The sequence below is a fragment of the Ahaetulla prasina genome, chromosome 3 (genome assembly GCF_028640845.1).
Source record: "Ahaetulla prasina isolate Xishuangbanna chromosome 3, ASM2864084v1, whole genome shotgun sequence".
Classification (NCBI taxonomy): Eukaryota; Metazoa; Chordata; class Lepidosauria; order Squamata; family Colubridae; genus Ahaetulla; species Ahaetulla prasina.
The window spans coordinates 6486592-6725356 of record NC_080541.1 but is presented as its reverse complement, the minus strand read 5'-3'; the positions used below and the strand labels follow the sequence as shown (position 1 = coordinate 6725356).

Sequence of the window (238765 nt, the reverse complement as noted above, 5' to 3'; positions counted from 1 at the left end):
CAATCAATCAATCAATCAATCAATCAATCAATCATGGATGGAAACTGACCAAGGAGAGATTCAACCTGGAAATAAGAAGAAATTTTCTGACAGTGAGAACAATCGACCAACGGAACAGAAGTTGCCTTCGGAAGTTGTGGGAACTTCATCACTGGAGGCTTTCAAGAGAAATGGGGTAGGGCAATGATGGTTAACCTTTTTGGTGCTGAGTGCCCAAAGCTTGCATGCATGGGCGCGCAGATGCACGCACGCGTACCCAAACCCCCAAAATGCAATCTGAGCACCCCCCACGCACACACACACATCCCCTGCGCATGTGCCTGGCGTCCCATTTTGGCTTCCAGCTTGGTGCAGAAGGCTTTCCAATGGGGCACATTTTTGGCCTGGAAAGCCTCCTGCACTCCGCTGCGCATGTGCACTGCCCCCCCCACATGCGCGCATACATCCTCGCATGTATCCCACCCGCTGCGCATGCGCAGCAGAGACCTGAAGACCAGCTGGCCAGAGGGAGGTGTGTCAGGAAATTGTTATTTGCCTAACCAGTTGGCCAGGCAATATATAAACTAACTATGTATGTTTGTAGAAAGGCATGATATTGCTTTAAGGCTGTGCTGCATCATGCAAGCATCCTGATTGGTTGAGCTCTGTAGCCAATGTATAAAAGGACTACTAAATTATGGTTTGTGGGGAATCTACAGGGACGCTACAGCATTGTCACCTGATGACATGCTGCAACTGTATATTTGAGCTTTATGATTGTTGCTTGATCATGGCTGGTTACTGATTCCTCAAGATACTGACTGTTGTGAATTGAACTGTGTTTTGCCGAACTGGAAGAAGACCTTGTTTGTTGTGCAAGTCTACGTTGGTAAGAAGACTCGATATCTGTAACATCCCTGACTGGCTTTATATGTGTATGACCTGGAATTGTTTTTGGACTATGACTTTGCCTTTTCCCTAAAAGTAAAGGAATATCAAACCCCAGTTTGTCTGTAAGTGACTGTTATTGTATACAACCAGTCTCAGTCGTTTTCATGTGTAGGGTACTCTGCTCAATAGTCCACAATTTACTTTGTGAACCCAGATTACCCTTAACAAGGTGCCCGCGCATGGGTGGTGAAGCTGGGCTGGGCCGACAGCTGGCTTGCCCACAGAGAGGGCTCGGTGTGCCATCTGTGGCAAGCATGCCATAAATTCGCCATCATGGGTGTAGGATCTCCTGCTTAGGTGGGGGGGTTGGACTATATGACCTACAAGGTTAACCAACTCTGTTAATCTGTCCATCAATCAATCAATCCAATTGCCTTGTAGTTCAAAGCTTTCCAAAGGGAACAAAAAGAGAATTTACTTCACTGCACGATTATTTACATCATGGATTGAATTAGAAATCAATCTTAGCTTTGAAATGTGGCCAGCATTACGAGATCCCCAAAATATCTCCAGGATATGCTCAGAGAAATCAAGATGGTGGCCATGATAATGTAATTAAAACTGTACCTGGATGGAGCACCGTCTGCATTAAACCAGAGCCTGTTTAATCATGGTTTGCTGAGGAGACCACAAATGCCTTGGTCACACAACACATACAAAGCATCAAAGAGGGGGTCAAAAGCACAAGGAGGTTTGATTCATACAACACTTGAGGCAACCTCAATGAGCCACATCCTCTTTTTGTCCAAAAGGTGAGCCTCCGTCAAAGGTAGAGAGCCCCTGAAGCTGGAGGTTCTATTTAGGAATCATGGCTAAAAGACAGTGACAGAATTGTGCTCTTCCAAGAAGTCCACCCCTTCCAGATCAGGGGTGTCAAACTTGATTTCATTTGTTTTTGACCTCAGAGGGCCGGTGTGTGTGTGTGTGTGTGTGTGTGTGTGTGTGGCTCGGGGCGTGGCCATGGTGGGCGTGGCGAGCTCAATGTCACTCGTGTCGTGGGTACCTGTGGTGGCCAAGTGCTAAGGCAGGACTTCTGTGAGACCCTCCCTCCCTTCTCATTATAATCTCCTTCCTTCCTTCCTTCCTTCCTCCCTCCCTCCCTCCCTTCTTCCTTCCTTCCTTCCTTCCTTCCTTCCTTCCTTCCTTCCTTCCTTCCTTCCTCCCTCCCTCCCTTCTTCCTTCCTTTCTTCCTTCCTTCCTTCCTTCCTTCCTTCCTCCCTCCCTCCCTCCCTCCCTCCCTCCCTCCTTCTTCCTTCCTTCCTTCCCTCCTTCCCTCTTTCCTTCCCTCCTCCCTCCCTCCCTCCTCCCTTCTTCCTTCCTTCCTTCCTTCCTTCCTTCCTTCCTTCCTTCCTTCCTTCCTTCCTTCCTCCCTTCTTCCTTCCTTCCTCCCTCCCTCCCTTCCTCCCTCATTCCCTCCATTCTTCCTTCCTTCCTCCCTCCCTTCCTTTTCTACCTTTTCCTTCCTTCTTCCTTCTCCTTTCTTCTTCCTTCCCCTCTTTCCTTATTTCTCCTTCCTTGCTCTCTTCCTCTCTTCCCTTCTTTTTCTTTGTCTTTCCTCTTTCCTTTTCTCCTTTCCTTTCCCTTCTCACAAAAGGGGAAATAGGTCTCTTTTTGTTTTGTGTTTTTTTAGTTTGTTTCAATAGCTTCCTGCCAGTGAAAACGTAGGCTGGGGGGCCACGACTCCCCCATGCCCCGTTTTCGGCTCCTACGGCCTCCTGATCCAGCCTGTGGGCCTTGAGTTTGAACTCCTGTTCCTGCTGTTCTCCTTGAACCTCCATAGTCCAAGTTCCTAGACTTGGAAGGCTGGAAACCCTGAGAGAGGTAGCCACAACATCTCAGGAGGACAAGCCACCACAACCCTTGGTGAAGCCACCTGAGATGTCGGAGCCAAAAGTCCCAGGGAGCTCTCGCTTTGATAGGTCCATTTTTCAGACCTCCAAACCTTATTTTTTGCACTCTCTTGAATCAGGAGATGGCCAAGATCCAACCTCCTTCTCCTTGGAGAGGCCACCTTTCCCCCTTGCTTGAAAAAAATTCCACCGCCCGGTCTGGTCCGGGACAGGTTGGATATCGATTGCCAACTTCTCCTCAGCTCAGCCAGAGGGCAAAAAATAAAACAAAAACCCAGCCGCATTCCTCCATCGCCCAAGATAGAAAGTTTCCCATCGTTCGCCGCCGGCGGGAATGTAATATTTACAAGAGCAACTGCTTCATCTGAAGTTAAAACAGCCGAGAACGGAAAGGGAGAAGGGAAGATACGATCTTTTCTTGCTTTCAAGTTTGTTCAAGTTTGGGTGGGTGTGGGGGAGAGAAGAGGACCCAGATTAGATTTGTCGACATAGTTTGTTTTATTTTTATTTTTTTTAAAAGGGCCTTTAACAGCTACACACTGCAATCAGCTGCGTTCACATGACCCTGTCTCTCCCTCGGTTTGAAGGAACCAGGTTGTTTTCCTGAATTAACCCCTGGGTTCGCAGAGGGCACTGAGCCACAAAGGAACCGACCACGTTTGGCTGTCGCGTGTTGTGTGAACGCAGCCAATCGTGGCTAATTCGGCAGCACAGCCATTGGTGCCTTACTTAATATAGCTAGTCCTATGCATGCAACCGTTGGATTTAGCGACTGTTTGAAGTTATAAAAGTGACTTATGACCGTTTTTCACACTTGGCAACCGGCTCATACTTATGACAGTTGCAACGTCCTGGAGTCACGTGATCCCCTTCTGGGGACCTTCTGTCAAGCGAAGTCCACGGGGGAAGCAAGATTTGCTTAACAACCATGTCACTCACTTAACAACCTCAGCGATTCGTTTAACAATGGTCATAAAATGGGGCAAAAACTCACTTAACAACGGTCTCGCTTAGCAGTAGAAATTCTGGGCTCCATTGTGGTCGTAGGTCGAGAACTATCTGCACTTTGTGGTTATCCAAATGATGGCCAGGCTCATTGATGGGATTCAAATAATTTAACAACCGGTTCTCTACCCTAATGACCGACTGATTGGGCATGGCCATGGTGGGCGTGGCCATGGTGGGCGTGGCCAGTACTTGGCCTTCTGCATCCCCCTGGGAGCAAAAATGGGGCATGTGGGGACTCCTGGAAGAGGCGGGGAGAGGAGAGGCAGGGCCAGCCAGCAATTTAACTACCGGTTCTCCCGAACCGTCCTGAACCAGCTGAATCGCACCACTGAACAGGCTATCTCTGAATTCAAGTCATTGATGTTTGATGAAAAGCCTGAGAATAGCAAGAGGGCAAGACATAGGTCCAGATTGGAGAAGACTTGGGCCAAATGGGGTGTAGTGGTTATAGCAGTGTTTCTTGACCTTGGCCATTTTAAGAGGTATGGACTTCAACTCCCAGAATTCCCCCGCCAGACTATCTTTGAGTCTAGCGGATGGCAGAATTCTGAGAGTTGAAGTCCACCCATTTTTCAAGGTGCCAAGACTGAGAAACGCAGCCATAAACTCCAGAATCGATTTATGAAGTTCTACCTTGACCAGATTATTTCTTCAATAAAAGGTTATCGCTCTTCCAATCGCAGAGCGAAGAGAAATTTTCTTTTTCTTCCTTCTGTGCTGTGGGACTTTTCAGTTTATTGATTTAAAGTCCAAGATATTTTGGGCTTTCGAGGGCCGGCTTCTGTTTTGTAAGTCCGCCCCTTATTCTTGTCCTCTTTCTAAAATTCGCCGTGTATAAGTCTTCCCTGCGAGATGTTTTCTTTTCTGGGGAAAATAAATAGGCTGGTAGCCAAAGGTTGAGTTGGTTAGACATTTGGTTAGACATTTCCAAAAATGTCCTAGCTTGAAGGGTGGAAAAATGGAAGGATGAACCCCCAGGAAGAGTTGAGAAAGCAAAGTTCTTTTTTTTCTTTTTTTTTAATAAAAAGTTTTATTTTATTTTATTTTATTTTTTATACACATATTGTAAACGTACATTCTCTTGTCCGTGAATAATCATACGTATTTTTTCTGAAGAAAGCACAAAAATAAGACATTTTAATTATGTTTGGGATTGCTCTTCCATCCTTTCTTTCCACTCATTTCACAACACACCTTCTTCTCCTCTTTTCCCCTCCCTCCCTCCTCGCCTCTCCTACTTTCTTCCTCCGCCTCTCCTTCCTCCTTCCCCTTCCACTCCTCCCCTCTTTTCCTCCTTTCTCACCTTCTCTCCTACTCTTGTTCCCTATCCTTTCTTTCTCTCCTTCCCCTTTCTTCCATTCCTCTCTTTCCCTCTGCTCCTCTATCTTACCCTCTATTCCTTCCTTCCTTCTTTCTTTCTTTCTTCCTTTCTTCCTTCCTTCTTTCCTTCCTTCCTTCCTTCCTTCCTTCCTTCCTTCCTTCCTCTCTCTCTCTCTCTCTCTCTCTCTCTCTCTCTCTCTCTCTCTCTTTCTTTCTTTCTTTCTTTCTTTACCATATTTCCCTTATTTGATATCCGAGCAGCTCAAATTTTCTAATAACATATACTTTCTTTTCAATTTCTTTTCCATTTTACCCAATAATTGAACATTTATATTTATAATCTTCTTTCTCCCCACCCCATCCCCCTTCTTCGTTTATTCTGGCGTTATCTGGGTTTCTCTTTCTTTTTCTTCATTTCCCTCATTTAGCTAAATGAGAAAGCAAAGTCAACAACAACAACAACAACAACGATGACAACAACAACAGAGTTGGAAGGGACCTTGGAGGCCTTCTAGTCCAACCCCCTGCCCAGGCAGGAAACCCTACACCATCTCAGACAGATGGTTATCCAACATTTTCTTTAAAATTTCCAGTGTTGAAACATTCATAACTTCTGCGGGCAAGTTGTTCCACTTATTAATTGTTTTAACTGTCAGGAAATTTCTCCTTAGTTCTAAGTTGCTTCTCTCCTTGATCAGTTTCCACCCATTGCTTCTTGTTCTACCCTCAGGTGCTTTGGAGAATAGTTTGACTGCCTCTTCTTTGTGGCAACCCCTGAGATATTGGAACACTGCTATCATGTCTCCCCTAGTCCTTCTTTTCATTAAACTAGAAATACCCAGTTCCTGCAACCGTTCTTCATATGTTTTATCCTCCAGTCCCCTAATCATCTTCGTTGCTCTTCTCTGCATTCTTTTCTAGAGTCTCAGCATCTTTTTTACATCGCGGCGACCAAAACTGAATGCAGTATTCCAAGTGTGGCCTTACCAAGGCATTATAAAGTGGCACTAACATTTCACGTGATCTTGATTCTATCCCTCTGTTTATGCAGCCCAGAACTGTGTTGTCTTTTTAGCAGCTGCTGCACACTGCTGGATCATATCTAAATGGTTGTCCATCAGGACTCCAAGATCCCTCTCACAGGTACTACTATTGAGCAAGGTACCACATATACGGTACCTGTGCATTTTGGGTTGTTTTTTTTTGCCTAAATATAGAACCTTCCTTTTTTTCACTGTTGAATTTCATTCAGTTCTTTCAATGTTACTGGCAACCTTAACAGAGAAAGTTTCACCTGTACAGCAGAGGTGAGTTTCAGCAGGTTCTGACCAGTTCTGGAGAACCGGTAGCAGAAATTTTGAGTAGTTCGGAGAACTGGTAATAAAAATTCTGACTGGCCCCACCCCCATCTATTCGTTGCCTCCAGAGTCCCAGCTGGAGCTGGAAATGGGGATTTTGCAGTAACCTTCCCCTGCCATGCCCACCAAGCCACGTCCACCAAGCCACGCCACACCCACCAAGCCACGTTCACAGAACCGGTAGTAAAATTTTTTGAAACCCACCACTGCTGTACAGGTGGTCCTGCATCTACGACCACAATTGAACTCAATATTTCTGTCACTAAGCAAGACAGTTAAGTGAATTTTGCCCTGTTTTATGACCTTTCCTGCCACAGCTGGCTTCCCCATTGACTTTGCTTGTCAGGAGGTCGCCAAAAGGGATCACATGACCCCCCAGGACACTGCAAACGTCATAAGTACATGCCAGTTGCTAAGCGTTTAGATCACGTGACCACAAGGATGCTGCAACGACCGTAAGCGTGAAAAAAATGGAAATAAGTCACTTTTTTCAGTGTCTTGGGAGAAATATCCACCTGGTTCAGTTCCAAACTGGGAGAGAGAGACACTGGAAACAAGGGAGGCTGATTGGAAAGAGGGTTTAATGGCGAAGCAGAAGCACCTGGGTGGTTCTGGGCAGCTGACCGCATGGAGCTGAGAGTGAGGGGTATTTATACCCTCTCTTGGGCTTTGCATTTGAGCTTCCTGTTCCTGTGCAAGAACATGTATTCTATTGGCTGTTGTCAGAGTCCTATGGGGTCATGTTTGTCTGAGCTCCCAGGTTTGGTTGAAGCTTGGGCGATACAATGCTCTGTGTCTTCTGCTAATGGTCCTATTCTGTCCTAAAGGGCCACATATTAATCCCATCACCCTGGAGCTGAAGCAGGGGTGAAATGCTCCGGGTTCGGATTGGATCGCGTGATCCAGTAACGATGGTGGCAGGTGGTTCAGAGAACCGGTAGCAAAAATCCCTACCCCCCCCATGCCCAGCTGAGCTGCGCAATCATCAGAGGTTTTTTTTTTTAACTTTTAAAAGCATTTTTTCTTCTGCCGAAAAAATGCTTTAAAAAAAAAGCCTCTGATGATCGCGCGGCTCAGCTGGGATCGTCAGGGGCTTTTAAAACATCTTCGGCCGAAGAGGTTGCAGAAAAAATTCTTTTAAAAGTCTCCTCTGGCGATCCCAGCCGAGGTGCCTGATCATCAGAGGCTTTTTTTTCTTTTAAAGGCAAAAAAAAATGCTTTTAAAAGAAAAGCTTGTGACGATCAGGCAACTCAGCTGGGATTGTCAGAGGAGCCTTTTAAAAGCATTTTTTTTCAACCTCTTCGGCCGAAGAGGTTGTAGAAAAAATGCTTTTAAAAGTAAAAAAAGTAAAATGCAAAAACGCTTTTAAAAGTAAAAAAAGTAAAAAAAAGAAAAAAGTTGGCCACACCCACCCAGTCACATTAACACCCCTCCCCCCCAAGCCATGCCCACAGAACTGGTAGTAACAAATTTTACATCTCACCACTGAGTTGACAGTGTACTTGGAAATAGGGAAATAGAACATTCTGCCATTAAAAATATATATATATTTCCCAAAATATTTCATTCTTCAAGGAGAGGGATAGGTGCTAACTTTGTACAAGTAGTAAGTCACTTTTTGCGTTGTAAGTTCACATGGTCATTATACCGTTGGAAGAAATGTCCATCTGGGTTCAGTTCCAAGTAGGGGAAAAAGACAGTGGATTCATGGACATTGCTTGGAAAGAAGTTTTATTGATGAACAGGATCACATGCCTTGGAGATCTTGGGTGGAAAAAAAAGGGAAGAGAGGTTGATAGTCCCTGGGTTTTATACCTTCTCTGGTTTTGAACTTCCTGGGGCACAGGAAGAGCATCCTGATTGGTTGCTGTCAGAGATCATGGCTAGCTTTGTAGGTTGTCTGTGTTTTAAGTTTGGTTGAGCCTTGCTGAGTGATGTAATGAAGGGCAATTAAGTGTTAAATTTGTACCCTATGACTATCATTAAGAGTTGTAAGTCTTGTACCTTGATGAAGGTATCTTTTCTTTTATGTACGCTGAGAGCATCTGCACCAAGACAAATTCCTTATGTGTCCAATCAAACTTGGCCAATAAAAAATTCTATTCTATTCTATTCTATTCTATTCTATTCTATTCTATTCTATTCTATTCTATTCTATTCTATTCTATTCTATTCTATTCTATTCTATTCTATTCTGTGGCTCTGCCTGAAGGAGGTAGCTCTTTGTTATGAAAAATGGACTGGCTCAGGCCTTAATGGCCCATTAACAAAGGTTGTGGGGGGGCTGAGTTTCTGCTTCCCTTTTAAGGGATATATTCTGCCCTTTTAATATTTCCTAACATATCTCATTTTCTAAAAGAGGGGTGGGTTTTAACTTCCTACAATACAAAGCTGAAGAGGTTTGGATCAGGGGTGAAATGCTTCCGGTTCGGACTGGATCACGCGATCCGGTAGCGATGGCGGCAGATAGTTTAGAAAACCGGTAGCAAAAATCCCTGCCTCACTCCCTCCATGCCCAGCTGAGCTGCGCGATCATCAGAGGTTATTTTTTTTTAACTTTTAAAAGCATTTTTTCTTCGGCTGAAAAAATGCTTTTAAAAAGCTCTGATGATCGCTGCTCAGCTGGGATCGTCAGGGGCTTTTAAAACATCTTCGGCCGAAGAGGTTGCAGAAAAAATTCTTTTAAAAGGCTCCTCTGGCGATCCCAGCCGAATTGCCTGATCATCAGAGGCTTTGTTTTCTTTTAAAGGCAAAAAAAATGCTTTTAAAAGAAAAGAAAAGCTTGTGACGATCAGGCAACTCAGCTGGGATCGTCAGAGGAGCCTTTTAAAAGCATTTTTTTATAACCTCTTCCGCCCAAGAAGGTGTAGGAAAAATGATTTTAAAAGTAAAAAAAGTAAAATGCAAAAATGCTTTTAAAAGTAAAAAAAGTAAAAAAAAGAAAAAAGTTGGCCACACCCACCCAGTCACATTAACACCCCTCCCCCCCAAGCCATGCCCACAGAACTGGTAGTAACAAATTTTACATCTCACCACTGAGCTGAAATTGCACTTGGAAATAGGGAAATAGAACATTCTGCCATTAAAAATATATATATTTCCCAAAATATTTCATTCTTCAAGGAGAGGGATAGGTGCTAACTTCGTACAAGTAGTAAGTCACTTTTTGCGTTGTAAGTTCACATGGTCATTATACCGTTGGAAGAAATGTCCATCTGGGTTCAGTTCCAAGTAGGGGAAAAAGACAGTGGATTCATGGACATTGCTTGGAAAGAAGGTTTATTGATGAACAGAATCACATGCCTTGGAGATCTTGGGTGAAAAAAAAAGGGAAGAGATGTTGATAGTCCCTGGGTTTTATACTTTCTCTGGCTTTGAACTTCCTGGGGCACAGGAAGAGCATCCTGATTGGTTGCTGTCAGAGGTCATGGCTAGCTTTGTAGGTTGTCTGTGTTTTAAGTTTGGTTGAGCCTTGCTGGGTGATGTAATGAAGGGCAATTAAGTGTTAAATTTGTACCCTATGACTATCATTAAGAGTTGTAAGTGTTGTACCTTGATGAAGGTATCTTTTCTTTTATGTACACTGAGAGCATAGGCACCAAAACAAATTCCTTATGTGTCCAATCACACTTGGCCAATAAAAAATTCTATTCTATTCTATTCTATTCTATTCTATTCTATTCTATTCTATTCTATTCTATTCTATTCTATTCTATTCTATTCTATTCTATTCTATTCTATTCAGTGGCTCTGCCTGAAGGAGGTAGCTCTTTGTTATGAAAAATGGATTGGCTCAGGCCTTAATGGCCCATTAACAAAGGTTGTGGGGGGGCTGAGTTTCTGCCTCCCTTTTAAGGGATATATTCTGCCCTTTTAATATTTCCTAAAATATATCATTTTCTAAAAGAGGGGTGGGTTTTAACTTCCTACAATACAAAGCTGAAGAGGTTTGGATCAGGGGTGAAATGCTCCCGGTTCGGACTGTATCGCACGATCCGGTAGCGATGGGGGCAGGTAGTTCAGAGAATCGGTAGCAAAAATCCCTGCACCCCCCCACTGCCCACACCTCGCTATTCCTCTTCTCTGTCCCTGAAGCGCTTGGTGGTGATATAGCTGCAAACGGCCTTAAATGACTGCCGCGGCACTTCAAAGGGCCGCCCTACAGCTGATCAGCGCTGTAGGCAGCTAGTAAACCAATGCCTCTATTTTTAAGGAAGGTAAACCGGTGCCTGCCAAAAAAAAGGCAGTTGGTAGACCGATGCCTCTCAGTAAAAGGCAATTGGTAGACCGGTGCCTCTCAGGAAAAGGCAATTAGTAGACCGGGGCCTCTATTTTTAAAGAAGGTAGACCGGTGCCTCCCAAGTTTTGTATACTTTATTATTTTTATTATTTATTATTATTGACCATGCCCATTCAGTCACCTGACCACCAAGCCACACCCACCAATTAAGCCACGGCCAAAGAACCCGTAGGGAAAATTATTAGATTTCACCCCTGGTTTGGATTTTCCTGAATTTTGTTCCCTGGGCTGAAGATACAAGGTTGAAGATTGTTCCAAAAGAAAGAGAGAGAGAGAGAGAGAGAGATCATTTTGGGGCAAAAACTCATTGTTTGAAGAACCATCCGATGATGTCACTGCCGATTCCTCTCTGTCTCCATTGGAATCTGCATCTGATATGTTTTACTTCCCGCAGCCTGTGATGTTTTCCTGAAATGGAGAAAGCCAAGGGTTGTGACTTCGCTGGTTTCCTGCTTAGACAGGTTGTCAGGAAGACACAGAACAGGACAGGAGTTTGGAGTTCCCCCCCCCTACCCCCACCCCCCAAAAGAGAAAAAAACCATGACTTAATTTGTCAGGAGCCTCCTGGCAGGAGACAGGCGTGATTTGGGTGGGCCGTTGGGCTGGGTCTCCTGGGAAATCACTCTGTCTAAAGTTCCAGCATCTTTGATCACTGCCCTGTCTGAAAATTTTGGAGAGCAACGCCTTTCTTGATCCTTCAGAGCCATCAAGAAAAAAAAAATGTGAGTATCATTTTATCTCCGTCACTCGAGCAGGTGTCCGGAAAATAAAAGACAGATCCTGCTTCCTTTCCCGCAATCCATCTTTTACCATTCAGTTGTTCTTGCAGATCTGATTCTGGTTTAAAATAGAATAGAATAGAATTTTTTATTGGCCAAGTGTGATTGGACACACAAGGAATTTGTCTTGGTACATATGCTCTCAGTGGACATAAAAGAAATAGAATAGAATAGAATAGAATAGAATAGAATAGAATTTTTTATTGGCCAAGTGTGATTGGATACACAAGGAATTTGTCTTGGTACATATGCTCTCAGTGGACATAAAAGAAATAGAATAGAATAGAATAGAATAGAATAGAATAGAATAGAATAGAATAGAATAGAATAGAATTGAATTTTTTATTGGCCAAGTGTGATTGGACACACAAGGAATTTGTCTTGGTGCATCTGCTCTCAGTGTACATAAAAGAAAAGATACCTTCATCAAGGTACAACACTTACAACACTTAATGATAGTCTAAGGGTAAAAATTTAATACTTAATGATACAAAACTTAATGATAGTCATAGGCTACAATTAAGCAATCAGGAAACAATCAATATCAATATAAATCATAAGGATACCAGCAACAAAGTTACAGTCATACAGTCATAAGTGGAAGGAGATGGGTGATGGGCATGATGAGAAGATAAATAGTGCAGATTTAGTAAATAGTTTGACAGTGTTGAGGGAATTATTTGTTTAGCAGAGTGATGGCCTTTGGGAAAAAACTGTTCTTGTGTCTAATTGTTCTGGTGTGCAGTGCTCTATAGCGTCGTTTTGAGGGTAGGAGTTGAAACAGTTTATGTCCAGGATATGAGGGGTCTGTAAATATTTTCACAACCCTCTTTTTGACTCATGCAGTATACAAGTCCTCAATGGAAGGCAGGTTGGTAGCCATTGTTTTTTCTGCAGTTCTAATTATCCTCTGAAGTCTGTGTCTGTCTTGTTGGATTGCAGAACCAAACCAGACAGTTATGATGACAGACTCAATAATTCCTCTGTAGAACTGGATCAGCAGCTCCTTGGGAAGTTTGAGCTTTCTGAGTTGGCGCAAGAAGAACATTCTTTGTTGTGCTTTTTTGATGATGTTTTTGATGTTAGCTGTCCATTTTAGATCTTGCGATACGGTAGAACCTAGAAATTTGAAGGTTTCTATTGTTGATACTGTGTTGTCTAGTATTGTGAGAGGTGGAAGTATGGAAGGGTTTCTCCTAAAGTCTACCACCATTTCTACGGTTTTGAGTGTGTTCAGTTCCAGATTATTTCGGTCGTACCACGAGGCTAGTCGTTCGACCTCCCGTCTGTATGCGGATTCATAATTGTCTCGAGTGAGATCGATCTGTGAACTTCAGTTGGTTAAAATTGGTTAATTAAAAGATGGTTAAATTGTTGGGGGTTGAGTTAGAAGAAGAACAAGTAAAAGAAACTATGATAGTTTGGGCTAAAATTTTTGGATATTCAATAGACCTAGATAAATGGCAACAGTTATGGGAGAGGAATTATAAATTAACAATGTCCACTGCATATAAAGAAAATCAATGTAAAATGTTTTATAGGTGGCCTGTGCTACCTGAGAAACTGGTGAAAATGTTTAAAGATAAATCAGCTAAATGTTGAAAATGTCATCAGTTTCCAGGATCTTCTTATCATATGTGGTGGACATGCCCAGAAGCCAAAAACTACTGGGAGAAAATAAAGGGTTGGTTAGAAGAAATAACCCAACAACATATTGATTTAAAACCGGAGTTGTTTTTATTGGGGATCCTACCAGAGAAAATTAGTAAAGAAAATATTTATTTGATTATACTTGTAATTACAGCAGCAAGAATAGATTTTGAGCAAAATTGGAAAGCAGAGAAAATACCTCTGGAAGGAGAAATTATTAGAAAAAAATTTATTAATAAATTATTATTATTTTAAATTATTAGAAAAAATGTATGTGCATACTTCTTAAAAAAACTTTCCACTAATATAGCAGAACCCCTAAGCATAATCTTTGATAAAGCTTTCACTACCAGTTCCCTTCCCAAACTTTGGTCACTAGCCACAGTCATCCCAATCTTCAAAAAAGGAGACCCCAGCTTAGTCGAAAATTACAGACCGATCTCTCTGTGCTGCGTCACCTGCAAAGTCATGGAATCAATCATCAACCAATCCATTACCTCACACTTAGAAACTAACAACCTACTCTCCAACAAACAATTTGGTTTCAGGAAAAAATTATCATGCAACTTACAACTTCTCCACTGTAAAAACATATGGACTAAAAAATTTGATCAAGTCAAAACAATAGATGCAAATTTAGATTGGGCAGAAAGGAACAGATTAACTTTGAGGGTTAAAGAAAGAGAGGATTCAGAATATTTTAAGATATGGGATAAATTTTACCATTGGTTAGAAGAAAGGTACAGATAAGCGATGGACAATTATGTAAGAAAATGATAATGATGTATTTGTGGAAAAATGGTAATAGTTTAAATTGAAGTGAAGAAAGAAAAAACAACAAAATGATGGAGCTAGGAAGAAAACACCGAGATATCACATGGAAGGAATTGCTGATGTTTTAAATGTGTTTGTCTATAAAATAAAAAACTTTTTTTAAAAAAGATGGTTAAATTAAATTATCCCAGGCTCCCGTTTGTAGGAATCGGGAAGAGGCTGGAAATACTGCAGTCTTCCAGTATTTTGAGGGGCTGCCACAAAAGAAGGAAGGGGTCGACTTATTTTCTAAAGCACCAGAAGGCAAGACAAGAAGCAACAGATGGAAACTCATCAAGGAGAGAAGCAATGGAATGAAGGAGAAACTTCCTGACAGGGAGGACAATGAATCAGGGGAACTGCTTGCCTCCAGAAGTTGTGAATGCTCCAACACTGGAGGTTTTTAAGAAGAGACTGGACCAGGGGTCAGCAACCCATAGCTCTGGAGCTGCGTGTGGCTCTTTCATTTAGGCCAAAAAAACAAAATGCACAGGTACCGGATATGTGGTACCTTGCTCAATAGTAGTACCTGTGAGAGGGATCTTGGAGTCCTAGTGGACAACCATTTAGATATGAGCCAGCAGTGTGCAGCAGCTGCCAAAAAAGCCAACACAGTTCTGGGCTGCATAAACAGAGGGATAGAATCAAGATCACGTGAAGTGTTAGTACCACTTTATAATGCCTTGGTAAGGCCACACTTGGAATACTGCATTCAGTTTTGGTCGCCACGATGTAAAAAAGATGTTGAGACTCTAGAAAGAGTGCAGAGAAGAGCAACAAAGAGGATTAGGGGACTGGAGGCTAAAACATATGAAGAACGGTTGCAGGAACTGGGTATGCCTAGTTTAATGAAAAGAAGGACTAGGGGAGTCATGATAGCTGTGTTCCAATATCTCAGGGGTTGCCACAAAGAAGAGGGAGTCAAGCTATTCTCCAAAGCACCTGAGGGTAGAACAAGAAGCAATGGGTGGAAACTAATCAAGGAGAGAAGCAACCTAGAACTAAGGAGAAATTTCCTGACAGTTAGAACAATTAATCAGTGGAACAACTTGCCTGCAGAAGTTGTAAATGCTCCAACACTGGAAATTTTTAAGAAAATGTTGGATAGCCATTTGTCTGAAGTGGTGCAGGGTTTCCTGCCTGGGCAGGGGGTTGGACTAGAGGACCTCCAAGGTCCCTTACAACTCTGATATTATTATTATTATTATTATTATTATTATTATCTCTCTGCAATAGCTCTCTGTTGCTCAAAATATGGGTCACAACCGCCAATGTGTAACACCCTGGGCACATGATTAATTGAGCTTTTCAACCCCCGGTAGGCCAACCGTGGATAAATCCAAGAAAAGAAAAATTTCAGAAGAAAACGTTTAATTCAACTACATCTGCTAGTTTTGTGGCCGCTCAAGAAATAGTCAGGCACGGGAAGGGTTTTGTGGCTCCCGGTGTTTTCTTTTCTGTGGGAAATGGGTCCAAATGGCTCTTTGGGTGTTTAAGGTTGCTGACTCTTGGACTGGACAGTCACGTATCTGAGATGGTATAGGTTCTCCTGTTTGGGCTGGACTAGAAGACCTCCAAGGCCCCTTCCAGCTCTGCTCTGATTGATTACAACAAAGAATGTTCTTTCTGCGCCAACTCAGTAAGCTCAAACTGCCCAAGGAGCTGCTGATTCAGTTCTACAGAGGAATTATTGAATCTGTCATTTGCACCTCTATAACTGTCTGGTTCGGTTCTGCAACCCAACAAGAAAAACACAGACTTCAGAGGATAATTAGAACTGCAGAAAAAATAATTGCAACCAACCTGCCTTCCATTGAGGACCTGTATACTGCACGAATCAAGAAGAGGGCCGTGAAAATATTTACAGATCCCTCACATCCAGGACATGAATTGTTTCAACTCCTACCCTCAAAATGATGCTATAGAGCACTGCACACCAGAACAACTAGACACAAGAACAGTTTTTTCCCGAAGGCCATCACTCTGCTAAACAAATAATTCCCTCAACACTGTCAAACTATATACTAAATCTGCACTACTATTAATCTTCTCATAGGTCCCATCACCAATCTCTTTCCACTTATGACTGTATGACTGTAACTTTGTTGCTGGCAATCCTTATGATTTATATTGATCTATTGACCATCAATTGTGTTGTAAATGTTGTACCTTGATGAACGTATCTTTTCTTTTATGCACATTGAGAGCATATGCACCAAGACAAATTCCTTGTGTGTCCAATCACACTTGGCCAATAAAAAATTCAATTCAATTCAATTCAATTCAATTCAATTCAATTCTATTCTATTCTATTCTATTCTATTCTATTCTATTCTATTCTATTCTAATTCTATTCTATTCTAATCCATTATTCTATGCTATACTATGCTCTCTATTCTATTCCATTCCATTCCATTCCATTCTTTATTCTATTCCTATTCTATTCTAATTCTCTTCTACCATTCTATTCTATCCAATTCTTTATTCTATTCTATGCTATTCTATTCTAATTCTATTCTATTCTAATTCTATGCTATTCCATTCCATTCTTTATTGTATTGTATTGTATTGATATATTGACCATCAATTGTGTTGTAAATGTTGTACCTTGATGAACGTATCTTTTCTTTTATGTACACTGAGAGCCTATGCACCAAGACAAATTCTTTGTGTGTCCAATCACACTTGGCCAATGAAGAATTCTATTCTATTCTATTCTATTCTATTCTATTCTATTCTATTCTATTCTATTCTATTCTATTCTATTCTATTCTATTTCTTTTATGCACACTGAGAGCATATGCACCAAAGACAAATTCTTTGTGTGTCCAGTCACACTTGGCCAATGAAGAATTCTATTCTATTCTATTAGAGCATCTATAGCTTGTTTTAGGGGAGTGATCAAGAAAGAGGCGAATTTACTCTGTTAGCTGCATCTCATGGAGATAGTCCTCGCTTAACGACCAATCATTTGGCAACCATTTGAAGTTACGGCAGATGCCACCCACAAAAAAAGTATCAACTTGATTTACAACCACAGTTGAGCTCAAAATTACTGTCGCTAAGCAAGACACTTAAGGGAATTTTGCCCTGTTGTATAGCCTTTCTTTCTTTTTTTTTAATTTACATTTATACCCTGCCCTTCTCCGAAGACTCAGGGCGGCTTACAGTGTGTAAGGCAATAGTCTCATTCTATTTGTATATTTACAAAGTCAACTCATTGCCCCCCCAACAATCTGGGTCCTCATTTTACCTACCTTATAAAGGATGGAAGGCTGTGTCAACCTTGGGCCTGGTGGGACTAGAACCTGCAGTAATTGCAGGCTGCTGTGTTCTAATAACAGGCTTCTTACAGCCTGAGCTTTCACAGCCCCTGCCGTGAATCACATTTCTTGCCACACCTGCCAAGTGTATCACTGCTGCTGTTAAGTTAGGAAGATGGCTTTATTTATTTATTTATTTTATCACATTTATATACCGCCCTATCTCCCTAGGGACTCAGGGCGGTTCACAGGCAAGTAAAAAGTACATATAAATACAAACTAAAATACAGTTAAAAAACTTATTCAACATGGCCGAATTATTAAGAAGCAGTATAAATAATAAAACCCATTAAAAACCAGTATAAATTTAAAATCTAATCCAGTCCTGCGCAGATGAATAAGTGTGTTTTAAGCTCGCGACGGAAGGTTCGGAGGTCCGGAAGTTGACGAAGTCCTGGGGGGAGTTCGTTCCAGAGGGTGGGAGCCCCCACAGAGAAGGCCCTTCCCCTGGGTGTCGCCAGACGGCATTGCCTAACTGACGGCACCCTGAGGAGTCCCTCTCTGTGAGAGCACACAGGTTGGTGAGAGGTATTCGGTCACAGCAGGCGGTCCCGTAAGTAGCCCGGCCCTATGCCATGGAGCGCTTTAAAGATGGTTACCAACACCTTGAAGCGCACCCGGAAGGCCACAGGTAGCCAGTGCAGTCTGCGCAGGATAGGTGTCACACGGGAGCCACGAGGGCTCCTCTATCACCAGCAGCCGCATTCTGGACTAACTGCAGCCTCCGGATGCCCTTCAAGGGGAGCCCCATGTAGAGAGCATTGCAGTAATCCAGACGAGACGTCACGAGGGCGTGAGTGACCGTGCATAAGGCATCCCGGTCTAGAAAGGGGCGCAACTGGTGCACCAGGCGAACCTGGTGGAAAGCTCTCCTGGAGACGGCCGTCAAATGATCTTCAAAAGACAGCCGTTCATCCAGGAGGACGCCCAAGTTGCGCACCCTCTCCATCGGGGCCAATGACTCGCCCCCAACAGTCAGCCGTGGACTCAGCTGACTCTACCGGGATGCCGGCATCCACAGCCACTCTGTCTTGGAGGGATTGAGCTTGAGCCTGTTTCTCCCCATCCAGACCCGTACGGGCTTGCTAAGTGAATGGGGCTTCCCCCTTGACTCTGCTTGTTAGGTCACAAAAGTGAATCCCACAACCCCCGGGGACACTGACACCGTCGTAAATACGAGTCACTTGCCAATGTGCCTGAATTTTGATCACGTGACCCTAGGGATGCCGCAATGGTCATAATGCTGTAGTAGCTTTGACCTGGCCACTATACAAACGGTTGTAAGTCAAGGATTAACTTGCACTCAGTTAGCTGATTCCTTGTTACAATGCCTTGGTAAGGCCACACTTCGAATCCTGCATCCAGTTTTGGTCGCCGCGATGTAAAAAAAGATGCTGAGACTCTAGAAAGAGTGCAGAGAAGAGCAACAAAGATGATTAGGGGACTGGAGGATAAAACATATGAAGAACGGTTGCAGGAACTGGGTATGTCTAGTTTAATAAAAAGAAGGACTAGGGGAGACATGATAGCAGTGTTCCAATATCTCAGGGGCTGCCACAAAGAAGAGGGAGTCAAACTATTCTCCAAAGTACCTGAAGGCAAGACAAGATGCAACAGATGGAAACTAATCAAGGAGAGAAGCAACCTAGAACTAAGGAGAAATTTCCCGGCAGTTAGAACAATTAACCAGCCTCCAGAAGTTGTGGGTGCTCCAACACTGGAAATTTTCAAGAAGAGACTGGATTGCCATCTGTCAGAAATGGTATAGGGTCTCCTGCTTGAGCAAGGGGTTGGACTAGATGACCTACAAGGTCCCTTCCAACTCTGTTCTCTACTCCATTCTACTCTACTCTACTCTACTCTACTCTACTCTACTCTACTCTACTCTACTCTGTTCTGTTCTGTTCTGTTCTATTCTATTCTATTCTATTCTATTCTATTCTATTCTATTCTATTCTATTCTATTCTATTCTATTTCCTATCCTACATTCTATTCTGTTCTATTCTGTTCTGTTCTGTTCTGTTCTATTCTATTCTATATCCTATCCTACATTCTATTCTATTCTATTCTATTCTATTCTATTTTTTTTATGTACATTGAGAGCATATGCACAAAGACAAATTCCTTGTGTGCCCAATCACACTTGGCCAATAAAATTCAATTCAATTCAATTCAATTCAATTCAATTCAATTCAATTCAATTCAATTCAATTCAATTCAATTCAATTCAATTCAATTCAATTCAATTCAATTCAATTCAATTCAATTCAATTCAATTCAATTCAATTCAATTCAATTCAATTCAATTCAATTCAATTCAATTCAATTCAATTCAATTCAATTCTATTCTATTCTATTCTATTCTATTCTATTCTATTCTATTCTATTCTATTCTATTCTATTCCCAGCATAGATCCTAGTAAAAACATCAACAACAACAACAGATGCCAGGAATAAACGACATTACACAAACTGTGATACAAGTATGAGAGAATGAGATGGTTGTGTGTGTGTGTGTGTGTGTGTTTCCCTTCCCAGCTTAGCGTAGCTTGTGAACAGCTGTTTGGGGAAAGAGAAAAAGAATTTATCCTGATTGCAGTTCGGGGAGAGGAAGGAGAAGACAAATTAATTGAGACTGTCAGGAAAAAAATGAATTGTGGCTGTTTTAGGGCAGGAGGAAAGCAAGGCGGCTGTGAGAACACACAAAAAAACAAAAAAAGAAGAAGAGGTCGCAACTCTAAACCAATAAATGTGGAAATGTATAGCAGAATAGAAGAACTTTCACATTCTCTTCTCTTCTAAACTCGGCTTCCAGGTAAACAAATTAAGTGTTTAGTTGTGGAATACGAGAATAAACTCCCCAGGACATCATGTACAATTAGTGGGCCGTATAATTTTTCCCGTCCTCTTCTGCATCGGAGATTCCCAACCGGTCCCAATAGGGATGAGTGACGGCAAAGGGAGCCGGATTTGAAAACTTGGGAATTTCTCCCAAATCTTTTTACTGGAGAAAGGGCTTATTCTTTTTTTTTCTCAAGTTGGACTTTTGACTTCGGGAATAAAATTGCCCTGAAGGCAAAGCTGGATATATGAAATATGAGATCAGCTCCCACAGATAGCAGTTCCTACTTTCTTTCCTCTTTTGTCCTTGGGTTGGATCCAGCTGGGAACACAGAATCGAAGGGCTGGAAGGGTCCCATCGACTGGCCACTTGGCGAATCCAGAAAAGGGAACTCCTGGGATATTGTTTTTACCAAGGGTATAAAACTTTACTGAATAAACCACATTGGCACAGAAACAGCAAAACCAGCTCTGGTATCCTGCAGAATGGAACGAAATAGAAGGGAAGGGAAGGGAAGGGAAAGGAAGGGAAGGGAAGGGAAGGGAAGGGAAGGGAAGGGAAGGGAAGAGAAGAGAAGAGAAGAGAAGAGAAGAGAAGAGAAGAGAAGAGAAGAGAAGAGAAGAGAAATATGGAATGGAATAGAATGGAATAGAATGGGAGAGGAGAGGAGAGGAGAGGAGAAGAGAAGAGAAGAGAAGAGAAGAGAAGAGAAGAGAAGAGAAATATGGAATGGAATAGAATGGAATAGAATGGAATGGAATAGAATGGGATAGGATAGGATAGGATAGGATAGGATAGGATAGGATAGGATAGGAGAGGAGAGGAGAGGAGAGGAGAGGAGAAGAGAAGAAAAGAGAAGAAAAGAAAAGAGAAGAAAAGAGAAGAAAAATATGGAAGGGAAGGGAAGGGAAGGGGAAAGGAAGGGAAGGGAGGAGAGGAGAGGAGAGGAGAGGAGAAGAGAAGAGAAGAGAAGAGAAGAGAAGAGAAGAAAAAAAGAGAAGAAAAGAGAAATATGGAAGGGAAGGGAAGGGAAGGGGAAAGGAAGGGAAGGGAGGAGAGGAGAGGAGAAGAGAGGAGAAGAGAAGAGAAGAGAAGAGAAGAGAAGAAAAAAAAGAGAAGAAAAAATATGGAAGGAAGGAAGGAAGGGAAGGAAGGAAGGGAGAGGAGAGGAGAGGAGACGAGAGAGAGGAGAGAGAAGAGAAGAGAGGAGAGGAGAAGAGAAGAGAAGAGAAATATGGAATGGCATAGAATGGAATAGACTGGAATAGAATGGGAGAGGAGTAGAGAAGAGAGGAGAAGAGAAGAGAAGAGAAGAGAAGAGAAGAGAAGAGAAGAGAAGAGAAGAGAAATATGGAATGGAATAGAATGGAATAAAATGGAATAGAATGGGAGAGGAGAGGAGAGGAGAGGAGAAGAGAAGAGAAGAAAAGAAAAGAAAGATATGGAATAGAATAGAATGGAATGGAATGGAATGGAATAGACTAGAATAGAAAAAAGAAGAAAAGAAAAGAAAAGAAAAAATAAAATAAAATAAAAGAGAATTGAGAGATCACCTTCTAAGTCATCTAGTCCAACCCCCCTCCACCCAAGCAGGAGACCCGACACCATTCCGGACAGATGGCAATCCAGTCTCTTCTTGAAAGCTTCCAGTGATGAAGCTCCCACAACTTCTGAAGGCAACTTCTGTTCCATTAGTCGATTGTTTTCACTGTCAGAAAATTATTTATTTATTTCTCCTTATTTCTAGGTTGAATCTCTCTTGGATCAGTTTCCATCCATTATTCCTTGTCTGGCCTTCGGGTGCTTTGGAAAACAGCTTGACCCCCTCCTCTTTGTGGCAGCCCCTCAAGTATTGGAAGACTGCTATCCTGTCTCCCCTGGTCCTTCTCTTATCTTCATTAGACTAGACATACCCAGTTGCTGCAACCGTTCTTCATATATTTTAGCCTCCAGTCAGTCCCCTAATCATCTTTGTTGCTCTTCTCTGCGCTCTTTTTCTAGCATCTCAACATTTATTTTTTATAGTGACCAAAACTGGATGCGGTACTCTAGGTGTGGTCTTACTAAGGCTTTATAGAGTGGCATTAGTACCTCCCTTGATCTTCATTGTATCCCTCTGTTAATGCAGTTTAGGATTGCATTGGCTTTTTTTGTCTGCCGGTGCACACTGTTGGCTCATAGTTAATTGGTTGTCCACTAAGACTCCAAGATCCCTCTCACAGTTACTGCTATTAAGCCTGCTGAAAAAGCAAGCATAGTTACTGTATTTTTCGCTGTATAAGATGCTCCTGACCATAACTCCATAACTCCTGACCATAACTCCAACACTGGAAATTTTTAAGAAAATGTTGGATAACCATCTGACTGAGATGGTATAGGGTTTCCTGCCTGGGCAGGGGGTTGGACTAGAAGGCCTCCAAGGTCCCTTCCAACTCTGATGTTATGTTATGTTATAAGAGGAGGTTATGGTTTAGAGGAGGAAAACAAGAAACAAATATATCTGCCTCTGCCTCCCAGTGTCCATCCAGTATTCACCTTGTAGCAAACAGCCTGCCTCCTCTGTGTCTGCTGCTCCCCCTTCGCCTCCGACTAACTGATCAGCGGTTGGATCAGCCTCCCGGAATACCTCCAATCAGCTGTTCCAGGCAGTGGGGATCACTACCACCGTTTGCCCTGCTGCCTGTCGCCCATATTCGCTCCATAAGACGTACATTTCCACGCACCTTTGGGAGGAGAAAAAGTGCATCTTATGAAGCGAAATATACGGCAATTCCCCCTTTTTTCCCCTGCAGGCCACCCACAATCCAAAATGTCCACCACCAAAATCGCTCCGGCTCATTTTGTTATGGGAAATGGCCAGCCATGCTAGGAAGTGGTGGGATTCGAATAATTTAACAACCGGTTCTCTGCCCTAATGACTGGGTAGGTGGGCGTGGCCATGGTGGGCGTGGCCACGGGGCGTGACCGGCAGCACTGGGCCTCCTGCAGCCTCCTGGGAGCAAAAGGGCAGCGGGGGGAGGGGGTGCGCCACATCCCCGCACCCTGTTTTGCGCCTAGTAGGCCTCCCTGCACTTACCTGGAAGCCAAAATGGGGTGCGTGGGGACTCCTGGAAGGGACATGGTGGGGAAGGGAGGGGCCACCCAGTAATTTAACTACTGGTTCGTCCGAACCGGCTTGAACCAGCTGAATCTCACCTCTGACAGTGGGGCATCTGCTCATTGTGTCCTTGAGATGCCAGCGGCGTCTCCCGGCAGCCGACGGATCCTTGAATACCATTCTCCCACCCTTGCATTCCATCCGTACACCCCTCCCTGTTATTGTCAAGCTGTGAATGACGGGAAAATGTAGGTGAATCAATCCTGATAAGACCTCAGAGGTCTTCTAATCCAGTGCCCCCCAACCCAACCTTTTGGGTACCAGGGATTGGTTTCATGGAGAGAGATTTTTTCACGAACCTCTGTGTGTGTGTGTGTGTGTGTGTGTGTGTGTGTGTGGTTTTGCGTGCTGCGTGCATCAGTGGTGGATTTCAATTTTTTTTTACTACCGGTTCTTTGGGTGTGGCTTGGTGGCTGTGGGCGTGGCTTGGTGGGCGTGGCAAGGGAAGGATACTGTAAAATCTCCATTCCCTCCCCACTCCAGGGGAAGGTTACTGCAAAATCCCCATTTCCTCCCAATCAGCTGGGACTTGGAAGGCAGAGAATAGTTGGAGGTGGGGCCAGTCAGAATTTTTACTACCAGTTCTCTGAACTACTCAAAATTTCCACTACCGGTTCTCCAGAACTGGTCAGAACCTGCTGAAACCCAGCTCTGGCGTGCATCCCGCAGATGGGTTTTTGCTTATTTGCGGGGCCTGGTTTCTTTCTTTCTTTCTTTTCTTTTCTTTTTTAAATTTTTTTTTTATTTTAAATGCAAATAGTATAAACATAGTACATATATATTTAAATACAAAATAAATAAATAAATGTAAATAGTAAATAAATAATAAATAGATAGTAAATGAGGACAAGAGATATGAACATAAGAACCAAGTAGCAGTTTATGTTAAATAGTAATTATATTTGTTGTTATGGAAAGAATATGTATGGATATGATAAGACCAGGATTGTCACAAATGTCCAATGTTTTTAATGTTTATTAAATAAAAAACTTTAAAATAAATAAATAAATACATACATAAAAAGGTGAAGGTTCCCCTCGCACGTATGTGCTAATTGTTTCCGAATCCAGGGGGCGGTGCTCATCTCCATTTCAAAGCCGAAGAGCCAGCGCTGTCCGAAAATGTCTCCATGGTCATGTGGCCGGCATGACTCAATGCCAAAGGCGCACGGAACGCTGTTACCTTTCCACCAAAGGTGGTCCCTATTTTTTCTACTTGCATTTTTACGCGCTTTCGAAACTGCTAGGTTGGCAGAAGGTGGGACAAGTAACGGGAGCTCACCAGTGATGGGATTCAAATAATTTAACCACCGGTTCTCTGCCCTAATGATTTCTTCCAACAACCAGTTCACCAAACTGCTCAGAAAGTTAACAACCGGTTCTCCCGAAGTGGTGCGAACTGGTTGAATCCCATCACTGGAGCTCACCCCGTTACACGGCAGCACTAGGGATTCGAACAGCCGAGTGCCATCCTTTCAATTGACAAGCTCAACTTCCTAGCCCCTGAGCCACCTAGCCCATACATACATAAATACATACATACAAAAAAGGGGGGAAAAATACAAATATTACAGTGCACCCCCACCCACAGAGACAATTCCCCTCCCCCCTTATATTTCTTCTTCTATAACAACTAAAAGATATACAATATATTCCAATTGTGTCCTTATCCCCTGCAAAACAACATATATTTTGCAAAACCAGTCTGTTTTGCAAAAAGCACAGGTATCCTTTTTTTTAAAAAAAAACAACACGACAAAATCCCAGCACACCCTTTTAAATTCACCTTGGCTTGTAGTTTCCCACTCTGTTTATTCCGGGGACCAAAGAAATGCTACCCCAGGGAGGAGGGGAAGCGGGAACATCAAAGCTGTATTTCTTTCCTAAATAAAATCTGAAGTGGAAAATATCTGGCAAACGTAAATATGGAAAAATTGCTGGCCGTACGAGAGCATCTCGCTTCGGTTATTTTCCGGTGAGGTGCCAAAAAACGTGGGGCCTGAATGTGATTTTTCTCGCCTTTCAGATAAATGAAAGTTTATTTTGTTTTTGAAAAGGGAATTTGTACAAAGGATGACAAGGTTTACACAGCAGTCGACCGCAAGGAAGACAGAGTTCGGCTTTGCTTGGAGTAAATCTCGGTTCAGACAGGTTTCATCTCCTATTAAATAAACAGGGTTAAAGAGAACACATTCCTGCCCACGAAAACAGGATGCGATGGGACGAGGAAAGAAAGATAAATAAGCCGGCTCTCTGGGAGAAACAGAAGGATCTTAACAGACTTGAACATTGGGCGCTATCTAACAAAATGAAATTCAACAGTGAAAAAAGTAAGGTTCTACATTTAGGCCAAAAAAACAAAATGCACCGGTACCGTATATGTGGTACCTTGCTCAATAGTAGTACCTGTGAGAGGGAACTTGGAGTCCTAGTGGATAACCATTTAGATATGAGCCAGCAGTGTGCAGCAGCTGCCAAAAAAGCCAACACAGTTCTGGGCTGCATAAACAGAGGGATAGAATCAAGATCACGTGAAGTGTTAGTGCCACTTTATAATGCCTTGGTAAGGCCACACTTGGAATATTGCATCCAGTTTTGGTCGCCACGATGTAAAAAAGATGCTGAGACTCTAGAAAGAGTGCAGAGAAGAGCAACAAAGATGATTAGGGGACTGGAGGATAAAACATATGAAGAACGGTTGCAGGAACTGGGTATGACTAGTTTAATAAAAAGAAGGACTAGGGGAGACATGATAGCAGTGTTCCAATATCTCAGGGGCTGTCACAAAGAAGAGGGAGTCAAACTATTCTCCAAAGCACTTGAGGGTAGAATAAGAAGCAATGGGTGGAAACTAATTAAGGAGAGAAGCAACCTAGAACTAAGGAGAAATTTCCTGACAGTTAGAACAATTAATTAGTGGAACGACTTGCCTGCAGAAGTTGTGAATGCTCCAACACTGGAAATTTTAAAGAAAATGTTGGATAACCATCTGTCTGAGATGGTGTAGGGGGTTGCCTGGGCAGGGGGTTGGACTAGAAGACCTCCAAGGTCCCTTCCAACTCTGTTGTTGTTGTTGTTGTTGTTGTTGTTGTTGTTGTTGTTGTTGTTGTTATTATTATTATTATTATTATTATTATTATTATTATTATTATTATTATTATTATTATTATTATTATTATTTAGGGTGTACAATATAGCAGGGTGTGTGTAAAATAAAATAAAATCATATGCAGGTAGTCCTTGATTTACGATCAGTTGCTTAGCGACCATTCAAAGTTACGACATAACCCGAACAAGCTACTTGAGACCCAGGATTCCAAGTTAAAACAGTTTAACAGTTAGTCCTCAACGTACGACCACAATCGAGCCCCCAAATTTATGTGGCTAAGTGAGAAATTCGTCCGGGGAGCTTTGCCATGTTTTATGACTTCACTACAACCGCCATAAATGTGAGGTCTTTGCCAAGCATCTGAATTTTGATTGTGTGATTACGCGGGTCGCAACAGCCTTAAGTGTGAAAAATGGTCACAAGTCCATTTTTTTAGTGCTGTTGTAACTTCAGATGGTCACTGAACGAACCATTGTAAATCAAAGGATTACCTGGCTTAGTCTACTGCCTCACCTTTTGTTAAGTTCGGGAAGTAACGAGGCTGGAGACCAGGGTAGTGACAACAGCTCTTTAATATAGGGTGAACCCAGCACCCAAGCTGGGGAAAAACAACCCTTTATATACTGTTTAACCGGCGGCTTCAACCAATCAGCAACGTGCTTGTTTCCCGCCAAAATATTTAAAGATACATAACACTCCTCCCCTCCCAGAAAACACTTTACCACTATTTACATATTATTTACATGTTATTTTTCGACGTAGTCACGCAAATAACCTGGGCGTCTCCTAATTCTTTCGGACCTGCGCGGTTCAGTCCTGGGTGGTGTTTTGAGCTGGTCGGAGGGGCTGTTTTCTCCTCCCAGCTCTTCCTCTAGGCCATCGGGCCCTGGATTACTTGCAGACTCTTTTTCTTGGCCATCCGGCCCTGGATTACTTTTAGAGTTTTCCCTGCTGTTTCCATCGGGAACCTGATGGCGTCGCTGGACCTCCGGGACCTCAGCTAAGTCTTGCGCCTCCCCCGGGTTATGGTCAGCTGTGGGTTCAAATAATGAGTGGTCATGATCTGTCTCATTTAGCTCGGGTTGTTCAGCTATTCGTTTCCTTATCTGATCTATGTGGCGCCTCCATACTCGGTTGTCTTGTAACTCGACCAAGTATGACTTTGGACCGGTTGCTTTTATGATTTGCCCTGCGAGCCAACTTGGGCCGTCCCCATAGTTGCGGGCCCACACTCGGTCGCCTATGCCCATTTCTCTCGTTTTTTCTAGTTCCCCCTTGTAACCCTCTGGTGTGTAATGGGGATTCAAACGGTCAAGTGGGCACCGGAGTTTCCGTCCATCAATAATTCGGCTGGGCTTCTGCCTGTAGCAGTGCTTGGGGTTCTGTGCTGAACGGCCAGAAAGAAATCTATCTTTGTTTGCCAGTCACCTGGCTTGAGCCTGGACAATGCCTCCTTAGCGCCCGGACGGAACGCCTGCAAGGCCATTCGGCGCAGGGTGGAAAGGCGCAGAGAGGGCATGTCGGATGCCCTCCTCTGCCAAGTATTCCTCAAACTGGGCTGCCGTGAATTGCGGGCCGTTGTCGGATACCAGCGTGTCAGGCAACCCGTGGGTTGCGAATAGGTGGCGCAGGGCTGCGATTACTGCCTCGGCTGTCGTGGATTTCATGAGTATGATCTCCAACCATTTAGAGAAAGCGTCGACAACCACTAGGAAGGTTTGGCCGTGGAAAGGGCCAGCAAAATCAATGTGGATTCTTGACCAGGGCCCTTGGGGTTTTTCCCATTCCCTGACTGGGGCCGTTGGGGGTAGAGGTCTGGACTCTTGGCAAGCCTGGCATTTTCCTACCCTCTCAGCAATCTCTGAGTCCATGAGTGGCCACCACACATAGCTTCTTGCTAGCCCCTTCATCCTTACGATCCCTGGGTGACCCTCGTGGAGGAGGTCCAATACCCTTCCCCTCAATTTCTCCGGGATTACCACTCGATCACCCCATAGCAGGCACCCCCCTTGAGCCGAGAGCTCCTCATGTTTTTTTACAAATTCCTTAAACCGTTCGCCCGGCGCAGCGGGCCACCCTCTTTGTACCCAACCGAGTACAGTCCTTAACATAATGTCCCGGTATGATGCCCGAGCCACTTCCTTAGATGTGACTGGGCCAGAGTCCAAAGAGTCAATCAGCAGGATGGGCATCCCCGGAGTGGGGTCTTCGATCGCCCCTGGCAGTGGGCATCTGCTTAACGCGTCCGCATGCCCCACTTCTTTTCCCGGTCGATGCTGCAGCTTGTAGGAATAAGCGGCTAAGAAAATAGTCCATCGGGTCAATCGTGGCGAAAGTGCCACAGGCGTTGGGCGGTCGCCTGCCAGTATTCCTAACAGCGGTCTGTGGTCAGTCACAATTTCAAAGTCTCGTCCAAAAACATATTCGTGAAATTTTTTTACCCCTGACACTATTGCTAGCGCTTCCTTATCTAACTGGCTATAGTTCCTCTCTGTGGAGGACATCGTTCTGGAGTAGAAGGCTATGGGGGCTTCTGTGCCGTTTGGAAGTCTGTGGCTGAGCACAGCCCCCACCCCGTAGGGGGAGGCATCGCAAACCAGCACTAAAGGCAATGAGCTATGATACTGGATGAGCAGGCTATCGCTCGAGAGCAGGTTTTTTACTGCTTCGAAAGCCCTACTTTCCGACTTTCCCCAAGACCAAACAGCATTTTTCCCTAGAAGCTTATGCAGCGGCTCAGCAAGGGTCGCTTTGTTTTTTAAAAAAACCACGTAAAAATTCACTAGCCCCAGGAATGCCTGTAGCTCTGTTTTGTTTTTGGGCGCTGGAGCCTTTCTGATTGCCTTGACCTTGCTCTCAGTGGGGTGAATTCCTTTCTTGTCTATTCGGTAGCCCAAGAATTCGACTGATTCTACCCCTATCTGGCATTTGTTCACTTTAACCTTTAGTCCGGCTGACCGGAAAATGCCCAGAACCTTTCTCAGACGCTCCCCCAATTCCTCTACGTTTTCCGCTGATATCAATACATCATCAAAATAGGGAACTACCCCTGGGAGCCCTTGCAGAAGTCGTTCCATTAAGTTTTGGAACAGCCCCGGTGCCACACTCACCCCAAATTGTAATCGGGTACACTTGAATGCACCCCTGTGAGTTACAATCGTTTGGGCTTCGGCTGTGTTGGCGCTCACGGGCAGTTGTTGGTAGGCTTGAGCCAAGTCTAACTTTGCAAAGACTTGCCCTTGCCCCAAAGAGTGCAGCAAGTGTTGCACCACGGGAACCGGGTAAGCGCTTTTCTGTAAGGCTTTGTTTAGCGTCGCCTTGTAGTCAGCGCAGATTCTAATTGACCCATCTGGTTTTACTGGGGTGACGATTGGCGTCTCCCACTTTGCGTGATCGACTGGCACCAAAATCCCCTGATTTATGAGCTTATCTAGCTCCTTGTCAATTTTAGGTTTAAGGGCAAAAGGGACTCTCCTTGCCTTTAACCTAATGGGAGCTACCTGGGGGTCTAAGTTGAAGGAAATAGGGGTCCCCTTGTACTTGCCCAGGCAGTCCTTGAAGACATCTTCGAACTCGTTCATGAGTATGTCTTTCAGGTTACAGTCACTTCTGTAGATGCCAGTCACTCCCATGCCCAGTGCACGAAACCAGTCTAGTCCCAACAAACTAGGCAGGGTCCCTTCGACGATCGTGATGGGCAGGGTCTTCTTGTGTGGTCCGTACTGACTCGGACAGAGGTGGTCCTCGAACAGGGATGCGATTCCCTTGGTAGTCGTGGACTCGTAGCCGTTGTGTTTGCAGGTGGCGCTCGCGACTGATGGCAGTGACTTCGCCAAAGTGTCCCAGGACATGATGGTGATCGCTGACCCGTGTCCACTTCAGTCGGCACCGTACTCCTTCTATTTTGGGTTTGGTGAAGATCTTCTTCTCCACCGGGTTGAGGCGCGCCTATGACCACAGTCGTTTGGTTGAATCGCGCCTTTTTGTTTGAGCCAATCGCGGGTCACCTTGCCGATCCCGCGCTCTGATTGGCCGATTTGAATTTTCGGCGGGAAGGTTGGGGAGCTCGACAGACTTGAGCTAGGTGCCCTTTCTTCTCGCACCGCCGACATGTTGCGTCCTTGAACTTGCAGCGTTGGCGCTGGTGTTGACCCCCGCAACTTCCGTGATTCGTCCCGGTCCTCTTTCCGCTTCTCGGTTCGGCAGACCCTTCCTCATCCTCACCGCCGGATTCGGTCTGGATCTCTTCTGGTGCACCGGGTTGACTTTGTGCTCGCCTTTGGTGTGAGAGGCTTTTGCAGTGTCTCCGCCGCTTGGGTGGACATTTCATGCGCTCTGGCTTCGTCCAGGCGTTTGCCAGCGTCAGATTGCTTTTCGATAGCAGCCGCCCGCAAACGCATGTCTCTGACCCCTGATGAGTTGCTCCAGCAGCACCTCGTCCAGGTCTCGTACCCACAGTCTTTGGAGGCTTTCCGCAGGGCGCCATGTAGTCGCCGATGGATTCGCCTTCAGCTGTCGGCGCTCTCCAAATTCAAAACGCCGACGATTTGGACGGCGTTGGCGAAATGGTTTTTAGCAGGGTTTGCAGAGTTTGCCACGATACCGATTGTACGGCGTTGGCTCTGCCAGGGCTTCCGCGATGTCGATGACCTCGGGACCGCAGTGGCTCAAGAAGTATGCCCTTTGCGGTTGTCTGGAACTCCTTGCAGTTCGTTGGCTTCTAGAAAGCTTTCAAACGGGTCATACGCTCCCATTTCTCTCTAGCTGGGTCAAACGGCGCGGGCGGAGTGTAACTGGCCATCTCCGCGTTCCTGCCCTGTGTTTACTGGGTTCGGTTCTTCCGTGCTTCTTAGCCTCGAGATCCCACCTTCGTCGCCAGTGTTAAGTTCGGGAAGTAACGAGGCTGGAGACCAGGGTAGTGACAACAGCTCTTTAATATAGGGTGAACCCAGCACCCAAGCTGGGGAAAAACAACCCTTTATATACTGTTTAACCGGCGGCTTCAACCAATCAGCAACGTGCTTGTTTCCCGCCAAAATATTTAAAGATACATAACACCTTTCTCCTCCAAGAGACAAGATCTTTATGTGTAAGTCAAAAACCTTCAGGTTTTTTACAGCTATAAGCTGTCAATTTATTCAGGGTCATCAAATAACGTCACACATTTAATCCCGTCTCGGGGGTGAAATGCTACCAGTTTGTGCCAGTTCGCGCAAACCGGTAGTGATAAAAACTACTGGTTTGGGTGAATTGGTAGTAAAAAATGCTTTAAATTTTTTTTTAAAAAAAAAGTTCTGACGATCGCGCGGCACAGCTGATTGTCAAGATTTAATTAAGAAAATCCTAGAATGTGCAGAGATGCATAAACTCACAAAAGAAATCAAGGGAAAAGAGGATACAGAATATTATAAGGTCTGCTATAGATAGTATGAATGGTTAGAAAATAGGAAAGATAATGAAAATTGAACAGCAGGGTAAAATGAAATGAAATGAAATGTAGATGAAATAAAGAAAATGTCGATGAATGTCGATGAAATGTCGATGAAATAAAGGAAGATAGATAACATAAAAGTAGAATAAGATAGAATTAAAATATGTATCGGTAGTAAGAAAGGACCGCTTTGAATAGCTGATAAGAAACAGTGATATGTATATAAATGTTGTATGTTTGTCTTGTGTTTTAACGTGTTCAAAATAAAAAAAAACTTTTGATAAAAAAAGAACCTTTTTTAAAAAAAATTTAAAGCAGTTTTTTTACTCCCTATTCCCCGGAAACAGTAGTAAAAAATGCTTTTTAAAAAGGGATTAGCCATGCCCACCCAGTCACATGACCCCCCCATCAAGCCACGCCCACCAAGGAACACGCAGAGGACCAGTAGCAACAAATTTTACACTTCGCCACTGTCCTGTCTCAATTATGAAGTTTCTGACATCATATCTATACCCTTATAAATTCAAAATATGCAGCAGTGTGAGCTAAAATCGCAGCTCAGACACTTCCAATTATAGTCGCAAGCATGTATCCCGCATGGGACATGCCTCTGTAAACGTAATAGAATTATTCTGGCTATGAAAAAGGATGCTGCCAGAGAACCTGGGCTCTTCATTAAATTTCATCTGGAAAAATAATTAGGATTCCATTTGTGTCAGGTAGCGAGAAAGCAGCGTTCTAGCAAAGCTGAAGAATCCTAATTTTTTTTTAAAAAAAACTCGTACCTTAAATTAGAATGGGATTTTCTGCATTCTAGGCCAAAAAAAAAAAAAAAAAAATTGTACTAAGGCTTAAGGTAGAATTTTGAAGCAAACTTTTTTTTTTTTTTTACATTTATATCCCGCCCTTCTCCGAAGACTCAGGGCGGCTTACATTGTGTAATTTTAATGATTTTAATGACATTTTAATGATGTCCACTGTGTTCGATAGCTTCTATTCATTTATATCATTCATTTATGTAATTTGCTTAATGAATCTTGAAGCTATTTACCAAAGAAAGTCTTTTTAAGAAAGGAGGAAGAGAAGGAGGAGGAGGAGGAGGAGGACGAGAAGAAGAAGAAGAGGAGGAGGGGGAGAAGGAGGAGGGGAGGAGGGGAGGAGAAGAAGAAGAAGAAGAAGAGGAGGAAGAGAAGGAAGAGAGGAGAAGGTGGAGGAGAAGAAGAGGAGGAGGAGGAAAAGGAGAAGGGGAGGGGAGGAAGAGGAGGAGAAGAAGGAGACGGGAGGGGAGTAGAAGGAGGAGGAGGAGGGGAGGAGAAGTAAAGAAGAGGAGGAAGAGAAGGAGGAGAGGAGAAGGTGGAGGAGAAGAAGAGGAGGAGGAGGAGGAGGAAAAGGAGAAGGGGAGGGGAGGAAGAGGAGGAGAAGAAGAAGACGGGAGGGGAGTAGAAGGAGGAGGAGGAGGAGGAGAAGTAGAAGAAGAGGAGGAAGAGAAGGAGGAGAGGAGAAGGTGGAGGAGGAGAAGAGGAGGAGGAGGAGGAGGAGAAGGGGAGGGGAGGAAGAGGAGGAGAAGAAGACGGGAGGGGAGTAGAAGGAGGAGGGGAGGAGGGGAGGAGAAGTAGAAGAAGAGGAGGAGGAGGAGGAGACATGGAGGAGGGGAGAAGGAGGAGAAGAAGGAGGAGGAGGGGAGGAAAGGGAAAAGGAAGAAGGAGGCAAGAGGAGGAGGAGGAGGAGAAGCAGGGGGTGGTGGTGGAAGAGGAGAAGGAAAGGGAGGGAGGAGGAGGAGGAAAAGCAAAAGAAAGAGGAGAAGGAGGGAGGAGAAGGAGAAGAAGTGTGCCAGTGATGGTGGAGGAGGAGAAGGAAAGGGAAAAAGAAGGAGGAGGAGGAGGAGGAGGAGAAACACGGACAATTTCAAAACAGGAAAAGTTTCCATAGCCGATGACCTGAAAGACATTTTAGGGACAGAATATTGCACTATTGTGCTGTGGAAAGACTATAGTTACTTTCCTCCTTGTAAAAAAAAAAAAAAGAAAGAAGAAGAAGCAGAAGCAGAAGAAGAAGAACGTTGCTGTATGTTATAAAAGGACAAAACCCAGGAAGATCTGGGAAAGAAGCCACATTGCTAAACTTGAAAGAAAGGCAAAAACCGTGTTTTCCTAGCAGTCCTTCTTCAGTGTTCTACAATGCCGAGTGATGCAGCCCTGGTTTGCCGCGACTTCTGACGGGGCAAGTCATCCTAACCCCATGAAAAGGAAGTCCTCAAGACGCCTTTATCTCTCTGGCTGTTGTGTCTGCGCCTCCCGAGCCGGGCCCCCTGCCAGAAAGTGACTTGGAAAGTGAGGGGGAAGGACCGTCAGGACTTACCTCGGGAGCACCGGCTTCCCTGGCTCAGCTCCAGGAGCCAGAAGCAGGCCAGGTGGAGGAGATAACGAGGCCTCCGTCCCCTGACTCTTCCCCCCCCCCAGGCCACACCTCCAGACCCGGCTGATGACAATCAGGCCTGGCTGGACCCTAGGTTTCGTAGGCAGGAGAGGCGGGAACAACAGAAGCAGGGGTGGGGCAGGCCTAGGAAGTGCTGAGTCATGGAGCCACACCCCACAGGATATAAAAGCAGCAAGGGCTGCTATGCCTCTTCGTAGCAGGCAAATCCACTGATTAACTAAGAGCTGTACTGTTTGTTGACTCATCAGCATCAAGGGAGATAACAGAGTCACTTGGCAGGCGCTCACTAGTTTGCTGCCGGAGCGGATAGTGCCGGCTAATTAAGTCATCGCTTGGACTGAGGCGAGGGGGACAGAACACCGGCCCATTTCGAGCAGTGCCAATAAGGGCAGACTCAGCCAACAAAGCCAAGATGGAGAGGCCGGCCAACGCTTACTGACAGCTGAATCTCCGCAAGGCAGCTCAGGAACCTCCAGGTTGTTTCCTGGCTGGGAACTGGGAGGTACTGATTTACTATCAGCTGAGATAGCTGCAAGGTTGAGTCAAAAGAGACAAGATGGCGCTTACCCTGGGCCATCCTCCGTTTGTGTAGAGCACATAAAAATGGCAAAAATTTGATCATACCAAAGTGATTACCATAGCTAAGGGCTATGGCATATCTGTCTCTCTGTCCATCCATCCAATATCTATCTAACTATCTATCCATCCATCATCTTTGTTTGTCTCTATGTCTGTCTGTCTGTCTATCCATCCATCCATCATCATCCATCTGCCGCTCTATTTATCCATCCGTCATCTATCTATCTATCTATCTATCTATCTATCTATCTATCTATCTATCTATCTATCTATCTATCTATCTATCTATCTATCTATCTATCTATCCATCCATCTATCCATCATCTTTGTCTGTCTCTATGTCTGTCTGTCTATCCATCCATCCATCATCATCCATTTGCCGCTCTATTTATATATCCATCCATCATCTATCTATCTATCTATCTATCTATCTATCTATCTATCTATCTATCTATCTATCTATCTATCTATCTATCTATCTATCTATTTCCATGCATGCATCCATGCATCCATGCATCCATGCATCCATCCATCCATCTATCCATCTGCCCCTCTGTTATGTATCCATCCATCCATCCATTATCTATCTATCTATCTATCTATCTATCTATCTATCTATCTATCTATCTATCTATCTATCTATCTATCTATCTATCCATCCATCCATCCATTATCTTTGTCTGTCTTTCTCTTCTGTCCATCTATCCATCCATCCACCCATCATCATCCATCTGCCTCTCGGTTATGTATCCATCCATTATCTATCTATCTATCTATCTATCTATCTATCTATCTATCTATCTATCTATCTATCTATCTATCTATCTATCTATCCATCCATCCATCCATCCATTATCTTTGTCTGTCTTTCTCTCTTTCTGTCCATCTATCCATCCATCCATCCATCATCATCCATCTGCCTCTCGGTTATGTATCCATCCATTATCTATCTATCTATCTATCTATCTATCTATCTATCTATCTATCTATCTATCTATCTTTCTTTCTTTCTTTCTTTCTTTCTTTCTTTCTTTCTTTCTTTCTTTCTTTCTTTCTTTCTATCATCCATCCATTCATCCCTGCCTCTGTCTTTCTGTCTGTCTCTAGCTGTCTCTACCCCATCATTTATTTCTCTCTCTCTCTCCCTCTTAACTTAGCATTAGCATGGGTCGTTCTACTCTTTGCAAGATAGGCAAGCACATACATTGGCCCAAATAAATAATTCTTGACTTTTCTTGGAGATGCCAAGTGCCCCAAATGCAGTCATGTGACCACAGAAGGGAGTGGGGGGGGGCATGTCAAATTTTGAACCAGGTTCATAAATTCCTGTTTCAGGGTCTGTTATAACTTTGCAGTCACTAAATGATCCATTGAGAACTACCTATACAGGTAGTTCTTGACTTACGACAGTCCGTTTACTGACTGTCTGAAGTTACAGTAGCACCGAAAAAAGTGACTTATGACCGTTTTCCACGCTTATCACCATTGCGGCATTGCTATGATCACGCGATCAAAATTCAGATGCTTGGCGACCGACTCATATTTATGACGGTTGTAGTGTCCCAGGATCACGTAATCCCCTTTTGTTTTTGTTTTTGTTTATTTGCATTTATATCCCACCCTTCTCCGAAGACTCAGGGCGGCTTACACTGTGTTAAGCAATAGTCTTCATCCATTTGTATATTATATACAAAGCCAACTTATTGCCCCCAACAATCTGGGTCCTCATTTTACCTACCTTATAAAGGATGGAAGGCTGAGTCAACCTTGGGTCTGGTGGGGCTTGAACCTGCAGTAATTGCAAGCAGCTGCTGTTAATAACAGACTGTCTTACCAGTCTGAGCCACACAGGCCCTTTTTGTGACCTTCTGACAAGCAAAAGTCCTACTGCAATGCTCTCTACATGGGGCTCCCCTTGAAGAGCACCCGGAGACTTCAGCTAGTCCAGAATGCGGCTGCGCGGGTTATAGAGGGAGCGGTTCGGAGCTCCCACGCAACACCGATCCTGCGCAGACTGCACTGGCTACCTGTTGTTTTCCGGGTGCGCTTCAAGGTATTGGTTACCACCTTTAAAGCACTCCATGGCTTAGGACCGGGCTACTTACGGGACCGTCTACTGACGGCTTCTATCTCCCAGCGTCCGGTGCGTTCCCACAGAGAGGGACTCCTCAGGGTGCCGTCAGCCAAACAGTGTCGACTGGTGGCCCCCAGGGGGAGGGCCTACCCTGTGGAACGAGCTTCCCCTCAGGCTTCGACAACTACCTGACCTTAGGACCTTTCGCCGCGAACTTAAAACCTATTTATTTTGTATGGCTGGACTGGCCTGATTTTTAAATTTTAAATTTTAATTGAATTTTGATGGGTTTTAAATTTCTGTAATTTTATGGGGTGTAATGTTATTTTAAATTTCCTGGCTAATTGAATACCGTATATACTCGAGTATAAGCCGAGTTTTTCAGCACATTTTTTGTGCTGAAAAACGTCCCCTCGGCTTATACTCGGGTCTATACGGCTTATACTCAAGTTTTTTTTTTTTAAGCCCCTCGGCTTATACTCGAGTATATACGGCTTATACTCGAGGTTTTTTCTTTTTCACATTTTACCGGACTGAAGCCCTGCCGGTGCAGTGAGAGGGCGGGCGGGGAGCCGCCAGCCTTCTCAGCTGAGGGAGGAGGGTTTCAACCGGTAGGTGCCTCATTTCCACCTCGGCTTATACTCGAGTATATACGGCTTATACTCAAGTTTTTTTTTAAGCCCTCGGCTTATACTCGAGTATATACGGCTTATACTCGAGGTTTTTTCTTTTTCACATTTTACCGGACTGAAGCCCTGCGGTGCAGTGAGAGGGCGGGCGGGGAGCCGCCAGCCTTCTCAGCTGAGGGAGGAGGGTTTCAACCGGTAGGTGCCTCATTTCCCACCCTCGGCTTATACTCGAGTCCCCAGTTTACCCCAGTTTTTGGGGTAAAATTGGGGACCTCGGCTTATACTCGGATCGGCTTATATTCGAGTATATACGGTAAGTTTCTTAAGGGTTGTTTTAATATTGTGTATGTTTCTGTTTGTATTTTACTTGCCTGTACACCGCCCTGAGTCCTTCGGGAGAAGGGCGGTATACAAATTAAAATATTATTATTATTATTATTATTATTATTATTATTATTATTATTATTATTATTATTATTATTATTATTATTATTATTATTATTGGGGAAATGGATTCATTTAACAGCTGTGTTACTAACTTAACAATGGCAGTGATTCACTTAACAGCTGTGGCAAGGAAGGTTGTAAAATGGGACACTTAACAACTGTCTCCCTTAGCAACAGAAATTTTAGGCTCAATTATGATCATAAGTTAAGGACTATCTATATTTCCTGAGATTTCCAGAGATTTCAAAAGCCAATTGAAGTCGGCGATGCTTCAAAACTGATGGGCTGTAAGGCAGTTTTGCAAAATATTTGCATAACTGCGGACTGTTAGGGTTGAGAACAAAATTTGTTTAAATTCTTCCGTATTATACCATTTTAGGCCGGCTTTTGGATGGAGAGTTTTGAAACTCTTGTGTATGTCGAAAGTTTTAAATATAGCAATTTTTTTAGTGGGTCTTATCCATATAACAGATGACATATAAAAAGGGCTGCACATTCCATACCATAACTCTTTGCTATAAACACAGTAAGAAAAGAAAAAAAACACACCATCGTAAATGTAATGCTCATAAACCCAAACTGCAGTTTGAAACACAAGCATCATAAATTTTAAGATGTGATTTGTTGGTGTTCTATCTTAAATTAGGACCATCCGAAGTCCCTGCCTCAGATGAAGGTCTCATTTCAAGGAAGGATGACAGGAAAGTGTGTATAAAAATTGAATTTCCTCATAAGGATAGGTTTGCAGAAAAAAACCATTTTATTCAGTCGTGAAATCTAATTTTTTTTAACTACCGATTCTGTGGGTGTGGCTTGGTGGGCGTGGTATGGCTTGGTGGGCGTGGCCGGGGAAGGATACTGCAAAATCTCCATTTCCACCCCACTCCAGGGAAAGGAAAACTGCAAAATCCTCACTTCTGGGGGAAGAATATTGCAAAATCTCCATTCCCACCCCACTCTGGAGCCAGCCAGAGGGATTTGCCAGTTCTCCGAACTACTCAAAATTTTCACTACCGGTTCTCCAGAATTATTCCACTAATTTTATCTCCAAAAGGCCGAGTGAGGGGGGATTTGTCACGAACACCTGTAAGGCTTTTCCTCAGTAAATTTTAAAGATGTCTAAAAACCCTAACAATTGAATGAAATTCAACAGTGAAAAAAGTAAGGTTCTACATTTAGGCCAAAAAAACAAAATGCACCAGTACCGTATATGTGGTACCTTGCTCAATAGTAGTACCTGTGAGAGGGATCTTGGAGTCCTAGTGGATAACCATTTAGATATGAGCCAGAAGTGTGCAGCAGCTGTTAAAAAAGCCAACACAGTTCTGGGCTGCATAAACAGAGGGATAGAATCAAGATCACGTGAAGTGTTAGTACCCACTTTATAATGCCTTGGTAAGGCCACACTTGGAATATTGCATCCAGTTTTGGTCGCCACGATGTAAAAAAGATGTTGAGACTCTAGAAAGAGTGCAGAGAAGAGCAACAAAGATGATTAGGGGACTGGAGGATAAAACATATGAAGAACGGTTGCAGGAACTGGGTATGTCTAGTTTAACAAAAAGAAGGACTAGGGGAGACATGATAGCTGTGTTCCAATATCTTAGGGGCTGCCACAAAAAAGAGGGAGTCAGGCTGTTCACCAAAGCACCTGAGGGTAGAACAAGAAGCAATGGGTGGAAACTGGTCAAAGAAAGAAGCAACTTAGAACTAAGGAGAAATTTCTGACAGTTAGAACAATTAATGGGTGGAACGACTTGCCTTCAGAAGTTGTGAATGCTCCAACACTGGAAATTTTTAAGAAAATGTTGGATAACCATCTGACTGAGATGGTGTAGGGTTTCCTGCCTGGGCAGGGGGTTGGACTAGAAGGCCTCCAAGGTCCCTTCCAACTCTGATGTTATGTATGTTATAATTACCACCAGATACCTGGATCATATTATCGTATGTGGTGAACATGTGGAGAAGCAAAGAAGTATTAGACAAAAATAAAGATATGGTTGAAAAAGATGATAAAACAACGTATTGAGTTTAAACCAGAAATATTTTTGTTGGGGATCATGCCTGAAACTTACAACGAAGATTATATATATATATTTAATTATTCATGTACTCACAGCAGCCAGAATTATATTTGCGCAATATTGGAAATTATTGGATTCCTACTGAAGAGAAGGTGATCAGGAAAATATTAGAATGTGCAGAAATGAATAGACTAACACTAGCAGTTAAGGAGAAAGTACAAACTGATTATTATATGATATGGGAAGCATTTTACCAATGGTTAGAGAATAAATAAAAAAAATTGGAAATAAAGGAAGAAGACAATAAGAATAGAAAATACATTAAGACAGAGATAAGAATAAAATGGCAATTGATAACAAGAGTATGATGAGAATAATCACGTTAAATGTTATTATTTTATTTGTATTTTGATTAGAAGATACGTTATGAAGGAAATGAAGAGTTACACAAGGTAGAATTGTTCAATGTATATAATATGTGGAAGGATATCGCACAGAAATATTTGTCCCTAGACAACACACTGTTTAAGAAGAGATGAAATGTTTATATCTTTTAAAATGGAAAATAAATAAAAATCTTTATTAAAAAAACCCTAGCAATTAATAATCCAAAGTTTTTTAAACATCAAAGTTATTAATTCATTAATTTGGTTCTTGGAAGTGATTTTAAGACATTCTAGTATAGATTAACTCTGGAATTGTGGAAAAGGAATGAATCCATCGTCCCTTTATGGATTTTTCCTTTTTTTTTTCTTACGGGTATAAAAACATTGATTACAGCATCTGCCCTATCTTGGGTTATCGGGAAAAAGCTTAATTAGGATAGGAGACCACTAGGAAATAACAGGATATTTGGATAGGAGACCAGTAGGAATAGGAGACCACTAGGAAAGGAGACCACTAGGAAATAACAGGATATTTGGCTAGATGGGGGAGTTGGAAAAGATTTTGGGGGGCACGGGAATAGGAAACTACTTTTATTCTGTTGCTAGGAAAACTATATCATCATGTCTGTTAAATTTATTTATGTATTTTTTGATCTTTTTAAATCCAGCTTTTATTCTTTTTATAAATAACTCAGGGTGGGGAACATATTTAATATTCTTTCTTCCTATTTTCCTCACAGTGTTGCTGGTTTGGGCTGTGAGAGGGATGAACCGAAAGTCACCCAGCTGTTTTTCACGCCTGGGATGAGACTAAAATTCACTGTCTCCTGTTATTGTCTCCTGGTGACTGTCAGCTGTCAGCTTTTGTGCCTAAGGCAGGACTAGAACTCACAGTCTCCTGGAAATTGGCCCAAAGTCATCCACCCAGCTTTCCTCTCTAATTTTTTTATTTTATTTTATTTTATTTTATTTTGTCAAACACAACAATATATATATATTGTTCTGTTTGACAAAATAAAATAAAATAAAATAAAAAAAGTATAAGCATGAAATGAATATATAAAATGAATACAACTAAAGGGAACATTAGGACAGGGACGGTAGGCATGCTGGTGCTCTTATTCAGGCCCCTTACAGACCTCTTAGGAATGGGGTGGGGTCTACAGTAGACAGTCTACGGTTAAAGTTTTGGGGATTTTGGGATGAGACCACGGAGTCAGGTAGTGCATTCAAGGCATTAACTACTCTGTTTCTGAAGTCATATTTTCTGCAATCAAGATTGGAGCGGTTAACTTTAAGTTTAAATCTATTGTGTGCTCATGTATTGTTGCGGCTGAAGCTGAAGTAGTCTTCGACAGGAAGGAGATTGTATCAGATGATTTTATGAGTTATGCTCAGGTCATGTCGAAGGCGGCGTAGTTCTCAATTTTCTAAATCCAGAATTTTAAGTCTGGTGGCATAAGGTATTTTGTTGTGATCAGAGGAGTGGAGGACTCTTGTAAAATATTTCTGGACACGCTCAATTGTATTAATGTCCGAAATGAAGTGTGAGTTCTAGACAGGCGAGCTGTAATTTAGAATTGGTCTAGCAAATGTTTTGTATGCTCTGATTAGTAGTGTAATCTTTCCGGAGAAGAAGCTACGCAAGATTAGGTTTACAACCCTTAATGCCTTTTTGGTGATGTAGTTGCAGTGGGCTTTGGCACGTAGATCATTTGCAGGACTAGAACTCACCTTCTGCTGGTGATTGGTCCAAAGTCACCCAGTTAGTTTTCATGCCTACGGAGAGACTCAAACTCATCAATGTAAGTGTTGCTAATTATGGTTTAGCCTGGGAATTGTTTCTCTCCTAATCCTACTCAAACCACAATAAAAGCTACTCATTTTTCACCATGTGAGGTGCTACTTGGCAATTTCTCATTCAGGATCCCGATTTGATGCCGTTCAAAAGCTTACAAACCCATACCGTTCAAGGGGATCTGCGGAACTCCTGGCCTCATGATGCAGGGATCCATCGGGGAGGCCACTGCTGGGAGCAGGATACTCAAAGGCTCATAATGCACTGCGGAGAAATGGTTTGTGCCAAGCAAATCCCAATATTTCATTTCTGTTCTGTTTAAGAGCAGTTTTTGTCAACCTCAGCAATTTTAAAATGTGTGGACTTCAACTCCCAGCATGCTGGCTGGGGAATTCTGGGAGTTTATTTATTTATTTATTTATTTATTATTCGAATTTATATACCGCCCTATCTCCCAAAGGACTCAGGGCGGTTTACAGGCATATAAAACAACAATATCAATATACAAATTAAAATAATCCTTAAAAAACTTATTCTAGCGCCCGAATTATTAAAAATAGAAATATAAATATCAAATATAAATATTAAAATCAATTTAAAACCCCTCTAAATTTAAAAATCTAAGCCAGTCCTGCACAGATGAATAAATGTGTCTTGAGCTCGCGACGGAAGGTTCGAAGGTCAGGAAGTTGACGGAGTCCTGGGGGGAGTTCGTTCCAGAGGGTGGGAGCCCCCACAGAGAAGGCCGTTCGCCTGGCCGCCGCCTCCCGACACTGCCTAGCCTAGGGCAGCCTGAGGAGACGCTCTGTGTGAGAGCGGACGGGTCGGTGAGAGGTATCTGGTCGCAGTAGGCGGTCCCGTAGATAACCCGGCCCTATGCCATGGAGCGCTTTAAAGGTGGACACCAAAACCTTGAAGCGCACCCGGAAGGCCACAGGTAGCCAGTGCAGCCTGCGCAGGATGGGTGTTATGCAGGAGCCACGAGGGCTCCTCTATCACCCGCAGCCGCATTCTGAACTAACTGCAGCCTCCGGATGCCCTTCAAGGAAGCCCCATGTAGAGAGCGTTGCAGTAATCCAGGCGAGACGTCACAAGGCGTGAGTGACCGTGCAAAGGGCCTCCCGGTCCAGAAAGGCGCAACTGGCGCACCAGGCGAACCTGGTAGAACGCTTCCTGGAGACGGCCGTCAAATGATCTTCTAGAGACAGCCGCTCATCCAGGAGGACGCTTGTTGCGCACCCTCTCCATCGGGGCCAATGACTCGCCACCGATGGTCAGCCGCTGGATTTAGCTGACTGTACCGGGATGCCGGCATCCACAGCCACTCTGTCTTGGAGGATTGAGCTTGAGCCTGTTTCTCCCCATCCAGACCCGTCGGCCTCCAGGCACCGGGACAGCACTTCGATAGCTTCGTTGGGGTGGTCCGGTGTGGAAAAGTACAGCTGGGTGTCATCGACCCCACCGAACCCACTGATGATCTCACCCAGCGGCTTCATGTAGATGTTGAACAGAAGGGGCGAGAGGATCGATCCCTGCGGCACCCCACAAGTGAGGGGCCTCGGGGCCGACCTCTGCCCCCCTGTCAACACCGACTGCGGCCGGTCGGAGAGATAGGAGGAGAACCACCGGTAAACGGTGCCTCCCACTCCCAATCCCTCCAACCGGCGCAGCAGGATACCATGGTCGATGGTATCGAAAGCTGCTGAGAGGTCTAATAGGACCAGGGCAGAGGAACAACCCCTATCCCTGGCCCTCCAGAGATCATCCACCAACGCGACCAAAGCCGTCTCCGTGCTGTAACCGGGCCGGAAACCGGACTGGAACGGGTCTAGATAGACAGTTTCATCCAGGTGTAAGGGAAACTGATATGCCACCATACTCTCAACAACCTTCGCCGCGAAGCGACGAAGTTGAAGTCCAGACAGCTTAAATTGATCAAGGTTGAGAAACAATGATCTAGACTATCATCTCCCAGAACTTAAATCCTAGAGGATTCCCCAGATCCTCGCATGACTGTATGCACACTAGATCAGTGGTAACGATTCTCGATCAACATCTTAGAAATTTACAGGACACAGTTCCATAATTAGTTGTCATTCCCATCACTTTTTATTTCTTATTTTTAGCTTTCTTTTTTTTTTATTGAAAAAGTTTTACAAAAACAAAAACAATTTTTTTTAACAATTATTACCCCCCACCCCCTCCCTTCCTCTTCCCTCCACCCTGCCACCCCGCTAGACTTCCCAGAACAAAATACAGGGTATAAAATCTAACAATCATAAACTAAAATACCACAAAAACCATAACCCTTAGTCTCTCCTCTTCCTTTGCTTCCCTAACTCCCCTTTCCCATTTAAACTAATACATTAATATAATACAATTCCCAGATTCACTCATAAGCTATTTGATACTTTTTAGTCTGATACTTATTTTGGATGTAGTCAATCCAGCTTTTCCATTCCAATATATATCTTTCTTGAGAATAGTCTTTCAAATACACAGAAATTTTCGCCATTTCTGCTAAGTTCGATACAGCTAACATCAAAAACACCATTAAAAAAGGACAACAAAGAATGTTCTTTCTGCGCCAACTCAGTAAGCTCAAACTGCCCAAGGAGCTGCTGATCCAATTCTACAGAGGAATTATTGAGTCTGTCATTTGCACCTCTATAACTGTCTGGTTCGGTTCTGCAACCCAACAAGAAAAACACAGACTTCAGAGGATAATTAGAACTGCAGAAAAAATAATTGCTACCAACCTGCCTTCCATTGAGGACCTGTATACTGCACGAATCAAGAAGAGGGCCGTGAAAATATTTGCAGATCCCTCGCATCCTGGACATAAACTGTTTCAACTCCTACCCTCAAAACGACGCTATAGAGCACTGCACACCAGAACAACTAGACACAAGAACAGTTTTTTCCCGAAGGCCATCACTCTGCTAAACAAATAATTCCCTCAACACTGTCAGACTATTTACTGAATCTGCACTACTATTAATCTTTTCATAGTTCCCATCACCAATCTCTTTCCACTTATGACTGTATGACTATAACTTGTTGCTGGCAATCCTTATGATCTATATTGATATATTGACCATCAATTGTATTGTAAATGTTGTACCTTGATGAATGTATCTTTTCTTTTATGTACACTGAGAGCATATGCACCAAGAGAAATTCCTTGTGTCACACTTGGCCAATAAAATTCTATTCTATTCTATTAAGTATCCATTCTTCAATTTTTAGCTTTCTGAGTTCCAATCATCCCATGTTGTCTAATGCTAGGAGAACAGATGGAATTATTTTAAACAATAATTTTTTAACTAGCTGTCTCCAATGACAGGGGAAAGAGAGGTGGGTTTAGGGACCCTTGCCAGCAGCTAAACATCCGTTTGCAGGCCCTGTCCAGACGTTATGACAACCAATGGTTTGTCTATCTGGGTATGTGTGTGTGTTTAATAAGCAACACAAGACACAAAGCAGAGCAGCTAGACGTGAATTGTGATGGTTGGCATCAACGCAAAACTCTGTAGCTGTTAATGGCGATTTCCTAACTTTCCAAGTTCTCCATTCCCACGCCATTCCTGGGGGAAGGATACTGCAAAATCCGCATTCGGACCCCACTCCAGGGGAAGAATACTACAAAATCCCCATTCCCTCCCCACTCCTGGGGGAAGGATACTTTATTTTTATTTATTTATTTTATTTTGTCACAACTGTATATATAAGCATAATTATAAAATAACTATACGAATTGGATACAATCAAAGGGGACATTGGGACAGGAACGGTAGGCACGCTTGTGCTCTTATGCACGCCTCTTACAGACCTCTTAGGAATGGGGTGAGGTCAATAGTAGAGAGTTTTTGGTTAAAGCTTTGGGGATTTTGGGAAGAGACCACAGAGTCAGGTAGTGCATTCCAGGCATTAACAACTCTGTTAGTGAAGTCATATTTTCTACAATCAAGATTAGAGCGGTTCACATAAAGCTTAAATCTATTGTGTGGTCGTGTGTTGTTGTGATTGAAGCTGAAGTAGTCATCAACAGGAAGGAAGTTGTAACAGATGATTCTATGAGTGAAGCTCAGGATACTGCAAAATCCCCATTCCCACCCCACTCTGGGATCAGCCAGAGGTGTAATTTGCTGGTTCTCAGAACTACTCAAAATTTCCGCTACCGATTCTCCAGAACCTGCTGGATTTCACTCCTGATTTAGCCTATAATAAGGACTGGGAGAACCGTGGGCATTTTGGAGGCTAAATTCTTTTGAAGCTTTTAAATATCAAAAAGTGGGAAACTTTCATAGCGTTGCATTGGTTGTTTTTTTTAAAAAAACCTGAATATTTTCTCAAAAAAGGAATGCCGGAGAACTCCGCCGAAGGGATGCATTTAAAAGAAAAAAGTCTGACCTCTCCCCTCCCCCATTCCTGTGAGTAAACTAATTTTTTGACCAATAATGTTCAGGGGAAAATATATATATATATATGAAAGAGGCAGCTTTGACCTCTGGAGTCTGGAAAAACCTGCCCCCTTGTTAAACCTTGCAAACTTTGAAGCCGGTCACAGTGGAAAGAACTGGAGGAATATGGAAAGAACCAACCTTTCCGTTCCAAAGAGAAAAAATAAAATTAAAATTATGACATCAGCTCGGTGATGCCACTATTTTGAGTTTTGGAAGGGATCACGCTCCTTTTCAAGGCTGCAGCCAGGTGTGAGAGATCTCACCCTGCTTGCAAAAATAGGATTACTTTCCTTCAAATGTCAAGGACAGGTGGTCCTTGAATTATAACCATTCGCTTAGTGACCGTTTAAGGTTGCAACGTCACTGAAAAAAAAGCGACTTATGACAATTTTTGTTGTGGCCTGTCGGCCGGCCAGCCCTCCAGCAGCCGAATCAGAGGAGGAGGAGGCGGCGTGGGAGTCGGGGTCAAGTATCAAGGCAACCTGAGAGCTCCGAGGAGGAAGAAGGAATGGAGCTGGCAGAGAGAGAGAGGCAGAGCCTGGGCTGTCCGTCAGCCCTCAGATGGAGAGTCAACAGCCCCCAGGTCTGGAGGTGGCTGATGAGGAAGAGGAGGAACAGCTGGGTGCAGTGCCCTGATGCGCTGATACACAGAATGCAGAGGAGAGGAGAGCAGTGAAAATCTATGAGCCGGTCCTTAGGATGGAAGAGCCTAAGTGAAGCCCCACTCCAGCTCTGGGATAAATGGCAGGGGGCGGAGATGAATAGGTGTGGCAGACAACTATTCATTTTCTGTCTGGACAGAGTTGTTAGCCTGTGTTGAGAGAGAAACTCCTGTTAAAGACTACTGTTGTATCTTGTCCGCTCTCACCGCAGCCAGGGTCTGTTTATCTGCTCCCGAACACGGAGGAATGTATGCCTCCCGGCCCCAGTCCTGGCTCCATGCCCAGACAAGCTGCAGAGGAGGGGGCATCTCCCGGTCCCAGCCCTGGCTCCATGCCCAGGCAAACGGAGCAGCTAGACCCCTCCCCCTCCTCCACAGCATGTGAGCCTGAGGAAAGTTTACTTCCAACAGCTGATTGGAGTGACCCTCGCATCAGAAGATTGGATAGGCGGAGGCAACAGAAGGAAGGGAGGGGCAGGCCTTAATGAGTGCTGAGTCATGGAGCCACACCCCATGGCCTATATAAAGGATCTGCTTTCTGGCAGTCTCTGAGTCAGGCAAAGTCGAACTTATCTTGCTGAAGTCACTTACTGGTCTCCTGCCTGCTCTGAGGACTTTGCTAGGACTTTGGGCAGAGCTGCAGAGGCAAGCCTGATTCGGATTTCCCTGACCCGGCCGTCAGCGGAGGAGTGGGACACGACAACTACTTCAGCTTCAATCGCAATAATACAAGAGCAAACAATAGATTCAAACTTAATGTTAACCGCTTCAATCTTGATTGCAGAAAATATGACTTTTGTAACAGATTTGTTAATGCTTGGAATACACTGCCTGACTCTCTGGTCTCTTCTCAAAGTCCCAAAAGCTTTAACCAAAAATTCTCTACTATTGACCTCACTCCATTCCTAAGAGGTCTATAAGGGGCGTGCATAAGTGCATAAAAGTGCCTACCGTTCCTGTCCTATTGTTTTCCTTCATTATATGTGCTTGTATATAATGTTGTGACAAATAAATTAAAAAAAATAATAATCTTTGAGTTCAACTTCAGTCCACACTGTTTGAAAGTTTCTCTTTAATTCCAGGTTGCCTTGGCCACTTTAAGATTTGTGGACAATTAATCAGTGGAACAACTTGCCTCCAGAAGTTGTGAATGCTCCAGCGCTGGAGGTTTTAAAGAAAAGATTGGACAGCTATTTGTCTGAAATGGTATAGGATTTCCTGCCTGAGCATCTTAGACTAGAAGATCTCTGAGGTCCCTTCCAACTCTATTACTCTGTTAAGAGTCCTCGAAGAACGGGTAAAATCTGGAAATTGTTCCTTAAGAACAAGGGGAAGAAGATTGTGTGTCTGCCTTAGCGTGCGTTTATAATCAGTTCCTTATTTATGACATTCCCTCCAGCGGTTCACCATTTTTGGAACATCTACCATTTTTACTACGGCTAGCAAAGCTTGTGAATGCAGCTGGCGCCCTCTGTTGGCTTCCTTTTTCACCAACTCCTCTCGATGATTTCCCAGCGTGGAGTGAAGAGACGCAAAAGCCGTGCTAAGCAAAAATTCACTCCCTCGCTAAATGGGCAAATGTTATTATTTATCCGCAGAACCCAGGCAAGGAAACCAAATCCCTCCGGCGTAATTTATTTGACAACAGACAAACGGAGTGCAACCTTATTATTTATCAGCAGCTCTTTCTGAGATGGGTGGGGGAAAGAAAAAAGTATTTATAGCTTCGGAGCCAGTTCTGCACTACAGATTTAGCTGCTTGCCTCCTCAGCTGCTGCTGCTCCTGCAGCTGGAGGTTTCATTTTGCCAACTTCAGAAATTTTAGGTTGGATAGTAATCCAGGTCGGGCTGTTGACTGTTTCTTAGAACAGTTTTCATCAGGATAGAGCTGGAAGGGACATTGAAGGTCATCTAGTCCAGCTTCCTGCTCAAGCAGGAGGTCCTGATCTGTACCATTTCAGACAAGTGACTGTCCAGAATCTTCTTAGAAACTTCCTGGGATGAAACCCAGGGGTGAAATGCTCCCGGTTCGCACCGGCTCGCCCGATTAGGTAGCGATGGCAGCTGATGGTTTGGAGGACCGGTAGCAAAAATCTCTGGCCCCGCCCCCCTGCCTCTGCTGAGCCGCACCATCAGCAGAGATTTTTTATTTACTTTTAAAAGCTTTTCTTCAGCCGAAACATGCCTTTAAAAATAAAAAATAACCCCTCTAATGATCGCGGGGCTGAGCAGAGATCATCAGAACACTTTAAAAGTTTTTTTTTAAAAAAACCTCTTCAGCCAAAGAGGGAAAAAAACAAGAAAAAAAACCAGGTTTTAAAAGCCTCCTCTGAGGATCCCAGAGGAGTTTCCTGATCCTCACAGGCTTTTAAACTCACTTTTTAACAGCCCCCACTTACAAGAGCCCCCATCCATGCCCAGCCAATTTAAAAAAATGTCAAGACTTTGGAAAGAGTGCAGAGAAGAGCAACAAAGAGGATTAGGGGACTGGAGGCTAAAACATATGAAGAACGGTTGCAGGAATTGGGTATGTCTAGTTTAATGGAAAGAAGGAGTAAGGGAGACATGATAGCAGTGTTCCAATATCTCAGGGGTTGCCACAAAGAAGAGGGAGTCGGGCTGTTCTCCAAAGCACCTGAGAGTAGAACAAGAAGCAATGGGTGGAAACTAATCAAGGAGAGAAGCAACTTGGAACTAAGGAGAAATTTCCTTACAGTTAGAACAATTAATAAGTGGAACAACTTGCCTGCAGAAGTTGTGAATGCTCCAACACTGGAAATTTTAAAGAAAATGTTGGATAACCATCTGACTGAGATAGTGGTCAAAATTGGCAATGCTTTATCAAATCCTGTTCCTGTCAAGAGTGGCGTTCCTCAAGGCAGCGTCCTTGGACCAACACTCTTCATACTATACATTGATGATCTTTGTGACCATATCTCAAGTAATTGTGTTCTCTTTGCTGACGATGTCAAACTATTTAACACCACAGACAATACATCTATCATTCAAAAAGACCTTGATCATCTAACCACTTGGTCTAAAACTTGGCAACTCCAAATCTCAACCAGCAAATGCTCAGTCTTACATATAGGAAAAAAGAATCCAATAACTAAGTACATACTAGATGGACATTACCTTACAGATGACCCCCATCCCATTAAAGACCTCGGAGCTTTCATGTCAAATGATCTAAGTGCCAAAGCCCACTCAACTACATAGCAAAAAAAGCTCTAAGAGTTGTAAACCTAATCTTGCGTAGCTTCTTTTCCAAAAACACCACACTACTAACCAGAGCATATAAAACATTTGCTAGACCAATTCTAGAATACAGCTTGCCTGTTTGGAACCCTCACCACATCTCTGACATCAATACAATTGAACGTGTCCAGAAATATTTTACAAGAAGAGTTCTCCATTCCTCTGAAAACAACAAAATACCTTATCCCACCAGACTTGAAATCCTAGGCTTAGAAAACTTGGAACTCCGTCGCCTTCGACAAGACCTAAGTTTAACTCACAGAATCATCTATTGTAATGTCCTTCCTGTCAAAGACTACTTCAGCTTCAATTGCAATAATACAAGAGCAACCAATAGATTTAAACTTAATGTCAACCGCTTTAATCTAGATTGCAGAAAATATGACTTCTGTAACAGAATCATCAGTGCTTGGAATACTTTACCTGACTCTGTGGTCTCTTCCCATAATCCTAAAAGCTTTAACCAAAAACTTTCTACTATTGACCTCACCCCATTAGGACTAGGGGAGACATGATAGCAGTCTTCCAATATCTCAGGGGTTGCCACAAAGAAGAGGGAGTCGGGCTGTTCTCCAAAGCACCTGAGGGTAGAACAAGAAGCAATGGGTGGAAACCAATCAAGGAAAGAAGCAACTTAGAACTAAGGAGAAATTTCCTGACAGTTAGAACAATTAATAAGTGGAACGACTTGCCTGCAGAAGTTGTGAATGCTCCAACACTGGAAATTTTTAAGAAAATGTTGGATAACCATCTGACTGAGATAATGTAGGGTTTCCTACCTGGGCAGGGGGTTGGACTAGAAGGCCTCCAAGGTCCCTTCCAACTCTTTTGTTATATTATATTATATTATATTATATTATATTATATTATATTGTATTGTATTGTATTGTATTGTATTGTATTGTATTGTATTGTATTGTATTGTATTGTATTGTATTGTATTGTATTGTATTGTATTCTAATCTAATCTAATCTAATCTATATCTAATCTAATCTAATCTAATCTAATCTAATCTAATCTAATCTAATCTGTACTTGTGTACCTTTGGTTTTTCCTGCCTAGGTGTAAAATTGAAGGATGGAACCTGCAGTTCTGGCAGAATTGCTTTCCAACTTTTCATTGGCTTGCAAAAAGAATCAAGAGTCCAGAAGGCATCAAGTCCACACCTTCTCCATCCTCTATTTCAGGGGTCTCCAACCTTGGCAACTTTAAGCCTGGTGGACTTCAACTCCCAGAATTCCCCAGCCAGCTTTGCCAAGGTTGGAGACCCCTGATCTATTTGTTAGATTTCACACGGAGAAATTGTGTGTAACCCTTCAACACCGCCAGAAGGTGGCGTCACTCAACCGTCTGACAAAACTCCACCCAAAAAAATCTTGCAATTCATTTTGTAACGACAGGTAAGTCCTCAACTTACCATCGTGAAGCCCCCAAATTTCTGTTGCTAAGCGAGACATTTGTTCAGTGAGTTTGACGACCTTCTTGCTGCGGCTATTAAGCGAATTGCCACAGTTGCTAAGTTAGTGACCAACCATTGTAAAATGAATCTGGCTTCTTCCCCATTGTCGGAAGGTCGCAAAACGGGATCAGATGACCCCGGGACACTGCAACCGTCATAAATATGAGTCGGTTGCCAAATGTCTGAATTCTGATCATGTGACCATAGGGATGCTACAATGGTTACAAGTCTGAAAAATGGCCGTAGCTCACTTTTCTTCAAGTGCCGTCGTAATTTAAACGGTCACTAAACAAACTGTTATAAGTCAAGGACTACCTGTAATCCATTTTATTCCAAAGGAGACATTTTTGTGAGCTGCTGCTTGCTTACTCAGTTGTTTAAGACTTGTGGACTTCAACTCCCAGAATTCCTCAGCCAGCAAAGCTCACTTCCGTACAATACAACATTTCAACACAATATTTGAAATTCTGAGAGTTGAAGTCCATCCATTTTAAACTTGACACGGGTGAACAATGCTTGTTAAGGGTAATCTGGCTAAATATGAGCATTGTCAGGAAATTGTTATTTGCCTAACTAGTTGGCCAGGCAATATATAAACTAACTATGTATGTTTGCAGAAAGGCATGATATTGCTTTAAGGCTGTGCTGCATCATGCAAGCATCCTGATTGGTTGAGCTCTGTAGCCAATGTATAAAAGGACTACTAAATTATGGCTTGTGGGGAATCTACAGGGACGCTACAGCATTGTAACCTAATGACATGCTGCAACTGTATATTTGAGCTTTATGATCGTTGCTTGATCATGGCTAGTTACTGATTCCTCAAGATACTGACTGTTGTGTATTGAACTGTGTTTTGCCGAACTGAAAGAAGACCTTGTTTGTTGTGCAAGTCTATGTTGGTAAGAAGACTTGATATTTGTAACATCCCTGACTGGCTTTATATGTGTATGACCTGGATTGTTTTTGGACTATGACTTTGCCTTTTCCCTAAAAGTAAAGGAATATCAAACCCCAGTTTGTCTGTAAGTGACTGTTATTGTATACAACCAGTCTCAGTCGTTTTCATGCGTAGGGTTCTCTGCTCAACAGTCCACAACCTTGGTTGTGAACCCAGATTACCCTTAACAAGCATTGTTCACCCGTGTCAAGTTTAAGATGGATGGACTTCAACTCTCAGAATTTCAAATATTGTGTTGAAATGTTGTATTGTACGGAAGTGAGCTTTGCTGGCTGAGGAATTCTGGGAGTTGAAGTCCACAAGTCTTAAAGTGGCCAAGGTTGGAGACCTCTGCTTTATAGGGACTAAGCAAATTTTCCAGGTGTTGTCATATGCCTTGCTGTTCTCAAAGTGAAGGTAAATTTATACACTTCCATCTGGAACCACGTTCATTGTTCTACCGTATTTTGTCGAGAACTTACGAGGCATCGTGGTCATTAGACACCTCCCTCCCTTGTAGGCAAATAGACTCGCCTAGGTATAAATCTTTCTTGTGAAATACCTTAAACATTTTAGACAACCAGCACTTTTATCCCCCGTTTTCTAATCCATCCAATTAAAATATGTAAAATTAACACATTTTATCTCAGATGGGTCAATCATTTCCCAAAATTTGTAGACCTGTGTACCCGGAGGCAAAAGAAGGGAAGGGCTTCAGAACTTGATGAGATGATAGCAAGAGCAATAGCCCTTAGACTTATATATTTATATGCTTTACAGCCCTCTCTAAGAGGTTTACAGAGTCAACCTCTTGCCCCCAACAATCTGGATCCTTATTTTACTAATCTCAGAAAGGATGGAAGGCTGAGTCAATCTTCAGCTAGTCAGTATCGAACTCCTCACTGTAGGCAGAGTCAGCCTGCAATACTGCATTTTAACCACGGAAGGTAGGTAGGTAGGTAGGTAGGTAGGTAGGTAGGTAGGAAGGAAGGAAGGAAGGAAGGAAGGAAGGAAGGAAGGAAGGAAGGAAGGAAGGAAGGGCAAGCAATAGCACTTAGGCTTATATACCACTTCACAGTGCTTTACAGCCCTCTCTAAGCGGTTTACAGAGTCAGCCTCTTGCCCCCAACAATCTGGCTCCTAATTTACCCACCTTGGGAGAATGGAAGGCTGAGTCAACCTTGAGCCTGGTGAAATTTGAACTGCCAAATTGCAGGAAGCTGGCAGTCTGCAGTACTGCACTCTAACCACTGGGCCGCCTTAGTTCTTGAGATGATGGAGTTTGTTTGTTTCCGTATCTTCAGAGGTTTAGCCTTTGTTTGACTTCTTTGATGGCTTAGGCAGATGTAAGTTTTGCAATCCAAGCGGTCCTACAGGGAATTGGGAACGGAAGGAAATCTGGTATTGTCTCTCTGCTTTTCTTAGTGGATGGGAAGAGAGCAGTCTACAGATAATATAAGCTTTAAAGCAGAGATCTCCAACCTTGGCAACTTTAAGACTTGTGGACTTCAACTCCCAGAGTTGAAGTCCACAAGTCTTAAAGCAAAGCTGGCCGAGGAATTCTGGGAGTCGAAGTCCGCAGGTCTTAAAGCAAAGCTGGCCGAGGAATTCTGGGAGTCGAAGTCCGCAGATCTTAAAGCAAAGCTGGTCGAGGAATTCTGGGAGTCGAAGTCCTCAGGTCTTAAAGCAAAGCTGGCCGAGGAATTCTGGGAGTCGAAGTCCGCAGGTCTTAAAGCAAAGCTGGCCGAGGAATTCTGGGAGTCGAAGTCCGCAGGTCTTAAAGCAAAGCTGGCCGAGGAATTCTGGGATCCGAAGTCCGCAGGTCTTAAAGCAAAGCTGGCCGAGGAATTCTGGGAGTCGAAGTCCGCAGGTCTTAAAGCAAAGCTGGCCGAGGAATTCTGGGAGTCGAAGTCTGAAAGTTGCCAAGTTTGGAGACCCCTGCTCTTAAAGGACTTGTAAAAAGTTTAGGCTTCTGGGCTCCAAATTGGGAGGGAGGGAAGCTTCTTTGGATCATGGATTGAAGGGAGCCGATTGCATTTCTGAGAACCAGTTTATTTTGGCAGCTGTTGCAGAACAACCGGAGGTTAAAAGTCAATGTTTGTCTTCAATCAGAAGCCCGGCTCCATATCCCTTAGGGAATCTGCCTCTTCCCCTTGGAAGTTTTCCTATCTGCAGTGGGTTGCATGGAAGAACATACACTGCTAAGTGCTCCACAAGTCAGGGCCCAGCAGCACCTGGGGAAAGTTGTCTGTAAAGATTCAGTGCCAGGAAAGGTTGCTGGATCAGTTAACCAGCATTGCATTCGGGAAGATATCTATCTTTCATAGGGAAGAAGGTAGAAAATTTGTTTGATGTCTTTGTAAGTTCATGCTTCCTCACTTGCATCTCACACTAGGTCAAATGATCTTTGGAATGATGGAGGAGGAGGAGGAGGAGGAGGAGGAGGAGGAGGAGGGGAAGAAGAAAAAGAAGAAGGAGAAGGAGAAGGAGAGAAGTAAAAGGAAGAGGAAGGGAGGAGAAGAAGAAAGAGGAGAAAGAAAAGAAGAGGAGAAATGGAAGAAGAAGGAGGGGGAAGAAGGAGGAGGAAGAGGAAGAAAAGGAAGAGGAGGAGGAAGGAGGAGAAGATGAAGAAGTGGAAGAAAAGAGGAAGAGGAAGAAGTAAGAGGAAGAAGAGGAAGAGAAGGAGAAGAGGAAGAAGAGGGGGAGGAAGGGGAGGAAGAGAAAGAGGAAGTAGGATGAGGAAGAGGAAGAGAAGAAAGAGGAGGAGGAGGAGGGAAGAAGAAGAAGAAGAAGAAGAAGAAGAAGAAGAAGAAGAAGAAGAAGAAGAAGAAGAAGAAGAAGAAGAAGAAGAAGAAGAAGAAGAAGGAGAAGAAGAAGAAGGAGAGAAGTAAAAGGAAGAGGAAGGAAAGGGAGGAGAAGAAGAAAGAGGAGAAAGAAAAGAAGAGGAGAAATGGAAGAGGAAGGAGGGGGAAGAAGGAGGAGAAAGAGGAAGAAAAGGAAGAGGAGGAGGAAGGAGGAGAAGATGAAGAAGTGGAAAAAAGAGGAAGAGGAAGAAGTAAGAGGAGGAAGAGAAGGAGAAGAGGAAGAAGAGGGGGGAGGAAGGGGAGGAAGAGAAAGAGGAAGTAGGATGAGGAAGAGGAGGAAAAGAGGAGGAGGAGGAGGAGGAGGAGGAGAAGAAGAAGAAAGTTATTAATGATCTTGCTCACTCGGAAAGGGAATCGAATTATGTCATAGTGGAGGTCTAATTTCCTGCATTCATTGTTATACTTCAGAAATAACCCATAGCTTCTGTTAGCTTAAGTATTAAAAACTTGTGTTTTCAGCGAACAGAGACAAATAACAAAAACCAGACAGCTGTCCTTCCTTAACTCTGTCGAAAAGGTACGGTTTGTAGTAAGCAATGCTGTTTATTGTATCTGCAGGTGTTGTATAAACGTTAAAACACTATTGGTAGGAAATATAACCGTATTCCTCAGCCAACATAACAAGCAAAGCGCGAAGCAAAGTTCGGGCTGGATGAAAGGGTTCAGTAAAGTAACCCAACAACTCACGTGGCACCACAAGCCACAGCACATCTTGAGATGTGAACCGTCTTCCACCTCTCACCGGAGGTGTGTCTTATCACCTGGGAAATCAAGGGCTGCCAACAGCTAAGCAAACCACATCCAGCCAAACAGCTGTTTGAAGCTGGGGGTAGGGAGAAAACAGCTGTTCCATTAATGCACAAGAACAATAACATTGAAACTAAATTCCTAAAATACGAAGGAAGCAGAAATTGTGCTTGGATTACAACTCAGAATCCAGCTGGAAGGGACCTTGGAGGTCTTCTAGACCAACCCCCTGCTCAAGCAGGAGACCGTATACCCGTGATGTGCTCTTCCAAGTTCCATCGCGGGCATGTGTGCTGGCCAGCTGCTCTCTTCCAGGTTCTGGTGCTCCAACACTTGCGCATTTCAGACAGGTGGCTGTCCAGTCTCTTCTTAAAAACATCCAGTGATGAAGCACTCACAAGTTCTAGTGGCAAGCTGTTCCACTGGTTAATTGTCCTCACTGTTAGGAAGTTTCTCCTTAATTCCAAGTTGCTTCTCTCCTTGATTAGTTTCCATCCATTGTTTCTTTTTTTTTTCTTTTTTTGGTATGTGTGTGAATTTAAAAAATTTTTTTTTTAGAACAAACCGCATCCAACATATTTTTGAACAAAATATCAGTCAGGTACATAATCAAACCCAATGTAAACTTCCACCACCCTCATTGTATAGTTTATCAAATCTATTTCTCTCCCCTCTTTAAATTTCATTGTTTGCATATCTCTAACATAAAATTCAGGGGGACGCGGTGGCTCAGGGGCTAGGATGTTGAGCTTGTCGATCGAAAGGTCGGCAGCTCAGCGGTTCGAGTCCCTAGTGCTGCCGTGTAATGGGGTGAGCTCCCGTTACTTGTCCCAGCTTCTGCCAACCTAGCAGTTTCGAAAGCACGTGAAAATGCAAGTAGAAAAAATAGGGACCACCTTTGGTGGGAAGGGAACAGCGTTCCGTGCGCCTTTGGTGTTGAGTCATGCCGGCCACATGACCATGGAGACATCTTCGGACAACGCTGGCTCTTCGGCTTTGAAACGGAGATGAGCACCGCCCCCTAGAGTCGGGAACAACTAGCACGTATGTGCGAGGGGAACCTTTACCTTTACCTTTACCATAAAATTCAATCTAACCCTCTGTTCTGAATTTGAATCTTTTAAGCAAGTCTAGGCCACCCGTTTTTGCCCCCCCTCCTTATCCCTCCTATCTAAATTCAAACCCTATATTCCCAATTACGTTTTCCAACATAAAAATCGCTATTCTTATTTTTATCAAAGAAAAGAAAAAAAAAACAATAGTAAAAAATCAAAATCAAAGTAAGACCAATTAACAGTCATTATTTTAAAAAAACAAACCCTTATATATAATTCTCAAAAAAAGAAAGAATTCCAATCTTACTCTGTATTAATCCCCTCTTATTTTCATTTAAAATCTCTTGCTTCGTCCATCGTTTCTTGTCCTGCCTACAGGAGCTTTGGAAAATAAATTGACTTCTTCTTTTTTGGCAACCACTCAAATACTGGAATCCTGCTATCATGTCCCACTTAGTTCTTCTGTTCTTTGTTTTTGTCTCCCGGCCTTTAATCATCTTTGCTGCTCTTCTTCTAAACTTTTTCCAAAGTCTCGACATCTTTTGTGTAATGTGGTCACCAAAACTGGATGCAGCATTCCAGATGTGGCCTTGCTAAGTCTTTATAAAGCGGTACTAATAACTTCATGTGATTTTGATTCTCTGCCTCTGTTTCCCAGCATTCCACACTATTGAACAAGATGGCAGAGGAGAAGCAGGAATTCAAGAACATCTGGGTGACTTCAGATACACGCCAACCCTGTCATCCACTCAGGAGGCTACAGGTTTTATGACACAATGGGCCAACTTTAAATATGAGTCGGTCTGGGTTTAATCAGTTTTCACTTGTTTCCATAATATATTGGAATGAAAATTATCTTGGATACATATATGTAAAGGTAAAGTTTCCCCCGTAAATGCGTGCTAGCTGTCCCCGACTCTAGGGGGCGGTGCTCATCTCCGTTTCAAAGCCGAAGAGCCAGCGTTGTCTGTAGACGTCTCCGTGGTCATGTGGCCGGCATGGCTAAACACCAAAGGCGCACGGAACGCTGTTCCCTTCTCACCAAAGGTGGTTCCTATTTTTCTACTTGCATTTTTTACGTGCTTTCGAACTGCTAGCTTGGCAGAAGCTGGGACAAGTAACGGGAGCTCACTTCATTACCCGGCACTAGGGATTCGAACCGCCGAACTGCCAACCTTGCTGATCGACAAGCTCAGCGTCTTAGCCACCGAGCCACCGCGTCCCATGTTGGATGCATATAATTTAATGTAATTGAAATGCAATGGTGGGAGTGGGAGAGTTCGTTTACATTAACTGAATTAACGAAAATTTAAGTTAAATTTAAATAATTTAATGGGGGCAACTGGAGAGGTCTTCGGTACCCACAACATCTTGGCAAATACTCTCCCCAAAATAGAGTGGCGAATCTTTTATTTACAACCTTGAAGGAGGTTGGCATCTTGAAGGTGGCTGGCTGCATTTGGATATTACTGGGAACACTTTGGTTCTTACGAGAAGCAGATTAATAACCCCTCTTCATAAATGTCGAGAAAAACCCTTCCTTGGAAAATATGTATTAAGTGGTTGGGTTATTAATGACACATGGGAAACTTTTGAGATTATAAATACACACACACTCACCTGTCAGTCTGTTTTCCATCTATAGATATCTATCTATAGCAGGGATGTCAAATTCATGTGCTGGCCATGACCATGCCCAGTTTAGGGAAGGGGAAAAGCCATGATACATCATGTGACGCCATGACATTTGACACCCCTGATCTATAGGTAGGTATGTATATATGTACGTATGTATGTATCCATCCATATCTGTCAGCCTATCCAATTACCTGTTGGCTGGGTAATTCTGGGAGTTGAAGTCCACAAGTCTCAAAATTGCCAAACTTGGACACTAATTCAAATTGTATTAATCAGAAACAGTGGCGAAGATCCTGGACTAGAAATCAGGTGTTTATGAGTTTTAGGCCTACTTTTTCTGAAAACTGCGAGACTTTGGACCACTCCCTCAGCCCAGCCCACCTCACCTCACCTCACAGGGTTGTTGTGTGGAAAATAAGGAGGAAAGGCATTAGATACAGTATGTATGCAGCTTGTGCCGACTGAACATTAAAAGGACCAACACCTAATGAAAGGGGAAAAAAGGGATTGGTTTCATTTTAATTTGGAGATATCCAAAAACTATCTATCTATCTATCTATCTATCTATCTATCTATCTATCTATCTATCTATCTATCTATCTATCTATCTATTTTCTGAGGTTTTCGCGGGTGTTTGTATGTAGGTCTTTGGTTATTCGGGTTTTCTCCCGTGTAAAATTGAAAGTGTCTTGGCGACGTTTCGACGAAGTCTCATTCGTCATCTTCAGGCTTCAGCTTCGTGCTTCTGGGAGCAATGTGTGATTGCAGCTGTTTCTTCCTTTTTAACTGCTAGTGGGGGTTTGAACTGATTGGTGGGAGCTTGGCTGTGCTGATTGGATGGGGGTTTTTTTGTGCTCTGATTGGCTGGGGGTGTGTCCTGTTTGGGTGGGAGCTTGGTTGTGCTCAGATTAGTCTGAGTTGCAGGGGGATTTGAGCTGGTGAGCTGCATTGCTGTTGTTGTTGTTGCAAGCCCCTACCCAAACAGGACACCCCCAGCCAATCAGAGCACCCCCACCCAATCAGAGCACAGCCAAGCTCCCACCCAATCAGTTCAAACCCCCACTAGCAGTTAAAAAGGAAGAAACAGCTGCAATCACACATTGCTCCCAGAAGCACGAAGCTGAAGCCTGAAGATGACGAATGAGACTTCGTCGAAATGTCGCCAAGACACTTCCAATTTTACACGGGAGAAAACCCAAACAACCGAAGACCTACATATATATATATATATACACACACACACCACATTTTGGAGTGGTAGTAATAGGACTTTCCTCTTATGAGCAGAGGCTGAGTAATTGCTCTACTCAGGAGTCTCCGTGCAAGCCACCCACGCCCGCCTTAAAGTTACTCATAACATTCACCATTAAAAGCAGCGGCTTTATCTCAACGCTGTCATTTCAGGTGTGCGTGCTTCTTCAGAACATGAGGCTTAGCTGCGCTGTGCAACAAGCTACAACCAGTCCGCTTTCTCACTTCCTCTCACCATTTTAATCACCGTACATCCGGCTCCACCACAACCAAGTTCAGATGCAGTTCCCTGCAGTTTAACTGCCACACCGGCCTGCATTTCAGTGTGGTGTTATGCTCAGGGATTTTGCCCCCGCCTGTGCTATGTTGCGGTTCCAGATAAGAGTTTAACAGATTAACAGTTGGAAGGGACCTTATAGGTCATCTAGTCCAACCCCCCGCTCAAGCAGGAGACCCTACACCATTTCTGACAAATGGCAGTCCAGTCTCTTCTTGAAAGCCTCAAGTGATGAAGATCCCACAACTTCCAAAGGCAACTTCTGTTCCATTGGTTGATTGTTCCGTCAGAAAGTTCCTCATTTCTAGATTGAATCTCTCCTTGATCAGTTTCCAATCATTATTCCTTGCCTGGCCTTCAGGTGCTTTGGAAGATAGCTTGACCCCCTTCCTCTCTGTGACAGCCCCTCAAATACTAGAACACTGCTATCCTGTCTCCCCTGGTCCTTCTCTTCACTAGACTAGCCATGCCCAGTTCCTGCAACCGTTCTTCGTAAGTTTTATTTCATATGTTGAGTTAGAAGGGACCTTGGAGGTCTTCTAGCCCAACCCCCTCCCTGCTCAAGGCAGGAAACCTTATACCATTTTCAGACAAGTGGCTGTCCAATCCCTTCTTAAAAACTTCCAGTGTTGGAGCATCGACGAATTCTGGAGGCAAGTTGTTCCACTGATTATTCTCAGGAAATTTCTCCTTAATTCCACGCTGCTTCGTTCCTCGATTAGTTTCCACCCATTGCTTCTTGTCCTGCCTTCAGGTGCTTTGGAGAAATAACTTGACTCCCTCTTCTTTGGGGCAGCCCCTGAGATATTGGAACACTGCTATCATGTCACTCCTAGTCCTTCCTTTCATTAAACTAGACATCCCCAGTTCCTGCAACCGTTCTTCATATGTTTTAGCCTCCAGCCCCCTCATCGTCTTTGTTGCTCTTCTCTGCATTCTTTCCAGAGTGCCCTGATGATGTTCCATAGTTGGGTAATGAAGCGTCTGCAAGAAAACAACCCAGCTCAGAGGGCCCCAAGACCCCTCGTTTCAACCCCGAGTTACAAAAATTCTCTTTTTTTGTAAATGCTGGTTTTCAGCAAAAATACCCACAGAAAACAATTGGTTTGGTTAACGACCTGTACAAAAAAATAATGGAATTGGCTCTCATCTTTAAGCAGATGGTCAACTGATTTCGGGCATGTGCCCTGGAGAAGGAGAAGACCGCTTAGATCAGGGGTCTCCAACCTTGGCAACTTTAAGCTTGGTGGACTTCAACTCATGTGGCAATGGTCATGTGGCAATCTTCTTTACCTGACCTCTCCTGACTTATGACCCTAAAAGGGGAGACTCCATTACAGCCGTCGGTCAAGGACTTACCTGTATGACAGATGCTATCTAGTTTAAGCGGGTAAACATTTGATAAATGAATCACACAATTATTGTGCCTCTCGTCCGACAGCCCACGTTACCAATGAGAAAAACCCACGGCCACACAAGAGTCTCATATAAAACAGTGAAGCCTTTTATTTTTTATTTTATTTTGTGGTGGTTGGGAGGCCCAAAAGATCACCTTAAGGATGTTTTTCAAGAATTCTCTCACCACTCAGAAACAAAAAGGATTGTTAAAAAAGACAATAGTTGTTTTTTTTCACAGGACTTGAGCAAAAACAGGTACAATTTATTTTATTTATTAGGGGTGGGGAGGGGGAAATTGTTTGTCATGATTATAAAGTGTCAAGGTTCTAGATCTCATTGGCAGACCTCAACAACATCAATATTTACCTGATAAAAAAGAGCACCGGAAAAGTCGTCCCCATCATAATTAAGTAGGGCTCAGAATAGAGGAAAACAAGGTTTAAAATGTGGGTCCACCTTAGCGACTTTAAAACCTGTGGATTTCAACTCCCAGAATTCGCCATGCTGGCTGGGGACTTGGAAGTCCATAGGTCTTAAAAGCTGCCAAGATTGGGCACACCTGCTTTTAAAGTCTCAGCATCCATTCCTCATTTTGTGAACTACCAAGACTTGGGCACTTTTAGGACCTGTGGACTTCAACTCCCAGAATTCCTTAGGCAACATGGCTGGCTGGGGAATTCTGGGAGTTGTAAGTTGGACACACCTGCTTTGAAATCTCAGCATCAGCTCCTCATTTTATGAACTACCGAGACTCAAGGAGTTGTGTCATTGTGTGTGTGGCGGATGGAAGTCAATTAACAGGGCAGTCCCGGAAATAAATAACGTCCATTGCAATGTGATCATTCCTCATTAAGAACAGTTAAAATAACCATCATGATTCTCCTGCAGATTATATAGCTAGTAATTTTTCCTCTGATTTACTGCCAGGTTCTGACGGCTGGATGACTACGAAGCACTAAGATACCTTAAATCGTAATTTTTTAGGAGACCGTCAACCACACGAAGGCCTCGTTTTGTAGCAGCAGATTGGCACCAACCTACTCAGCGCCTTCCTGCCTCGGTATTTCTCTCTCATCTTTTGCAAGAAAAAGGAACGTGCAAATGTGTCTCAGAAAAACCACATCTTCAGTGTTCCTGATTTTCAGTCAAGAGGTAGGGAAATCAATGGAAAAAAGCAGTTTCCATCGATGGCTAAGTATGAATTGGGTGTAAGAGGACAGGAAATGCTGGTGTTAAGAAAAGAGACGTACATTTTTTCCTCACCCTTCCTCCTAAAACCCACTTCAGATGCCACTGGAATTGGCTCTCATCTTTAAGCAGATGGTCAACTGATTTCGGGCATGTGCCCTGGAGAAGGAGAAGACCGCTTAGATCAGGGGTCTCCAACCTTGGTAACTTTAAGCTTGGTGGACTTCAACTCCCAGATTCTGGGAGTTGAAGTCCACCAGGCTTAAAGTTGCCAAGGTTGGAGACCCCTGGCTTAGATGTTCTCCTGGGATGTTATCTTTTGACCTTCATCCTTCTAACATAACAAGTCACCGTTCTCCACCCTGAAGGTCCTCCAGAGATATAGGCTTCATTCAATTTCTCAGCCGGAAATAAAACCCATTTTGGCAAGAATTCTGGGACTCCAAAGTCCATGCTTCTGGAAAAAAACCCTGGGTTTTATACCCCCGGATAAGTTTGTGAGCGAGTGGAGCATGGAAAGGAAAATATCTCCGTTCTGTAACAGATTTCACTGAAATTCCTGGCATCCAAAATAGCAAGAATGCCCAACATAGACCCACACATAATTCTCCCTTTGCCTTTTGCTACATGCAAATTTCACATTCTGGACCTATTAGAAGCTGCGCCGAAAGAGGATCAATAATCAATTTGGGATGGTTTTTTTTTTTCCTATTTCCCAGGGTTTGATTTCAATAACCAGGTATAAAAGCTTGACAACCGCATAGGAATATAACCTGTCTTTCTTTGCAACAGTTGAGAAAACACCCCGCCAAAAACAGAGGTATTGCAGTATTATTATTATTATTTTGCTCATTTCTACACATATGTCTTCCAGCTAAGATTACACACAAGCTTTTATTTTTTATATTCAAAAAAGTTTTTTCCACACTATAAGGCTATTAAAAATGCTGGTATGTTTGTAAATGACTAATTCTGAAATAATCTCCGATTATTCTTCTACGTGCTCTGGACAGTTGCTTTCGGTCCCCGTCCCCCACCCACAAAGACTGTTTTTCCAAAGGGATTCGTAGGATGAGAAGAAGAAGAAGATCCATCGCCATTAAAAAAAACACGAAAACAACCACTATTATTCTACTTTATAAAACTTTGGAGCTGCGCCTTTGGAAAGACATTCTTAATCTACGAAATGAGAAGTCGTCCGCCTCTCCTACCTCCTCTCTCTCTCTCTCTCTCTTCAACACCCAACGAAGGGGATCAAGCCATTTGTGTCTTTCACTCTGTGTGTGTGTGTGTGTGTGTGTATGTGTGTATGAATGGCCCATGTGTCTGTCCAGACATCAGCTGCTCCTACGCCATGAGGTACGGGCCTGGTGGAAGGAGGCACACGTGGGAATGGATTTGCCCTGAAAGAGTTCCTCCACCAGCCAAATTCACTCTCTGGGAATAAAGCTATGAACACAATTGAATTCTGGTGGACCACAAATCGTCTGAATTAACTGTTCCGGAGTCTCCACCTGCTCCTAAGGCCAGTTGAAGCTGTTCTTCATCTGGTTTTGGAAAGGGAAGGAACTAGGTTTCAGCATTCCTATCATCTGCAGCAGGGGTGTCCAAACTTGGCTACTCTTGAGACTTGTGGACATCAAGTCCCAGCTGCCTGGGGAACGCTGAGAGTTGAAGTCCACAAGTCTTAAAAGTTGCCAAGATTGGACAACCCTGATCTACAGGATTGGGGAAAAATAAAGGAGAGAAAGCAATGAGTCAGAAAAGGTTCCTCGCCTTCCAACCAGGGGTGAAAGGCTACCGGTTTGGACCGGATCGCCGGAACCGGTAGTAACAAATGCTACCAGTTCGCCGAAACCGGTAGTAAAAAAAAAATGCTAAAATTTTTCTTTAAAAAAGTTCCGACGACCACGCGGCACAGCTGATCGTTGGAACTTTAAAAAAACAACTTTTAAAGTATTTTTTTTACTACTGGTTTACTGCGGTGCAAACCTCCAAGAGATACCCTGAAATAATTCAAACCCTTTCGTGTCCAATTCTGCTCTGTTCCTACTCAAATTCAGCACCAGTTCTAGTTCAAGCCGAAGAAGATGACCACACCGGATTGTAATTTGAGACCCATGCTATTCAACGGGGGTGTGTGGGGGGGGGGTAGGCTTATTTTCTTTCCCATTTTTTAAAAATCTTTCAGGAAAAGCCCAAATCAGGGCAAGTCAACTCAAGAAGCCGATTCGCCTTCTTTTACGAGCTTTCTGGGTCCGTTACACCCCTGGTGAATCTGTCCACCCAGAACAGCAGATCCTCAAATCCCAAAACACCAGATATGATTGCGTAGTTTACACTCAACTCCCAAACAGAACGAAAGAACCAGAAACGCTAAAATCCCTAAGCCTCAGTTGCCGGGACATGTCAAGATCTGTTTCCAGGTATTACATTAAACACTGAAGCTTTTTATTTTAAAAAAAGAGGAAGCGCTCTGCTCTGCAGTTTTACGGCAACAAATAGAATTTTGCTTCTTTTGCATTGCTCAAATTTAGCCGGTTTCAGCCTGCCAAGTACGTGTCCTCAAATTGCAATTTTTTTTTTGAAGAAAAAAAAAAAAGCATTTATCCATTATTTTTAGGCCCTCTGCTCTGCACAAAGTTGTGTTTTACGCAATCACTGCTTCCTCAAAACGACAGAGATGTTACAGCCTGCCTGCCTCCCATTTAATTCGATGCCCACACACAAAACAGCCAAGAACAGGGGAGTGTGCAAAATATATTCATCCCGAAACAGGTCAATTTCTTCTTCTTTTTTGGGGGGGGGAAAAACGCTGTTTCCAAACGTCCTACTTTCAAAAGGGACTTGAGTGATCCAGCACTATCTGAGGTGAGGATAGCCTGCACTTTGCAGCTCTTAAAATTATACAACTTTTTTAAATAGCCAAAGCTTTTTCACAAAGCACAGTCACACTTCCGACACGGAAGCGGTTCTTGTGAAGCACCCAGGAAAAAGAGTTTTCCAAGCAATGGATCAAGCCAGAATTCAACTGGATCACCCATGCCAGGAACAGCACCAGTAGATTCAAAGAGGCACCCCAAAACTTCACAGGAAGAAAACGCGCTTAGTCAAGCTTTAGCTAGCCTAGTTAGAATGAGGAACAGACCGCCAGCCACGAGGGCAGCCACTTAAATTTTATTGGGTTTTTTTTTTTTTGAAGGGGGGGGGAAGTTTCTAGATCTCATGATCTTGAAGGAAGCGTCTGGACAATGGTTGAGGAGATTACGGTACTTAGTAAGACAGTTACTAAGAACTGAAAGCCGTCTTCAATGTATGTGCTAGGATCAAACAAAGCAATTTTGAACGGCTTTTGATGACAGGAGTCCTCAACTCTCAGGCTGAAGCCTGTTTGCAACCAGGCCTCACGAGTGGTGGACCAGTGTGCCTTTGTGCACAACTCAACTTGTAACTGAGCTGTGTGTGGATGCTGGCCCACTGCTTGCCCGAGTTGAGCTGTGTGCATATGCACACCGGCCGGCCACTCATGTGGCCCGGTTCTCCTTGCCCCCCTCCCTCCAGCCGGGGGGACTGCTGTTCTTTCGGACATATCATTTTGCAAATTTTTAACAGCCAGAGGACAGACCCTTAGTAGGAACAGGGTTGGAAGACCCCCTTTGCCTCTCCTGCAACAGAAATAGGTTGCATGGAAGGAACTGCTCATTGGTCACGCGTTCAAGTTGGAGGATTCCTGTCCGATGGAAGAAACTTAAGCAACTGCAAAAGGTTTAAAAATCAAGGAAGGCTGGATGGAGAACAGTTCGGCAGAGACAACCTGGTGATTATCCAGACCGTCACTTGCTTCTTACAAAGACATTTGGGAAACCAGAGTCTTTAAAACAACTAGTTTCTCCTCCCTTTGATCAACAGGCTGCAGAACCAGGCCAGGGTACCAAATCTGGGAAGGGAAGACCCAGGTTACGTCCACATTCATATGTACGCCACTGGTGAATTCCTAATGCTGCCAAGACCACAGTTTTGAGGTTTATCAAAGATGGATGAAGGGCTAAAGGTTACTCTTGGGAGATTTTAACAATGGTCTAAAGTTCTAAATAAATCAGCAGCGTTCACTTTTGGATGAACGTGAAGAAAAATGTCCCACCAGTAAAAAACAACAACAACAACAACAGTGGAACTAACGTTCCAGAGATGTGATGGTTGGGTGGAAGATGGGACAGCTGTCCATCTGAGATGCTTCAAGTTTGGACTCCTGTGTCAAACAGGGCTGGATTTTATGACCTCAGTGGGCCTCTCTACGGATGGGTTTGCTAATAAGACTGGTAGATGCTTCCTGCTCCTGAACACAATGACGTTGGAAGCTTCTACAGTAATCTGGAGAAAGGAGATGATGTCCTTGCCCTACCAAGAATCCTTCTCCAAAATGCAAGGAAGCCATCTCTTCTATGAGGAAGACTTGGAGGAGTCTTTGCTGAAGGCAGAGTGCATACAGGTCAGTGAAAAAAGGACGTGTCTTACACCTAGAAAATTCAAATCTCAGTTCCTCCTAAGTCTTGTTATGGTATCTTAAGTGACAAGAATGGGAAACACCGAGAAGGATGGTGGGGAAAGTCGAAGAAGGATGAGAAGGGTAGAAAGGATTAAGGGAGGGAGTGGCGGTCGAGCAGCCCTGATGGAGTATAATTTGAGTATAGGATCGATTGTTGGATAAGTGATTGTATTGTACACTGGTCAAATTGTGGGAATTATTATGGAAAATAAAAAATTTTGCTTTGCAAAAAGCAGCCTTCCCAAATCTAAAAAAAAGAAAAAAAAAAAAAGAAAAAAGAAAAAAAGAAAAAAAAAGAATGGGAAACGCCACGATCCAGAATTAGGCATCTGATGAAAGGGAGCTCACTTTTAATATTTTTTGTTTTGATTTGGAAGAAGCGTTAGCACAGAATCCTTCTGGTTTTTTTTTTTTTCCTACCCAAAATTACCATCCACAGGCAACATTACACAATAGCCCGTTATCTAACCCGGAGCCAAACCAGGTCCTTAGGAATCGGTGGATGGACTTGCGTTAGTTAATTCATCCCACCCCTAAGATAGCTCTATCGTGGGCTTCACTCAACCCAACTCTTTTGAAAGATATATGGCTTCGCCAGAACATCCGTGGATCATAGCTGCATGTTCAGAAAGAATAGGAAAGCGATGGAAGCTTCAAGATAGGATGTTGCTCCTTAGAAACCAACCACAGGTCCCAGAGCTAAGCTAGAAAAGCAACCAGTTGGATGCTCCAGAGCGAGGGGTCTCCAACCTTGGCAACTTTAAGACTTGTGGACTTCAAATCTCAGAGGTCCTCAGCCAGCTTTGCTTAAAGTTGCCAAGGTTGGAGACCCCTGCTCCAGAGAGAGACCACATGGAGCAGCTCTGCAAAGATAAAAGACTCTCCAAAATCCAGAAAACATCTGGAAATGTCAGTCAAGAGTTTATGCAGCGATACTGACAAGGAGAGTATGCTTTGAGAGAAAGCAACACGCGGGTGACAATGTTTTGGGGGCTTCTAGAATGCCTCACAATCTACAAAGAGCTAAATCAAACTATGATCCAAGTTCTCCTCTCCCCAATTGCTGAATCCTTGTCTTCAAAAAAATCACAACTTCTCTGTAGGTATCAAGGCAGGTGGCAAAACTTCACTTATTCAGTGATCTTCTAATACCACCAACCAAATGAGCATTCTTCATCCAGAACCTATGCTCATATAAGTCTCTTTCTGGGACCATCGGATCATCGCTAAGTAACCTAAAGCTGATGGATGACACCTTATTTTATCAATTTAAGGCCCTCCATTTTCAACCTCAATTCCGTTTCTCTCTCCACAGAGGCCCTCAGTGATAACTATGGAAGAGCATCATATCGGCTGACAAAATTGGATTTAAGGCCGGGGCAGGAAGACTATGTTATAAAAGGAACTTAAAATGGCTCTGCCTAAGAGAAGCAGGAGAGGGGAGGTTAGTTACTGAAGACAGGACTTTAGGAAGTTTCTTCCATAATATTTTTCCAACCACATGTCCAAAAAGATGAAGATAAAAAAACCCAGGTCTCTCCAAGCAAGGGAGAAGGAAACCAACTTCCTTGTTCACGCTGAACTTTTACTGGATGGGATTTATTTCAGGGGTCTTGGTGAAACCTTTCTTTATTTTTCATTTCTACATCTCATCTCTTGCCTTTCAAATCCCAGCCCTCATCCATCCGCATTAAAAAAAACACCAGTCAGCGATTTAAAAAAATATAAATATATAAACAGGAGGACAGATTAAAAAGTCTCAACTCCTTCATGAGTTTAAGTGGAGTTGACAGGCTGGATTGACTCAGGAGATTTTTCTGGATTAACAGAATCAAGTCTTGGGCTGTTTTGGGGAACAGGGGACGCTCCCAGATCTACGCAGGCACCTGGGTTTCCATGGATAAAACACAACAACTGGCAGTTGAGTATATATGTTTATTGACTCGCTGTAGTCAGAGGATAAGGCCCAAATCAAAGAACTACAGGTGAGAGGCTGTTATCGGTCTCCTGAGTCACCAAGACTGATTTGTGAGGACAGACGTCTCCTCACAAGGAGTGTCAGGTGAGGAAGTATGTACAAAAGTTCACTGGACACAGATTGGAGAAAATTGTAAAACGCAAAAGAGTTCCCTCTAGGTTGGGCGTGGGCAACTATGGCCCCCTTTACCATTCTGTGGACTTCAACTCCCAGAATTCCTGAGCGAGCCACGCTGGCTCAGGGATTCTGGAAGTTGAAGTCTACAGGTCGTGAAGGGTCCATAGTCGCCCACCCTTGCTCTAGGTCAGGGATGGGGAACCATGGCCCTTTTATGACTTGCAGACTTCAACTCCCAGAATTCCTGAGCCTGGCTGGGAGTTGGAAGTCCACAAGTCATAAAAGGGCCATGGTTCCCCACAACTTGCTCTAGGGTCCATAAAATCACTGGGGATGTGAAAAGGTTTTATTTAAAAAAAATACGAATTCCACAAAGTCAAAACCGAACGTTTACGGAAAATGATTCTCAGCCAGACATTTCCACAAGACAAAAAACAAAACAAAACCCAAAAACCCGCCAGAAAGCTTCCTCCTCAAAAGGTCTGAACCTATTGCGGCCAACGACACCGAGACCCCCACCCAAATCAAGTGCCACTCCGTACGATCAATAACTCCCACCTCCCACTCCTCCTTTCCGCTCTTTCCTAAATCCTTCGGTTCTCTCTTCAAGAGAGGCCACTTTTTCCTGTTTCCAACTTCCACCCTCAACCAACTTTCTTCTCCAAGACATCCAAAAGTCGCAACGCGTAATCCGATCGATGGGGGATTTTATGACTTCATGGGTTAGTAGGGATCTAAAAGAAAAACAGGAAGGTGAGGGGTGTGTGTGTGGATCGTGACGTGTGAAAGACACATCAGGATCAGTGGATTCGTCTCTACGGACCGGGTAATGTCCTACCTCCTGTTCCAACGGGTTGGCTCGCAACCCTTGCAAGAAAGGATAACCCAGCTACCTGTTCAAACATGAAAGCCAACCAAACAACCGAGCAGACAGCACAGCACAAACACCCCTTGCACCCCCAACTAACTCAGCTCCACGGTGTATCTAGGTTTATCTCTGCCCAGAAATAAGTGGGCTTTTAACTACAGGCCTGCCAATCCTCCGGGCCTCTCTACTTTAGCTAGTTCATTCCTTAATCCAGGGGGTCTCCAATCAACCTTGATCACCTTTAAGACTTGTGGACTTCAACTCCCAGAATTCCTCAGCCAGCTTTGCTGGCTGAGGGATTCTGGGAGTTGAAGTCCACAAGTCTTAAAGTGGCTAAGGTTGGTTGGAGACCCCTGCCTTAATCCATCTGTCAAAGTTCTCCGGAGAAAGACAATTCTCTGGAGTTATTGCATTGAAAGTTGACATCGTTACAAAGAGCTTTTTGACAAGACAAAATATTTGGGAAAGGAAGGAGAGAGGGAGGGGGAAGGGAGGGGGAGAAACCATAATTTCAAGCCTTTGAAACCAAAATAAGGGGAGGGGGCAAACCAACGTTTCTCCTTGCTTTTGGGAACAACTCCAAAAAAAAAAAAAGGGAGGGGGGGGGAGGGGGAAAGGAAAGTTGTGACAAAAAATGTCCTCTGCAAACTTCAGAAGTACAAGCCCTGCGTGTGCGTTGTTTGAGTGTGGCATGGGTCGTCTTCCCCCTTCGGGTAGGGTTCCGGCAAGGAGATACCCCAGAGGTTACATGATGCAGCATTTGTTCTTGTGGTTCTGGGGATCCTTGAAACGCAGGCGCTGCTTGGGCCGGTATTTCTCCAGGTAGGTCAACTGCTTGCTGTTGATGGCTCCTCGGCGTTTCCTGCAAAGAAGAGGAGGAGGAGGAGGAGGAGGAGGAGAAAAAGCATGAAGTCTGCGCCACAAAATGTCTGAAAGCGAAGAGTGTCTTTCCAGGTAGGGAAGGAAGAGACTCTCTTAACCTCTAGTGGTTAAGACACTAGGCTAGAAACCAGGAGACGGGGAGTTCTAGTCCCGCCTTGGGCATGAAAGCTGGTTGGGTGACTTTGAGCCAATCGCCAGGAGATGGGGAGTTGTAGTCCCGCCTTAGGCATGAAAACAAGCCGGGTGACTTTGGGTCAATTGCTAGGAGACTGCGAGTTCTAGTCCCGTTTTAGGCATGAAAGCCGGCTGGTGACTTTGGGCGAATCACCAGGAGATGGGGAGTTCTAATCCCGCCTTGGGCATGAAAGCTGGTTGGGTGACTTTGAGCCAATCGCCAGGAGATGGGGAGTTGTAGTCCCACCTTAGGCATGAAAACAAACTGGGTGACTTTGGGCCAATCACCAGGAGACGGGGAGATCTAGTCCCGCCTTAGGCATGAAAGTTGGTTGGGTGACTTTGAGCCAATCGCCAGGAGATGGGGAGTTCTAGTCCCACCTTAGGCATGAAAACAAGCTGGGTGACTTTGGGCCAATCGCTAGGAGACTGTGAGTTCTAGTCCCGTTTTAGGCATGAAAGCCGGCTGGTGACTTTGGGCCAATCACCAGGAGACGGGGAGTTCCAGTCCTGCCTTGGACATGAAAGCTGGTTGGGTGACTTTGAGCCAATCGCCAGGAGATGGGGAGTTGTAGTCTCACCTTAGGCATGAAAACAAGCTGGGTGACTTTGGGCCAATCGCTAGGAGACTGTGAGTTCTAGTCCCGTTTTTTAGCATGAAAGCCGGCTGGTGACTTTGGGACAATGACCAGGAGATGGGGAATTCTAGTCCTGCCTTAGGCATGAAAACTATCTGGATGACTTTGGACCAATCATCAGGAGACTGTAAGTTCTAGTCCTGCCTCAGGCATGGCCGAAGAAAAGGTCCTGCGCATGCACGAAGGTGGCACGAAGCGAGTGTGCTTAAATTTGCAAACTGGTAGCGAAGGTAAGTGAATACTATCCCTGGTACAGCCCAGGAGGACAGGTTCCTATTAACTATCTGTTCCTTTGGGGTGTGCCAAGTTGTTGCCCACCAACTTGGGGTCGTCCATCTCCACCAGAACAGGTGGCACAGAGGTTTCTAGAGGAGCACTTACTGTCTAATGAACTGGATGGCATCTTCGTATTTCATCCCACTCTCAATCAGGGCCAGTGCGACCAGAACTGGAGCCCTAGGCAGGAAAAGAAAGAAGTGAGATCAGGCCCACGAAGCGATATTATTTCTCTAGTCCAATTTGAAAAAAAAGTGAAATGGCTGAATAATAATAATAATAATAATAATAATAATAATAATAATAATAATAATAATAATAATTAAATTTTTCTACCGCCCTTCTCCCAAAGGACTCAGGGTGGTTCACAGCCAAGTAAAACAACCAGTACATAAATACAATACAAGTACAATTAATAATTAAAAAACTAATTCAATTTGGCCCAAATTTAAAACTACAATTAAAACCCATAAACCCATCAAAATTTAAAACCCAATAATAAAATTCTAAAACATCCTATGCCAGTCCTGCGCGGCAGAAGGTCCGAAGGTCAGGAAGTTGTCGAAGTCCTGGGGGAAGTTCGTTCCAGAGGGTAGGAGCCACCACAGAGAAGGCCCTTCCCCTGGGAGCCGCCAGCCGACATTGTTTGGCTGACGGCACCCTGAGGAGTCCCTCTCTGTGAGAGCGCAAGGGTCGGTGGGAGGCAAACGGTGGCAGCAGGTGGTCCCGTAAGTAACCCGGTCCTAAGCCATGGAGCGCTTTAAAGGTGGTGACCAAGACCTTGAAGTGCACCCGGAAGACCACAGGCAGCCAGTGCAGCTTGCGCAGGATTGGTGTTATATGGGAGCCACGAGCAGCTCCCTCTATCACCCGCGCAGCCGCATTCTGGACCAACTGGAGTCTCCGAGTGCTCTTCAAGGGGAGCCCCATGTAGAGAGCATTGCAGTAGTCAATAATAATTCAGGACACCAAGGTTGAAGAGGGGGGAAAAAATTCCTGGTTGAAAAAAAATTATTTATTTATTTTATTTATTTATCCCACCTTACGTTCTTGTTGTGCACAAAACTGAACCTCTAGGCTTGTATTTTTCCAAGTTGGCAACTTTAAGACGGGGTGGGGTGGGGGGACAACTTCGCTAAGAGTTTGCAGGAATCCAATCAGTGCACAAGTAAAGAATTTAGCGGGATTCATGTATAAAAGAACCTTCTTTATATACAGTAATTTAATGCCTGATGCACGTATACAATACCCATGCAGCAGAAGCCAGAACCAGAATTCAGGATTACAGAATCTATAGAATCACAGAAGCAATAATGCAAGGACAAACCAACTCTTTTATGCGTAACAGTCAAGCTAAGCCACGCCCAGGCTCCAAACTGCCTGAGTCACCAAACAGTTCCCATTGGCTGACCTGTTGCCATGTCTATTCCAATTCATGGACTCTTATACACCGACAGACTTCAGCTCCAAGTATTATCCCAGCCAAGGCTGGGGAATTCTGGGAGTTGAAGTCCACCCTTCTGTTGTGGTCCGCTAGCAGCTTGTGGAGCTGGTAATGGAGTCAGACAGCGATGAAGCTGAGGAATAACATGGCCCAGTCCTGGAGGCTGGGGAAGGTCCGGATGAGGGTTCTGCTTCCGAGGCTGAGGGGGGCCAGGGCCATCGGGGAGTGAGGTGCGGACACCAGAGCCTCCAGAGACTGACAGTAGTGAGGCAAAGGAACAGGAAGAACCTGTTCCTAATGCACGCATGAGAAGAGATGCCAGAAGGCAAGAGAAGCTCAAGCAAAGAGGACGACTCGGGAGTAGGGCCAAGAGATGATTGGCCCCTCCCATAAGGCTTAAAAGACCAGCAATGGTGTTTGGGCTTTGCCGGAAAACAACGTTGGTAGCTTCGTCTTCTTGCATTTATTTTTGTATCGGTGTCTTCTGAACTTTTGCCAAGAAAGGCCTTTGGCAGTTTGCCTAATTGGACCAAGGTTGTTGAAAGGACTGAGGAATTGTGTTGGGAGGAATTTGCTTTAATTTAGTTGAACTACACTGAGAATGAAGTAATTCTCAGCTGTTCGATTAAAGTTTATTTTTACACTGACTGAGTTTCCTACTACCTACTTGGGCCTGGGTCACAACACCATCTTAAAATTGCCAAGTTGCATCTAGACCAAGTGCTAATCAACAAATGTTTCTCTATCACGTACCATCTTAAACCAGGGAAGGTAGTTGTTATTCTCTTGGTCATGGATAACTGCGTATTTTTGTGGAAAGAGGAACATCAACGACAAAGACACAATTGTTTTGACTGTATCTGTGCCCCTCGGGATGGCACTCACCGTCCCAGGCCAGCTACACAATGGACAGCGACGCAGCACCCAGGGTCTTCGCAGAATTTGGTCTTCAACAGGTTGAGCCAATCGTCCACAATTTTGTTGGGTGGTGGAGCTCCATCATCAAAGGGCCAATCCTGGAGAAAAAGAAGAAGAAGACCAGAGACCAAGGGGGACATTTTCAACTAACAGGAAGAGGATTAAGGGAATATATTTTAAGTGTTTGTTAAATAAGTCCTCAAAATGAGTACAGGTAGTCCTCAAGTTACAGTACAACCATTTGTTCAGTGGCCGTTAGAAGATACAATGGTACTACAATTGAAGAATGGACACTCAAAGTATCAAATCTGGTAGAAATGGCAAAAATCTCTGCTTACTTGAAAGACTATACACAAGAAAAATATATTTTAGAATGGAAAATGTAGATTGATTATATTCAAAATAAGTATCAGATAAAAAAATATCGAATAGCATATGAGTAAATTTAGGAAATATTTTGTATTAGATATATTTCTGAAGGAGAGGGGAATTGAGAGTGTGATTATGTGTGGAGTGACTAGAGATTATAATTTAGGAATTATTTTGGATTATGATTGTTAGTTTTGATACCCTGCATTTTGTTCTGGGAAGTCGGGGTGGGGGGTAAGGGGGAGGGGAATTGTGGGGGGTTTGAGGGTAGAGATGGAGTGATGGTTAATGTACAGGGATTATTGAAGATGTATAAATATAATTAATGTAGGGTCGGGTCTGCCCAGTTACCATTTTAGAACGGTGGGGAGGGAGAAAAGAGGAGAGAGGAGGTAGGAAAGAGGAGAAGAGGAAGGAAGAGGGGTAGAAGAGGGAGAAGGAAGGTGTAGGGTGGAGGGAGGAGAGGATGTAGATAAGAGAAGGAGAGGAAGGTCTGGAAAGTAAAAGAAGGTAGAAGAGGGAAGAGTGTTAAAAAGGGGGGTGGTGACTGGGCAAGCCCGACTAATTGTATATAACTATACATTGGATGAGCTGTTTGATATGATTGTAAAAATAGAACTTTTTTATGGAAAAAAAAAAAAGAAGTAGTCCCTTAATGCAGGGGTCTCCAACCTTGGCAACTTTTAAGACTTGTGGACTTCAACTCCCAAAGCTGGCTGGGGAATTCTGGGAGTTGAAGTCCACCAAGCTTAAAGTTGCCAAGGTTGGAGACAACTTGCTGTAAACTATACCATTTCTTCCATTCGTGATGCTCGATCTTCTCGGTGGCTTCAGATAATAATGAAATAAATAAATAAATAAAATTGCAAAGTGAGAGACTCACCATCACTTTAATGCCATCCTTTTCCAGGGGCGTCTTGTCGTAAGTCACTTCACACACTCTCACAACTGTAGTTGCGCCGTATTTCTTCAGGTCCTGTCGGGAAGGGGAGGAAAAAAAGGGGGAAAATATTTGAAATTAGCTACTCTCTGCTTAGATTGCCGTCCTAGCGATTCTCTTGGCTTCAGGTTTCCTGACTATAGGTAGGCCTTGACTTACAACCGATCACAGGAGTCATAAAGGGTTAACTCCTGAGCGGTTCACTGCATGTGGGGTTAGAGTAGGTGGTAGTCATAATGAACCCCCTACGTACCAAGAGATATGGTCATGGTCATTGCCTAAGGAACAACGAGATAAATGGAGGAAAAAGAAAATGTCAGGCAAGCAGATAAACCAAATTTGAGGAAGCTGGGCTAGTGAAAAGAGAAAGAAATGGTAATCCAGCCAAGAGATGGTAAACATGATGTAATGGAGATTAGAATAGAGTAGAATTTTTTATTGGCCAAGTGTGATTGGACACACAAGGAATTTGTCTTGGTGCATAGGCTCTCAGTGTACATAAAAGAAATAGAAGAGAAGAGAATAGAATGGATTAGAATAGAATAGAATAGAATAGAATTCTTTATTGGCCAAGTGTGATTGGACACACAAGGAATTTGTCTTGGTGCCTAGGCTCTCAGTGTACATAAAAGAAATAGAATAGAATAGAATTTTTTATTGGCCAAGTGTGATTGGACACACAATGAATTTGTCTTGGTGCATAGACTCTCAGTGTACAGAATAGAATAGAATGGAATAGAATAGAATAGAATAGAATAGAATTCTTTATTGGCCAAGTGTGATTGGACACACAAGGAATTTGTCTTGGTGCATAGGCTCTCAGTTTACATAAAAGAAATAGAATAGAATAGAATAAAATAGAATAGAATAGAATAGAATTCTTTATTGGCCAAGTGTGATTGGACACACAAGGAATTTGTCTTGGTGCATAGGCTCTCAGTGTACATAAAAGAAATAGAATAGAATAGAATTTTTTATTGGCCAAGTGTGATTGGACACACAATGAATTTGTCTTTGTGCATAGACTCTCAGTGTACATAATAGAATAGAATAGAATAGAATAGAATAGAATAGAATTCAATTCTTTATTGGCCAAGTGTGATTGGACACACAAGGAATTTGTCTTGGTGCATAGGCTCTCAGTGTACATAAAAGAAATAGAATAGAATAGAATTTTTTATTGGCCAAGTGTGATTGGACACACAAGGAATTTGTCTTGGTGCATAGGCTCTCAGTGTACATAAAAGGAATAGAATAGAATAGAATAGAATTCAATTCTTTTTTTTTTTTTAATTGAAAGAGTTTTATAAAAAAACAAAAACATTTTCCCCCCTTTTTTCCCCCTCCCAAAAACAAAACAAAACAAAACACCCCTCCTCCCCACCCCGGCTTCCCGGGTCAATCACAAGGTAAAGTTATACATAAACCAAACATAGAATAAAATTTTCCCTTCCAATCCAAACAACCACATCCAAAGCTTTTCGTCTCCCAACCCCCTCCCCATTACATAAAATAACTTTCTAATTATTCAAAGGCAATCTGATATTTCTTAATCTGATATCTGTTTTGTAAATAATCAATCCATTTTTCCATTCAATTAAATATCTTTCCTGCGTATTGTCTTTTAAAACGCTGAGATTTTAGCCATCTCAGCCAAATTAATAACTTTCAATATCCATTCTTCTATTGTAGGTATCTCTTCTTCTTCCAGTATTGTCCAATCAATAGTCTTGCTGCTGTTATTAAGTTCAAAATCAATTTAGTCTCAATCCCTGTACAATCCGTTATAATTCCCAAAAGGAAAAATTGTGGCAGGAACTTTATCTTCTTCTTCAGTACATTTTGAATAATCCACCAAATTCTTATCCAAAAGACCTTAATTTTCTTGCAAGTCCACCAAATATGAAAATATGTAGCATCATCACAATCACATCTCCAACATTTCGCTTGGATATTAGGATACATACATGATAATTTTTTGGGATCTAAGTGCCATCTATAAAACATCTTATAAAAATTTTCCCTTAAATTCTGTGCTTGTGTAAACTTAACATTTCTAACCCAGATTTTCTCCCATGTTTCCAACATTATTGGTTCCTGAATATTCTGTGCCCATTTTATCATACAATCCTTTACCAAATCCTTTTCCGAATCTATCTCAAGCAACACATTATACAATCTCTTTATATGCTCCTGGGTATAGAATTCAATTCTTTATTGGCCAAGTGTGATTGGACACACAAGGAATTTGTCTTGGTGCATAGGCTCTCAGTGTACATAAAAGAAATAGAATAGAATAGAATAGAATTCTTTATTGGCCAAGTGTGATTGGACACACAAGGAATTTGTCTTGGTGCATAGGCTCTCAGTGTACATAAAAGAAATAGAATAGAATAGAATAGAATTCTTTATTGGCCAAGTGTGATTGGACACACAAGGAATTTGTCTTGGTGCATAGGCTCTCAGTGTACATAAAAGAAATAGAATAGAATAGAATAGAATAGAATAGAATAGAATAGAATAGAATTCTTTATTGGCCAAGTGCGATTGGACACACAAGGAATTTGTCTTGGTGCATAGGCTCTCAGTGTACATAAAAGAAATAGAATAGAATAGAATAAAATAGAATAGAATAGAATAGAATTCTTTATTGGCCAAGTGTGATTGGACACACAAGGAATTTGTCTTGGTGCATAGGCTCTCAGTGTACATAAAAGAAATAGAATAGAATAGAATTTTTTATTGGCCAAGTGTGATTGGACACACAATGAATTTGTCTTTGTGCATAGACTCTCAGTGTACATAATAGAATAGAATAGAATAGAATAGAATAGAATAGAATAGAATAGAATTCAATTCTTTATTGGCCAAGTGTGATTGGACACACAAGGAATTTGTCTTGGTGCATAGGCTCTCAGTGTACATAAAAGAAATAGAATAGAATAGAATTTTTTTATTGGCCAAGTGTGATTGGACACACAAGGAATTTGTCTTGGTGCATAGGCTCTCAGTGTACATAAAAGGAATAGAATAGAATAGAATAGAATTCAATTCTTTATTGGCCAAGTGTGATTGGACACACAAGGAATTTGTCTTGGTGCATAGGCTCTCAGTGTACATAAAAGAAATAGAATAGAATAGAATAGAATTCTTTATTGGCCAAGTGTGATTGGACACACAAGGAATTTGTCTTGGTGCATAGGCTCTCAGTGTACATAAAAGAAAGAACAGAATTTTTTATTGGCCAAGTGTGATTGGACACACAAGGAATTTGTCTTGGTGCATAGGCTCTCAGTGTACATAAAATAAATAGAACAGAATTTTTTATTGGCCAAGTGTGATTGGACACACAAGGAATTTGTCTTGGTGCCTATGCTCTCAGTGTACATAAAAGAAAAGATACGCTCCTCAAGAATCCTAAGGTACAACACTTAATGATAGTCATAGGGTACAAATAAACAATCAGGAAACAAAATCAATATAAATCGTAAGTTAGTCATACGTGGAAGGAGATGGGTGAGGAGAACGATAAACGAGACAGAGCGTACTTTAGATAATAACCGTTAAGAGTAGTTGTAGCAGCAATTAGCACTAATGGTAGTAGTACCGTTTGTAGCAATGACAGCAGGAACCGAAGCGGGAGGCAAGGACATAATGGAAAAAGAAAGCATCGTGAGTATGTTAAAGCATTCAGTTGTTCAACTTTAAATGGGAGGAGTGTCAGGGTAATGATGATTTAAAGCTGGCCAGCCCTTTTAAGACTGTGGATGAGTCAGCAGGGCTATTGCCCCTTTAAGAAGCTGTCTGAGGATGAGTCAGCAGGGCTATTGCCCCTTTAAGAAGCTGTCTAAGACTGAGGATGAGTCAGCAGGGTTATTGCCCCTTTAAGAAGCTGTCTAAGACTGAGGATGAGTCAGCAGGGCTATTGCCCCTTTAAGAAGCTGTCTAAGACTGAGGATAAGTCAGCAGGGCTATTGCCCCTTTAAGAAGCTGTCTAAGACTGAGGATGAGTCAGCAGGGCTATTGCCCCTTTAAGAAGCTGTCTAAGACTGAGGATGAGTCAGCAGGGTTATTGCCCCTTTAAGAAGCTGTCTAAGACTGAGGATGAGTCAGCAGGGCTATTGCCCCTTTAAGAAGCTGTCTAAGACTGAGGATAAGTCAGCAGGGCTATTGCCCCTTTAAGAAGCTGTCTATATAAGGGAGGCTACTAGAGGGTGTCTCTCTCTCTCCTCGTGTATGCATTGTAGTTCTCTGTGTAGAGTTGAAGAAGACTGTCTGCTTGTCTGCTACGTGTCTACCACGTGTATGTTTGTATACAGCAGTCTTGTATATAAACCACTGTTTGTAAGAAAGACCTCTTTGTACTGTATTTTGCCCCTGGGTGGTCTCAAAATAGTCACAATGTACACGTTCCGACTTACAACAGCCCTAAAAAAAAAGGGACTTAGGGCCCCTTTTCACACATATCACTGTGGTCACATGATCAACATTCAGATTGCTTGGCAACTGGCATGTACTTATGCCTGTTTCAGGGTCCCAGGGCTGTGTGATCTCCTTTTGTGAACTTCGGGTAAGCCAAGTCAAAGGGAAAAGCCGGATTCACTGAACAACTTTGTTACGGTTAGCCAGTGATTCATTTAACGGCGGTGGCTAGAAAGGTCGTAAAACGGGGCAAAACTCACCTGACAGTTGTTTTGCTTATTGGTTGGATGCAATAGGCTGACATTCGTAAATCATTCAAGAAGGTGCTGTAAAACACTAGGGAGTGGTATACAGCGAGTCCTTGATGTACGACTGCCACCAAGTCCAGAATTTCTGTCCTTAACTGAGACGTTAAGTGAGTTTTGCCCTGTTTTACAACCTTCCTTACCACCATTGTTCGGTGAATTCCTGCAGCCGACAAGTTTGTAACCTGCTTGTTAAGTGAATCTGGTTTCCCTACCGACTTTAACAGATTAACAGAGTTGGAAGGGACCTGGTAGGTCATCTAGCCCGACCTCCTGTCCAAGAAGACCCTACACCATTTCTGACAGATGGCAGTCCAGTCTCTTCTTGAAAGCCTCCAATGATGAAGCTCCCACAACTTCCAAAGGCAACTTCTGTTCCATAGGTTGATTGTTCTCACTGTCAGGAAATTTCTCCTTATTTCCAGATCGAATCTCTCCTTGGTCAGTTTCCATCCATTATTTCTTGTCTGGCCTTCGGGTGCTTTGGAGAATAGCTTGACCCCCATCCTCCTCTCTTTGGCAGCCCCTCAAATATTGGAAGATTGCTATCGTGTCCCCCTTGGTCCTTCTCTTCACTAGACTAGCCACTTTGCTTGTTGGAAGGGTTGCAAAAGGAGATCACAGGACACGGCAATGGTCGTAAGTATGGGCCAGTTCCCAAGCGTCTGAATTCTGATCCCAGGATGACGGGGATAGCTTCAGAGACCGTTGCTATGAAAAAAGGGCGTAAGTCCCTTTCTGTCATAATCCAAGGACTCATCGTCTTTTAATGACGCCATAATCCCTTGCAGGATGGAGTCTGGAGCTAGCAGTGTTTGAATGGCTGGATGCCCTTCCTGTTGCCAATGTGGAGTTTTGTTCAGCAGATATATTCTCATTGTGCCCAGGGAGTGAACTATTTGCCTCTACCTAGGATCGAATTCATAACCTCCTGATTGTGCGGCGAGAGCTCTACCTCTAGGCCACCACACCACTCCTCGTAATCTAAGCACTACCTGCATAAATCTAGGTGCTATTGCTGCCGAAATGAAGGATCTGTTGATACCCTGGCATTAAAGGCCTGCCAATCGCCGTTCCTTTGGCCGAGATAAGATTTTAGAGCTATTTTTGGCACCTAAGGACCACACTAATTCTTCCTAATGGCCCAAACCTGGCCAGGAAGCTATGTGGGTGGAGAGGTTGACCACGGGGGAAGGAGCGTGGCCAACAATCTTGGGTTTCTTGGGCGGGAAGAATTTTGTTTTCCAACATCTCCTGCTTAGCTTACACAATCCTTTCCTTGGACTTCTCCTCTTTGAGATGGCCCAAAGCAGATGCTGTTGTCAGATTCTTAGCAATCGTAAGTCAGAAGACTTGAGGACTTGAAGGTCATCAACCAATGACCATAAAGGCGGGTCAAGTTAGGACAGTTCCAGTAACTATGGAGATTGGTTTTTGGTGATGTACCTGCCAATTTCGGAAGTAGTTTAAACAATACGGGGGACGGTCCTCCACTTATGACAACAATTGAGCCCCAAATATTGGTGGCTTTAGCGAGACAGCTGCTCAGTGAGTTTCGCTCCGTTTTATGACCTTTCCCCCCCCACGGTGGTTAACTTATCACAGCAGTGGATAAGTCAGGAACACAACGGTTGTTAAGTGAATCTGGATTCCCCTTTGTCAAAAGGTCGCGAAAGAGAATCACACATGACCCCAAGGACGCAGCCAATGGTCGCAGATATGAGCCAAGCGTCTGACGTTTGGTCACGTGACCACGGGGGAACGCTACAACGGTCGTTAAGTGTGAAAACCGACCGTTAAGTCACTTTTTAACTTTGAACAATCACTAAACGAATCGTCCTAAATCGAGGACTCCCTAACTGAACAGGACGCTGCTCCTTCAGAAGCCTGGCTGAATCCTTCCTCTTATCCCTTAAAACCTTTTACTGCCATTTTGAATTTTGTCCAAATGCCGGACCACTTTTTACAATTTTCGGGGAAGGCGATATTACCTACAGATGACATATTTAGAATGGAACGAATGAGCTGGAATGAGCAGGAGAACCTATACCATTTCAGACAAGTGGCTGTCTAGTCTCTTCTTCAAAACCTCCAGTGATGAAGCACCCACAACTCCTGGTGGCAAGTCGTTCCACTGGCTAATTGTCCTCAACGTTAGGAAGATTCTCCTTAATTCCAGGTTGCTTCTCTCTTTGATTAACTTCCCACCGGATTGTTTCCTGTCCTGCCCTGTCCAGTGCTTTGGAGAATAATTTGAGCCCCTCTTGTTAGATGTTAAGAGGTAGACCCCTGGTAATCTTTGTGGACAAGGCTGATCCTGGGAGAATTACAGCCATTGGAATGGGATAACTTGCCACAGCTATGGCCAACTCTTCTTGGCCAACTCACCATGGCCAACTCGCTGCAGCACAATTGATCAATTCAATGTAATTATTTAAAAGAGATAAAAAAATGTTTTAATTTTTGCCATTCGCATTTCATTCTCCTTTTGCATCCTTTCTCTAATGATTCTAGTCCACCATTTATTTGATATTAGTGTAACTCTTACACTAAGAAGTAACTCTTAACACTAAGAAGAGACGCAGAGGCTCAGTGGCTAAGACCTGAGTTTGTTGATTGAAAGGTTGGCAGTTCAGCGGTTCGAATCCCTAGTGCTGCCGTGTAATGGGGTGAGCTCCCGCAACTTCTCCCAGCTTCTGCCAACCTAGCAGTTCAAAAGCAGGTAAAAAATGCAAGTAGAAAAATAGGGACTGCTTTGAGATTACGACGGCACTGGGGAAAAAAAGCAACTTAGGATCGGGGCACCAGACTCATATTTATGACGGCTGCAGTGTCCCCGGCGACCTCCCCACAAACAAAGTCAATGGGGAAGCCAGATTCACTTAACAACCGTGTGTCTAACTTAACAGCTACCCTACTCTCATTTTAAATTGTTTCATTAGAATTGTATTGATAAAATGTTGATATGGTGTATAGCAGCGGTTCTCAACCTGTGGGTCGGGACCCCGTTGGGGGTCGAATGACGATTTGCCAGGGGTCGCCTAAAACCATTGGAAATATGGGAAGTATACTTGCGAGTCGAAGAATCGCGCTCCAATGGTTGACTCCACAAGCCAGCTGCAGGCTCTTCAAACCGCTAGCTGAATTCGGCTTCAGGCGCGATGAATTAAAAAAGAGAGAAATCTTTGCTCTGATGTCTCCCTCTCAAGCCAGCTGCAATCACTCCCAATTGCTAGCCTAATCTGGCTTCAGGCACGATAAACTTAATAAGGGAGGAGTCTCCGCTTTAATGCCTTTGTCCTCAAGGCAATCGCAAGCAGTTCAGATCGCTAGCCAATACGGCTTCAGGCGCGATAAATTCAAAACGAAAATAATTTTATGGTTGGGGTCACCACATTGTGGGGAATTGTATTAAAGGGGTCGCAGCACTATAAAGGTTGAGAACCACTGGTCTATAGGCTAATCAATCAATATATATATGTAAATATAAATAATAAATTTAACAGCTGCATTGGTTTGCTCATAAAACGGGACAAAGCTAACAACTTTAAAATCCTCATTGATACATAAAGAGTTGATTTATACTGATGTTATGGAGACTGGTAGGATTGATAGAAATATAGGATAAGCAAAAAAAGTAAGGAATCTTAAGACAAAATAAAAAGGGAATTAATATAGATTAAGAGTTAAATATTAAAGAGAGGAGAGTATATAAAGATGAGATTTTTCAAAATAATGATTGTTAGCTTGTTTTCTACTTTTTTTTTTTACAAGATTAAGAATAATAACCTTAAAAAGTCTATTGAAATGTAAGGAGATGATTGATGTTGATACTATAGAGATTGAAAAGAAAGAATTTGTAAATGGGAATACAGGGTTTTAACAAGAGATAAAAGAGGGGAATTTTTTAAAAAAAGGTATAGATTTGATTAAAGATTTAAATTCAGGAGAGAGGGTTAGACTAGAATTTTCTTCTTTTAAGAGCAATGCAAATAGAGAAACTAAAAAGAGGAGAAGGGAAATACATTGATAAAATATATAAGAGGGTGGGGGAGAATTGAATTTGATGTGATTATATACCTGGCTGATATTTTGTTCAGAAAAAGATATTTTGTATGTGGTTTGTTTCACATAAATAAAAAAAAAACTTTGCTTCAAATAAAATAAAATAAAATAAAATAAAATGGAACAAAGCGCGCTTCACAGCTGCCTCGCTTTCAAATTTCGGGCTCGGTTGCGGCCGTAAGTCGAGGACTCTCCATACGGGCTGATCGAAACAAATCTTTTTCAAGTGAAAATCTATCCCAGCCCGTCCATCTCTTGCTGATCCAAGAGTAAACAAGGGCATTTATTTTTAATCCCCGTAGGTATGCAACAAATTTTGTCGAGTTGTAACCCAGAGCAACCTCTGTGGACAACACAGCCTTATTGGAGGGAAGGCAGGGGAAGGTACGGCTATAAACAGCACACCTTGGCCAAGAGCCAGGTATCGGAGCAAAATAATAATAATAAAACAAAATAGAACCATATCTATGCACTATGCGCACGTTAAAAAGGAAGGGGAGACCAGGGTGGAAAAATGCCAACACACACAAACACACACATGAAGGGGAAGGCATAATTTGGGCTAAGTTATTGACAGACTTGAACCCTGGGCCCTATCTAACAAAATGAAATTCAACGTAGAGGAAAGTAAAGTCTTACACTTAGGCAAGAAAAAACAAAACTACACATATAAACTGGGGGAAATCAGGCTTAACAGCAGTGACTGTGAGAGGGATCTTGAAGTCTTAATGCAAGGGTCTCCAATCTTGGCAACTTTAAGACTTTTGGACTTCAAGTCCCATAATTCCTCAGCCAGTTTTGCTGGCTGAGGAACTCTGGGAGTTGAAGTCTACACGTCTTAAAGTTGCCAAGGTTGGAGACCCCTGTCTTAGTGGACAACCAATTAAATATGAGCTAGCAGTGTGCAGCGGCAGCCAAAAAAGCCAATGCAATCCTAAATTGCATTTACAGAGGGACACAATCAAGATCAAGTCAGGGACTAATACCACTCTATAAAACCTCAGTAAGACCACACCTAGAATCCTGCATCCAGTTTTGGTCACCAGACTATAAAAAAAGATGTTGAGACTCTAGAAAGAGTGCAGAGAATAGCAAGAAAGACGATTAAGGGACTGGAGGCTAAAACATACGACGAACGGTTACAAGAACTGGGCATGGTTAGTCTAGTGAAGAGAAGGACCAGGGGAGACAGAATAGCAGTCTTCCAATATTTGAGGGGCTGCCACAGAGAGGAAGGAGACAAGCTATTCTCCAAAGCACCTGAAGGCCAGACAAGGAATAATGGATGGAAACTAATCAAGGAGAGATTCAACCTGGAAATAAGGAGAAATTTTCTGACAATGAGTGCAATCAATCAATGGAACAGAAGTTGCCTTCGGAAGTTGTGGGAGCTTCATCCCTGGAGGCTTTCAAGAAGAGACCGGATTGCCATCTGTCAGAAATGGTGTAGGGTCTCCTGTTTGAGCGGGGGGTTGGGCTAGATGACCTACAAGGTCCCTTCCAACTCTGTTAATCTGTAAAGTACGGAAGGTTTATGACGGCTATTGCGTGAAATCTCGGTAAAGCACTTGAAAAAGGAGAAGAAGAAACCACCAACCCCACCTGGTCCAGGTGATCGCGCTGCACACCTAAACCTGTCCAAACAAGCTCAGTTGAGCCGGGGGGGAAAACTCTGCAACTGTTTTCCAAAACAGAGCTGCTATGAAACGGCTCTAGGATCTCAAGTGGGCCCCATGTAAACCTTCTCAAATCAGGAGGCTTTGGAGCCTTTCTTGAACATGCAGGCGGTCCTTGACTTACAACCGTTCGTTTAGTGACCGTTCAAAGATATAATAGCCACAGGGGGGGGGGAAAAAGCGACTTACGGCGCTTTCTCGCATGTGGTCGTGTGATCAAAATTCAGAGGCTTGGCAACTTACGACGGTTGCAAAATGGGATGCAGATTCATTCGCCAATTGTGTTACTAACAACGGCAGTGATCACTTTAACCACTGAGGCAAGAAAAATGGGGTAAAACTCATTTAACCACAGAAAAGTTGGGTTCCATTATGGCCATGAGTGGAGGACTATCTTTTGCCTTGGACAACTCTCTCTGGTTGCTTGTTTAGGTGTTCCATCTTGAACACGGCTTCCAAGATGGAGAAGGCACCACAAGGTGATAAATACCAGAAGAGTTATAGCTGCAGCCCTGGTCTGTATGCAAGTGTCACTTTAGATATGGAGATAAACCTTCATCAAAAGGATCAGTGCAAGTGAGGATTGTTGGAAATAACCTTCTTAGAATCTTTGGAGGTCATCTAATCTAAACCCCTGACCAAAGCAGAAGACCACAGATCATCTCGGACAATTCGATTCTTCAGGATTCACAGATGTGATTTCTCCGTGAGCTTTGAGAAGGTTGGCTACTATCTATTTCAGGCATACAAACTTCCGGCACCCACATAGAACACTTCCAATCAGTGTTGGAAGGGACCTTGGAGGTCTTCTAGTCCAACCCCCTGCTTAAACAGGAGATCCCATAACATTTCAGACAGGTGGCTGCCCAGTCTCTTTAAAAACCTCCGGTAATGGAACACCCACAACTTCTAGTGGCAAGCAGTTCCACTGATTCATTGTCCTAACTGTCAGGAAATTTCTCCTTAGTTCTAAGTTGCTTCTTTCTTTGATCAGTTTCCACCCATTGCTTCTTGTTCTACCCTCAGGTGCTTTGGAGAATAGTTTGACTCCCTCTTCTTTGGGGCAACCCCTGAGATATTGGAAGACTGCTATCATGTCTCCCCTAGTCCTTCTTTCCATTAAACTAGACACACCCAGTTCCTGCAACCGTTCTTCATATGTTTTAGCCTCCAGTCTCCTAATCATCTTTGTTGCTCTTCTCTGCACTCTTTCCACACTGCAGTTCGTCCTTGACTTACAACAGTTCATTTAATGACCGTTCAAAGTTACAATGGCACTGAAAAATGCGACTTACGACCGTTTTTCCCCTAGCTATATAACCTTTGCAACAAACCCTCACGGTTCCGTGATCGAAGTTCAGAGGCTTGGCGACCGGCTCATCCTTGCGTCCCGCAACCATGTCATCATTTTCCTTTGCAACCTTCCGATAAGCAAAGTCAACGGGGTACCCAGATTCACTTAACAACCAGGTCACTAACTTATCCACCGCAGTGATTCACTCAACAACTGTGGGCAGAAATGTCATAAAATGGTGCAAAACTCCACAAATCCTCACTTAACACTCAACTGTGGTCGTACGTCGAGGACTACCTGTGCAATTAGCCTTACAATATTGGGATGTTCTGATGGTCCCTCACCGGAACTTGGCTTATCCTGAAATGTCACAAGTCCAAGAATCTCTGTGACTTTAATTTACATCCAGAAGTGATGGATGTAAATTTAGAGGATCATTTGACAGCCGTCGCCAGGGGAGCATTTTATCAGGTTTACCTGATTCGCCAGTTGCGCCCCTTCCTTGACCGGGATGCCTTACGCATGGTCACTCATGCCCTCGTTACTTCCCGTCTGGACTATTGCAATGCTCTCTACATGGGGCTCCCCTTGAAGAGCACCAGGAGGCTCCAGTTAGTCCAGAATGCAGCCGCGCGGGTGATAGAGGGAGCACCGCGTTGCTCCCATATAACAGCGATCCTGCGCGGCTTACACTGGCTGCCGGTAGCCTTCGGGGGCAATTCAAGGTTTTGGTCATCATCTTTAAAGCGCTCCATGGCTTAGGACCGGGGTATCTACGAGACCGCCTCCTGCCGCCGATAGCCTCCCAACGACCGGTGCGCTCCCACAGAGCGGGCCTCCTCCGGGTGCCGTCGACCAAGCAATGCAGGTTGGCGACCCCCAGGGGGAGGGCCTTCTCTGTGGCAGCACCGGCCCTGTGGAACGAGCTTCCTCCAGGGTTACGGCAACTCCCAGACCTCCGGACCTTCAGGCGTGAACTGAAGACTTTATTATTTCAACGAGCTGGACCAGCCTAAGAATAATATTTTAGTTAATTTTAATGGGTTTTAACCGGTTTTTACCGTTTTAGTTATTTGGCGATTGAAATATTTTGTTTTAATTGGGTTTTAAATTGCTTATTTATTATTGTTGTATTTTAATATGCCTGTGAACCGCCCTGAGTCCTACGGGAGATGGTGCGGTATAAAAGTATAAAAATAAAAAAATAAATAAAATAAGTGAAAGGTGCTCTCTCACCAGTATCTTACCTCAATGAAAGTGTTCAGTGTGGCATTTGTTGGGTTGTGGGTTATCAGGAACCTCATATTCTTGTAGCACACTTCCACAGGGGCAGGCCTGTTCATGCGCGCCATGGTGGAGACAAGCCGAGTGGCCTCTCGAGAAAAAAAAAAACGAATTGCAAAGCCAAAAGAAGACCCAAGTGACGAGAGCCTGACCAGACTCTCTTCCTCCTCAAATCAACACAAATGTTGTGCAAATAAGATAACGTTGGATTCTCTAAAATCCTCGGATTTTTAAAAAAGGGACCCTGTGCTTGAGACCGAGTAATACTTTCGTTTTTGTTTTCCTTTTTTTAAAAAAAAAATCCGTAGTGTGCAATTTTAAGTAGTCGTCCTTCAGTGCTGCCCAGCTTCCCTTCTTAGTTCTCCTCTACTTCTTCTCCTCCTCCTTCTCCTCCTCACAAAGGCCTCTGCATTCAGCGAACCCGCTGGTGTTATCTCTTGGGCTTTCACGTTACCCCATCTGGATATGTGAAATATTTGGGGGCAGCGAGAGGAGCCCGGGGCAGCTCAGGATGGGGGAACTGCCGGTAGAAGCTTTCCGCGGACCTCAACAGCCATCCACGGGGTCTCTGAATGGTGAAGCCCAAGGGTCTCTAGGAGGCCAGGTTCGGCCAGGACACTGTCCTCTTTCAACGGGAGGGATGCTGTGCGTGGCAGTGCTCAAAAGTGTGCCCAGCCCCCTCCATAAATCCACAGGCGATCAGCATGCAGGACGATCTGGAAGGACAAAAGAGACATTTCGATCAGCACCAGGATTGCGGCCAAAGGTTTCCAGGTTGCAAAACGTAACAGAAGGGGCGTATCAAGGCAATCGTACGCGCTTAGGATCTGTGGGTCAAAAAATTCAGAAAATAACCATAGCACTGAAGACTTACATGCCGCTTTACAGCCCTCTCCAAGCGGTTTACAGAGTCAGCCTCTTGCCCCCAACAATTTGGGTCCTCATTTTACCCACCTCGGAAGGATGGAAGGCCGAACCAACCTCGAGAACCGGGGATTCGAACTGCCAAATTGCAGGCAGCCGGCAGGCAGCATTAACAGATGAAATAACAAAAGTTGGAAGGGACCTTGTAGGTCATCTAGTCCAGCCCCCCCCCACCCAAGCAGGAAACCCTAGACCATTTCTGACAAATGGCAGTCCAGTCTCTTCTTGAAAGCTTCCAGGGATGAAGCTCCCACAACTTCCAAAGGCAACTTCTGTTCTATTGATTGATTGCGCTCACTGTCAGAAAATTTCTCCTTATTTCTACGTTGATTCTCTCCTTGGTTAGTTTCCATCCATTATTCCTTGTCTGTGCTTTGGGTGCCTTGGAAAATAGCTTGACCCCCTCCTCTCTGTGGCAGCCCCTCAAATATTGGAAGACTGCTATCCTGTCTCCCCTGGTTCTTCTCATCACTAGACCAGCCATGCCCAGTTCCCGCAACTGTTCATCATATGTTTTAGCCTCCAGTCCCCTAATCATCTTGGTTGCTCTTCTCTGCACTCTTTCTAGAGTCTCAACATCTTTTTTAGTGTGGTGGATGCAGTATTCCAGGTGTGCAGAAGTAGCCTGCAGTACTGCACTCTGACCACTGCTCCAGGGTGGCTCAAATGCATAACTTTATTCTGCTCGGGAGTCGTCTTCATCCGAACGAAAAAGAAAACAACTCTTTGCATATTCATTTGAAGTGATGATGTTACCTAGCTGGATCATGAAACATCTGCAAGAAAACCACCAAGCTCAGAGAAATCCCAAGGACCCCACAGCCCTCCCCCTCTCTGCAAACCCCACTCTCTTCAAGGACTGATGATGTTACCTAGTTTGGTCATGAAACATCCAAACTAGAACGAAGGAGAAATTTCCTGACAGTTGAGAACAATTCATCAGTGGAACGGCTTGCCTCCAGAGATTGTGGGTGCTCCACAATGACTGGACAGCCATTTGTCCAGAATGGCACGGAGTCTCCTGCTTGAGCAGGGGGGGTTGGACTAGAAGGCCTCCAAGGTCCCTTCCAACTCTGATGATGTTCTGTTATTCAGCTGTGACCGCTGCTTTTATCTCAAACGTAATGTTTGGAGACCCTGATAATAGTTGTATTCCTGCAACAGGCTTGACACACTATCTTACCGTATATTAGAGCTGTATTTATTTTCCCTGATGATGTTACCTAGTTGGGTCATGAAATGTCCGCATGAAAACCATCAAGCTCCGAGAGCACCAAGGACTCTAGTTGTCGTCCTCCTCCTCTTCCTCCCCCTTCTCCCCCATGCCAACACACCCCACCCCTTCTAGCACTGATGGTGTAATCTAGTTGGGTAATGAAACATTTGCAAAAAAAACCCCAACCAAACTCAGAGAGCACCAAGCACCCCACAGGTCAACCCTGAGCTACAAATATTCTCTTTATCAGTACACAGGCATTTTATTTTATTTTTTAAAAAAATAAATACAGACCAATTATGTGTGGTGCTAATGTACTGTATAAAGAAACACCAAATAATTTTACAAAATTGAAATACAAGTAGAATAAGTTCGTTTTTAAAGGGTCGGGACGTCTCACTCCACTTCTGAAGCACAAGCCATGATCACGTGGCCTCCACAGAACAACGGTTATCAGTGTTGTGTCTGAGCCCCCCGAGCTGGCCCTCCTGCCAGAAAGTGACTTGGACAGTGAGGGGGAAGGGCCATCAGGACTTACCTCGGGAGCACCAGCTTCCCTGGCTCAGCTCCAGGAGCCAGAAGCAGGCCAGGTGGAGGAGATAATGAGGCCTCCGTCCCCTGACTCTTTCCCCCCCAGGCCACGCCTCCAGACCCAGCTGATGGCAATCAGGCCTGGCTGGACCCTAGATTTCGTAGGCAGGAGAGGCGGGAACAACAGAAGCAGGGGTGGGGCAGGCCTAGGAAGTACTGAGTCATGGAGCCACACCCCACAGGATATAAAAGGCAGAGAGAGCTGCTGTGTCTCTTTGTAACAGGCAAATCCACTGATTGACTAAGAGCTGAAGTTTGTTCCTGGGTGACTCACCAGCATCGTGGAAGATAACGAAGGCTTTTGGCAGATGCTGGCTATTCTGCTGCCAGAGCTGATAGTGCCGGCTAATTAAGCCATCACTCGGACGGAGGCGAAGGAGGACAGAACAATCAGGGCTTGTTACTGGGCTAGTTCTTCGTTCCCTATTCACTGGCCCCAGATAGGTTACACCTATAAACTTGTAAATCCCAGAAGTCATGACCAGCATTCTGGTGGCTGCAGTTCCAAAACACCTGGAGACTATCGGTGATCCAGGTTCTCTCCGGCTGCTTTCCTTATTCCAGAATAGTTCTTCATCTCGGAACAAGACGTTTGGAAAAAGTTTGGACTGTAGTCACCTGAATATGCAGTACGGAACAGCTTGCAATGATCTACTCCCCCCTATAATGGCAAACCTTTGGCACACGTGCTCGAAGTGACACATGAAGTGTTGTGACCCAGGGCCCAAGTAGGTAGTAGTAGATGCAGTCAGTTCAAAAACAAACAGACTTTATTAGAACAGCTGAGAATTAACTCATTCTCAGCGTCGTCCAAACGAAATCAAAACAAATTCTTCTTAACACAACTTTTCAGTCTTATCACCAACCTTGGTCTAATTAGGCAAACTGCCAAAGGCTTTTCTTGGCAAAAGTTCAAAAGCAGAAGACGCCGACAAGAAATAAATGCAGCAAGAGAAGGAGCAAGGCTATCAACGTTGTTTTCCGACAAAAAGCCCAAACGCTGTTGCTGGTCTTTTAAGCCTTATGGCAGGGGCCAATCATCTCTTGGCCCTACTTCCGAGTCGTCCTCTTTGCTTGAGCTGCTCTTGCCTTCTGGCAGCTCTTCTTGTGCGTGCATTAGGAACAGGCTCCTCCTGTTCCTCTGCCTCACCACTCTGCCTCTGGAGGCTCCGGAGTCCGCACGTCACTCCCCAATGGCCCTGGCCCCATCTCTGCCTCTGACGCAGAGCCCTGATCCGGGCCTTCCCCTACCTCCAGGACTGGCCCATGTTATTCCTCAGCCTCATTGCTGTCCAACTCCATTGCCAGCTCCGCAGGCTGCTGGCGCACCACAACACAAAGCCATGTCGCCCAGCACGCGCAGCCTTGCCTGTTTGTCTTCTGGGTTTCTGGCGCGCATGTGCGTGCGACATCAGCTCTCCTTCGTACGTGCAGCAATGCCAAAAACCAGTATGTACATGCGTGCCGGCCACTGATTTGTCGGGTGCGCATGCGCGCCAGAACCCGGAAGTTTGGCTTTTCCGGAATGTGATCCCTTCACGCGTGTGGCAGTGCCGAAAACCAGCCTGTGCATGGGCGCTAGTCAGCTGATTGTCAGGCGTGCATGCGCACTAGAACCCGGAAGTTTGGCTTTTCCAGAGCGCGACCCTAACAATGCGCGTGTCGAAAAGGTTCACCATCACTGGTCTATCTCCATTTTTTTCTTTTAAGTAGGAGATGGAAACCCCTAAGGCTGACTTCCTTAGCTTGAACTGGTCCAGATATTTCTACTGTCACAGTATGGGAACACATAAGAGGTCATAAGAGAGAACAGGGAAAAGGGCCCCCTCCTTTTAACCCATCAAGGCTCACCCTAAAACCAAGGTAACTTAAGGAATGGGTCAATGATTTTGGAACCAAAGAGGTCCAAAGCAGGGGTGAAATGCTCCCAGTTCGGACTGGATCAGCCGATCCGGTAGAAATGGCGGCGGGTGGCTCGGAGAACCGGTAGCAAAAATTCCTGTCACTTTCTGGCAGCAGGCCCGGCTCGGGGGGCGCAGACACAACACTGCTCCCCCCGCCCATGCCCACCCAATCGCCCAGTCGCCCGCTTGCCAATTCTTTCCAGCTCACTCGCTTTTCTCTAATAGGTTGTAAAAAATGCTTTGAAAAGTAAAAAAAACAAACACAGCTGAGCCGCGCAATCCTCAGAGCCTTTTTTTTTACTATTAAAAGCATTTTTAACAACCTATTCGGCCAAATAGATTGTAAAAAATGCTTTTAAAAGTAAAAAAAAAAAAGATTGCACGTCACAACTGATCACCCCCCCCCGTGTGCTGTTCTACTTACCCCATGCCTCCTTCTGGCATGCAATGTGTGCGCGCATCTCACATTTGTTGCGTACTGTGCATTTGGTGCGCAGCATGCATGCCCAGCCAGCAAACCGATAGTAAACCGGTTCAGATTTCACCACTGGTCCAAAGGGACTAGAAACATGACTGAAGGTTAAGTTGCCCTTTTGGAAAGCCTGGTGTATTTTGGTCCTCTTTAATTTGGTTGTGTGAATGAGCGCTAGAGCAGGCCAGGTTTCCGAGGAACAGCAGAAGCTACTTTAAGATCAAATCAGCCCATTTTATTAAGACCTCAAGGGGGCTTTCTTTTCATAAAGCTACTTAACTGGTCTTCGCAGCTGGAATGCGCAACTCAAGACTGCCAGATGTTGACTTCAAGTGCTGGAAAATTACCAGCAGCTGCTCTGCAAAGGGTTACAAAAAGACCAACTAGCAAGTAAGCAATTCCCCAACCAAGAAACTGCCAAAGAGCCATCAGGAAACAGCCCAACCAAAGAATCGCTAAGATCCCATCTACACAGGCAGGCAAGACACCAGAATATAAATCTGACAGCGAACAGCACTCCTTACTAGCACCGATGATGTTACCTAGCTGGGTAAGGAAACGTCAGCAGGAAAACAAGCAAGCTCAGAAAGCATCAAGGACCCCTAATTACCGAAAGGCTGCGGTACCCCATATCAGTGGTGAAATCCAGTATTTTTTACTACCAGTTCTGTGGGAGTGGCTTGGGTGGGTGTGGCTTGGTGGGCGTGGCAGGGGAAGGATATTGCAAAATCTCCATTCCCATACAACTCTGGGGCTAGCCAGAGGTGGTATTTGCCGGTTCTCCGAACTACTTAAAATTTCTGCTACCGGTTCTCCGAACTGCTCAAAATTTCTCCAGAACCTGCTGGATTTCAACCTTGCCCCATATCCCCAGCAAATCTGACATAGAGGTTCAGCCAAAAGTGTTAATGCATTTAATGCAATTAACACTTTTGGTTCTGGTGGCTCAACAGACTAAGACAGTCTGTTATTAACACAGCTGCTTGCAATTACTGCAAGTTCAAGTCCCACCAGGCCCAAGGTTTACTCAGCCTTCCATCCTTTATAAGGTAGGTAAAATGAGGACCCAGATTGTTGGGGGCAATGAAAGTTCACTTGGTATATAATATACAAATGGATGAAGACTATTGCTTGACATAGTGTAAGCCGCCCTGAGTCTTCGGAGAAGGGCGGGATATAAATGCAAATAAAAAAAAATTTAAAAAAATTTGTAGGGGTAAACCAGGAACAGGTTGTTATTTCTCTGCCTGAAGGCAGGTCAAGGAGCAGTGGATGGAAGCTAATCAAGGAGAGAAGCAACCTGGAATTGAGGAGAAACTTCCTAACAGGGAGGACAATTAACCAGTGGAACAGCTTGAGCAGGGGGGTTGGACTAGAAGACCTCCAAGGTCCCTTTTATCCAGTTATTCCTGTTCCCCTTCACCTGGTTGGAGGCGAGAAAAGCCAATTTCAAACTGGATTCTCAAATCTGCAAGCAAGGTTCTGCTTCAGGTGAGCCACAAATCTACTTGCGTCTCTCAAAATTCTGTACACCCTTGCAAAGATAGGCGATAGGAAAAAACATAAACCTGGCATGGGAACTTGAGATGATATGAAAGCTTTGCTGATGAAGACTGGACGTGTACGTATTAACCTCTGCCTACACTAGCCTTCTGCAACCTGTTGGAGATACTCTGTGGAGTTAAATTTCCACAATTCAGAGCCAACACTAGTGGGTACTAGACTAAAAGGTTGGAGCTCATCAAGACTGAATTGCTTAAATAAAAATTATTTATAAAAAAAAAAAAGACTGAATTGCTTAACCCAGTGGTCTGCAAACTTGGCTCTTTTAAGAGTTGTGGACTTCAACTCCCAGAGTTCCTCAGCCAGCAAAGCTCACTTCTGTACAATACAACATTTCAACACAATATTTGAAATTCTGAGAGTTGAAGTCCATCCATTTTAAACTTGACACGGGTGAACAATGCTTGTTAAGGGTAATCTGGGTTCATAACCAAGGTTGTGGACTGTTGAGCAGAGTACCCTACGCATGAAAATGACTGAGACTGTCACAGTCACTTGCAGATAAACTGGGGTTTGATATTCCTTTACTTTTAGGGAAAAGGCAAAGTCATAGTCCAAAAACAATCCAGGTCATACACATATAAAGCCAGTCAGGGATGTTACAAATATCAAGTCTTCTTACCAACGTAGACTTGCACAACAAACAAAGTCTTCTTTCAGTTCGTCAAAACACAGTTCAATTCACAACAGTCAGTATCTTGAGGAATCAGTAACCAGCCATGATCAAGCAACAATCATAAAGCTCAAATATATAGTTGCAGCATGTCATCAAGTTACAATGCTGTAGCGTCCCTGTAGATTCCCCACAAGCCATAATTTAGTAGTCCTTTTATACATTGGCTAGAGAGCTCAACCAATCAGGATGCTTGCATGATGCAGCACAGCCTTAAAGCAATATCATGCCTTTTTTGCAGACCACTGGGTTAACCCATCTCTTAAGACAAAGATGTCTAACCCTGGAAACTTTAAGACCTGTGGACTTCATGCTGGCTGGAGAATTCTGGGAGTTGAAGTCCACAGGTCTTAAAAGTTGCCAAGGTTAGACATTCTTGTCTTAAGAAGGGGGGGGGGGAAATATTGTCTAAACCAAATACGATGCAGGTCTTTGCAAAAAAGAGACGTTTCCAAAGCCCTACTGATTCTATGTTAAAAAGGTACTCTAGAAAAATATCCCAGAGCTTTGGGGAACATCAACAATAGAATAGACTAGAGTAGACTAGAGTAGAGTAGAATTCTTTATTGGCCAAGTGTGACTGGACACGTCTTGGGTGCATATGCTCTCAGTGTACATAAAAGAAAAGATACGTTCATCAGGAATCATAAGGTACAACATTTAATGATAGTCATAGGGTACAAACAGTAGAAGGAACAGAAGCAGATATGCAGATTATTGAGGAACAGAACTGAATATATGGCGCTCAGGGTTGAACTGTGGCATTTTGGGCGATTTCGGAGTCTGGTTATTTACTTGCAGTGAACTGATGAGGTTATCTAGTTGGGTAATGAAATGTCTAAAGGCAAAAAACCAAGCATGGCTGGCTGGGGAATTCTGGGAGTTGAAGTCCACAGGTCTTAAAAGTTGCCAAGGTTGGAAATCCATGCCTTAAGGAGAGGGAACTGGCTAAACCATTAGAAGGTGTAATTTTTGTTTTGACGAATAAATTAAAAAATAAAACAAAATAAATGGTGGCTGTTAAATCGAGGGTATATTTTTCAGTAATGTGCCTAGCCAGGAAGGAAACATTACAGAGGTAGTGGATAAATCTCAGTCTTTAGACATCAAGACATTTCCACCGCTACTGATAAACCCTGAGCACATGATTTAATCCTATATTATAAGTCTCTTCTCACCTGTTCTGAACCCAGGGCACGAGGCGAGCCAAACGGGAACGGAGCACAAACTCCGCTTAATACGCTTAACAGCATCCCAAGACTCATTACGGGAATTCAAGGATTTATCAACGCTACTTTGAACTTTTGGTTGTTTGGCCTAAATTTGGTGGAACCCCAAACTTAGCTGAGACTGGCTTCCTTCCTTCCTTCCTCCCACCCTGACTCTCTCCTCCTCTCTTCTCATGTTTTCCTTCCTTCCTTCCTCCTCCCTCTGTTCCTTCTCTCTCTCTCCTCACGTCTCCTTCCTTCCTTCATCCGTTTCTCCCCTCCTCTCCTTCCTTCATCCCTATCTTTCCCCTTCTCTCTTCTCACATCTTCCTTCCTTCCTCCCTCCCCCTCTCTGTTCCTGCTCTCTCTCCTCATGTCTCTTTCCTTCATCCCTATTTCTCCCCTCCTCTCCTTCCTTCTCTTGTCTCCTTCCTTCCTCCCTGTCTCTCCCCTCGTCTTCCTTCCCTCCCCATTCCTTCTTTCTCCTCACATCTCCTTCCTTCCTCCCTGTTTCTCCCCTCCTCTCCTTCCATTTCTTCTCTCTCTCTCCTCACGTCTCCTTCCTTCCTTCCTCCCTGACTCTTCCCATCTTCCTTCCTTCCCTCCCCCTCCCCGTTCCTTCTCTCTCTCCTCACATCTCCTTCCTTCATCCCTATTTCTCCCCTCCTCTCCTTTCTTCTCTCGTCTCCTTCCTTCCTTCTTGTCTCTCCCCTTGTCTTCCTTTCCTCCCCGTTCCTTCTCTCTTTTCATATCTCCTTCATTCATCCCTATTTCTCTCCTCCTCTCCTTCCTTCTCTCTCGTCTCCTTCCTCCCTGTCTCTCCCCTCGTTTTCCTTCCTTCCCTTCCCGTTCCTTCTCTCCTCACATCTCCTTCCTTCATCCCTGTTTCTCCCTTCCTCTCCTTCATTCTCTCACGTCTCCTTCCTTCCTGCCTTCCTCTGTCTCTCCCCTTGTCTTCCTTCCCTCCCCATTCCTTTTCTCTCTGTCTCCTTCCTTCATCCCTGTTTCTCCCCTCCTCTCCTTCCTTCTCTCTCTCCTCACGTCTCCTTCCTTCCTTCCCTCCCCATTCCTTCTCTCTCCTCACATCGCCTTCCTTCATCCCTGTTTCTCCCCTCCTCTCCTTCCTTTTCTCTTTCCTCACATCTCCTTCCTTTCTTCCTTCCATTCCTGTCTCTCCCCTCCTCTCCTTCCGTTTCTTCTCTCTCTCTCCTTATTTATTTATTTATGTATTATTTATATTTTTATACCGCCCTTCTCCAAAGACTCAGGGCGGTGTACAGCAGAAATAAAACATAAATATCGACAGTTTAAAATACAATAACCATTAAAAATCTAATTCAGTTATGCTGAAAAATTTAAAAATTTTGAATAAAAGTCATAAATAAAATTAATCCCCTTAAAATTCCATTAAAACATTCAATTTAAAATTGTATCAGGCCAGCCCTGCTTGATGAAAAAAGGTTTTGAGCTCGTGCTCCTCACGTCTCCTTCCTTCCCTTCCATTCCCTCCTATTGCAGGTAGTCCTCAACTTACAACAGTTCATTTAGTGATCGTCAGAATTTACAACGGCACTGAAAGAAGTGATTTAAGGACCGTTTTTCACACTTGTGATCATTGCAGCAATCCCATGGTCACTGATCCAAATTCAGACCCTTGGGAACTGACTCATATTTATGACCGCTGTAATATCCCGGGGTCATGAGATCCCCTTTTGGCGACCTTCTGACAAGCCCAGTCAACGGGGAACCCAGATTCACTTAACAACCACGTGACTAACAGAACCATTGCAATAATTCACTTAGTCCCTATGGCAAGAAAGTTCGTAAAACAGAGCAAAATTCACTTAACCAATGTCTGTCTCCCTTAGCCACAAAAATTTCGGGCTCAATTGCGGTCGTTAAGTCGAGGACTACCTGTCATATTAATAAATGCTACTTTTTCATTTCCAAGTCCATTTTTTGAAAGCCTCTTTTTTCCTCCAAAGAAAGAGGTCAGCAGGATCCTTAAGTTGACCGGGGGGAAAGGTGGGAACGGAGAAACAGATTGTCTGCTCAGTGCCAAAATATTTCTCTCCACCCTGACCTCAGCTCCACAAAATTAGGCAGTTATGTGCAGAAATATGTGCCCCAAAGTTAACACATTTCCCCACCCAACATGCCCTAAAGCACTGTAGAAAACGTGTGAATTTTGCTTCTTGATTGCGAACCACGCTTTTCCCATCATCTATGGCAGTGGTGAAATCTGAACCGGTTTGCTACCGGTTCGCCGGCTGTGCACTGCTCGCCAAGCATGCTGTGCGCATGCCAAAAAAGGAGGCTTGGGAAGGTTAAGTAGAACAGTGGGGAGAGAGGAATCAGCTATGGTGCGCTATCTTGGGAACCTTTTTAAAAACTTTTTTAAAGCATTTTTTATTACCGGTTCAAGGCTCAGGGGCTAGGACGTTGAGCTTGTCGATCGAAAGGTCGGCAGCTCGGCGGTTCGAATCCCTAGTGCTGCCGTATAACGGGAGAAAAGTAGAAAAAATAGGGACCACTTTTGGTGGGAAGGTAACAATGTTCCGTGCACCTTTGGTGTTGAGTCATGCCGGCCACATGACCACGGAGACATCTTCGGACAGCGCTGGCTCCTCGGCTTTGAAACGGAGATGAGCACCGCCCCCTAGAGTCGGCAACGACTAGCACGTATGTGCGAGGGGAACCTTTACCTTTATCTTTACTACCAGTTTGGGAGAATAGTTAGTAAAAAATGCTTAAAAAAAAAAAAAAGGCTCGGACGGTCACAGCTGTGCCGTGCAATTGTCCGAGCCTTTTTTTTACTTTTTAAAAACATTTTTTAACTACCTATTCGCCTGAACCGGTAGTACAAAATTGCTTAAAAATTATGAAAACAAGTTCTGACGATCAGCTGAGCGACGCGTGATCGTGGGAACTTTTTTTAAAAAAACTTTTCAAAGCATTTTTAACTGCCGGTTCCAGAGAACCGGTAGTAAAAAAAAATGTTTAAAAAGTTAAAAAAAAAAAAGTTCTGACGATCGTGCATTGCTCAGCTGATAGTCGGAAGGTTTTTGGTTTTTTTTTTACATTTTTTTTTCACTACTAGTTCGGTGAACCAGTAGCATTTTTTTACTATCAGTTCGGGCGCATGTCGCTCAATTTAGGGTTATATATATATTTTAAATTTTATTTTTATTATCCTGCCTTCATTATTTAGTAACTCAAGGCACAGAGCATACGTAACACTCCCTCCTCCGCCTGTTGTCTCCATAACAACAACAACCCTGTGAGGTGAGTTGGACCGAGCGTGACTGGCCCAAAGTCACCCAGCTGGCTTTCATGCCAGCCGCCTGGTGACTGGCCAAAAATTCAACCAGTTTTCATGCCTCAGGAAAGACTGGAACTCACAGCAGCCTGGTGATTGGGCCAAAAAGTCACCCAACCAGTTTTCCTACCTATGGCGGGATTAGAATTCACAGTCGCCTAGGGAATGGTCAAAAATTCAACCAGTTTTCATGTATCAGAAAAGACTAGAACTCACAGCAGCCTGGTGATTGGCCCCAAAAGTCACCCAACCAGTTTTCCTACCTATGGCGGGATTAGAATTCACAGTCGCCTAGGAAATGGTCAAAAATTCAACCAGTTTTCATGTATCAGGAAAGACTAGAACTCACAGCAGCCTGGTGATTGGCCCCAAAAGTCACCCAACCAGTTTTCCTACCTATGGCGGGATTAGAATTCACTGTCGTCTAGGGAATGGTCAAAAATTCAACCAGTTTTCATGTATCAGGAAAGACTAGAACTCACAGCAGCCTGGTGATTGGCCCCAAAAGTCACCCAACCAGTTTTCCTACCTATGGCGGGATTAGAATTCACTGTCGCCTAGGGAATGGTCAAAAATTCAACCAGTTTTCATGTATCAGGAAAGACTAGAACTCACAGCAGCCTGGTGATTGGCCCCAAAAGTCACCCAACCAGTTTTCCTACCTATGGCAGGATTAGAATTCACAGTCGCCTAGGGAATGGTCAAAAATTCAACCAGTTTTCATGTATCAGGAAAGACTAGAACTCACAGCAGCCTGGTGATTGGCCCCAAAAGTTACCCAACCAGTTTTCCTACCTATGGCGGGATTAGAATTCACAGTCGCCTAGGGAATGGTCAAAAATTCAACCAGTTTTCATGTATCAGGAAAGACTAGAACTCACAGCAGCCTGGTGATTGGCCCCAAAAGTCACCCAACCAGTTTTCCTACTTATGGTGGGACTAGAATTCACAGTCGCCTAGGGATTGGTCAAGAATTCAACAAGTTTTCATGCCTAAGGGAAGACTAGAACTCACAGTCGCCTGATGAATGGTTCCTAACCAGCTTTCCTGCCCAAGGTGGGACTAGTTTAGTGACCGTTTGAAGTTACAGCGGCACTGAAAAAACTTACTTATGACCATTTTTCACACTTGTGACCGTTGCAGCATCCCAAACGGTCACGTGATCAGACGTTCGGCAACTGATTCATTTACGACGGTCGCAGCCTTCACAGGGTCACATGATCCCCTTTAGCGACAATGGGGGGGGGGGGGAGAAAGAGGAGCCAGATTCGCTTACTGACCGGGTGACTAATTTAACTATTGCAGGAATTCACCTAACCAATGTGTCGAAAAATGTTGTAAAATGGGGCCAAAACTCGCTTAACCAATTTCTCGCTTAGAAATTCTGGGCTCCATTGTGGTCGTAAGTTGAGGACTGTCTATAATTCTAAGCACAGTTGTGGGGTTTTATTTGGGATGCAAACTTTGCCGCCCTATACATGTTCCCACAAGTCCTTAAGAAAGTTCGTTTAATGGAAAACAGTTCGTTTCTCCAGTGCCATTTTTCACACTTATGACCAGTGCAACCAGCCCCTTACATTTGGATGCTTGACAAATGATTCATGTTTATGACGGCTGCAATGTCCTGGGGTCGTGTGATCCCCTTTTGGGACCTTCTCACAAGCAAATTCAGTGGAGAATCCTGAATCACTTAACAACCGAGTGACTAATTTAACAATTGCAGTGACTCACTTAACCAATTTGTCGAGAAAAGTTGCAAAACGGGGGCAAAACTTGCTTAACCAATTGCTCACTTACCAACCTAAATTCCAGGCTCAACTGTGGTCATAAGTCAAGGACTTCCTGTAACGAGGACAGATTTTCAAGCGAACGATCAACGAATTTAACAACTTAAAGCGTGTCGAGAAAAATCATCAAATATGGGGGGGGGGGAGGAACCTCACTTAACCAACTTCTCACACGCAACATAAATTCTGCGCTCAACCGCGGTCGCAAGTCGAGGACTTCCCATAAAGAGAACAGCTAATTTAAGGAGTGAAACGATCGACTTTCAAGTGCTCGGAAACTGTCTGGAAAGAAACTGCATCACCGAGGGTTGAGAAAATCCCTCTGAAACGGTCGTGCTATTTTGGGCACAATATTCTCACTTGGCAAATCAGGTACGAGATTAAAGAGCTAAAGACTAAATAACAAGTGCCAGAATGTGCAAGCAAGAGGGGGGGGGGGAAACCCTCCACGCCTTACCTGAATGTGTCCAGAGATTCCCACGCGACAGATCTAAAACCACACAATACCATCCAGTTGTTGTTAAAACAAACAAACAAACGAACAAAAAACTACCCCAAAACCGGAAAGGGTTGCAATTTCTCGGGCTTCCAAGAAGCGCAACTGTTATGGACAGACTACTCTTAATAAAACTTCTGATGTCACCTTCCCTTCCTGCCAAGCTGGTTCGGTCATTTCCTCGGGGTACGCTTCGCTTCTTCCTCCTTCTGTATTTTTACCTTCCTTTGGATACCCGGAGAGACGCTCTTCGCGTCAGCCGAAAACCTGTCTGTGCGTGACAGCGGGACGGACAAAAATATGCCTGCATGTGCAAACTAACTCCCGAAAGCTTTCGACACTCTTTAAGGAGGGCAAGCCAGAGGCAAACACGAGAGTTTGGGAAATCCCTCCTCCAGAAAGGATGGGTGTGGCGGGCATCGTCAGCGAACAATTTCCTCTTCTTTTCCACCCTGAAAGTGTCACTCCGACAAACAGAGGCGTCCACGGACCAGAAAGCTAACAAAATCAAAAAGAGGCTTTAACCAACAACTCACGAGAGAAGCTGGCTGACCCTGGGAACCATGAGGCACAGCCACAGGATGTTCCTTGAAGAACAACATTTTGGACCGTCAGACGAGGCGGTCAAAAAGACAGAGGAATATTTTAGCTTCGGACAAGTAACTTCCTCTACAGGTGGTTCTTGACTTACAACCATCTGTTTAGTGACTGTTTTTCACAATTACCACCATGGGAGGAGCATCCCCCCTGGTTACCTGACCAAAAATGTGGATGCTTGGTAGAATAAGGCCTCAAATTTTTAGACTTAGACTAACTTTATTGTCACTTTGAATGTACACCAATCAGCATCCATTAAAATGAATTTTTTATTTCGTACAGCTCTTTAAAAAACCGACATAGTAATAACCATTTCTATATGTCTATGGAGATTCCATACCCATCATCCAGTCTATGGGTATCCCCCACCATTCAGCCAGAGCTGAAGAAGTTTCTTGAATGACAAGCGAAATGTTTTCAAAGAAAAAAGAAAAACAAAAAAGATCAGTTGCCTCTTTTGGGACAAACCATTTCTATAACATAAATCTATCTGGTAAACCCCAAAGCTTCATTTTTTCTGTCTCAAGCATAAAGTCCAGAAGCGGTTTCCAAAACAACTGCGCGGAACAACTTGTGGCACGGGGAGGAAAGTTACTTAACAACAGTCTTCCTTAGCAAGATATATGTTGGGCTTAATTGTGGTCGTAAATTAAGGATTAACTGAATACAGAGTCAGTTCCAGGTTACATAAAGAATGCACGCTGGATTTACTTTTTGGCTTTTAGGTAAGGACTCTTGTAAGTCCACCTCAACAGAATTGCTTCGAAACCCGAGACATTGTGCATTCAAAGTTTGTGGCACATCGTCCAATTTAAGCTTATTTTTAAATTTAAAAATTTTTTTTTGAATCATCCTCCCTTCATTATTGTAATAAATAACTCAAGGCAGAGAACATACTTAAACACTCCCTCCTCCGCCTGTTGTCTCCACAACAACAATCCAGTGAGGTGAGTTGGGCTGAGAGTGACTGGCCCAAAATCATCCAGCTGGCTTTCATACCTAAGGTAGGACTAGAATTCACAGTCGCCTGGTGACTGGCCAAAAATTCAACCATTTTTCATGCCTAAGGGAAGACTAGAACTCGCATCCGCCTGACGATTGGCCCAAAAAGTCACCCAACCAGCTCTCCTTACCCAAGGTGGGACTAGAACTCCCCATCTCCCGGTTTCTAGCCTGAGAGCCTTCACCACTAGACCCAACTGCCTTCTATCGACAGAAAAGCTGGAGCGACTGGTTCACTAACTGCTCAGAAAGACATCCATAACTGATGTACGAAGCTTAACATGCAAGCAATATGCTGAAAAATCAACCTTTTGGATTTCCTTCTTTAAATCCAAAAAATTAAAAAAAAAAACTGTACACCTACATAAAAAAAAAATCTTGTAAATCTGCAAGAACCAAGCCGAAATCAAGAGAGCAGGAAATCAAAGGATTCACGGGAGAGAGCAAAACCTCGCTTGAAACACCCAAAGCAGGAATCGATTGAATGGGTGAAGAAAAAAAACACAAAACCCAAAGTAAAACCTCTGGAAAACTGGCTTGCTAAACATCTGGCCCAGCTCCAGTCTCCCCTGCCTCGGTTTTACCTTTTGCATGAAGAAAAGGACTTCCTGCTCCGCCGAGCGCCTTTCGCAGCCAGCTTTTCAGCTGTCCCCCCCTGGCTAGATTCCCCTCCGAGAAGCTAAGCCGCTGGTGTGATCTGCTCGAAAGCTCGTTTTGCAATGCTTACCTTCCTCCGGGGTCACAGGCTGCTAAGCGCTATGTGGCCGCGGCCTCAAAATAGAACATAAGCACGTAAATATATGCAGGAGAGGGCAGGTTTTCGGCAGGCTGATGAAGCCAAGGGGACGCGCAGGGAAGCCCGTTGCAACTGCCTATGCCACACACTGAATCACGAACCAGCCGAACGTGTTTTAGCTTAGAGGGTCCTGTACGAAACCGAAGACGCGTCACCTTCTTCAGTGAAAGAGAGGGAGGGGGGGAGAGTGAGGTAGAGAGAGAGAGGGAGAGAGAGAGAGAGAGAGGGAGAGAGGAGGAGAGAAAGAGAGGGAGAGAAAGGAAGGAAAAGGAAAGAAAGAGAAAATGAGAAAAAGGAAAAAAGAGGGAAAGAAAGAATAAAGAAAAAGAGAGAAAGAAAAAGGCAGAATGAAAGAGATAGAAAGAGAAAGAAAAAAGAAAGAGAGAAAGAGAGAAAGAGAGAAAGAAAGGGACGGGGGCGGGAGAGAGAAAGATTTAATAAGACAGAGGTTCCCAAACTTTCTGGGTTGATGGCATCCTCAACATCTCAGGAATTTTGTTTTTGTGTCACTCTTAGTGTCACAAACCCTGCCCCCGTGGCACCCCAGGAATAAGTTAGGATATCATGTTTACGAAGTAGTAAAATAAACTATGGCTGCTGCCGTGAGGCTTGGGAACTGCAGCCGTAAGATAATGATGATGAAATTTAATCTTAGTTGAGTCCTATCAACAGCCCAAATCAGCAATAAAATATACCAGTGGTGGTCCCAATCTGTTCCTCCAAAGCACAAGCTAAGAAGCCATGGATGGAAACTAATCAAGGAGAGAAGCCACCTAGAACTAAGGAGGAATTTCCTGACCGTGGGAACAATTCATCACTGCAACGACTTCCCTCCAGAAGTTGAGAGTGTTCTAACACTGGAAGTTTTTAAAGAAGAGATTGGACAACCATTTCTCTGAAATGATATACAGCAGGGGTCCTCAAAATCGGCAGCTTTAAGACTTGTGGACTTCAAGACTTCAAGTTGAAGTCCACAAGTCTTTTTTTTTTTTATAAAAAAGTTTTATTTTTACACTCATATCCAACAACTCATCCAATGTACAGTCATATACAATTAGTTGGGCTTGCCCAGTCACCACCCCCTCCTTTTAACTCTCTTTCTACTTTCCAGACCTTCCTCCCCTTCTCTTATCTATATCCTCTCCTCCCTCCACCCTATACCTTCCTTCTCCCTCTTCCTTCCTCTTCCCCTCTTTCCTACCTCCTACTCTCTCCTTTCTCCCTCCCCACTATTCTAAAATGGTAGCTGGGCAGAACCGACCCTACATTAATTATATTTATACATCTTCAATAATCCCTGTACATTAACCATCACTCCATCCTCTATCCTCAACCCCCCCCCCTAGTTCCCCTCCCCCTTACCTCCCCGACTTCCCAGAACAAAATGCTGGGTATCAAAACTAACAATCATAATCCAAAATAAATCTTAAATTATAATCTCTAGTCACTCTGCACATAATCAAACTCTCAATTCCCCTCTCCTTCAAAAATATATCTAATACAAAATATTTCCTAAATTTACTCATATGCTATTCGATATTTTTTTATCTGATACTTATTTTGAATATCCACATTTGAAGTCCACAAGTCTTACACATTTGAAGTCCACATTTGAAGTCCACAAGTGTTAAAGCTGCCAAGTTTGAAGACCTTTGATATAGAGTCTCCTGCCTGAGCAGGGGGTTGGACTAGAAGACCTCCAAGGTCCCTTCTAACTCTCTTATTCTGTATTCTATGGGGATGCAGAAGTGATGGCTTGCCTTTTTCTTTTAAAGCCCGCCAGCTGTTTAACACCAGCTTTATACTCAGGATGGATTCCTGTTCAGAAGGCACAGAGGAAATATTAAATAGATAAAATACAGCCATTTTCAAGCCCTAAATACTTATGGAAAAAAAAATTACTTGGCTGGTAATGTGAGCTATGCAAACTTCGGGGCCTCAAATCGCAGAACTGATCTTTCTGATGGGCCAATTATTCCTCCGTGTAAAGACTTAATATTTAGGTATCGTATTTAGGAGCTGCTCATCTACCCTCAAAAAGCAACTTTGGGGTGTGTAAAAATAGAGCAAAATAGAAATCTTATGTCCCTTGGGCCATTGGGATGTTTACACAGGTGTGCATCAACACCTACACAAAACTAAAAAAAAAAAAAAAAGGTTGTATATTGTATAGAGTCACTGATTTTTTTCTCAAATGTCTTCATAACTCTCTGGCAAACCTATGCAGTGGCTTAAAAAACCCACCCTAGATTTATATGATGCGTTTGTTCACACAGTATATTTGTCTGGGTTCACTCAATATTCTTCTTGTTAACGAAATTGCTATGTTCGGAAATTAAATGATGCCTATGGTTTTTTTTTTAAACAAGAGAATCTAGGCCAGCATTTCAAAACCATAGCAACCTTATGAGGTGTGGACTTCAATTCCCAGAATTCCCCAGCCAGTATAGCCGGCTGTGAAATTCTGGGAGCTGGAAGTCCGCGAACTTAAAACCTATTTATTTCGTATGGCTGGACTGGCCTGATTTTAAATTCTAAATTTTAATTGAATTTTGATGGGTTTTAAATTTGATGGGTTTTAATGGGTTTTAAATTTTAAATTTCTGTACTTTTATGGGGTGTAATGTTATTTTAAATTTTCTGGAAAATTTGAATCAGTTTTTTAAGGGTTGTTTTAATTATTGTGTATGTTTCTGTTTGTATTTTATTTGCCTGTTCACCGCCCTGAGTCCTTCGGGAGAAGGGCGGTATACAAATTAAAATATCATCATCATCATCATCATCATTATTATTATTATATCATGTTAACTAAATCCAGCACCCGAATTGTGAAGCAGAATTTACAAACCACACAACGCACTAAAGAAAAAAGAATGAAATCGATCTGAAGAAGCTTCTTGGATGACAAGCGAAAACGTCTTCGACTGATCGATCTTTATAGAGATGGCTTGCTCGTATTATTATGAAAAAAACCAAAAGTGGTGATTTGATGTTAATGCCTTATTTTGCTGCAACGGAAGGAGTCGGAAGTCCGTATTTGGGGTTTTTTTTCTTTTCTTTTCTTCCCCTTCCTCGCTTCCCTTCCCCTTCTTCCTCCGCATCGTTTTCCTACTTACTTACTTTTTGTATTTTGTATCTTATTCTATCTTATATCTCCATAAAAATGTTAAACGTCTTCAAAGAGAAAAACAAAGTCCAGTTGCCTTTGGAAAAAGCACCTTTGGCACAACCAACTCCATTATTTTGTGACTTAATGCAACACATTATTCTCCACTTAAGTTTATTTTTGGTCAAGGGGATGTTTTTGGGCCCAATGCCTTTCCTTTTTACACAACCGGCTTTTTTAACTCCAACAACACGTGCCAAACTGCATCTCTCTGGAATGACGGAAAACAGGTCTTCTCCTTGACTTTTTATTACATACGCCTCTATCCATTTCTTTTCTTTTCTTTTTTCTTTTTGGTGAAATTTTTTTTATTTTTTGACAAAAAAAACCCCCTCATCAAACCAATTATAACGTGCTGCATGGATGTTAACGTATAGAATAGAATAGAATAGAATTTTTTATTGGCCAAGTGTGATTGGACACACAAGGAATTTGTCTTGGTGCATAGGCTCTCAGTGTGCATAAAAGAAAAAATACGTTCATCAAGGCACGACATTTACAACACAATTGATGGTCAATAGATCAATATAAATCATAAGGATTGCCAGCAACAAGTTACAGTCATACAGTCATAAGTGGAAAGAGATTGGTGATGGGAACTATGAGAAGATTAATAGTAGTGCAGATTCAGTAAATAGTTTGACAGTGTTGATGGAATTATTTGTTTAGCAGAGTGATGGCCTTCGGGAAAGAACTGTTCTTGTGTCTAGTTGTTCTGGTGTGCAGTGCTCTATAGCGTCGTTTTGAGGGTAGGAGTTGAAACAGTTTATGTCCAGGATGCGAGGGGTCTGTAAATATTTTCACGGCCCTCTTCTTGATTCGTGCAGTATACAGGTCATCTTCTTGTGCAATCACAAAATAAACATCTCTTTCATACATATATCTTATATTATCTTTTCTAACATATCTTTCCATCTAGCCAACGGTAAAATAAATCCCGTATTTTATAATATTGCTTATCTTCTTGCTCTCTAATTTCAAATGTCAATTTACTCATCTCTGCCCATTCCATCATTTTCCTAATTATTTCGTCTTGCGAAGGTAACTTCTCATTTTTCCAGTTTTTAGCGAACACAATCCTGGCTGCTGTAATAATATTCACAATCAGATATTTTACATCTCTCGTATGTATCTCAGGTATAGTTCCCAACAGAAAGACTTCTGGCTTAAAGGCCTCTATCCATTTCAGGTTATGCCTTGAGCTGCCGGCCACGATCTGAAGTGGATGCCATTCATATCTTTGCTACAAGGTGCTTGGTGTTGTGTTTTTCTACAATCTCTCGTTTTCAAAACTGCACCAATGTTCATTTTTGTTTGAGTGATCCTTCAACACCACCCCTCCAGATCCAGGAAGGAAGCAAGCTTTCCGAGAGAGAAGGACTGGTATCTACTTAAGACGGCAGGAAAAGTAGCTCCTTGCCTCGGCTCTATTTATAACCCGAAAAATCACATTACACAGGACGGATTCTCTCCCCCCCGCCCCCCGGTTTGCAACGAAGATTGCAGCTTCTCAGCTGAGGTTGCTTTGAAAGACATTTCCTGCGCAACGATTTGGGGGCTGTTTTGCTAGTTGCACAGTGGTCTATTTTCTCATGGCCACCTATCCTGCACCTGCTTTCTTCTTTTCAAGAAACAAACCACAGCACGCAATAGTCAGAAGTAAGGGGGGGGGGGATTTGTAGATTATTCTCCCTCTGCAAGAGATTCACACCAAGACTGAAGAATAGAAAGCCGTTCGGTAGGGTCAGTCTGAGCAGGTGGTCCCAAGTCAGGGGCAACTTTTAATGACCACATTAGACCAGGGGTCTCCAAACAGGGGGTTGGACTAGAAGACCTCCAGGGTCCCTTCCAACCCTATGATTCTAAATTCTATCAGGGCCAGCCAGTACAGAGAATAGAGAAAGCAGGAGAGAGAGAAATAAAAAAGAGAAGATCATGTAGCAACCGACAGTGCCATCCATGTCCATAATTCTGCTAAATTCCCTCAACACTGTCAAACTATTTACTAAATCTGCACTACTATTAATCTTCTCATCGTTCCCATCACTCATTTCCTTCCACTTATGACTCTAACTTTGTTGCTTGTATCCTTACTATTTATATTGATATTGTTTCCTGATTGCTTATTTGTAGCTTATGACTATCATTAAGTGCTAAATTTATACCCTATGACCTATCATTAAGTTTTGTACCTTGATTAAGGTATCTTTTATGTACACTGAGAACATATGCACCAAGACAAATTCCTTATGTGTCCAATCACACTTGGCCAATAAAAAATTCAATTCAATCCAATCCAATCCAATTCTATTCTATTCCTACTGCAATGGATTACTGCAATGCTCTCTACATGGGGCTCCCCTTGAGGGGCATCCGGAGGCTTCAGTTAGTCCAGAATGCGGCTGCACGGGTGATAGAGGGAGCCCCTCGCAGCTCCCGTATGACACCTATCCTGCGCAGACTGCACTGGCTACCTGTGGCTTTCCGGGTGCGCTTCAAGGTTTTGGTGAACGTCTTCAAAGCGCTCCATGGCATAGGGCCAGGCTATTTACGGGACCGCCTACTGCTACCGAATACCTCTCACCGACCCGTGCGTTCTCACAGAGAGGGACTCCTCAGGGTGCCGTCAGCGAGACAGTGTCGTCTGGCGACACCCAGAGGAAGGGCCTTCTCTGTGGGGGCTCCCGCCCTCTGGAACGAACTCCCCCCAGGACTTCGTCAACTCCCGGACCTCCGAACCTTCCGTCGCGAGCTTAAAACACACTTATTCATCTGCGCAGGACTGGATTAGTTTTTAAATTTGTGGGTTTTTTAATGGGTTTTTATCATTTATTCTAAATTTTTAATCTCGGCCAATTGAATAAGTTTTTTAATTGTATTTTAATAGTATTTATATTGTAATATTATTGTCTATTTTATCTGGCTGTGAACCGCCCTGAGTCCTTCGGGAGAAGGGCGGTATACAAATTTAAATAATAAATAAATAAAATAATAAATTCCATATTTTATTATTCTATTCTATTCTATTCTATTCTATTCTATTCTATTCTATTCTATTCTATTCTATTCTATTCTAAGTGTCTGTCAACTTGGCAACTTTAAGACCTGTGGACTTCAATTCCCAGAATTCCTCAGCCAGCCCTGGTCATTTATGCTTCAAATAAGAACTCTTAATGGACTTATTTTGTGAACGTAATTCTAGATGTTTACAAGCTTCAACCACATCAGACGTCATCAAGTTTAAAACTAGATAGTCCTCGACTTACACAGTTCGTTTAGCGACTGTCCGAAGTTACAACAGCCCTGAAAAACCGACTTAGGACAATTTTTCACACATATGACCACTGTAGTCGCCTCAAGGTCCCGTGATCCAAATTAAGACCCTTGGCAACTGACTCATATTTATGACGAATGTCTCAGAGATCATTTTGTGACCTTCTGAGAAACAAATCAATGGAGACCCCAGATTTGTTTAACAACAGTGTTACTAGTTGAACAACGGCAGTGATTCACTTAACAACGGTGGCAAGGTAGGTTGTAAAATGGGGCAAAACTCACTCTAACAAATGTCTCACTTAGCAACATAAATTTTGGGATCAGAACTACCTGTAGTATTTCGGGACAACTTGGATGTCCAGCTAGGCTCCATCCACAATAGGATTTGGGTCTAAATCCACATCTACTTAAGATTGGCTTCACATCCTCCCAAGTGCAGCGGTGTGGCTCAGGCTGTAAGAAGCCTGTTATTAAAACACAGCTGCCTGCAATTACTGCAGGTTCTAATCCCACCAGGTCCAAGGTTGACTCAGCCTTCCATCCTTTATAAGGTAGGTAAAATGAGGACCCAGATTGTGGGGGGGGGCAATAAGTTGACTTTGTAAATATACAAATAGAATGAGACTATTGCCTTACACACTGTAAGCCGCCCTGAGTCTTCGGAGAAGGGCGGGATATAAATGTAAAAAAAACAAAAACAAAACAAAACCTAGAATCATAGGGCTGGAAGGGACCTTGGAGGTCTTCTAGTCCAACCCCCTGCTCAAAGCGGGAATCCTTAGGGAGTCTGGACATCCTTGTGCGAATTTAACTCAGCACAACCTCAACTGAAGGATCTCTTCCATGTGTCCTCTGGTGCCTGGCAGACCCAAACCCTTTGCATTGATGGGGTCTACACAAACACACTACACAACCACACCAGCTCGGCTACAACGTCAAGAGGCTTCAATCCCCAGGTAGACAACATTAAGAGAACATATAGCTGAAGCAGCACTTGTGTAGACCAAGAAGCCATCAGGAATTTGGCCAAACAACAAGGAGTGCCTACCCTGTGACTTAGTTAGTCCTCAACCTACAGTCCATTACCGGGTTCCAGAATTTCCGGGGCTAAGTAAGGCGGTAGCGAAGCCAATTGTGTCCAATTCTACGACCTTTCCCGTCACCGCTGTTACAGCAAATCACCATCGTTATTAAGTGAATCATGCAGTCGTTAAGCAAACCCTCCTCCTCCTCCCATTTGCTTTGCAATCGCTAATGGCAGTCCCGGTATAAATAATGCTGGTTTTACCAAGTGCCCAAATTTTGACTGTGGGGATGCTGCGTCCGTCCTAAGTCCGAGAAGCAGTCCTACATCACTGTCTTCGGTAGCGTCGTAACTTCAAAACAGTCCCTAAACGAACGGTCGTTAAGTCGAGGACTACTGTATCGGGAAAGAAGATTCTGTGGTCATGCCATCTCAGTCTCTGAAGTGCTTATTCTGAAGAGTTGGGAAAACATTCTTGGAAACATCCTGCTAAGATTTCTCAGGTGGGGCTGAGAACTGAGCTCTTGGCTGGGGGAGTGGGACAAATTTGAATGCAGGTGAGAGGAGAGGAAGGTGCCAGTATGAAAATCCTCGGGGATCAAAGGCCGGAAAGAGGAAAAGAGGGTGCCCCACGTTTGCATGCAGAATGGCAGCGGCTTGGAAGACATTTCTAGTCCTGCCCAACACAACACAAAAGAGATGATTGTGTTGCATAACGAAGGGTGTGGGACTTGTCTCCTAGAGAACATCTATTTGGCCTTTCTCTCTCTCTCTCTTTCGGTTTCTTTGATATATGACTATTATGTCTATCAATCTGTCATCGGTATTCATCTCTCCCTCCCATACACATTTATTATCTATCAATCTCTGTATTCATATCTATCTCTATCATCTCCCCCTCCCTCCTCTATGTATCGGTATTCATTCTATCTATCTATCTATCTATCTATCTATCTATCTATCTATCTATCTATCTATCTATCTATCTATCTATCTATCCATCCATCCACCCACCCACCCACCCACCTACCTACCTACCTACCCTCTTTCTTTTTTTTGCATTTATATCCCGCCCTTCTCCGAAGACTCAGGGCGGCTTACATTGTGTTAAGCAATAGTCTTCATCCATTTGTATACTATATACAAAGTCAACTTATTGCCCCCCAACAATCTGGGTCCTCATTTTACCTACCTTATAAAGGATGGAAGGCTGAGTCAACCTTGGGCCTGGTGGGACTTGAACCTGCAATATTGCAAGCAGTTGCTGTTAATAATAGGCTGCATTAGCCTGTTGCGCCACCAGAGGCCCATTTCTATCTATCTATCTATCCTCTATCTATCCTCTATCTATCCTCTATCTATCTATCTATCTATCTATCTATCTATCTATCTATCTATCTATCTATCTATCTATCTATCTATCTATCTATCTATCCATCCATCCATCCATCCATCCATCTCTATCTACCTATCTATCATTCTGAATCTATGTGTGTGTGTGTATGTATCTATCCCTCCATTATCTCTCTCTCTCTCTCTCTCTCTCTCTCTCTCTCTCTCTCTCTCTCTAACAAATGTTTCACCGAACAGTATGAATTTGGGGCTCAATGATCTCCCTATGTATCTATTGGTATCCTATCTATCTATTTTCGATCCATCCATTCATCCATCCAGTGGCGGGATTCAGCCGGTTCTGGCGAATCGGTAGCGCCGACTGCGGTAGGCCCCGCCCACCTATCCAGATATGCTCCTGTCCTATTTAGCCACATTTTGGAGGCTGTGCCGATGATGTGCAGAAGGAATGCGCGCGAACAAAGAGAATACGTGGAAGGCTGAGCATGCGTGGAAAGTGTGCTCACATCTGCGAACCGGTAGGAAGGCTAAATGAATCCCACCTCTGCATCCATCCATCCATAACCCGAGGACTACCTGTATGAGGCATCTAAAGCCAAGCCAAGCATCTGAATTTCGATCAGGTGACCATGGGGAGACCGCACCAGTCATTAAGTGTGAAAAACAGTCTTAAGTCACATTTTTTTTCAGCTCTGTTATCACTTTGAAAGGTCACTAAACGAATTACTGTTAACTTAAGGACTATCTGCATTTCAGCCATGGCAGGGCCTGTCCAGAGATGAGCTGACAGCTGATTTAATTTTGCTTTTCATCTTTCGGAGACGAGACGTAAAATGAAGAAAGGCACGCCTTGCTGGGCGCTAGTTTTCCCCTGCTTTCCGACTGGATTAAGAGAGCTTTGCAATTGAGGACAACGGGCAGCGTGAGATGTTAACACCTGCCTGCCACTCCTGAGACCTGCTAAGTCTTTAGGTCGCCATCACGTGGCTCAGCTCTGAAGCCACCTGTGCGTGCCCAGGGAATAAATGGGATTTGCTTTAAGGAGATGCGGAGAGCTGCTTTGGTCTCTGAGCTCCGTGACACTTTGTCGTTTTCAAATCTGCAACGCATTATACAGCCCTCGAGATTAGAACCCAAGGGGAACAGACGGGGCAAGGCAGCAACCTGCTAACCTTTCGGTCCTTCACCTGCGCAGCCACCGTCCTTTTCTCATCCTTTCCTCCTGTCCCATTAATGTAGCAACGTGGCTTTTGGTGGCTCCCAATAGGAGGTTTGCAACCCAAGTTCAAAGTTAGCTTTCCATCTGGAAAACAACAGCTTTGCTCCTTGAATAGCAATAGCAACAGCCCTTATTTATTTATTTATTTTTCGTATTTTTATACCGCCCTATCTCCCTAGGGACTCAGGGCGGTTCACAGCCAGATAAAATACATATAAATATAGGATAAAACATACATTAAAAAACTTATTCTAAATGGCCGAATAATTAAAACAGCAATACACATAATAAAATCCCCCAATTAAAACCAATTCAAATTTAAAAATCTAGTCCAGTCCTGCGCAGATAAATAGATGTGTCTTAAGCTCGCGGCGAAAGGTTCGGAGGTCAGGAAGTTGACGGAGTCCTGGGGGAAGTTCGTTCCAAAGGGTGGGAGCCCCCACAGAGAAGGCCCTTCCCCTGGGCGTCGCCAGCCGACACTGTCTGGCCGACGGTACCCTGAGGAGTCCCTCTCTGTGAGAGCGCACGGGTCGGTGAGAGGTATTCGGTAGCAGCAGACGGTCCCGTAAGTAACCCGGCCCTATGCCATGGAGCGCTTTGAAGATAGTTACCAAAACCTGACTTATATACCACTTCGCAGTGCTTGACAGCCCTAAGCGGTTTATAGAGTCAGCATCTTGCCCCCCCAACAATCTGGGTCCTCATTTTACCGACCTCGGAAGGGTGGAAGGCTGAGTCGACCTTGAGCTGGTGAGAATCGAACTGCCGACGGAAGCAGTCTGCAGTACTGCATTCTAACCACTGCGCCACCATGAATCCTGCGTAGCGAGCAGTGCTGGTATTAATAAAAGGAGAATATTTGTAGCTCAGGGTTGAAATGAAGGGTCCCCTGGTGGTCTTTGAGCTGGGTGGCTTTCTTGCCGACGTTTCATGACCCAAACTAGGTAACATCATCAGTGCTAGAAGGTGCACACTGCAAACTCCTCTCCCTTCTAGGACTGATGATGTTACCTAGTTGGGTCGTGAAACCTCTGCCACAAAGCCACCAAGGTCAGAGAGCACCAAAGACCTCACGGTCCTCCTCTTCCTCCTCCTCTCCTCTATGCAAACTCCTCTCCCTTCTAGAACTGATGATGTTACCCTAGTTGGGTCGTGAAACGTCTGCAAGAAAACCCACCAAGCTCAGAGACCACCGAGGACCCCTCAATGCTGTTATTAATGATCAGCCATTAAGGGAACTAGATATTTCTAGCTTAAGGAAGAGAAAAGTTGGGGGGGGGGGGACCTGACACCTGCTTTCGAATACTTGAGCAACAATCCCAGGGAGGAGGAGGTCAACTATTCTCCAAAACACCTGAAGGCAGGACAAGAAGGTGGAAACTCCTCAGAGGGAGATCCAACCTGGAGATAAGGAAGAACTTCCAGACAGGAAGTTCTGTTTTTGCTACAGTTCCAAGGGCTACCAGGATGTTAAATCATCGGATAGGCAACTGCAGATGCCCATATATCCTCAAAATGTCAGTCAACTCCCTACAAGTCTGTCTGGATTTTTTTTTATTATTTGCATTTATATCCCGCCCTTCTCCGAAGACTCAGGGCGGCTTACACTATGTCAAGCAATAGTCTCATCCTATTTGTATATTTATATACAAAGTCAACTTTTATTGCCCCCAACAATCTGGGTCCTCATTTTACCTACCTTATAAAGGATGGACGGCTGAGTCAACCTTGGGCCTGGTGGGACTCGAGCCTGCAGTAATTATAACTGCAGGCAGCTGTGTGTTAATAACAGGCTGCATTAGCCTGGTGAGCCACTTCCCAGCCCTATATTAATATTATACTAATATTATAACATCAATGTTTAAGTAATGAATGTTGTAAAATTTGATTATTATTTTATAAAGGTATCCGTACCCGGACAAGACACTGTTTAATTGGAGATGGAATTATTATATTAAAAAAAAAAAAAAAGAGAGACATTTTTCCACCACAAATTCATTTTGACAATATGAAGAAAAGATCCTGAATTCAAACTTCTAAAAAAAAAACACACCTTGATCATAAACATTTTATTTTTTGTGCGTTTATTCAGGATAATTGTTGAAACACTGAAGCTGCCAAGCCAGCCTGGCACCGATTTATTATAAATGAACTTGTGAAATGGAAAGTTTTCCGCAGATAAATGAAGCACTTAAGATTAAAAAAAAAAATCTTTACAAGGAGGGAAAAAAAAAAGGTCAGTGGAATATTTTCCACTCCATTTTCCATGGATATTGTAGAGAGCCGAGATAAACAGAGCAATGCCAGTCAGCATTGGACAGCTGTACGCAACGAAATTTCATTTTAATGCATGCCGATTGGTGTACGTTCAAAGTGACAATAAAGTTATTCTAAGTCTAAGGCAGTCGAAACCAGTGAGCGAGGACGTTTCATCGGATCCAAGAATGACACGCAAGTAATCTCCAGTTTGAAAGTTGTTTTTGTACGGGAGCCAACTCATCACACGGCCTGGACCACCCAATGCCTTAAAATGAAATGTTATGCACAATAAAGAAAAGTTGTTGAGATTCTGGAAAGGGTGCAACAAGAATTGATTAGGGCGCTGGAGACTAAAACATAACGAAACATAAAGTCCTTCTAATGAAAACTGTACGAAGAACGGCTGCAGGATTTGGGTCTCTAGTCTAAAGAAAAGAAGAATTAGGGGTGACATGATAGAAATATTCCAGTATTTGAGGGGCTCCAACAAAGAAGAGGGAGTCAAACTATTCCCCAAAGCACCTGAGGGCAGGACAAGAAACAATGGTTGGAAACTAATCAAAGAGTGAAGCAACCTGGCATTAAGGAGAAACTTCCTAGCAGAGAGAACAATTAACCAGTGGAACAGCCTGCCACCAGAAATCGTGGGCGCTCCATCACTGGAGGTTTTTAAGAAGAGACCAGATCAGTGATGGCTAACCTTTTTGCCATTGCACGCCAAAAGCGGGGGGGGGGGGGGAGTGCTGGGTTGTGTGTGTCACACACCTGGATGCCCACACTCGTAATTCAAAGTGCCGCGCATGCGCCCCCCCCCCTTTTGGCATGTAATGGCACAGTGGGCCTGGTAGGCCCATTTTTTCACTCTCCCCGAGCTCCAGAGATTTGTCACCTTCCGGTGGCCCCAGAAGGCCCAAAAATCTGCTGGCTGGCATGCACATGGGGCCGCGGCATGCACATAGGGCCGTGGTGTGGCTCAGGCTGTAAGAAGCCTGTTATTAAAAACACAGCTGCCTGCAGTTACTGCAGGTTCTAGTCCCACCAGGTCCAAGGTTGACTCAGCCTTCCACCCTTTATAAGGTAGGTAAAATGAGGACCCAGATTGTTGGGGGGGCAATAAGTTGACTTTGTAAATATACAAATAGAATGAAGACTATTGCTAACATAGTGTTAGCCGCCCTGAGTCTTCGGAGAAGGGCGGGATATAAATGTAAACAAACAAACAAACAAACAAACAAACACATGCACGCTGTAGCTGAACTGCGGCAAAGCTCGTGTGCCCACCCTATATGGCTCCGCATGCCACCTTTGGCATGTGTGCCATAGGTTTGCCATCAAGGGACTTAGACAGTCACTTGTCTGAAATTGTTCTGTCTCCTTCCCCACTTCAGATCAACGAGCTGGCCTTCAGCCAGTGGATTCACGGCTCTTATCAGTCCTGGCAGAGAAATCACAACTGCCTGCCAAAGTTCAAACAAATGACACACGGAGCAAGATTTTCAGCTCTTTTTGAAATGGTTCAGCTAAACTTTTGCTTCCCGTGGAGTGAGAGCAGTCCCAAAGCTCCTTATATATCCTGTGGGGTGGGGCTCCTGCCCCACCCTTCCCTTTGATGACACCGCCTCTCTAATCTTCTGAAGCGCGGGTCAATCCAAGCTTGATTATTATTATTATCAGCTGAGTCTGAAGGCGTAGTCTGGGGAAGGGAGGAATCAGGGGATGACGGCCTCATTACATCCTCCGACTGGTCTGGTTCTGGCTCCTGGAGCCGGGCCAAAGGAATCGGTGCTCCCGAGGTAAGCCTTACCGGCCCTTCCCCCTCACTCTCGGAGTCACTTTCGGGCATGGGGCCAGGTTCGGGGGCTGCAGTCACTACAGAAATGGTATAGGGTCTGTTGCTTGAGCAGTGGGCTGGACTAGAAGACTTGGAGGTTTATCTGTGTCTAAGTGGCATCAACGACTCTCTAAAAGAATGCAAATGACCAGCTGTCTGCAAGTAGTATCAATCCTTCCATTCCCCACCATCCAGTCAGAGCTGAAGAAGCCTCTTGGAAGCACCTTTGGGGTATTTTGATCTCCTGAACCCAGGCCATCATCGAGCCAACTTGTGTCCCTACAAACCCCGAATTTCTTTGGTCAACATCACTGGTGCTGATGTTTCTTCACTGGAAGGTTTCGCCTTTCTTCTGCCGTGGACCAAAAGACGGGCGAGGAGACCTAACTAGCATTTCCAAACTTTTGATGGTATGTCACAGCTGCTCCTGACGGTATTACATGTCCTTGATTTAGGTTAGCAAGAAGGGATCACTGTCAGTGGATCCGAAAAGTCTTAAGAAGCTATTCGGTCACATTTTTAATTTTTGCAAGTTTGCAAATCTAGACGGCATACATTTGGTTCGATTCCTTTTTGTGGTCTGTCACCATGGTCCGTACCACAATTTTTCTCTTTTTCTTCTCCCAGAGCACAGTTGCACGGTCCTTCAGGAAGCACAACCTTGTATCTTGTTTTTTGTTTTTTCCTGCAGTCCCTTCTTCCAACATTTCTCTAAACAGCTTTCCTACCTCTTGTTCTGCAGTCCCTTCGTCTAACATTGACATTTCCAGTATTTTTCTAAAATAGGAGCTTTCGCAGGGCTGCTCCATTATTGGGCAGCACAGATGATGATAAACACCTGGATTTGCTGGCGAGAGGTTTCATCTGGCCTTTCTCCCAGGAGCTCAAGCTTATCGCAAGACAGGAGTCCTCCTTTTTTTAAAATAATAAATGTGTTTTATCTCCACAACAACCTTGTGAAGTGGGATAGGCGGAGTGAAACTGACTGGGTCCAAGTCAGCTTCCGCATCCAAGAGTAAACTTCATGCCGGCTCTTCTCAGTCCTAGAACCAAAATTTTAAATTACAACAGGTAATCCTTGACCTACAGCCACAATTGAGCCCAAAATTCGTCGCCAAGCAAGAAACTTAAGTGAATTTTGCCGCATTTACGATTTTTCTTGCCACCGTTGTTAAGCGAACCACTGCAGCAGTTAAGTTAGTCACATGGTTGCTAAGTGAATCTGGCTTCCCCATTGACTTTGCTCGTCAGAAAGTCACAAAAAGGAGATCGTATGACCGTGATGGCGAACCTATGGCATGCATGCCGCAGGTGGCACATATAGCCATATCAGTGGGCACACGAGCTCAGCCAGCTGATTTTCGGGCCTTCTGGGCCCACCAGAAGTAGGAAAACAGGCGGTTTCCTGCCTCCGGAGGGCCTGGGTGGTGATGGGGAAGGCCGATTTTTCTCCCTCCCCAGGCTCCAGAGCCTTTCTAGGAGTCTCTGGAGGCTGGGGACAGCAAACAATGTCACTTCCTGTCCAACTGGAAGTTGGGAAATGGGCTGTTTTTGGCCTCCGGTAGGTGGGCCGGCCGTTTCCGCCCTCCCCAGACTCATAGAGAGGCTCTGGAGCCAGGTGAGAGAAAATGGGACTACCAGGCCATCACATGCCAGGAGCAGGAGAGGGAGTGGGGGTGGCACATGCATGCAAGGGGGTGGGGCGCATAGAATTATGGATGTGGGCACGCGTGTGTGACCCTCCCTGCCCCTCCCCTTCCTGGCACGTGATGGTAAAAAGGTTAGCCATCACTGTCACATGACTCAAGTACACTACAACCGTCATAAATACGAGTCAGTTGCCATGCACCCGAATTTTCATCATGTTTCCATGGGGAAGTTTCAACGGTCGTTAAGTGTGAGAAAAGTCCCTTTTTCCTGTGCCGCTGTAACTTTGAACGGTCACTAAACGAATGGTTGGTTGCAAGTCAAGGATTACCTGCAATCTAACATCATCTCAGGTCAGTGGTGGGTTGTTGCTGGTTTAACAACTGGTTTGGTAAGAGCGTGCACCTAAGGCGCTTGTGCACAGAGCTGAAAATGGAGCATTTAGAAGCTCAGCGACTTATCTTCCAAGTCAGCAACGGTACGTAGAACAGAAAGGGAGGTGGAGGAATCAGCTGTGCCGCGCGATTGAGATGAGCTACAGAGGAGGAAATAAAGGACAGGATTGTTGTGACTCAGGCCCAACAAGTAGTAATAAACTCAGACCGTGAAAAAAAAAACTTTATTTGAACAGCTGAGAATTACTTCATTCGCATCATTGTTCAACTCAAATTAAAACAAATGCCTCCCAACACAAATTCCTCAGTTATCTCGCAAATCTTGGTCCAATTAGGCAAACTGCCAAAGGCCTTTCCTGGCAAATGTTCAGAAGTCACAAAAATAAAGACGCAGATGAAGCAGAAGCTTAAACACCGGTGCTGGTCTTTTTTAAGCCTTATGGGAGGGGCCAATCATCTCTTGGCCCTACTCCCGAGTCGTCCTTTTTGCTTGAGCTGCTCTTGCCTTCTGGCAGCTCTTCTCATGCCTGCATTAGGCACAGGCTCCTCCTGTTCCTCTGCCTCACTACTATCAGTCTCTGGAGGCTCTGGAGTCCGCACCTCACTTTTATTTATTTATTTATTATTTAAATTTTTTATACCGCCCTTCTCCCGAAGGACTCAGGGCGGTTCACAGCCAGATGAAAAATACACAATACACTATAAATACGATTAAAACACAATTAAAAAACTTATTAAATTGGCTAAGATTAAAAATTTAGAATAAAAACCCATTAAAAACCCATAGATTTAAAAACTAACCCAGTCCAGCGCAGATGAATAAGTGAGTTTTAAGCTCGCGGCGAAAGGTTCGGAGGTCCGGAAGTTGACGGAGTCCTGGGGGGAGTTCGTTCCAGAGGGCGGGAGCCCCCACAGAGAAGGCCCTTCCCCTGGGCGTCGCCAGACGACACTGTCGCACCGACGGCACCCTGAGGAGTCCCTCTCTGTGAGAGCGCACGGGTCGGTGAGAGGTATTCGGTAGCAGCAGGCGGTCCCGTAAATAGCCCGGCCCTATGCCATGGAGCGCTTTGAAGACTTCCCGATGGCCCTGGCCCCACCTCAACCTTATCGCTGTCTGATTCCTTTGCCAGCTCCGCAGGCTGCTGACGGACCACAACAAGGAGAGAGCGGGGCCAACTGATCGTCGGCACTACCGGTTCCCCCAAACAGGCTAAATACGACCTCTGGCTCAGGTGTTTAAAACAAAGCAAAGTAAGAATATACTGAAGCAGATTTTGTACAGAATCCAACGCGGTCGTGAGGGAAGAAAACCCACCCCTCTCCCCGTAAAACCAGAATTATTTCTGGATTACCTTATTATATGCTACGCAGAACCTGTGGGCAGAGGGTGGAGAGCCACAGAGTTAAAAGGGCATCGCCATAAATAGATTTGTGGGTTGTAGAAAGTGTAAAATAAGACTCACTTCCCTTCCTATGGTCTCCAGCACAAAAATAAACCACGCTAGCCAGAAATACCTTATTTATTATTATTATTTTTTTTTACTATTTACAGATTGCCAAATACAAATTTCCCAATACCTTTATTGAGATGAGATTCAGGCATATGGCTTTAAATAAAACTTTCGGTTTTGTTGAGGGAAAGAAAACCTCTCTCATTTCCTCATATTTACCCTAACAGGAATTCGTCTGAAGAACATTTAAAGGAGGTCCTCGACTTACGACTAAACAATGGAGCCCAATTTTCCTGTTGTTAAGCAAGACAGTTGTTCAGTTGAGTTTTGCTCCATTTTACGACCTTTCTTGCCAGAGTTGTTCAGGGACTCGCTGCGGTTGTTGAGTGAGTCATTCAATTGTAAAGTGAACCTGGGTTCCCCGTTGACTCTGGTTGTCAAAAGGGGATCATGTGACCCCCTGTAACCGTCGTAAGGATGAGTCGCAGTTGCGCAAAGTTTGAATTTTCATCACGTGACCACAGGGTTGCTGCAAACGGTCATAAGTGTGAAAAAGGGCCGTAAGTCACTTTTTACAGTGATGTTGTAACTTTGAAACTTCACTAAATGGTTTTAAGATTTCCAGAATCCATTGCTTTCCAGAACCCATTTAAACAACCAGAAAACTGTTGCAAAGTATCCACAGAGAAAATTATATTCTTAGAAAAGAGGTTTTATTATTTATTTTACCAAACTCTACCACTTTAAAATGCATGGACTTCAACTCCCAGAATTCCCCAGTCAGAATAGAATAGAATAGAATAGAATAGAATAGGAGTTGAATAGAGTAGAGTCTAGACTAGACTAGACTAGACTAGACTAGACTTGGAGTTGAATAGAGTAGAGTAGAGTAGAGTCTAGACTAGACTAGAATTGGAGTTGAATAGAGTAGAGTAGAGTCTAGACTAGACTAGACTAGACTTGGAGTTGAATAGAGTAGAGTAGAGTCGAGTCTAGACTAGACTTGGAGTTGAATAGAGTAGAGTAGAGTCTAGACTAGACTAGACTAGACTAGACTAGAATTGGAGTTGAATAGAGTAGAGTAGAGTGGAATAGAATAGAATAGAATAGAATAGAATAGATTCAAGATCCAATTCACATTTTGCTTGTTTGGACATGATAACAAATTCCCAATATTTGAGGAGTTGTCAACAAAGAAAGAGAGGAGTTGACAATTCTCCAAAGCAGGGGTCTCCAACCTGCTGGCCGGGGCATTCTGGGAGTTGAAGTCCACAAGTCTTAAAGTTGCCAAGGTTGGAGACCCCTGCTCCAAAGCACCTGAGGGCAAGACAAGAAGAAATGGGTGGAAGCAGGTTGTACATTCAGCCAGTTCTGACAAACCGGTAGTAGCAACAATCTGTGGGTGGGCCTGCCCACCCAGGCGCAATCCCGTCCTATATTGCTGTAATTTAGACGCTGCATGCATGTGTGGACGGCGTGCGTGCGTGAATTCCCGTGTTGTTTGACATTGCACGTGTGTGTGGATGCAGCAAGCGAGCGAATTCCCGTGTTGTTTGACGTCGCACGCATGCGTGGACGGCGCATACTCTCACAGTTCCGGTGCTGGGCGAACCAGTGGTGACAGAATATGAAGCCCACTTCTGGGTGGATGGATCAGGGGTGAAATCTAAAAATTTTCCCTACCAGTTCTGTGGGCGTGACTTAATTGGTGGGCATCGCTTGGTCGTCAAGCGACTGAATGGGCATGGCCAATAATGATAAATAATAAAAATAATAAAGTATACAAAACTTGGGAGCGCACCAGTCTACCTTCTTTAAAAATAGAGGCACCGGTCTACTAATTGCCTTTTTTTGGGAGGCACCGGTCTACCTTCTTTAAAAATAGAGGCACCGGTCTACTAGCCGCCTACAGCGCTGACCAGCTGTAGTGTGGCCCTTTGAAGTGCTGCGGCAGTCATTTAAGGCCATTTGCATCTATATCACCACCAAGAGCTTCAGAGACAGAGAAGAGGAACAGCGAGGCGTGAGCAGTGGAGGCAGGGGTTTTTGCTACCGGTTCTCCAAACTACCCGCCCCCATCGCTACCGGATCACACGATCCGGTCCGAACTGGGAGCATTTCACCCCTGGTGGAAGGGTCATTAAAGAGAGATCAAACCTAGAAATAAGCAGAATTTTCCAGACAGGGAGAACAATGAAAGTTCTGGCTTTTCTATCACTGGAAGTTTTCAAAACTAACATTGGACAAGCCATTTGACCGGGACGGTACGGATAATCGAGTTACAACCACAATCGAGACCAACATTTACGTCGCTAAGCAAAACATTGGCTAAGGGAGTTCGTCCCATTTTACGGCTTTTCTGGTCACCGTCGTTAAGCGAATCATTGCAAGGTGTTTTTTTTTTAAAGTTACGGATACGGTTGTTAAGTGGATCTGGATTCCCCATTGACTTGGCTTGTCAGAAGGTCGCAAAAGGGGATCGTGTGATCCCCCCGGGATGCTGCAATTGTTATAAATAGGAACCACTTGCCAAGCGGCGGAATTTTGATCGCGTGACCGTGGGGAATGCTGCAACAGTCGTTAAGTGTGAAGAACGGTCATAAGTCCCTTTTTTCAGTGCCGTTGCAACTTCGAACAGCCGCCGTTCTAAGTTGAGCACTACCTGTATAAGGTCTCCTTGCCTTGAGCAAGAGGTCAGACTAGAAGACCTCTGAGACCCCTCCCAACTCTTATCACAGATAGTCCTCGACTTACAACAATTCGTTGTGTGACCGTTCAAAGTTACAACGGCAGTATGGCCATTTTTCACAGTTACGACCTTTGCAGTATCCCCGTGATCAAAATTCCCTGACTCGTATTTATGATGGTTGCAAATGTCCTGGCGGATCGCATGATCCCCTTTTGTGACCGTCTGAGAAGCCAAGTCAAGGGATTCATTTAACAACTGGGTTACTAACCCGCTGCAGCGATTCCCCGAGCCACGCTGGCAAGCAAAGTCGTAAAATGGGGGCGAAATTCGCCAAACGACAGAAACGTCGGGCTCAATCGTGGTCATACGTTGAGGACTGCTGGAATTCCACATCGGAGGCAAGCCACAGGAAAACAGCGTGTCTCCCCCCCCCACCCTCTGCTTCCCAGCGGTCGGAAGGGCGCGGAAAAGAAACAGGATACGAAGCATAAAAGGTTGCCGGGAGGAGACGGGGAAGGCCCAGCCGGTTCAACATCTGCAGAAATGCACTTGGCTTTGGAAACGATGGAGGAGGAGAAGCGGGTGGGCGGAAGCCACCGGGTGTCATGGGTGCAAGCCCTTTTCCTGAATGAACAAAAGCCACAGAGAAGGCCGGGAGAGTTGCAACCATATGTTCCTCCTCTGAAGCTGGAAATTTTTGCAAAATTTGCAAACGGATAACAGATTTCCCCCCTGTGGAAGAAAGCTCCTGCGTTTGGAAGGCAGGAGGAAGTGGCTATAAAAAGAAAGATAGACGTGTCGCTCAACAATGTCCTCTTCCGGTCCGTGTCTCCCTGCTCCTCCCCCCTCTGCTCTTCCCCTTTCTCTCCTTCGCACTCGCGCTTCCGCTCGGATGGACGGGCGCTCTGCACGTGCTTAAAGCGTTGTCGGCGTTCTCTTTGGGAAGACGAGCAAGAAAAAAAAGAAGAAAAAGGAGCGGAAAAATCTCTTTAACCTTACACCAGCCTTCTCCCCTCTTTGATTGCAAATGCAGAAGCAGCCCTGGAACACAGAAGAAACTTCCTAACAGCGAGGACAATTAACCAGGGGAACGGCTTACCACCAGAAGTTGCGGGTGTTTCATCACGGGAGGTTCTGAAGAGACTGGACAGCCACTTGTCTGAAATGGTATAGGGCTGTGATGGCGAACCTATGGTACACGTGCCACAGGTGGCACGCCGAGCCATATCGGTGGGCACGTGAGCTCAGCTCCGACCAGCTGATTTTCAACTCTTCTGGGCCCACCGGAAGTCGGGAAACAGGCTGTTTCTGGCCTCCGGAGGACCTCCGGGGCAGGGGGAAGGCCCGTTTTATGCCCTCCCCAGGCTCCAGAGCCTTTCTAGGAGCCTGGGTTGGGCAAAAACGGCCTTCCCCACTCTCCCGGAGGCCGGAAACGGCTCTGGAGCCTGGGGATATCGAAAAACAGGCTTACCAGCTCTTCCGTGCCATTGCATGCCAAAAGTGGGGGGAGCACAGGAGGTCACGCATACATGCACGGGGGAGCAGGGCGCATAGAATTATGGGTGTGGGCACACCCATGCGCGACTCCCCCGTACTCCCCCCGCTTTTGGCATGCGATGGCAAAAAGGTTCGCCATCATTGGCGTAAGGCTTCCTGCTTGAGCAGGCGGGGTTAGACTAGAAGACCTCCAAGGTCCCTTCCAGCTCTCTTCTGAATTTCAATTCGGTACGTCTAGTCTAATGAAAAGGAAGACCAGGGGTGATATGATAAGCAGTGTTCCAATATTTTTTTTTTTTTTCAAAAAGTTTTACAAAATTTTTTCCCCCCCTCCTCCCCTCCCTTCGCAACCCCTCCCCGACTTCCCGGAACGAGCACAAGGTATAGTTAAAAGTAAAACAAACATATGCTAAAAAGTTTTCGTCCCAACTTAATTATACCCCTACAATCATCAATTCCTAACTTCCCCCAAAAGCAATCAAAAATAATACATCATAATCATTCAAAAACAGTCTGATAACTCTTAGTCTGATATCTCGTTGAATATAGTCAATCCATTTTTCCATTCCTTTAAGTATCTTTCTTGCGTATTGTCTTTCAAAAGGCTGATATCTTCGCCATCTCAGCCAAATTGGCAACTTTCAATATCCATTCTTCTATTGTTGGTACTTCTTTTTCTTCCAATATTGTCCTATTAGTAATCTTGCTGCAGTTATTAGATTTAAAATCAATTTAGTCTCAATTACTGTACAATCCGTAATAATTCCCAACAAGAAAAATTGCGGCAGGAACTTTATCTTCTTTTCAGAACATTTTGTAAAATCCACCAAATTTTTATCCAAAAGGCCTTTATGTCCTTACAAGTCCACCAAATGTGAAAATATGTAGCGTCATCACAATTACATCTCCAACATTTTGCTTGCATTTCTGGATACATACACGATAATTTTTTAGGATCTAGATGCCATCTATAAAACATTTTATAAAAATTTTCCCTCAGATTCTGTGCCTGCGTGAATTTAACATTTCTAACCCACGTTTCCCACGTTTCCAATAATATTGGCTCCTGAAAATTTTGTGCCCACTTTATCATACAGTCCTTTACCAAGTCCCTTTCAGAATCTATTTCAAGTAACACATTATACAATCTCTTTATATGCTCCTGAGACTGATTTCTAATTTGCTTTACCAAATTTCCCTCGTTCTGCTCTATACCAATTTTCTGATCTCCCTTCCATCTAGCATGTAATTGCTCATATTGAAACCAAGTATAATTTTTCCCTTCCTCTCTTAATACTTGCAGAGATTTTAACTGCAAATTACCTCTTTCAGTATACAAAAGATCTTTATATGTAATCATTTCCTGCTTCTGTTCTATGTTTATATTTTCTACTGTATGTCTAGGACATGCCCATATAGGAACCTTATAATTTAGTTTATAAGAGTATTTTTTCCAAACACGCAGAAGGGCATTTCTTAGCACATGATTTTTAAAGGCCTTATCCACTTTTTTGTCATAAATTAAATATGCATGCCATCAGTGTTCCAATATTTGAGGGCTCGTCACAAAGACAACGGGGACAAAACTATTTTCCAAAGCACTAGATGAGAAACAGTGGATGGAAACTAACCGAGGAGAGAGGCAACCTGGAATTAAGGAGAAACTTCCCGATGATGAGGATAATTAACCAGTGGTCTTCAGAAGTTGTGGCTGCTTGGTCAAGGGAAGTTTTTAAGGAGAGATTAGACATCCATCTATCTGAAAATACGGTACTACAGGGTCTTGAGCAGGGGGTTGATCTAGATGGCCTCCAAGGTCCCTTCCAGCTCTGTTCTGATAGTCCTCGACTTACAACCGTTCATTTCAAACTGCCAACAGAGATGCCAATCTTGTATTGCCTCTACATTAAAAACAACAACAACGCAGCCGTGTCTGGAATATTGTTTGTGGCTGATGTTGGTGCACGTCCAAAGTGTTTTAGGGGAACAAGAGAAGATTCAAAGGAGGAGGAGAGGATGATCCAAGGGTTGGATTAGCACTCCCCAGGACAAAAAATAAATTGAGATATTGGGAGTTGTTTTTTTTTTAATTTAGAAAGGACAGGATTGACGGGTACACAATGGAATACGGCATGGATAAAGTAGACAAGGAGAAGCTGTTTCTACCCTTCCCAAATCCTAGAACCAAGAGTCTCAAATGTTTTTTTTTTTTTTCAAAAGGCAACTGGAGTGAATTTTTCCACGGATGGTTTAAGCCAAGAGTGTACAATCTTGGGAACTTTTAAGGCTTGTGGACTTCAACTCCCAGAATCCTCCAGCCACCCGTGCTGGCTGCGGAATTCTGGGAGCTGAAGGCCACAAATCTTAAAAGTTGCCAAAGTTGGGACACCCCTGGTTTAAGACTTTAGTTAAGGAGATAAGTGTCTTGGCACTAAATCTTGCTTAATGTACTCTATACCAGGGGTCTCCAACCTTGGCAACTTTAAGACTTGTGGACTTCAACTCCCAGAGTTCCTCAGCCAGCGAAGCTTTGCTGGCTGAGGAATTCTGGGAGTTGAAGTACACAAGTCTTAAAGTTGCCAAGATTGGAGAGTCTCTGGACAAGAGAGCTGATGGTAATCTGGGAGGCTTTTCAATCACTTACTGTTTCATCTTTCTTTCTTTTTAACGCTTTTAACTCTTTCTTTCCCTCACATCCAGGACATAAACTGTTTCAACTCCTACCATCAAAATGATGCTATAGAGCACTACACACCAGAACAACTAGACACAAGAACAGTTTTTTCCCGAAGGCCATCACTCTGCTAAACAAATAATTCCCTCAACACTGTCAAACTATTTACTAAATCTGCATTACTATTAATCTTATCGTTCCCATCACCAATCTCTTTCCACTTATGACTGTATGACTGTAACTTTGTTGCTGGCAATTCTTATGATTTATATTGATATATTGACCATCAATTGTGTTGTAAATGTTGTACCTTGATGAACGTATTTTTTCTTTTATGTACACTGAGAGCATATGCACCAAGACAAATTCTTTGTGTGTCCAATCACACTTGGCCAATGAAGAATTCTATTCTATTCTATTCTATTCTATTCTATTCTATTCTATTCTATTCTATTCTATTCTATTCTATTCTATTCTATTCTATTCTATTCCTTTTATGTACACTGAGAGCATATACGAACCAAGACAAATTCCTGTGTGTCCAATCACACTTGGCCAATGAAGAATTCTATTCTATTCTATTCTATTCTATTCTATTCTATTCTATTCCTTTTATGTACACTGAGAGCATATACGAACCAAGACAAATTCCTGTGTGTCCAATCACACTTGGCCAATGAAGAATTCTATTCTATTCTATTCTATTCTATTCTATTCTATTCTATTCCTTTTATGTACACTGAGAGCATATACGAACCAAGACAAATTCTTGTGTGTCCAACCACACTTGGCCAATGAAGAATTCTCTTCTCTTCTCTTCTCTTCTCTTCTCTTCTCTTCTCTTCTCTTCTCTTCTCTTCTTTCCTGGTTTCCCCAGAGGTTTTGCTAATGGTGGGAACCAGAAGCAAACACGTTCCAAAGCCAGCTTAATATTCTTGGTGAAATAGAAATAAAATGTTCAAAAGCTGAACATCCCCAATAGAAGACATCCTACCGTGCTCTTCTTAAAAGACTTACAGCAATGAGGTCAATCTCTAGCTTTTTGACTATATGCAGAAAATCCAGAACTTACAAAGTGGCGTCTTTTATAGTGACCACATCACGTTTGCCAAGATCCGCTTTGGTATCTCAGCTATTTTTTTAAAATTTTGTTAGCAAAGTCCATCCTTTCTCGCTTAGTTTTTACAAGGTGGAACCAGGCATGTGACGCATTCCACACACCAGTGGTGGTGAGCCTAGGGCAAACGTGCCAGAGGTGGCGCTCAGAGCCATCTCTATCAGCACGTGCACTGTCACTCCAGCCCAGCTCCATCGCCTATCTCCCGCAGGGGGCAGAAAGAGAGGGAGGGAGTGAAAGACAGGGAGGGAGGGAGGAAGGAGAGAGAGGGAGGGAGGGAGGGAAAGAGAGAGAGAGAGGAGAGAGGAGAGAAAGTGAGTGAGTGAGAGAGTGAGTGAGTGAGTGAAAGAGGGAGGGAGGGAGAGAGAGAGAGGAGAGAGGAGAGAAAGTGAGTGAGTGAGAGAGTGAGTGAGTGAGTGAAAGAGGGAGGGAGGAGAGAGAGAGGAGAGAGGAGAGAAAGTGAGTGAGTGAGAGAGGAGTGAGTGAGTGAAAGAGGGAGGGAGGAGAGAGGAGAGAGAGGAAGGAGTGAAATAGAGAGAGGAGGAGAGAGAGGGGAGAGAGAGAGGAGTGAAATAGAGAGAGGGAGGGAGAGAGAGAGAGGAAAAGAGAGAGGAGAGGAGGAGGGAGGAAGAGAGAGGAGGAATAAAATAGAGAGAATGAAAGAGAGGGAGTGAGAGAGAGGGAGTGAAAGAAAGAAGGAGGGAAAGGGAGTGAGAGAGAGAGGGAGGGAAAGAGAGGGGGAGGGGTAGGGAGGGAAAGAGAGAGGGAGGGAATGAAATAGAGAGGGAGGGAGGGAGGAAGAGAGAGGTAGGGAGAGAAAAGAGGAAGAGGGAGGGACAGAGAGGGAGGGAGTGAAAGAAAGGAGGGAAAGGGAGTGAGAGAGAGGGAGGGAAGGAAAGAGAGGGGGAGGGAGGAAAAAAGAGAGGGAGGGAATGAAATAGAGAGGGAAGGAGTGAAAGAGAGAGGGAAGGAGTGAAAGAGAGAGGGAGAGAGTGAAAGAGGGGGAAGGAGGGAGGAAGAGAGAGGGAGGGAGGGAAAAGAGAAAGAGGGAGGGACAGAGAGGGAGGGAGGGAAAGAGAGAGGGAGGGAGGGAAAGAGAGGGAGGGGGAGAGAGAGAGAGAGAGAAGGAGGGGAAAGCGAAATTATATTGTTGCTAAACGTAATATTTCAAAAGGAGAAAAAATTGAAGGGGCTTAAAAGTGCATTTTTCATGCTTTTCTTAGAACAACTAGCTGCAGTTTCTTATCATTATTTTCGGTAGTAAAACCTCCGTATTCAGGTTAAATTGCTGTGCTGGCACTTCGCAATAAATAAGTGGGTTTTGGGTTGCAGTTTGGGCACTCCGTCTCTAAAACATTCGCCATCGCTGCCATACACCAACATCTAAGAACCTGTTTCAAACTACGGTTGCAGGAACTGGATTATGTCTAGTTTAATGAAAAGAAGGACTAGGGGAGACATGATAGCAGTCTTCCAATATCTGAGGGGTTGCCCCAAAGAAGAGGGAGTCAAACTATTCTCCACCTGGGGGTAGAACAAGGAGCAATGGATGGAAACTCACCAAGGAGAGAAGCAACTAGAACTAAGGAGAAATTGCTGACAGTTAGAACAATCAATAAGTGGAACGACTTGCCTCCAGAAGTTGTGGTTTCTCCATCGTTGGAGGCTTTTAAGAAGAGATTAGACAACCTTTTGCCTAAAATGGCATCGAGTACCAATAAAGGAGAATATTTGTAGTTTAGGGTTAAAATGAAGGGTCCTTGGTACTCTCTAAGCTTGCTTTCTTACAGGCATTCCATTACCTGTAACTAGGTAACATCATGATTTATTTATTTATTTATTTTATTCGATTTTTATACCGCCCTTCTCGCGAAGGACTCAGGGCGGTGTACAGCCAAGTAAAAATTCACTATATACACACTAAAAGAGATTAAAACAAAACATATTATAAGGTGGCTGAAAATTGAAACAATTTAAAAAACCTTAAAATATAAATAACCCCAATAAAAATTTTAATTTTAAGCCAGTCCCGCTTGAATAAATAGGTGCGTTTTCAGCTCACGGTGAAAAGTCCGAAGATCAGACACTTGGCGTAAACCATGATGCACTGAGGATGTTACCTAGTTAGGATAATGAAACTTCTGCAAGAAAACAAGCAAGCTTAAAGAGCACCAAGGTCCCCTCATGGGATACGGCAGGGGTCTCCAACCTTGGTCCCTTTAAGACTTATGGACTTCAACTCCCAGAGTCCCTCAGCCAGCTTTGCTGTACAGATTAATAGAGTTTACAGTACAGATTAATAGAGTTGGAAGGGAGGTCATCTAATCCAACCCACCCACCCACCCGGCCCAAGCAGACCCTACACCATTTTTGACAGATGGCGGTCCAGTCTCTTCTTGAAAACTTCCAGTCTCTTCTTGAGAGCGTCCAGTCTCCCGCATGAGCAGGGTGGGTTGGACTAGAAGACCTTCAAAGTCCTCTTTCCAATTCTGTTGTTCTGTTACGGCCCTTTGGACCGACAGGCACAGACAGCATCCTTCCAATTAGTTCATCCTGCAAGAATTCAGATTAATCTGGCCAGACTGCACTTCCCAATTTCTGTCTGGAATTGAGGAATGCAAGGTCTCCCCCCCCCCAACCCCCATTTCCCCAACAGCTTGGCTTCCTTGGATACCGACCCCTGCCAAATCTTCTCCGCAGCCCACCCCGGGCTGCAAAGATCCGGAGAAAGCCGAACATTAACAGCGTCACAAGCGAGGGTATCCCCTCTAAATCTCCATTCCAGCCTCTTTAAGCAAACAGCTGGAAAGTCTTCAAACTTCCCTTCTCCTGTCTCAAAAATCCTACGCATCTTCAGGAACTCCCAAGGAAGTGGAGGGGGTGGGGGGGGGGAAACAACGGGGAATACAAGGCTCAGCCAAGAAAAATGCAAAATAGATATTCCAAAGAAATTTTCATCCCTGCAAGAGGAAAAGAAGCTGGCGAACTCACCTGGTTTCAGCTTCGGAAGGCAAAGAGATGGAAAAAAAACGTTCCGTTGGAAGAGACGGTGCGGCAAGGCAACCCCTGCCTGCCTTCAATTAGAAATCTCAAATGCCAGAGAGAGAAAGAAAAAGAAGAGAAGAGAAGAGAGAGAGAGAGAGAGAGAGCAACTCTAGGGGGAATTGTAATATCATTATTTAAACTGGCAGTTCTGCAAGGCATTGGAGTCTCCAGCCTGGGTGGGCAGGAAGCCAAACCCTAAAGCAAGCAACAAGCAAGTGTGTGCAGTGGAAGGAGGGAAGAGGGAGGGGTGGCGGCAGCAGCTGGAAAGCATAGAAACGGGCTGGTGCGTTTTTTCCCCCCACTGAACCGAGATGGTTGGACGGAGAGGAGCTTTGAGATCACAATCAACCAGAAGAGAGGAGGACGCCGATAGGAACCATAGAAAAGTCCCTAGCTAGTTGCTAGCGAGATGTCCAGGTTGGCTTTCAGAAGTAGACTGGACAACCATTTGACCAGAGTGGTATAAACTGTTTCAACTCCTACCCAATATATATCAATATATATCAATATATTGATATATTGACCATCAATTGTGTTGTAAATGTTGTACCTTGATGAATGTATTTTTTCTTTTATGTACACTGAGAGCATATGCACCAAGACAAATTCCTTGTGTGTCCAATCACACTTGGCCAATAAAAACTTCTATTCTATTCTATTCTATTCTATTCTATTCTATTCTATTCTATTCTATTCTATTCTATTCTATTATCTCCCATGAGCGAGGTACCTCTCCAAGCAGATTCAATTCTCATCTATCCAAGAACATCATGGGATGTATTGTGGCCCACCAGCAGCCAGCAGAGCTGGTAGCAGATTCGGACAGCGAGGAGGTTGGGGAGGAACGTGGGCCAATCCTGGAGTTTGGGGAAGGCTCAGACGATGGCTCTGAGTCGGAGGCAGAGAGGGGGCCAAGGCCATCTGGTAGTTCTTTGCTGCCTCCGGAGTCTGACATCAGCGAGGCAGAAGAACAGCGTGAGCCTGTTCCCAGTGTGCGCATGCGCAGAGCTGCCAGGAGACAGGAACAATTAAGGAAACAGGGTCGACTTCGGAGTAAGGCTTGGAGATGATTGGTCCCTCCCATAAGATATAAAAGAGGAGCGAACGGGACGCGAGCTTTTGCAGGAAGCAATTAGTTCATCTGGCCGATTCAAGATCTGAAACTTCTGTTTGTGACTCTGTGCCAAGTTTGGCCTTGCCCTGTGCCTGGAAATTGGCTCTTTGGCAGCATTCCACGTGAGATAGATGGGTGTTGATAGCCTTCCTCTGAAAGGCTGTTTATCAACCCTTGTGGAATGTAAATGAAAGTAATTTACAGCTGTATGAATTAAAGAGGTTTGTCGGGACTAAGAACAGGATGGGATGTAGGAAATGGACATCTTTCTGGACTGCCAGCCAATCCCCAGTACCTCCTTTCCTATATAAATCCAGTCGACCCTTTCCTTCCTGGACTCCAGGAGATCAGTTAAAATGTCACTCTTCTAGCCCACGAAAAAGATATAATGATGATGTTCTGACTCCAGACACTACAACTGTTCTAAATACATGTTGGCTGCTAAACCTCCAAATCAACGTAATCAACGTAATCTCCAGGAATCAGTTGACAGTCGTGAGAGGACTGGTTGTCTCAGCCCCATCGTAACTTCAAAGAGTCACTAAACAAACAGTTGTAAGTTGAGGACTACATTGACATAAATCCTGCAGCACAGTGGTTCTCAACCTTTATAGTGCTGTGACCCCTTTAATACAATTCCCCACGATGTGGCGATCCCAACCGTAAAATTATTTTCGTTTTGAATTTATGGCGCCTGAAGCCGTATTGGCTAGCGATCTGAACTGCTTGCGATTGCCTTGAAGACGGAGGCATTAAAGCGGAGACTCCTCCCCTATTAAGTTTATCGCGCCTGAAGCCAGATTAGGCTAGCGATTGGGAGTGATTGCAGCTGGCTTGAGAGGGAGACATCAGAGCAAAGATTTCTCTCTTTTTTAATTCATCGCGCCTGAAGCCGAATTCGGCCAGCGATTTGAAGAGCCTGCAGCTGGCTTGTGGAGTCAACCATTGGAGCGCGATTCTTCGACTCGCAAGTATACTTCCCATATTTCCGATGGTCTTAGGCGACCCCTGGCAAATTGTCATTCGACCCCCAACGGGGTCCCGACCCACAGGTTGAGAACCGCTGCTGCAGCGGACCTCAGTTTATCTGCACCTGAAATCTGGAATCTAGCTGGAAGCGGAAATTCACTGGCAGACACAGGACGTTTTTTTTTTTAAAAAACAATGAATATTTTATGATGCAGTTGTGGTTTTTTTAATCATTCCCCCCCAACCCCCTGGTGGGTTTATTTATTTTTCTTGGAGCTTTAAAAAAACAAACCACAATTTTTCTGTAGGTCATTCAGAGGCTTAGATACACACAGTTATATCAAAACACCCAGGGTCTCTCCTAGAGTTTAAAGGTTTCGTCTGGAGCAGAAACCAAAACAACTGCTTAGTAAGACAAAACAATATAGTGAAAAAACTTTTATCATCTTCTGCAACGCAGGAAAAAGGTTGCATTCACGCTTCCAAGTCAGGTTCCAAGTTCAAGTGCTGATAATTCAGGCCTAATATTTTATGAGAGGTCTTTGGTGCTTTCTGAGCTTGGAAGATTTTTTGCAGGCATTTCATGACCCAACTAGGTAACATTATCAGAGCTAGAAGGGAGGCAGATTGTGGAGAGGAGGAGGAAGAGAAGGAGGAGGAAGAAGAAAAGGAGGACAATGGGTCCTTGGTGCTTTCTGAACTTGAATGTTTTCTGGTAGACGTTTCATGACCCAACTAGGTAACATTATCAGTACCAGAAGGGAGGGAGGTTGTGGAGAAGAGGAGGAGGAGGAAAATGGGTCCTTGGTGCTCTCTGAACTTGAATGTTTTCTGGTAGACATTTCATGACCCAACTAGGTAACATTATCAGTGCTAGAAGGGAGGCAGGTTGTGGAGAAGAAGAGGAGGAGGAGGAGGAGGAGGAAGAAGAAGAAAATGAGTCCTTGGTGCTTTCTGAATTTGAATGTTTTCTGGTAGACATTTCATGACCCAACTAGGTAATATTATCAGTGCTAGAAGGGAGTGGGGTTTGTGGAGGAGGAGGAGGACTGTGGGGTCCTTGGTGCTCTCTGAGCTTGGTTCCTTTCCTGCAGATGTTTCATTTCCCAAAACTAGGTAGCATCAGCAGTACTAGAAAGGGGTGATGGTGTTGGTCTCACAATGACAGCGTGGGTCAGTGTTGGTCAACCTTTCTGGCGCATGGGGGGAGTGCCGGAAACTGGAATAGCAGTTCCCCGGTGAACATGCGCGTGCCAGTCACCTGGTCTTCCAGTTTCTGACGTGCATGCGCGCACAAAGACCAACTGGCCAGAAACTGGAAACTCTTCCGGTTCCCGGCGTGTGCAAAGACCAGCTGGCTGATGCACATGTGTCCACCGGAACCTGCAAGAGCAACGGCTGGCCATCACAGTCTCATATCATTCCGGACAAATGGTTGTCCAATCTCTACTTAAAAGCCTCCAGTGTTGGGAGCATTTACAACTTTTCTGGAAGCAACCCCTATTCCACTGGTCAGTTGTCTTCACGGTCAGGAAATAGTTCCAAGTTGCTTCTCTCCTTGATTAGTTTCCATCCGTTGCTTCTTTTTCCTGCCTTCTGGTGCTTTGGAGAATAGCTTGACTCCCTCTTCTTTGAGGGGCAGCCCCTCAAATAGTGGAAGACAGCTATCATGTCACCCCTAGGTCCTTCTTTTCATCAGACTAGACATACCCGATTTATGTAACCGTTCGTCTGTTTTAGCCTCCAATCCAGGAAATTTCTCCTTAATTCTAGGTTGCTTCTCTCCTTGATTAGTTTCCATCTGTTGGTTCTTGTCCTGCCTTCAGGGGCTTTGGAGAATAGTTGACCGCTCCTCTTCTTTGTGCCGGCCCCTCAAATATTGAAAGACTGATATCATGTGTCAGAAATCAAGCTGGAATTTTAAACCGTAATTTCATCTCCGCCCTGAGTCCTTCGGGAGAAGGGCGGGATACAAATCAAATCAAATAAATAAATAAATAAATATTGGGAATAATTAGTTCAAAAATGGACAAATCTTTGCAATACTTAATACTCCATATATTAACGGCAGTAAGAATCGCTGTATGTATGGAAACAAAATAATGTTCCAGGAGAGGAAATAATAATCCGAAAAATTTTACAGTGTACAGAAATATGACAGGATGACGTTAGAAATTAAGGAAAGGGAAGAGTCAGAATATTACAAAGTCTGGAATAAATTATACGATTGGTTGGAAAAAAGAAATCAAAATTATTAATTGGATTCTTAACCTCACTAAGTTAAAATTAGGAAATGTAAATTATTGGATTGGTAAATAGAAACCAATGTCAATATAAGTTTGTAAAGGAATGAGTAAAAAAAGAACGGAGAATATATATCATTGCCGAGACGACAAGCTGTAAAATATGTAACGCTATGTTTGTTATGTGTTTTTAATGTGGTTTTTTTTTTCATTTTGCTTTTAAGGGTGAAAAGCTTAATAAAAATTATTAAAAAAAGAAAGAAAAAGAAATCAAGCCATCTGCCAGAAACGATATAGGGCCGTGATGGCGAACCGGTGACACACAGAGCCCTCTCTGTGGGCATCCTCCATCGCCAGCTGCTCTTGTGGCTTCTGGTGCGCGTATGCGCCGGCCAGCTGATCTTTGTGCATGCCGGAGTGCTCGAAACCTGAAGAGCAGCTGACCGGTGCACATGCGCACGTCGGCCACCTGGTCTTTGGATTTCAGGCACATACGCGCACCAGAAACCTGAACACCAGGTGGCTGGCACACACATGAGCTCCGGCCAGCTGATCTCCGAATTTCTGGGGCTCCGAAGCACGCGTTCCAGTTTGGAAACTTGGGTGCCTAAAAAGTTTGCCATCTGTCGTGTCCCACTCCCCGTCCGACGACCGGGTCTAGGAAGTCCGTATCAGGCATGGCAACCAAGCCTCTGCAACAAATGATCCATTTGTTAAGCTACTGAAGTTCGCAGATGACACAACAGTGATTGGTCTCATTCGAGACAATGACGAATCCGCATATAGACGAGAGGTCGAACGACTAGCCTTGTGGTGCAACCAAAACAATCTGGAACTGAACACACTCAAAACCGTAGAAATGGTGGTAGATTTTAGGAAAAACCCTTCCATACTTCCACCTCTCACAATACTTGACAACACAGTATCAACAGTAGAAACCTTCAAATTTCTGGGTTCTATCATATCGCAAGATCTCAAATGGACAGCTAACATCAAAAACATCATTAAAAAAGGACAACAAAGAATGTTCTTTCTGCGCCAACTCAGTAAGCTCAAACTGCCCAAGGAGCTGCTGATCCAATTCTACAGAGGAATTATTGAGTCTGTCATTTGCACCTCTATAACTGTCTGGTTCGGTTCTGCAACCCAACAAGAAAAACACAGACTTCAGAGGATAATTAGAACTGCAGAAAAAATAATTGCTACCAACTTGCCTTCCATTGAGGACCTGTATACTGCACGAATCAAGAAGAGGCCGTGAAAATATTTGCAGATCCCTCGCATCCTGGACATAAACTGTTTCAACTCCTACCCTCAAAACGACGCTATAGAGCACTGCACACCAGAACAACTAGACGCAAGAACAGTTTTTTCCCGAAGGCCATCACTCTGCTAAACAAATAATTCCCTCAACACTGTCAGACTATTTACTGAATCTGCACTACTATTAATCGTTTCATAGTTCCCATCACCAATCTCTTTCCACTTATGACTGTATGACTATAACTTGTTGCTGGCAATCCTTATGATTTATATTGATATATTGATCATCAATTGTGTTGTAAATGTTGTACCTTGATGAACGTATCTTTTCTTTTATGTACACTGAGAGCATATGCACCAAGACAAATTCCTTGTGTGTCCAATCACACTTGGCCAATAAAATTCTATTCTATTCTATTCTATTCTTTGCCAAAGTCCTCCGAGGTTTCTCAGGGCAGGCAGGAGTCCAAGTTGTGACTTCAGCAAACTAGATGGAGTCACTTTGCTTGACTCAAGGTTGGAATGCCAAAAGCAGGTCCTTTATATAGGCTGTGGGGTGTGGCTCCATGACTCAGCATTTATCCAGGCCTGCCCTTCCCTTCCTTCTGCTGGTGTCGCCTCTCAGATTTCCGGAAGCGAGGATCCTCCCACTTTGAATTGTCTTCTGCTGTTTGAGAAAGGGAGGGGTCAGAAGGAGTAGGCCCAAGGAACACATGCCGTATAAGTGAGGTTTGTTTGTTCATTCCTGACATCCTGTCCGGGCGTGGGGCCAGGGCAGGGGGCTGGAGGCATGACAGGCCGTTCATCTTCATTATCAGACTCGGAGTCTGATAGCAGGCCCGGGTGTAGATGGGAGAGGCCCGGCTGAGGAGAGGAGGGAGGACGAGGCACAACACCATCACTGATATAGGATTCTCCTGCTTAAGCAGAGGGTTGGATTAGAAGACCTCCGAAGTCCCTTCCAAATCTGTAGTTCTGTGTTTCCTTGGGTAAACCGTGACTGAGCGGACGTTTGAAATGCAAATTGTTCCGGTAAATTCTGTCCATTACAACATCCTTACCTACGTCATACATAAAATCCCAGAGATACGCTCTGAAGAGAAAGCTTGGGATGAAGGCCAAGAGGCCCGGTGAGCTATTGCCAACAGGCTGCTAATCCCACAAATTTACACAAAGCCAGAAAATGTCTTGACGTAATGTGGGGGGGGGGACTTCCCGATGATTTATGTGCGCCCAGATGGGACACGAACGAATAAAGACAAAAAGTAAATCTGTCAATTCTCTACTCCTGAGTGAGTTCAAGGCAACAGCTTTCATCCAGGAGCACACACGCTTTTATCCAACGGACGGAAAGAGAAATGTCAACGCCAAAGAAGAGCAGGTAAGACATTCAAAGATGATTCCCAACTTTGGAGAAGTTACTGTACTGATGGTACTTAAATAGACGGTGGTACTTAAATAGATGGTGCATAAACAGAGGGATAGAATCAAGATCACGTGAAGTGTTAATACCACTTTATAATGCCTTGGTAAGGTCACACTTGGAATATTGCATTCAGTTTTGGTCGCCACGATGTAAAAAGGATGTTGAGACTCTAGAAAGAGTGCAGAGAAGAGCAACAAAGATGATTAGGGGACTGGAGGCTAAAACATATGAAGAACTCGCTATGCCTAGTTTAATGAAAAGAAGGACTAGGGGAGACATGATAGCAGTCTTCCAATATCTCAGGGGCTGCCACAAAGAAGAGGGAGTCAAACTATTCTCCAAAGCACCTGAGGGTAGAACAAGAAGCAATGGGTGGAAACTAATCAAGGAGAGAAGCAACCTAGAACTAAGAAGAAATTTCCTGACAGTTAGAACAATTAATCAGTGGAACAACTTGCCTGCAGAAGTTGTAAATGCTCCAACACTGGAAATTTTTAAGAAAATGTTGGATAGCCATTTGTCTGAAACGGTGTAGGGATTCCTGCCTGGGCAGGGGGTTGGACTAGAAGACCTCCAAGGTCCCTTCCAACTCTGATATTATTATTATTATAAATGTTTCCACCTTAGGGATTGATATTTGTAAGGGGGATTTTTTTTCTCTCTCCTGTAGACGTTTCATTACCCAACTAGGTAACACCATCAATCTTAGAAGGGCATGGGGATTGTGGGGTGGAGAAGGAGGAGGAGGAATGTGGGGCCTTTGATGTTCTTTGAGATTGGTTGTTTTCCTGGAGACATTTCATTACCCAACTAGGTAACATCATCAGTGTGCTAGAAGGGAGTGGGGTTTGTGGAATGGAAGAGGAGGACGACAATGAGGTCCTTGGTGCTCTCTGAGCTTGGATGTATTTGTTGCGGTCCGTCAGCAGCCTACGGAGCTGGCAATGGAGTCAGACAGCGATGAGGCTGAGGTGAGGCCAGGGCCATCGGGAAGTGAGGTGCGGACTCCAGAGCCCGATAGTAGTGAGGCAGAGGAACAGGAGGAGCCTGTTCTTGATGCACGCATAAGAAGAGCTGCCAAAAGGCAAGAGCAGCTCAAGCAGAGAGGACAACTCAGGAGTAAAGCCAAGAGATGATTGGCCCCTCCCATAAAGCTTAATAACAGACCAGCACCTGTGTTTCAGCTTGCCGGAAAACAACGTTATAGCTGCGTCCTCTGCTTCGTCGACGTCTTTTTTTTTGTGTGGCTTCTGGACATTTGCCAGGAAGGGCCTTTGGCAGTTTGCCTAATTGGACTAAGGTTTGTGAGATAACTGAGGAATTTGTGTTGGGAGGCATTTGTTTTACTTTGAGTTGAACGACGCTTGGAATGAAGTAATTCCCAGCTGTTCGAATAAAGTTTGTTTTTCCATGGACTAAGTTTGTTACTACCTACTTGGGCCTGGGCCAAACAGTATTCTTGCAGACGTTTCATTACCCAACTAGGTAACATCATCAATGCTAGAAGGCCATGGGGCTTGTAGGGTGGAGGAGGAAGACTGTGGGGTCCTTGGTGCTCTCTGAGTTGTTTTTATTGAAGACATTTCATGACCCAACTAGAGAACATCATCAGGGCTAGAAAGGAATGCAGTTTGCTCTCCTTAAACACTAGTGGCTGACCCTATCAGTGTGGGTGGAAGTGCTGGAGAAGTCTTTTTGTTCCCCTCTTGGCTTTTCAATTGTCTTTTAAATGGTATGTAAACATTGTTCATCTCTATGTGCCAGTTGATGGCTTATTTATCTTTTGTTACCTAGTTGAGTAATGAAACATCTGCAGGAAAACCACCCCAGCTCAGAGAGGACCAAGAACCCCTCACTTCAATCATGAGCTACCAATATTCTCATGCAACGTTTGGATGTGTCAGAAAATCTTGGGAAAATAACTCCCCGTTGTTTGCATCCAAAACAGCTGGGCTGGCATTAAGCAGTTCAACGCGGAAAGCGCTCCTTCGCTCCACTGGTAGCCTCCCACCAGTTGAGCAGCTAAAGTGAATTCTAAATGTTAAATTCACCCGTGGGATTAATCTGAAAATTAAAATAAGGAAGCGCCGCTCCGCTGGGTTTTTAAGAGAACGGAGACAATAAAGCTGGTGTTCTCCAGATGTGTTAGCGGGGCCGAAGGGTTGCAACCACAATGTATCTGGAAGATACCACAAGGCAGCAGAAACGACATCTGTAGCGCCACAGCTGTAAACCATTTTTATCTCACACAAGCCCCCTAAAATCGCCAAGGAGATGAGTCAAAAAGAAAGGGCCTTAAGACCTGGAAAATTAGCTACAGGAAATCCTCGACTTACGACCACAAATTCTCACAAATTTCTATTGCTAAATGAATCAGCTGTTAAGTGAGCTTTGCCCCATTTTTACGGCCTTTCTTCCCGCCTTTAAGCGAATCACCGCAGTTCTTAAGTTAGTAACACGGCTGTTGAATGAAGCTGGCTGCCCCTTTGCTTGTCGGAAGGTCGCAAAAAGGGATCGTGTGACCCCGGAACATAAATACGAAACCATTGCCAAGTGTCCAAATTTAGATCACGTGATCCTGGGGATGCGAAAACTATCCTAAGTGTGAAAAACGGTCATAGGACACTTTTTCAGTCCTGTTGTTAACTGCAAAGGGTCACTAAATGAACCGTTGTAAGTCAAGGGCTACCTGTATGACAATGAAAGAAATGATAAAATTAAAGAAAGCAGCAGAACTGGATTTAATCTCGGGATCTTATATTAACCATGGAGTGGTGCGGTGGCCGAGAGGTGGAGCTGTCGCCTCACTATCAGGAGGCTGTGAATTCGATCCTAGGTAGAGGCAGATATTTCTCTCTCTGGGCAGAATGAGAATATATCTGCTGAACAAAACAACGCACTGGCGACAGGAAGGGCATCCGGCCAGTAAACACTCAGCTCCATTCAGTTGCCCAGACTGCACCCTGCAGAGGATTATGGGGTCATTAAAAGACGATGATGATCTTATAATTAACCGCGATACCATCTCTTTCCTACTAAGCAAAGACTCTTAAAAGCAATTTTCAACATGTTGAAGGTAGCATCTAGATTTGGGTCAGTTAAAGAGTGACCTGAGGTGACTCTTGATCTGCCTGGGAAGTTACTTACAGGACAGGCAACGATTCATTTAACGACCCTTCAAAGTTACAACAGAAGAGAAAAAAGTAACGATTTATGATGATTTTGCACACTTACGGCCATGGCAGCATCCCGGTAGTCGCGTGATTTAACATTCGGATGCTCGAACACTGACTCATAGTTATGACGGTTGCAGAGTCCCGGGGTCACCTGATCCTCTGTTGCGACCTTCTGAAGAGTCCAAGGGGAAGCCAGATTCACTTAACAACCTGGTTACCAAAGCAACTGCTGCACTGATTCAGTTAACAACCGTAAAAATGAGGCAAAACTCACTTACCCTTCCATTCCCCGATATCTTGTCAGAGCTGAAGAAGCTTCTTGAATGAGAAGCGAAACGTCTTCAAAAGGGGGGAAAAAAAACACTCCAAGAAAATCCAGTTGCCTCCTGAAAAAGCACCTTTGGGAAAACTCGCTTAACGAAAGAAATTCTGGGCTCAGTTGTGGTCGGAAGTCGAGGACTATCGACGCTATCAGTATTTCCGTACTGAGATTAACAACGCCGTAACGTCTGGACCGCTGACTTGACGGAAGCCAACAAACATAAAAAACTTGAAAATGAGAAAACTGCAAACCTACCACTTCGAAGGGAGAGAGAGAGAGAGTTCGTGTGGGAGTCACGGGGAAAACCCAGGTACTTTTTGCACTCCAAGGCAAGGCCACGGCCAGCACAGGCATGAGAAGGCCGCACCTGCAGTTGGCACCAGCTACAAGGTGGAGGCTAAACCAGATCTTGCACAATTTCGACCTCACAGATCCGCGAGATCTCCAGCCTTTGGCAAACCGGGTCAACTCAGTTCACTCCACGGCTCTCCGTGTCATCTTCCAATCTTTACTCCAGGTGTGCAACTGTCTGATTCCAAGGAGTGTCTGTCTGTCCGTCCTTCCCTTTTCCTCCCTCCCTCCATATTCCTTATCTTCCTTTCCTTTCATCCATTTATCTATCTCCATCCATATCTATCTATCTATCTATCTATCTATCTATCTATCTATCTATCTATCTATCTATCTATCTATCCATCCATCCATCCCTATCTATCTATCTATCTATCTATCTATCTATCTATCTATCTATCTATCTATCTATCTATCTATCTATCTATCTATCTATCTATCTATCTATCTATCTATCTATCTATCTATCATTATCCATCCATCTCTATCTATCTAACTACGTATCTATCAATCATTCTGATTCTATGTATCTGTATCTATCTATCTATCTATCCATCCATATCTATCTATCCATCCATCCATCCACCCACCCATCCACTTATATCTATCTATCTATCTATCTATCTATCTATCTATCTATCTATCTATCTATCTATCTATCTATCTATCTATCTTCCTTCCTTCCTTCCTTCCTTCCTCTTTCTTCTTCCTTCCCCTCTTTCCTTCTTTTTCCTTCCTTGCTCTCTTCCCATGTTCCCTTCTTGTTCTTTGCTTTCCCCTTTCCTGTCCCTTCTTGCATGCTCAAATGCAAAAGGAGAAACATTCCTCCTTTTGGTTTGTTTTTAGTTTGTTTTGATAGCCTTCTGCCAGCAAAAATGCCCCCCCCCCGCTCTGTTTTCGCTGGCAGAGGGCTGCAGGAGGCCATCGCAGCCAAAAGCTATTTTTCAGGATGGCCCTGCGGGCCAGATCTAAACACCCCATAGCCAGTGGTGGGATTTAGCCAGTTCGCACCTATTCAGAAGAACCGGTTGTTAACTTTCTAAGCAGTTCGGAGAACCGGCTGTTGGAAGAAATCTTATTTTGTTTTTCCCCACTTTACAGGGCTAATCCTGTAAGGAAGGCAGGAAGGAAACATTCTGGTGTTTCTAGCCTAATCTTTATTGCTCTACTTACAGAAACTGCCTCTCTGGTTAAGCCTTGTTACATTGTAACAGCTAAGGCAAAGCATCCATCGACCTGAGTGACATTGAGTTGGCCACGCCCACACGATCACATGACCACCGAGCAACACCTACCCAGCTGGTCATTAGGGCAGAGAATCGGTTGTTAAATTATTTGAATCCCACCACTGCCCCTGGCCCCCGGGCCTTGAATTTGACACCCCTGGACTAAGACAAGAGGCCCCCAACATGTTGGGTATTGGGGACCGGTTCCATGGAGAGGTATTTTTCTGTGGGGAGGACTGTGGTTTTCCACACTTGCATGGACCACTGCTAGACAGGCCATGGACTCAGGCGTGAAATGCTCCCGGTTCGCACTGGATCGCCTGATCCATTAGTGATGGCGGTGGGTGGTTCGGACAACCGGTAGCAAAAATCTCTGCCCCAACCCCATGCCCAGATGAGTCATGCAATCATCAGAGGTTGTTGTTGTTTTTTTTTTACTTTTAAAAACATTTTTTCTTCGGCCGAAAAAATGCTTTTAAAAGTAAAAAAAAAAGCCTCTGATGATCGCACAGCTCAGCTGGGATCGTCAGAACCTTTTAAAAGCATTTTTTTCTACCACCTTTTTGGCCGAAGTGGTTGTAGAAAAAATGCTTTTAAAGGGTTCTGGCGATCAGACAACTCAGCTGGGATCATCAGAACCCTTTAAAAGCATTTTTTTCTACAACCTCTTCAGCTGAAGTGGTTGTAGAAAAAATGCTTTTAAAGGGTTCTGGCGATCAGACAACTCAGCTGGGATCATCAGAACCCTTTAAAAGCATTTTTTTCTACCACCTTTTTGGCCGAAGTGGTTGTAGAAAAAATGCTTTTAAAGGGTTCTGGCGATTAGACAACTCAGCTGAGATCATCAGAACCCTTTAAAAGCATTTTTTTCTACCACCTTTTTGGCCGAAGTGGTTGTAGAAAAAATGCTTTTAAAGGGTTCTGGCGATTAGACAATTCAGCTGAGATCATCAGAACCCTTTAAAATCATTTTTTTCTACCACCTTTTTGGCCGAAGTGGTTGTAGAAAAAATGCTTTTAAAGGGTTCTGGCGATCAGACAACTCAGCTGGGATCATCAGAACCCTTTAAAAGCATTTTTTTCTACCACCTTTTTGGCCGAGGTGGTTGTAGAAAAAATGCTTTTAAAGGGTTCTGGCAATTAGACAACTCAGCTGAGATCATCAGAACCCTTTAAAAGCATTTTTTTCTACAACCTCTTCGGCCGAAGAGGTGGTAAAAAAAATGCTTTTAAAGGGTTCTGGCAATCAGGCAACTCAGCTGGGATTGTCAGAATCCTTTAAAAGCATTTTTTCTACCTCTTCAGCCAAAGAGGTTGTAGAAAAAATGCTTTTAAAAGTACAAAAAAAAAAAGTTGGCCAAGCCCACCCAGTCACATTACCCCCACCACCAAGCCACGCCCACAGAACTGGTACTAACAAATTTTACATTTCACCCCTGCATGGACTGGTACCGGGCTGCGGACTACAGGTTGGGGAGCCCCGACCTAATAAAAATGCCGAGTCTTCTAAGCAGGGTTGAAATCTTCATGTTCTTCTAAAATTGGGAAGAGGAGAGCTTTAAGTCACGCAGGGCAACGTGAAGCAATGGCACCGACCAACATTTGAAGCTGTCCTACAGGATCTCGGGTTAGTATCCACAGGAGACACCTGGACAGACTTTAATAACAACAACAACGTGTCTTCATTGCACACCTTCACGAAGGCGAGGTACAGATCAAAAGAAAAACACAACCGTTGCAAAATTCTGCTTCGCCAAATTAGTTCACGGCTCAGTTGTGCCCCCCACCCACCCCTGAGTCAAAACCAATATTCAAAATCAAAACAAATCAAAGACAACCACGCGTATATTTAAAGGAACGCCTTAGGAGGGTTGAAGAGTTTGCAAACAGCCGTAATTAATATAAATAGTATCTTGAGAACTATCCATCTCCATGAAAGTAAAATAATGTAATTAAAGCCTAGAGGTATGATGGTGAACCTATGGCATGCGTGCTAGAAGTGACATGTACAGCCCTGGACACGCGAACCGTTGCCTGTTGCTCTTCCGGGTCCTGGCGAGAGGCAGCTGGTCTTCACCCATGTGGGAGCGCCAGAAACAGGAAGAGCAGCCGCCCGGTGAGCAGGCACATGCCGGACAGCTGCTCTTCCCATTTCCCCCTGGACTTTTGGTTTCTCGAGCACACATATGCCTGCAAAGACCAGCTGGCCGGTGCGCATGTATGCACCGAAAACTGGAAGATTATCTTCCCAGCATGTGCATGCGCACTGGCAGGCTACTCTTCCGGTTTGCTCACTGGCCAGCTGGTCTTCGCACGCGCATGTGTACCGGAAAGGGTGCGCAACTTGGGTGTTCTCCTGGATGGACGGCTGTCGTTTGAAGATCACTTGACGGCCATCTCCAGGAGAGCTTTTTACCAGGTTCGCCTGGTCCGCCAGTTGCGCCCCTTTCTTGACCGGGATGCCTTATGCACGGTCACTCATGCTCTCGTCACTTCTCGCCTGGATTATTGCAATGCTCTCTACATGGGCTACCCCTGAGGTGCACCCGGAGACTTCAGCTAGTCCAGAATGCAGCTGCGCGGGTGATTGACGGAGCACCACGTTGCTCCCGGGTAACACCACTCCTGCGCAGTCTGCACTGGCTACCTGTGGTCTTCCGGGTGCGCTTCAAGGTTTTGGTTACCACCTTCAAAGCGCTCCATTGCTTAGGGCCGGGGTACTTACGGGACCGCCTGCTGTTTCCATATGCCTCCCACCGACCCGTACGCTCTCACAGAGAGGGTCTTCTCAGGGTGCCATCTGCCAAACAGTGTCGGCTGGCGGCCCCCAGGGGAAGGTCCTTCTCTGTGGGAGCACCTACCCTCTGGAATGAACTTCCCCCCGGTTTGCGCCAATTGCCTGACCTTTGGACCTTTCGCCGGGAACTGAATTCTATTTATTTATCCAAGCGGGACTGGCCTGATTTTTAAACTCTAAATTTTAAATTTTAAATTTAAATTTTATTGGGTATTTTATAGGGTCAATTGGACGGTTTTAATTTCGGCCTTTTATTGAATAAGTTTTTTAATTGTTATTTTAGTGTGTATATTAATTGTTTTAAATGAAGGCTGTACACCGCCCTGAGTCCTTCGGGAGAAGGGCGGGATAAAAGTTTAATTAATTAAATAAATAAATAAAATAAATAAACCAGAAGACCAGCTGGCTGGTGTGCATGTGTGCGCCAGAAACTGGAAGATCATCTTCCCAGCGTGCGCATGCGCACTGGCCGGCTACTCTTCCGGTTTGCTCACCGGCCAGCTGGTCTTAGCACGCGCATGTGTGCCAGAAACCAGAAGATCAGGTGGCCGGTGCGCATGCGCGCATCAGAAACTGGAAGAGCAGCCTCCCGGTGCGTACATGTGCACTGGGCGGCTGCTCTTCTGGTTCCTGGCACACACACGTGTGCTCTCCCATGTCGGCACTCGGTGCCCAAAAGGTTCACCAAGACTGGCCTAGAGTAACTCATTAGCAAAATACAGATCGTCCTCGGCATACGACCACAACGGAGCCCCAAATCTCTTGCCCTTAAGCAACACAGTTAAGTGAATCACATCCCATTGTACGACCTTTCTCTCCACCGTTGTTAAGTGAACCGCTTGACATTTGTTAAGTTAGTCCCATGATTGTTAAGTGAATCTGGTTTCCCCATGGACGCTGCTTATTGGAAGGTCGCAAAAGGGGATCACATGACCCGGAGGACACTGCAACCGTCATAGGGGGCACCTACCCTCTGGAATGAGCTTCCCCCAGGACTTTGACAACGTCCTGACCTCCAGACCTTTCGCCGCGAGCTTAAAACAGATCTATTCTTCCGAGCAGGACTGGCTTAATAGGGTTTTTAAACATGGATTTTATTGGGGTTTATTTTATATTTTGTATTTTATTTTAAATTTAGGCTATTGGAATAAGTTTTTTAAATAGTGTTTTTTATTGAAATGTATTGTATTATTTTATCTGCCTGTTCACCGCCCTGAGTCCTTCGGGAGAAGGGTGGTATAAAAATTAAATAATAATAATAATAATAATAATAATAATAATAATAATAATAATAATAATAATAATAATAATATTATTATTATTATTATTATTATTATTATTATTATTATTATTATTATTATTATTATTATTATTATTATAAATGGGAGTCAGTTGCCAGGCATCTTGAATTTTGGTCACGTGACCATGGGGATGCTGCCACGGTTGTAAGCCTGAAAAACGGTTGCAAGTCACTTTTTTCAATGCTGTCGTAACATTGAACAATCACTGGACAAGCCGTTGTAAGTCGAGGACTACCTGTACTAGGTAGAAAACCAGAAAAATACAACACAGATGAGAAGCCTTATGACCGTTGCCGCATCCCCGTGGTTACGTGATCAAAATTCAGACGCTTGGCAACCGACTTATATTGAGGACCGGTTGTAGCATCCTGGGGATCATTTAATCCCCTTTGGTGACCTTCAGACAAACGAAGTCAATGGGGAAGCCAGATTCACTTAACAACTGGGTTCCTAACTTAACAAGTGCAGTGATTCACTTAACAACGGTGGCAAGGAAAGAACTCCCTTAACAAGTGTCTTGGTTAGCAACGGCAAGTTTGGGCTCCATTGAGGTCCTAAATCAAGGACTACCTGTAGATCTGAAGGACACCACCTGAGGAGAGATGGAAGATTCACATGTGGTTGGAAAGAGCTTTGGAAGACCTTCAAGGAAGTCCACACCCTAAGCACCCCAAAACCAAAACTGGAAGAAGAAACCAGGAAAAGTCAACTCCTAGTCTTGGGATGTCCCCGTCCGTCATGTCAAGTGGCCTGGAAGAGGTGGACCATCAAGCATCCTGGACACGTTCCAGAACCTGACGCTTTCTTCCAATGCTTCATGTTCTGGAATGTGTCTAGGACGATGATCGATGGTCCACCTCTTCCAGGCCTCTGTTGTGGCCCAGCAGCAGCCAGCAGAGCTGGCAGCAGATTTGGAGAGTGAGGAGGTTGGGGAGGAACATGGGCCAGTCCTGAAATCTAGGGAAGGCTCTGCGTCGGAGGCAGAGACGGGACCAGGGCCGTATGCCAGTTATCAGCTGCCTTCGGAGTCAGACATCAGTGAGGCAGACAAACAGCTGCAGCCTGTTCCCAGCGTGCGCATCCGCAGTTGCCAGATGAAGGGAACAGCTAAAGAACAAGGGTCGACTTGGGAGTAAGGCCACAGGTGGTCGATGAATGACCCCTCCCAGAGGGAATAAAAGAGGAGTGAAAGGGGAGTGTAGTTTGCAGGAGGCAATTAGTTCATTACTGCTTTCTTGCCAATATTGGCCTGGCCGCTCTCCAAGCCTGATAAAGGTCGGTAATTGTGGACTATCTTGAAAGACTTTGCTGGAGAGGAATTCACAGTAAATTAAATAAAAGAGGCTTATCGGGACGAGGACTCTGTTTCATGCTGCTGGGGAAGCCTAGGTCAGAACAGCCTCTTCCAAAGCTTCACTAGGAGGAACAGATCTCCCTTAATCCATCGTGGGTCGCACGGAAGCATTTAAAGCTGAGGGACTTGTTTTGCTAACCGCTCTACCAGAAGAATCCCAATTTCTCAACTTGCAAGAAATTTCTTCCACTTTCAAGCTCTTCTGATGTGGTTGAAGAGCTGCCTTTGAAATGCAGATGGCCCAACGAGACCAGGGTGGTCCTTCTTCATTTCTTGGTGGATCATCCGGCTCTCCGTTCTATTTCTCCCTCCAACCTGAAAAAGTGGCCTTCAACCCCACATCCTTTCTAGCTTCCCTGCTGCACTGGAGCAAAACCCGCCCCTCCTTCCTTCAAGGAACCCGATTTAAGTTCTCAAACCCATCCATCCGTGGTTAAGGACGTAAGATGGGCATGTTCCATCAAAGTCTGTGATTTTAGGAGGTATCTTCCAGAGTACTATGCTTTTTGGTCTTTTAAATTAAGCAAATCTGTGTTTTCTCCTTTTATCCCCCCGTAGGGAGCACTGGTAGACCGTACTTTTTGGAGTATAAGACACACTTCACCCCCTCCCCAAAAGAGGCTAAAAATTTGGGTGGGTCTTATACTCTGAATGTAGCTTTTTTCGAAGTTTTTTTTCAGCCCTAACGAAGCGCCAGTGAAGCTCAGCCTGCTTTTCTCATTGCTTCTCTCTCTGAAGATCAGCTGTGCTTTAGAAGCTTTTTTCCAGCCCTAACGAAGCGCCAGTGAAGCTCAGCCTGCTTTTCTCATTGCTTCTCTCTCTGAAGATCAGCTGTTCTTTAGAAGGTTTTTTCCAGCCCTAACGAAGCGCCAATGAAGCTCAGCCTGCTTTTCTCATTGCTTCTCTCTCTGAAGATCAGCTGTGCTTTAGCAGCTTTTTTCCAGCCCTAACGAAGCGCCAGTGAAGCTCAGCCTGCTTTTCTCATTGCTTCTCTCTCTGAAGATCAGCTGTGCTTTAGCAGCTTTTTTCCAGCCCTAACGAAGCGCCAGTGAAGCTCAGCCTGCTTTTCTCATTGCTTCTCTCTAAAGATCAGCTGTGCTTTAGCAGCTTTTTCCAGCCCTAACGCCAGTGAAGCTCAGCCTGCTTTTCTCATTGCTTCTCTCTCTGAAGATCAGCTGTGCTTTAGAAGCTTTTTTCCAGCCCTAACGAAGCGCCAGTGAAGCTCAGCCTGCTTTTCTCATTGCTTCTCTCTCTGAAGATCAGCTGTGCTTTAGAAGGTTTTTTCCAGCCCTAACGAAGCGCCAGTGAAGCTCAGCCTGCTTTTCTCATTGCTTCTCTCTCTGAAGATCAGCTGTTCTTTAGAAGGTTTTTTCCAGCCCTAACGAAGCGCCAATGAAGCTCAGCCTGCTTTTCTCATTGCTTCTCTCTCTGAAGATCAGCTGTGCTTTAGCAGCTTTTTTCCAGCCCTAACGAAGCGCCAGTGAAGCTCAGCCTGCTTTTCTCATTGCTTCTCTCTCTGAAGATCAGCTGTGCTTTAGCAGCTTTTTTCCAGCCCTAACGAAGCGCCAGTGAAGCTCAGCCTGCTTTTCTCATTGCTTCTCTCTCTGAAGATCAGCTGTGCTTTAGAAGCTTTTTTCCAGCCCTAACGAAGCGCCAGTGAAGCTCAGCCTGCTTTTCTCATTGCTTCTCTCTCTGAAGATCAGCTGTGCTTTAGAAGGTTTTTTCCAGCCCTAACGAAGCGCCAGTGAAGCTCAGCCTGCTTTTCTCATTGCTTCTCTCTCTGAAGATCAGCTGTGCTTTAGAAGCTTTTTTCCAGCCCTAACGAAGCGCCAGTGAAGCTCAACCTGCTTTTCTCATTGCTTCTCTCTCTGAAGATCAGCTGTGCTTTAGCAGCTTTTTTCCAGCCCTAACGAAGCGCCAGTGAAGCTCAGCCTGCTTTTCTCATTGCTTCTCTCTCTGAAGATCAGCTGTGCTTTAGAAGCTTTTTTCCAGCCCTAACGAAGCACCAGTGAAGCTCAGCCTGCTTTTCTCATTGCTTCTCTCTCTAAAGATCAGCTGTGCTTTAGCAGCTTTTTTCCAGCCCTAACGAAGCGCCAGTGAAGCTCAGCCTGCTTTTCTCATTGCTTCTCTCTAAAGATCAGCTGTGCTTTAGCAGCTTTTTTTCAGCCATAACGAGGCATAACTAGCAAGCGAAGCTCAGCCTGCTTTTCTCACTGCTTCTCTCTCCAAAGATCAGCTGTGATTTAGAAGCTGTTTTTTATCCCCAAGCAGGGGATAAAACCAAACTGAACAACTGTTGCGTGAAAGGTTGTAAAACAGGGAAAAAATTCACTTTACAACCGTCTCACTTAGCAATGGAAATTTTGGGTTGCATTGTGGTCGTAAGTCGAGGACTACCTGTACTGGTTTGGCACAAACTGTCTACTTAACAAAGATAGTCCTCAGGTTGTGACCATTTGCTCAACGACTGCTTGAAATCATTTGGGGTGCTGACCACTGATCTTTGAAGTTCTGACTGCTGCAATGCCACTGTGGGATCAAAATTTGGGCGCTGGGAGACTGGCTGGCATTTATGACCGATTGCCATGTCCCATGGACACATTCTCCTTCCCAGCTGACCCTCGCTATCCTTGTCCCCCCCACTGCTAGCCTGGGTTCAAGAAAGAGAGGCAGGCTGCTCAGCGCAGGAGAAACAAAGTCCTCACTTAATGGCAGCAACCTGGATAGCTGGAACCGCCGTCTCTAAGCCATGCGGTCGTGTGAGATTTTGTTTAATGACCGCTTCGCTTAGTGATGGAAATTCCTGCCCCAAATAGGGTCATAACCCAAGGACTACCTGTACGTCCACTTTGAAAAATAAAATAAAATAAACTTCTTTGTTTTTTTCAGGAATTTATCCTTATCGGAATTGCACTTTTTAAATCCAAGCCTAACCCATTAAGTTTCCTGAATAAACGCAAAAGGAAAAGGTTTTTTTTTTCTTTAAACTATTCCCATTCGTAAAACCATTACTTAGCGCCGTTCATTATAACGTTTTAATTGCAGCAACTCAATAACGAATTTCAAGGTTTCACCATTGCTGTGTTTCTGAGGAAAACTGTTTAGCATCAGGCTGGGGGGTTGAAGTTGCAATCCTCACAAAGTCAAAATGTTTTTTAAAAAAACAATTTGACCAAATGGTTTAATTGCTTCGAATATCACTTTTCCTGTGTCATTCAACCAGGTTGGTGTCATCGGGCAATAATCCAGCGGCCTACATTACTAGCTTGAATTTAGGCCAACTCGTAAACCAAATAAAGACCGTAAGTTGTAAATTCAACAAGGAAGAATAGAAGATAGAATAACAGAGTTGGAAGGGATCTTTAGAGGTCTTCCAGTCCAACCCCCTGCTTAGGCAGGAAACCCTACACCACAATATTTGAATAACTCAATTATTTCTCCCAAAAACAACTTTTCCCACCTAAAGAGCTACAGAGATTCTAGCAGCCGTCACTTAATGAAGAATAATCCACGTTTAGAAACAGATTGTAATTTTCACCCATATTAAACAACAACATGACAGGAATTATTTTATCTTCTTTTCCTAGGAACAGATCACAAATTACTGAAAGGGATTTATTTACAGGTCGTAACTCACAACCGCAATTGAGCCCAAAATTTCTGTTGCTAAGCGAGACAGTTGTGAAGTTAACTTTGACCCATTTTACGATCTTTTCTTGCCACGGATGTTAAGTGAATCGCTGCATTTGTTAAGTGAATAACATGGTTGTTAGGTGAATCTGGCTTCTCTGTTGACTTCGCTTGTCAGAAAGTCGCGAAAGGGGATCCCATGACCCCAGGACACTGCATTTGTCATAAGTATGAGTCAGTTGCCAAGAATTTTGATCGCAAACAGCCCTGAGTGTGAAAAACGGTCCTAAATCACTTTTTTCGGGGGCGTTGTAACTTTTGAACGGTCACTAAATGAACTGTTAGTGGAGGGCTACCTGTACATTTCAAGCGGGAGCAGCTGCCTACAGGTTGCAAATCTTCCTGCCTCTCCTTGTGGTGTCTTTTCCTTTCTCCCACAAACTGGCCGCCGTTTCATCCATTCAGCCGAAAATCTACTCTTCCCATTCTCGTATTGCGGAAACTCCCAATAATGGACACCAAACCCGCTCTCCACAATTCTAATACTGGAAAAATCCCAGATCCATCCAAAACCACGAGCGACGGATGAATTTAACGACGGGTGGAAATTGAAAACGTCTTGTTGTGCCTCGCTCGCCCCCCTCTCCGCAGCCGGGCCCCCCTCATCTCCTGTTATCTCAGCCAGAGACGGATAATGAAGACGAACGGCCTGGCATGCCTCCAGCCCCCAGTCCTGGCACCATGCCCGGACAGACTGAGCAAGACGAATGGCCAGGCATGCCTTCAGCCCCCAGTCCTGGCACCATGCCCGGACAAACGGAGCAAATAAACCCCTCCCCCACAGCATGTGAACATGAGCAACAGGAAGCCAGTCACAAGCTGGAATTGCCGGCAGCTGGATGGTGGAGGGATCCACGCTTCCGGAGAATGGAGAGGCGACGTCAGCAAAAGGAAGGGAGGGGCAGGCCTGGATAAGTGCTGAGTCATGGAGCCACACCCCATGGCCTATATGAAGGATCTGCTTTCTGGCATTCTTTGAGTCAGGCAAGTCTAATTTGGATTGCTGAAGTCACATCTTGGACTCCAGTCTGCCCTGAGAACTCTGACAGAACTTTGGCAAAGCTGCAGAGGCTTTGTGGCCACGCTTGATACAGACTTCCCCGACCCGGCCGTCAGAGGAGGAGTGGGACACGACACGTCTTCAGCAGCATGCCTGAAGCTGGCGTCTCAAATAAAGCAGCTCCTCTACTTTTTACGACAATCCACCCCATCATCCTTCAGCGCTGGGTGACTTACCAAAATTAGAACCGATTTCCAGAACGGTGCCCGATATAGCCCAACGCCGCGCCAAATAATTTCATCTCCATTCTTGGATATCCATCCTTGGTACCTTCGCAAGTCGCAATGCGCCAGCCACACCTGGAAAGGAAAAGAGGCGGGTTGAGATTCTACAGCCGCCGAACGGAACCTTCAAATGGCTCAGTCCTCGAATTCACAACCGTTCGTTCAGTGACTGTTCGGATTTAACGATGGCCCTGAAAAAAATGTTTTCTCGCTATAAATGGGAAGGCTCCTTTATGGTCGTACTTCAAGGACGGAAGACAAAACTTCTGGTCCCAAAGACCGACCCAGATGGGATCCTGGAACATCAATGACTATGCAATGCAATTGTGGGACGCTGCCCTCCCCCCAAAAGGATTAAATATTTCAGGGAAAATTAAAAAATATTATATTTCCCCATAGGAAGAAACATGCTCTTATAGACAGAAAGCAGACTCAGTCTTTCTTAATAACCCCCAGCAGATTAGATTAGAATAGAATAACAGAGTTGAAAGGGGCCTTGGAGGTCTTCTAGTCCAACCCCCTGCTCAGGCAGGAAACCAGGGGTGAAATGTAAAATTTGTTACTACCAGTTATGTGGGCGTGGCTTGGTGGTGGGGGTAATGTGACTGGATGGGCGTGGCCAACTTTTTTTTTTTTTACTTTTAAAAGCATTTTTTCTAAAACCTCTCAAGAGGTTGTAAAAAAATGCTTTTAAAAGGCTCTGATGATCCCAGCTGAGCCATGTGATCTTTTTTTTTACTTTTAAAAGCATTTTTTCAGATGAAGAAAAAATGCTTTTAAAAGTAAAAAACAAAACAAAACCAAAAACCTCTGATGATCGCATGGCTCAGCTGGGCATCCGGGGGGTGGGGGGGGGTTGCAGTGATTTTTGCTACCAGTTCTCTGAACCACTTGCCTCCATCACTACCGGATCAGGAGATCTGGTCTGAACTGGGAGCACTTCATCCCTGCAGGAAACCCTATACCAGTGATGGCGAACCAAACCGCAACCCAAAACCCATTTATTTATTGCAAAGTGCCAACATGGCAATTTAACCCGAATATGGAGGCTTTACTACCTAAACTAATGATAAACAAGGCAGAGTTCAAATTGTTCTAAGAAAAACGTGATAAATGCACTTTTACACCCCTTCATTGCTTTTCTGCTTTTGAAACATTATGTTTAGTAACAACAAAAAAGACAAACTTTTGTAATATCATTCCTCTTTCCCTCCCTTTTTTCTCCCTTTTTCCTCCCTCCCTCTTTCTCTGTCTCTCACTTTCCCTCCTCCCTCTGTGTTTCTCTCTCTCTCTTTCTCTTCCTCTCTCTCTCCCCCACCCCCCAGGGTGGGGTGGGAAGAAACCCCTGAACTGATGCTGGGTGATAGGAAACTATTTATCCCTTGATGCCGATGAGTCAACCAGGAACAAACAGTACTTCAACTCTAGTTAAGCAGTTGATTTGCCTGCTACGAAGAGGCATAGAAGCCCTCGCTGGTTTTATATCCTGTGGGGTGTGGCTCCATGACTCAGCACTTCCTAGGCCTGCCCCACCCGCTTCTGTTGTTCCTGCCTCTCCTGCCTATGAAACCTAGGGTCCAGCCAGGCCTGATTGCCATCAGCTGGGTCTGGAGGCGTCGCCTGGGGGGAAAGAGTCAGGGAACGGAGGCCTCGTTATCTCCTCCACCTGGCCTGCCTCTGGCTCCTGGAGCTGAGCCAGGGAAGCGGTGCTCCCGAGGTAAGTCCTGATGGTCCTTCCCCCTCACTTTCCAAGTCACTTTCTGGCAGGGGGCCCAGCTTGGGGGGTGCAGGCACTACAGCAGCTCTGCAGGAAAAGCAACTGACATCTGGGAGGCGAGAGTGAGCTGATATAATGGGCTCCAGGAGAAGGGGACCCCGTCTCCCCCATTGTGAAATGCGCCAAATTTCACTCTGCTGTGCAAGGCGCTGCGAGAGCAGTGGGCAGGCCATGGAGGCAGCAACAGCAAATGTACCGCGAAGGCGGAATGCCCTTTCGCGCAAAGGCAAGTGCTTCGCTCCTGCACCAACTTTCTTTTCAACGGCAAGAAACGCGATGGAGCTGGGTTGGGGCGATGGCGCGCGTGCCCACAGAGAGGGCTCCGAGTGCCACCTCTGGCACGCGTGCCCTAGGTTCGCCACCACTGAATATAATTTCAGACAAACGGTTGTCCAATTTCTTCGTAAAAACTTTCCAGCGTTGGGAGAATTCACAACTTCTGGAGGCAAGTTGTTCCACAGGTTCATTATTCTAACTGTCAGGAAATTTCTCCTTAGATTGGGCCAGCCTATTCCCAAGACAAAAAAATTCAGTTCCAGGTGATGTGACAACAAAGACATCGATAAAAGTGGAAATAATACCTGTCCATTAAGAAAGGTAATACCTGTGTTTTTCCCAAAGTAAGACGGGGCCTTGTATTAATTTTTGCTCCAAAACTCATTATGGTTTATTTTCCGGTTAGGTCTTATTTTGGGGGGAAATACAGTACTAAACACTTCCGTCTGCTGAAGATCTTAGCTGGGGCTTATTTTTGGGCTAGGGCTTATATTACGAGTCTCCTGAAAAATCACGCTAGGCATTCAGGTTTTATTTTCAGGGAAACAGGTTAGATAAAATCAATTACACACGTCCGGCAGGATTAAGACTAAGGAAGTGATAATTAAGACCCATCACGAGCCTTTGCGAAACAAGTAAAAAACAATCCAATCATAAAAACACACAAGGCAAGCCTCCAGATTGCACAATGCTGTAGAAACTGTATTAAAAGTCCACGTGAAACCAAACCCAGTTAAGACAGCTGGCCCAAAACCACAAACCCGGTTGGTTCTGCTTCATCAACACACGGTCCTTCTTTCCGATCAACCTCCAGCCTCCATTTTATTTTTAGCGTCTTTCTCCTGGCTTGGAACTGAACCGAAGTTAGATTTTCCTTCCAACGCAATAATAATATTCAGACTACGAACAGGACCAGACGAGATGCTACCCTAAAACCTATCACCGCTGGATTTTAAAAATAATCTTTCCAGGGAAGTACTGCACATTATCTAATTATTATTTTTTTAGCCTTCCGACCAGAACATTTAACACGATGCCCAACTAAACGAGAATCCTCCTTCGTGATTTGTTCAGTAGGTCGGGCAAAGTTACCTGGCAGCTTGACTAACATTTTGCACAAATCTGCTATTTAATGAAGCTCCTTTTAATTTAATCAACAGAGGAAGTCCGCTAAAAATGGAAGATCTAATCTCTGCAGCCACCTGGATCTTTTTTTCTTGTTCCTGAAAGGCAAGATTTAACTTCACTAATTTTTTTTTGGGGGGGGGGGGACGGGACGACGACAAAATTGTGTTTTTGAAACGGAAATACAGGTAGCTCTCAACTTACAACCACAATTCAGCCCGATAGTTCTGATGCTAAGCGAGACATTTATTAAGGGAGTTTTGCCCCATGTTACGACCTTGCTCGTCAGAGTTGTTAAGTGAACCACTGCCGCTGTTAAGTTAGTCGCACGGTTCTTGAGTGAATCTGCCTTCCCTGTGCTTGTCAGGTGGTCACAAAAAAGGACCAGAAGACACTGCAACCGTCATAAATATGAATCAGAATTTCAATCACGAGGATTGTGCAATGGTCATAAGTGCGAATAACGGTCCTTTTTTTCCCCCCAGGGCCATTGTAACTTTCAACGGTCACTAAATGAACTGTTGTTAAGTCAAGGACCACCTGCACACAGTAAAGTCTTCATGTATTAAATTTGGTTTGATATCTTGTTAAATCAATCTACCAATGAAATAAAATATCTTTTGCAGCAGAGATGTCAAAGTCAAGGCCCGCGGGCCGGATGCGGCCCGTAGGGTGCTTAGATCTGCCTGCGGGACCGGCCTGGAAATATCAAAGGACCGGCCCGATCCGTGGTGCCTATGCTGGCCAAAAAGGGCTGCGGGGAGACCTCGCATAGCCCCCGCGTGGCCCGTTTTCAGCCTCCTGCAGCACTGTTTTTGGCCAGCAGAGTGCTGCAGGTCGTGGAGGTTGAAAACAGGCTGTGCAGAGGCTGCGCGAGTCCCCAACCCCACTTTGGCTGGCAAAGTGTTGGAGGTGGCCGTCCAGGCTGAAAACGGGACACGAGGGGGGGGGTCTGCACGAGGCTGCCCTGTGCCCCATTTTGGCCGGCAGGTGTCCCCGTTCTTTTCTCGCCCCTCTCCCCACGGCTGGGCCAGGGAGGGGAACTACAATGCTGATCCAGCCCTCGAAGAAATCCAATTCGACACCCGTTTTACAGCTCATGAAGTCAGTGCAATCTTATCCAAAACGTACAATGGCTTTTTCAAACAGAATGTTTACTTGTTCATGGTTTGCAGGGACCAGAAAGGATTTTAAGGGCGTCCTTAAAAACAAACCACAAGGATGTCACGAGGACCTTTGAGTGGACCATCACTGCACTTCATGGGGAGAGAAATTTATCCCCAGGTAACCTTCTCACTGGCTTGAGTAGGAGTTCTCATTACTCTTTGTACAACGAGCGCCTTGTCACCTACAACCAGTTGTTGAGAACTTAAACGAGGACTGGATTTTTGTCCTGAACTGAGATGACGGAAGGATTGCAAAGTGAAAGAGAGAGAGAGAGAGATCTTTACTACAGACAGCCCTCGAGTTACAACTTCCAAAACTGGTTGTAGCTGCTACTCATTCAGCACCATCGTAAGTCCGAATGGTCGCTGAAAGGAGCGGTCATTAATTGAGCTCTTTCTGTATCTAGAAGCTGTGGTTGCTCCGTCACTGGAGGTTTTTAAGAAGAGACCGGACAGCCCCTTGTCTGAAATGGTATGGATTCTCCTGCTACAGCAAGGGGTTGGACTAGAAGATCTCCAAGGTCCCTTCCAAAATTATTATTATATGTTCTATGTATGAGTAAGAATTAGGGACTGGCTTAAAAAGGAAACATTCTTTTTAGAAAATGATATGCAAATAGTTAGTCCTCGGCTTACGACCACAACTGAACCCAAAGCTTCTGCAGTGACGCGAGACATTTGTTAGGTTAGTTCTGCTCCATTTTACGACCTTTCTTGCCCCAGTTGTTAAGTGAATCACGGCGGTTAGCAAGCTGGTTGTTAAATGAATCTGGCTTTCCCATGGACTTTGCTTGTCAGGTTGCAAAAGGGGAATCACATGACCTTGGAGCACAGCTTTGGTCAAAACTGGCTTGATTTTTAAAATTGTAATTTAATTTAAATGGATTTTAAATTTTTGTAATTTTATGGGTGTAATTTGTATTTTAAATTTTTTGACAAATTGAGTAAGTTTTTAAGGGTTGTTTTTTAATATTGTATGTGTCTATGTTTATATTTTATTTGGTTGTTCACCATCCTGAGTCCTTCGGGAGAAGGGCGGTATACAAATTAAAATATTATTATTATTATTATTAAAAGTATGAACCAGTGGCCAAGCATCTGAATTTTGATCACATGATCATGGGATGCTACGAAGGTTGTAAATCAAGGACTACCTGTATATATATATATATATTCGTGTATGTTCTTCTTGAAAATAACCGTAATTTTCAGGTTATCATGAAATGCCGGGCTGATCAGCTGACTTAGTTGATTATTTTATCTCAGTTTTAATTTTATTAGGCCATTTTATAATCAGTTTTTAATTTGTCTATATTTATGTTGTTTTAAGTGGCTGTAAACCGCCCTTAGTCCCCCGGGAGAAGGGCGGTATAAAAAATCTAATAAATAAATAAATATGGGAATGCTGTAGGTGTAATATAACTTGATTTTAGCCATGCATCTTAGGATATTCTGAACAGCAAGTTATTTAAATGTGGGTTGAATAGAATGAGGTTTAAGGAGAGGCACAGCTGAAAACACACACTCAATACTTCCCTCATCAATACTTCCTGGTCAAAACACAGTGAGAGAATTTGGATTTGTGGGGTCCTTGGGACTCTCTGAACTTGGCTATTTTCTCGCAGACGTTTCATAACCAAACTATGTAACATCATCAGTGCTATCAAATACTCAAATACTACATCAGCATACATTTCTTTCTATTGCTTAATTTGGATCCCTGCAACCTATTAGACGATTGGGTTGATGCTCTAAAAGAGTTCATCTTCCAACTGTATGGTTTTATAAGCAAAGCAGTACTTTTATTTCACTGATTAAAAAGAAAAATGGGTATAAAAGACCCCTCCAAATTTGGCACCTGATTCCAAAGTGGGAAAATAATCCCAAAACTAGTCTAATTCACAGATCATCCAATGACAGTTTCTAAACTAACTGCATAAACTCTAGAAAAAGTGCAGAGAAGAGCAACCAGGATGAGTAGAAGACTAGAGGTTAAAACATACGAAGAACGGTTGCAGGAACTGGGCATGGCTAGTCTAGTGAACAGAAGGACCAGGGGAGATATGATAGCAGTGTTCCCATATTTGAGGGGCTGCCATAGAGAGGAGGGGGTCAAGCTATTTTCCAAAACACCCGAAGGCCAGGCAAGGAACAATGGATGGAAACTGATCAAGGAGAGATTCAACCTGGAAATAAAGAAAAATTTTCTGGCAGTGAGAACGTCAGAATAGATGCTACTTCAGCAGTTGTAGGAGCTTCATCACTGGAGGCTTTCAAGAAGAGACTGGACTGCCATCTGTCAGAAATGGTTTAGGGTCTCCTGCTTGAGCAGAGAGTTGGACTAGATGACCTACAACAGGGGTCTCCAACTTTGGTCCCTTTAAGACTTGTGGACTTCAATTCCCAGACTCCCACAGCCAGCAAAGCTGGCTGAGGAACTCTGGGATTTGAAGTCCACAAGTCTTAAAGGGACCAAGGTTGGAGAACCCTGACCTATAAGGTTCCCTTCCAACTCTGTTAATCTGTAGTGACTATATCATTCAATAAATCACAATAAAGCAAGTAACAGCTTTGTGCAATACGTGAATCGCAAGACAGCGACGAAAGATGAATTGGTACGCGTAGATATAACCGTAACGAAAAGAACTGGTCTTTTGTGAGGTTTTGCTATTCACGTACAGGGATTGGATTTTGTGAGTCACTCCAAAAGAAAAAAAAGGGTTTCTGCAGGAGGTGTCACTCCTACGGCATCTCGTCTCGGTTTACAAATCCCTGCGAAAGAAACCTGAGCGGTCATCTGAAACCATGTTTACCAAATGCCCTGCAGAGATTCACTCCGACTGGAAGAAGTTCGATTAAACAAAGACAAGCAGACCGTGAATCTCCAGCGGTCCCTTCTCCGCTCATCCCCAAAATGGACCGGATTATTTTACAGGTAGTCCTCAATTTATGACCACAATGGAGCCCAACACTTCTGTTGCTAAGCGAGACAGTTAAGTGAGTTTTGCCCCATTTTACGAGTTTTCTTCCTCCGGTTGTTAAGGGAATTGCTGCGGGTGTTAAGTTAGTAATACGGTTATTAAGTAAATCTGGTTTTGTCGTTGACTTGGCTTCGCAGAAGGTTGCAAAAAGGGGTTTAGATGATCCCAGGGATACTACAACGGTCATAAATCCGAGTCAGTTGCCATATTTGAATACTGATCTCGCGAACGTGAGTCATAAGTGTGAGAAACGGTCATCGGTCTAACAAAATAAGAGAGTTGGAAGAGGCATATAAATCTGATAAACTAAATAAAGGTAATCTTAAATTTATAAGTTCATTTAGTGACCGTTCAAAGTTACAACAGCACTGAAAAATGTGACTTACGACCGTTTTTCAGTTACAACGGTTGTAACATCCCCAAATGATACAAACAAAATGTTCAAAAGTTATGATATTTATGTAGTTACTTACCAAGCACATCTAAATTATATTAAAGGAACCCAAAAATCTTTACCATCCCCAAGGCGTGTCAGAAACTTTTAAATACCCTTAATGTTTGGAAATTGAAAACTTGAAAAATTGGACACGCCCTAACCACGATCATATGATCAAAATTCAGAAGGTTGGCAACCGGTTCATATTTATGACCGTTGCTCGGTTCCAAGGTCACGTGATCCCTTTTTGCGACCGTCTGACAAAGCAAAGACAGATTCACTGAACAATTTATCAGCTGCAGTGATTCCCTTAACAACTGAGGCAAGGAAGGTCGTAAAACGGAGCAAACCTCACTTAACCGATGTCTCGCTTAACAAGAGAAATGTTGACCTTGATTGTGGCGGTAATTCGAGGACTACCTGTAAATAAATATCTTTTTCTGATCAGCAAAATTAGCCCTGCAGAAAACTGTAAATAAGGATCGTGTGTACTGCATTTTTCAGAGAAGAAGACGCACTTTGTCCCCCCACCCTAAAGGTGAGTGAAAATTGCGGTATGTCTTATACAAAAAATGTTGCTGAAGTCGGGCCCACTCACTGTCCCCCATCCTTTGGCAATTTTCAGCCTCCATGTATTGCATTTTCGGCCTCCGCATGCCCCATTTTTGGCCTCCGTGCGTTGCATTTTTGGCGATACATGGAGGCCAAAAATGGGCCGTGCGGAGGCCAAAAACGCAACACGTGGAGGCCGATAACGCAACGTATAGAGGTGGCAATCGCCAGCGATGTGCTGTGGTGATCCACGCACCCTAGAATGGGTCTACAACAGTGTGCGAAGGCCAAAAACATGATGCGTGGAGGCAGAAAATGCAACGTCCGCAGGCGGTGATGGGCTGTGGTTATCTCTGCAGTCTGGAACAGCTGATTGGCAGTATTCTGGGAGGCCGATCCAACCGCCAGTCAGCCGTTCATGCTAAATCAGGCTGCGATAATGTGCTGAAGTTTACCAGGCTGTTTGCTGCAAGGACGCTAGCCAGATGAATACCAACAGATGCTGGTAGGCAGAGGCAGAATTTTTTTCTTTCTTGTTTTCCTCCCTAAAAACTAATGTGCATCTTATACTCCGGAGTGTCTTATACTCCGAAAAAATGCGGTCCTTATGGCACAGCTAAAGCCAATTTGAAATTTCATCATTTCCGAGCAGATAGATAATGAGTTCCTTCGTTCTAAGGTCCCTTAGAAATCAATGCAAATTAAGATCTTTTTAAACCACAGTTTGGAAGGAGGCCCATTGCTTTGATCTCATGGAAGATGGGAACTTCACAGGACCTATGACAAGTCGTAAAATCTCTCGAAGGACCCTTCTCCAAAACAACGACGAGCTAGATGATGATACATGACTGTATCCACACAATCCACCTTTGATCTTCTGCAGAACATGGTAGATGTTGTTGAGAGGGTCGTTCTTAAACACCCCCCCCCTTTTTTTTTACATCAAATCTGCAAATTTGATACCTGCTCCTTGCTTGCAACTCATACGTGATTACAACACACAAAGTTCTGAATTATTTTGGTGGGGATGCTTCAGTTTTTATGGGAATTCCAGTAAGAGTTCCAAGCACAGCTGTCCACCCCACCACCGACTTGGTCAGTTAGGAAAGAACGACTCTTTAATGCTTTTAAATGGAGATTAAATGAGTCTGTTTTGCAGAGACTAGAGAGGGTTAGAAAAATGTCAGCAGGTACTTCAAGACTGAAATTCAACACAGAGAAAAGTAAAGTCTTACACTTAGGCAAGAAAAACCAAAAGTACACATATAGAAAGGGGTGAAACCAGGCTTAAAAGCAGGAACTATGAGAGAGGTCTTGGAGTCTTAGTGGACAACCAGTTAAATATGAGGTAGCAGTGTGTGGTGGCAGCCAAAAAACCCAATGCAATCCTAAATTGCATTAACAGAGGGATACAATCAAGATTGAGGGAGGTACTAACACCACTCTATAAAGCCTTAGTAAGACCACACCTAGAATCCTGCATCCAGTTTTGGTCACCAGACTATAAAAAAAGATGTTGAGACTCTAGAAAGAGTGCAGAGAAGAGCAAGAAAGACGATTAGGGGACTGAAGGCTAAAACATAGGAAGAACAGTTGTAGGAACTAGGCACGGCTAGTCTAGTGAAGAGAAGGACCAGGGGAGACAGGATAGCAGTCTTCCAATATTTGAGGGACTACACAGAAAGGAGGGGGTCAAGCAATTGTCCAAAGCACCCCAAAGCCAGATAAAGAATAACGGATGGAAACTGACCAAGGAGAGATTCAACCTAGAAATAAGGAGAAATTTTCTGACAGTGAGAACAATCAAACGATGGAACAGAAGTTGCCTTCGGAAGTTGCAGGAGCTTCATCATTGGAGGCTTTCAAGAAGAGGTTGTACTGCCATTTGTCAGAAATGGTGCAGGGTCTTCTGCTTGGGTGAGGGGTTGGACTAGATGACCTACAAGGTCCCTTCCAACTCTCTTGATCTGTTAAGACTATTTTATTAATAATTTAGCTAAGAGAACCAATTTGATAAGCGCTTGGGATGCTTGTAAGGCCACTGTGATACGAGGGCATTTTATACAATATAATTCAGCAATTAAGAGGAACGCAGAGGAACAAAATCCAAAATATGCTACAAGAAATTAAACTGAAGGAGAAGGAACTCCAGAATTCACCGGAAGATCCCAACACACTTAATCAACTAAAATGATTGCAACAACAAATTTCTTAGTTTCAGATATTGAAAAGAAAACAAAACAACGCTGTCTTAAACATGCAAATAAACCAGGTGGATGATTGGCATACAAACTGAAAAAAACAGACACAAAGAAAACAATAAAACAACTTTAAAGAGAAGAATAAGACTTATATAGACAGCAAAAGGATTCAAAGACTTTTTTTAGAATGAATTGCCAATTTATATAAAAAACAGCAAAGACTCCTCCCCCACGATTAACCAAATCATTTCTAATTGTCACAGGTAGTCCTTGACTCACGACCAAGATCGAAACCCAGAGTTTTGTTTGCTAGAGCAAAATGGTTGCTAAGTGAGTCACGTCCAATTGTAAGACCTTTTTTTTTTAAAAAAAAAACGTGGTTGTTAAGCAAATCACCGCATTTAATTGAATGATGCTGCCATTAAGCGGATCTGGCTCGCTTGTTGGAAGTCGGATGGGAACGTCACAACGGCGATCACACGATTCCAGAACGTGAGGTAAATACACGGCGGTTGCCCAAAGCGCCTAAATTTTAATCACATGATCACGGGGATGCCATGACGGTCGTTAAGTGCGAACAACGGTCATAAATCAACGGTTTTTGAGGGCCGTTGCAACTTCGGACACTAAACAAAGTCATAAGTTCAAGGACTATCTGTTACGGATTTAAAAAAACGGTGCTGTGTTTCTCCAGAATAAGCCTGTGGAAACATGGTGGCGGTATGTCCATCGACCCAAACTTTTGAGGGGTCGTCAAGGACAGGGGTCTCCAACCTTGGCAACTTTAAGCCCGGCGGACTTCAACTCCCAGAATTCTGGGAGTTGAAGTCCTCCAGGCATAAAGTTGCCAAGGTTGGAGACCCCTTGGTCAAGGAGATGTAACGTTATTTCGATGAGTTAAAAAGTCCAAACCGAAGTCAACTCCGGGGTGAATTAATTTCCTGGGAATATGAAAATTTGGCAGCGGGGCTTTTCTGGCCCTTTTCCTTTCACACAAGAATCCAAAAATACCGCTCCCAGCTGCAATGTGGTTTTTGCTCATTTAGTAAGTAGGGGCCAAGGTTCTCAACCTCAGGACAACACCCCAGGAAAGGGGTCAGCGGAGTCGGTGAACCGGCCTCTTCTGAATCGCTGGGATGCCAAATTTTGAAAGGAGCCAGGGGTTTCCTTTGCTTATTTGGGAAGCCCAAAATACATCTCGAGAAGGAGCAGAAGAAAGCAACATGGGAACGTGCGCATAAATTATTCCCGAATAGCACACCTCGGGGTTGATTCTCAAAAGACGCATTATGCGGGCAGGCAGTTTTTACATCTACGCTGTTTGCTTTTATATATACATTTATATCTATAGATCAATAATAATAATAATAATAATAATAATAATAATAATAATAATAATAATAATAATAATAATAATAATAATAATAATAATAATAATAATGTTTTAATTTGTATACCGCCCTTCTCCCGAAGGACTCAGGGCGGTGAACAGGCAGATAAAATACAGACATACACAATAGTTAAAACAACCCTTAAAAAACTGATTTAAATTTGCCCAAAAATTAAAATAACATACACCCCCATAAAATTACAAAAATTTAAAAACCCATCAAATTCAATTAAAATTTAAAGGTAAAAATCAAGCTAGTCCAGCCATACGAAATAAATAGGTTTTAAGTTCGCGGCGAAAGGTCCTAAGGTCAGGTAGTTGTCGAAGCCCGAGGGGAAGTTCGTTCCACAGGGTCGGAGCCCCCACAGACCTTCATGAGGTCTATAACCTCAGGAAGGTACGATTTTAATTTTCCAACTCTTTCTAAATATGTGTCTACAAATTTAGTGTATGTATATACACATACAAGTCTTGGCGTATTCGGGTCTTTTCCCGTGTAAGGTTGAGAGTATCTTAGCGACGTTTCGACGAGGTCCCACTCGTCATCTTCAGGCTGGTGCTTTCGGCTTCGTGGTTGTGCGAGCAAAGCACGAAGCCAAAAGTACCAGCTTGAAGATGACGAGTGGGACCCCGTCGAAACGTCGCCAAGATACTCTCAACCTTACACAGAAGACCAAACTACGCCAAGACCTACATACCTATACCCGTGAAAATCTATGAAAACATATACACATACGTATATACATACATATACATATATTATTGTGGTATGTATATTGAGACCTTACGCACCGGAAACAAATTCCTTGTGTGTCTAATCACACTTTGCCAATAAAGAATTCTATTGTATTGTATTCTATTCTGTAATATATTCTCTATTCTATTCTATTCCATTTTCTCTATTTTGTAACATATTCTATATTCTATTCTATTCTCTCTCTCTCTCTATATATATATACATACATACACACACATATATCAGTGATGGGTTTCAATTTTTTTTACTATTGGTTCTTTCGGCGTGGCTTGGTGGGCGTGGCAGGGGAAGGTTACTGCAAAATCCCCATTTCCTCCTGATCAGCTGGGACTTGGGAGGCAGAGAATAGATGGGGGCAGGGCCAGTCAGAATTTTTACTACCGGTTCTCCGAACTACTCAAAATTTCCACTACCGGTTCTCCAGAACTGATCAGAACCTGCTGAAACCCACCCGATATACATGTATATTCACAAATATACACACATACATATACATATACATGTATACACACTCATACATACATAATCTCACAAAGGTATGATTTTAGCATTCCAACTTTCTGTATATGTGTCTAGTTATTGTGTGTATGCATATACACACATATACATATAAATACGTACACATATATATACCTATACATACAGACAAAAAGGCAAGACAAGAAACAATGGATGTAAACTAACCAACAAGAGAAACAACCTAGAACTAAGAAGAAATTTCCTAATAGTGAGGACAATTAACCAGCGGAACAGCTTGCCACCAGAAGTTGTGGGTGCTTCACCCCTGGAAGAGTTTAAGAGGGCCTCTGGTGGCTCAGACTGCTAAGACAGTCTGTTATTAACAGCAGCTGCTTGCAATTACTGCAGGTTCAAGTCCCACCAGGCCCAAGGTTGACTCAGCCTTCCATCCTTTATAAGGTAGGTAAAACGAGGACCCAGATTGTTGGGGGCAATAAGTTGACTTTGTATATAAATATACAAATAGGATGACAATTATTGCTTAACATAGTGTAAGCCGCCCTGAGTCTTCGGAGAAGGGTGGGATATAAATGCAAATAATAATAATAATAAAAAAAGAAGATGCATGACACACAGACTGGATAGATAGGCAGGCAGATAGACAGATATATGATAGATAGACAGATAGATAGATAGATGATATAGTCCTCAACTTATGACCCTTCTTACCAGAGTTAAGTGAATCACTGTTATTAAGTTAGTAACACAGTTAAATGAATCTGGCTTCCCGACTTTGTCAGAAAGTCGCGAAAGGTGATCACTTGATCCCAAGACACTGCAACCGTCATAAATATGAGCCAGTTGCCACGTATCAGAATTTGGATCATATGACCATGAGGGTGCTGCAATACTCGTAAGTCTTAAAAACGGTTGTAAGTCAATTTAGGCACTTTTGGATATTGTAACTTCAAACATTCACTAAGCAAATGGTTGTAAGTTGAGGACTCCTTATAAAGACCTCCACTGCACTGGTTAAGATACTTGGAATATTGCATCCGGCTTTGGTGGCCACTATAAAAAAGATGTGGAGACTCTAGAAAGAGTGCAGAGAAGACCAACAAAGATGATTAGGGGATTCAAAGATAAAACATATAAAGAACGGTTGCTGAACCGTTGCTGCCTAATTTTACGAAAAGAAGGACTAGGGGTGACATAAGTGTTCCAGTATCTCAGGGGCTGCCCCAAAGAAGAGGGAGTCAAGCTATTCTCCAAAGCACCTGAAGGCAGGACAAGAAGCAACGGGTGGATTAGAGAACAGGAAGATAAACAATATTATAAGATACGGGATTTATTTTATCAGTGGTTAGAAGGGAAGAGACAATAAAAAAGATTTGAGGAAGGTTATTGTAAGGGAGAATTTCGAATTAAATTGATTTAAGATGATGGGATGAATGATGTAGTAAGGAAAGATTGGCATAATGTTAAGACTAGTTAAATTTATGAGATGCATATGCGGACAATGCACAAAGCATTTGTAATCTGCCCACCGACAGACTGTATTTGGATTGAAGATGTTTTTATGTTTGTTTGTTGTTAAAAATAAAAAAAAGCTTTTCCAAAAAAAAAAGCAGCAGCAACGGGTGGAAACTAATTAAAGAGAGAAGCAACTTAGAACTAAAGAGAAATTTCCTGACAGTTAGAACAATCAATCAGTGGAACTGCTTGCCACCAGAAGTTGTAAACGCTCCAACACTTTAAAGAAGAGATTGGACAGCCATTTGTCCAGAATGGTATAGGGTCTCCTGCTTCAGTGGGGGGTTGGACTAGAAGACCTCCAATGCCCCTTTAAACTCTGTGATTCTATTTTTCATTGGTTTTTACTGCCTTTGCGGAACTCAACAGGACTTCCACTAAAAAGCATCATGTCTTTGGATTTGATTATTTCTGCTAAAACTGAACCAGCTGGTGAAGGCGTTTCTCTTTGCAAGGTCCTTCAAGACAAAATTTATTTATATTTATGTATTTGTCAACAAGTACAAGGAAACAAGTAACAGTATAGACATAGACATGGGCACATGAAAAAAAAATGGGCACAAGTAAAAGGATATAAATAGGCAAAACATAGCCATAAACACATAGGATTACATATAAATGGGGGCAGTAGGATAGGGACGGTAGGCACGCTGATGCGCTTATGCACGCCCCCTTAGGGACCTCTTAACAAACATGAAAGGTCCACAATAGTTTAAGGTAAAAGGTATGGGGATTAGAAACTAACAACAGTATCAGGTAGAGCGTTCCAGACATTAACTACTCTATTGCAGAAGTCGTATTTCCTACAATCAAGATAAGAGCGAATTACATTGAGTTTAAATTTATCGAGAGCCCTTGTGTTAAATGATTAAAGTACTCATTTACAGGTAGGACATATTGGTAAATCATCTTATGAACTAAGCATAGGTCGGAATGCAGACCGAGCAGTTCGAGGCTAGCCAGACCTAAAATTTCAAGCCTGGTGGGACAGGGAAATTTATTTCGAGCAGAAGGTTTGAGCGCGCTTCTAGTAAAATGAAACCTTCAAATTGGAGGAATCGAAAGGGAGCAGACAGACATGGGTGCAAACTTTCAAGAGAGCGAGGAGAAGAGAGAAAGTGCCCCTTTGGCATGCCGCCATCTTGCAGAAATCTCCTGCCCACCAGTTTGGGGGGGATGGAGTTGATGCCTGGAGGTCACCTCCTGAAGAACTTGAGATCCTTGCCAGCTCGCCTCTCGCCCCACAAAAGCGGCTTTGTTCTCTTCCTTGCACCAGCAATTCCAGTCTGAATTTTGCCAGTAATTCATACAATTTTTCTCCCCTTCGCCGACTCTTAAAAGAACAAACCCAAATCTACACGAATGTGACTGAACGTTCAAAGGCACAAAGGCTGTTTTTTGAAGATGGGAAAACGCAGGACGGTATTAATTGGGATCGAAGGTCACTCTTACCAATTTTCTACCACCGCTACAGATGCCAACACGACAGAGTTGGCAGTCTTGCTTTTGAAATTTGCATTTTCTTGGCCCCGCTAGGAAGATTTGGAAGCTCTGCTTAATAGGTAAAGAAACCTACTCCCCATTCGAAAGAAAAGACCTTTGATAATAAAACCTTTGAAATGGATTAAAGACTTCACTTCCCTGGTCTGCATAGCAGATGTCGAACCCGAAATTGGCATGCGTGTAGCCACAATTGTGATACAACTTGGAAACCTGACTGCAGGATATACTAAAGGGTATTCACATAAAGCGGGGATGCGGTGGCTCAGTGGCTAAGACGTTGAGCTTGTCGATCGAAAGGTCGGCAGTTCAGCGGTTCGAATCCCTACTGCCGCGTCACGGGGTGAGCTCCCGTGACTTGTCCCAGCTTCTGCCAACCTAGCAGTTTGAAAGCAGGTAAAAAATGCAAGTAGAAAAATAGGGACCACCTTTGGTGGGGAGGCAACAGCATTCCGTGCGCCTTTGGCGTTGAGTCATGCCGGCCACGTGAGCACGGAGACGTCTTCGGACAGCATTGGCTCTTCGGCTTTGAAACAGAGATGAGCACCTGCCCCCTAGAGTCAGGAACAACTAGCGCATATGTGCGAGGGGAACCTTTACCTTTATCCATATAAAACATGAAATTTAGAGGGGGCATTCCTTCATTCATTCAGAATAGAGCTAGAAGGGGCCTTGGAGGTCCTCTAGTCCAACCCCGATCAAGCAGGAAACTCTATTTTATTTCAAAGAAATGGATGTCCAATTTCATCTTAAAAACTTCCAGTGTTGGAGCATTTACAACTTCTGGAGGCAAGTTGTTTCACTGATTAATTGTTCCGTCAGGAAAGTTCTCCTTAGTTCTAAGTTGCTTGTCTCCTTGATTAGTTTCCACCCATTGCTTCTTGTCCTGCCTTCAGGTGCTTTGGAGAACAGCCCGACTCCCTCTTCTTTGTGGCAGCCCCCGAGATATTGGAACATGGCTATCATATCTCCCCTAGTCCTTCTTTTCATTAAACTAGGCATACCCAGTTCCTGCAATCCTTCTTCATATGTTTTAGCCCCCAGTCCCCTAATCATCTTTGTTGCTCTTCTCTGCACTCTTTCCAAAGTCTTGACATTTTTTTAAATATCATGGTGAGCAAAGCTGGATGCAGTATTCTGGTTTTACCAAGGCCTTATAAAGTGGTACTAACACTTTACATGATCTGTAAAGTGATTTGATCCCTCTGCTAATGCAACCTAGGATTGCATTGGCTTTTTCGGCTGCCGCTGCACACCACTGGCTCATATTTAACTGGTTGTCCACTAAGATTCCAAGATCCCTCTCCCAGTTACTGCTCTCGAACCAAATTTCACCTCTTCTGTACCTGTCCATTGGGTTTTTCTCTCTGTAAGTGTAAGACTTTGCATTTCTCGACATCAAATCTCATTTTGTTGGATGGATCACAAAATTTCATTTGGTTAGATGCTGATATGACAGCTCAGGGTCTGACGTGCGTCATTCGACAAGCTTCTTCCCTCTTATCTTCCAAGCAATTGTGATCTGGCTGCAAGATTTGTGCTGAAAAGCATGTGGGCTGTTGGACCTTTGAGGGACATTTTCCTTCCTACTCAGCATTCTTCTGCATGGAAGCCTAGATTAAAATCCAGAGATGCCCTCAATGAAACATGACCAGCATTGCAGATATGGGCACCCGCGGGGCACTTCCCACGTTAAATGGAATCTGAGATGGGGAAGAGATGATCTATAAGATATCCAACCGGAGGGAAAATATCTGGAGATCTTCAGCAAGGAAAACACCGTGTCTCCCAAGGTTGTCATCTTCTATGGTTGAATTGCTCTGACCGTACACATTTCTTTGAATACTCCATAAAAACTTTATCCTCCTTTGATTTAAGCCTCTTGGAAGACATTTTGGGGGGCATTCATACCTTCTTATGTGGAGGACAATGAAGGTGTTCAGTGTTATCACTGACTTTTCCAGGAGAAAATCTATGTGGTGTTTTAAGTGTTGACACACACAATTTAATGGTAGACAATTGCTCAATTACTTTTTTTCTCTTCTCTTCCAGCTCTTTCTGTCTGTTGTCTGATAGTTTCTACATTCCCATTCTTCTCCTTGGTGCTAAACCCGGCTTGGTTCCATCATTGTTCCTCAAACAAGCGTCCTCCGGATAGGTTTACGTTACAATTTCCAACTTAATTCACCTGGTTGAGACATCTGGGTGAGAGCTGCACTCCAAAATGGAGAAACTGAGCTCACGTTTAACGTAAACGTTTGACGCTCCTGAAAATTGGACACGCTATTTCAAAACGTGGAGACCAATCTCTTTTAGAATTAGAATTATTTATTTATTGGCCAAGTGTGATTGGACACACAAGGAATTTGTGGAAAATTTTTCAAATTTTCAATGTTCAAAAACAATTTTCAAAAACTGATGCAATAAATTGCAGAACGGCGCATTCAAAAACGCATGGCGGAAGGTGAAGTACACGCACCCAAATTTTGCGGGCAAGACATTGTATTAAATGTTCATTTAATAAATGAAGTCACAATTCCCTGGGCACACCAATCACAATCAGCTTACTAATCACAATTCAAAGGATCAACTATTATCCTAAGCTGGAAAAAAAAAGACACATCGTGACTTAGTTATACAAGCAGCTCTTGACTTACAGCCATTCATCTAGCGATCGTTCAACATTACAACGGCGCTGAAAAAAGTGACGACCGGTTCTCACACTTACGACCATTGCAATATCCTCACAGTCAGGTGATCAGAATCCGGCCACTTGGCAACACGGATGTATTTATGATGGTTGCAGCGTCCTATTTGTGATCTTCACAGCCAGTATCCAACAAGCATAGTCAACGGAGGAAACCAGATTCATTCAGCCACCATAACGTTCACTTAAGAGCTGCGATTCACTTAACAACAGTGGCATAGACAATCATAACAGTAAATGCCTTACTTAGATTCTAGTTGTAATTGCAGTCATAAGCCAAGGACTACCTTGACCTGTGCATGCAGACAACCGGAAATTTTTTTTAGAAAGCAACAACCTTAGGCCTAATAAGGTTGCTGCTTTCTACACAATGCTACACAATTTCTACACATTTTTGTTGCTTTCTACACAAATGCACTCAACAATGGTCCTTTGTTGTGTTTTGCCAAGCCCACTTCAAGAAGAGAATTGAGCCAAGCATTTAATATCCGACCCCAGATCCCAAGAAATATAAGCTATGGCATTTAAAGTAGTTTTTTTTTTAAAAAAAGATATTTTAAAGACAGTTTTTTAACCCTTAGATTCACAAAGAAAGTGGGTCCAGTATCTGATTTTTTTAAAAAAATTAAACAATGCTGGTCAATGGTTAGATGGCCTAAGATTTTAATATTTGAACATGCATCTTTTTGACATTTATATTTTATTGGGTTCCACTAATCTAGTTGAAATGTTAATTGATATTGCTACGCCCATGCACGAAATAAATAAACAACTGACAAAGTTAAGATTTACCAATTGGAAATAGACAATGCTCGACTTACAACAGTTCATTTAGTGGCAACATCACTGAAAAAAGTGACTTATGACCGTTTTTCACACTTATGACCACTGCCGCATCAAATTTTGTGATCGAACTTCAGCCATTGACAACTGACTCACACTTATGACGGTTGCAGTATCCTAACCCCTTTTTGCGACCTTCCGACAAGCAAAGACAATGGGGAAACCCGTTTCACTTAACAACCATGTTACTAATTTAAGAACTGCAGTGATTCACTTAACAAATGTGACACAATCAGACATTTGGCCACCAGTTCATATTTATGACGGTTGCAGTTTCCCAGGATCGTGTGGACACCTTTTTCGGCCTTTTTTTTTTTTTTTAGTTTTTTTTTTATTTTAATTTTTTTTTTAACATTACAAACAAAGAAAAAAAAAAGAAAATACATTTTTCCACCCTTGTGCTATACATAAAAAAAAAGGAAGATTTGGGTCTTCGGATATATCCTCATGATTGCCAAAATCCACGTTCTCGAGGTACAGGTACCGAGGCGTCCAATGTTCCAAGCGCAAAGTCCACAAATGGTTTCCAAGTCTTCCAGAAAATATCTTCTTTATACACACCACTTCTAATTTTAATATCACATGTCATTTTATCATTTAAGGCTAATTTCCACATTTCAGAATTCCACTCTTCTATTCTAAAAATCACATCTAATTTCCAATATCTAGCTATTATAATTCTACCTATTATAATCATAATTCTAATCAATTCTTTTTCATATTTTGTTAATTCTATTTCCTTAATTACCAACAATAATATAGTTTCCACTCTCAATATTATTACTTTCCCCATCATTTCAAATATCATTTTCTCCAATTGTTGCCAAAACTTTTTAACCTTATCACATTTATACCACATATGTTCATAAGTCCCCAATTCCATCTCACATCTCCAACATTTTTTACTAATTTTTTTATCCATTTGTGACAATCTTACTGGAGTCAAATACCATTTCCAAACAACTTTATAATTATGCTCTTTAATCCTTATAGATAAAGTTCTCATAATTCTACTATTCCAATTCACATTCCAATCTGACTCTGGTATTTCAATATTAAGATCTTTTTCCCAATCTGTCCTCATCACTCTTTTCGGCCTTTTGACAAACCAAACCTGTGGAGAAGCTAGATTCACTTTAACAATTGGGTTGCTAACTTATCAATTGCAGTGATTCGCTTAACAACTGTGCCAAGGAAGGTCGTAAAATGGGACAAATCTCATTTAACAAATAACCACATAAATTTCAGCCGCATTGCGGTCGTAACTCAAGAACTGCCTTAATCCTTTATTATAACTTATTATTATAGAATAATATAAATAAGCACGGCTTAACATGAGGCACCAATCTAGCTAGTGACATCATCATGAATTTGTTTGTTTGTTTTGTTTTGTTTACATTTATATCCCGCCCTTCTCCGAAGACTCAGGGCGGCTTACACTGTGTAAGGCAATAGTCTCATCCTATTTGTATATTTACAAAGTCAACTTATTGCCCCCCCCCAACAATCTGGGTCCTCATTTTACCTACCTTATAAAGGATGGAAGGCTGAGTCAACCTTGGACCTGGTGGGACTTGAACCTGCAGTAATTGCAGGCAGCTGTGTTTTAATAACAGGCTTCTTACAGCCTGAGCCACCACGGCCCTATTTCCCAGTTGCCATGCACCACAATTTGTTGTTTAATGAGACATCTGGTTCAGTGAGTTTTGCTCCATCGTATGGATTTTTTTCCCCCATAGTTCTTAGGTAAATCACAATTTCTGAGTTTTTGCCCAATCTTACAGATTTTCTTCCCATAGTTGTTAAGTGAATCACAATTTCTGTTGTTAAATGAGACATTTGTTCAGTGAGTTTTTTGCCCAATCTTACAGATTTTCTTCCCATAGTTGTGTTAGGTGAATCACTGCAGTTCATAAGTTGGGAAGCCGGTTGTTAAGTGAATCACACTGGGTTAGGTCCATGGAGGCCGTTTTGGATACAACAGCCACACCAAGCACAATCAGCTGTGACAACAACCGGAGAACAACTCAAAATTGGGCTTTTGGAGGGTGCGGTTCGGGGCCACAAGTCTACATTTGTGTGACTCATTTCACCGTAAGAATTATCTCCAGGTGGCTGCCCGCAGATCTTAATCCTGATCTCCAGAGGTGTGTCCCGAAACATAATTAAGAATTAACGCACTACCATTAAACCGGCGCTTGAAGTGAATCGTAGGGTCCACATTCCTCTCAAGATAGGAATCAAGATTTTAGGATTACGATTTTAGGCAACGTCAATGGGGGAAGCCCAATTCGTTTTAACAAGCGGGTGACACACTTAAAAACCTGAAGTGATTCACTTAACATCCGCGACAAGAAAAGACGTAAAATGGGACAAGATTCACCTAACAAGCGTCTCGCGTGGCGACATACATTTTGGGCTTCGTTGCGGTCGTAAATCGAGGATTATCTGTAGCGTACAGATAATCCTTAATTGATAACCAACCTCTCCAAGGGCCCTTACAACCCAGATTCAAAGTTCTGACGGATTCCCTCCTTCATAGCCACATGGCTGCACTTTAGCCACCGAAACCACGGCTATGGCCATTTGTAGCATCCTGCAGCCACGTTATCTCATTTTATGACGGTTTCGCAAAAAAAAAAAAAAAAACCACCCCACAAATCCAGAAATTTGCTTCTGGTTTTTTTGTACTATCATCTCTTAGCAAAGCATTGAATTGGTTCCCAACCATGTCAAAAAAATTCTCATAAAATTACTCCCTTTGGGTGACTCGATTACAGACGCTATCGAGACTGACCATTTTAGGCAAAGCTCCATTATGGTCGTAACTCGAGGATTACCTGTTTAGTGCAGTTTTCATGGTTAAAAAGACGCATGAGCTATAAACACACCACCTGTCTGCATCACCTGAAGCCAAATGTGTTTTTCCCCTAGGATAAACACTGCAGATGTGAAACAGATGGCTGATCCCAGGAACATATACAACCGAAACAATGATCCTGGACTGTAGCTGTCCTAAAACTCTTTTAATGACCAAAAACCGCCAGAGCAAAGCTCCAAGGAAGTTTTAAATTCCTTCTCTATAGCTCTGCAAAGATTATTTGGTGCATTCCTGTATCAAAAGTTACGTGGTGAAACATTCGTGTATTAAAAGGTACACGAAGCGCTTTAATTCCATGCACGACAAAAGACTGCAGACAATTCTACAAAATGCCATGTCGTAACTACAGCCTTCTTTTGCAAGGGCTGACGCCGCTCGTGTATATATAGGTCAGACTGTCAAGGAAGGTGCCAGGCTGTCTGTGGTACAACACTGGGCACCAAACTTAATCAAATTATATCAAATGCAGCCGCAGGGGAGGCAGGCGAAATCGTGTGGACTTAGCAAAGCCTTCCGAATATAAAGTTGGAAACTTAATATTTAAAAATCACAGCCTTCGCCAGTCCGATTGCGAAGATGATGTTTTAGAGCAGTGTTTCTGAAAAAAACTGCAGAAAAAATAATAAAATAAAATAATAATATAATAATAATAAAATTAATAATAATAAAATATAATATAAAATAAAATAATAAAATAATAAAATAAAGTGTTTCTGGAAAAAACTGCAGAAAAAATAATTGCTATCAACCTGCCTTCCATTGAGGACCTGTATACTGCACGAATCAAGAAGAGGGCCGTGAAAATATTTACAGATCCCTCGCATCATGGACATAAACTGTTTCAACTCCTACCCTCAAAACGACACTATAGAGCACTGCACACCAGAACAACTAGACACAAGAACAGTTTTTTCCCGAAGGCCATCACTCTGCTAAACAAATAATTCCCTCAACACTGTCAAACTATTTACTGAATCTGCACTACTATTAATTTTCTCATAGTTCCCATCACCCATCTCTTTCCACTTATGACTGTATGACTGGAACTTTGTTGCTGGCAATCCTTATGATTTATATTGATCTACTGACCATCAATTGTGTTGTAAATGTTGTACCTTGATGAAGGTATCTTTTCTTTTATGTACACTGAGAGCATATGCATCAAGACAAATTCCTTGTGTGTCCAATCACACTTGGCCAATAAATTTTTTAAATTCTATTCTATTCTATTCTATTCTATTCTATTCTATTCTATTCTATTCTTCTACTTCTACTTCTGCTTTAAGATGGGTGGACTCCAATTCCCAGAATTCTCCTAGCCAGCTGAGGGAATTCTGGGAGTTGGAAATCCACCCATCTTAAAGTCGCCAAGCTTCGAACAGTTTTAGATTAAAACTGGTACTATGCATTTTTTAATATTCATCAAAACTTTTCATTCTTGGGGGAGGGGTTTCCCACAAACTGCTATTATGCCAAGTAAGTTTTAGATCACACCCTAGTTGTTAAATCTCCAACACTGGAAGTTTTTTAAGAGGTTGGAAAACCATTTGTCTGAAGTGGTGTAGGGGTTTCCTTCCTAAGCAAGGGGTTGGACTAGAAGACCTCCATGGTCCCTTCCGACTCTGTGGTTCTATTCTATTCTAAAACAATCTTTTGCAATGGCTGAGGTTTTCAATAAAAACCTTAGTATGGCCACACCTGGAATACTGCATTCAGTTTTGGTCACCACATTAGAAAAAAAAAATGTTGAGAGTTTGGAAAAAGTGCAGAAAAGAGCAACTAAGAGGATTAAAGGCCTGGAGACGGAAACAAATGAAAGTCTGTTGCAGGATTTGGGTGGGTCTAGTTTAATGAAAAGAAGGACTAGGGAGACATGATAGGAGTGTTCCAATATTTGAGGGGCTGCCTCAAAGAAGAGGGGGTCAAACTATTCTCCAAAGCACATGAGGGTAGAACAAGAAGCAATGGGTGGAAACTAATCAAGGAGAGAAGCAACCTAGAACTAAGGAGAACTTTCCTGACTGTGAGAACGATTAACCAGTGGAACAGCTTGCCTCCAGAAGTTGTGGGTGTTCCATCACTGGAGGCTTTTAAGGATTGGAGAGCCACCTGTCTCAAATGGTCCAGAACAGGGCTCTCCAACCTTGGCAGCTTTAAGACTTGTGGACTTCAACTCCCAGAATTCCTCAGCCAGCTTTGCTGATATTCTGGGAGTTGGAAGTCCACAAGTCTTAAAGCTGCCAAGGTTGGAGACCCCTGGTATAGGGACTCTTGCTTCAGCAGGGGGTTGGACTAGAAGACCTCCAAGGTCCCTTCTAGCTCTATTCTGAATGAATGAATGAATGAATGGCAATATTCCTCTGTGGCTCAGACTGGTAAGACAGCCTGTTATTAACAGCAGCTGCTTGCAATTACTGCAGGTTCAAGTCCCACCAAGCCCAAGGTTGACTCAGCCTTCCATCCTTTATAAGGTAGGTAAAATGAGGACCCAGATTGTTGGGGGCAATAAAAGTTGACTTTGTATATAATATACAAATGGATGAAAACTATTGCTTAACACAGTGTAAGCCGCCCTGAGTCTTCGGAGAAGGGCGGGATATAAATGCAAAAATAGTAATAATATTTCATTTATTTGAGGGGCTGCTACAAAGAAGAGGGGGGTCAACTTATTTTCCAAAGCACCAAAAGCCAAGACATGAAACAACGGGTGGAAACTAATCAAGGAGAGATGTCTATGGAGATTCTCTTGTCATCCAGGTCAGGGTTGTCCAACGGTGCTTTTTCCAAGAGGCCCCTTGGACTTTCTGGTTTGTCTTTGAAGACGTTTTGCTTCTCATCCAAGAAGCTTCTTCAGCTCATCCAAGAAGCTTCTTGGATGAGAAATGGAAAAAAACAACAACAGAAAGTCCAGTCGTCCCTTGAAAAAGCACCTATGGGATAATCAAGTCGAGAAGCAACCTGGAATTCAGGAGGAACTTCCTAACAGCGAGGACGATTAACCCGTGGAACAGCTTGCCACCAGAAATCATGGGTGCTCCATCACTGGAAGCTTTTAAGAGACTGGACAGTCACTTGTCTGAAATGGTACAGAGCAGTGATGGCTAATCTTTTCCAGACTGAGAGTCTATAGCGTGCACCCCTGCCCGAACCCCCGAAATGCAATACATGTGACCCTCGTGCATGCTCCCAGCCCCTCCGCGCATGGCCCCCTGCACGCACCCCACACTCCCTGTACGAGCGTGTGGCCCCCTGCATGCACTGCAGTGACCCGAAGACTAGCTGGCCAGCGTGAGGCACATGAGCATGCGCAGCGGAGCTGAACTGGGGTGGTGGCTGGCGTGCCATTAGAGGGTCCTGCATGCCACCCTCTGGCACATGTGCCACAGATTCGCCATCATGGGTGTAAGAGTCTCCTGCTTGAGCAGGGGGTTGGATTAGAAGACCTCCAAGGTCCCTTCCAGCTCTTATTCCGATTGATTGATCCATCTTTCTTTCCAAATTCTGCTCCATTCTAGACCCAACCTCAAGAAGCAGGAAACCCTCCAAGCATCTTCTTTTTCCAACAATAAAGTGCACCCCTCACTCATTTAGAAGGAAGCACTCAAATCCCTTCATCTGGCCATTTTCCCCTGGTTCCAGAGACCGTCTGACAGGCAACGGGATGCATTCACACAACAAAGTGGGCTTAAAGGTGGTTTGTTCCCTGCCACGCCTTGTCGAGCCCCCCCCCCAGTTGAATAACAGGTCAAGGGTCCCAGCCGGAAGGAAGGATATGGGAGGGAAGGAAGGAGGAGGGAAGGAAGGAAGAAAGGAAGGATATAGGAAGGAACGATATGGGAAGGAAGGAAGGAAAGAAGAAAGGAAGGAAAGATTTGGGAGGGAAGGAAGGAAGGAAGAAGAAAGGAAGGATATAGGAAGGAAGGAAGGAAAGATATGGGAGGGAAGGAAGGAGGAAAAGATATGGGAAGGAAGAAAAGAAGGAAGGAAGGTCCATGCAAAATAATAAACCACGACTGGGATCATCGCAGCTTTCCCGTCTCGTCTGAATGCAACACGGATGCAGGCTTAGCCCTGCCGGGGTCGCAGGGGCGCCAACCCTCTTAACCGCGGTTGCTGCTCAGCCCGATGGGCTTTGAGGTTCTTTGCAAGCCCCCCCTCCCGCGCAAAAGGACGGTTTTGCCCCACGTGCAACAATCCAGACCTTGCCAATCCCTCCTTGCTGCGCCTTCCCCACACACCCCGGGTTCGGGTCTCACCCTTTTCTTTTCTTTTCCCTTCCCTTCCCACCCGGGAGGCTCCTCCAGGATCGGTCCGCCGAAAATGCAAAGCCGCCACTGGGCGGGCGTGCAATGCAATGCAATGCATGCAATGCAAAAAACCCGCGTTTTAGGCCTTTCGGTGCAATCGGGGGGTTGGGGGGGGGAATGGGGGAAGCGATTTTAAAAAAATTTTTTTACAACCGCCCTCCCCTCTCCCGTTTGCAAATTTCCCAGGATCGCGGACCCCCCCCCCGCTCCCCGCGCCGCCGAAGGAAAGCAGGGCGAGGCCCAATGCATGCATGCATGCAAAAAAAAAAACCCCTCTCCCCGCTCACCCCGGTGGTGCACCCGGGACTTTGCAACCCACCCACTCGCACGTGCCCCCTTTCCAACCCCCCCCCACTCCTAATCCTTGCAGCAGCGCAAGGCCAGCCGAGCCATGCACGCTTCTCCCGGGGGTGGGGAGGGGGTTGGAATAAAAGCCGGGGTGCCCCCCCTCCCTCCACGCGTGGGTGGGTGGGTGAGTGGGATGCAACCTCCCGCACCTTTTCCCCCACGACCTCCTTACCCGTATAGTTCGGTGTTTTATTTTGGAGATATATATATATATATTTTGGAATTTTTTTTTGGATTATTATTATAATTATTATTATTTTTTTTTTGCAAATCCGGAGCAGCGCAAAAGCCTCGCGCCTCCCGCGTGCAAAGCCCGGGCGGAAGGTGGGAGGGGGCGGGGGGGGGGAAAGAGAGCGAGAGCGAGAGGAGGGGAAAGGAAAGAAAAAAAAAAGAGAGAGAGGAAAGGAGCGAGCGAACGCGCACGCGCAGCCAAAGGCGTTCTACGGGGACGAGGTGGGGGGGAGGAGGGCGGCGCGCGCGCGCCAGAGCCGGCGAGCGAAGCAGCCAATCGGAGCGCGTCTTCCTTCTTATTTTTTTTTTTTTTTTTGCTCAGGGAACTCGGCCCCGCCCCGAGCTCGCGCCCCGGGAAGAGAGAGAGAGAGAGAGAGAGCGAGAGAGCGTTTCCCCAGCCACGCCCCTTTCCTTGCCTCGCCGCCGCCTGCCTGACAGAGCGAGGCCGGCTGCGGGCCTGGTCACGTGATGCGGCGGCGGGGTGGGCGGGGCCGGAGCCGGGCTTGCACGAGGCGCGCGGAGCTCGCGGCTTTGCTTTTGCAACCGGGCGCTCGCGGGCGCCTTTGGTGGTCCTGGGTGGGTGGAGGGTCTCGGGTGATCCCGGTTGGGGAAATCTGCCTTAGGCGAGGGTTAGCGTCTCCGGCGTGGACTTTTGTGGCTTGAGACAGAGCCCGGATGGATAGAGGCACGCGTGTCCTACGTGCCAATGCAGCGCTTGGGCTTGGCGCGGGTGCGTTTCGAATAGAATAGAATTTATTGGCCAGGTGTGATTGGACACACAAGGAATTTGTTTTGGTGCATATGCTCTCAGTGTACATAAAAGGAAAAGGAAAAGGGAAAAAAAATACATCAAAGGTACAACATTTACAACACAAATGATGGTCATAGGTTGCAATTTAACCCTTAATGATAGCAACAAAAAGTTACAGTCATACAGTCATAAGTGGAAAGAGATTGGTGATGAAAACGATGAAAAGATTAATAGTAGTGCAGATTCAGTAAATAGTTTGACAGTGTTGAGGGAATTATTTGTTTAGCAGAGTGATGGCCTTCGGGAAAAAACTGTTCTTGTGTCTAGTTGTTCTGGTGTGCAGTGCTCTATAGCGTCGTTTTGAGGATAGTAGTTGAAACAGTTTATGTCCAGGATGCGAGGAGTCTGTAAATATTTTCACGGCCCTCTTCTTGATTCGTGCAGTATACAGGTCCTCAATGGAAGGCAGGTTGGTAGCAATTATTTTTTCTGCAGTTCTAATGATCCTCTGAAGTCTGTGTCTTTCTTGTTGGGTTGCAGAACCGAACCAGACCGTTATAGAGGTGCAAATGACAGACTCAATAATTCCTCTGTAGGAATTATTTCGAACCAGGAGAAAGCCGCGCACATGGAATGAAGGAAAGAGGCAAGCATCGTGACCACGTCTGGTTAAACAGTAGGCGGTCCTCACTTAACGACCATCCGTTTAGTGGCCCAGGGCGGCACTGAAAAAAAGTGACTTGGGACCAGTTTTTTTTTTTTTTTTTGCAACATCCTCTTGGTCCTGTAATAAAAACAATTCAAGCAGAATTAGTGGCATGCCTTATGATACTCGCGCTGTCCCGGGGTCATGTGATCCCCCAGGTATAACCTTCCCAGCTGGAATTCTGTAGAGATTCCCAGTCATCCAGGTCATGGTTGTCCCAAAGGTGCTTTTTTTCAAGAGGCAATTGGACTTCCTGTTTTTTTCTTTTGAAGACATTTCACTTCTCACCCAAGAAGCTTCTTCAGCTCTGACCGGATGGTGGGGAATGGAAGGATTGATACTCCTTGCAGACAGCTGGTCATTGGCATCCTTTTAGGGGAGTTATTGAGGAAGCCAACTGGATACAGATAAACTTCCGTGGCCCCCTTCCCTTCCCTTCCTCCATCTGAAGAAATAGGCTATATAATCATAACAGATAAATGAATAATGACATTTCTCTCTATTAAGTAACTTAATGCATCGGGGTTTTCTAGTTTTGCATGCAGTAAAGTTTGGGGAACAAATGAGAAGTATTTACGAGACTCGGAAATACATCATTACTACCGACTTTGCTGGGAACAGTTAAAACATTTTTTAAAAAAAAAGATTATTGGCATTGCAAAGATTTAAAATATCCCTTGCTGCTTGAAACCGAAATCTGGAGAACCTTTATCTCATGCCAATACTCGTAAGACTGAATTCTTGGAACAAGAAGGCAAAGTTTTAATGAGTCCCAATAAATGTTCTTATATAAAAAGTTTGGGACAGATGCATCAGGGCATAGAAAGCCTTGCTTGTTCTGTTTCTAACAGAGTCTCTCTCTCTCTAAACCATTTTCTCAAGGCCAACTTTACTTTTAGAATAGAATAGAATTTTTTATTGGCCAAGTGTGATTGGACACACAAGGAATTTGTCTTGATGCATAAACTCTCAGTGTACATAAAAGAAATAGAATAGAATAGAATAGAATAGAATAGAATAGAATTTTTTATTGGCCAAGTGTGATTGGACACACAAGGAATTTGTCTTGGTGCATATGCTCTTAGTGTACATAAAAGAAATAGAATAGAATAGAATAGAATTTTTTATTGGCCAAGTGTGATTGGACACACAAGGAATTTGTCTTGGTGCATAGGCTCTTAGTGTACATAAAAGAAATAGAATAGATAATATATTACAGAATAGAATAGAATAGAATAAAATAGAATAGAATAGAATAGAATTCTTTATTGGCCAAGTGTGATTGGACACCCAAGGAATTTGTCTTGGTGCATATGCTCTCAGTGTACATAAAAGGAAAAGGAAAAGGAAAAAAAATACATCAAAGGTACAACACTTACAACACAAATGATGGTCAATATATCAATATAAATCATAAGGATTGCCAGCACTTTTCTTAGTTCTTTGGCAACCCCGATTGCCAATTTGTGCCATTTGTGTTGTTCCAGTGTCTTTAATTTGTGCCTCGTCCTTTTCGTTTCACAGGCAGCTCCGCTCTTGAGCTGAGTGTGAACCCTGGCGGTTACACAAAGTCATACAATTTTCCTGGCAGCCCTATAGATATGTGTGTGTGTGTGTGTGTGTGTGTGTGTGTGTGTATTTCTAGGCCTGTTTAAGTCAAACTCCCCCCCCTCCCCCCGGCAACTGCTGCTGTGACATCCCTGCAGTTTTCCTTGGCAAGTTTTTTTTTTTTTTTTTAAGAAATGGTTTGCCATTGCCTCCTTTCTGGGGCTGAGAGAGAGTGACCGGCCCAAATTCACCCAACTGGCTTCACGCCTGAAACAAGACTGGGAAACTCAAGTCTCCCAAGTTTCTAGTCCCAGAGCTTTAAAACAGCTACACCAAACTGGGTCTCGAGTGGTTTAGGTCCTCTTACTCTAGGGGTTTTTTCAATTTTTATTTTTTATTATTTACATTTATACCCCGCCCTTCTCCGAAGACTCAGGGCGGCTTACAGTGTATAAGGCAATAGTCTCATTCTATTTGTATATTTACAAAGTCAACTTATTGCCCCCCCCAACAATCTGGGTCCTCATTTTACCTACCTTATAAAGGATGGGAGGCTGAGTCAACCTTGGGCCGGGCTTGAACCTGCAGTAATTGCAGGCTGCTGTGTTTTAATAACAGGCTTCTTACAGCCTGAGCTACCACGGCCCCTAATTTCTCTGTCTAGCTTATACAGGCAGTGCTCAACTTACAACCATTTAATTGGTGATTGTTTGAACTTATGACAAGACTGAAATAAGTGACTTATGACCGTTCTTCACTTCACCGTTGCAACATCCCTTTGGTCACGTGATCAATATTTTAATTAAGGAATAGACTGGAATGGAATAGAATAGAATAAGAAATAGAAGATGGAATAGAATAGAAAATATGGAATGGATTAGAATAGAATAGAATAGAATAGAATGCAGAATAGAACAGAATAGAATAAGAAATAGAAGATAGAATAGAATTAAAGAAAAACATCTCAGCCGTAAGATCTTCACGTCGGCGGAAAGTCTGCCTATCAAAATTGTGGACTCTCCACCTGCATCCAGTTTTGGTCACCACGTTACAAAAAAGATGTCGAGGTTTAGGAAAAAGTGCAAAGAAGAGCAACTAAGACGATTAAAGGCAAGGAGGTTAAAAGATATGAAGAACGGTTGCAGGAACTGGGCATGGCTAGTCTAGAGAAAAGAAGGACTAAGGATGACGTGATAGCAGGCTTCCAATATTTGAGGGGCTGCCACAAAGAAGAGGAGGGAGTCAAGCTATTCTCCAAAGCACCTGAGGGTAGGACAAGAAGCAACGGATGAAAACTAGGCGACTTTCAAGGAGAGAAACAACCTAGAACTAAGGAGAAATTTCCAAACTGTGAGAACAATTAACCAGTGGAATAACTTGCCACCAGAAGTTGTGGTTGCTCCAACACTAAAGACTTTAAAGAAGAGCCATTGGTCCAGGATCTCCTGCTTAATTAGGGGACTGGACTATAAAACCTCCAAGGTTCCTTCCACCTCTCTTATTCTATTAACTAATCGGTGGAACATCTTGCCTCTAGAAGTGATAGCAGTCTTCCAATATCTCAGGGGTTGCCACAAAGAAGAGGGAGTCAAGCTATTCTCCAAAGCACCTGAGGGTAGAACAAGAAGCAATGGGTGGCAACTAATCAAGGAGAGAAGCAAATTGGAACTAAGGAGAAATTTCCTGACAGACAAAACAATCAATAAGTGGAACAACTTGCCTGCAGAAGTTGTAAATGCTCCAACACTGGAAATTTTTAAGAAAATGTTGGATAGCCATTTGTCTGAAATGGTGTAGGGTTTCCTGCCTGGGCAGGGGGTTGGACTAGAAGGCCTCCAAGGTCCCTTCCAACTCTGTTATTATGTTATGTTAAGTTGTATGTTTTTAATTTTTTTAAATATTTTTTTTTTTGCATTTATATCCCGCCCTTCTCCGAAGACTCAGGGCGGCTTACACTATGTCAAGCAATAGTCTTCATCCATTTGTATATTATATACAAAGTCAACTTATTGCCCCCAACAATCTGGGTCCTCATTTTACCTACCTTATAAAGGATGGAAGGCTGAGTCAACCTTGGGCCTGGTGGGACTTGAACCTGCAGTAATTGCAAGCAGCTGCTGTTAATAACAGACTGTCTTACCAGCCTGAGCCACCAGAGGCCCTTAAGAAGAGACTGGACAACCACTTGTCTGAAATGGTATGGGGTCTTCTGCTTGAGCAGGGGGTTGGACTAGAAGACCTCCAAGGTCCCTTCCAGCTGATAGAGATGTTTTTTAAGAGGAGGCTGGTCAAGGATGGTTTAACTGGTTTCTCTGCACCGCCGCAGAGAGTCAGTCTAGATGATCCCCCGTGATCCCTTTCAATCCCCCCGTCGTTCTCTCACTAGATCAACTCCTGACTCAGAGATGTTTCTTAAGTCAGGAAAAGTATTGAATGTCTGAGTGCTGGCACAGGGAGAGTTGATATAAAAAAAGAAAAGTGGGGAGGGGGGGGGAAATGAAAGAGCTTCTCACAGTATAGGTTACACGGGGTTTATTTAAAGGCCCCTTCTGAATTCTTCGGGTGGGTTATCCCAAGAAAGCGCCGGATGAGAAGATAGATTAGCCAGCAGCTGGGTCTTCCTCGCGGAGCCCTTGGGACGCTGGACTGACGTCATGCCTGGACCGGAGCACAGCCCACCACCAGTTGAGATCGCTCGAGGTTCCCCAGAGAGTGTCTGTTTACTGCAGTGCCGCACAAGCTAGAAATAAGCAAGGGGGTCTCTTCGTGAGCCTGAGATACCTTCACACACACACACACACACACAAAGCTTGGCAGAAACACAGAAGGGTGCAAAAGACGCCCTCTTTAAAAAGGGGCCTTCTTCCGCAGCTCTGCGACCTCAGCTGTCGCAATAGAATAGAACAACAGAATTGGAAAGGACCTTGGAGGTCTTCTAGTCCAACCCCCTTGCTCAGGAAAGGAAGCCCATGCAATTTCAGACAAGTGACTGTCCAGTCTCTTCTTAAAACCTTCCAGTGTTGGAGCATTCACAACTCCTGGAGGCAAGTTGTTCCATTGATTAATTTGTACCCTATGACTATCATTAAGTGTTGCATCATTAATTGTTAAATTTGTACCGTATGACTATCATTAAGCGTTGTAAGTGTTGTACCTTGAGGAAGATATCTTTTCTTTTATGTACACTGAGAGCATATGCACCAAGACAAATCCCTTGTGTGTCCAATCACACTTGGCCAATAATATTTGTCCTAGACAGAGAATAAGGGTGGTCAACATATTTTCCAAAGCACCTGAAGGCCAGTTGTTCTGCTGGTTAATTGTTCTCACTGTCAGGAATAACAAAACAACAGATTCTATTAGAATGGAGATTCTATTCTATTCTATTCTATTCTATTCTATTCTATTCTATTCTATTCTATTCTATTCTATTGGAGCACTCACAACTTCTAGAGGCAAGTTGTTCCACTGATTAATTGTTCTGTCAGGAAAGTTCTCCTTAGTTCTAAGTTGCTTCTCTCCTTGATTGGTTTCCACCCATTGCTTCTTGTTCTACCCTCGGGTGCTTTGGAGAATAGTTTGACTCCCTCTTCTTTGTGGCCGCCCCTGAGATATTGGAACACTTATTGGGATATCGTGTCTCCCCTAGTCCTTCTTTTCATCAGACTAGACATACCGAGTTCCTGCAACCGTTCTTCATATGTTTTAGCCTCCAGTCCCCTAATCATCTTTGTTGCTCTTCTCTGTACTCTTTCTAGAGTCTCAACATCTTTTTTACATCGTGGCGACCAAAACTGAATGCAGTATTCCAAGTGTGGCCTTACCAAGGCATTATAAAGTGGTATTAACAATGAATGTGCAATGAAACACTCTTATAATGGAAGCCATCATGGTGAAGCGGCCATCTTGGTTCAGGTCCATTCTTCTGTAGGTAACCTTACTGGGTAGCATTTAACCTACCTCTCTTTTTCTCAACCTTAGCTTGAGAATTCAGGAGGACACCTGAGAAGGACCAGGGGAGACATGATAGCAGTGTGCCAATATTTGTCATAGACAGAGAATAAGGGTGGTCAACCTATTTTCCAAAGCACCTGAAGGCCAGTTGTTCCACAGGTTAATTGTTCTCACGGCCAGGAATAACAAAATAACAGGATCTTGGAGGTCTTTTAGTCCAGTGGTCTCCAACCTTGGCAACTTTAAGCCTGGAGGACTTCAACTTCTGGGAGTTGAAGTCCTCCAGGCTTAAAGTTGCCAAGGTTAGAGACCCCTGTTCTAGTCCAACCCCCTGCTGGAGCAGGAACCCTTATCTTTTCAGACAAATGATTGTCCAATGTCTTCTTTAAAACCTCTAATATTGGAGCACCCATAACTTCTGGAGGCAAGTCGTTAATTGTTCTGTCTGGAAATTTCTCCTTAATTCCACATTGTTTCTCTCCATCATTCGTTTCCATCCATTTCTGCTTATCCTGCGTTCAGGTGATTTGGAAAATAAGTTGACCCCCTCTTCTTTGTGGCAGCCCCTTAGATGTTGGTACACTGCTATCATGTTGAGACTCTAGAAAGAGTGCAGAGAAGAGCAACCAAGATGATGAGGGACTGGAGGGTAAGACATCTGAAGCAGGGGTCTCCAACCTTGGTCCCTTTAAGACTTGTGGACTTCAACTCCCAGAGTCCCTCAGCCAGCAAAGCTGGCTGAGGAACTCTGGGGGTTGAAGTCCACAAGTCTTAAAGGGACCAAGGTTGGAGACCCCTGATCTGAAGAACAGATGCAGGAACTGGGCATGGCTAGTCTAGGGAAGAGAAGGACCAGGGGAGACAGGATAGTAGTCTTCCAGTATTTGAGGGGCTGCTCCAGAAAGGAGGCGGTCAAGCTATTTTCCAAAGCACCCGAAAGCCAGACAAGGAATAATGGATGGAAACTGACCAAGGAGAGATTCAACCTAGAAATAAGGAGAAATTTTCTGACAGTGAGAACAATCAAACGATGGAACAGAAGTTGCCTTCAGAAGTGGTGGGAGCTTCATCACTGGAGGCTTTCAAGAAGAGAATGGACTGCCATTTGTCAGAAATGGTGAAGGGTTTCCTGCTTGGGCGGGAGGTTGGACTAGATGGCCTACAAGGTCCCTTCCAATTCTGTTAATCTAAAACCTCCCCCCCCCAAAAAAAAGGTGTGTTTTGGTTCCATCTGAGGAAATGCAACCCAAACAGAGCTAAAGATGGTATCTCCCTGATATTGCATAAGCCTACAGCAATTTCATCTTGTCAGGATTGAGTTTGAGCCTGCTGTTCCCCATCCCCATTTACATTTAGGCAGGAAATATCAAAGGTATAAGTACAGATTAGGTGAGACCCAGCTCAAAAGCAGTAACGGAAGGGGACCTTGGAGTCCTAGTGGACAATCTTGGATATGAGCCAGCTGTGTGCGGCCGCCACCAAAAAAACTAATACAGTCCTGGGTTGTGTGAACAGAGCCATAGAATCAAGAGCACATGAAATATTAGTACCCCTTTATAAAGCCCTAGTAAGGCCACACCTGGAATACTGCAATCAATTTTGGTCACCATACTACATGAGAGATGTTGAGACTTTGGAAAAAGTTCAGAGAAGAGCAACTAAGATGGTCAAAGGCCTGGAGACTAAAACATACGAAGAACGGTTACAGGATTTGCGTTTGGCTAGTCTAGAGAAGGGGACCCATTGGCTAGTCTAGACAAGGGGACGCATTGGCTCAGGGGCTAGGAGGTTGAACTTGTCAATCGAAAGTTCGGCAGCTCAGTGGTTCGAATCCCTAGTGCTGCAGTGTAACAGGGTGACCTCCCGTTACTTATCCCTTATTCTGCCAACCTAGCAGTTTTGAAAGCACGTAAAAATGCAAGTAGAAAAAATAGGGACCACCTTTGGTGGGAAGGTAACAGCGTTCCGTGCGCCTTTGGCGTTGAGTCATGCCGGCCACATGATCACGGAGACGTCTTCGGACAGCGCTGGCTCTTCGGCTTTGAAACGGAGATGAGCACCGCCCCCTAGAGTCGGGAACGACTAGCACATAGGTGCTAGGGGAACCTTTACCTTTACCTTTTAGTCTAGAGAAAAGAAGAATTAGGGGCGACATGATAGCAGTATTCCAGTCTTTAAGGGACTGCCACGTAGAAGAGAGGGGTCAATTTATTCTCCAAAGCATCAGAAGGCAGGACAAGGAACTATGGATGGAAATTAAATAAGGAATTTAATAATAACAGAGTTGGAAGGGACCTTGAAGGTCTTCTAGTCCAACCCCCTGCCCAGGCAGGAAACCCTACACCATCTCAAACAAATGGTTATCCAACATTTTCTTAAAAATGTCCAATGTTGGAGCATTCACAACTACTGCAGGCAAGTTGTTTCACTGATTAATTCTTCTAACTGTCAGGAAATTTCTCCTTAATTCCAGGTTGTTTCTCTCCTTGATTAGTTTCCACCCATTGCTTCTTGTTCTACCCACAGGTGCCTTGGAGAATAGTTTGACTCCCTCTTCTTTGTGGAGAATTGAGGAGAAACTTCCTAAACAGTGAGGACAATTCACCCATGGAACAGCTTGCCACCAGAAGTTGTGGGTGCTCCCATTACTGGGGGTTTTTAAGAAGAGACTGGACAGCCACTTGTCTGAAATGGTTTAGGTTCTCCTGCTTGAGCAGGAGGCTGGACTAGAAGACCTTCAAGGTCTCTTCCAGCCCTGTGGTTCTAGGAGAAGACCCCCCCCTTGCAAACTTTGAACTTTGACATCATCCCAGGTGGAGATTTGCAGATTTAAAGTTTGATACATCAGAAGGTGATCTCGGCCCCTGCATCTTAAAATGTCTCAAAAGTAACATCTAGTTCTGTTTTGTGAGACTTAAAAAGCTGGGAATCTGATCTGAGTGGGAAAAAAGTAGTTATTTCAGAATATTGTTCTGGGTTTGTTGTTTTTTTGGGGGGAGAGAATACAAAGTTAGCTACTGGTGACATCTAGGGGTCATTTTTAAAATGACAATTGGTATTGCAGAGACATGGAATAGAATAACACAGTTGGAAGGGGCTTTGCAGGTCATCTAGTCCAGCGGTCACCAACTGGTGGTCCATGGACCACTGGTGGTCTGTGAGAAAATGTTGGTGGTCCCCAGAAAAATTATTTGCATTTTTTATATTGCACTAAATCAAGGGTCCTCAAATTACGGTCCCTGGGCCAGATACGTGCAATGAACGTTTGTGTTGCTGCAGAGAGTCTCCCCCTTTGGGACTTTTTGTGCGGGTCGGAGGGGGGCAGAAATTCCGACTTGGGGTCTGCTTCAGCCTCCTGGTGTGGGGCTTTGGGTGAAGGCTGGAGGGAAGCAGCGGTGGGGGCGAAGAGCCGGAGGGCCTCGTTCCAGTGGGACTGCATCATGGCCTGGAACTGGCTGACCATCTCAGCCCGCTGAGCCTCCAGGCGCCGGTCCCTGGCCTTGCACTCCCACAGGTCTTCCCTCTGCTTGGAAATCCTATCCTCCTAGTCCTCAGTGAGGTGCTTCTGCTGAGCCCCCTTCTCGGTCAGATCCAATTTGAACTGAGCTCTTTTGCCAACTCTTTCTCCTGGTGGCTGCTTAGCTCCAACAACTGCTTCCTGTTGGGGCACTAAGGAGCCCGGGCGGGCAGGTGAGGAGAGGCTGGGAGGGGAGGGGCGAGTAGAGGCTGGCGAGGCACTCCTTGACGTGAGTGACATCGAGTTGGCCACACCCACCCAGTCACATGACCCCTCCTTGCCACACCCACCCAGGCGGTCATTAGGCAGATCATATTAGTGGACTGCGGGATTTAAAATTATGAATTTAAATACAAATTGATAAAAAATGGAGACGTTTTGGATGAGAGCTTGGAGGAAATTAACCAGTGTAATCAGTACTTGGAAAATGGAATGAAGGAGATACAAACAAAAGTGGATAAATATGAAGATATGATCGTGAATAAACAAGTTGATGTAAAGAAGCTTTTTAAAAAAAGTTTGGATGAAATGCCTGAATTTGTGTTACAGGAGGCTGCCTCCCGAACTGAAAAAATTCACAGGGTTAATGCTTTCCAGGAGTTCTCTTTCTGGACTGATGGAATATACGGCAGTAACTTGTGGATTGTTGGACATAAGGAACTACTAGGAAATATTGTGACTAACTTTTCAAAAGGAGTAATGAAGGAAAGACAGAGACTAATGCATCAAAAAAAATGGCAAGAGACAAAAGTATTATCCTTGAAAGAAGTTTTTTCTGAAATATTAACAGATAAAAATATTAACGTCCCTGAAAGACAATACGTGAGAAAGATCTGGAAGAAATGGGTTGATTATATGTTTCACATCTATCATAAAAGACTAGATATTTGGATTTATATTGGATTTTGACGAGGAAGGACTAAAGTTGAATAGATATTGTAATTTCCTGTATTGAAATTATATAATGTGTTGTACTGAATTTTAAATAGAATATTCTCGAAAGATCTTATGTAAGAAAGACTTGGGGAAAAAATTATATGGTTATAGAAGCTATAAGGGAGATATTCTCTGAATTGGATTGGATTTTTATGCATTAGCTGGTTTTAAATACTTTAGGATTAATCTGTTCTATTGACTTATATATTTTATTACTGTTAATTGTTAATTTTTTGAAGGATTTTGGTTATATAAGGAGGAAGTCAGAGCTAGAGAGGGAAAATTGGTATAATAGTTTTGGGGGGAAAATTTTTTTTTTAGCATATGTTTGTTTTATTTTTAACTATACCTTGTGCTTGTTCCGGGAAGTCGGGGGGGGGGAGGGGGAAGGGGTTTGTGAAGGGAGGGGGGCTGGGGGAAAAGGGGGGGATTTTTTTTGTAAAACTTTTTGAATTAAAAAAAAAAAAAAATTATGAATTTAGTGGTCCCTGAGGTCCGAAAGGTTGGTGACCCCTGGATTAGATAGATGATAGATGATGATGATAGATATAAATATAGATAGAAAGGTAATATCTAGATAGGTTGATGGGTAGGTAGATAAATAGGTAAGTAGATAGACAAACAGACAATAATGATAATAATTGATAATAAATAATGAGTTTTTTCCCGAAGGCCATCACTCTGCTAAACAAATAATTCCCTCAACACTGTCAAACTATTTACTGAATCTGCACTACTATTAATCTTCTCATAGTTCCCATCACCAGTCTCTTTCCATTTATGACTGTATGACTATAACTTATTGCTGGCAATCCTTGTGATTTATATTGATATATTGACCATCATTTGTGTTGTAAATGTTGTACCTTGTTGAACGTATCTTTTCTTTTATGTACACTGAGAGCATATGCACCAAGACAAATTCCTTGTGTGTCCAATCACACTTGGCCAATAAAAAAATTCTATTCTCTATTCTATAATTAAAAAAAAACCCAATGGGGCTTGTTTAACTTCCAAGTCCAAATGTCTATGGGAACATCCAGAACTTTAAAAGCCTCCAGAAGCCCAGAGGTTCAGGAGATCCATGTTCCAGAGAGAAGGCACAATGACAGGCAAAGCACACAATTACTGGCACCAGCACACTGAACTTTGCCTGAAAGAGAAGCAGAAGTTAATTCAGCAAGACGGTGGCCGTTTCTCCCGATTTCTTTACTATTCACTTATTAAATTTATATGCCACCCATCTCACTTGTCAGGTGACTCTAGGTAGCTTACAGCATCATGAAAACAAAAGTACAAAGCATTAAATAATGGCACTCATAATGTTACCTAGATGGGTAACGGAACGTCTACAAGAAAACCACCAACTTCGGAGACCATCGAGGACCCCATAATTCTCCTCCTCCTCCTCCTCCTCCTCCTCCTCCTCCTCCTCCTCCTCCTCCTCCTCCTCCTCCTCCTCCTCCTCCTCCTCCTCACAAACCCTACCCCTTAGTAGCACTGATGATGTTACCTAGTTGGATAAAAAACGTCTGCAATAAAACAACCAAGCTCAGAGCGCACCCAAAACCACCCACCACCACCACCTCCTCCTCCTCCTCCTCCTCCTACTACTACTACTACTACTATCCCTTCTCCACCAACTTCACTCCCTTTAAATCCTGATGATGTTACCTAGTTGGGTCATGAAACATCTGCAAGGAAACCACTAAGTTCAGAGACTATTTATTTATTTATTGATTGATTTGATTTTTATACCGCCCTTCTCCCGAAGGACTCAGGGCGGTTCACAGCCAACATAAAACACAATTATAAATAGAATTAAAATTTTTTTTTAAAAAAACCTTATTCAAATTGGCAAACCCCATTTAAAAAAACTGTAAAAATGATAAAACCCCCAATTTAAAACCCTAATGTATCAGGCCAGCCCTGCACAGTGAAACAGAAAAGTCTTGAGTTCGCGGAGGAAGGTCCGGAGGTCGGGGAGTAGTCGTAACCCCGGAGGAAGCTCATTCCAGAGAGAAGGCTCTCCCCCTGGGGGTCGCCAACCGACATTGTTTGGCTGACGGCACCCTGAGGAGACCCTCCCTGTGCGAGCGCACAGGTCGGTGGAAAGCTGTCAGTGGCAGCAGGTGGTCCTGTAAATAACCCGGTCCTGTGCCATGGAGCGCTTTAAAAGTAGTAACCAACACCTTGAATTGCACCCGGAAGACCACCGGCAACCAGTGCAGACTGTGCAGGAGAGGTGTTATATGGGAGCCACGAATAGCTCCCTCTATTACCCGCGCAGCCGCATTCTGGACCAGTTGGAGCCTCCGGGTGCTCTTCAAGGGGAGCCCCATGTAGAGAGCGTTACAGTAGTCCAGGCGGGAAGTGACGAAGGCATGAGTGACCGTGCATAGGGAATCCCAGTCTATGAAGGGGCACAACTGGCGAATCAGGCGCACCTGATAAAAAGCTCCCCTGGCGGCGGCCGTCATATGTTCTTCTAACGACAGCCGAGCATCCAGGATAACGCCCAAGTTGTGAACTCTCTCCATAGGGGCCAATGACTCAGCTCCAACAGTCAGCGATGGAACTGGCTGGCTGTACTGGGATGCCGGCATCCACAGCCACTCAGTCTTGGAGGGATTGAGTCGAAGCCTGTTCCTCCCCATCCAGACCCGCACGGCCTCCAGACACCGGGACATCACTTCGACGGCCTCTAACTATCAAGCAGAGATGTCCAAACTTGGCTCCTTGAAGAGTGGTGGACTTCAACTCCCAGAATTCTCCAGTCAGCAACTTGCTCATATTTATAGCTCATGCTGGCTGGGGAATTTTGGGAGTTGAAGTCCACCACTCTTCAAGGGGCCAAGTTTGGACACCCCTGCTATCAAGGATCCCATAGCCCCTTTCCTCCTCCTCCTCCTCCTCCTCCTCCTCCTCCTCTCCACCAACCTCACTCCCTTCTACTCTGATAACGTTACCTAGTTGGGTCATGAAACGTCTCCAAGAAAACCACCAAACTCAGAAAGCAGCAAGGATCCCACAGTTTAACCCTGAGCTACAAATATTTTCTTCCATTGAATAGAATAGAATAGAATAGAATAGAATAGAATAGAATAGAATAGAATAGAATAGAATAGAATTTATTGGCCAAGTGTGATTGGACACACAAGGAATTTGTTTTGATCCACTGAATAGTAAAATAAACAAAGATGCAGTAAGTCAGAAAGCCGAACCCTTGCAGCATCCCCATGATTGTGTGGTCAAAATGCTTGGCAACTGGTTCCTACTTTATGACTCGGATTACGCGAGTCCGTTTTGCGACCTTCTAAAAAATTAAACGTCAATGGGGAAGCCAGACTGACCTCACAAACGTGTCAGTCACTTAGCAACTAAAGCGATTCACTTAACAAGTGTGGCAAGAAAGGTCCTAAAATGGGGCAAAATTCACTTAACAAATGTCTCACTTAACGTCAGAAATGATGAGCTGAATTGTGGTCGTAAGTCGAGGAATGCCTGTATAGAACTTTTACGTTTATAGAATAGAATAGAATAGAATAGAATTTTTTATTGGCCAAGTGTGATTGGACACACAAGGAATTTGTCTTGGTGCATACGCTCTCTGTGTACATAAAAGAAAAGATACCTTCATCAAGGTACAACATTTACAACACAAATGATGGTCAATATATCAATATAAATCACAAGGATTGCCAGCAACAAAGTTACAGTCATACAGTCATAAGTGGAAAGAGATTGGTGATGGGAACTATGAGAAGATTAACAGTAGTGCAGATTTAGTGAATAGTTTGACAGTGTTGAGGGAATTATTTGTTTAGCAGAGTGATGGCCTTCGGGAAAAAACTGTTCTTGTGTCTAGTTGTTCTGGTGTGCAGTGCTCTATAGCGTCGTTTTGAGGGTAGGAGTTGAAACAGTTTATGTCCAGGATGTGAGGGATGTGTAAATATTTTCACGGCCCTCTTCTTGATTCGTGCAGTATACAGGTCCTCAATGGAAGGCAGGTTGGTAGCCATTGTTTTTTCTGCAGTTCTAATTATCCTCTGAAGTCTGTGCTTTTCTTGTTGGGTTGCAGAACCGAACCAGACCGTTATAGAGGTGCAGTTATTATCCTTCTTAGGAATAATAGACGGTTAGTTAGTTAGACAGTTATTATCCTTCTCGGGATGGACTTTTTTCATTTAATAGTTTCCAAATACAGCTCTTCCTCCACTTAACGACCACAATTCAGCCCACATTTCTGTTGCTGAGTGAATCATTTGTTAAGGGAGTTCTTATTAAGTAAGTGGCACCTTTGTTAAGTGAACCTGGCTTCCCCATTGACTTGGCTTGTCAGAAGGTCACAGAAGTGGATCGCACGACCCTGGGATGCTGACACCATCATATATGCGAATCAGTTGCCAAACCTCTGAATTGTGATCGCCTGACCAAGGGGATGCTGCAACGGCCGTATGTGTGAAACGTGGTCGTAAGCAGGGGTGGTATTCACTTACTTTCTCTAATGGTTCACAAAATATGAGCGTGCATTGCACGCTCACTACGCAAAATGCAGAGTGCAGAGAAGAGCAACAAAGATGATTAGGGGACTGGAGGCTAAAACATATAAAGAACGGTTGCAGGAACTCGGTATGCCTAGTTTAATGGAAAGAAGGACTAGGGGAGACGTGATAGCATTTTTAAGAAAATGTTGGATAGCCATTTGTCTGAAATTTTTTATTTATTTATTTTATTTTGTCACAACAATATATGTAGGTATCATACAAAAAGATTATATAGTAAATAAACACATATATGGGTAAATATAAGGAGGTATAAGCATATATATAGGAAGAAGAAAAGAAAAACAATAGGACAGGAACGGTAGGCACGTTTGTGCGCTTATGCACGCCCCTTATGGTCCTCTTAGGAATGGGGTGAGGTCAATAGTAGAAAGTTTTTGGTTGAAGATTTTAGGATTATGGGAAGAGACCACAGAGTCAGGTAAAGTATTCCAAGCACTGATGATTCTGTTACAGAAGTCATATTTTCTGCAATCTAGATTAAAGCGGTTGACATGAAGTTTAAATCTATTAGTTTGCTCTAGTATTATTGCAATTAAAGCTGAAGTAGTCTTTGACAGGAAGGACATTACAATAGATGATTCTGTGAGTTAAGCTTAGGTCTTGTCGAAGGCGACGGAGTTCCAAGTTTTCTAAGCCTAGGATTTCAAGTCTGGTGGGATAAGGTATTTTGTTGTTTTCAGAGAAATGGTGTAGAGTTTCCTGCCTGGGCAGGGGGTTGGACTAGAAGACCTCCAAGGTCCCTTCCAACTCTGTTATTATGTTATGCTACGTCTGTACATGCCCCACCCGTGCATTAGCCTGGCTCCCAATTGGGGAGGAAAAAAAACCCACCTTGCAAAAAAAAAGAACATTTCATTTTCCTTACTGGGAATTCCCAGTTCTCCCCATCGTCCACTAGGGGGCCCTCGTGGCCCACATTCCCGAAAGCTCCTTGTGATATTTCCTATCTTTCTGTTGATGCTCAAAAGAAGGAAAACTTTGAGGGACATTGAGGTGGCAGGCCGGGAAGGAAGGAAAGCACAATTTTATGGTAACTTTCCAAGCCCGTTAATCTCTCGCTTGCAAAAAATAAAAATAAAAAGAAGAAAAAAAAAAAGGAGGCTCCCATTCATTACTGCTCAAGCTGTTGCAAACTAGATTTTCATACTTCCTAGCATGTCAGAAGACGGTTTGTCTGGAGAATGGATGTTCTCATTACTGGAAGGGCTTTAGAGAAAAAAAAGATTTCCAAGAAGAAGTAATCTCAGGCTAAGCCAGGAGCTGGGAGGCCGCTGACAAAGAGGAACGATCTGGAGAAGCATCAGGATTTATGGGCCATTGATGGAACCGAGTCTCTGTACACCTCAGTCATCTGAAGACGGTGTTGTGACCCAGGCCCAAGTAGGTATTAGTAAACGGAATCAGTTCAAAAACAAACAGACTTTATTAGAACAGCTGAGAATTAACTCATTCTGAGCGTAGTCCAAACTAAATCAAAGCAGATTCTTCCTAACACAATTCTTCAATCTTATCACCAACCTTGGTCTAACGAGGCAAACTGCCAAAGGCTTTTTCTTGGCAGAAGTTCAAAAGCAGAAGACGCCGACAAGAAATAAATGCAGCAAGACAAGGAGCAAGGCTATCAACATTGTTTTCCGACAAAGAGCCCAAATGCTTTTGCTGGTCTTTTAAGCCTTATGGGAGGGACCAATCATCTCTTGGCCCTGCTCCCGAGTCGTCCTCTTTGCTTGAGCTGCTCTTGTCTTCTGGCAGCTCTTCTGATGGGTGCATTAGGAACAGGCTCCTTCTGTTCCTCTGCCTCACTACTGTCAGCCTCTGGAGGCTCCGGTGTCCGCACCTCAGTCCCCGATGGCCCTGGCCCCATCTCTGCCTCTGACGCAGAGCCGTCATCTGGGCCTTCCCCAGCCTCCAGGACTGGCCCATGTTCTTCCTGAGCCTCATTGCAATCCATCTCCATTGCCAGCTCCGCAGGCTCCTGGCGGACCACAACAAGACGCTTCTTGGATAAGAAGTGAAGCGTCTTCAAGGAAAAACAAAGTCCAGTTGCTTTTGGAAAAAGCACCTGTAGAGAAAGTCAGCACCCACCCCTCTCTTGGAAGAACGAGATATTTTGAGAAATATTAAAAAGGCAGAATATTATATTTCCCCAAAGGGGGAAATGAAGGAACATGGTTTTTTTTAGAGGGAGAAAGCACCTTCCCCCACCTTCCTTAATAGCCCACAGTGGATGTCAGCACTTGTAAAGAGATAGATAGCTCTATTCATAAGCAAATACCCTCACCCAAGATCCTGTTGGAAGAAATGTCCATCTGGGTTTAGTTCCAAGTAGGGAGAAAGACATTGGAAACATGGAGACTGCTTGAAAAAAATGGTTTAATGGTGGACAGGACCACGTGGTTTTGAGGTCCTGGGCAAAAAAGGAAAGAGATGCTGAGAGTCCCTGGGTTTTATACCCTCTCTGGCTTTGAACTTCCTGGAGCACAGGAAGAGTATCCTGATTGGTTGTACAATTAGCACAGGGGGCCCCCAAAGCTGTGTGCTCTCCCCACTTCTCTTCTCTCTGTATACCTATGACTGCATCTCCAATGATCCATCTGTTAAACTACTGAAGTTCGCAGATGACACAACAGTGATTGGTCTCATTCGAGACAATGACAAATCCGCATATAGACAAGAGGTCAAACGACTAGTCTTGTGGTGCAACCGAAATAATCTGGAACTGAACACACTCAAAACCATAGAAATGGTGGTAGACTTTAGGAGAAACCCTTCCATACTTCCACCTCTCACAATACTAGACAACACAGTATCAACAGTAGAAACCTTCAAATTTCTAGGTTCTATCACAACGCAAGATCTAAAATGGACAGCTAACATCAAAAACATCATCAAAAAAAGGACAACAAAGAATGTTCTTTCTGTGCCAACTCTGTAAGCTCAAACTGCCCAAGGAGCTGCTGATTCAGTTCTACAGAGGAATTATTGAGTCTGTCATTTGCACCTTTATAACTGTCTAGTTCGGTTCTGCAACCCAACAAGAAAGACACAGACTTCAGAGGATAATTAGAACTGCAGAAAAAATAATTGCTACCAACCTGCCTTCCATTGAGGACCTGTATACTGCACGAATCAAGAAGAGGGCCGTGAAAATATTTACAGATCCCTCACATCCTGGACATAAACTGTTTCAACTCCTACCTTCAAAATGATGCTATAGGGCACTGCACATCAGAACAACTAGACACAAGAACAGTTTTTTCCCGAAGGCCATCACTCTGCTAAACAAATAATTCCCTCAACACTGTCAAACTATTTACTAAATCTGCACTACTATTAATCTTCTCATCGTTCCCATCACCAATCTCTTTCCACTTATGACTGTATGACTGTAACTTTGTTGCTGGTAATCCTTATGATTTATATTGATATGTTGACCATCATTTACGTGGTAAATGTTGTACCTTGATGAAGGTATCTTTTCTTTTATGTACACTGAGAGCATATGCACCAAGACAAATTCCTTGTGTGTCCAATCACACTTGGCCAATAAAAAATTCTATTCTATTCTATTCTATTGCTGTCAGAGGTCATAGCTAGCTTTGTAGGTTGTCTCTGTGTTAAGTTTGGTTGAATCTTGCTAGGTGATGCAATGAAGGGCAATCTACCTGAAGGAGGTAGATCTTTGTTATGTAGAATGGACTGGCCCATGCCTTAATGGTCCATTAACAAAGGTGTGGGGTGGAGTTTCTCCCACCCTATTAGGGGAAATATTCTGTCCTTTTAATATTCCCTAAGATATTTCATTTTCTCGGAGAGGGGTGAGTTCTAACTTCCTACAATCCAACAAAGGTAGGATTAGCCCTCAGCCACAATAGGAATTGCCCAAAGCCCCTTCATTGCATCACCCTCAGAAACTTCAACCAAACTTAGCTCAGACAAACATGACCCATATATGGCCCCATGGGAATCTGACAACAACCAATAGAATACCTGTTCTTGCACAGGAACAGGAAGTTCAAGTGCAAAGCCCAAGAGGTAGTATGAATATCCCCCTCTCTCAACTCCATGTAGGCAGCTACCCAGAACCCATGTGGTTCTGCTTCATCGTGGTTTTTTTTTGAAATTTTATTTTATTTTATACAGAAACATTTAATACATCAGTCATTCCTTCTATGTGACATCTCAGTGTTTCCTTCATGACTTCGTCTTTTTGTTGTTTCTTCTGTCTTCATTTTCACTTAATCTATTACAACATTTCTACAAAAATACAGTATTCTAATTATACCATTCTCTTACCTAACTATTAATTTGTTTATCTATATCTCTTTTCTAGCCAGTGGTAAAATTGGTCCCATATCTTAAAATATTCTCTCTTTCTTTGATTGTGAAAGTTAATCTATTCATTTCTGCACAGCCTAAATATTTTTAATTATTTCTCCTTCCAGAGGTATTTTCTCTGCTTTCCAATTTTGTGCAAAAACAATCCTTGCAGCTGTTATCACATGTATAATCAAACAAACACCATTTCTGACAAATGGCAGTCCGGTCTCTTCTTGAAAGCCTCCAGTGATGAAGCTCCTACAACTTCCAAAGGCAACTTCTGTTCCATTGGTTGGTTGCTCTCACTATCAGAAAATTTCTCCTTATTTCCAGGTTGAATCTCTCCTTGTTCAGTTTCCATCCGTTATTCCTTGTCTGGCTTCAGGTGCTTTGGAAAATAGCTTGACCCCCTCCTCTCTGTGGCAGCCCCACAAATATCGGAAGACTGCTATCCTGTCTCCCCTGGTCCTTTTCTTCACTAGACTAGCCAGGCCCAGTTCCTGCAATCGTTCATTGTATGTTTTAGCCTCCAGTCCCCTAATCATCTTGGCTGCTCTTCTCTGCACACTTTCTAGAGTCTCAACATGATAGCAATGTACCAATATCTAGGGGGCTGCCACAAATAAGAGTTGGTCAACTTATTTTCGAAAGTACCTGAATGCTGGAAAAGCAATTAACGACTTGCCTCCAGAAGTTGTGGGTAGTCCAACACTGGAGGTTTTAAACAAGACATTGGACAATCATTCGAAATGGTAAGGGTTCCTGCTTGAGCAGTGGATTGGACTAAAAGACCTCCAAGGTCCTGCTATTCTGATATTCCTGACAGTGAGAATAATTAACTAGTGGAACAGCTTGCTACCAGAAATTGTAGGTGCTCCATCACTTGGGGTTTTCAAGAAGAGACTGGACAGCCATTTGACTGGGCTGGTATAAGGTCTCTTGCTTGAGCAAGAGATTGGACTAGAGGATCTCTAAGGTCCCTTTGAACCCTATTATTCTATGTTTTATTCAGTAGTGGGTTCCACTTACCTTCGCTACCGGTTCGGAACTGTGAGTGCGCATGCGCGCTCTTGCTTCACTTGTGTGCGGCGCTTCTGTGCCTACACAGAACCTTCTGCGCATGCGCAGAGAGTCTGTGATGACATCCAGGCGGATGGGTGGAGCTTCCTGCTGCCGCTACAACCAGTTTTCCCGAACCGGGGCAAACCGGTAGAAACCCACCTGTCAGTTTTGGAAGGCAATTTTCTTTTTGCTTCTTAACTGCCACATATTTTAGCTGGGGAAGTTGGGAGGGGGTTGTTGTTGGAGCGGTAGAAAGTTAGCCATAACAACATTCCGTTTTCAAGGGCTTTTGCCTGCGCCTGATGGAGACTGCCTGAAGATTGTATCCATTTGAGTGTGAAGCGTTGATTGGACAATGTGATGAACTTGTGGGTGTGGGGCAGGGCTGTGAACTGTCAACTGGGTGTGGAAAACCTGGAAGCTCTCAGTTTCGGGTTTTCCCAGCTGTGCCAACATGACATCTCTAATAAATTGGCACTTTGAGGAACCTCAAGCCTCAGAGCTTTATTTCCTTAGGGGTGTTCCTTGGAACCCTAACACCACCACTGGTTCTACTGTAACTCTTCCATAAGGACGCGAGAGACATTTTGCTATTTCCCTATCATTGCTGCGTGCTGGAGTTACTCATACTTCTTTCCCCTGCAGAAGCAGTGAGAAATTAAGTTGCAAGAGGCCCTTTCAAATTACGGTGCTGAATTAATAATGCTTTTATTAAGATTTGTGACCTGAATCAAAGCTTCTTTTAGGGGCCGCCGAGGTCAAAAATGTTTAATCACAAAACTGGTTCCAGGGTTCTCCAAGACAATAATTTTCCTATTTCTGTTACGGCAACCTCTATAGTGATACTGAAAGGCGAAAGTTATTATCTCGCAGAGCTCCAAAAGCACTTTTATTAAAGCCCAAAAGCATTTGGCCTTTTTATTAAATTCATAAAATACTCCCCTCCTCACACCGTCCTGGGGTTGATTGAAAATTCTGGAGTTTTTTATTATTATGATCATTATTATTCCAGTAATAGATGCTCAGAACAGCATCTGAAAGGGATCTGAGATAACCAAGGATAGCCAGTCCTTGACTTATGGCTGTAATTAAGTTTGGAACTATGGCCATAAATTGTGTTGCTCATCAAGTGAGTCATTAGGTGACCCATCCAATTTTCCAACTTTTGTTGTTGTTGCTGAGCTGTGGTTGTTAAGCAAACAATGCTATCGTTGTTAAGTAAACCCAACACTGTTTTTTTGGGGGGGGAAAAATGTCGTAAATCATGATCATGTGTTCCTGGGATGCTGCAAACAACCCTAAACGAGGGCCGGTTGCCAAGCAACCAAAATACAGCCATGTAAGCGAAGGGAGGCAGCAATTGGAATTTCAACTCTGGGTCATAAGCAGTGGTGAAATCCAATTTTTTTTTACTACCGGTTCTGTGGGCGTGGCTTAGTGGGCGTGGTGTGGCTTGATGGGCGTGGCAGGGGAAGGATATTGCAAAATCTCCATTCCCTCCCCACTCCTGGGGGAAGGACATTACAAAATCCCCATTCCCTCCCCCTCCAGGGGAAGGATATTGCCAAATCCCCATTCCCTCCCCACTCCTGGGGAAGGATACTGCAAAATCCCCATTCCCTCCCCACTCCTGGGGGAAGGACATTACAAAATCCCCATTCCCTCCCCCTCCAGGGGAAGGATATTGCCAAATCCCCATTCCCTCCCCACTCCTGGGGAAGGATACTGCAAAATCCCCATTCCCTCCCCACTCCTGGGGGAAGGACATTACAAAATCCCCATTCCCTCCCCACTCCTGGGGAAGGATACTGCAAAATCCCCATTCCCTCCCCACTCCTGGGGAAAGGATATTGCAAAGTCTCCATTCCCTCCCCACTCTGGGACCAGCCAGAGGTGGGATTTGCCGGTTCTCCGAACTACTCAAAATTTCCACTACCGGTTCTCCCGAACCTGTCAGAACCTGCTGGATTTCACCCCTGGTTTGGATGCTCCTCCGGTTCCATTCTGATCTCTCCGGCTACTTCCCATCAGGAAGTCCGAGTCTCTGCAAACAAATGTGGTTTGAAATGTCATAAAATGGGGCAAAACGTGACAAATTTCTCACATAACAACCAAAAATTTGGGCTCAGTTGTAGTTGTAGGTTGAGAGCTACCTCTATAGGAAATCCTCAACCTACGACCTCAATGGAGCCCAAAATTTTCATCGCTAGCGGATACAGTTGTTAAATGAATTTTTCCCCATTTTACAACCTTTCTCACCACAGTTGTTAAGTGAATCACTGCAGTTAAGTTATTAACAGGTTGTTAAGCGAATCTGGCTCCCCTATTAACTTTGCTTGTAAGATGGTCTCAAAAGGGAATCGTGTGGCCTTGGGACACTGCAATGGTCATAAATATGAGCCAATCGCCAAGTATCTGAATTCTGATCTCATGACCAGGGGATGTTGCAACGGTCTGAACAGAGGTAGATTTCAGCAGGTTCTGACCAGTTCTGGAGAACCGGTAGCAGAAATTTTGAGTAGTTCAGAGAACCGATAGTAAAAATTCTGACTGGCCCTGCTCTCATCTATTCTCTGCCCACCCCCCACAAGTCCCAGCTGATCGGGAGGAAATGGGGATTTTGCAGTATCCTTCCCCTGAAGTGGGGTGGGAATGGAGATTTTGCAGTATCCTTCCCCCGGAGTGGGGTGGGAATGGAGATTTTGCAGTATCCTTTCCCCGGAGTGGGGTGGGAATGGAGATTTTACAGTATCCTTCCCCTGGAGTGGGATGGGAATGGAGATTTTACAGTATCCTTCCCCCGGAGTGGGGTGGGAATGGAGATTTTGCAGTATCCTTTCCCCGGAGTGGGGTGGGAATGGAGATTTTGCAGTATCCTTTCCCCGGAGTGGGGTGGGAATGGAGATTTTGCAGTATCCTTCCCCGGGAGTGGGGTGGGAATGGAGATTTTGCAGTATCCTTTCCCCTGGAATGGGGTGGGAATGGAGATTTTGCAGTATCCTTTCCCCTGGAGTGGGGTGGGAATGGAGATTTTGCAGTATCCTTCCCCCAGAGTGGGGTGGGAATGGATATTTTACAGTATCCTTCCCCTGCCACGCCCACCAAGCCATGCCATGCCCACCAAGCCATGCCACGCCCACCAAGCCATGCCACGCCCACCAAGCCATGCCACGCCCACCAAGCCACACCCACAGAACCGGTAGTTTAAAAAATTTTGAAACCCACCACTGCCCTGTACCTTAAACTTGCTCAAAAGAGGGACAGGTTTTTGTTGTCAACCTCTTAATGAAATAAATTGCGGCTTGAAAAGTAATTGGGGAGAAAACATCTTTGCCCGTGAGGGGGGGGGCGAAGGCAAATTCCTATAATTTACAGCTCATTGCTGTTAATTGAGATAAATGTATTTTGCCTCTTCCTTTCCTTATCACCTGACTACGAATGGTGGCTAGGCTGAGCATTTGGTGTTGGGATAGATGCCTCTCTATCTTGGCAGGGAGAGGTGATTAATGAGGCTTGCTTTAATGGCAGGAACGTGGTGTGTTGTTGGTTTTTTTTTTTTGATTGGTTGCAATTATCACTGCGGCTTCCACAAAAGAAGTTTGTCAACTGTGGAAGGGAATTTAAAAATCATGCGAACCTCTGCTTCCAGGAGAGCCAAAGAAAGATAACAGTAAGAGTAACAAAGTTCAAAGGGACCTTGGAGGTCATCTAGTCCAGGGGTCCCCAACCTTTCGGACCTCAGGGACCACTACATTCATAATTTTAAATCCCACGGACCACTAATATGATCTGCCTAATGACCGCCTGGGTGGGTGTGGCTAGGTGGTCATGCGACTGGGTGGGCGTGGCCTACTCGATGTCACTCATGTGGATGGGGCGCCTCGCCAGCCTCTCCTCGCCTCTCCCCTCCCCGCCACTCCTTGCCTGCCCGCCCGGGCTCCTTAGGGCCCCAACAGGAAGCAGGTGTTGGAGCTAAGCAGCCACCATGAGAAAGAGTTGACAAAAGAGCTCAGTTCAAATTGGATCTGACCGAGAAGGAGGCTCAGCAGAAGCACCTCACTAAGGACTAGGAGCATAGGCTTTCCAAGCAGAGGCAAGACCTGCGGGAGTGCAAGGCCAGGGACCGGCGCCTGGAGGCTCAGTGGGCTGAGATGGTCAGCCAGTTCCAGGCCATGATGCAGTCCCACTGGAACGAGGCCCTCCGGTTCTTTCCCTCCAGCCTTCACCCAAAGCCCCACACCAGGAGGCTGAAGCAGACCCCAAGTTGGAATTTTTGCCCCCCTCCGACCCACACAAAAAGACCCCGAAGGGGGAGACTCTCTGCAGCAACATAAACATTCATTGCACATATCTAGCCCAGGGACCGTAGTTTGAGGACCCCTGATTTAGTGTACTATCAAAAAATGCAAATAATTTTTATGCAGACCACCAAATTTTTCTCACGGACCACCAGTGGTCCACAGACCATCAGTTGGTGACTACTGATCTAGTCCAACCCCTTGCTGATGCAGGAGATCTATTCTAGGGATTCGAACCACCGAACTGCTGATCTTTCTGGTCGACAAGCTTGGCGTCTTAGCCACTGAGCCAAAGATGTCCCAAAAGTGCTTTTCCAAAAGGCAGCTGGACTTCCGAACAAGAAGAGTTCTGAAGAAGCTTCTTGGATGAATCCTGCATCCAGTTTCGGTCACCACAATACAAGAAAAGATGTTGAGACTTTGGAAAAAGCACACAGAAGAGCAACTAAGACGATTAAAGGCCTGGAGGCTAAAACAGCCTCCAGGCCTTTAATTTTTTAAAAGCCTTTTTTTTTTTTAGGAGTTTTATTTATTTTTTTAGACATAGCAATTTAAAGTTAAGGAAGTTTTAAATTTATCTGCTTTTATCTAAAAATTTAAATAAAATAAATAAAATAATAAAATAAAACATTTGTACAGCTTTCAGAGATTTGGTGTGTTTCTGTAGTGTTTCACTGTAACTACACAAACACGCAAAATCTCACAAAGCTGTATGTGGCATTTTGTGTGTGTGTGTGAGTCAGTTGTGTTGTATTTATTTTATTTTATTTTATTTTTATTTATTTATTTTGTCACACAGTATATAAGCATAAGCCTGTAATAACTATACAATATATAAGCATATATATAAGTATGAGTATGTAATAACTATATGAAATTGTATACAATCAAAGGGAACATTAGGACAGGAACGGTAGGCACATTTGTGCTCTTATGCACGCCCCTTACAGACTCTTAGGAATGGGGTGAGGTCAATAGTTGTTGTGACCCAGGTTCCTGGACCCGGACTCCTGGACTCGGATGATTCAGAAAGTGAGGGAGAAGACCTGGCAAGCCCTGCTTCTCTTGAGCCCTTTCCCTCCCTGGCACCCACTCAAAGGGAGGAGGAGGGGCCGGCAAGGCTGATTCCCTGGAGCCTTCTTCTGATTTGGCAACGCCCCAAGAACAGTTTTGGAGTGATGCAAGACTGCGCAGGCGTGACCGGTGCGTGCAGCAGAAGCAGCGTTGGGATAAAGCCAAGTCATAATTGTCATGCAGTGACATCTGCAGAGATTATAAATAGGAGGCGGGACTTCCTGGTTTTTTGTCTTGGACAAAGCAATGAATTTGCGCGGGCAAACTGTATCAATGGAGGGAAGAATATATTCGTGAGTAATTCTGGCCTTATCTGTAATTTCCTCGTTATCTCCAGAAACTTGGCAGGCCCGTGGGTAGACGTGGCCAGGACATTTATATATATGTAAATAAATCAGAAAAGGAGGCCTCTGACTGACTCTTTGCTGGGAGTATTGGGGGAAGGGAAACAGAACAATAGTAGATAGTTTTTGGTTAAAGCTTTGGGGATTTTGGGAAGAGACCACAGAGTCTGGTAGTGTATTCCAGGCATTAACAACTCTTTTTCTGAAGTCATATTTTCTGCAATCAAGATCGGAGCGGTTCACATTAAGCTTAAATCTATTGTGTGCTCGTGTATTGTTGCGATTGAAGCTGAAGTAATGTTGTGCGTGTGTAAAGTGTGAAAGTTGGTTTTTGTTACCTCTTATTGTTTTGTGTACTTTGTTTATTATTTTTTATTATTTATTGTTATTGGCCACGCCCACCCGGTCACCTGACCACCAAGCCATGCCCACCTATTAAGCCACGCCCACAGAACCGGTAGGGAAAATTTTTAGATTTCACCCTTGGTTTAATCCCAACGTTCTCCTGTTGATCCCCCAAGGCAACCCTTAAAATTGAAATTAAGCAGAACCAACCGAACACCCCCAGATCATTAAAGAAAAATATGATGAGTCTGGCTAGAAAACATAGACCCTTTGACAACAGCTTACTCAGAGCCTTTCTCTAAAACAACAACAACAACACAAACTGTGTGAATTGCTTTTCTTTCTGTAGGCATTTCTGGGGAAGAGAATTGGAGGTCACCTCCATAATTTTCTCTTTATGCTCCCAGTTTGCATCCCCAAGACTGGGCAGAAGGTAGAGGCCTTAAGCAGAATAATAGAAAACCAGAGTTGGAAGGGACCTTGGAGGTCTTCTACTCCAAGACAAGCTGTTCCACTCATTATTTGTTCTCACTGTCTGGAAATTTCTCCTTAGTTCTAGGTTGCTCCTTAGTTAACAGGAGCACATATTTTGTATCAAAGAAACCCAGTTCAACGTCCGGAATATTCAGAAATGGCTGGAAAAACGTTACCTTAGAACCTCGCAGAGCTTCGTCTGGTCCTCCTAGATGAGACCAATCCATCAAGATTTTGTGTGTGTGTGTTTCAGCTCAGAGGAACAATCTGGCTACTTTTTATGGCCTTGTCCTTCTACCAGATCTGCTCCTCTTTGAAGGAATATGTGAAATGCATTCAATTTAATTAGTTTACCTGATTTATTATGAGTTTCTACCTCCATAGCTCACCCGAGATGCCAACTTCTCATCAATAAAGGGGACTTGGGGGAAAAGAGAGCATTGATGATTCACAGCAAACAAAACTTTTATCAATAAAACGCTGGTGGATTATTGTCCTGAACGATAGCTAGACGTTCTGTAATTTGGGCCCTGGGACTCTCACTGCTCTGTGAAGAGGTACTCTCCCATGTAAAACAAAGTACTTGGTGACTCTTTCCATCCAGGAACTGATCCTGTCAGAGAAATCTTTGCCTCGAGTGGAAAAAAGCTCTCAAGTGGGCTTGAAGATTGATTTTTCCCAGGAACAAGTTTCCAGAGGAGTGTTAACTTTGTCTGGTTACACAGAACATAGAATAATAGCATTGGAAGCAGAGATGGTATTCAGCCAGTTCAAACCGGTTCAGCCAAACTGGTAGCAGAGATCGCAGGTGGAACCACCTTCCTGCCCCGGTGCTATGCCATCCTATTTAGACGTGTTTTCGAGGCTGGGCGCAGAAGGCTGGGCACATGCGTGGAAGATGTACGCAGGCAGGGTGAACCGGTGGTAAGAATATCTAAAACCCACTGCTAATTGGAAGGGACCTTGGAGGTCTTCTAATCCAACCCCCTGCCTATGGCAGGAGACCCTACACCATTCCAGACAAATGGCTGTCCAATCTCTTCTTGAAAGCCTCCAGTGATGGAGCACCCACAACTTCTGGTGGCAAGTCGTTCCACTGGTTAATTGTTCTCACTGTCAGGAAATTTCTCCTTGGTTCTAGGTTTGTTCTTTCCGTGATTACTTTCCATCCATTGCTTCTTCTTTCAGGTTGAGGACCTCTCGCCCTGGCCAACGCACCATGGAATAACTTGCCGTGGGACAATTCAGTGCTGCAGAATCATTTCATTCAGTTAGTTTTATCATCGGTGGCCACATTTCTGTCAAAATTATTATAACTCTGGTATTTCTGGATTGCCTTTCTTAGTTTTATGATGATAATGGCCATGGTTCCATTGAAATTAATCAAATTAATTTGTGGAATTGTCCTGTACTGAGTTATCCCACAGCAAGTTGGTTACGGCTTAAGAGCCATGGTGGCGCAGTAGTTAAAATGCACTACTGCAAGCTAATTCTGCTGACTGCCGACTACCAGCAGTTTGGCAGTTCGATTCTCACTGGCTCAAGGTTGACTCGGCCTTCCATCTTTCTGAAGTTGGTAAAAAAATTTTTTGGGAGGGCAACATGCTGACTCTATAAACGAGGGGTCTTCAACCTTGGCAACTTTAAGACTTGTGGACTTCAACTCCCACAGTTCCTCAGCCAGCTTTGCTTCAACTCTGGGAGTTGAAGTCCACAAGTCTTAAAGTTGCCAAGGTTGGAGACCCCTGCCATAAACCATTTAGAGAGGGCTGTAAAGCACTATATAGCGGTATAGGACCGCTATATAGCACTATATAGCGGTATAGGACCGGGTTATTTACGGGACCGCCTGCTGCCACCAATAGCCTCCTAGCGATCTGTGTGCTCCCATAGGGAGAGCCTCCTCAGAGTACCGTCAGTCAAACAATGTCAACTGGCGACGCCCAGGGGGAGGGCCTTCTCCGTGGGGGCTCCTGCCCTCTGGAATGAGCTGCCTCCGGGGATACGACAACTCCCTGACCTCCGGACCTTTCGACACGAGCTAAAGACTTTCTTGTTTTATCATGAAGGGCTGGCCTAACATATTTTAAATGCGGGTTTTATTATGGTTTTATCACTGTTTTTTATTCGTTTCAGCCTAGTCTGAGTTAGATTTTTAAAATGTTTTTTAATTTTTTGTAACTTCGTTTTTATTTGGCTGTAAACCGCCCTGAGTCCTTCGGGAGAAGGGCGGTATATAAATTAATTAATTAATTAAATAAATAAATAAATAAATAAATAAATAAAAGTCTAAATGCCCTTAGTGCTTAGTGCTATTGCTATAGTGCAGCGTTTCTCAAATAGTGGGGCGCGCCCCCCGGGGGGGCACGAGGCTCCGTAAAGGGGGGGCGCGTTTGACCTCGGCAAACAAGCTAAGCCCCGTGTTTATGTCTCTGTATCCAATCAGAGAACAACGGGAGCATCTGATTGGCTGTCCAAAACCCTTGTGACACGAGCCTGTCGGAGCCATCTTTAGTGTGGGACTGCCAGTACACGTGACTGCGCATGCTCCTCCCTTTCAAGGAAAAAAACGCCTGAAAGAAAGTCGCGCGGGGGGGGGCGCCGCGAAAAATGTTTTCTTCTTCCTAGGGGGGCATGACAGAAAATATTTGAGAAGCACTGCTATAGTGCATGGGTGTCAAATTGGCAGCGTCACGTTGCTGTCATGTGACATTTTGCGACTGCTCTGTCCTCACTATACGTTAGCTTGAGTGCAGCTCAACAGGCAGCTCAACCCACCTCCAATAAAACAGACCATGTCCGTAGATCTGAAGGCTTGATTGAAAGAACAGGATGTGGTGAAACGGGGGAAAACAGGGAGACATACAACGAGAGCCAAATACAAGACATAGACAGTATTGAGTGACTGCTGAACATAACAATTAATAAATACAAGCAATTTAAATCTCACCAGCGATGCTCTGTGGGTGGGATGTGGGTTTGTCCTTGAATGACCATGTGCTACAGATTAAACAGTAGCAGAGTCGGAAGGGACCTTGGAGGTCATCTAGTCCAACCCCCCTGCTCACGCAGGACACCTGTACTAGGGATTCGAACTGCCGACCTTTCTGATCGACAAGCTCAGTGTCTTAGCCACTGAGCCACCTAGATTCCTTGCCTTTCTTTGCGCTCTGATTCAGGTGGCCCAAAAGACACAGATAAACCACCAACTGGCTTTAAGAGATCTCAGAGAGAGTGCAATCGGGTAAAATAGAATTTTTATTGGCCAAGTGTGATTGGACACACAAGGAATTTGTCTTGGTGCATATGCTCTCAGTGTACATAAAAGAAAAGATATGTTCATCAAGGTACAACATTTACAACACAAATGATGGTCAATATATCAATATAAATCATAAGGATTGCCAGCAACAAGGTTACAGTCATACAGTCATAAGTGGAAGGAGATGGGTGATGGGAACGATGAGAAGATTAATAGTAGTGCAGATTCAGTAAATAGTCTGACAGTGTTGAGGGATAAGTGTTAAGTGTTAAGCATAAGCATGAAACAACCATACAACATATAAGTGTATATATAATGAAAGGAAACAATAAGACAGGAATGGTAGGCACTTTTGTGCTCTTATGCACGCCCCTTATAAGATTGTACGTTATAAGATTGTATATGATTGTAATATAAAATTGTATGTTGGGGCATTTGTCTCTCCGGCCACTAGATGGGGCTAGAGAATGACTACAGTATATAAAGGTTATATGCTGGGGCTCTGGTTGTCCCAGTTGCAATGGATGGCTGTGAAAGTTGGACCATAATGAAGGCTGAGCGCCAAAGAATTGGGGCCTTTGAACTCTGGTGCTGGAGAAGACTCCTGCGAGTCCCTTGGACTGCACGGCGATCCAACCAGTCAGCCCTAGAGGAGATCAACCCTGACTGCTCTTTAGAAGGCCAGATCCTGAAGATGAAACTCAAATACTTTGGCCACCTAATGAGAAGGAAGGACTCCCTGGAGAAGAGCCGAATGCTGGGAACGATGGAGGGCAAAAGAAGAAGGGGACGACAGAGAATGAGGTGGCTGGATGGAGTCACTGAAGCAGTCGGCGTGAGCTTCAATGGACTCCAGAAGATACTAGAGGACAGGAAGGCCTGGAGGAACGTTGTCCACGGGGTCGCGATGGGTCAGACACGACTTCACAACTAACAACAAAAATGCTGGGGCACGACACTGACTTTTTTCCCATTCAGAGAGCTGGGGTGGGCATGGCCTGCGCATGACACACTCGGCTGCCCGTTTGACACTCGTGCTATAGTGAGTTGTCTTGCAGCAAGTTGTTCCATTGCAACTTGTCCTGCCTTCAGGTGCTTTGGAGAATAGTTTAATCTTCCTTTCCCAGCTTAGTTTGACACAGATGTGATTTCAGAGCTCGACTCTCCCGGATAAATGGCTGGTATCTAGTCACTTAAGAATTTTTTCTCAGTTGCTAGGCAACGGGCATCCTGAGCTGCCAATTAGGGCTGCCCCGTGAATGACCTTGCTGGTGGATTTGAAGACAGTCTTGAGAAGTGAACCCCGATAACAGCCATCTATCGGGGATGTCCCAAAGGTGCTTTTGCACTCAAGAGGCAACTGGACTTTCTGGTTTTTTCTGTGAAGACGTTTCGCTTCTCATTCAAGGAGCTTCTTCAGCTCTGACTGGATGGTGGGGAAGCTGAAGAAGCTTCCTGGATGAGAAGCGAAACGTCTTCAAAGAAAAACCAGAAAGTCCAGTTGCCTCTTGAGTACAAAAGCGCCTTTGGGACAACTATGACTTGGATGACTGTGTCGTGTCCCACTCCTCCGCTGACGGCCGGGTCAGGGAAATCCGAATCAGGCTTGCCTCTGCAGCTCTGCCAAAGTCCTAGCAAATTCCTCAAGGCAGGCAGGAGACCAGAAAGTGACTTCAGCAAGATAGATTAGACTTTTCCTGACTCAGAGAATGCCAGAAAGCAGATCCTTTATATAGGCCATGGGGTGTGGCTCCATGACTCAGCACTTATCCCGGCCTGCCCCTCCCTTCCTTCTGACGACGACGCCTATCAATTCTTCTGAAGCGAGGGTCACTCCAGTCGGCAGCTGTTGGTAATTGACCTCCCTCAGGCTCACATGCTGTGGGGGAGGGGGAGGGGTCTAGTTGCTCCGTTTGCCTGGGCATGGAGCCAGGGCTGGGGCCGGGAGGTGCTCCCTCCTCCGCAGCCTGTCTGGGCATGGAGCCAGGGCTGGGACTGGGAGGTGCTCCCTCCTCCTCAGCCTGTCTGGGCATGGAGCCAGGGCTGGGGCCGGGAGGCATATTAGGACATTCCTCAGCGTTCGGAAGCAGATAAGAAGACCCCGGCTGCGGTGAGAGCGGGCAAGACACAACAGACTGGATGACATCTATCGGGGATGTTTTGACTGGGATTCTCGAACCGGTGGGAAGATGAACTCAAAGTGGCTTCTTCCGAGTCTCAGATTCTGCAACCGGTGAATTGGAGAGAAGCCCCCAGAAGAAAATAAATAAATCTGTAGTGATATGTGTGAAAGACCTTGGGAGACAGAGGGAAGGGATTCTGCCTAGGGAATGGTCAGATTAAGAGGCAGCGTGCATAACCCACAGCTGCACAATGGGTGAAGAAAGGGACTCAGAAGGGAATATATCCTATCAAAATTCGTAGACTGTAAAGGACAAGGTGGAAGATTTGTGTTTTCTAATTTTCCAGGTTCAGTAAATGTAGCTTTTCAATAAACTGAAATTAGTTTATTTGATTTCCTAGGCTGCGTTAAGAGAGGGATAGAATCAAGACCACGTAAAGTGTTGATATCACTTTATAATGCCTTGGTAAGGCCACACTTGGAATACAGCATCCAGTTTTGGTCACCATGATGTAAAAAAGATGTGGAGACTCTAGAAAGAGTGCAGATAAGAGCAACCAAGAGGATTAGGGGACTGGAGGCTAAAACATATGAAGAACGGTTGCAGGAACTGGGTATGTCTAGTTTAATGCAAAGAAGGACCAGGGGAGACATGATAGCAGTGTTCCAATATCTCAGGGGCTGCCACAAAGAAGAGGGAGTCAAACTATTCTCCAAAGCACCTGAGGGTAGAACAAGAAGCAATGGGTGGAAACTAATCAAGGAGAAAAGGAACCTAGAACTAAGGAGAAATTTCCTGACAGTTAGAACAATGAACCAGTGGAACTACTTGCCTCCAGAAGTTGTGAATGCTCCAACACTGGAAGTTTTTAAGAAGAGATTGGATGACCATTTCTCTGAAAGGTGATATGGTTTCCTGCTTGAGCAGGGGGTTGGAGTAGAAGACCTCCAAGGTCCCTCCCAACTGTTGTTCCGTTACTCTGTTTCGTGTCAGGCCTACCCGGTAAAGCTGAGAGAACCAGGGCCTTTTATGACAGAAGACTGCCACTATCTAAGATTCAACCAGTCCACAATTCAGTTTATTGAAAGTTTATTGACTTTTGCCTAAGATCCTGGAGAGATGCAGCCAAGGGAACAGTTTGCCTCCAGAAGTTGTAAATGCTCCAATACTGGAAGTTTTTAAGAAGAGATTGGACAACTATTTGTCTGAAGTGGTGTACGGTATCTTGCCTAAGCAGGGGGTTGGACTAGAAGACCTCCAAGGTCCCTTCCAACTCTTCTCTTCTCTTCTCTTCTCTTCTCTTCTCTTCTCTTCTCTCCCTCCCTCCCTCCCGTCCCTCCCTGTCCCTCCTCCTCCTCCTCTTCTCTCCCCTCCTCTCCCTGTCCCTTCCCTTCCCTCCTCCTCTTCTCTTCTCTTCTCTCCTTTCCCTCCCTCCCGTCCCTCCCTCCCTTCCCTTCCCTCCTCCTCTCTCCTCTCCTCCTCCCTCCCTGTCCCTTCCCTCCTGATCCTTCCTTCCTCCTCCTCTCCCTTCCTTCCCTTCCCTCCTCTCCCTCCTCCTCTCTCCTCTCCTCCTCCTCCTCCTCTCCTCTTCTCCTCCTCTCCTCTCCCTTCCTTCCCTTCCTCCTCCTCTCTCTCCCTCCCTCCCTGCCCTCTTCTCTTCTCTCCTCTCTCCTCTCCTCTCCTCTTCTGGCAGAGTTGGTCAACCTATGATCTGGACGCCATGCAGGCAAGTTGAATGTAAGTCCCAGGGAAGAACCAACCCGCATCCTACTCTGGCAGAGATAAAACCACCCATCGAACCTGCGTGAAGAATCTCTGACACATCTAAGCTTCGTTCCACAATGCTCCAGCCAGGCCACAGATGTGTAGGCAGCCTTTCTAATGCCAGCGACCCTTGGTTCTGCCTCCTCTCGATCCCTGGTGGGCGGCTGTGCTTGTCTCCAAGATCCCTGAGCCAGCAGGACATCCTGACTTTAATGCTGATGTTTCAGGAGTGATGGCTTCCTGCAGGGCTCCCCGGGGACCGATTGCTTCTTGATCACCAAGGCGGAGGAGGCCGGTCCAAATGACAGGTCCATGAACATTTGGGGGCCGGGCCTTGTGGTGGAATCCTCACTTGGGATTTCAATTAGCAGCTGCTGGCAGTAAACTGTTGTTAAGGCAGGTGTGTTAAGGTGGCAAAATGAAATGGCGGAGAAGCTGAGTGAGAAGAACAAAAGACCTAGCCCCAAAAATTGGTATGTGGTGATTATCTTTCTCCTTCTCCTTCTTCTTCTTCCTCTTCCTCTTCATCTTCCTCTTCCTCTTCTCCTCCTCCTCCTCTTCTCCTCCTCCTCCTCCTCCTCCTTCTCTCCTCCTCTTCTTCCCCCTCTTATTCTTATTCTTCTTCTCTTCCTCCTCTTCCTCCTCCTCCTCCTCTTCTTCTCCTCTTCCTCCTCTTCTTCTCCTCCTCCTCTTCCTCCTCCTCCTCTTCCTCCTCCTCCTCTTCTTCTTCTCCTCTTCCTCCTCTTCTTCTCCTCCTCCTCTTCCTCCTCCTCCTCTTCTCCTCCTCCTCCTCTTCCTTCCTCCTCCTCCTCCTCCTCCTCTTCTTCTCCTCCTTCTCCTCCTCCTCCTCTTCCTCCTCCTCTTATTCTTCTTATTCTTCTCCTCCTCCTCCTCCTCCTCCTCCTCCTCTTCTCCTCCTCCTCCTCTTCCTTCTCTCCTCCTCTTCTTCCTCCTCTTATTCTTCTTCCTCTTCTTCCTCCTCTTCCTCCTCTTCCTTCTTTTCTTCCTCCTCTTTCTCCTCCTCCTCTTCTTCCTCCTCTTCCTCCTCCTCCTCCTCCTCCTCCTCCTCCTCCTCTTCTTCTTCTTCCTCCTCCTCCTTTCCTTTTCTCCTCCTCCTCCTCCTCCTCTTCTTCTCCTCCTCCTCCTCTCCTCCTCCTCTTCTCCTCCTCCTCCTCCTCTCCTCCTCTTCCTCCTCCTCCTCCTCCTCCTCTCCTCTCCTCCTCCTCCTCCTCCTCCTCTTCCTTTTCCTCCTCCTCCTCTTCTTCTCCTCCTTTTCTCCTCCTCCTCCTCCTCTTCCTCCTCCTCTTATTCTTCTTATTTTTCTTCTCCTTCTCCTCTTCCTCCTCCTCCTCCTCCTCCCATCCTCCTCCTCCTCTTCCTCTTCCTCCTCCTCTCCCCCCCCCCCCCTTTCCCTTTTCCCCTTCTTATTTCCTCCTCTTCCCTTGGGGGCAGGACAAAAAGTAATAGGTAAAAACTTGTTCAAAAAGTTCCAACCTAGAGCTAAGGAGACATTTCTTGACACAACAATCCAATCGGCAGCTTGCTCCTGGAGTTGTGGCTGCTCCATCAATCTACATCTCCAAAAGTAGATTAGATAATAGCCCTTAGACTTATCTACCGCTTCACAGTGCTTTTACAGCCCTCTCTAAGCAGTTTACAGAGTCAGCCTCTTGCCCCCAGCAGTCTGGGTCCTCATTTTATCGACCTTGGAAGGACGGAAGGCTGAGTCAACCTTGAGCCTGGTCAGATTTGAACTGCCAAATTGCAGGCAGCCAGCCGTCAGCAGAAGTAGCCCGCAGTACTGCACTCTGACCACTGCGCCACCGTGGCTCATGGCCTAAGGTCCCTTGCCTTGGCCAGGGGTTAGACTAGAAGACCTCTGAGGTCCCTTCCCTCCCTACCATCCTATGTTCTCTGTTCTAAATCCAAAGGCAGGATTAGCTCTGAGGTTGGGCAGACAATTGTCAGGAAGGTGTCACCCAACCATCACGGCCCCCCCACTACAATCTCCGAAGAGACCCCGTTTTTACATCTTTCGTTCTAGCTGTCTGAAAGAGGAGGGGCAACACGCAAAGCCCCCCCCCCGCTCTTCCTTCATATTTTTTCAGAAGGGGACGAAACCTTGTCGTGTTTCGCGACCCATTTGCATCGCAAGCCCTCTCAGCTGTCTCTTGCTTTCAGACCTCCATATTTTATTAGTACCACATGCTTTTTTCTGTCCTCCCTCCCTCCTTCCCTTCTGTTCTTCATTTCGGATGCCATCGGGGGCGGGGTGGGGGGGTTTAGGATAGGAGCTGACAGGCGGAGTCTTTGCCATGCTAATGAGTGCCTTTCTGACTCTCGCCCGCCAGCTTTTTCTGCAAAGAAAGAGATAATTAAGAGGGAAATGTTTGCCCAGGGTGCCAGCTGGTGTGGCTTTGACCAAGCGAATGTTTATTTTGGTCAAATGGAGCCATTTAAAAGGGAATATTTGCACGCTTTCCAAAGGCGTTTCCTACTTGCGTTATTAGACACACGGCTGAATGTCATTTGCATTAAGATAGCTTTGGATTTATTCTCTGAAAAAGAAATTAAAAAAAGGAAACAGAAAGCTCTCCCAGCTAAAATGGCTTAAGAGATTACAGCTGGTCCTTCACTTACAACCTTTCTTTTAGTGACCATTTGACGTTACAACGGGTACTGAAAAAAAACACCATTGCAACATCTTTATGGTCACCGGATCAACTTGTTCCTAACTTAATGGCTGCGGCGATTCACTTAACAACGGTGGTGAGGAAGGTATTATGACGTAGTGCAAAACTCTTAACAACTTGTCTTGCTCAGCCACAGAAATTTGGGGCTCAATTGCGGTTGTAAGTTGAGGACTACTTAAAAAACCATACATGCATCATGTATGGGATTTTGAAGCCATTTAGTCTGGAAGTGTGTGTGTGCACGCATCTGCAGGGTGTGGTCAAAAGAATCGGGATGCTGGCTTGGTGTAATTGCAGGTCTTTTTCTACGACTGTTGAGTGCAGAATTTTGACTGCACCATGGCTGCCATCTTGAAAATTGGCACCACGGCTGCCATCTTGAATATTGGCACCATGGCTGCCATCTTGAATATTGGTACCATGGCTGCCATCTTGAATATTTTCCCTTCCCCGCCTTGGCGCAGGCATTGGAGAGGAGGGATAGGGATGGGCCCATTGCCCAATGGGTTCTGCAAAGTCACAATGTACAAGACACAAGTGTTCTCCTTCGGGGACTGATTTTGTAGGGTTGCGCGCAACTTCAGAAAGTTCAATCTTCACAGAGAAGATATCTTTAGGCGGATTGTTTATTTAGGCAACTGTTTATTAATGTATTGGAAAGAATAAATGACTCTGGTCAATAGGGAAGAAGAAGATTCTACAACATCTGAAGCAGGGGTGAAATGCTCCCGGATCGGAGGGGATCACGCGATCCAATAGCAATGGCGGCTGCTGGTTCGGAGGACCGATAGCAAAAATCCCTGCCCCCCCCCCGCCTCTGCTGAGCCGCACCATCTGTAGAGGTTTTTGTTTTTGTTTTACTTTTAAAAGGCGGTTTTGCTTCAGCAGAAACAGGCCTTTAAAAGTAAAAAACAGCAGAACCTTACTTGTACTCTTACTTGTAGAAAACAATGTTGGATAACCATCTGACTGAGATGGTGTAGGGTTTCCTGCCTGGGCAGGGGGTTGGACTAGAAGGCCTCCAAGGTCCCTTCCAACTCTGTTGTTATGTTATGTTATGTTATGTTATGTTTTCTACAAGTAAAAGTAGAAATTCTAAGGCACTTACCTGATTACTGATGAACACATGGCTCTCTTTCCAGCCCGAAAGCTGTTTCAGTTTCAGTTTCAGCTAGACAGAATCAATCGCTCAGCTAATCTATTTCCTCGGTGATCAACTGGCTGGCTTTGCTGGCAGAGAAACTCTGGGATTTGAAGTCCACAATAAAATAAAATAAAATAAAGTAAAATATTTGTGCAGCTTTCTGAGATTTGGTGTGTTTGTGTAGTGTTTCATTCTAACTGCACAAACACACAAAATCTCAGAAAGCTGTATGTGGCATATTTTGGGTGTGTGTGTTTGTTTGTGTGTGTGTTAGTTGTGTGTGTGTAAAGTGTGAAAGTTGGTTTTTGAGCTTTTTGTGGCTATGTGAAGTGTGAAGTGCAGCTGCTTTTACATTGTGTGTGAGTCAGTTGTGTTGTGTTGTGGGTGGGTAAAGTGTGAAAGTTGATTTTTGGTACCTCTTATTGTTTTTTTATACTTTGTTTATTATTTTTATTATTTATTGTTATTGGCCACGCCCACCAAGCCATCTGACCACCAAGCCACGCCCACCAATTAAGCCACGCCCACAGAACCGGTAGGGAAAATTTTTAGATTTCACCCCTGATCTGAAGGATCCGAAATGAAGATTAACAGATTAATGGATTAACAGAGTTGGAAGGAACCTTGTAGGTCATCTAGTCCAACCCCCCACCGCCTAAGCAGGAGACCCTACACCATTCCTGACAGATGGTAGTCCACTCTCTTCTTGAAAGCTTCCAGGGATGAAGCTCCCACAACTTCCCACAACTTCCCACAACTCTATCTAACACATCTGTCCATTTATTTCCCTGTCACCAGACTTCAAAAGATCAGCTCCACATAGAGAAGGTCCAGTTAAATTGATTTATTGCTACTCCTGTGCCTGTGCACAGGAATAGTATCAACTAATGGTTAGTGCCTGCTAGGAGATAGATAAGGGTCATCAGAATTAAAGGAAGGCTGGATTTAGTATCACACACTGGCGGTTGTGATGCGTGTTTTGAGCGACAGGGAGCCACAGCAGAGGGATGAAAGACCCTTAGCCATTCATGGTTTGCTTCAGCTCCCGGCTCTTCTCATCTTGGCTGTTCTTCCCTGAACTCTTTTGAGGGCCTCCGAAGTTCTACTGGATACTAAGTTTTGCCCTGTTTGTCTTTTCAATTTCAGCCAGGTACATTGAACTGGTTAATTTTCTCCAGGGACTTGGAGGCAGATGGACAACTCAGAGCAACTGGCCCAAAGGACATGCTCCTTGGAAGTGAGTTGAAGCTGTTCTGAAGACCCAGTCATCTGGAATCCAGCTGTCCACTCAGCCTCAAATGACAGAACTGAAGGAAGGAACTGTCAATGGCTCCTCATCCATCTCCTGCGGTTCGAAATAAAAACGATTTTTCTGACATACTTATTAATAATAATAATAATAATAATAATAATAACTGGATTCCATCCCATACACGTTTAAAGAAAATTGACCCAAATATCTCCATTTATCAAAGCCTGAATATTTTTGGTTTTTCTTTCAGTACCCATGGAGAATTCTACTGGGAAACATTAGATCAAAATGTTTGATATAAGGATTAGCTGTGAGCCAAAATAAGTACTCAAACAGAGAAGAAATCGAGCAAAAGCGACTAAATATCAGAGCAGTGTTTTTCAGGCTTGGCCATTTTAAGACGGAAGGACTTCAACTCCCAGAATTCCACAGAACGTAGAATAATAGAATTGGAAGGGACCTTGAAGGGGTTGAGCAGGAGGCACTATACCATTTCTGACAAATATTTATTTATTTATTTTTTATTTATTTAATTCGATTTTTATACCGCCCTTCTCCCGAAGGACTCAAGGCGGTGTACAGCCAAAAAATAAAAAACAAACAATACAATATACAATTTAAAATACAAATTAAAAAACTTATTTTTTAATTGGCCTAAAAAACTTTAAAATATATAAAACTAAAACCCCATTAACATTTGTAATAGAAAATTTAAAATCGATAAAATTTAAGCCAGCCCCGTGCGAATGAAAAGATGTGTCTTCAGTTCGCGGCGGAAGGTCCGAAGGTCAGGTATTTGGCGTAAACCCGGGGGAAGTTCGTTCCAGAGTGTGGGAGCCCCCACAGAGAAGGACCTTCCCCTGGGGGCCGCCAGCCGACATTGCTTGGCGGACGGCACCCTGAGAAGTCCCTCTCTGTGAGAGCGTACGGGTCGGTGGGAGGCATGCAGTAACAGCAGGCGGTCCCGTAAGTACCCAGGCCCTAAGCCATGGAGCGCTTTAAAGGTCGTAACCAAAACCTTAAAGTGCACCCGAAAGGCCACAGGTAGCCAGTGCAGTTCATGAGGAGCGGTGTTACGCGGGAGCTATGCGAAGCTCCCTCTATCACCCGCGCAGCTGCATTCTGGACTAACTGAAGCCTCCGAGTGCACCTCAAGGGGAGCCCCATGTAGAGAGCATTACAATAATCCAAGTGAGAGGTAACGAGCGCATGAGTGACTGTGCACAAGGCATCCCGATCAAGGAAGGGGCGCAACTGCCGAACCAGGCGAACCTGGTGGAAGGCCCTCCTGGAGACGGCCGTCAAATGATCTTCAAACGACAGCCGTTCATCCAGGAGGACACCTAAGTTGCGCACCCTATCCTTTGGGGCCAATAACTCGCCTCCGACAGTCAGCTGCGGTTGACTGAATCGGGGTGCCGGCATCCACAGCCACTCCGTCTTGGAGGATAGTTGTCCAACCTCTTCTTAAAAACTTCCAGTCATGGAACACTCACCACTTCTGGAGGCAGATTGTCCCACTGATGAATTCTTCTCACAGTCAAGAACTTTCTCCTTAGTTCCAGGTTGCTTCTCTCTTTGATTCATTTCCATCCATTGCTTCTCGTCTTGCCTTTTTGTGCTTTGGAAAATAATTCGAACCCCTTGTCTTTGTAGGAGCCCCTCAAATATTGGAACACTGCTATCATATCTCCCCTAGTTCTTCTTTTCATTAAACTAAGATAAAGGTAAAAGTGTTGTGTCTCGCTCGCTCCCCCCGCCGCAGCCGGGCCCCTCTTATCTCCTGCCGGACGCTGATAGTTCGGAAGAATGTCCTGGAATGCCTCCAGCCCCCAGCCCTGGCACCATGCCCGGACAGGCCGAGCAAGATGAAGGGCCTGATGTGCCTTCAGCCCCCAGTCCTGGCACCATGCCCAGGCAAACGGAGCAACTAAACCCCTCCCCCATGGCATGTGAGCCTGAAGAATGTGAAGCCAGTCATGAGCTAAGATTATCAACAGCTGGAGGCTGCAGAGATCCTTGCTTCCGGAGAATGGAGAGGCGACGTCAGCAAAAGGAAGGGAGGGGCAGGCCTGGATAAGTGCTGAGTCATGGAGCCATACCCCATGGCCTATATAAAGGATCTGCTTTCTGGCATTCTCTGAGTCAGGCAAAGTCTAACTTGGATTGCTGAAGTCACTTCCTGGTCTCCTGCCTGCCTTGAGGACTCTGATAGGACTTTGGCAGAGCTGCAGAGGCACGCTTGATATGGACTTCCCCGACCCGGCCGTCAGCGGAGGAGTGGGACACGACAAAAGGTTCCCAGCCTCGCACATATGTGCTAGTCGTTCCTGACTCTAGGGGGTGGTGCTCATCTCCGTTTCAAAGCCGAAGAGCCAGCGCTGTCCGAAGACGTCTCCGTGGTAATGTGACCGGCATGACTAAATGCCAAAGGCGCATGGAACTCTGTTACCTTCCCACCAAAGGTGGTTCCTATTTTTCTACTTGCATTTCTTATGTGTTTTTGAACTGCTAGGTTGGCAGAATCTGGGACAAGTCACGGGAGCTCCCCCTGTTACGTGGCACTAGGGATTCGAACCGCTGAAGTGCCGACCTATCGATTGACAAGTTCAGTATCTTAGCCACTGAGCCACTGTGTTCCTTTTTTTCATTAGACTAGACATATCCAATTCCTGCAACCTTTCTTCCAGCTTTATCCAGCTCTAAGAGAAGCTTAGAACAAGCTGTGCCAGTTTTGCTCATGCAAATCTTGGTTTAGTGGCTGTTCCACTCTGGTCTGGGGTGAAATCCAGCAAGTTCTGACAGGTTCTGGAGAACCGGTAGCAGAAATTTTGAGTAGTTCGGAGAACCAGCAAATCCCATCTCTGGCTGGTCCCAGAGTGAGGTGGGAATGGAGATTTTGCAATATCCTTCCCTGTGGAGTGGGGAGGGAATGGGTATTTTGCAGTATCCTTTCCCTGGAGTAAGGTGGGAATAGAGATTTTACAGTATCCTTCCCCTGCCACGCCCACCGAGCCACAACATGCCCACAGAACCGGTAGTAAAAAAATTTTGGATTTCACCACTGGTCTGAGCCAATTGGGGTTGAGTCAACCAACCATCACTGAAGCAACACAGTGCTTTTAATTTGATTTGCAAGCCGAAAACTGACCTGCTTACGGTTGGAGTCAATCCAATATTTTTCGCTTGCGAATGAAAGGTACAAGTGACTTCCGATTTGCAATTCTCCACACATCATTAAGACATTTCTGCTATTCACGTCTTTCGCAAGGCTGTTCACCTGCCGGCCGATCTCTGTTCATCGCCATGGCCGTCCGTCAAATACGGCAATGGTTGAGGATGATCACTGAAGTTGTAGAGCCATGATAGTGAGCCTATGGCACACGTGCCAGAGGTAGCACACAGAGCCTTCTCTGTGGGCACATGCACCGTCCCCAGCTGCTCTTCTGGGTCACATTGCGTGCAAGCGCATCGGCCAGCTGCTCTCTTCTGGGCTCCAGCGCTCCGGTGCGTGCATGCTCCAGTTTTGGCACTCGGTGCCGAAAAGGTTAACCATCATTGTTATAGAGCAAGAGGCAGTTTGGTGCAGTGGATAAGGGGTTGGCATAGAAACCCGGAGGCTGTGAATTCTAGTTTTGCCTTAGGTATGAAAACTGGGAGGGACGACTTCCGGTGTCCAGTGGCAACGGTCGTCTGGAGGCTTCTCCTGCCTCCAGTGCCCGAATCCGGCCGCCGCCGAGGCCCTCAGGGGCCAGGTGTTCCGAAAAGGACACCTGCCGCACGGACGGCTCGCCAGGGGTCTCCCAGCCGACATACAGGACTGTGGGGACCGATGCTGGCGCGTCCTAGGCTCGGCGGGGTTCGGAGGCCACAGGCCGCGGCCATTATTTTGGTCGTCGCCTGGGCGCTGTGCCCGTGACACCGGGCATTGGATTTATAACTGCAGCAGCCTGGTGGTGAACAGGAACGGAGAAGAATTGAGGAGGAGAAGGAAGGAATATCGGTAACGTGAGTGGAGTGCTCCGAGTGCGGGGGTTTTTCTCCCCTGCGGTTGGAAGGAGCACGAGTTATTCTGGAGAGAGGAGAACTTAAAATAAGAAGATTACCGGTTTTGTGGAGCTCTGGAGAGAAGAGGTGATGGAGAAATTTAGGAGGGAAGGTTTGAGGCCCCTCCTTCTGGGGAACAGTGGTGGCGTCCAGCTTCCGCCTTCACTATGAGAATTTTGATGACATCACTTCCCTTGACTTCCTGGTTGACTAACTGTACTCTGGACTCGTTGCTCCTGTGAGTGCCCCTGGTGGATCCGGAGGAAATTACAAGGATACTGTGCCTGCCTGAGGATTTTGTATTTTTTTTCCTTAATGGCAAAAGGTCAGAGACCAACTGCTGGAGAGATGGAGAGAATTTTGGAAAAGTTATCTAATATGGACAAGAAATTGGATGAAATAAGAGCAGAAATTGTGACTATCCAAAAGGATTTAAAGGATACTCAACAAGTTTCAGCAGAAAACAAGCAGAAAGTGGAAGGTTTGGAGGGTGAGATGCGGGCAGTGCAGAAAAGAGAGGAGACGACAGGCAATGCTGTGCTTGGACTACAGATGGATAAAATGTCTTATTTCCTTAGGTTTCAAAATTTGGAAGAAGTGGACCAAGAAGACTTGAGAGATGTTGTGACTAAATTGTTGGGAGAATTTCTTGGGAGAGGTGTTGATTTCATGAATTGGGATGTGGATCGAGTTTATAGAGTTAATTCAATATGCACGCATGCAGTTCCCAGAGAGGTTCATGTCAAATTTGTGAGAAGAGAGACGAGAGATGAAATTCTTAGAAAACATAGGAGTGGGGCACTGATTTACAGGGGCAGGAGATAGCCATTCTGAGGCAGATTCCCAGACAGGTACGTGAAAAAGAAAGAAATATTATTTTTGTCAAGCAAATTGTACCAGAAGGGAGTGGGCTTCAGATGGCTGATGCCAGAGGATTGATGATTTTCCGGGAGGGCATTACGAAAAAATCAGTACAATTATGGAGGCTACGGCCTATGTGGAGGAACACAAAGCCCTCCTGGAATCAGATGACCCAGGAATTGAAGAAGGGGAGGTTATAGATCATGGGGCGGAAGCGGCTGCCGCTGTTGCGGCCCTGGAGTTGGGTCAGGCTGAACCCAGAGTTCTGAGATCCAAAACTAGGAAGTGATAGAGATATTTGGGATTGTGTTGGTTTTCCTTATTCTCTTTTGTACGATATTCTGTTTATTCTTGACCCTTCTTTATTACGTATTTAAAATTTGTAAACTTAGCTACTTCGCGTCACCTGCTTGCCATATGGCTGTTGTATGTGTTAAAAAATTTGAGTAAAATTCTTATTTTAGATAAGAAAAATGAAAATTTACCATACCTGATATGTATTTGTATAAACCTTTTTTTGACTAATAAAAACTTTTTTGAATAAAAAAAAAAAAAAAAAAAACTGGCTGGGGGACTTTGGGCCAAACACCAGGAGAATGGGAATTCTAGTCCCACCTTATGCATGAAAGCTGACTGGATGACATTGGGCCAATCGCCAGGAGAAGGTGAGTTCTAGTTCCAATATCTAAGGGGCTGCCAGAAAGAACAGAGTGTCAACCTATTCTCCGAAGCTCTTGAGGGCAGGACAAGAAACAATGGATGGAAACTAATCAAGGAGAGAAGCAACCTGGAATTAAGGAGAAATTTCCTGACAGGTAAAACAATCAATGGAACAGCTTTCCTCCAGAAACTGGAGGTTTTGAAGAAGAGACTGTCTGAAAAGATACAGGGTTTCCTGCTTGAGTTGGGGGTTGGACTAGAAGACCTCCAAGGTCCCTTCCAATTCTGTTGTTCTGTTATTCTGTTAGTCCTGCTGTAGACATGCAAGCTGGCTGGGAGATCTGCGGCCAGTCACTCTCTCAGCCCAACCCACCTCATAAGGTTTATTTTATTTATTTATTTATTTTTGTCACAACATCATACAAAAAGATTATATAGTATATACACATATAAACATATATAGGAAGAAGAAAAGAAGAACAATAGGACAGGAACGGTAGGCACGTTTGTGCGCTTATGCACGCCCCTTATGGTCCTCTTAGGAATGGGGTGAGGTCAATAGTAGAAAGTTTTTGGTTAAAGCTATTAGGATTATGGGAAGAGACCACAGAGTCAGGTAAAGTATTCCAAGCACTGATGATTCTGTTGCAGAAGTCATATTTTCTGCAATCTAGATTAAAGCGGTTTACATTAAGTTTAAATCTATTGGTTGCCCTTGTATTATTGCAATTAAAGCTGAAGTAGTCTTTGACAGGAAGGACATTACAATAGATGATTCTGTGAGTTAAACTTAGGTCTTGTCAAGGCGACGGAGTTCCAAGTTTTCTAAGCCTAGGATTTCAAGTCTGGTGGGATAAGGTATTTTGTTGTTTTCAGAGGAATGGAGAACTCTTCTTGTAAAATATTTCTGGACACGTTCAATTGTATTGATGTCAGAGATGTGGTGAGGGTTCCAAACAGGTGAGCTGTATTCTAGAATTGGTCTAGCAAATGTTTTATATGCTCTGGTTAGTAGTGTGGTGTTTTTGGAAAAGAAGCTACGCAAAATTAGGTTTACAACTCTTAGAGCTTTTTTTGCTATGTAGTTGCAGTGGGCTTTGGCACTTAGATCATTTGACATGAAAACTCCAAGGTCTTTAACGGGATGGGGGTCGTCTGTAAGGTAATGTCCATCTAGTATGTACTTAGTTTTTGGGTTCTTTTTTCCTATATGTAAGACTGAGCATTTGCTGGTTGAAATTTGGAGCTGCCAATTTTTAGACCAAGCGGTTAGATGGTCAAGGTCGTTTTGAATGATAGAAGCGTTGTCTGTGGTGTTAAATAGTTTGATATTATTAATAGTTTGATATTGATGTTAAATAGTTTAAATAGGTTGTTGTTGTTGTAGGAAAAATAGGAAGAAGAAGGAATATTAAATATGTTTGCTGCCTTGAATTATTTACAAAGTAATAAAGGCTGGATAAAAATCTAACCAACAAACCAACATGTTATGTTGTATGTACTCAAACTTTGAGGTTTCATCTGCCTTCATCTAGACTTCGCCTGAAGACCTCCATAGACTTCACCTGAAGAACTTCTGCCTATCTGAAGACCAACAACGGAAGGATTCTTTTCCATTCCTTTCTTTTTTCTTTTTTCGCATCCAGTTCATATGCTTTTCACAATCCGCGTTCCTAATTCTAGAATTTTCTCCTTCCTCCTCTCCAGGGTCTGCACGTCTTTGGGTGTATTTAAGACAGATTTGAAAGCTGGCTTATTTCATATTAAGCTGAAAGCTTGGAGGTTGAGCGCTGCGGTTACTAAAGTGAGATGGAAATGCGGTTCGGTTTGTAAATCTTACCAAACTTAGACAGCGGGAGTTTCAGCTTTATAGACTCAGGATTTAATAGTCATGTAAGTCTAGATTTTACCGTGACTATAAATATAGCGGGGTGCATATTGATTTTATTGCTTTTGTGTGATTTTTAACGGTTAGCTTTTTTACTTGTTAATTTAGATTGGGGTTAGATTGTGTTCCAGCGAGGGGCATGTTCACAGGTGGGTTTCAGCAGGTTCTGACCAGTTCTGGAGAACCGGTAGTGGAAATTTTGAGTAGTTTGGAGAACCGGTAGTAAAAATTCTGACTGGTCCCACCCCCATCTATTCTCTGCCTCCTGAGTCCCAGCTGATCGGGAGGAGATGGGGATTTTGCAGTAACTTTCCCCTGGAGTGGGGTGGGAATGGAAATTTTACAGCATCCTTCCCCTGTCACGCCCACCAAGCCACGCCCACCAAACCATGCTACGGCCACCAAGCCACACCCACGGAACTGGTAGTAAAAATATTTGAAACCCACCACTGGCCATGTTGTTAATAAAATGTTTGTTTCTGCTCTGCCTTGCATGGCAGATGTTGATGGATGATGGGACTTGTGGTCTGTGATCATTTTTGAAATTTGTGATTGTGTTGATCCAGGAGTTCTACTCCCCGATTTAAAACTTGTCCATTTGACTTGTCCGTATACGTAGAGAAACAGATATTTTAAGACCTCGGCAAGTACGGAATCCTTGGTACTCTCTGAACTTGATTGTTTTCTTGTAGACTTTTCATTACCCTACTAGGTAACATCTTCAGTGCTAGAAACTTCCTGTTTATATACAAATGGCTTGACCAATCAGTGTTGGTGGAAATCTCCTTAGTGTTTGCTTGATTTGGCTATTGTTAAGGTTAGCTTGTTTGTCTGAATTGGAAGTTCTTTGATTGAGCCGTGGTGGTGCAGTGGTTAGAATAGAGTATTGCAGGCTAGCTCTGCCCACTGCCAGCAGTTCGATCCTGACCCCCTCAAGATTGACTCAGCCTTCCATCCTTCTGAGGTCAGTAAAATGAGGAACCAGATTGTTGGGGACAACATGCAGAATAGAATAGAATAGAATAGAATAGAATAGAATAGAATAGAATTTTATTGGCCAAGTGTGATTGGACACACAAGGAATTTGTCTTGGTGCATATGCTCTCAGTGTACAAAAAAGAAAAAAAACCTTCATCAAGGTACAACATTTACAACACAAATGATGGTCATAGGGTACAATTTAACCCTTAATGATAGCAACAAAAAGTTACAGTCATACAGTAATAAGTGGAAAGAGATTGGTGATGGAAACGATGAGAAGATTAATAGTAGTGCAGATTCAGTAAATAGTCTGACAGTGTTGATGGAATTATTTGTTTAGCAGAGTGATGGCCTTCGGGAAAAAACTTCCTTGTGTCTAGTTGTTCTGGTGTGCAGTGCTCTATAGCGTCGTTTTGAGGGTAGGAGTTGAAACAGTTTATGTCCAGGATGTGATGGGTCTGTAGATATTTTCTCAGACCCAGATTGTTGACCCAGATTGTTGGGGACAACATGCTGAAATGCTTAGAGAGGGCCGTAAAGTGCTCCCAAAATGTCTATGTGCTACTGGGTTGTTGTTTATGACTTGGTTGTCGGTCTAGCATTAAACTTGCTGTTAATCCCTGCTCATCTGGATGTTGGTGAGAAGGTGGTTTGGTTTTTTTCTGTTTCCTCTTTATGATTGTCTCTTTTGAATGGGCAGGTAGATGTTGTTGCTCTCTATGTGTCTGTCGATGGCCAATTTATCTGAGTGCCAGGCTTCCAGGAATTCTCTAGACTATTACACTTGGACTTAGCTTGGTCGAGGATGCTCAGAGTTGGGGAAGTCTGTCCATCTGTTGTGCAGTTAAGGAGTTTTCATTGTGTCTTCTGACAGCTAGGTGTTCATGAACGTGCTACCCTGGTTTTCTGTGTCTCCTACATAGTGGCTGCTACAGTCTTTATGCTGTATATTGTAGATAACTCCTGTTTTTTTCTTTCAGAATAACAGAATTGAAAGAGACTTGTGGGTCATCTAGTCCAGCCCCATGTCCAAGCAAGATACCCTACCCCATTTCTGACAAATGGCAGTCCAATCTCTTCTTGAAAGCCTCCAGTGATGAAGCTCCCACAACTTCTGAAGGCAACTTCTGTTCCATTAATTGATTTTGCTCATTGTCAGAAAATTTCTCCTTATTTCTAGGTTGAATCTCTCCTTGTTCAGTTTCCATCCATTATTCCTTGTCTTGCTTTCAGGTACTTTGGCAAATAGCTTGACCCTTTCCCCTCTGTTGCAGCCCCTCAAATATTGGAAGCACCCACAACTTCTGAAGGCAACTTCTGTTCCATTAGTTGATCGTTCTCACTGTCAGAAAATGTCTCCTTATTTCTAGGTTAAATATCTCCTTGATCAATTTCCATCCATGGTTCCTTGTCTAGCTTCAGGTGCTTTGGAAAACAGCTTGACCCCCCTCCTCTCTGGGGCAGCCCCTCAAGTATTGGAAGACTGCTATCATGTCTCCCCTGGACCTTCTCTTCACTAGACTAGCCATGCCCAGTTCTTGCAACCGTTCATCGTATATTTTAGCCTCCAGTCCCTGAATCATCCTGGTTGCTCTTCTCTGCACTTTTTCTAGAGTCTCAACATCTTTTTTATAGTGTGGTGACCAAAACTGGATGCAGGATTCTAGGTGTGATTTGGTTGTAATCGTCTGTTGGTAATCGTCTGAGGTGTTTTTGCTGCATGTGAAATTTGTCAACTTTCACTTTTCCAAACCTTTGGGGTGCTCAAATGTTGCGACCTTCCCGGAGGGATTGTAAAGCTATTTTGGTTAGTTTAATATAACTTAGTTGTGCTTGGTAAGTAGCCACATAAATAGCATTCCTTTTGAACATTGGGTTTGTTTCATTTGGCAAGCGTTATCCCTTTTCACAGCTTGTGTCGGTTGTACAGTTGTGGGCTGAGCGGTCAGGGCCTTCTTGATAAAATTGTATGGGTATTCAATTCCGCGAATCTTTTATAAAAAAGAACCCGGCACATTCTTTCAACCAGCCCACAGATTCCAGGCAGAAAAGCTATATTTGGATCTTTCTGCTATGCGGGAAACTGGAGATTCATTTCCCATCTATATCTATATAAATGGATGTGTATGTGGGTGTGTATGTTCCAGCATAACTCTGGAACGCCTCAAGCAATTTCAACCAAACTTGGTATACAAATGACTTACTCTCCGGAAAGAAATACTGTGTGTGGGGGGGGTAAGACACCCTTAACACCACTCGATGTGTGTGTTCTGTTAAAATACAGCCTGTTGTGCCTTAAAATGGCTTCTACGGGGCTGCCTTAAAATGGCTTCTACTGTACAGCACAGTGGAGTTGCCATGGTAACGGCTTCACAGTACTCCACAAGGGGTCTCCCTCTGGAAAGGGGGAAAAAAAAAATCCAACATTAGAAATTACGTTTGGGCCAGATATTTTTAACAAGGCTTTGATGATCAGTAAAAAATTACTGCAACTCGGCCTGCCTTCACCACTATGAGACCGACACGACATGCTTCATGTAGATTACATACAAGAAAAGAACTGCAAGAAGCCACTTCTAAATCAAGATCAGAAAAAAGCATACCAAATGATCATGGATCAGCTAGCTGTTATGACCCAGGCCCAAGTGGGCCTCTGGTGGCTCTGGTGACTCAGCAGACTAAGTCTGTCTGTTATTAACACAGCTGCTTGCAATTACTGCAAGTTCAAGTCCCCCCAGGCCCAAGGTTGATTCAGCCTTCCATCCTTTATAAGGTAGGTAAAATGAGGACCCAGATTGTTGGGGGCAATAAAGTTGACTTTGTATATAATATACAAATGGATGAAGACTATTGCTTGACACAGTGTAAGCCGCCCTGAGTCTTCGGAGAAGGGCGGGATATAAATGCAAATAAAAAAAAAAGTAGGTAGTAATAAACTTAGTCGGAGGAAAAACAAACTTTATTCAAACAGCTGGGAATTACTTCATTCCCAACGTTGTTCAACTCAAAGTAAAACAAATGCCTCCCAACACAAATTCCTCAGTTATCTCACAAACCTTCGTCCAATTAGGCAAACAGCCAAAGGCCCTTCCTGGCAAACGTCCAGAAACCACAAAAACAAAGATGTAGACAAAGCAGAAGATGAAGCAGAAGACGCAACTACAACGTTGTTTTCTGGCAAAGCTTAAACGCCGTTGCTGGTCTGTTTTAAGCCTTATGGGCGGGGCCAATCATCTCTTGGCCCTACTCCCGAGTTGTCCTTTTTGCTTGAGCTGCTCTTGCCTTCTGGCAGCTCTTCCCATTCGTGCATTAGGAACAGGCTCCTCCTGTTCCTCTGCCTCATTACTATCAGTCTCTGGAGGCTCTGGAGTCCGCACCTCACTTCCCGATGGCCCTGGCCTCACCTCAGCCTCATCGCTGTCCGACTCCGTTGCCATCTCCGTAGGCTGCTGGCAGACCACAACACTAGCAAAATAACAAGGTGGTATCATTTCACTTGATGCTTCTAGCGGCATGGGGAAAACATTCTTAACTAATTTAATTCTCACCGAAATCAGGGCTCAGGGTGAAGTTGCTCTTCCTGTCTAATACAGGATTGGGATAAATAAATTACACAGGCAATGCCAGGTTATCGGCTAGTAAAGTATAAAAATCTTGCAGAACAAATGGTGCTTTCCAAGAACAGAGAAAAAGCGATATGTCTAAAGTCTCTCTAATACTCACATCCCCAAGTCTGGTGTTTGGAATATAGCTCAGATATTTCCTCCATTAAATATTAAACCAAACAAAATACTCAAAATATCTCTTCATTTAAAAAAAAAATTTTTTTAGACTTTTTTCCAATTCAATCTCAGCATGGATGAGAGACGTTTGAAAATAATGATTTGGGATATGACAACTTTAATACCAGCATTTCTCCATGATGGGATCAAGGGCCTTATCCACTGCAATTTACTTTTTTTCTCATTATATAACTCAAAATTGGTACCCATTCGAAGTGAAAATGGGTATTCATGGACAGAACAGCTGTAAATCTGTGGCTCGTCACATCAGGAAATGCTATTTTCTAGACTACAGAAACACACAAACACGAGGAAGATATCCGAGAAAAGACTGGAAAAATATTTGTCTGGAATGGTATGTGGGGGGGGGGGGTGTCTCCTGCTTGAGCAGAGGGTTAATACAGAAGAACAGAGTTTTCATCGTGTCTTCTAACTGCTAGTTGGTGTTCATGGACGCTACATAGTGGCTATTACAAGCTTTGCGCTGTATATTGTAGATTACTCCTGGTTTTTTTTTCCTTTCAGAATAACAGAGTTGGAAGGGATCTTGTGGGTCATCTAGTCCAGCCCTCCACCCAAATAGGAGACCCTACACCATTTTGACAGATGGCTGTCCAGTCTCTTCTTGATTGCAGAAAATATGACTTCTGTAACAGAGTTGTTAACGCTTGGAACGCATTACCTGACTCCATAGTCTCTACTCAAAATCCCAAAATCTTCAACCAAAAACTGTCTACTATTGACCTCACCCCATTCCTAAGAGGATTATAAGGGGCGTGCATAAGAGCACAAAAGTGCCTACCGTTCCGTCCTATTGTTCCCGTCATTATATCAAATTAACATAGCTGTTGCATACTCTTACTTATATATATATATATATATTTCATTCATGATGTGTTGTTTTTATCTATGACAATGTTTGTCTATACTGTTGTGACAAAATAAAATAAAATAAAATAAAATAAAAAAAGCTTCCAGGGTTGAAGCTCCCACAACTTCTGTTCCACGGGTTGATTGTTCTCACTGTCAGAAAATGTCTCCTTATTTCTAGATTAAATATCTCCTTGATCAGTTTCCATCCATGGTTCCTTGTCTGGCCTTCAGGTGCTTTGGAAAACAGGTTGACCCCCCTCCTCTCTGGGGCAGCTCCTTAAATATTGGAAGACTGCTACCGTGTCTCCCCTGGTCCTTCTCTTCACTAGACTAGCCAGGCCCAGTTCCTGTAACCGTTCATCGTATGTTTTAGCTTCCAGTCCCCTCATCAACTTGGTTGCTCTTCTCTGCACTCTTTCTAGAGTCTCAACATCTTTTTTATAGTGTGGTGACCAAAACTGGATGCAGTACTCTAGGTGTGGTCTTACCAAGGTTTTATAGAGTGGTATTACTACCTCCCTTGATCTTGATTGTATCCCTCTGTTAATGCAACCTAGGATTGCATTGACTTTTTTGGCTGCCACCATACACTGCTGCCTCATATTTAGCTGGATGTCCACTAAGACTCCAAGATCCCTCTCACAGTCACTGCTATTAAGACTGTTTTCACCCAGTACGTGTACTTTTGGTTTTTCTTGCCTAAGTGTAAGACTTGAT

The 238765-nt window shown here is 44.1% G+C and overlaps 1 protein-coding gene across 9 annotated transcripts; it reads right to left on the bottom strand.

Moving 5' to 3' along the window:
* Window positions 1–62343: 62343 nt before the first annotated feature.
* On the bottom strand, window positions 62344–184912 carry PTP4A3 (protein tyrosine phosphatase 4A3). 9 transcript variants are annotated; one of them, XM_058174460.1, is made up of 7 exons: window positions 184763–184912; window positions 157304–157426; window positions 89608–90360; window positions 76542–76634; window positions 75257–75387; window positions 73033–73107; window positions 62344–71819 (listed from the first exon to the last, which is right to left on the bottom strand). In XM_058174460.1, the coding sequence occupies exons 3-7, from the start codon at window positions 89710–89712 to the stop codon at window positions 71702–71704; spliced, it is 522 nt and encodes a 173-aa protein (XP_058030443.1). In that variant the 5' UTR covers window positions 89713–90360; window positions 157304–157426; window positions 184763–184912; the 3' UTR covers window positions 62344–71701. The 9 variants fall into 9 exon arrangements, with proteins under 9 accessions (XP_058030443.1, XP_058030451.1, XP_058030449.1 ...); XM_058174468.1 differs by lacking the exons at window positions 157304–157426; window positions 184763–184912 and adding an exon at window positions 134782–134803; XM_058174466.1 differs by lacking the exons at window positions 157304–157426; window positions 184763–184912 and adding an exon at window positions 113923–114097.
* Between the last annotated feature and the right edge of the window lie 53853 nt (window positions 184913–238765).

Excerpts from the sequence above, each read along its gene's own strand:
- PTP4A3 (XM_058174460.1), bottom strand. The coding sequence starts at position 89,712 with ATGGCGCGCATGAACAGGCCTGCCCCTGTGGAAGTGTGCTACAAGAAT. Across the intron at positions 76,635-89,607 it reads CACTGAACACTTTCATTGAG|GACCTGAAGAAATACGGCGC; the intron begins GTAAGATACTGG and ends CCTTCCCGACAG. Across the intron at positions 75,388-76,541 it reads AGGATGGCATTAAAGTGATG|GATTGGCCCTTTGATGATGG; the intron begins GTGAGTCTCTCA and ends CTTTTTCTCCAG.